Genomic DNA, 243,793 nt, shown 5'->3' on the forward strand with positions numbered 1-243,793 from the left:
GGCTTTCTTGAAGCCTGAAGAATGTTTCAGGGGTTTCTCAGCGGTAATAAAGTTGAGAAAGGCTACGCGACTGCAACACCACCAATGCTGAATAATGACTGTTTATTTATTTATGTTAACTCAAGTCATTCAAACTGAGTGACGCCCCTATGTATCTCGCATAAAATATGCCAAAAGATAATTGCCCTAGATGTGATGAGTTAACACGGGATTTTTCTGTTCCCTGTTTGCTTTTTTTTTGTCTGTTGCAACTATGAATTATTCAAATCACTTCTTTACGGATTTAAATAGAACACTGAGTCACCGGTTGTTGCTGCAATCTCAGGGCACGCAGACGGCAGAATCCTAAACAGAGTTACACCTTTTTGAACCTGTTGATGTTTATTGACTTGGAAGGATTGCACAGACAGAGCAGCCTATGGAAAACTTATTAGTATAAATCCAGTTATTCTAGCAAAGCACATTCCAGAGGGGTGACCACATGAGTCCGGTGCATCTAAAACCAACAGATAGATAACAGCATAACTATTTGGAGACACAGCCTGTTTCATCAGAAGCCTGAAGTGTTATCCTCAGTATATGTATGGTGCAAGTATGTGCGACTGTAGGCTTTTTTGCACTGGTGTTTTCCTTCAATTTCACCATGCATTCCTGCTTTTTGCTCTACTTTCTATGTACAGCAGGTATATTTTTGGTTGTGCATTGATTTTTCTCCCGTGAACACTTAGTTCACGTTCTCCAAGTTTGCCATTTCTCCAAGATTTTTAAGAGTGCTATTGCAGGAATTCCCCCCCTTGCTTTGCTTCCAAAGCAAAGGTAATTCAAAAGCATAACAATTCCATTGGATTTCCTCCACATGTCCTTTATCCCAGTGGTCCCCAACCTTTTTTCGGCTGGGGACCGGCAGGGCAACTGCCCCGCCTGCGCAGCGCGCATGCGCGGCCATGATTCCCTCTCCCCCCCCCTCCCACAGTAAGAAGCTTCCCGGGCCACAAGCTTGCGGCCAGGGAAGTGTTTTACTGCGGGGGGGGGGGCGGGGAGAGGGAACAGCGGCCCGGCGCCCTGGCTTTCGCGGCCTGGCACCGGGCCACGGCCCGCAGGTTGGAGACCACTGCTTTATCCCACCCCTCAGAGGCTGCTTCCTCACCGCCCATATTGTGTGGCATGATAGCTCTCTCCTTATTGGTCAGTTTTGGATTTCGTTAGGAACCTTAGAGGTTGAGCAGCAGAAGAAAATACTAAATATTAAATGCAAATATTTATTGCCATTCATGTGCTCATAAAAAAAAAAATTAAAACATCAACATTACACTCATACTGCTGTACAAATCCAGAGCATATTGACACAAGAATAAATGACCTGATGCAAAAAAGAACAAGCATGTTTCAACCCCTCTTGGGGTCTTCCTTAGTGGTCTGATATTTTAAATACACTCATGTAATATAATAATGGGACTTATAAAGTGTGTCCAAATGTATCTGTCTTGGAGCCCCCCCATTAAAAGATTTATTCTCCAAAATTTCAACCCTTATTGTAGCCCTCTCTCAGCATGAATGTATTCCCATGTGCCCCAGGCTGACAACCCAACAGAAAACAAGGCAATTGCCTGCAGAAATAATTTATATATTGCTATATTAACAAACAGAGATATCCTAAAACACTTTTAGTTTCATAATCAATTCAGATCATAATAAATCCATTACACAGATTTACACAGCGGTCGAAGAGGGGAGAGTTCAGCAATTACTAGAATGGTTTGGAAGATTATGGTTTTTGGAGAGGCATACAACATGGGCCAACTTTTTGCCACTACATTCCAAAACATGTTCACATATAATTGGTAATATTAATAAAGACGGCATGCTTTTAACATTCCTCTCATTAATAAAGGCCACGGGTAGCCAGTACCAAACTTATATATAACATTTGGTACACTTTCTGTTTTGTGTGCTTATCTGTTATTCAAAGACTGTTATCAGTGCATTTTAATAAAGTTTTAATTCCCCCCAAAGGGTTACAAATGTATAGCATAGCAAGAAGAAAAAGAAGAGTTGGTTTTTATACTCTGCTTTTCCCTGCCCAAAGCATCTTACAATTTCCTTCCCTTCCTCTCCCCACAACAGACACCCTGTGAGGTGGGGGGAGGGGGGCTGAGAGAGCTCTGCTTGGTCAGAATAGCACTATCAGGGCTGTGACTAGCCCAAGGTCACCCAGCTGGCTGTATATGGAGGAGGAATGGGGAATCAAATTGGACTCGCCAGATTAGAAACCGCTGCTCTTAACCACTACACCAAGCTGGCACCGAGAAGTGTAACACATGACTGTCATCCCCCATTAATCCTCCTTAGGCTGAAATTAAACTATTTTTATCTCTCCGTATTTCTGCTCAGATCACAGTTTGTCGCTGATGGCTTTACTCAGCTGTAAGCTGGCGGTTACTCCTACACTGTAAATATTTCCAAGCGGTCTTAATCTTACCTATAGCCCTCATGCCAGTTCTTGCATTAAACCTTGCAGTCCGATAGAGTTAAATGGATGTTCTAATTTCAGAGCTGATTTTCATGGCGGCATAATGTGTTTTTAAACACCCTTTCAACTTTAAAAAGAAACCTGCGCTGTCTAATTGTTTTATCAATCTGAGTCACCTAATCTAATCGATGAATGCGTCTGCACACACAGTCCTTTATGGGATTTGCAGCTGTATTTATTGAGCCTAGTTTGGGCACAGAGCCTCCCCTACCATTAGGAACTGTGATGCAGCCCACCTTATGCCTAGAGATGCCAACCTTCGGGAGGGGCCTGGAGATCCTGGAATAACAGCTCCAGACTGCAGAAATCAGTTCCCGTGGAGAAAATGCATGTTTCGGAGGCTGGCCTCTGCAGCACTGCCCCCCACAGACGTCCTTGTTCTCTATAAGCTCTGTCCCCAAATCTCAGTGTGAATCTGGCAACCTTATCCCTATCTTCCATGGAAATTTGGCAATCCCTGTCCACTAAGGCTTGGTCTGAAGCTAGGTTTCGAAGTACCATAAAATGCCAGCATTACGGATACGTGATTTAAACACAACTCTTAATCCTGTACGATTGGCTGATCAATAACAATTTATTACCACTGTTCAAAGCCATTCTGCAACGGGACTGTCGCAGACTGAAGAAGACATCAAAACGGTGTTTTAAGCAGACTGTCTATTGCCATACTTTTCCTTTTGTTATAGCTCACTGCGTTACACATGCAATATCATCTTTACACCGCCCGTGGCGCCGCGGGCGCCATCTTTACACCGCCCGTGGCGCCGCGGGCGCCATCTTTACACCGCCCGTGGCGCCGCGGGCGCCACGGACTAAATAAACCAGTAAGCCCTTGGAAGGCGGGCTGTGTCCGGGATGAGGAAGGGTGCCGATTGGCCCCTTCCTCATGACAGACTATCGGAGGGACCAATCGGCAGGCGCGAAGCGCCTGCCGATTGGTCCCTCCGATTCCTTGCCGGAGCAACTGCGAGCCGCGCGTAGCGCAGCTCGCAGTTGCTCCAAGCCAGCCAGCCTCTAAGAACCTCTAAGCCAGTGGTCCCCAACCTTTATTAGGCTGGGGACCGGCAGGGCATCGGCCCGCGCCCGTGGGGGCCGCCCCCGCGGGGGCCGCACCCACGCATCGGGCCGCGCCCGCGAGCCGCGCCCGCGGATCGGGCCGCGCCCGCGCGTCGGGCCGCGCCCGCCGGCCACGCCCGCGGATCGGGCCGCGCCCGCCGGCCGCACCCGCGGGCCACGCCCGCCGGCCGCGCCCGCCGCCGCCCAGGGAGCCCCCGGCCTCTAAAAACGCATCGGCGGCACAAGAAGATGGCCGCCGGCAAGAACACCGCGCCCGGGAGCCGCCCGCCGAAGGAGCTGCCCACCGCAAAGGAGCTGCCCGCCGAGAAGGAGCCACCCAAGGAGCTGTCCGCCGCGAAGGAGCTGCCCGACGTCGCTACAGCCCTCTCACCGGTAAGCTACCTTTCCTCACCCTGCCCTCGCCAGTCCCTCGCTCTCCACCCCCCTGCTAGGGCCCATTGTATTTGGAATACAATGGGCTTTTTTACTAGTTTTTTTATATTTGAATACTTGCACATTACTGTATTTTGCACTGTATGGAGCAACTGTTTTAACTCATCACACTGTACTTTTTGCACTGTATATATATTTGGTACATAACCTTTTCTTTTGTGTGGTACTCAGTATCCTCTTTTGTTATTTATTACCACCACAAGGGGGGACAATTTTTATTCTCAGTCCCAGGCCTATGGGCCTTTTATTTTTATTTATTTAAATTTAAATTCCTCTCACTGCTGGAATGGACACAGGATGGTGGACAACATGTGCTCGACAGTACATTTGCCATCACTCAAGTAGTGGCTGGAGGTAGAATTGCCAGTTCCTCATATCGTGGAGGGTGGGGGGGGGGGGTAGGACTACCAGGTCTTGGTTGGAGACCTCTTGAAGATCTGAGGGTAGAGCCTGGGGAAGACCAGGACCTCAGTGTGTTACAATACTTTAATGTCCCATGGGGACTTTTGGACTAGGCTCTGTCCTGAGTCCCTCCAGTAAATTAGAACCACAAAGTGACAGCGCATTTTGAAAGTATGCAGTTGTTACTTACCTTTGTGGATGAGGCACAGATCCAGACTCACAGCCCTTTGAGGTTTGAAAGAGAGAATAATCTTTACTGGAAAGATTATTTACAGAAATATATTTATCTGCTTCAGTCCCCTTGCTGAAACAGAGTAAGAGGTAATTACAAAGAAAACACACTACAAGCCCCTATGGCTGGCTCGAGCAGCTTACAGGCCTACATATCAGGAGATGAAAAGAGCAGAGTGCCTAATGGAGTATGCTCATTGCTTCCGAGCACACATGGAACTGCTACTTCCTGAAGAAGCAGGAAGTGGGTGGGACCCCACCTTAAGCAAAGAAGTTTCTCATACTATGTCCTGGGGCTTTTCCACGGCTGCAATTCCAAGCCCTAGCCACCTGGCACCACTAGTGAGCACACAGGTGCAGTTTAGCTACTTAAGCAACTTAACAAGAGCCTTTCAAAGCTGACTTCACATTTATTATTCTTATTCTTATTCTTATTCTTATTATTTTGCTGATTGCAGTTCCAACGTCCACACTCCAAAGCATCCATTTTTCTGCAAGGGAACTGATCGCTGTAGTTTTAAAAAGTGAGTATCTTTTAAGGGCACTCCCAGATCCCACCTGGAAGTTGATATCCCAAGTTGAGATCTCCTGGAATTGCAACTGATTTCCAGCCTACAGCAAACAGTTCATCTGGAGAAAATGGCTGTTCGGAAAATGGACTATATGGTATATATCCTGGTGAGGTCCTGTTGGGACTTTCAGACTAGACTGGGACTGGAGTCCCTCCAGAGAAATACAGCTGCAGAGAAACAGCATTTTGAAAGTATGCAGTCATTAGTTACCTTTGTAGATGAGGCATGGATCCAGACTCATAGCACTTTGAGGTTTAAAAGAAAGTATAATCTTTCCAGGAAAAATTATTTACAGAAAATATCATATTCATCTGCTTCAGTCTCCTTACTGTTGTTGTTGTTAGCTGCGAAGTCATGTCCGAACACATCACGACCCCATGCACAATGATCCTCCAGGCCTTCCTGTCCTCTACTATTCCCCAGAGTCCTTACTGTAGCAGCGTACAAAAGCTTAGTTACAAAAGCAGCACATTGCAAGCCTCCTGTGGCTCAGTTGTAGGCAGACTACATCTCACACATCAGCAAACAGCCTTAATGGTGTCTACTCCTTGCTTCAACAAAAGCACACACACAGCTCTGCTCTTCCTGAAGAAAGAGAACCTACCTTAAATCACGGAATCCGCATGACATGTGCTCAAGGTTTTCCCACTGCAGCCTCACCTGTGACGATGCACTAGTGAACACATAGGTAAAGCGCAGCTGCTTAAACAGCTCAACAACAGCACTCCAAGACTTTCACCAAATTACTTGCTAATTGCAATTCCAACAGGTCCCTTCCCTTCCTTCCCCATACCCTGCCCTATCCAGGCTCCACTCCCAAAATCTCTAGGAATGTCCCACCCTGAACCTGGCAACCCTAGGCATCACAGTGCCTTACATTACTTCAGTCTGTACAATTGCTGGGTTATCTCATTGCATGGTGGCCCTAAGAGATTGCTTGTTGTGGGTCTTATTGTTATACCTCCCATTGAGGACCACTGTGTTAGAAGGTTATAAATGTTATAAACATAATGAAATGACAGTCTACAGGACTGTAATGCAAGCTGGGGCAGGGTAGTGGTTAGAGTGTAGGACTAGGACCAGGGAGATCCAGACTCAAATCACCAGAATGTTCTGTAGACAGAATGTTTACACTCGGAGAGGAGAGTCAGGGTGCTGGCAAAGTTTTTCTATCTCTGTGTTTTTTTTTTAATGGAAAAATTTTTAATCCGGCTATTATTCCCTTAGATTGCTAATATGTTGACCTCTGGTGACACGTGCTGCTCCAGCCTGCTGAACTTTAATGCTGATCAGCGTAAAAGAACACTATGGTTATTTGAAAAGGCCAGGTGTAATGCATTTCAGATTAACGGTGAAAGAAAAGCTATTCAAGGAGACAGAGGTTCACTTGGCTATAGCACCCTCTATGCTGCTTTTCTTATTATCTGCAGGGGGAAAAAATGAAATGAGAATAGCACCTCTTTTAATTTCCTTCCACTATTACCTCTTGATTTGCATTCAGGTCTCCCAGAAGAAATACCTCTGAATTCAGAAGTAGGCTATTTAAGCTGCATGGTGTTTAAAAAATTGCTGGAAGAGGTGAAGGTACCGTATATTATGCAGTTGACCTTACTAAGAAGCTACGTTAACAATTTAGACTTATAATTTTCTCCAGTTACATTTTGTTAAAATAGTTCTTCCCCCCCCCTCCTCCCCTCCATTTTATTTTTGATAGCAAAACTCATTATCCCTTCTGGGTACCCCTGCAGATTAAACCCTTCGATTTTCTCCTAACTTGTTTTGTTAAGATTTTTTTTTTAATGCCATTAAAAAATATAGGAAAAGTTATTTTACTCGCTGAGAATCGTCTGCTGCTTTTCCCTTTCAGTGGAGAGAATTAGTTTGTTTTGTCTTTAAAAAAAAACCCTTCCTTTCATTCCAAGGACCTAGCAAGAGACGGCTTCCTGCAATAGTCAACGCAGAATTTTATCACAATTAAGAAGAAAAATCTGGGACTGAATAAAATGTATTGTTGCCTTGCAGTTAATCATATTGGATAAGACTAGAATGAACCCTTCAAGGATCGCTGCCTTGTTGTGGCAAAGGGGGCTTGTGTAGCTCAGTGAAGCTATGAGCTATACCGTGCAGGGCCACCCAAGACGGACAAATCATAGCAGAGAACTCTGACAAAAGGTGATCCACTGGAGTAGGAAATGGCAAACCACTCCAGTATCTTTGCCATGAAAACCCAATGGACAGTACCAAAAGGCAAAACAGGAAGGCCTGGAGGATCATTGTCCATGGGGTTGCGATGGGTTGGACACGACTTCGCACCCAATAACAATAACAGAATGAACAAAATGGTGGATAAAAAAGTAAAGGTAAAGGTATCCCCTGTGCAAAGAGCCTCTTGTGGCGCAGAGTGGTAAGGCAGCCGTCTGAAAGCTTTGCCCATAAGGCTGGGAGTTCAATCCCAGCAGCCGGCTCAAGGTTGACTCAGCCTTCCATCCTTCCGAGGTCGGTAAAATGAGTACCCAGCTTGCTGGGGGGTAAACGGTAATGACTGGGGAAGGCACTGGCAAACCACCCCGTATTGAGTCTGCCATGAAAACGCTGGAGGGCGTCACCCCAAGGGTCAGACATGACTCGGTGCTTGCACAGGGGATACCTTTACCTTTACCTTTTATCCCCTGTGCAAGCACCGGGTCATGTCTGACCCTTGGGGTGACGCCCTCTAGCGTTTTCACGGCAGACTTTAAAAGGTGGATAGTACCATATTAATTGATTCGTCTCCTAGACACTGGAGGTATCATATGCCCTAAGACAAATATAACCATCATTGATATTGCAGTGGTTGTCTCATGGATGTGTGGAGCTGCCTTATACAAGTCCAGAACAAATGACCTTTCGGTGGGATGACTCACTCTATGGGCTGGGAGAGAGGATAGGGCCAAGCTGTCTGCCTCCACAGGATTGCCTGGTTGTCTGTAGATTGTGAACCTGTGGAGCAAGCAGCCACCCCCCCCCCCCCCCACATACACTAATCCCTGTGATCAGTAGTGTTCTGAAAGCAGTGCCATTGATCATGTGGAAATGGTGTACACACACCCCTTCTTCCACAAAGTTGTCCTCCATAGATGACCAAGCAATCATACAGAGGCAGGGGGAGGGGCTACCGTGTGCACGCCCGTTCTCCCTCTCCATGGTAAATAGACACATGCATGGGGGGAGGGTGTCTGTGCTGGGTTACAGAGTCAGGGTCTTGGTCCATCAAGATCAGTATTCTCTACTTTGACCAGCAGTACCTCTCTGGAGTTTGTTCCAGGGACCTTCTGCATGCAGAGCACATGCTCTGGCACTGAGCCACAGACTCTTCAGAAGTTGTTTTATATTTAACTTGCAGTATTCCATGGACTGAACAACCGTTCCTGTGTTGTTGACTGTTGACCTCTGATTCCAACCAGGAAGACTTGCAGCTCCTTCAGGCATAGACACAAAGGAAGGTCAAAACATCAATGAGCCCAGAGTCAACATGTGGTAAAAGCTCACTTAGACAATTAGTGAACAGTAGTTTGAATGTTGTAGCCCGATAGGTGGAAAGTACTGATTACAATCTGAAGCTCACTAAAGCAGATGGAGAAATGTTCCGATAGAACATCTGTGGACTTCAGTTCATTTGGAGACCTGCAATATGTTACCAATAGGGAGCTTCATTCCAAAAAAAGGACATTCCCACTTGCCTGTGATTTCTGCATATTTCCCACTAAGATGCATTCCCTGCTCCCCCACCCCACCCCCAATAATATAGCTCATGGACCTGGGCAAAAGATTTTCCCATAATTTTATTTATTCATTTATTTATTTACTTATTCATCAATTTTTATACCGCCGCTCTCCACAACGTCTCGCAGCGGTTCACAATAATTTAAGGTGACCAGATTGTCCCACTTTTGGAGGGTCATCTGGGGGCACCTGGCAAATTGTACTTATGTTGAAAATAAAAAATATATATTGCAATACTATTTTTGCGTTCTATGCGTTTTATGAAACTTTTTGTTGTTCCATATAGACCAAATTTTTAATCAAGGCCCCCCCCCCCCCCCCAGCCAATGGTGTCCCACTTTACCAATATTAAAATCTGGTCACCTTACAATAATTGTACTTAACTAGCTCATTTCAGCCTGAGCCTTCATGTCCTTAAACCCAGGTTTCCCTAATGATTGATCAACTGGGATTGGGAGGGGGGGGGGGTCCCAAATGGGTATTTGAATGGGGGATGCTAAATCCTCTCTATTGCCCACTACTTACCATGAGGAACCTGTCCCTTGCCACCACTTTGCTTTAAGCTGGGCTCTGATGCTAGAAGTTGGCTCCAAGAAAAGCTCCAATCCTCTGCAGAATTAAGACAGAGAATCTTCTGTACTACTGACCCATGGATCCAGTGGCCTTCAGACAGAACCTTCTCACACTCTGCTATAGTCAGGTTTATTTGTAATACAGCTCCAAGGCAGCTATAAAACCTGCACGACTTTTAAAATTTTATAATCTAATAAAATGCTTAACAGCAAATCAAAACTTATAAATCAAACGTTTAAAACAGAATGAAGCTAAAAACATATCAGGATTAACAGTGTGCCTAAGGTGTGATAGATTTCTGATAACATGCTTTTGGCATAATTTGCATGTTATGGCACAATATTTGTCTACCTGTTTGAAAACCTCAATCATCCTCCGGAAAGGAGGCTCTGAGGCCTTTTCTGCACATGATAGATACAGTGAAATGCTTACCTAATGTAGTCGTTATACTCTGACCGCTCTGAATGATGTCGCCCACATCCAGCATCTGGGCAGCAAAGTGCTCACTAAGTCCTCCATTTTAAAGCGTGAGTTGGGGAATTGCATAAAGTTGATTCACCAAGCTAAAAAGTGCTAGCAACCTGAGAGCAACCAGCAGAGGGAAGGTACCAGCAGAGGGAAGGTATCAGCAGAGGGAAGGTTCAAACGTACTAAATGTGCCTGCCTCGTCCCGCCCTTACGTATAAGTTGCGTTGCTCTCTTCCGCCATTTCCAGCAGCATAAGTGGAGAGTGAGACGCATAAAAAGGCGGCAGGCAAAGGTGAGACAGCAAAACGGTGAGGAGGGGCTGGGAAGTGCGGAAAAAAATTAGTGCTTTGCCATTCAGTTGGTGTAACGCTCTTTTTACTGATGTGCGGAAATGCACTTCATTTTCCCTTCCTCAGTCACTGGGAATCTGAGGGGGAGGGGAGGAGAGAGATCTTATTGTGAACTCCCACATCAAGTGAACATCTGAAAAGGACATGCTCAATGGACTTCATTTCCCCACCTCCACATATACAGATTCTCTCAGCTTTTGGAGTCTTATGGAATCTTTTGAGAACCTCAAGCAATGCAGAAGCTTTAGACATGATTTGGACTTTGTTTGTTTGAAATGTATTATTCTGTTGTTTTGATCCCTCCCCCCTGCTTTGATTTTACTCCTGCCCGACTCTTCAATTCCCAGTTCTATTTGCTCGCTGTAAATTTCCTTGTTGAAATGCATGCAATTTGTTCAATATTATTTGTGCATCCATAAATAACCTTTTACACACGTATACACGCCTTAACGATTTGCACTGCACATTGAAAACACATGTGTATGATTGCCATTTATTTATTTAAATTTACATCTCACTATTCTGTGTGGAGATCCAATGTATAGAAAACACAGCCCAATTGATAAAGCCGATAGCCAGTCAGTCATTTATTACGTTCCTCGACGAATACTAAAACAATACACTTTTGGGGGGTGAATGTTTCATTAGCAAGTGCACTCCAGTGCAAAAATTGGCAAAAGTCCTTTGGACCTTCATTTTCCTTATACAATGTAAGAAAGGCATTCCTCAGCCAGGTAGAGTAACAGTCAAAGGCCTGGACACAGAGACTGCTAGGGGAGGCAAGAGAAGCTTTGATTTCAAGCTGTTCTTGCCAGTCATCTCTATAAGTTAAGGAGGGTGAGAAGCAACATCCTGGAATCAGCCAGAAGTAAGCTAGGATGTCTGCCTCCATATACCATGGGAATCCTTTGATAAGGCTAACTAGGGTTGATAAACCAGCTTCAGATCCTGATCTGAGGGCCGCCTGAATTCAGATGGTCAGCTGTCCACTGAACCCTGGCTTCCTGGGATGTCACGTCACTGATTACCACATGATAAAGAATGTGAAACCTTCAGGACCCTTCAAAACCCCGTTGTTTCACACGTCAACATTCCTGCTTCTTGTCGATATTTTTCTGCGAAGCTCCCACTTGTAGCAGTGCAGCAAAACACAAAGTTTCCACGAAGCTCTCCGCGCATTTAAAGCACACACACAAAAACTGCTGTAAGAGATGTAAATTGTCTCCATCCTTGAAGGTGGATGTTGACATGAAACCTAATGAGAAGGATATCAATTGTCGTAAGTGTTAATTTAGGCTGTTTATTTTGTCATCAACATCTAGCTCCTTCGAGACCATGGGGGGTGGGCTTAAGTGGCACAGAGGAGAATACTGTTGTTTCAAAAGCAACATTAGTTTGATCATTTATAAATTCCTACACACCAGCTGCGTTCCTCGATTATTCATGCCACCACAATTAATACCATTAGGGAGGGAACACAGACATCCTTGGAGATTATCGCTGCGAAGTATCAGATAACGTTTTTCTTAACCCCTGTTCTGTTTTTTTCCGGCGCAAAGCATCACCCTAAGTGCCTTTCCTGAGGTATTCTGAGGCAATTCTGAGGTAATTCCCTCAACCCCGCCCACAATCAGGGAAGGAATTCTGACCTACCAATTGTCATTCTACAATTTTAGCGTTTGCTTCAATTCAGGCTGTGGTCTGGATTATAACCTTAGTGTGTTAAAATCATTTTTTAAAGGGTGGCAATATGAACCAGGCTGTCGTTTGAGAAGATACAGCATTCCTCACTGCAGTTCCAAAGAAGTATTTCCCCCGGGTTCATCCCCAGAATTCTTCCTTGCATCCAACTGACACTGAGAGGATGCATGTGTGATGTGCTCGTTTCGGCTGAGAAAGCCATTTTTTATTTAATTATCACGCAATTTTTGAAGATAATTTCGGCCGGTTGATTTCCTTGCAGGAAAGGTTTTACAGCCCAGATACTTGCTTTATCAAAGCAGTAGAGCCATTTCTTTCTTTTGGTTTAGACACCTCTGAACCCACACCCATTAATGAAGTTACTAAGCGAAAAGAGGAAAACTCTGAGCGCCTACAGCAGCGTTCAGCTGCAGTTCCCCATTAGGAAAAAGGCAGTATCTGTAGTAATAGATTAACGGAGGTCAAAGTACAAAATAACAGATGGCTCTCATTTTTAATAAGGGGCGGCAAGCACGCTGCTCTTGGCTGTTACGTTTAATAGTGCATTTTATTTACATGAAACGTACAACAAGTTTATCTCCGGGCTGCAAAATGTACATCATATTGTACGTCAATTCCATGCGAAATAAAAAACAGATTAAAAAAATTAATTATTATGGCACAACAACAAATACATAAAACAAGTAACTCCATAAGATAAGCATTAACACTTCTGTAGGCCAATGAACAAAGTGCAAAACGTTTGCCGAAATTAAACTTAGTCAAGAATTAACAAGAAGTTGCTGATATTGAAAGTTTCACTGTCCAGAAAAAAGATTACCCTGAAATTATTTGTGCAGATTGTGCTCTCAGTGATGGTGTTTGTGTGTTGTTTTCTTCTCTCTCTCTCTCTTTTTTGCTTCTTCTAATGCTGTGTTTTGAAAACCTCTTTCATTTTGTAGCATTATTCGGTAGAGTCCTGACTAGCAGCTAAAAAAAAACAAACCCAAAAAACTCCAAAAGAAGTGATATGTAAACAATAGGCACCTTCCGTAGAAGAAACCCCAGAAATCCCGGGATTTGTTTAAGGGGTCGTGATGCTTTACTGTAGTAAGGCAAATGCATTTAAGAGATGACTTTTAAAAAATATCCTGTCGCGGGAAAGGCTTTTACTACTCCCTGGATCCTGAAGCTGTGGTGATATGCTACTGCACCTGCTTTATGCCATTAGTTTTTGTTTTGTCTTTTTGGACACTGGTGACCACGTGGACTAAACATGCAAAACCACGGCAGATTGCCGCCTTGCATGTGGTAATGGAGGAGAAAATACTGCCGTTTCTTTCATTTAGTTAAGAGAGTCCATCTATACAATCCTCAAAAATGGCAGACGTTTTAGGTTCATAATTTATCAACTAGTTACCATTTCCTTACAGAGTCCGGTCCCCCCTACCACACACCCCCTTTTTTCTAGGGTTCTATTATGTACACGACTTTTTAGTATGCTTCGAAATTAACTAAGTGCATACCAGAGTAGCCCCTCCTGGTTGCAGTGGTGAGTGATCTCATTCACCTCCTTTGCTAGTCCTCTCAACAGCAGGTACGTTGTGCGTCAATTACCCAGGCCATTTGGAACCGGTCGCTGCTTACATTTTGTCGTGGCAGTGCAGTAGCGGGAAGAGGTGGCATTCTTAACAAATGACCTTGGAGTCGAGAAAAAGGGAGGCGTCGTCGCTGGAAACGTTTTAAGCACGGCGTGGTTCTAGGCGATGTGACATCTGCGATAAAGTCCTCTGGCTGTCAATCACACTTAATTGCCGCACGTAACTTCGGACATCCTGATGGTTCTTATTTGCCAGGGATGCATCAGGGCCTAATGAAACAGAAACGAAGTGCTGTTGGCATTCTAAGTCAAAAAGAAATCTGCGCGCAATGGGCAACTTTCTCTTGGCGGTGAACAAAATCGTCTCTTTTTATTTGTTTGTACTCTGCATTCAGAAAGTTAGCCTTTCTGGTTCAGACTCTGGGTGGGTCACAGAATTAAAAACAAGTGCAACATTAACGGTATGAGTCAATAAAACTGGATTATGAAATACAGAATATTCTATATTATTATAGAATAATACAGAAGCATGCCTGAATGCTTCTGGATAGGGGAAAAACCACAAAACCCAGGGCCGTTCCGCACCCAATTAAAGAAGTGAGAGTCTTACCATTTGCAAACGCCATATTTTTGGCGTTTTTCATGACGTGTCTAGCGCATTCCCCCTCTTCCGCCATTTCAAGCACACGTGTTACACGGCAGCAGAGGATCCAGCAGGTGAGGAATTCTGGGAGGCGGGGTTTTTTTTAGCGTTATGCCATTGCGCTGGCGTAATACTTTTTTTTCCTGTGCGGAATGGCCCCCAGTATTCCACTACTAAATAAGCCAAGTGGTAATTTCGTCTTGGTTCAACTGACTTAGCTCCGGTACTGACAGTTATGCTTCATGATGCCGGAGAATCTTTCCATGTTATTTTAGTAGTCCAAATCACATTTACAATATCTCAAAAACTATAGAAGAAGAGCGGGGTTCTTATATCTGCTTTTCATGACCCAAAGGAGTCCCGAAGCGATTTACAAACACCTTTCCCTGCCTCTCCCCACAACAGACAACCTGTGAGGTAGATGGGGTTGAGAGAGCTCAGATATAACTAATCTGCAAGAACAGCTCTAAAAGAACTGTGATTGGACCAAGGTCACCAGCTGGCTGCATGTGAAGGAGTGGGGAATCCAACCTGGTTCTCCAGATGAAAGGCCACCACTCTTTATCCACTATACCATGCTGGTTCTTATTTGACTCCTAAAAAGACCCTGAGGTGCTGTGCAGTCAAAAGTTGGGATTAAGGGAGTAGCGATCCCCAACGTGTGGGCCGCGGACCACATGTGGTCCCTCGACTAAATGGAGGTGGGCCCCAAAGGACGCCTTCTCACTCCCCCCCCTGGCCCTTTACTTCATCCCCCCCGGCCCCTTTACAACACACTTCAGGTGTCATTGTCTCCCATCACTCCCAGATGGGACTATCTCGTTGCAGAGAAACAAGCTCAGGGTTCCCATTGATTTGTCACTGTCATGAGTTAAAATTTCCATGAAATTAAAATGTTCCTTATGTTCATTGTTGTGGCATGTCTGTATCTTATTTTAAAGGGATGTTTAAACATTACCATAGCGATCAGAGAGCGTTAGGGCAGTGGTTGAGAGTAGAGGAGTAAACTACCCCCCCCCCACCGGGCCTCAGTAAAAGGCGTTGAGTGGTCCCCGGGGATAAAAAGGTTGGGGACCACTGGATTAGACAATAACTCTTGGCATAAGAAGAAGATGGAAATGCTTAGTCATGATAATGCAGACATTGCAATACTTACTGAAAGGTTGGCTCCGGCAAAATTTCACTGTTCTGACCGTGTTGGAGATCATGCGCTAAAAGGAAAATATAATGACAACTGAGCTTCAGTTAATTGTTTTAGTGTTTTATAGAGTTTTTAACTTATTCATTGCATGTTTTATAATATATTGCATTGTTCAGTGATATCATGTCCCCTGAGATGGCAGGGCAAAGAGGGGTGGGCTATAAATATAATTATAAGTAAAACAAATAAATAAAATTTATAACTAAATCAATAAATACATCAATACGGAATAAATATAAGTAGCCAATTATATAAACAAATTATACATACACACCCATCCACCAAGAAGCTATTCCACAGGGCAGAATTTCCAATACTCTTGATACCCTCACAAGGGCCCATTCTGCACACACTAGATAATGTGCTTTCAATGCACTTTCAAAGTAGATTTTCCTGTTCTGCACAAGAAAATCCAGCTGCAAAAGCACACTGAAAGTGTGTGTGGAATGTTGTGTGTGGAATGGGCCAAAGAGTTCAAGTCACATGCCCATTACAAATTATTCTTTGGGGGCTTTTCCACACCGGGTTTTTGCTCCTGTTTAACTCCTGAGTTTCATAAGGTTCCCCCTCCCCTGCACACAGTACCCTTTGCTGGTTTTTGCTTTACCAGTTCTAACTTGTCCCATTTTTTTCCCCAGGTCATTTTTGTGGCAGTCTGAAAAACAATGGGGGAACAAAACCCAGTGTTCCACCGTGACAGTTCTTTGCTGTAAGAGTAAGGGACAAAAACGGTGCTGGATTCCAGGCAAAACAAGAACCAGTGGCATTAAAGCACCAGGAAGCAACCCTGTTATCGAAATGGATTCATCCGTTTAGCTTCCATTCGTGCCTTCGAACTCTGCAGCTTGGAAAGCCAGATCATCCTAAATCTCAAGCCATCCAAAACACGGCCCGCGTGTGTAAGACAATGGTTACTCTGATCGTGTAACTCTGAATAGGATTATAACCCTTTGAAGTCAATGGGCTTAGAACTCTGAACCCACTGACATCAATGAGCTTAGAACTCTGCATAGGGCTGCACTGAGCTTGGGGATGAGCTCACCCGCATACATGCACAGCTATCCGAGTTCAGACTGCGTGCAGCCTAGAATTGTGGCAGCGGGCCAGCCCATTATCTGTTAATCCTCTCCTAGGCCAGGCTTCAAAACATTATCAATATTCATGTATATCATACAGAAAAAACGACTAAGGGTTTAGAGTCGCATCCTTTTTGCATAATCTTTATGTTCCAAAACCAAAATAATGCTTCCCCACCCCTCTTTTCCCCCTCCTTCATAAGGAGCAGGGTATGAACTCCCTTTGTCTGGATCCATAAATCCTGAAAACCAATATGCACAAATTCTCTAATCCTCATTTCACACCTCAAGGGTGAGGAGTCTCTGTCAAAAGAACCAGTGGCTGGTGGCGCTATTCTATCATGCCACGGATGGAAGGATTTGTGTGGCGGGTCCTCCTCAGAGTAGCCCGCGGCTGTTTTTGGCGACGGCAGTGATACTTGGGGAAGCGCTGTATATAATGAAGCCGGCTGTTTCTCCTTCAATGCAAAGGTTTCCTAAACAATGCTCGTCTACGCGCATATGCATCGTGGCCTTCCAACAAGAAGACATGACGTTGCCTGAAGGATTCCTTGTGTGGGCGCAGGGTCTCTACCGACGCCTCCTGAGGACTTCTTCAGCCCACCTGTGCCCATCACATGCTTTGAGTTTTGGGTAGGATGGGAGACACGGACTGTAACAGCAACACACCTGTGACCCGGACCAAGGAGAATGAATAGTCCATGTCTGAGTGGGGAAGCAGCTATGTGGATATACTGAGACTGGATAAAGTACGGCCTGGTGAAAAAGGCAGTCCTCCTCTAAGAAGCTGCCAGGTACTGACTCAGATCATCCGTCAAGGTCAGTATTGTCTGCTCAGACTGGCAGCAGCTCTACGGGGTCCTGGGGACACGTCTTTCATCTCACCTAGTACTTGCCCTTTTTAACTGGGGATTGAAAACAGAGGCTTTCTGCATGCAAAGCACAGGCTGTTCCACTCAGCCACAGCCTCTCCCCTGAATGTTAGAATTCTGTAGGACACTTTTCAAATGTATTCACTGGCTGGCTTGTTAGGGCACCTTTGAGCATATTCTTATCATTTCTTGTACCGGTGTTGGTTTTAGAATCAAATGGTTCTGGTCGTTACGTTCCATGATGTAGGTATTTAAATCGAGAATGAGGCAGTTAAAGGTACTGAATAAATAAACACGTGTCTTGAAAAGCTTATCTCAGTTTGGTTTCTAAGCCCTCCTTCCCCTGTTGCTTCATACAGCAGATGCACATCCCAAAGCGTTTGTCTCCCCCCCCCCCCCATCCCTTTGCTAGCCTGCTCAGCTGCAGGAAGCAAGAGATCCTTATAAACCCGTCCCTAAGTGTTGGATCTGCTCCCTTCCCCCTCAGTTTGCCGTGAAGGATATAGCTGCAAATGGCCCCTTTCCCCCCAACGTTCCTGGTGAAGGATATACCCAGAAGCAACCCCCCTTTTTTTTGTTTTGTTGCTGGTCTCACTCCTGCATGAAAACAGGCATCTTCCCAGATCCCTTCTTTTTAGATGAGTTTGTTTTTCTTATTCTGTTTGTCACCCTAACTGTGCAAGTGCCACATACCACTACTTGAGCACTAAGAATTTCCTGGAAAGCTCACAGGGCTTCTGTAAACAGGGCAGTGTGAACAAGTTTGGAAAATGCTGAGGGCAGGTTAAAAAAACAAAACAAAAGCAAAGCTGGCCACAGATCAACGGCCAGTCCTCCTAAAGAGCAGGAAAGGTATTCAACCTGTAGCTAAAGAGGACTGCTTCAGATTGCCAGTAGATAAGACAATATTCCCTGGTCATAAAAATGGTCATGCCAGAGAGAAAAGATTAAGCTAGACCTCAAGTTCAAGAGCACCTCAGGGACAAACAAGATTTTGGAGTCAAATGGGGAGCTGTGTTAGTGTGAAGCAGCCCAAGAAAAATTGAGTCCAATAGCACCTTGAAAGCCAACAAAAATTTAGGTGCTATTGGACTCAATTATGGAGATAAACTTTCGAGAGTCAAAGTACCTTTCGTCAAGTATTGAATTCAGCTGTTCCATTGTAGACCAACATGGCTACTCTCTAAAGCAAGATTAAGCTAGAATCTTTTCCTCTTTTCCTCCTGCCATTTTGTTTTCTGTCTTCAAGAAATCTTTTTAAAATAGAGGGTTTTAAGTAGAGTGTGTTACATGAGGTACGGATTTGACACATCATCTGTTCCTTCCCACTGAGTGGTGGACCTCAGGCATAAGATCTTTATCGTCAATAAGAAAAAATACCCAAAGGTAGTTGAATCCCTTTTCAAACGTGGACGATGCTTACAGGCTTCAGAAGGGTGCCGCTTGCTCAGCTATTCGAATCCATTTGCTAAAGTGAAACGTTTTTTAAACGGGTGTTAAAGCAGTATAGCTGCCACCATTACGACATTCGATCACACCGGCTTGACATGTAGAAGGTTGCCCTCTAGAGGCTCGCTGGGGGATCATTTTCACTCAAACAGTTTAAAGGGAGGGAAATAAAGAGATCGAAACACACATTCTCTTAACTGATGGGTTAGCGAGGAAACCTGCTTTCTAAGGAAGTGGGGAGATCAATAATTGCCTAACCATTGGAAACAAAAGTGATACCTGCCAGCAAAATTGGCTACTGGGAAAAAAATAATAATAACAGAGAGAGAAATAATAGTTTTGAGACATTCTGGTCCGGCTTCACTTAGTCAATGCTGTACAAAACTAACAGGAGTATAAGCTGCAATGAACAGTTTTCTCGGATGGGTAAAATTAAATTATCGGCTCATTTCTAACCTCCAAGTCGCAAGTGCAAAAGAACCATCGGCAATTCGGAACAGATGCACGTTCTGAAAGCTTCCTGCCTGCTCCTCATCCTCCCCTGATCTTCACAACCACTCTAAGCTCAGATTCACTCAGTCTCTTCCCAAATGTTTGCGGGAAAAGCAGAAAGGCAGATTCGGAAATTTCAGGTTCCTGAAAGATGGGAGGCCATGCCAGGCTGACACTCCAACACTTCGCATGTGTTACAGCATAGGCAATATTTTTCAAAAACCATATCCAAAAGCAACCCAGGGTTTCAGCCGGTTGTGGATACCACAGAGAGCTGAGTCTCCACCTTAATAGAGAATGATAATATTTTCCCTTGGGAGATAGGCCACGTACCATTTTTTCAAAGTTTACTAGACTGTCGATGAATGTCTTGTTCCCTTCGTGGGTAAATGTCATGTCTGCAACGTAAAGAAAAGCAGAGCCCATGTAAGTGACAGTAATCAAGCCATGGCATTAAATTCCATGTTTACCAATGTTCAGGTACCTTATTAGCCTGCATTTACAAGTAACACTTAATGCTGCTTGGACCTTGGTGAAAATGCAAAGGCTTTTCCCTCACCCGTAATCACCATGAAATTCTTAGATTCAAGAAATACCCCTTTCCCTTTCTGATCCCCTGGCAGAGAACATCCCGTTTGTCGTCCCTCATGAGACAGAGATGGCAAGTGATGCTTGCTGCGTTGATCTTGCATTTCATTACCTTTTATCAGCAAAGGCATAAATGGAATTACAGGAGGCTCCTGCTTGGCTACCGTCAGTCTGTAGGCCCGGTGGTTTCTTGAAGGGTCCTGAGAAACGAAACGTTCAGCCGTTTTAACAATGACTGTTACGTTACATTGCCGTGATCTTGAGGCCTAATTGGCAGAAAATATTTCCTTAAAAACAAAAACAGCCACAACTGGCATCCTCCTCCTCCTCCTCCTAGTCTGTATAAATTCCAGGTTCCCCAATTATGACGTCATTGTTTCTATCTGCTATCCCATGGGGGAGCAACGGGCACAGCGACAAAACAAGATGCATATCTGAACGGGATTCTCCCGTTTTGCTCTTTCGTGCTGCTGCTGGGTCGTCTCCTATACAGCTGTAAAACCATGACTCCGTAACAATAATGCACAATAAAATCTAAAGCCAGAATGTACAATCAAGCACAGATATAAAGGGACAATATAGTTTTCGAGATTCCCCAGGTCGACTTTAAGTAGGACAGACATTTTCTCCGAATGGGTTCCCTGGGAGCGTAATTTATTAGTCATACATGCTTGTTTTATCAGCACTATAATGGGATCATAAACGCCTTAAAGTCATACAAGGACACATAAAATGCTCAAAAAACAGGAATTCAGTTCAGGTGCTCTGAGACAGAATGTTAGTAAGGCTCTGTTGTCATTTACCATTAAGCTCTCAAACTCCGCGTAGATCTTCTTGAACTTGCTTGGAAGTTTCTGTCAATAAAAAAATAATGCTATTTAGAACTGTTGTGTCAAGTCAAGGTTGATATGACCCTGCTTCTTTAGTTAAACAATAATCCCCCCCCATAATGCATGGCCCCAAGTGCATGATTTTTTCTCCCCATAAGCCATGCACACGAAGGGCTGCACACCCACTTCCACATATAAGGGCAGGCTTAATTGTCACCACAGTTCTTTTAACACAGCCTAGAGATGGAAGAGACTGTTCCCTTTGCCATCCTGTTTGTAACAATGCGGCAAAGAAAAATACAGTAAGTCTCCTAGCAACCGGATTAAAAATAGAGAGCCAGAAAGCTCAGAACAGATTTGGATCCAAACCTGGGGGGAAAAGAAATACCCAACGCGGATAGATTTTCTTCTTGGTCTTCAGAAAGTTATACAGTAGCAAAGGAATCCATCTTACCATCTGCGTTTCCCACGAGGCTCCCTGGTGGGAATTCCTATTTTTGCTAGATTTTATTTAATCTAATTAAGCCTGCGGTCCTAACAATCTGGGTACAGTGTTTATGGAAGACCATGAGAGACGTTCTAGACTAATTTTGCTTTAGGTAGAACCCCAGAGTTTCCATCAAGGACCCCTTCCCAAAGTCTTTCAAAGTCTATTAGAGTCTACTAGACCGCACTCACTCTCTCCTAGTGGAAGAGGACTCGGCCGCTGTCTGACCGTCTGAACGAGGTGGGATGGGATAAATTATTGGTGTTTTGACCACTTGCTTGTTTTATTGTAAATTGGGGTTTTATGGGGTTTTATTGTATTTTAATGTTTTTTTCTGTGAACCGCTTCAGGTTCCTAAGAAATGGGGCGGTATATAAATCGAAATAATAAATAAATAATAATAAATGAATCCTAGCCGGAGAACACATTTTTATCCCATCTTAAGGAGATCAAGGGACATGTGACCCGCCCCAAAGTTTACAACAAGCTAGACTAAATTAAGGTTCATGGAGGAATAGGACACTGAACCTGGGTCTCTCAGATCTCAATGTGTCACTTGGGCAACTAGGTTAATATTAGCACACTAATACTGGAATATTTAGGCTGGTAATCAGTGCAATCCTATTCTGAGTTGGTTGCCAAAAGTGCTGTTAAGTTATAGTGAATGTAAGGTGATCTCAGAGTAGGGTTTTCAAGGCAAGAGATGTTCATGCATAGAACCCTGGAATTAGTTTAGTTTAGTTGTTTATGCAGTTACAGACCAGAACACAGAGCTAGACATAGAAAAAAATTATAATAAGTAAAAATTGGGTGTGACCATGCCAAGGACTTCGCCATTAGAATTGTTCTTCTCAAACGCTAGTCCATCATGACGTATGGCAGACTACATTGGAAACTGAGTTCCCCAGGCAGTCCGTTGTATGGCTGGTAGTGTGTGAGAATCGGCCAACCAAAGGAGAAAATGTCAAGCATTCCACTGAGCCAGTGCAAAGTTCCCAACAAAGCAGCAACTAAGGTAATGGGCCTAATCAAAGTCAGCATTTGTAAGCTTCCTGCACAGTCCTGTGTAGAGTTACGTAGTCCAGTATTAGCCTGCTGAAGTCAATGGCCTTAGACTGGAGTAGCATGGCAAGGGACCGCACTGCTACTGGCCAGCAGGAACTTACCTCCCATGTCAGGGTGAGGCGGCTCACGGCAACGTTGCTTAGCCCCATGATTATAGCAAAAAAAGAATTTAAGTTTTTGTATTCCTTGCAGCTGAAACAGAAGAGATGGGCAGAGTTAACATAAAAGAGAAAGAAGTCGAGAAAGAGGAAATGTAATGGGGGGATTTTTTTTTTCTTTGCAAAATGTGGCGCTTTCATGTCCACCAAATACTGCAGTTTTAATGCACTTTGCAACTTTTTATTATGTAAAGTGACAAAATTCACTTGAAAACAATCCCTAAAGCACATTGAAAGTGCATTATTGAGAAGGCATGCCAGCACTAACAGTGGAGCACAGAATGCAAAAGCATTTGCATGAAGAGTTATCTACTAGAAGCCCTTGAACGAAAATTGCCCGTCTAATGCAAGGGCGCCAACTGATCTTGTGGTTGCCAACTGAGAGGAAAAAGAGGTGGTAGCCACTAAATGTGTCAAATCCCTTCAGGAGGGAGAGCTGGCCAGCTGAATATTCCTTTTTTTAAAAAGTCATCTGAGAATCTTGGTTACTGAGGAAACGCTTGTTTGTAAGCAGGAATGGGCACAAACCAGTTTACAATCTAAAGTTCATGATGAATTTGGGCTGGTTTATTTATTTATTTAGAATTGTGAACTGAAGTTCACGGAAGGTCAACTTTCCATGAACTTTCAAGTAGTCCATGGAGGTTCATAAATGGATACACTTCCAGAAAGACTGTCTCCACTCAAAATGTTGATTAAACTTCAAAGCAACAGTAAGGGGGTTCTGAATTATCCAGCCTTGGAAACACTGTTGTTCATTTCAAACTAGTAATGTAAGTTTTAAGAGGGGACCTCCCTTTGCCAGCCTTCTTTTGTGTTCACTTCCCATTTTCTTACACGGAGTTTCAAGATCCTACACCCACTTCCTTGGATTTGTGACTCTGTGTTTTGAGAACAGTCCTTTTAAACTCGCAGTGCCAAAGTGACACTGGTTTCTGCTGGGCATTCTGTACACTGAACTAGTTGTGCTGGGTTTGAAAAGAAATGCCCCCCCTTCAATTTGGACTGCAGAGATTCTCTGGTCTGACATTAGTCCTCTTTCATTTGCATTGCCACAGTGGCACTGGACACTGCTGGGCATTTTGTACACTGAACTGGTTGTACTGGGCTTGCAAACCTCTTTTTTTCTGGGATTGTGATTCTTCATATCAGTCCTGTTGAACTGCCATTGCCACAAGGCACTGGGTTCTGCTGGGCACTAGTACTTTCCACTGGTCCTGCTGGGCATGCAACCAGAGTAGAGAACCTCTAGTCTGCTCAGAGAACGATTCAGTGCTAGATATCAGTCCTGCTGGGCACTCTGATTCTGTTCTGCTGGACCACTATGGGTTTTTGGCTGTTTCTTCCCCTCCATTGGAAACAATGGAAGATTGGGACACCTTCTTTGGAGGGGTGTAACTCAGGTCCCGCAAATCCAACCCTCACAAAACATGGAAGGCAGGTAGAGAGTCAGCTGGAGATTCCCTGCAAGCTTAGTGACTCTAGCACAACAGGGGCCCATTCTACAAACCTCACAAATCTCATCAGTGGGTTTAACTCTTAAAAGTTTATGATGGTTTGTGGTTCACAATCCAGACACACCACGAACCACATTTTTCTAGTTTGTGCCCATCCCTATTTGTAAGCATGCAGTTTTAGCAGATTCCCAAATAGCTGCTGGGTGTTTGTAGGTACAGGAACAAGTCTACAGTCGCTTGCTTGACCTGGAACTCTTATGTCTCTGGCTGAAAGTACGAACATGTGCATAAGGGCTTGACCAAGGCTTTTAATGAACAAAAAGTACAACGATATAGGCTAGATATCAGGAAAAAAAATTTCACAGTCAGAGTAGTTCAGCAGTGGAATAGGCTGCCTGAGGAGGTGGTGAGCTCCCCCTCACTGGCAGTCTTCAAGCAAAGGTTGGATACACACTTTTCTTGGATGCTTTAGGATGCTTTGGGCTGATCCTGCGTTGAGCAGGGGGTTGGACTAGATGGCCTGTATGGCCCCTTCCAACTCTATGATTCTGTGATTCTATGAAATCCCAGCACTCATTTATCCTGAACAAATGACCGTGCATCTTCCTTTGCTAACTCACAGTTACTTTTCATATACTGCTCTGACCAAAACAATAACAAATCTGTTGCCCATAGTAACCATTTTTCTTGTGGGAAAGAATTCCACAACACTGAAGTTAACAGAAATAAATACAGATTCAAATGGGTAGCCGTGTTGGTCTGAAGTAGCACAATAGAATCAAAGTCCAGTAGCGCCTTTAAATATTTGTTGGTCTTAAAAGTGCTATTGGACTCTGATTCTATAGAAATAAATACAACTTGGTAATTTATACTTGGGAAATGTCCAGACTTTCCCAAGTAGGCCAGGTAATAAGTACTAGCCTACCTTTTGCTATTTCGTTTAGCACAGCAGTGATCGAACAAACCTGAAAACCAACAGGAGAATGTCAAGCTGGCCTGTGTGAAATTCTTTTCTTGTGACAGTGAGAACCTCTCTAGCTGCTCATCTCCTGAATCTTATAATGTATAACGATTGCTTGATTTTTGTTTTTAAAAATGTATTTGGAAATTCATCAAATGGTTTATTTAGCAGCATTCCCTTCTCCTTATTTTTGTGCTATAGATTTGGGAGTGGAGGGCGGAAGACTCATTTTAATGCTTTTGCATATATACTACTGCCCTCTGCTGATCAGAATGTGCAAAACCAGCTGTGAACAAGCAAGCTGAAGCTTGCCACTTTTATACAGGCCAAAAAGAGAGAGATGAAATTCCCTTTACAAGACTGATAACTGTTGGTGCTCGTGACGTTCATAATCTCTAGGCTTGGAATATTAACCCAAATACTTTATAATGCTGACCTTCAATACAGAGTTATGTGCTATGAAATCGAACCGGGGTTGCAATTTGGGTGCCGACTGGGGACTCTATGGGGACCCTGTTTCTCAGGCTTCCTGGACTTTTGGGTATCCTCACGTAAGTGTTTAGGTCTCTAGGCAAGGACAGCACGATAAAGAGAGACTCTTCGTATGCTGCAGCCTCAACCTTCAAACTTGAAAAGATAAAGAGTCTCTTATGTTATTTATTCAGGCTTCGACTCTGCCAAGCCTGAATAAATAACATAAGAGACTCTTTCTCTTTTCAAGCTTTATTAAGCCACTGGATAGATTCTGTTTTTCTCTTGTCACTAATTTGGAATCGTCCATTTTTTTGTGTAACAGTTCAACCTTCAAACTTGGCAGCTTCTGCTGGCTCCAAAGCCGTAGCTTTCACAGGTAAATAAGAAGAATGGTTGCAATTGGCCATGGGCCATGGTTTTGTGATTCACAGGGAGGCCCTGCAAATCACAGATGAGTTTAAAACCCTCTGGAAAAGCCTTTTTTTTCTTTGAGAGCCCTCCTATATTAGTTCCATTTGGAAGGCCCTTTCTGATTTGGACCTCAGTCTGTCACTTATTTTATTGATTTGGAGAGCCAGCCTGGTGTAGTGGTTAGGAGCGTTGGCTTCTGATCTGGCAAGCCAGGTTTGATTCCCCACTCCTCCACATGCAGCCAGCTGGGCGACCTTGGGCTCTTCATGGCCCTGATCAGGGGTAGTCAAACTGCGGCCCTCCAGATGTCCATGGACCACAATTCCCAGAAGTCCTTGCCAGCGAATGCATTCGCTGGCAGGGGCTTCTGGGGATTGTAGTCCATGGACATCTGGAGGGCCGCAGTTTGACTACCCCTGGCCCTGATAGTGGTGTTCTGACTGAACAGTCCTGTCAGAAATCTCTCAGTCCACTGACCTCACAGGGGGTCTGTTATGGGAAGGGGAAGGCTGCGTTGAGACTCTTTTGGGGACTGAAAAGCAGGGTGCAAAAACCAGTTCTTCTTTATCTAAGTATCCATATCTCACTTTTCACCATAATGGGGACCCAAAGCAAGTTACAACCCTGTTCTGTCCTCTGTCTTAGACTCATAACTAACTCCCTGTGAGGCAAGTCATACTGAGAGAGTGTGACTAGGCCAAAGTCACCCCGTGAGCTTGTCTGAGACTTAGCTGCTATGAAACACCTGGTCTTACTGGCTTTAATAGAGAAGTCCTTGATGGTCAGGTGTTTTTGATTCCTCAATGAGGAATTCTGTATTATCTATAGACATGGATAAAGCAGAGAATGTTCAACAACCCACATAGTTAAATACTGCTTGCAGTGAAGACACTGCTGTTTTAGAGAATTTGGACCTATACAAATAGTCTCAGATTTGATTAATAAAACCACCATGTACCCATTCAATTAAAAAAAAATATTGCTTTACAGCATCCTAAAAAGCAGAGACATCACCTTGCCAACAAAAGTGCGTCTAGTCAAGGCTATGGTCTTCCCAGTTGCAATGTATGGCTGTGAAAGTTAAACCATAAGGAAGGCCAAGCGTCAAAGAATTGAGGCTTTTGAACTCTGGTGCTGGAGAAGACTTTTGCGAGTCCCTTGGACTGCAAGGCGAACAAACCGGTCAGTCCTAGAGGAGATCAGCCCTGACTGCTCCTTAGAAGGCCAGATCCTGAAGATGAAGCTCAAATACTTTGGCCACCTCATGAGAAGGAAGGACTCCTTGGAGAAGAGCCTAATGCTGGGAGTGATTGAGGGCAAAAGAAGAAGGAGACGACAGAGAATGAGGTGGCTGGATGGAGTCACTGAAGCAGTAGGTGCGAACTTAAATGGACTCCAGGGAATGGTAGAGGACAGGAAGGCCTGGGGATCATTGTCCATGGGATTGCGATGGGTCGGACACGACTTCGCACCTAGCAACAACTGCTTTACAGTATACACGAACATTCCCTTTTACATGTCATAATCAGTTTTTGTGATAACATGCAAGGCACTGTAATTTCGACCGCATGTCAATGTAAGCTATGGAGGCTAAAATTTATCCAAAGGTTAATCAACCAGCCTCTCAGTCTGAGAAAACTGGAAGCAGATCCGGTATGACAGATTCACGAAAAAGAGAAATCAGGCACAGTCTCAAAAACTCAGACAGATGGTGTGAAGATCAATGTCTGTCATCTGAAACAAAGGGTGACCACATTTTGGCTGATGTCAGCAAATGCCTTCCGCCATCACTGCAAAGGGCACATTTGACACCTCTGTCGACTGTACTTACTGGGCAGCTATCTTAATAAACTTCTTCAGGAGCTGAACTCGCTTGCTGAGCTGGGAACAGAGACAAATCTCAGTGACTACCCAGAACTGGATTTCATTAAACCTTCGCAGAAATAGGTCCAAATTGGCTGTTGTCTTTTTAAAACTCTGCCTTCCAAACGTGTGGTAGACGAGTTCCAGCTAGGAAAAAGGGGGGACAAAAGAAAAGAGATAGGGGAGAATCAGAAGTAGGCAGAGGTTTTATGTTCTTAAAAAAAAAACACACAACTTAAATGTAGTCTTACCTTTCGTAAACACTATTAATTCAACATTCCACATGACGTCGTAAACAAACCGCAAAACTCTCACCAAACTCCAGCAACAATTGGAATTTCATAGCGCTTAGGGGGAAATCCAGAAAAGTGGATTCCCCCTGAAAAAACCGCTACACTTCTGAGCACAAGCCGCAACACATCAGCGAAAGACGTGCATTCTCAAAATAGCGGTAGAAAGAATGTCCCTCTCTCGCTCTCATTCTCTCGCTTCCGGAGATGCGATCGCCATTTTTTTCCCCTTAGACCAGCGAAAGCAACAAACAAGTGAGGCTTCTGCAGCTAAAGTCCCTCCACAGAAGTACTTAACAGTAAAACAGCTCCCTTCTGCAATTGTTTTTAAAGTTTCCAAGTACAATACAGCCCCCTGTTCGACACTGCCCATAATTTTGGCCACAAACCGTGCCCATCGGGGGGGGGGGGTTACTTGAAGACCGTGTAAACGATTAAGCGTCAGCTCCAACGCCACCAAAAAAGGTCTTTCTGAGACAATGATTGAACAAATATTCATTGCGACTGGTGTGTTCAGGTTTTTAAAAAACAGTTTTTAAAGGGAAAGGGGCTTTTCGGGAGCACGAACACAACAGTTCATTGGCTGTTCTGTTTGATTGACGGCCAGGGGCGGGAAGAAGCGTGGAAAAATATTGCTTCCTTTGTTGCGATTCCAGTGAGACTGGAAACCTGTGGGGAATGAATAGACCGCTACTGGGACTTCAATATTCCACTAGAATTGAAGGTATGCGGAATGACGAAATTCCACTATTAAACATAGCGTTTCTGCATACTGCAAATGTTTAGCAACATTGGTCCTTGTGCGGAAAGGCCCTGAATTTTGGTCTGGGCTCATGATTTAAATCAATGTCCTTGTTGAATCCGAGAATAAATCTTTGTGATAGCCTTTGGACTTCAGAGAATCCCAGGGAGAGTAAGTGGGGAAGTTTTGTTTTGAGACAATGTTCCTGTTTCAGCTTGTTTTTCACTTTTATTTTCACAGTTATTCTTTTTCTTGAAATAATAATTCTGTTTACTTTGAGTAACTGTAAAAACATGTGTACTTATATTCAGAGTTAAGAAACAAGAAGAACATTTCTTGTACAGCTGACAGTCTTTTCTCTCTCTTCTTCTCAATTGGTAAAATTGTACTAACACACACAGATTCAATCTTCTATGTTCTTAACGCACTTCTTTTTGTTACAGTCACTCATTGAGACGCTGCCTCTGTCTAAACACACAAGTACAAAGCAGCGGAGGTACTGACTGACTGACTGAGATTCTGTTAACTGACTCTAATGGACACTAACTGACAAAACATAACAGAATTCTCCCAGCATGCACCGCTCCTCCCTCCAAAATGTAGAGAGCCTGTAAATTAAAAAACAAAACAAAAAACAAATTAACAGCTTGCATGGAATGTGTGTTGAGGCACAGATGTCTCCGAAGGCTATCCTATGCCTACCTGCGCAGCAGAACAAAGTGCAAATTATGTGGTAGAGCCCTCATGAGATAGAATAAAATATTCCGCATTAGATTGCAGCTTTTAGTGCTTTGTAATGAGAAGAAAAAAGTCCCACTAAGGAGGGACTTGCTAAAATCTGAATAAATAGCATCTCTCCCCCCACTTTCCATGTATACAGTCCTCCTCTGGGTCCTGCTATCTACTTCAGCTCCAGGTACATGCACTAGGCCTGAAATGAAATAGATGGGACGCAGGATTTCTCATTACCTCGTGCACACAGTTGAAGAGCTCCCAGTCGTACATGGTCATTTGGTATGCTAAGTCTTTGGAGCTCATGAGTTCAAATGTTCCCATGGTTCCGGTGGACGGGCCTTCCTGCTCCTGAAGTGGAGTCTGTGGAGAAGGATGGTGACACTTTGAGGCTTTTATTAATCGGATCTCTTCCTTCTCTCTTAGCAACTCTTTTTTAAATGTAGAAACAAAACGTAAGGGCTTCATCTAACGTCATGGATTTCTCCGGGGAATATATTGTTGTAAGACCTGCACCCATAGTACAAAGAGATTGACATGTGAGATAGTCATATACAACAGCCGTTCTCAAACCTTTTTACCATCAAGGAAGCCATGAAACATTCTTCAGGCTTCAAGAAACCCCAGAAGTGGCACGATCGTGCAGAATATGGTTGGGGAGCAGAGCTGTGTACATGCCCACCCAGGGCTTCTCCCCTTCCCACCCCCTCCAGGACCATCATTGGCCTTTTTGGGGGGGAGGGTTGACATGATCATATATGGTTGTATCATACAATAAATGTTTAACAAATTTGTAAAAATATATTAAAAATTAATTAACTCCCACTCATTCGGAAAACCTTTCTAGGGTTCTCGAGAAACACCAGGGTTTCATGAAACCCTGGTTGAGAAAGCCTGATTATCTGGGTCCCCTCCCGGGTGCCCTGAACTTCTCCTGCCCACTCCGGCAGATGCCACCACACCTGCCCTGGCACACAGGGTGCAGGGGCACCCAAACTCACTGAGGACAAGCAAGGAGCCCTGGAGAATGGCCAGCAACGCTGCCACAGGCAGGCCAGCCAGCAGACACCCCAAGCCCCAGAAAGTCAGGAAGTGGAAACACATACTGGAAAAAGTGCTGGGGAAGCCAGAACAAGAAATGAGGCTCCTGCAAGACATGTCCACACAGGAAGGAGGGGTGAAAAGTCCCTGGGCAACAGAATCAGCCCCTCAATGGAACTGGTAGGAAGAGCAGCCCCCCCCCATCTCCTGCAAACAGACCTCAAGCTCCCATGCCCATCCCACATCCCAACAGCTGCATAGGCAGAGAGGGCGAGGCTGTGGGCACTCATCTGGCAGCCAAAAGGCCTGAACAACTTAACATCCTGCCTGCTGTTGGGTGCAGTTGTAACCGCCCCTTTAAAACCTCAGAGGCCCAAGAGGCAGCTGGGTATAAAAGGAGGGATAAGGGAAGTGCCTAGGAGTCAGGGGGAAGGAGGAGAGCAGATGACTGATGGAGGAGGAGGAGGAGGAGGAGATGGAGGGAGGGAGGGAGGGAGGGAAGGAAGGAGAGTAATACCAGAGAGTGGAAGAGAAGAATGGTGAGGAAGAGCTGAAGGCCCAGGGGAGACAAAGGAAGAAAGATGCAGGACCAATGGGGGGTGCTGCACCCTAAGAAGGACCCGAAGGTCTTCACACTGGTATATCCACTCAAAATGTCTGTCTCACAGATTCAATACATGTTATGAAGCAGACACACATATAATGATCACCTAGGGTTGCCAAGTCCCCCCTGGCCACTGGATGGGGGAGGACGGGGGGGGGAGCTGCCATGTCTAGGTTGGTAAATGCCTAGAGATTTGGGGATGGAGCCGGAAGAGGACAGGGACCTCACTGGGTACAATGCCATACAGTCCACCCTCCAAAAGTGTCCATTTTCTCCAGGGAAACTGATCTCTATAGTCTAGAGATGAGCCGTAATTCCAGGGGTCTCCAAGTCCCACTTGGAGGATGGCATCCCTATAATCACCTAGGCTAATGTCTACCCAGTTCTCACTTTCTGCCCTATGCAGCACTCCCTAGCATTTGTTAAATGTGATTCAACAGTGCCATTCTCAGCAGCGACTTAGCCTTCGAAGGCCCTGGATTCCAAGAGATTTAAAAGGTATAACTCTGAATCACTTGATAATCAGCAAAGGTTAGTTAATTGGCATCTTTGAAAGCTCTTGTTCTTACGAGATACTTATGGCTCTCACCTCGGCTCTAAGACCCAAAGTTGTAATCAACTTACTTTCCCAAATGAGAGTTAACTTTTATCTTCAGTGGCATTTTGATGGGCCCTAGAGGTGCACTGGTTTGATTCTGATCTGCATTCAGGTTCTGCAGTCCATGCTGCGCATTAAGCACCATTTAGCTTTACACTTCCCATATAGGCTGGGAGGGGGTCTGCTTGTCAACACACGATTTCGGCTACAGAGGTCTCCTGTTTTTATGCTCCGGCAATGATGTTTGTAAACTAGTAAACTGATTAGTTTTGTAGTCAGCGCAGACAACCAGTTTTGGCCAGCACCAATGAACGGATAAGAAAAGGATCCCTGTGCTAGATTTTGTGGCATACGAAAAGTGTACCATCTTTACCGGACAGGATCCAAGCTCCCATGAACGGAGGGAGTTGGCGGAAGTGGACCTTCCTCACCTTTCTCGCTTCCCTCGGCACTTCCCTGTCGGAGCCGACTCAGTTCCGCAGGGCCTGTAAGGCGGAGTTCTTCCACTGGGCTTTGGGTTGAGGCCAGTCTGACTGAAGATCCTTCCCTTCCTCTGGGGGTCTCCTATTTGTAACACCACCCCTGGAGACTTGGCGGTAGGGGTGAGCACTTCAGTGCGGTTTGGCTACCTTGGCGATCACGGAAGCCCGAGGTGGCCAGTGCCACGTCATGGAAAGGAGGGGCAGTGGCGGTAGGCCTGCTGGTGGCCGCACACCGGAGCAGAGCTCCGTGCCTGTGTGCGGGTGCCGCCCCTCCTCTCTGCGCTGCTGACCACCTCAGGCTTTGGTGATCACCAAGGTGGCCGAACCATGCCAGAGTGCTCACCCCTACTTGGCAGACTGGGGTGGTGGTGGTGGGTTAGGGATCTGGGGGTTAAGAGGTTTTATGGATTTTCTGTATGGCTTTTATTGTATGCTTTATACTTGTTAGCCACTGCGAGATAGCAGGTCCGGGAGTGGCAGCCTACAAATATATTAAATAAATAAAGCTGTTGGTGAGGGCTGGAAGAGACTCAACCCAAATACCACGTGCGTCAGGTATTGTAATAAAACACACTTCTTCTATGCATGAGAAGAACAAGCTGTGTGCACAGAACAAAACCTCTTGCAGCAATTTCAGGTAGTCCTTGCTTCCGCTTCCTGTGCCACGCGGTATATTATTCTGGAGGGGAGCCACCCTCCCTCCAGCAGCGGGCTTTGAAATTTTGGTGCACCAAGCCTGAAAATACACACATTGCCCCTTTGAGTCAAAATGGCAGTCATGCATGTTGGAAGGACTGGGCGCAAAGCACTCTCCCAGTATATTTACTGAAATGTAACAAAAAAATGTCTTAGCAAGAGTTGGTGAGGTATAATTTCTGATCAGGGAATAGTGGCACGTTTCCATCATTCTCCTTTGTGTGGCAATATTTGTGAACAGCAATAGTACCCTATACGGAACTCAAGATTTATTCAGATGTTCATCATGGTACCCAGGAAAGGCAGAAATTGAAATCAGGAAGCGTGAAGCATGAAAAATAAATAAGCTTCATTTGCCACGAGCCAGCAATGCTGGAAGTGGCAGTATATAAATCAAATTATAAATAAAAATAAATAAATAATGCACATTTTGTCCTTAGAACACTGTAGCGTTTACTTACAACTTGTACAACTGTATAGAAGAATAAGTATAGAAGTAAGCAGAAGCAAACAGCACATTGTGAAGCTTAGAAGAATTGGGTTTTTTATACCCCACTTTTCTCTCCCTGAAGGAGACTCAGAACGCCTTACAGTCACCTTCCCTTTCCTCTCCCCACAACACACCCTGTGAGGGAGGTGAGACTGAGAGAGCCCTGAAGAAGAGTTGGTTCTTATATGCCGCTTTTCTCTACCTGAAGGAGTCTCAAAGCGGCTTACAATCGCCTTCCCTTTCCTCTCCCCACAACAGACACCCTGTGAGGTATGTGAGGCTGAGAGAGCCCTAATATTACTGCTCGGTCAGAACAGCAGGAGTGGGGAATCAAACCTTGCTTGCCAGATTAGAAGCCACTGCTCTTAACCACTATACCGCACTGGTATTTTGCAGTGTGCATAGAGATAAAACATCTACCTTATTAAAGGAATGATGCAAACATAAATGATCTTTTTACTTCCTTCAGACTTGGTTTAACGTTCATAAATTGATTCCCTGACCTCAGAGAAAAACTGGCCTATGCATTTTCACATATGACATTAAAAAAACCAAAAGAGCACTTTTTCAGGTTCCTGCCACATCAGAATATGTGCATTTTCAAAGGTCCCTGTACATACAGAACAGAAAACGCAGCCAGTGGCCTTGCAGAAAAGGGTACCACGTACCACAATTTTCAGTTCCGACACCAAGCATTCCAGTTCACGGTCCAATGGTAAGTGAAATTAAGCTGCTAGTTGCTCGTTATTCCAGGAGAGGGCATATTTCCCACATTGGTAGATGCTAAATAAGTACTGATAAGTAGCCAAAAACATGTGCCATTTGTTCAGTAGGTCAGTTCTGACTTACTGCTCAACATGTTGAGAACGATGTTGCCTAAAATGTACTCTGATGTTCTCCTTTAATGTCTTGGCCAATGATACTGTACCTTCCCACTCTGGGCATTCCTGTCCAAGAAACACCTATGTATTGGCCTCACATTTGAACTGGGCATTTACAAAAAGAAAAATCCATTGTCTGAGGTCCGAACTGTCAAGTTAGTTCTTGGATTGCTTAAGAAACCGTATTTGTGCTTTTCAGTCCTATGTACAAGAGATTTTACACACTTATTACAAAGTGTTGTGCCCACACATCCATGTCCGGTGATATCACATACGCGCACACGCATGATACTAACGTAGAAGGAGAGATCTTGACTTAAAATAATCCGTATGATCCATACTCCCAAAATATTAAAACCTGTAAGCAATCCGTATAATTCTTTATATTGTTCCTTTTGGCACTTCTGCAGGTCATAATACAAGCTCAGTTGCAGGATTGCTTAGAAGAAGAAGAAGAGGAAGAAGAACCCTGCTTTTTACTACCCAAAGGTTGTAAAATGGCTTATAATCACCTACCCTTCCTCTCCCCACAAAAGACACCCTGTGAGGTGGGTTTGGTTGAGAGAGCTCTGACAGAGCTGCTCTACGAGAACAGCTCCATGAGAATCATGTCTATCCCAAGGTCGCCTAGCCGGCTGCATGTGGAGAAGTGGGGAATCAAACCCGGTTCTCCACATTAGAATCTGCCTTTCTTAACCTGGCTCTTGACCACTAGGATCAAACCAGTAGAATCAAGATCACAGAGAATTTAACTGGTTTATGACTTAAGCTGTAAATCCACACTCGCTTGATTCTGGCTCATCCTGGCACACAGTTTCCGGAGGCAGAATCCTGAGCAGCTATCAGCAAAGGCAAGAGGCAAGCAGATTCATGTTTTTAAAAGCTGTATGGCTACTAGTGGAAGGGGGAAACTGTTTTTTCCTTAAAAGCAGACTGATCCGTTCCACTGGGTGACTAGCTGCTGTCGAAAAAGAGAACCATTATAGCTCAGCTTCTTTCCCCCCTTCCACACAATGGCTATCCTGTTTATGGATCTGAAATGATACAAATTGTGATTTTGAGCGGACTATTAAGATGATCCCTCAACAAGCAGTTTGTGGGTCAACGCAAGTGCCAACCGTAGTAACCAATTGCACGGCTTTGTGGACTACTTATCATCCCATTACATAAGGGCTTATCTCTTCTCACGTGCAGGCAATAACCATGAGTAGGAGATAAAGTTTTCGTCAATGACCCGGGGTCCTTTTTGTCCTGCTAATGGAAGTGTCAGAATCAGGATCTTAAAAACTCTGCCAGCTTGGTGTCGTGGTTAAGAGTGGCAGCCTCTAATCTGGAGAACTAGGGTGACCATAGGCCTGTCACAGTTCTGAGCTCGAAGGCTCAATTTCCCACTCAATCGAGCATCTGGGAAACTGAACCTCTTTAGAGATTCTTCCATGGAATTTTGAGCCAATGGCCTATTGATACTATAAGACTGGTGAAGAATCTCTGACATAAATCTGTTCTAGATTGCAAAAGGTTTCGGCCACCGATTAAAAATATTATTTTTGAGAAAGGGCTTGCGTGAATATCCGGAACCCACTTTGGCTTTATGTTCTTTGACCAACGATGAATTAAGAAACTGCAAACAAATTAATTTTTGTTAAGCCAGCATGTCGATCTTTTTCTGTTTTTTCGGTTTGGTGAAATCAACTAGCCTTCATTATATCTTCAGCGACTTCAGCATTATGACTTTCTGGATCACAGAGCAAACTGGACTGGGATTTTACCCAACCCGACTTGCATCCAACGCACCGTCCACTCTAATCAGGCCCCTAGACTTCCCAGCCTATCCTAATTTCTAAAGCTTTTACTTATTCACAGACTTTTACCAAATGGGCTCAGGGTGGCTTACAGCAAGGGTTAAAATGCAAAATAAGTAGATAGAATGAAGTTTAAAATCCAAATTTTAGTTTTAAAATTCAACAGGCCAAGTGCAAAACCTATGGCTGTCTCTTCTTATAAAATACTAGCTGCAAAGCCCATTCATAAGAAAGGCCTCCCCTCGGGCCCCTGCGGGCCGGCGGTGGCACGGCCGTGTCCCTGGGGCTCGGCAAGCAAGTGCTTGGTGGGCCCTAGGGAAGGGAACTCCCCCCCGCCGCTGCGACCATGGCTGCTTACCTGGGGCCTGGCAATTGCACAGATGGAGCGGTGGAGAGTTGCAGACACGGTGGCTCCAGCAGCCAGGCGCATCTGTGAGGTGAGGGGTGAGCACTCAGTGGGGGGGGGGCGGGAGCCTCAGGGGCAGGGCCAATCAGATTGGCCCTATTCTAACTCAAACAGCTGGACTCGCTCCTCCCCGAGGCCGGTTTCACAAATATAAAGAAGAACAATGGATAAGGATTAAGATGGATTTCTGCCAGTGGGGAGGGGTGCAGATAGAGTGCTTAAAATGTTGCCGGGAGGCCAGCATCTTCTTGATGTTAACTCTGGCCTTAACGTACATCATAAATATTTCCAAAAGAAATGGCAGCATAAGTATTAAATAAATGTGAGTTCAAGCCAGGTAAAGTGCAATTGTTTAAAATCAAATTCTTTTTAACAGCAGGCACTGAATTCTCTCGTTCAACTCAATCAGATCTGCAACTGCACAGTTTTGGCTAGACAATGTTATTGCTGAGCACATGAATAAAGAGCAGGTCTGAATGAGTCCCCTGAAGGCACCTGTGCTTGACTCTCCTCCACTTGCTCCAAAGCGTCCCCTCACTTTTCAGAAAACCCAAAGTGGGAAAGACAGAACCCAAAGCCCAGAAGTGAGAGGGGGGCACTATTTTACACACACACACCCAAATACATTTTCTAAGCACAGTAAGGGCAGAGTCAGAGAACAGAGGTTAGAAGAAAAGGACAGATTGTTTGCTAGACAGCTGGATAAAATTTTCAGAGATCTTATCACCCTGTATAAGGGCTTCGCCTTTGATGCTGCAGATCATAGCCCGGGTACTGTGAGGTCCAATTTGATGGAACTGGATGTCTTTTGAAAGAGGAGAGAATCAGAAGAATCCAGCACCTTTATGAATTGGGGAGATGTTGAAAACAATACCATGTTATTCAGCGGAACTCACTGAAAGACTCTTTGTTGCAAATTTTTGCTCGCTGTTTTACATAGGTGATTCCTATCTAAATTTTTGTTGCATTGCTCTGTTCGGTGGAAGGCTTGAGTCCTAGATCAATGCATTTACATTCGCTTGTCTTGCATGTTCTGTTCCTGATTTAACCCCATAGAATTTAGCCCCACAGAGGCAGAGATTATACACACTGAGTTGGTCAGCTCCTGCCTAAGCCGCTCGACTAGTATGTGGCTGAGTGAGCCAGGCAGCGCTTGCCCCAAGTCTGGTTAACCAAGCTGTCCGGTTAACCAAGTGCCAGCTAACAAAGCCTTTTTTCTATACTTGCACCTTGCACTTTTATTTCTGTATCTTTAAATAGATGTCATTCTGAAAATATCTTTGCAACTAATGCAACAGTAAGGTTTGCAGCACCTCTGAAAGGAAACGAAGCTATGAAGCGGCTTATTAGAAGCAAACCACAAAGGACCGTTTCCGCACTAGGAACTTCGCTGCCCTGGCTCCAAGGCAGGAGCACAAATCTGGGGTAAACGAGGTGCACTGGGCCAAATACTCCCCCATGCGGGATCAGGAAGGGGCAGGGCAACCTGCCCCGGCTCAAACTTGAGCTTGCAGCACAGCACAAAGCCTCCAATGTGGAAACGGTCTTTGACCATTTCCACACTGGAGGTTTTGTGCTGGGCTGCAGGCTGAAGTTTGAGCCGGGGCAGGCTGTATCAAGCCTTGAAGCAAAGCAGCATCCATGCTGACATCGCTTGGCTATGAAAGTAGATTACGCCATCGCTGTTACAATTACTGTAAATTATTGGTTTTTATTGTCATTTTATGGTTTTAGGGGACGGGGTTATGTAAGCCGCCTCGAGCCTTCGGGGGGAAGCGGGGTATAAATATAAATATAATAATAATAATAATAATAATAAAGCTGCTTGTAATGAAGTTAACAAGAACCGAATGCACAGTTTAAAAACAAACAAAACAACCCCCATCCAAGTCTGTAAAAGCAGAGGATGGTAGAATTATTTCTAGTACCTATTTGTAATTTTGTGTGTGCTCATGGAAAACCAGAGTTTTAAAAAGATGTGAATACCTATGACTTTAATTATAGAGCACCGGGGTTTTAGAAGAATTACGGCTGTATTATACCCCAACCTATATAACATGTCCTTTAATGGCATTCAGCTTCTTCTTCATTAAAGGAAAAACATACAGGCCAGTGATATCTAATCACATTCACATCAGAAACGTGAGCAATATTATTCTTGCACGTGGTATCTCATTCGAAATTGGAAATAATAAACTCCCCACTTTATTTAATTATTTTACTGTCTTTATTCATAGCGATGGGCTTCTACGACACTCTTCTGCCTACTATATGCTTTGAAAAATCTGGAAAGGACGGTTTGGTAAAAGGCTGAAAAAAAGAAAAATTCAGGCTATGGCAGACCTGTGCAAGGATCCTGTTCTGAAGCGAGTCCCTGAACTGGGAATGTTTGACAGGGGCCAATACATACCAGCGAGTCAAACTGGTCCCGAGGACACGCAAAGAGACGGCCGTTAACGCTGAGAGTTGTAAACACCGAAACGTCGTTAGGTTTCAATACCACCTTTTCTGTAAATATAAAAGCATAAGAGGAATGTTGCAAAATTGACAACAGTCATCAAGGAAGTTAGCAATAAAAATTGAGCTGTTAAATGTTATCACTGGTATAGAACAGAATGGTTGACCAGGGCAGAACACAACTGTTTCCTACACAATAATCACCTCCTAGTATATACCTAGTCTCATGACAGGACTATCAATGCAGGCCTAAAGGCACTTCTCTGAGGCACCCAACTGAACAGACCGGAATAAGATGCTTAGGATTGCTCTTTATGAATACCCCACTAAAGCCAGACACCATGGTGAACTGTGGTTCACACTGGTTGGTTGTGATGCATAAATGCAACTTTTCTAAGAAACCATGTTGGCAACAAACCAGGAATTTCCAATTAGGGTTTGTAGCTAGTTTGTCAACCACTGTTTGTTATGAACTGCGGTTTGTTGTGACTTCCATAAATGGCTATTGTGGCTTTTCTGGACTGCGCGGCCATGGTCTGGTAGTTTTAATCCCTGCCGTTTCACCAGTCACTGTGGTTGGCATCTTCAGAAGCAGGACGTGGCGAGATGGGGCTCGCGACAACTAGTTCACTTTGGCCGTGAAAGACTTCAACGTTTCACAAACGGCTTGGAATCTGGAGTGAGCATAGTGGCGGCCAAATTTGCAAAGGATGCCACATTATTCAGGATGGTGAAAACTAAGGTGGGTTGTGAAGAGTTACTGAAAGATTTAACCAAAGCAGGTGAGTGGACAAACTATGCGGCAAATAATCGTAGAATCATAGAGTTGGAAGGGGGGAACATTTCATGGTAAGAAGTTCTTAATATATCCCACAGATATATTAACCTGGATCCAAGCCAGTGACTTACAAAAAATTCCTAGAGAAAGAATTAAAACTCACTTCTATTTAGCACTTGAAAAAAATGTGCATCTCTGAGACCGTTTATGCACTGGAGGTTTCACGCCAGGCTGCAGGCTGGAGTTTTAGTCATGGCAGGTTGCTCTACTGGTACCAATTTATTTGCAAAAAGAACAGTCCTTAATAAGTGTTCCTTTTGCATTTCAAGGTTGTTTTCATGGACTGTCAAGAGAGCCACATTAAAATTGAGCCCAGCAGTATCTCAAAGCTGTGTTTCCTTTCCAAATTCTTAGCATGGCATAACTGTCAGTCTTAAATGTCAAATATTAATCTTGTAACCAAACAAAGAAAATGGAGTTAGACATGCTGAAGCCAGTCATAGCTCACACCCAACAGAACATTAAGAAACAACCCATCACAGTGCAGACATATCAGATTGACAGAATCCTGCAACTCACTGCTTTTCCTGTTAGATTATTATTACTATTATTACTATTATTATTATTTTGAGAACCTTAATTGTCCTTCACAAAGATCTCTTTAAAAAAAAATTACCTGAGAAGGACTAAGCCAAATTAGTACAACAAAATCAATGGGCTCCTAACCAGTTAAATAATTTAAGTTGATTAACCAACCATGTGGCCTTTTCATAATCAATTAAATTTAAATGTATTTTAATATTTGAGAAACCTCAGTGTAGGTGGCCCTTCTGCAACACTGAAGGTAAAAGCTGGATAACTTTTAATAGAATAAACCAGCATCAACCCTCATGGAAAATAAAAAGTCCATCTTTAACCGTCTTTAAGGCTGTCTTTTCCATACCCTATTAGGATAGCATATTAGAATCGACACAGTCTCAAAAAATAAACACGTGTATCTATAATGCACAGAGCCACCAATTAAAGCTGACTTCCATGGATTAATCAGCTAAGATTAATGTAATGATTAAAATCAATTCAATCTTAAATTTACAGCTCCTCCAATAATGTAATTATGCCATGTACTTATTCTATAGGGCATGTTTCTGAGATTTTAGTTTTCTGGTTACAGGTGCGTGGGCAGGAAGAGAATGAACCTTCAACTTTCTCTGCTCATGAGCTCTTCCTAAGCGAGAGCGAGCGAAAGAGAGAGAGAGAGAGAGAGAGTCTAGTTTGTCAGATATTAAAACTAATTTGAAAAAGTCTTTAAAAACATCGGTATGACTCCTTCCGTTCCATCGTGGTCCGCTGCTTCAAGGTAAATGAGGAGAGTTAAAGATTATGCAAATGCCTTACCTCCTCCAGAGCTCATCTTGACTAATATCAAGCCATCTCCAGAGCCCAGTTTGTCAGCCACTGCACTGATGACTTCTTTAACAGAAGACACCACAGGAATTCGGATGGTGGTGTAGGTGTGATCTACGCAGTACACCTTGAACAAAACTTCAGAGAGAAAACAGAAGCTGAATGATAAATAGGGGCTGGAACAACAGGATAGTATGGTACAGAATACGAAGGACCTCACTTTATTCCTTATATAGACAATAGTCCCCAAAACATACTGCAGGTCCCAAAATATGCTTAACCATTGGCCCTAACTCACAGTGCAATCTTAATAAGAGAAACATGCTTTGACTTCAGTGGGTTTAGAGAAGTATGGCTCTGTTTAGGAATGCACTGTTAAACTTAGGCAGGCTTTCCCAACCATAGCCTCATGAAACCCATTGGTTTCTTGATGGCCCTGGAAGGGTTTCCCAAATGGGTGGGTTAATTAATTTGTTAATATATTTTAAAAATTCGTTAAACATTTATCAGGTGGTTTGACTATGTATGGTCATGTTGACCCACCCCATCTTCCAAAATGGCCAATGCTGTGCCTGGAGGAGGTGGGAAGGGGAGGGGCCCCAGGTGGGCATGTACACAGCTACGTTTCCCAACTGTATTCTGCATGATTATACAACTTCCAAGGGATTCTTGAAGCCTGAAGAATATAACAAAAATTGAAGATAACAAAATTGAGAAAGGCTGCCTTAAGGCAAGAGTGGACCACCCACCTGAGTTTCATTCCCTTCTAGCACCATCATTTAACGATCCCACACGTTCACTTACTTTCATCACTTCCCCTGATAGGCTGCCGTTTTTGAGTCCTTTCATCACTTGTATTAAAGTGCTGCAAAAGAACTTTGTGCTGGAGAAACAAAAAACACAATCCACATAAGAGTGAGGAAAATCCCAGGTTTACTGTAAACAGTGATATCCATGGACTTAGAAAATAGTCATATAGCAAAACACCCACGTGTTCTGGCTACCAAAGGGCAGCTTCAATTATGACCCTTTTGAAGTGTTAAATCAAACGGTTTATATGTACATGTAGATATGTCTCTCCATGGTAAACATGTGTTTTCTAAAACAGTGGTCCCCAACCTGCCGGCCGCGAAAGCCATGGCACCGGGCCGCGGCTCTCTCTCCCCGCCCCCCCCCCGCAGTAAAAAACTTCCCAGGCCGCAAGCTTGCGGCCCGGGAAGCTTCTTACTGCGGGAGGGCGGGGAGAGGGAATCAGGGCCGTGCCGTGCCTGTGCATTGCACATGCGCCATGCGCCCTGCCGGTCCACAGCCTCAGAAAGGTTGGGGACCACTGTTCTAAAATACATATGATATGGATATATATGGTAGGATTGGTTGTATCACAATAAGTAGAAGAAGAGTTTATTTTTATATGCCGCTTTTCTCTCCCTGAAGAGTCTCAAAGTGGCTTACAATTGCCTTCCCTTTCCTCTCCCCACAACAGACACTCTGTGAGGTGGGTGAGGCTGAGAGAGCCCTGATATTACTGAAGAAGAAGAAGAGTTGGTTCTTATATGCCGCTTTTCCCTACCCGAAGGAGGCTCAAAGCGGCTTACAGTTGCCTTCCCATTCCTCTCCCGACAACAGACACCCTGTGGGGTGGGTGAGGCTGAGAGAGCCCTGATATCACTGCTCGGTCAGAGCAGTTTTCTCAGTGCCGTGGCGAGCCCAAGGTCACCCAACTGGCTGCACATGGAAGAGTGCAAAATCGAACCTGGCATGCCAGATTAGAAATCTGCACTCCTAACCACTATACCAAGCTGGCTCTCAATGTGTGGTACAGGTGCATCGGGCCCAAGAACACATGTTTAAGAGGTGACATTTGATTTATTTATGGTCTCATCTTTCTTCCAAGGAATTCAAGGCGGCTGTAATAATTCCCTATAGTTATCAAAAGCCTGCATCAGAACAAGCTGCTGAGAATAAAAGGCAGTATAATAAATATACTGGCTGAGCAGAGATTCAAATCAGAGTCTTACTGTCCTAGTCTGACCCTATTTACCCCTTCTACACAGATGTCTGTACAAAATACTTAAGTCCAAATTAGTTAAATATGGTGGGACTTCCTGATCTTTCTAAGGTTTCCTTCCTTTTGAATAATAACAATGGTGAAATAACATAAAATGTGGCTGCATTTTTGCAAGGTGCCGTGAAGTTGCACCAGTATAAGTGTTAGGGACAACTTGTAGCATATTATTATTATTTTCCTCCGGGTTCTTTGTATTCATTCTGTCATTTTATTCAACTTTGATCTTGACATTTATCCTAATTTTATTGCAGGCATTTTATATGCCAATAAAGGATTTTGGATTCTGATAAAACAACATTATTCATACATGTTTTCTTAATTCTTATAATCAAGTATTAAAAATATTTACCTTTTTCTGAGGTGCTTTAGCTTCTTCTGATCTATCAAAAGCAAATACAGCAGTCACAGACATTCTTTGGGAAGATCCGATCAACCATCTATCAGTTTAATAATTACACATGCTTTACAAGACTTTAGAGCAGAAGTAGTCAACCTGTGGTCCTCCAGATGTTCATGGATTACAATTCCCATGAGCCCCAGCCAGCAAATGCTGGCAGGGGCTCATGGGAATTGTAATCCATGAACATCTGGAGGACCACAGGTTGACTACCCCTGCTTTAGAGTGAAGAATGGGGTGGGGCCATGGCTCAGTAGACCAACACTTGTTTTGCTTGAAAGAAGTCCCAGGTTCAATCCAGAGATATTGAATCCGGAAAGACTGTCCTTGATAGCTTCATGTGGTCAATATGACCAGAAGCAGCAGAGGAGGGAAGGGGCTTAAACCCTTTCTCTACCCACTCTTTCTTGACTCGAGATTACTACAACCCCCCTAGCATTTTAGGACCAGCAGGTTCAAAAGTGTTTTCACAAATTTTGTGTTGCCTTGTCCGCCATATTGTCTAGTAGCACAAAATGCCAAAGATGTCTCTCAGTGTGCTTCAAGGTCCACTCCTCCTGCCCATCTTTCCACTACCTTGGCTGCTCCTTGGCAGAGAAACTGAAAGAACAATGACTATGTAGCATTATGCATGTTAATGTTTAATATAAACCAATCCCTCCTCTAGACCCTCTCATTCCAATAACATCTATTGGCCAGGGTATGGAAGATCTTATGGGCCCCCCTAGAAGAGAGCAACACCTAGCCAGTCCATCACTGTTGGAGTGTCGACTTTGTACCCCCATGGCACATCGAGAGACAGCTGTTAGTGGCTAGGGAGAAGGGGAAATTTGTGCTGCTGGGCTATACATACTTTTAATGGGGACACTATTTTATTGTGGGGTTTTATTATGTAACCTGCCACGAGATGGTATGCTGGGAGCGGCGAGAAACAAATATAATCATCATCATCATCATCATCATCATCATATTGCACAGCTAATGCCTCACCATCATTTCTTTCTGGGTAACCATGTGGATCTGAAGCAACAGAATAACTCGGGTTCCGGACCTGAAGCAAAACATCATCAGGACCTCCTCTCCACCCGCTAGTAGTGGGAGGGGGGGGGAAGTTGAGCCGCCGTTCTTGCCATGCCGGTAATATTGGTAATGTTATTATTGTTTTAATGGGGTTTTAATGGGGATTTTGGGATACTGTTACCTGCCACGAGCCGCAAGGGAGTGGCGGGAAATAATAACAACAACAACAACAACAACAACAACAATAAAGTTTGATTCCATTGGCACTTTTAAGACCAATGCAGTTTAATTCCGGGTATAAGCTTTCATGTGCTTGCATGCTTCTTCAGATATCACTGGGTATAAGCTTTTGTGTCAGTTTTTCAGGCGTCTGAAAAAATGTGCATGCACATGAAAGCTTGTACCAAGAATTAAACTTTGTTGGTCTTAAAGGTGCCACTGGACACATTCCTAAAATTATTCTAGTTAAATTCTTCATTGGTGGCTGTTCTGAAAACAGGAATGGTTTATGGCTAGTATTAAGATATCTGTGAAGAATAAATGAGTCAAACGTTATACTTACAGCTGTTTCATAGTTTTATCCAGTTCTGGGAGTTGGTCTTTGAGTGCAGTAATCATCCTCGTATCATCCGATACAGACACATAAAACTCCTGATAAATAATAAAAAATACTCTTCAAACGATAATCCAGAGAAAACATTGATCTGTCAAGAAGCAATACCATGGGGACCATGGTCCTGAGGAAGGACTTTCCCAATCAAAAAACAATCCCCATGCTGTAGAGAAAAAGCCAGGCATTCCTGGCCTCTCGCCGTGTCAGGCCACCGGCCTGGGAGCCCCTGCCAGTTGCGCGCAGCACGGCTGGCGGGGGCTCCCTTGCCTAATGGCCGCCGAAAACCAGACACCACCAAGGAGCCGCTAGCGCGCACAGCACCAGGCTGCCAGGGAGCCGCCGCGTGAAGCCACAGCCTCTCTTCTCCACTCCTTTCCCGGGCCACCACCAAGACAAGGCCGCCGCGCCGCCGCCGCCTGCCTCCTCTTTCAGGTAGGCTTCCTTCCCTCACGCTACCCTCGCCTGTCCCTCGCTCTGCCCCCGCCTGCTAGCACCCATTGTATTTCTTATACAATGGGCTTTTTCCCTAGTTATTAAATAATGCTTTGTTTATGTTGTAAGCTGCCTTGAGATCCAGAAGGGGGAAAGACGCTAATTAAAGTTTAAAAATAAATTCATATCCATTCTGAAAGCAAACGGCACCCATAGCAGCTATGCCCTTACCTCCAGAAAGGCCACGGCAGCTTCATCTTCTTGCAGGAGATCTCCGTACAAAGCAGCCCACTGCAAAACCAGGCGGATGACTCGCCTCTTATTGTTCAGGGCGTAATCCATTTTTTCTTGCTCGGTGCCTTGGGAGGGTTGCGCATGGTAAGTGCCAAGATGTCAAGGGAAACATTCAACTCAGCTAACCTTTTATCTCCCTTCCTAGAATTCCCCAGACTTTGATCATGATATTTTTTTCAGTTAATTAGTTCTCATTCTCTAGATCAGGGGTAGTCAACCTGTGGTCCTCCAGATGTTCATGGACTACAATTCCCATGAGCCCCTGCCAGCATACGCTGGCAGGGGCTCATGGGAATTGTAGTCCATGAACATCTGGAGGACCACAGGTTGACTACCCCTGATCTAGATAACATAATTGCCTAGGAGAAATTCATAATCAATGAGATTTTCACGTGTTCCCTGGTTTAAAGATTTTTGTGCCTTTCTTGACAAGAGGAAAGGGAAACACTGTGGCCATTTATTTGTTAAACGACAACTGATTGGTAGTTCATGTAACAAGACATGGGTACCATTTCGTAAGTTGTCTAGGTCGCTTATCCTCTTTGTGCCATTGGGAAGAGTGGGCACATAGCTTTTCCTGCTCCATGCATTTGAGGCCATGTCTGAAACAAAGGCTCCACACATCTTAACCATTGGCTATATAAATAAAAGCATTGAAACCTCCTGGGCGGAGCACTTGTCTGGACTCCAGGCCAATCAGGAAGTGCACGAAACTAGACATTGCCTAGGAGCCTAGTCTTGTTTTGATATTAAAGACTCTGAAGATAAGAACTTCTCTTTATGCTTAATGTTAACCTCTAGTAGAAAAATATGAATTCTTCTGTTAACTGTAAGATTTATTGAGCCACATGCGTTTATCCCTTATCTGTATCCATGTAGAAATCAGCAATGATATGTACAAGTGGGAGAGGAATTCTTTAATGATTATGGGATAACACATATTGTGTATTTTGCTCCTGTCTGTTGTTGGGATCCTGAGTGCTTCCTGAGGCAGATGTCTCTACCCTCAAGGGTTTCTATAGGTAGTGGAACCCCGAAGAGTTTCAAAACCATTTTTTTAAAATTAATTCAGATGCAAAATTCTATCATTTTTTGAAAGGGTACCTTTTGACAGGAAAATTAGACACCCATGATTGTCTGGCACAGCCTTACATTAACATGTACGTTGTGACATCTATCTTGAACTTCAGTGTCACGGTCACTAAACATGGGCCTGCAAACATGGGTTTGACTTCTAGTTTCCTTCAGCTCAGAATGTGATTCTAAGCATATTGTCTGACTAACTGTGAGATACAGAGAGAGACACACACAGAGATGCTCATGAATAAAAGGAAAATTGAATTCAGTGGTATCCTGTAAGTTCCAGGTGGAATTAATGGCCCAGAATATTTTCCACATATGACAGTTCTGACAAGCAGAGGGCCCAATGTGACAATAATTCTTAAAATAAAGTGCTTCCTTCAAATCAAAGCATGAGAAGTTTGACATGCAATCAATGGTATTACTCCAGAGATTTCAAAAACGGGGGGAGAACCCTACACTATATTAAAAAAAAAGCACTACAAACTCTAGAAGATACAATAACATGTACAATGAAACTAAATTGATAAAAAAATTGGGGGGAGGAGAGATTTAGGAAGTAAGGCTTAATGAGCCATAATTTTATAATGGTTTCCTTGAAGTCTTAATAAAAAATAAACCTCTACAAAATTAAACATTCTGTCAGGGCTCCCACTACAGCAATTTGACTGCTGGGATTTGGGGATATTTATAGTAACCCATATTTTAATTTAGTTTGGAAAATACCTAATGAAGTGAAAGAAAAGCAAGATAGTTTGTTTTATGGAGGTGAGATACCGTTGCATTTAAGCTTCGGTCTCTATAATATTTCAGATATCCAGAAACATTTCACCAAGTCAATCTCCTCATGCAGTTTCCACTGTGCAAGCACTGTAATTATTTAATATCCTTTAACCTGCTTATTAAGTGACTCACCACAGGCATGACTAATTCCCCCCCCCCCCCCATTCCCATTCCTCATCTACTTATTTTTAATTCCGCTAGTAATTTCTCCCATGCAAATGCTAGCAAAGGAAAACTCAGGGGGGAAAAAAATCTTTTCTGAACTGTTCGGGCTGCGAATCTATCAGAATAATAGCTTTATGTATAAATAAATGCCAGAGAGGCTGTAATTTCTGAAGTAGGAATCAACAATGATGTTGTGACTGAATACTGATTTGGGCAAAGTTTGTTGCCTAAAAACTAAAGCAAGCTGTGCCTCCTTCAACGCAATCAGGTATCCAGTTCCATTCATGATGGAGTATCTGTCTTGTAAATACCAATCTTTACAGATTCATTCATTCATTCATTCATTCATTCATTCATTCATTCATTCATTCATCCATCTTATATCCCGCTGCTCGCAGTACAGCTGGCTCGTGGCAGCCCACAAAGTATCACATCTATAAAAACATCCCATAAAACATCCTCCACCCATAACAATCCCATAAACCTTAACAATAAAATATTAATACCAACAACAAGTGGTGGTACAATCTAAACCATATTACAAAACCCCTACCTAACATTTAAAGTCATTGGCGATGGTGTAAAATATTGATGACTAAAAATGGGTAAAACAGGGGCAGATTGCCTAATGGCTCTGGACAGGTTTAATAATCCTAAACCGGGGGGGATGGGGAAACCTGTTCTTATCAGGGTACCTTATGCTTACACCACTGAGGCAAACTGTGGTTCTCCCAGGCTGTTTCAGTTCAGGAGAACAGCATTGCAGGACAAGTCTCCTTTCCCCTGCACACTTAGTTTGGATCAGACTTAGTTTGGATCAGGACCCCATAAACCTGAAAATTTAAAATTTTAAAATGCTGAAATATCTGCCCGTGGAGTGTTATGTGTAGCCGAGCCCTGACTTTGCTTCTTAACACTCACAATGGGCTAATGCAACAGAATTCAGTACATCATGCAAACCGATATAGGTGGAGTTGATTCCCCAAAGCTTACAATTTTAATTAAACCACCGGGTATAACCTACCAGTTGAAAAAGCAGCAGAGGCATACAGAGGAGAAAGAAACAAATCAGGAAGGGTGAGCAAAGGTGAATTTGGCTTTCAAGAAATTCTAGTAGTCACACATTGGCCATGACATGTATCCAACTACACTGGCCCTCCAGTGGAATGGCCTTTCCATCTGTGGAACAGGGGATGGTGATTTCTGCAGTTCCCCACTTTACCCCCTAGGCTGCTGCTCACTTCACAAACAATAGAAATGTTAGGGGGGGGTCAGTAAGTGGCAGCAGGAGGCGGGAGTAGGAAAGTCCCATGCTCATTGACTGTCATTAATTTTTCTCTATGAATGAGACACAAATATGTCCCAGAGCAAATATGGGGGAAATATGCCCCAAATTGTACCCCCCCTTCCTCTCCAGCTTAACTAACTTCATCTTATGGAATGGTAAAAACCACTGTGGCAGCGAGAACTGAATCCTTTCGCTTTCCAGAAACCCAGTAAGATAAACCCATCTGCTCGCAATCCATGTTCTCAAAATTGTGCAAATTAGAAACAGTCACAAAGTAATTCAATAATAAGAATGTAACACATTTTAAGCACATGAATATGCCAGATTTCAGGGCTGTGTGCATCATAGCCAACTTTTGCTTACCCATCTAGCTATTGTGTCCCACACACACACGATGATCGGGATCCTTTTCTGACACAACAGCTGACATTACCTCCCTCCCTTGCCAGTATCACCTGCATGATTTCTTTTAAAAGGAGAAACTAAACCTTGCCTCCTTGGAACCAAGCTGATTCCCTGTTCCTATCTCCATTCTCCCTCCCCTTTCTATTCCTGGATGAGCATCAAATTCACAAGGCAGTGCAGATGTGACCAACATGGGTACAATTATTCAAATTCAACCACAATGGGGGGGGGGAACCCTTCAAAAAGGGCCTAGAGATGGGGCCTATTGAGGCATGCATTGAGACAGTGGGGGCCAATGACAAGACAGAGTGAATGGGGGAGCGGGGTCTAGACATTTTAAATGAGTTACAATGGAAATCAGTTAGCTGTCAGCAGAACAGCTGAACTAATTTTACATAAGGAACAATCCTAAGCAGAAGTAGGTTCCATTTTATTTAATAAGGCTTACTTCCAGGAAAGAGACAGCCAACATGCTGTCTGAAGCTCTGACCATGAGGCTGGGAGTTTGATCCCAGCAGCCAGCTCAAGGTTGTCTCAGCCTTCCATCCTTCTGAGGTCGGTAAAATGAGTACGCAGCTTGCTGGGGAAGGGTATAGCAAACCACCCTGTACTGAGTCTGCCAAGAAAACCCTAGAGGGCATCACCCCACGGGTCAGACATGACTCGGTGCTTGCACAGGGGATACCTTTACCTTTACCTTACTTCCAGGAAAGTGTATTTAGGACTGCAGCATTACAGTACACTGAAGAGTAGGGTTATACCCTAAGTTCACTGGAGTCAATAGCCTTAGAAGGCTGCATCTTAGTTAGAGATTACACTGGAAATGGACCTGCCCCCCCCCCCCAAGTTGTTGTTAATGTATACTGTTTTTTTTTCAGATTTCAGCGCAGGGATCAAGTGCAGGAATCAGTACTTGGATCAGTTGCAGCTGGCACCCTCACATCTCAAGAAGCCGCTCTTTTTAAAGGTGTTTTCCCAGCACTAAACAAAAAGGATATTGAGCCATCAAAGCCGGACAAAGCTGGTTATTCGGCATGAACACACAGTGCATCATAACAAAATCATGGAAGCCAGGATCTGTGGAAAGAAGCAACCACGTTATGTTCCAAAAGCAAGCAGTGCCTCTTTCACTGAAAGGCTTTGTTGGTTCCCTAAATAAGGCCAATGATTCAGCTTGGTCAGATATATTTTGTATTGATAAACGTATATAATTGAACGGGGAGCTGCTTTTTTGAGCCTCAACTGTGCTGAGATACAAAAGACCAAAGGAGGTTCCATGAATGCACTCTCAAGCTTCCCCTACCCTTTTCCAAAAGAGGCGCACACAGCCCCAAACCATTTTGATTCAATTCTAATTCACACTAAGGCCCTACATGGAGAAAACACTTGGATGTTTATTCACAAAACTCCCGAGATTTTGAGTGTTTTTGATGCAGATGTGAAAAGAAGAAGAAGAAGAAGAAGAAGAAGAAGAAGAAGAAGAAGAAGAGTTGGTTCTTATATGCCGCTTTTCCATACCTGAAGGAGGCTCAAAGCAGCTTACAGTTGCCTTCCCTTTCCTCTCCCCACAACAGACACCCTGTGAGGTGGGTGAGGCTGAGAGAGCCCTGATATTCCAGCTTGGTCAGAACAGCTTTATCAGTGCCGTGGCCAGCCCAAGGTGACAGCATAATGTCCCTGAATAATACAGATTTCTGTACACGTTTAACAAATTATGGAAAGACTAGATACATGTTTTGGGCCAGAATTTTGCACTGACTAAATTTGTTCACTAAATGCATAATTTTGATCAGAGACACGTGTGCTCCAGTATTCTGTGGGAACAAAGAAAGTCTGCAACAACGGTATTGTCCATGGAGGACACTACGCTGAGGCTCTTGCCATCCTAAGAAGAGTTCCACCCTTCTTAGTCCACTGACTTCAATGGACTTAGAATGGTATAACTCTGCTTAGGATGGCACTGTTAAGCTCTCTTTACCTTTCTTGAGCAGGTCAAGACAGAATGCAAGAACCAGGTTTTTTTCTTTTTATAAGAAAGCTTAAAGGCAATTTCAAATGTGCTTATGCTGGGCATCTGAGCAACCTGGCAAGAGAGGCTGATTCGTGACTACGTGCCAACCTTTCTGTGATTTACAAAGGGCTTGCTCTCCTTAGGTCTTCGAAAGATTGTCACTTGAAAGAGAGCAGGGAGCAGTCCCTGTTGGCAGCAGAGGACAGAACCTGCAGTAATGGGTTTAAATGATGTGCAGAACGATACCAGCTAGATATCAGGGGAGGAAATTTCACCTTCACAGTAGTTAAGCAGTGGAATCAGCTGCCTAAGGAGGTGGTGAGCTCCCCCTCGGTGACAGTCTTCAAGCAGTGTCTGGACAGATAACTTACCCTGGATGCTTAGTTTAGGATGATCCTGCATTGAGTAGGGGGTTGGACTAGATGGCCTGTATGCCCCCTTACAACTCTATGATTCTATTATTTGGTTCTATTTAAGTCTCAGCTTTTATAATAAGAACCATTTTCTAGCTCTCATGGTTGGCAGCAGAGGAAAATAACACATCCAAAATAATTTAGCCAAATATCAAACACTGGGGAGAAATTGGTGGTTTAACTTGCATGATTTATTGCAAAATCTGGGTTACCTATAGGTAGAGAGAAGGTGGGGTGGGGTGAATTGCCAGGAAGGGCTAGTTAGAGACAAGATCCATTAGTCACAGGGCAATAAGGATAGCTGAGATTGGATTAAAACAGTTGGTAAGACCTGTGAATGGCAGCACGTTAGAATATAAATGCAAGAGTTAACAGCCAGATTTAGGAACTAAGTTTGAGGCCCGTAGCACCTCCAAGACTGGCACTGGGAACTTCGCTGTCGTTGTGCAGAAGCACAAATCCAGGGTGGACTTGGTGGACTGGCCCAAATGCTCCCCCATGCAGGAGCAGGAAGAAGAGGTGCAACCTGCCCCAGCTCAAACCTCCAGCCTGCAGCCCGGCATGAAACTCCAGCCTGCTGCCCGACATGTGAAAATGGTCCAAGATCAACAAAGTTAAATTCTGGAGGCAATTCCGCACAATGGGCAATGTCGCTAAATCTGAGCGCTATTGAAAAGCGCTGCAAGCAAAAGCGGCAGGTCTCAGTAATGCGCACAGCCGGTTCTATATAAAAAAAGTCTTTCCCACTAGTGCTGTTCTCGTACTGCACAAGTTTCCGGTCTTGCCGAAATCGCAACAAAGGAGGCGATATTTTTCCGCGCTTCCTCCCGCCCCTGGCCGTCAATCAAACAGAGCAGCCAATGAACTGTTGTGTTCATGCTTACCTTTAGAAACTGTTTTTTAAAAACACGAAAACACCAGTAGCAACGCATATTCGTTCATTCAATGTATCAGAAAGACCTTTTTTGCTGGCTTATGAGTTGGCGCTTATTCGTTTACATGCTCTGAAAGTAAAAAAAAAAAAAAAAAAAAAAAAAAAACCCTCCCCCCAGTGCTATTTCTGGCTGAAATTATAGGCAGTGTCAAACGGTGGTCTGTATTGTGCTTGGAAACTTTACAGACAATTGCTTGTGGAGGGATTTCAGCCAAAGAAGCATCACTTATTTGTTGCTTTTGCCGGTTTAAGGGGGGAAAAAATGGCGATCGTGACACTGGAAGCTCGGGTGCAAGAGATTAAGGAGGGACATGCTTGCTACCGCTATACTGAGAACACACATGTCTTTTTCGGATGTGTTGCAGGTTGTTCTCAAGAGTCTAGCAGTTTTTTTATGGGGAATCCACTTTTGTGGATTCCCCGAAAATCGCTACAATGAATGTTGCAGGAGTGTTGCAGATTGTGTACGACGTCATGAATAATGAAAAATAAATAGCATTAAACAATGGTAACACTTCAGCAACATTAACGCTGTGCGGAATGGCCCCCAGTATAAGGATTTAGTCAGTCTACCTGTTCCTTCGCTTGATTCGAGACGCATTGTTTCCAGGAAGTGTTCTAAAATTTTCTCTGGAGTTCCTGACATCACAGTATACCTGAATGAAGAAAAGGGGAAACAGTCAGTAAAGAACCAGTCTGAGCCTAATGAATCAAAAAGGAGACGGTATAACTATACCAAATAAATAACACAGGTAAACTTATTTAGTATTAGTTTACAACCCTTACAGACTTTACAAAATGTTTTAATTCATAGCATGCATTAATGAGTCTACATTTCATAAGAACTGGAACTTTTATCACCTGACTTACACTGCAAACCTATACATGCTTACTCAGAAGTAAATCCCACTGTGTTTTGATGGGACTTACTCCCAGGTAAGATGCACCAGATTGGAGCTTCAGGATTATTGACTTCCATTTTAGACTGGACAAGGATACTCTGCGATGGAAAAATTACAGAACACAGTAGATAAAAATCATACGAATTCTTGAGGATCCATGCCTTGGATCCATGTTTTTATGCTGTTGCAGCACTCCAAAATGTTGGATCTGTGTTTTTTAATGGTCTAGTCCAGGGATAGTCAAACTGCAGCCCTCCAGATGTCCATGGACTACAATTCCCATGAGCCCCTGCCAGCAACTATGGACTAGACCAGGGGCTCATGGGAACTGTAGTCCATGGACATCTGGAGGGCCACAGTTTGACTACCCTGGTCTAGTCCATAGTCCTGGCTTCCACATCTGACTTCATAACTGGATTTGTTGGAGTTCACTTTTAAAAAGTGGAGGACTCATAAGCATTCTTATAGTTCCGACCTTTACTTATTCCAATTACAGAAGACATACACCTGAAAGCCGGACTGAACGAGGCCAATAGTCTATCTAGCCCAGCGTCCTGTTTCATACAGAGAGTGGTCAGAAAGATAGATAGAAGAACAGGGACATGTTATTTCCTATGTTTCTCAGTTATAAGGACCAGCACTGGCTACTTGCTAAGGATAAGTTATGTGAGCTCCATGGAGGACGTGGCTCCTGCCCAAATTTCCCCCGTCCTTGCAACAAGAAACTCCTGCTGAGAAATAAGTGGTGAAGTTGAGCTCTGTGAGTTCCTCCGTACTTTTGAGAATTGGCCGCCACACAGTGCTTTTACCTGCCAGCCCCTTGGGAAGAGCTTCACTGATGCCCCATGAAGGCAAAGCCTTGTTAAGCCAAGTGCATGTCCTTCAGAGATACTCTCTTGAGGAGTGAAGCAGAAACCCAGGGAGCGAGTAAGAGAGAGAGAGAGAGAGAGAGAGAGAGATAGAGCTCACTTTGCTGTCCCTTTGAATATGAAAGTGAAAATGAAATGCTGGAGGTAGAAAAAACCTAGTTGGCAGGCATCCTCTCTGCATGAAAACTCCTAGGAGGGCATGTGATTGCCCAGGAAGAGAGAGCTGGTAGGTTTCACCTTTGCAGCAAGCTCTTCAAACAAAAATATCAGACCTATAAGCAGAGACAGGAAACTGCTGCATATGGAAAGGACCAAAATGGCATTTCTAGCAACAAGTTTCACAAACGAAAGCCAATATTTCTAAAATCAGAGGGACCGGGGATAAACACTTCCTAGGCATCATATGTTGTGCACTGGGGAACGTTAGGACCGACGGAGTTGGGTCTTGTGTTCCCCACAGCCACACAGAACAGCGTGTGTATGATAAAAAAGAGGAGAGGTCAAACAGACATGAAGCATCTGTGCACATGGAACAACAAAATCAGGGAAATAACTCTTTCCCCCCCAGCCGCGGGACGGGAAGCAGGGGATCTGCTACCCCCCGCAGAAGAGAGATGCTGGGGATCATTAGATCCTAATTCCCAGTACTGTTTATGGCAGTGGTGGCCAAACTGTGGTTCTCCAGATGTCAATGGATTACAATTACAGTGATCCCCTGCCTGCATGTGCAGTAGTCTATGGACACCTGGAGAGCCAGTTTGGCCACCCCTGGTTTAGGGCAAGTCATTCCAGTTAGTGGCATAATAACAACTGAGTTGAAAGAGGCCAGTGCAACATACTGGCAGTGGGGCATGCTCTAAGACTGCCTCCTCTTCTACCCAGCAAACTTCTGAAACCGGCTGGAAGTTGGAGGTGGAGAGCTGTTAGCTTATTAGCACTTCCTGGTCGAGAGCTTCCTCCTGATCAGGACTAAACTACTAGGGCAGGCCATTCCTGGCTGAGGGCCATCTCCTATTGGGGGAATATTTTCAGGGGGAGGGACAATCAGGTAGGGAGAGAGTGGTCTGCATGTAATTTGAGCTTATTGGCCCTCATTTACAGAGTGCAATTTGAACTGATTGGCCCTCATTGGCAGAGTGCAATCTGAACTAATTCTCTCTCTCTCTCTCTCTCTCTCTCTCTCTCTCTCTCTCTCTCTCTCTGTGACACCCCATCCAGGGAGGGCCAATTAGGTAGGGAGTGAGCTGTCAACTTGAGCTTTATTATGCTTAGTAATGAGAATTGGGAAATCCAAAAATTAAAATATATTTCCCTAATAATCATGCCATGCGCTTAAAAAAAACTCTTCTCAGTAATTACCCTACTTAATTAAAAAGTATAATTATTATATTCCTCTTATGCACAATGAATATATACAATGAGACCTATACATATTTTGTGGTGGGAAGCTGAAGGGCCTCAGCTAGGAAGATTTGGAAGATGATGTATTGTACACTGCTGGGCATATGATTGATAGTTTCTTTTCAAATCGGATGCACTGCATTCTTCCACAAGCAGAAATAACACACTATTGTTTAAATCACTGTATCATTGTAAATGCTTCATTGCAGCCTAGCATTGACACTGCGGAATGAAAACATACTTGTGCTGAAGAGGCTGCGAGCCGCCCTGATTGGAAGCCCTGTTTCCAGGTGGGACCTTCTCTAGGACTAAGACGTCTTGGTCATGCTCCTTCAGCCTTACAGTGTTCGCCTCGACATCCTGAAAGAGGAGTTAAATAAAAAAAATCTCTGAATGAAACATTAAAAAAGAAGAGATATGAATGGCTTCCATGTATTTTAAATAAAAACTGAATGGCGAGGATCTAAAAGTTCGACCTAGCCAGAGAAAAACAGAATATGGGAATACGGAAGGTTGTACTTTTAGTGGAATCACAACTAAAATTGTTGTTAATTCCAACAAATCCTACACATTTCTTTAGGAATTTCTTTTGGTCACAGCCACGGGCTGCAATTCTGTGTACAGATAGGATGTTTTACTCCTGACTCTCAAAGAGATGTAAGGAGGCCAACCGGACCTTTCTGCTTAATTTTTCTATTGATGCATCTTCCTGCATCAAATGTGATGCATTTATCTACAACTCTATAATTAGTGGGAAATGAATCTCACTTTTCCAGATCAATCTTTTCCGAGTTCCCTACGATGCATCCACTGCCTAAGCTTCTTGCTACACCAATTGTTTTTTCCAGCTAAGTGCATTATGATTCCCGGCAAGAGGTAAATGCTGAACTGGTGCTTGATAAAAGCTGAATTGGTACCAGAGCAGCAATAACAGGAGTGGACTGTAGGCATGGTATTGGATCCAGCATTTCCACAGGTACAAGGATAGGGTTTTTTTTGGGGGGGGGGGGGATATTTAGGGCTGCTGTACAAAGTTGCATGGGTAAAAGTCATGTTCTGTAGGGAAACATTTTTGTAACCAGAGAGGACTCTATGGTCTCACGTCATTTTTGGTTCCTGGGGACCCAAAAGAATGACAAGAGGGGAGTCTGCAACAGGATAGGGGAATCAGAGGAATCATAGAATCATGGAATCATAGAATCACAGAATCATAGAGTTGGAAGGGGCCATACAGGCCATCTAGTCCAACTCCCTGTTCAACACAGGATCAGCCCTAAGCATCCTAAAGCATCCAAGAAAAGTGTGTACCCAACCATTTCGTCTGGATCCAACTGTATGTTTTTATATAGATACATTCAGTGGTTCTGCCAGAAAGTTAGCATAATTTGCCATCTTTTTTTACACTGGAAGTAAAGCCCTTCCTGCATGTCACAACTTCTATTTTATCCACATAATAGTGAAGGAATCTCAGACATACAGAGAAACGAGAGGTAAACAATTGTTTGCAAGTGCTTGAGGGGTAAGCTGCTAAGAAAGGCTAATGAACTGGTGTCTTCTTTACTCCGCACTTACCCTGAGTATTCTGTTAAAATCTTCCTTGTCTACCCTCAAGAAGTGGCAGTTATCTTCTCGGAGGACAATGGAAGCGGCTCTCGGAGCGTCATTTACCAACGCTAACTTGCCAAAATCATCCCCTTCGTGTAGGGTACATACCACACCCTAAAAACAACAAAACATTGATACAGAGAAGCCGTAATTTAGAGTTTGTTCCATTGACATTTAGTGTGCAAACACTGGCTTTCCAAGCCAAACAACCACAACAAATGCATCTGGCGGGAATTCAACAGCCAAAATAATGACTAGATAACAATACATGGCAGCTGGTTATTACTAATACCAATGAAAAGCAAGGGCAGGAGTAGAATGGGGCTTATTGTTTGAAATTTTATTCAGAGAGAGACGGACTTCTGGCTCCAGTGTAGATGCCAAGTTACTATTTCGTTGGGGTTTTTTAAAGTCATTTTTTAAAAAATCAGGTTTCTTAAACAATAGACAGTCAGTCTCTGGTATATAGATTATACCGATGAGCTAAATGTTATTACTTACTATGTGGCTTTCTGTGACAGAGGGGTTCATGAGCTCTACCTTTTTCTTAACATCAAATGAGAATCTTTATGTATTTTATGCCCAACTCTTCCATCCTATCTCTTACAATTCAAAGGCAATATAACCTGCAGTAAACACACTTCTGTTTTTTAATACAATTGATGTATACCCTATTTAAAAAGGTAACACGGGTTGTTGTTGTTGGGGTTTTTTGTAAACCATACTGGGATGGTCCTAAAACACTGCCGTTTACAATCCAGAGAAAGTTACTCATGCTTAAACCCTGTTAAAATCAATGAGATAAAATTAGGGTGGATTGTGTGATCGGGGTCTGTTCTTAGAGATTTCCACAGGCATGAGTTCCAATCAGAATTAAAGCTTCTGCCCACGATAACCCACTTCCACAAGCTGCCAGCCTCATGTGCGTTGACGTGCATGGTATATATATCAAGGTGACTCAGTTTGTGACAGGACTTAGGAACTGCTAACTGTCTCTTAATGGAGGTATGTAAATAACGTGTTGTGCCCACCAAAGATCAAAGATTAAACAAAGGTTTAATGACACAGAGTGCCTATTAATCTGTCTATATTTCCCCAGAGTGAGAGAGAAATCTATGGCACCACCAAGTTGTAAATATATTCAAAAGCCGGCAGCGTATATGTCCTTTATAGAAATCAAGAATCATAGGAGGGCATTTACTCTTGGCGAGGTGATGAGGGGTGATACAATGTTTCCAAAGGCCAAGAGACAGGGCCGGTTTATCCACGTAGCACATGTTGCATGTGTTACGGGCCCCGCACTTCCAGGGGCCTCATGTGGTGCCTTCCCCCCATGCATCAGGGCCGTAGCCTTTCTCCCTCCCCCCTTTTCCATCTTTAAGGACCCTTGGAGTGACACCCCTTTCCACTGTGGGGGGGCCCCCTCTGCCTCCAGTCTGGCTATTCCCGCTGCAATTGTACTCTGCTAGGGGCCCTCAAATGTTTAAAACTGGCTCTGATACTACAGGCCCTGTGAATCCTTAAACCACTCCTGCCAAGAGAACGTGCATATGTGAGTCAAAGGAATTAGAGACCCTTGGACATGTTTCCTTTAGGTGTTCACTCTATGCAATGAGATCATTGCTCCCCTTTTGTTCAGTCTCCCGGAGCACTGGAGGAAGGAAAAATCAAAATGCTCCTCTCAGGGCAAAGCACCAATGTCTCTAAACAGACAGCTAAATATTGTGCAGTAGCTTAAATAAAACACAGGGCAGCTCTGGAAGCTCGTTATGAATTTTGATAATTTAATTTTCCTTTTAAACGATTCGTGTTTAATATTATTTCAAATTCCCTATTTTTATGACTACTTTCTGGTTTATAATGTTTTGTAATTAAATTATAGTGTTGTTCTGGGGTTCTGTGGGGTTTTGTACCTGGCTTGGAGCCGTATATCAATAAATCTGGATCTGAACCATGTTGTGCCCAGAGCTGAAAACAGCAGTTCCAGACACATAAATATGAGAGGCGGCAAATATATTTACGTCCCATGAGGGAGCAATTCCAGACAAAGAAAATATATTTAAGTGCCATGAGAGTTGGCAACTAACAGAGCAAACCTACACAGAGTTATACCCTTTATAAGAAACCCATCTGAAACTCACAGAGCTGGCACTTGTAGCTCTGTCACAGACACCGCCTACCACCATCACATGTATCTGCTCCCCCCACCCCCAAAACTTGTGGAGCTGGCAAATGGCTCTGCAAATTTCACCTGGGGGACACACCGGTGCACATGACAGAGGTGAGTGGGGTCTTCTGGCAAAGCCACAAATTCTGCTCTGCAAGAATCAGATTCCCCCACCCGCTTTATCAAACCTTTAAAGCAGGGGGGAGGTGCCAAAGCAGGGATCTCTCCAGCCCCAGTGGGGTTTGGCATTCCTACTGTAGAAGGAGAAAATTCCTTACCATAGAGTCAGTGAGATAGATAAGGATGCTGACCTTTCTGACCTCTCTGATGCTGTCACTTTAAGGCTAGACTAAGTCCCTTAGGAACAACTTTCTGTTTCCTGCTTCTTCCTCCATCTTGCTTGCCTGCAGTATGGTTGGTGGAGAGATGCTTCCTGCAACTCTCCCTATTCAACTAGCTAGATTAGATCTTCTTACCTTTCCTGTCTAGAGTGGAGTTCTTAAGTAGTTGTTATTTTAGTTTAACAGTAGAGCCTGAGTCTATGCTTCGATCGGTTGTTGTTTTGGGCCTACGTGCGCTGTATATTCAGCGATGCTGTGCTGTCCACACCAGCTTAATAAGCGCTTCCTAACTTTTCTGAATATTGCAGACCCATACCGTAGGTCCTATCACTCAATATCAAACAATTATGTGGGGCTTGGGGACAAAGAGACAATCATGAATGCATTTTCAATCAATGTTCCATCAGCTGAAATGAAAAGTACAATGTTAAACTGAATTGATACCTGACCTTATTGAAATTAACATCTAACGTTCTTATTTCAAATATATGCTCTTGTTATAATTTTTTTAAAAAATTCCTATGCCAATTCTCAAACTTTAAAAATAACACATGAAAAAAAGTTAAAAAGATAATACCTTGCCATAAATTACAACGTTTACCGATCCCTTCAGAATAATGTACCAAGAAGTTCCTTCTTCTCCTTGATTAAATACTAAAAGAGAGGGAGGAAAGATTTTTTTCTTGTGTGGTCCAGTCTCCTTTACAAGGCGTAATTTGAAAATAAATTGATTTTCATAACCTATCATATAAACTTCGCAATAACAGTTTTTGCTGGTGTTCCAATAAAAGGTTTAAGAGGAAAACAGACATTTTATTCTGAAATTTTATAGCATATCTTTTCAAAATTTATGGTTACGGAAACTCTTGTCACTTCTAGGGCTCTAAGCATAGCTATTTGGATTTAAGTGTCACTAGGGACATCCAAATAAATATGGTTCAAATAAACTTCAGATTAAAAATCTGAAACTCCTGTTCTGTTGCCTGAGATCCAATGGCTGTTACCTACTCATTTCCAATTTTTTCTCAAAAGAAAAGAAAGAAGTTCCCAAGAAAATCAACTCTTGTACCATAATCCCCAATTTCTATGTAACAGAAAACAGCACAACTGTATTATGCTTGTAATGGGAAGAATGACACAGACATGGCATACTGGGAGGAATCAGACCACAACTTTATTGATTACGGATTCCATGGATTTGAAAGCATAGAGTGGCAGTGTAGGTCTTCACTGAGAGAGTTCCAGAATGGGACACCATCCTCAGTCAGCTCTTTTACAACCCAAGCTGTGGACCAAAGGGAAACCTGAGGTTCCGGGTCCCCTCCCCACCCCTGCACTGGGCCAACTCCTAGGACAGCTACCTGGTTTACATTGAAGCTGGGCCTATCTCTCCAAAAGTCATCCTTGCTTCCCCCCCCCCCCCCCCACCTAGGCACAAATGGTCCCCCTGGCCAAATGGCTGAAAGCCTGTCTTCCTGTTTATTCTGCAACTGGGTCCTGAATTTTCAGTTCTAATTAAAAAAATCATTTGCCCAACATTATACACAACTTTATACACAAAATATACACATAAAAATTCATTCCACTTACAGACAGTTCCTGCTTTAGGATGTGATTCAAATACTAGAACACCTGAGAGTTCCCGTTTCACCTTAAAGCAAGATTTGGAAAAAAAATGTATTTTTACAACTTTGACTTGTGTAAAATTGTCTGAGTAAAAGAGCAAAGCAGCATCAGAAATACAATTCCAAAGAAGCCTAGCAAATTTAGGTCAGAGGCATTCCTGCTTGTCCTTAAACCAGCCATGAAGGAAGGGCCACAGCTCAGTAGTAAAACACATTATTGTGCCTGAAAAAAGTTCCAAGGATCAATTCCTGGTATCTTCAGTTCAACAGTGTCAGGGAACAGGGGCTGAGAAAGACCCTAGAAAGTTGCTGCCAGTCAACGTCGCAGACAATTCTGAGCTAGATGGGTCTGATCTGAGGTAAGTCAGCATCATACATTCCAAAGAGAAAACTGTATATTCACTATTCTATTAATTGTGGATTGAAAGAGAAGACAGAACAGAAGAAGAGTTGGTTTTATACCTCGCTTTTCACTACCTGAAAACATCTCAAAGTGGCTTACAATCGCCTTCCCTTCCTCTCCCCACAACAGATACCCTGTGAGGTAGGTGGAGTTGAGGGAGCTCTGACAGAACTGATCTACAAGAACAGCTCTAACAGGACTGTGTCTAGCCGAAAGTCACCCAGCTGGCTGCACGTGGAGGAGTGGGAAATCAAACCCAGCTCTCCAGATTAGATGCCTCTGCTCTTAACTACTACACCAAGCAGTATCAGATTGCCCTGTCTGAATAAGGATACTGAGAACGCCATATGTCCACACAATCTTTTATCAGTGAAACAAAGGCAGAGAACCGGTGATCACCACCAGCAGCGGATATCTAGGGGGCTGTTGACTGAAGGCTGTAGGTGGGCGGGGCAAGCACAGCACCCATCCGTATCTCCGCCCCCTTTTACAACTATATGGCAGTACACATAAATCGGTCCCAACTCTCTTAATTTACCACAAACAGTAAACCATGTGAGAGACTTACTGTGGTAGAAAGATGAGATAAAGCCTTAATGTGAAGAAGTTCTTCATATATAATTTCTAGGTCATCAACAGTTCTCTGGCCTGGCCTGTCAAGCAAACAAAACACATTTACACGTTGAACAAACAGAGCCAACATAACACTGACAGATTCTATAATAGAAGCCATGGATTACAATGATAAGAATAATTTTATGGTTGGGGGTCACCACAACATGAGGAACTGTATTAAAAGGTCGCGGCATTAGGAAGGTTGAGAACCACTGCTCTAGATTATAATGATCAGCTCTGCAGGCAGAAATGGCTATTTTGAAGGCCGGACTCTGAGGTATTGTACCATTTTGAAGTCCCACCTCCAAACCACTAGGAATATAAGTGTTCTCCCTCCTCCTCCCTTCAGGCCTGCTGTGAAGGAGCCTCTTACAGCCCCTGACTGAGGGGAAGGAGGCGTTTCCGAAAGCAACACAGAGGAGTCTGTGGGGGTACTTGTGCTTTCCTTTTGAGGGGGGGCTGACAGTAAGCCCCTTCTCACTTAAAATACTGCTGTGGCCAGCCTCACTGCTGGAGTGAAGAAACTGCCACACCATGTGTATTTCTTCTTTTTGACTCCCTGCAGATTTGAGGCCTACTGCACAGGGTTGTGGTGCAGATGAAACAGGAGGCAAAAGAACCTCCACAGCAGCATCCAGTTTAATCTGCACAACAACCTTGTGTGGTAGGCCTCAAAACAGAGAGTTGCTTGGCTGCATCTTCCCTCCAGCAGCGAAGCCGGCCACAGCAGTATTTTAAGTGAGAAGGGGCTTTTGTGACAGCCAACTGTTTGGCAGGCAGGGAAAACTACCCCCCCCCCGCCAAGGAAAGCACAAGTATCCCCACAGACTCCTCTGCGTTGCTCTTGGAAATGCCTCCCTCGCCTCAGTCAAGGGCTGTCAGAGGCTCCTTCCCAGCAGGCCTGAAGGGAGGGGGGAGGGAGCGCACTCAACAGCCACCTACCAGCTCCGTCAGCAGTCTGAGGCAAAATTAGTGGAGCTATTGGACGTGACAGTTGGGAGCGGGAGACACAGTCTGATTGGGTGGGAGATGCAGCCTGATTGGGCTGGTTGGGGGCAGGTGCCAGTGGGGCCGGGCCAATCCAGATGCACGCAGGGCTGGACAGGACCCAGACAGTCTCTGCCCAGGAGGGCTTTTTAGAAATATATAATAGAACAAAGTGTTAAAGATATTTTATATGCCACCCTTTGATCATTAAAAGCAATTGTTTCTTCTTATTCAGCATATACTTCTTATTCAGTATATGCTCTTACAGAGGGGGGCTACTCAGATTCAGATTTATTGATATACGGTTCCAAGCCGAATGCAAAAACACTTAAGAATCCAAAACAACACTATATACCTTACAAAATACTATAATCTAGTAAATTCTTGCAAAATAGGGGTCTACTCAATGTTGAGGGGTTTAGTGGTGGATTCTCAGGGAGGGAGGGCTGTATTTTGGATATTAAGAAGAAGGAGGAGTTGGTTCTTATATGCCGCTTTTCCCTACCTGAAGGAGGCTCAAAGCGGCTTACAGTCGCCTTCCCATTCCTCTCCCCACAACAGTTTCCATGGCCTCAATTGTAGGCCTGGTGGGACACCTCAGTCTTACAGGCCCTGCGGAGCTGTTTTCCTCAAGGGCAGCCCTTTGTACAGGTCCTGCCGAGTTTCATGATAACAGTGTTGGTTCAGACTCGAATCTCCCTGGCCCTCCCCCTACCATTCTAACCACTATACAACAGGACGCTCCTGGGAAGGAGCAAGTTATGGCAGTGCACCTCTCATCAGAGTGGAGGCACAATCACCTGGCTGGACTTGTCGTCTTTCCTTGGCTCCCTGGTAAAAATGGTGTTTGTAGCTCTAGCGATGGCCCCCTGCTTCCTAGGAACGTGAAGTGTCTCCTGACACCGCTGGCCCTAATAGCAAGAGCAACCGCTGCATTTGTAAAGCTGAGGAATAACAGCCTATTGGTCAAAATATATATCTTTCAAGCGGCAGCTCAGCTTTAATGGATCTCTCTATTTGTGTGTGTGCCCTTCCTTCCTGTAATCTTTACAAACAGCGTTTCACTAAAGCAGGCTCAAAGAACTCCTTTGGTGGTTTTTCTGTATCTTTTGCAACGGGTGAAGGATAATGCTGCGGAGTCCACCTTCCAAATCAGCCATTTTCCCGGGGGGAACTTTTTCTTTTGCAATTGCCAGTTGTATACGACACGTTCTGAAATTCTGCTTATGCATTCTTGAGCCTTCCTTTTGTGCGAGTGAAAATATCACCTATCAGAAGCAACCATCGGTTGCGGAGGAGTTCCCTTCTTCTGCTGTTCCAGGTGTCCTGAGGTATAATATTAGCCCGCACAGCTTCTGCAAGACTGTGTGGTGCCCACTGTGGTAGATTTCGAGGAGCCCTGCTGTGTGAAGACCTAGTTTCTGCGGCAAGCTTATCGGGTGAGCAATGGCCTGTTACAGCCGGGGATAATAAATGGGAGGCAGACGGAGAACCAGGCTGCACATTAGGGGAAGAAGAGAGAGTTCGGGAGAAATTATATGATCGATAAACACCGTCAACTGTTTGAGTAGTCCATCAAGGTCACAGACACTCAAGTTTCTCTGTTACTGCGATGTGGACAAGAATAAGGAATTGCAGCCACTGATGTGCTTTCCGTAATCGGCAGGTTTCTTTTCTGCTTGAACGAGAAATCTGGATGGACTACTGTTTGTGGAGGAAAAAGAATTCCTGGGGGAGAGTGCATACATATATACACTTTATGTGCTTTATGAGATTCCAGCCAGTGGTTCTCAACCTTCCTAATATAGTTCCTCATGTTGTGGTGACCCCCAACCATAAAATTATGCAAGTGTTCTTTCACAGAAATCAAACCGAAACTGACCAATGGTGTGAAGATCCATTGTTCGTGATTGTACATAAATTGTTTTTTTCTGTAGTTTCTCACTTCAGTTCTGCCTCTTGTCTCACCATGCCGATCTCGCTCTTCTGCTGCTCCAGACTGATGAACGCTCTGTCTTGATCTACCCTGCAAGGCTGTTGTGTACTGTAGACGGTGCACCCCGGCCAAGCTGCATGCCTTGCTGCAACCGCTGTGAAAGGGTCATTCGACCCCCAAAAGGGTCCTGACCCCAAGGTTGAGAACCACTGTGCTAGGCCCTGTACAGGAGTCTGTAGTGATGTTTGAAAACCTAAATGGTATAGAAAGGCCACAGGTACTAGACCTGCCCAGTCCCCCGTGACCACTGGCAAGGGATTGGAGGGGGGGGGGGGGTAAGGTCGCCAGATAGAGCCAGTAAGGTCGCCAGGACAGAGAGTGAGGTACAATACCATGGAGTCCACCCTCTGAAGCATCCATTTTCTACAGGGAAACTGATCTCTGTAGTGTGGAGATGAGCTGTAATTCTGGGGGATCACCAAGTCCTACATGGAGGCTGGGATCCCTAAAAAGCACTGAGCAGAAAAACAGTACTTGGCAAAGGAGGAACACTTGCTCTATGTAGGTCAGGCTTTCTCAACCAAGCTTTTCGATGATCCTGGAAGGGTTTTCTTGGTGGGTGGGAGTTAATTAATTTTTTATATATTTAAAAATTTTGTTAAACATTGAGCAGGTGATATGACCATATATGATCATGTCAATCTGCCCCCCCTCCCCAAATGGCCATTGATAGGCCTGCAGGGGTGGGAAGGGGAGGGGCCCTAGGTGGGTGTGTACAAAGCTCTACTTTCCAACCATATTCTGCATCATCACACTATTTCTATGGTTTCTCAAAGCCTGAAGAAGGTTTCAGGGGTTTCTCAATGGTAAAAAAATTGAGAAAAGCTGGTGTAGGTAATGGGGTGAGGAGGCCCAATATGTTTTCAACTATCTGCTGGAGGCTTATTATTTTTGTGTGTGTTCCTGCAGCTTTTGCTGGTTTGCTAGCTACCTTGAGTTTCAGGAAATAAAGTGGGTACAAGTGTTACAAATAAATGAACGAAGAGAAGGATTTAGTTGCCACTTTCAAATGAAACACGCCTGTTCCAATGCTACATATTTCCCAACACAACTGTAAAATAATCGACTTCTGTTCCACTCAACCACCCGTCTGTCCATCTTGCAAGGAGGGTGGTATATCAATCAAATGAATGAATGAATGAACCTCATACCCAGTAGCAAAACACTCACTGAAACTAACATTACATCTGCAGGAAAGTTAGGGGAGATTATATTTTATATTTCAATATTTCAGTCAGAGAAAGCTATTGATGACACTATTCCTCAAGCCCAGCAATACCTAATAAACCTTATTTTAAGATTTAACCTGATGTTAAATTTCCTTTAATGATCCTATTCAATTCAGTATCAGGAGGCAGCTCAATCACTCCCTAGTGGAACAAAACATAGATCGTGCTGGGGAAAGGAAGGAGAGGATTAACGGCACCAGGATATATACCTCAAATATCTCACGATTTATGTGCATAACAATAATCAGCCTTCGAGCCTGGAGGTGCCAGCACTAATGGATTCTATCCTATGCCCTCACTGCTTAACCCTAAAAAGGAGGAAGCAATCTGACCCCAAAATTGCTGCTTATAGGATGCAAAATTGTAGTCCCTCTTCCCTTTCCTGCCTAGCTGCGCAGTGGAACTAGGACTTATCCTTATGCTACAGAAGTTGTATTTGGTTCCACTTGAATCTCTGGAAGTAGCAGCATGTCTTCTTGTTCATATACAGCGCAGTTCCATTTACACTGCCATCCTAAACAGAGTTAAGCCTTTCCAAGCCCACTTACTTCGATGGACATGTAGTGTTGTCAAGTTGCAGGTGACATACTGCAATCCCTATAGGACTCTCAAAGCTAGAGACTGAAGTGGTCTCCCACCCAAGTACTGACCTGGGCTGGCCCTGCTTAGCTTTGGAGAGCTGATGAGTACAGGTTAGCCTGGGGGATTGAGAATGCAGTGGCCCAAATTCTTACTGGGGCTCAGCAGAGAACACATATTATACCAGGGCCCTCTCAGCAGCATTGGCTCCAGATGGGAACTGAATCAAATTCAAGGTTTTGAGTCTTACATTCAAAGCCTAAATGGTCCAGGACCCCTGTATTTAGGGGGCTGCCTCTTCTGCCATACCCCCTCCCAAGAGCATGAAGATCAAGTGATCAGCATTTGCTTAGGGTCCCCAGCCCAAAAGAAGTAAAACTGGCCACAACCATGGACAGCTCTGTCTTACAGGACCCCTGGAAGTGTTGAAGGTCCTAGAGGGCCCTGACCTTACCAGGGAGCATGGCCCACCAGGCCTACGGCTGAGGCCAGAAAATTATCACTGAGGAAATTTCTGTCCTCCCTGTCCTAACAAAGCATTCATTTGCCCATTAAATTAGCCCCCATCTCTGCAATGGCTTTTAGAAGGTGGCTTTCAGTCATTTAATTTTAGTCTTAAATTTATATATTCGTTATTTTAATTATGTATACTGTATTATTTGTTTATTTTATATTATGTAGAAGATCTTTTAGTGCCTGCATAGTGCAAAAGCAGCAGCCATCTTCGTAATAAGTGTACAACTCTTCGGGACCAAGATTTCTATTCTATTCTATTCTATTCTATTCTATTCTATTCTATTCTATTCTATTCTATTCTATTCTATTCTATTCTATTCTATTCTATTCTATTCTATTCTATTCCGTCTGAGCATTTGTCATAGGACACCTCCCTCTGCATGGATCCTGTCTAGGAGAAGAAGAGGTGGTTTTTATACCGTGCTTTTCACTACCCCAGCCCTTCTCAATTTTGTTTAACATTAAGAAACCCCTGAAACATTTCCAGGTTTTGAGAAACTCAGAAGTGGCGTGGATCATGCAGAATATGGTTGAGAAGCATAGAAGCAGAACACGATTGTGTACATGCCCTCTCCTTCCTTCCCTCCAGACCCATCACTGGACATTTTAGGATACGGCAGGTCAACATGGCCATATATGGTCAATATCACCCCATAAATGTACACATTTTAAAAATATTAAAAATTAATTAACTCCCACCCATTTGGGAAACCCTTGCAGGGCTGTCAAAAAACCTCAGGGTTTCACAAAACCCTGGTTGAGCAAGCCTGCAGTACCCGAAGGAGTCTCAAAAGGGCTGTTAAGATGGTTTTGTTATTGTTTCCTCCATATGGTTTTGTATTTTTGTAATTTTATGGGGTTTTTAACCGGGGGGGGGTTAAATTGGGGATTATATTATTGTACTGAATGTTGTATGTAACCCGCCACGAGCCATCATGTCCGAGAGTGGCAGACAATAAATCTAACAACAATAGTAATAATAATAAAGTGGCTTACAATCACCTTCCCTTCCTCTCAACAGACACCTTGTGAGGTAGGAGAGGCTGAAAGAGCTCTGAGAGAAACTGCTGTAGGAGAACAGCTCTAACAGGACTGTGAGTAGCCTAAGCTCACCCAGCTGGCTGCAGGAGGAAGACTGGGGAATCAAATCCCAGTACTCCAGATTAGAGATCACCACTCTTAACCATCCCACCAAGCTGGCGCCATTCATGAAAGGGTTTCAAGTCCAACTACATGAAATGGTTAAAAAAAATTCTTGGTTTTAGGATTTCAGGCATTACCGTGGCAGAATTCTGAAAAATCAGCATGCTGCAGCTACCAGAGCTGCTCTCGCAAAGACATATGATAAGCTTTCAAACTATGTCCGCCTCGCTTTAGGTTAATGGTTAAAAGCAAGCTCTGGCTGAGAGACTGTGGACAGCCCATCAAGTCATGCAGCACTGTGTTTATTTCTTCATGAGGATGAAGGTGCCAGAGTTTGTAGAACCAAGCCTTTCGCTAACTTATACCCACCTGGTGAGAAGGAAATGCTTGTTCTGTCAGTGGCTGATTTCCCCATTAGTGAAAGAAAGAATATCTAGTATTTTGAACACTTTTGAGGACAGGAACCTTTTTTCCTTATATCAAAACTTGAAAGGCTCTCATTGTTTCCCAGAATTATCAGTCCAACTTTTAAAACGGTTGAAACCTTTGTGGCGCAGTCATGTAATAGAATCCGACAAAATGAAAAGACAATTGGTTTGATAAAGAATGTCATCAATTATACAAGATACATCAAAAAAAATCTGAAAGAATGATATGAAGAATCCTTATCAAATGTTTCTCATAATTCTATTTTAATTTAAATTTAAATATAGGGCTGTAATTGGAAAAAAAAAGGGTGACTCTGTAAGGAAAACTTGGAGGTCTCCTATTACAGCTGCTGAAAGTAAGAATCCTAAGGAATTTTGGCAGTTGGGCTTACCATCATCTAATTCAGCCTTTCTCAACTTTTTTTTACCATTAATTTACCTGAAACATTATTCAGGCTTCAAGAAACCCCAGAAGTGTCTCAATCCTGTAGAACAGGGGTAGTCAAACTGCGGCCCTCCAAATGTCCATGGACTACAATTCCCAGAAGCCCCTGCCAGCATTCGGTGGCAGGGGCTCCTGGGAATTGTAGTCCATGGACATCTGGAGGGCCGCAGTTTGATTACCCCTGCTGTAGAATATAGTTGGGAAGCATAGCTGTTTATATGCCTACCTGGAGCCCCTCCACTTCCTAACCCCTTCAGGACTATCATTGGCCACTGGGGGGGGGGTTGACACAACCATATATGGTCATACCACATGATAAATGTTTAAGAAATTTAAATATATATTATGTATATTATATTAATATTTATATATTTATATTTATATACCGCCCTACCCGACGGCTCAGGGTAGTTTGCAAGAAACAGGAAAAAGATACAGATAACATATGGTAACATATATATGGTAATATATATATATTATATTAATTCCTCCCCTTCCGGGAACCCTTCCAGGGCTGTCAAGGAGCCCCAGGGCTTCATGAAACTCTGATTGAGAAAGCCTGATCCAATTCCAGGGAAGCATTACATTTTTGTATCCGTACAAATTCTGGGGCAGAATTTTACTAGATTTTTTGCCTCATCAATTTCAAATGAAGTGCCTTTTGACGACATGATAATTTTTCTCCTTGGCCATCATTTTCAAGTGAAGAGGTTGACAGCTTATTTAGAGTTAGATGTCCTACATCCAAAGTAGGTTAGATGTCTTATACCCAAAACAGTGCCCCCGCTGTGGAAACAGAAGAGGGTGAGATGGAGGTGGGAAGAGATGGCCTCCACAGGCTGGTCTCTGCTGTCTATTCCCCCTTGAGATTGGTCATGTCAGCGCAGAAGTCCTGAGGCAAGAAACTGTATGCCCCCTGCTTACTGGGCAGACCCCCTTTCCACTTCACAGCTGAGTGACAAAGTGACACCACGGATCAGTGACACCACAAATAAAACTCTCAAAAACGACCCATTAAAGGGCTGAAAGGGGAAGAAAGAAAATTGTGCCATTTTGAAGATAGTGTCGAATGTCACCCACCTGCCTAGATTAGAGGTTTAATAATAATAATACTGCTACTCTTATAGCTCACCCTTCCCTAGTAGGCTCAGGACGGGTAACATCAACATTAAAACCATTTAGAGATGGTTTGCCATTACTCCACCTGCAGTCATATTATTTTCCCTTAAATCCACATGAAAGATGTAAAGCCCCAACAGCTCCACACAACATGCTCTGAATTTACACAGTGACACATGGTGGCTCCCCCTCCCCCCCCCCCCCAAAAAAAAGAAGAGAGGAATGCTGCTGGCCACACAGGGCAAAATCCCCATGTGGAAGTCTCCTAGGTCTCTTAACCTCTGAAATTCTGACACAATGTGTCACAAAATGGCTGCCATAAAATGGCTGCTGCAGGCGGTGGAGCCAGTTAGAAACTGAGAAGAAGAATTGTTTTTAATATCCCACTTTTCACTGCCCGAAGGAATCTCAAAGCAGCTTACAATCGCCTTCCCTTTCCTCTCCTCACAACAGACACCCTGTGGGGTGGGTGAGGCTGAGAGAGCCCTGACAGGACTACTCAGACAGAACAACTTGATCAGTGCTGTGACCAGGCCAGGGTCACCCAGCTGGCTGCATGTGGGGGAGCGCGGAATCCAACCCAGCTTGCCAGGTGAGAAGCTATCACTCCTAATCTTCAGCCACATGGTGAATACCAGTCTACCAGCTTCAGTCATATAAGGAAGATCCATGAGCTGTGCTGGCAGTTGCTACCAAAGAAAATGTTTTTTTAAAAAGGTGCACAGAAGCCAAACTGGGCAGAAGCCCCACCTGGCCCCACTCACTTTCTAAAAATACTTGGTGGGCACTATGGAACCATGTTGAGGACTCCTGCTCTATGGCTTTTTACCAGTGAAGAGTTTGGGTCTGGGGATTGTTCTTAGAATCCTCAAATAACCACCAATACGGTAAGCGGGAAAAATGCAACCATTTCTTTACCGCACACCAAGTGCAGATTATAACAACACTTCTCAGATTCAACAGTGTTGGATTCATAGTTTTTTTAATGCTTAAATTTATGTTTCAATGGAAGCTAACCATCATTCATGTGAACAGCTAAATCCACTAAATACAGATTAATTTTTTTTTAAAAAACGCAATTGGTATTATCATTCTTGAATTGATTTTTTTTTTAAAATCGTCCAAGTAATATTTTTCTAGTAGCATAGTCGGGATGGGTATGTCTTTCCGCATACATCATTAGAAGCCGACTGCCTTGTTTGCTACACTGAAGAAAAGAAGCTAATTTAACATTTATCACAATGTGTGTTGGGGGGGGGTTAAAAAAAACCCTTTCCCCAATGGAAACAAGTCTGCCAGCGTTCCCTTCTTGCAGCTTTATTCTGATTTCTTTTTAAACTACAGACATTCTTTCATCATTTGACAGTTAAAATGTTGCAGTTAATGTAATAAATAGAGAATTTTTTAAGTTGCCTGTCAAAACAAGTGACACATTTTGCAAGTGAGTTTCAGCTTGGGAACAATAGAAAGCACCTTTTAAAGCAACAGCTTCATTATACAATCAAATGCTCAAAGTAATCTTTTCAGCAGTTTTTTTTTTGGTAGTGGTGGTGGAAATTGCATTATTTCTTTCACAGTTAATTACGTGAGTTTTGCATCCTCTGGGAGAGTCCCCACTCAAAGGCAGCAGCTGTGTCGATTTGCAAATTGGGGGTCGTTTTTTCAAGCCAAGCTTCCAGCCAGTGCCCTAAACCCCTTGTACGTTTTAATAATAATCTAGTCAAAATGAGCTCACACAAGCAGCAGATGGAGGGGTAAGGCAGTCCTATGCCTGAGCAGCACTACTTGGAGGGGCTCCAGGCCCCGTTGGAACTGACGTAGTTCCGCAGGGCCTGTAAAACGGAGCTCTTCCGCCAAGTTGGGGCCAGTGAACTGATATCTAGTGGGCCCCCATTAGAACCCCCATCAGATAGGCCCAAGCAGAACATCCAGGGTGAGCGGGAAGTAACCTGAATGAAACTGAACAGACAGCCGTTAATAATTTTAAATGTTTATTTTTTAAATTTTAATATTGTTGTATGTTGTAGTGATTACGTTGTTCCCTGCCCTGATCTGTTCATGGGAGAGCGGTACACAGATTTAATTATTATTATTAATAATGATGTAAAGTATAGGGATGCCAGAGAAATGGAGAAAGGAAGGCAGCTACTAAACATTTCCTGTTCTGGCTGCCTGTCCACTCACAACCGCTTCTCAACAACTGTCCCACTCACAGTAAGAGATGAACCTTTCACAGTGGCAAAAAAGATTTCTAAAGTCAACTATGCGTCCCAATTACAACCTATGGATCCTCCCTAGCGACACAATTTATCATTCAATCCATGGCATTGTTACTCCAGTCAAAGCCCCAAGCAGGATTTTTGAGCTGTTCGGTTGAGACCCAGTAAGGCCTAATATTTGGTCTCCAGGCCTGCCTGCCTGTGCTTACATCCGTACCACCTAACTGAGCAGTTTACTAATCTACAACATCCCCTCCTGAACTAACATTTTAAGGGCAATATTAGCAGAAAACGCACTTTGATTTTAAATGTAAAACAGGTTTTAAATTTAATTTATGTTGTATGGAATATTAAATATGTTGTGACCCCCCCCCTGAGTCGCTTGAGACAGGGCAGGATAGAAATTTAAGAAATACATAAATAAATAATGGGTTAAGGCAGAGGTAATCAACCTGTGGTCCTCCAGATGTCCATGGACTACAATTCCCATGAGCCCCTGCCAGCAAATGCTGGCAGAAGCTCATGGGAATTGTAGTCCATGGACATCTGGAGGACCACAGGTTGATTACCCCTGGGTTAAGGAACTCTACAGAAGATTGTACTGTTAATCTCATGAGGTATTTTTCATGTACGACAACCATGAGTCTCAAAAGGAGTCATCTTACGGTTTTCTGAGAATCATCCTCATGTGAGCATCTGGTCCGATCTGAGATAGCAGAAGCATGGTGTCTTGTAGCTCCTCATCACATTCTTTCTTCTCCTCGTCGGTTGGCATAGAGGCATCCTCATGTTCATCATCCAAAAATCGATAAAATAAGTATTTGTCCTGGAAGTATTGTTCTTGATCCACTAGAAGTACCAACAGAAAATTTCTCTTCTAATCTATTCTTTACACAGTTAGACACGTAGTCATAGATATTGTTGTACCTAAGTAGCATACTGGGGGTCCCCAAACTTTTTGAGCCTCTTGGCATGTTTGGAATTCTGACACAGCATGGTAGGCGCAGCTACACAATGGCTGCCACAGGAGGCAGAACCAGCCACAAAATGGCTGCTGGAGCTTACCTTCAGTCACACAGTGTCCCATTCCGCACCAGGAATTTGCCCCGCCTTACTGCTCATCCAGTGGTAGGGAAAATTCCTGATTTTAGATGACGTTGTGGCTGGGCCAGAGACATCCTAGGGCTGGCTTGACTCCGGCCCTCATTTGCCCTGGGGCAAGGGAATGCAGATATATCTGACAGGGTCTATGTTGGGCCCGGGCCTTGGGGAAGGGAAGAGTCAGGCTGTCTTGGCCTGGCTCCTCCTCACATGCAGCCACAACTATAACGTCCCAGAAGGGATAAAAAATTCCCCACGCAACTCTGTAGCGTTGTGTGGTGCCATGATACTGCCTGGAGCATTTTAAAAATGGGCTATTATTACTACTACTACTACTACTACTACTACTACTACTACTACTACTACTACTACTACTACTATTATTATTAAACTTTTATACCACCGTTCCCTTAGGCTCACGGAGGATTACAAGATAAAAATTACAATAAAACCATTAAAACTAATCCGTACTATCAATGTTGGGCAACAGGCGAGCACTAACTAACCCTACTAACTCCCCCCCCCAAACCGCCCCGCGTTAGCCAAGGGACATCAGGTTGCTAATATGGGAGTGACGCAATACCCTATGCTTAAAATTTAAAATCGGACCCTGCTACCCCACCACAGAGTGGCGGAAGCTTGTCACCCTGGCTGCCTCGTGTGGAGGCACAAACCTGGGGTCGACCAGGAAGAGGCGGGGCAACTTGCCCCAGCCCAAACACCTGGTGGCAGCCCAGCACAGCGCCACCAGTGCAGAATGGGTTATTGAGTGAGGGTCCTTGTGCTGTGGAGGCAGCATCTGTCAAACTAACACACAAAAAAATCTACACAGCCAATCAGAAACCTTGCTGGAGTAAAGCCCCCTCTCCTGACCCTGCCTACTTTATAAAACAATTGGTGGGTGCCTGGAATGGTGTCAACAGGTGCTATGGTGACCATGGGCAACAGCTTGGGGACCCATGCTCTAATCTGACAAGGCATGGAATTAAAGAATGGGGCTAGGTGTATGAAGCGTATGGCTATGCTGCTAGTGATTGACCAATCTGAGAATGACAAGACAAGGTTGTAAGTTGTTATACAGGAAGAGGTAGAGGTAAAACTCATCCCTCACCCTAGGTAATAATTAGGTTTTCTTGCATACCCCTTCACATTTATGGATAAAAGCGAAGAGTTCAACTCGGGCACTGAAAAGCATTAGACATGTCCACAGCCTGTCACCAATGGGAATCCATTCAGAGATGCAATATGGCTCTGTGTGTATCCTGGTGGGGGATCCAGCAACAAACAGGTCCTCCCTTGTTACAAATACTGCTGTTATTAAACACATTTGGTAATGGGTAATTATGATCGCCTAGGTGCAGATGTGTATTCACTCACACATTCATATGCAGATCAGATATAGATTTTTTTCATAATATTTTGTATTTCTAACAGAATTATGATCCCTTTAGAACTGCTAAAGCATTCACGCAGCGACTCTGACGGGAGGAATTTCCTGTAAAGCAATGTTTCCTCTTACCGTGGTTGAGAACGCCTTCTTCCAACAGTACTTGCCACATGCCCACGGCCTGTGTCCGTAAATGAACGCACGAACTTTGCTGCATCATCCAATCTACTAGTTCTGTTCCAACACAACATTGTCTGAGGGAGAGGAGAAAAAAACAGGTTTCACTTTTAATATCTACAATGTACCTAATGGTGGCAGGAACTTGAGAAGGCATAAGAATCTACCAATAAACTGAATCCGGTCAGGAGAAGGAATCTGCTTGAAGAAATTATTGGGAATAATAATGGGGCCAAGGAACTCTGCTTCAGCTAGTTTTGTTCCAGGGGACATGCCGCTGATTTATTCAGTCCAGTCTCCTTATCTCAACAGGAATAACAGTCAGGTTTGCATGACACAGTGGATTAAGAGCCAGCTTGATGTAATGGATAAGAAGAAGAGTTGGTTCTTATATACCGCTTTTCCCTACCAGGAGTCTCAAAGCAGCTTACAACTGCCTTCCCTTCCTCTCCCCACACCCTGTGAGGTAGGTGAGGCTGAGAGAGCCCTGATATTACTGCTCGGTCAGAACAGCTTTATCAGTGCTGTGACCAGCCCAAGGTCACCCAGCTGGCTGCATGTGGGGGAGGAGCGGGGAATCAAACCCGGCTCACCAAATTAAAAGTCTGCACTCCTAACCACTACACCAAACTGGCTCTTAAGGGGAGTGACTTCTAATCTGGAGAGATGGGTTTGATTCCCCACTACGCAATGTGCAATAAGATGGTTGTCCTTGGGCCAGTCACAGTTCTCTCAGAGTTCTCTCAGCCTCACCTACCTTATAGGGTGCCTGTTGTGGGAAGTGGAAGGATAGGTGATTGTAAGCTGCTCTGAGACCCCTTTGGCAGGGAGGCAGGGCCAGCTGACACCACTTTCGGGGCTCTTCAAAGACTGAAAAAATATTTCAGGGGCTCCTCCATGGTCAAAAGGTTGAAAAAGGATGTGCTAGATTAGCACTACAAGCTTTAAAATGTTTTCCTGGGAGCAAGTCCCATTGAATGAACTGCACAGGGATCTGTGAAAGTACACCTTTCTAAAATTACTCTCTGAAGGAGTTTTAGAAAGGTATAGCGGCTCAGGACTTCACTCCAAAACTGCAACCCTATTCAGCGTTACTCCTAAACCCGGCAAATTCAATGGACATAGACTTCAGTTACCTCTGCACAAGATTACTCTGCAGAGCTACCCTTTCTGTAGGTTCAATTCCCACTGGGAGCACAATGCAGGCAAAATATTATCTTGTTCCGTACAATTGCCCATATGGCAAAAACATGCCTGTGATTTGGCACAGGACAAGGAGATTTTATACTCAAGAGATATAGCAGAACTAATTACAGTAGTGATTTCTAATTCAACTGGCTGTATTTAGGAGAAAGGTTTCACAGCGCTTTCTCGGTTGTTCCATGCCTGGTTTCATAGTAATTAATTAAATTTCCAAGTTTGTTGTTTCACAAAAATGACATGAAAAGGAAAAGACACACTCTTAGGAAAACGTTCCTTCAAAGAAACTTGTTTTCGTAGTGCTATTTCAGTTTTCAGAGGGGTAGAGAAGACAGGGCTAGGAAGTGTCTCAACAAGACTCACTTGGAGATATATTTCAAATTCCACTAGAGCAGTGGTTCTCAGCCTTCCTAATCTCGCGACCCTTTAATACAGTTCCTCATGTTGTGGTGACCCCCAACCATAAAATTATGTAAGTGTTCTTTCACAGAAATTAAACCGAAACTGACCAAGTTAAGTAGGCATCACCACAAAATGGCTGTCATGGGAAGCAGCAATCACAAAACGGCAGCCAGCCACTGGGAAGCACTGAGATGAACAACAGTCTTGTCACAAACCTTCTATTGTTCAATAATAAAAATATAATATACTGTTCGGGCTATATGAGAATCCTTTCACATATATATTCTAATAAAGTAGAATATGAACAACGATTAAGATAGGGGGAAGGATTACAGACTGGCTTCACTAAAATGGCATCCATGAACTAACTAACTAACTAACTAGCTAGCTAGCTAACAAACTAATAGACTAACTAGACCAGCAATGGTACATTTAAAAGGTTAAATACATTTCATTAAAATGAGCAAATATAATCCAATAAATTCATATAGAGTTAAAATAATCTTTCAATTATAGCAGCTGTACAACGTCTGGCCATTTAATCTCCTGATCTGAGAAGAGAAAGGCCATATGCAATTCATTAGGTCAACCTGGAATCTTTTTTGAAGAACAGGTGTAATAAAATAATGAGATCTCAAACTAAGGGGCAACTTCCCCACTTCCACAAGGCCCCATTGAAACGCATGTGCACAAACATACGCTAACACAGGGCACTGCCTGCATGATCAAGAACATCAAGGATTCTTGGGTCTTGCTGAGACAGGTGTAATATAGCATTACTATGCCGATGACTCTCCGTTATATTTTTCCTCAACAGGTGAACTGGAAGGGTCTACAGCAGTCTTGAAAAGGTGTCTGGAGAAGGCAATGGTTGGATGAAGACCAATAAACTGGATCTCAACCTAGAGAAGACTAAGATCCTGTCAGTCAATGACAACGCTACTTGATGATAGAAGATCTGGGGACAGAGAGGTTTGAGGAGAGAGGGATTTCAGTGGCATCTAATTCCATATAGCTTTTTTTCCCCCAGGGGGGAGCCTAGGGTTGCCAGATCCAGATTGGGAAACCCTTGGAGATTTGGGGATGGAGCCCGGGGAGGACAGGGACCTCAGTAGGGTGAAGCGCCATAAGTCCTCCCTCCAAAGCATCCATTTTCTCCAGAGGAACTAATATCTGTAGTCTGGAGAAGAGCTGTAATTCCAGGGGATTCCCCATGTCCCACTCAGAGACTGGCATCCCTGGTTATGAGGGTTTTACAGTTTTCGTTTTCTTTGCTGTCATAGGTCATTTTGGGTGTGATTGGGTGCACAGGCTTCAAAAATTTAGAAAAGAAGTATTTACAGCTCTAAGAAGAACTGAAGTTGGATGAAAATCCACTTTGATACTGTAATTCTGACCAAGAGATCTGCCTAACACAAAAGACTGAAGATGGAATGAAATATATCCTTTGATCTATTTTGCTTCTAAGAAATTAAAAAACATCAACTCCTAGTTTCCCAATCTCATTCACTATCAAGAATATTAAAAAATCATCCTTGGGGGATTCAATTCTTCCACTCCCAAAAAAGGATATGTTCAATTGCTGTTATACAGCAAAATCCATAACAGAAAGAGACACAAAATCCCCCTGCCTTCAAAATTCCCATCCCAGCAGAACAAATAAATCATTTCAACAAGGCACTGCTGCCACCACCAGGATACTCAGAAACATGAACTACAAGCAGAAATTCACTGTAAATAAACTTGCCAAACCTGTAACATGCAGATACTCTGGCTATAACTCAAGATAGAACCCCATGTAAAAGGTTTCATTGGGAACATTAAGGAACCCTGATCTAAGAAACATCCCATGTTATACGTTATCCTACTTCAACCAGGTGGCCTGACCTAGGCATGTGTATGTTAGTAAGACTGTTATTTGTAGCCAGAATGGGCAATGTACATACAGTGGCTGAGGACTCAGTTCAACATAATACTGGTACTGTGAATATTAATGCCTCAGAATTCCTGCACATTCTTTCTTCTTTTGCTCCTCTGTGTCTATTGTAGATTGGTCCTCTGCTACAGAACTGTGTCGTTCGGGCACTAGATACTTTTTTTAATGCAAGACCACGGCTGGACCTCCAGAGGGTGCCAGGGTTTTGGCCAATGTGTGACACAAAGTGTGATACTGGATGGCCTGATCCAACATGGCTTCTCTTATGTCAATCAATTTTATTTTTATATCTTGCCTTTCCTTAGTTGGCTCAGGGTGGATAACAAAAGGCTTTAAAAACAGCCAATTTAAGATTTACATATAAAACATTATCGACTATAATTTAGGTTTAAGTTTTAAAATTATCTTAAAAGCCAGCTTGGTGCAGTGGTTAGGAGCGTGGACTTCTGATTTCTCCCTAATAGGGGTGTCAAGTGGCTTCCATTGTTCCCCTCTTTTCCACTTTATCCTCACAACAACCCCATATGGAAGATCGGACTGAGTGTGTGTGACTGCCCAGGTTCACCCACTAAGCTTTCGTGGTAGAGTAGGGCTCTGAGGCTGGTCCCCCACATCCGGAACTCTAACCACTGTACCACACTGTCTTCTGATAGAGTTCCATGGGCTTACCTCTGACTTGGTTGACAGTAATCACCCAATACATTTAGGTCTTTGGAGATCTCCAAGGATGGCAAGGCTCAACAAAAAGTCACAAGATGATTAAAAAAATTAATTCCTATGCAGACATTATCACATATACCTGTATGTCTTCAGGTGATATTTGCGGTCTCTTATCATGTGAGGCGCCCTGGAGAGGATTGCATTCCGTAAGACCTTCCCAGCTCTCAGGATTTTTTCTGATGGAACCTTGGAGAGTGGCGAAGAAGCAAGAAAGAGAACAGTGAGCCTATTTCAAATGGCCATGAAAACCGGAATACAACACCAGCCAAGGTTGCGACAGTGCTCTTTGCACAAATAGCCTTCTGCAATTCTCTTAACACAAAGTTTCCGCACAATGATGGGGCTTCTGAGCTTTGTTTCAACGGCTCAGGATTCAAGGCACCCCATTCTAAGAATGTATATGCTGCTCCACTGAATTTCAGACGGCTGCTCAATTCCTGAGTCCCGTAAGTGGAAAGGACTGGTCTGGCTTCCGAAAATACTAGCCTATCTGTAATTATCAGGAGGGGTTGGAGCTTTGTAGCAATTTCCAGGGTGGGAAACTAAACTGGTTTCTAGGAAAGGTTTTTTAAACTAGATGGATGAAGGGAAGATGTCCAGCCACTTCACTAGCATAAGATGGAATGGATGGCCAACAAGCCACAGTCAAAGCCGTAAGGACCCGTCAGCCGAATCTCAAGAGCCAGAAAAGAAAATGAACCAAGCTGACCATGGCTGTGTCTTCAAAGAGTTCTATGGCTTTTATTAAAGACAGAGCAGAGGCAAAATGAACCCCGGCTTCTATTAAGCCAGTTTTCAACAATATAAACACTCTTCCTCAGTGACTCTGACTCTTTGTTAAGCATATCATCCCATTACAAATTGATTTCAACCAATATTTTTACCAAAGTTTTAAAGGACTACAGAGGATCCAATTGTTTAGCTGATGCCGGGGGAGGCTGTGTGCCACTTGATCCCCGTACTTGAGTATGGTACAGGGAGGGGCTGTGGCTCAGTGGAAGAGCCTCAGATTTGCATGCAGAAGGTCGTGGGTTCAATCCAAAGCATCCCTGTTTAAGAAGGACCAGACAGTAGGTAAAGTAAAAGACCTCTGTCTGGGACTTTGGAGACAGTACTGACTCTGATGGCCAATGGTCTGATTCAGTATAACGCAGCTTCATGTGTGCACTCAGTTTGGTCACCACTACTTTGTTATGTTTACCTCACATTTATAAACACATTTACTTGTCAAAGGTCCATTGCTATCATATACATACATTGTACTATAGTTCAATGGGGAGGCCAAAGATAAATTGTGTCTATGGCGACAGATTCCGGTGGGTCGCCATGTTAGTCTGAAGCAATAGAATGAAGTTCGAGACCAGTGGAACCTTTAATCTTATCCTCAGAATTAAAGTTTGTTGATATTAAAGGTTCCCCCGGACTCAGACTTTGTTCTGTGTCCATGTCAAATCTGCACTGACCCATGGAAAGCCCCGGAAGCGAAGAGCACAGGGTGGGATTCTATGGTCTATTTTGGTTGGTGCATTGGAGGAATGTTTCATAATTCCCCTTCCCATTGCAGATTCTGCACATCATGCTGTTGCTTTGGCTCTGTTGAACAGGGCTATGTGGGCTACAGAGGGAGTCAGAGGTGGCTGTTCTAGAAGAAGCAGCAGCGTTGGTTTTTATATACCCCACTTTTCACTGCCCGAAGGAATCTCAAAGTGGCCTTCCCTTCCTCTCCCCACAACAGACACCCTGTGAGGTAGGTGGGGCTGAGAGAGCCCTGTGACATCTAAGGATCCAACTGATAATCAAGTATTTGATTCATGCACACTATGGAATGGGGTTACAGAAGAGGAGGGAATCACATGACATCACTACTCCGGTGGCATAATAACCTTTCAATATTCCCTTCATGAATTATTTCTATTTTTCTAGCAACCTGGGACTGTCGTAAATCTACCACCCATTACCTCTGTAATGGTTTTAGCTGGTCGAAGTGGGAGGTGATGCTCAATGAAAGGAGTCTGAAAAATAAAATTTAGGGGGGGAAAGTAATATAACAATGAGAATGAAAATAAACGTGGTATCAGGAGGTTTAAAATCAAAGTCAAAGAAACATGCTAAAAAAAGTTGGAGGCTGAGAAGAGTCGACTTTGCCAGTTGTAGGACATCTTACAATGGGATTCAACCTTCCACAAGTGGAAAAGGTTCAGAGAAATAGTCTTCAACTTTCATGTGCTCCCTGCTCTCCGGACCTCCTCTTTGGGAGTCTCAGGAATATTTTGGCATATGATAGAAGAAGAAGAAGAAGAAGAAGAAGAAGAAGAAGAAGAAGAAGAAGAAGAAGAGTTGGTTCTTATATGCCGCTTTACTGTACCCAAAGGAGTCTCAAAGCAGCTTACATTCGCCTTCCCTTTCCTCTCCCCACAACAGACACCCTGTGAGGGAGGTGGGGCTGAGAGAGCCCTGATATCACTGCTTGGTCAGAACAGTTTTATCAGTGCCGTGGCGAGCCCAAGACCACCCAGCTGGCTGCATGTGGGGAGTGCAGAATCGAACCCAGCTCGCCAGATTAGAAGTCTGCACTCCTAGCCACTACACCAAGGGCTACAGTGAGGATTACAGAAATCCTCCTGGGTTCTTATGAAAATGGAACAAGCTGAACACACAAAACAAAAGCCCATGCAGCAAGGGGAGAAGAACCTATTTCTTCTGGTTTCTGTTTCCTTCTGCAACGCCATGTGTCACATTCAACATTATTCCTGAGGGGCTCCTGGTCCTTGGGATGGGCTGCCAACTCCATGTTGCAAAATTTCTGGAGAGTTCAGAGTAGAGTCTAAAGACAGAGGTCAGGCATGGATACAGACTCTATGGAGTCCACCCTCTGAAACTGACATTCTCTGTCTTCTGCAGATCTTTTGTAACTAACTCTAGTTCCCCCATCTTGAGGGCTGGCAACCATAATCGGGAGTAATTTTACAGGGGCCACAAATGAAATTGGAAAGCAGTAAAGATCTCTTGTGCAAATTTGACCCATTCATGGAAGGGGAATACATTAATGTAAGGATGAAATCATGAAAGGAATCAAGAAGCCCTCCCTAAAAGCTGAAACATGTAAAACAGTCAAATATGGAGCCAACATGCTCAGAGATTGGCATCAAAATAGCTCCAATGGGAAATCACATACATGTCAATTTGGGTAATACTTTGAATGAGCTGATGTCAATATGATCTGCCTTTTCCCAGTATGTTTTGTACATATCTTGAAAAACCATGCCATGGAATAAACAGCGCCCTTCTATGAACACTTTCCAGGGAATAAACTTCATTGGACTGCTTTGTTGAAAAGCATGCATGGTCTGCAAATGGTTTACTCTTTGCAGCGTTTGTAGACCTGAAGGCTGCTTTTGACACTGCCCCATATGGACAGTTGTGGGCAAAACTTTCCAACTCTTCAACTGACGAACACCTCTTACACTGGATTATTAGACTGCATGACATCACAAGCCTTTGAATAAGATACAGTCATGAGGGCCAGCTATCTAACCCTATCCCTTTTCAGACAGGTGTGAAGTACAGATGTCTTTTGGCTCCCTTTCTACTTAACATTTATGTAAATCTGCACGATAAATAAAGCTGGACATGGATGGTATCCCAAAACCAACAGAAAGGGGGGGGGGGAGTGCCAATACTTAAGTACACAGATGATGTGGTTATTCTCTCACAATCTAGAGTGGGGTTCAAGCGAGCCCTGGAGAACCTGTGCCAGCAATGTCAAGCAGAACATCTAATTCTCAATTATTCAAAAACAAAAATAATGCATTTTAACAACTATTTTTTGGCAGATTAATAGGAAGTATTGGACAGGTTAAGCACTTTAAATGTCTAGGAGTAATTTTCCAATATAACAGAAAACAATCTACATACAAACTATAATTCAGATTTTTTTAAGATTGAAAGGAGCTGGATTTATTCTGGCTGCTATCAAGTCGTATACTGCTAAATCTGTAGCCCAACTTAGTTATGGGGCCCAATGAGGACCATTTAATAAATTCAGTGTGCTGGAGAGAGTTCAAACAGGCTTTCTTAGGGCGATAATACCCCCAAGTGCATGGCCGATGCTATGCTTAGGGAGGCGGCTGATTGCGCAAGGTAGAAACACAAGTTTGACTGATCATCATTAATTACTGAATGAAAATACATCCAAACACAATTTGACTAACTCCTTCCTTTTTTTCGGCTGTGCCATTTGCAATATGGCCTACTAAATCGATTTAAAAACTACTAACCATCAGCCTAGATCCAAAGTGATTTCGGAACAGTTCACTCCCTTATTTCAACAATTATTCCATTTCCAACGTTCCGATACGTACTTGGCTATATTCCAAAAGCTTGAGAGAGATCATTTTACTTTCAAAGTTTAAAAAGGTTTTCAAAATAGGAAAATATGTAGAAATAAATTTAGACAAAATATAGCAAGTTGTAGAAAAGTAAAAGAAATAAATTGAAATGCAGTAGAAGAGCCCCTTGTGGCGCAGAGTGGTAAGGCAGCAGACATGCAGTCTGAAAGTTCTGCCCATGAGGCTGGGAGGTCGATCCCAGCAGCCGGCTCAAGGTTGACTCAGCCTTCCATCCTTCCGAGGTCAGTAAATTGAGTACCCAGCTTGCTGGCAAACCAAAGGCACTGGCAAACCACCCCGTATTGAGTCTGCCATGAAAACGCTGGAGGGCGTCACCCCAAGGGTCAGGCATGACCTGGTGCTTGCACAGGGGATACCTTTACCTTTACCTTTAGTAGTTGAGCAGCAGGCGTTAATGCTTACTCAAAGGGAGCCATTCCTGTGATGGGGCTTTCAGCTAATTGGGAACAAAAGATTAAACCTTTCTCCTCAAACAGCATCTTTCACTTGAGTACCTGTTTTCCACTCTAATGGCAGAAAGTGAAGAGGAACTAAAGAGCCTGGTGATGCGGGTAAAGGAGGAGAGTGCAAAAGTTGGCTTGAAACTCAACATCAAGAAAACAAAGATCATGGCAGCCGGCCCTCTCAATTCCTGGCAAATAGATGGGGAAGAAATTGAGGTAGTGACAGATTTTATTTTCCTGGGCTCCAAGATCACTGCAGATGGGGACTGCAGCCAAGAAATTAAAAGACGCTTGCTCCTGGGGAAGAAAGCTATGGCAAATCTAGACAGCATCCTAAAAAGCAGAGACATCACCCTGCCAACAAAAGTGCGTTTAGTCAAGGCTATGGTATTCCCAGTTGCAATGTATGGCTGCGAAAGTTGGACCATAAGGAAGGCCGAGCGTCAAAGAATTGAGGCTTTTGAACTCTGGTGCTGGAGAAGACTCTTGCGAGTCCCTTGGACTGCAAGGCGAACAAACCGGTCAGTCCTAGAGGAGATCAGCCCTGACTGCTCTTTAGAAGGCCAGATCCTGAAGATGAAACTCAAATACTTTGGCCACCTCATGAGAAGGAAGGACTCCCTGGAGAAGAGCCTAATGCTGGGAGTGATCGAGGGCAAAAGAAGAAGGGGACGACAGAGAATGAGGTGGATGGATGGAGTCACTGAAGCAGTAGGTGCAAACTTAAAAGGACTCCAGGGAATGGTAGAGGACAGGAAGGCCTGGAGGATCATTGTCCATGGGGTCGCGATGGGTCGGACACGACTTCGCACATAACAACACCTGTTTTCCAGTACGTGGGTGTTTAAATTTTCACCTAGTGTAGGGGATTGGACTAAATGACCCAGGAGGTCCCTTCCAACTACTATTCTATGATTTTACCTGGCTTATCAGCCCCGGAACAGAAGAGCCAACAGAGCTTACTAAAAAGTTCCTTAGTCTGCTGCCATTACTCGGAAATCGCCGATCCAGAGTGGCTTCTGGAAGTGGGATTGAGAATGGCCAAGTCCTTGGTTAATCAGTGCTTCATTGATATTGAAATCCAGAGTGAGAAATTTTAACGAAGCCTAAAATCATGTCCCCTCAAATCATGGACAGGAATTTCATCAGTCCCTTATCTATTACCCATCCCTTTTGCTAAATTTAGATGGGCTTTTTCCAGAGCTTGCTTTGATGCCTTCCCATCTGCTGTACTCTATGGAAGATAGCACTAATGTCACTGAGAAAATTTCCCACATATAACTCCACTGTAAAGTTTATCTTGATCACAGAAAGAGCATAATCACTCCTGCTAGAACAGGGGTTCTCAACCTGGGGGTTGGGACCCCTTTGGGGGGGTCAAATGACCCTTTCACAGGGGTCACAGCAGGGCAAGCAGCTTGTCCGGGGGGGGCACCATCCACACAACAGCCTTGTGAGGTAGATCGAGATAGAGCATTCATCTGTCTGGAGCAACAGAAAAGACTGAGATCGGCATGGTGGGACAAGAGACAGAACTGAACTGGGTAAAAAACAATTTATATACAATTGTGAACAATGGATCTTCACACCATTGATCAGTTTGTTTAATTTCTGTGAAAGATCACTTGCATAATGTTATGGCTGGAGTCACCACAACATGAGGAACTGTATTAAAGGGTCGTGGCATTAGGAAGGTTGAGAACCACTGCGCTAGAACAACTCGGAATGGACTTGACACATTTTTTATTAAAAGACAATGAGGGTATTATATCATATGCGATGACAAAATTCTATTATCTTGCTCATAGGAAATGGAATCTCTTGAGTAAGAAATTAGGGTGATGACTTAAACTTATTAACTTTTTTTGTATTCAATGTATGAAGTTCACCCCCTTGAGCCATATGGGAGCCGTATACAAATTCAATAAATAACAATGATAACGATGATGATAATGATTTCCATTTACACAAAATAATGTAAATAGTTGGTGTTTATATTGTTATTCAACTGTTTTAATTTATAAGTGTTGTTTAAATATTTCAATGGACGTTTTAAACCTTATAGAGTAAAAAAGAGTGTTTCCAGCAAACCATTTGTGAAGAGCCCCCAAGAACTCTCAGTAGGATAATGCCTTTACAAGGCTGAAGGTAATTACTCTGAATTTTCTAGATCAACCTTTCTCAACCTTTTTACCATTAAACAACCTCTGGAACATTCTTCAGGCTTCAAGAATCCACAAAAGTGGTGCAATTGTACAAAATATGGTTGGGAAACATGGCTGTGTACACACCCACCCACCCAGGGCCCCCTTCCCAACCCCTCCAAGCCCATCACAGGCCATTTTTTGAAGGGCTGGGTGGATCAGCATGACCATATGTGGTCATATTGCCAATAATCGCTTAACACATTTTAAAAATATATTAAAAATTAATTAACTTCCAGCCATTTAGGAAACCCTTCCATGGCCATCAAGAAACCTGAGGGTTTCACGAAACCCTGGTTGAGAAAGCTTGTCCTGATGTATTCAGTCAAAAGTGACATTAAACAGAATTCTGTATTTTGCTGCTTTTAATATTTCTTTATTGGCATAATTTATAGTCCAGCTGTCTCACTAAGTCTTAAACGGTGTCTATGTTAGTGGAGAAAACATAGGACACGGAGAAGCAGATGATGCAGTTATTCTCCCACAAACTGTGCTTAGGCAGGAGGCTGGGCTGTGCAAGGTAGAAACACAAGTTTAGCTGATCATCATTAATTACTGGATGAAAATACACCCAAATCGAATTGGGCTAATTCCTTTCTTTCTCTCAGCTGTGCCATATGCAGTAAAGGTCTACTAAGGTGATTAAAAAATTACTTTTGCAGATTCTCCCTTCCCATAAGGTAGACCTCCCTCCCAACTTTTTACTCAGATACGATGCTCTACAACAGGGGTAGTCAACCTGTGGTCCTCCAAATGTCTATGGACTACAATTCCCATGAGCCCCTGCCAGCGTTTGCTGGCAGGGGCTCATGAGAATTGCAGTCCATGACCATCTGGAGGACTACAGGTTGACTACCCCTGCTCTACAAGACCCACTTGTCTGGAGATGTCAGCCTCCAGGTGGGACCTGAGGATCCCCTGGAGTTACAGCTCATCTCCAGACTGCAGAGGTCATTTCTTCTAGAGAAAATGGATATTGTTTGGAGGGTGAGCTCTATGGCACTGTACCCCACTGAGGTCCCTGTCCTCCCCAGGCACCACCCTCAAATCTCCAGGAGTTTTCCGACCTGGATCTGGCAGCTCTACCCCCTCCCCTGCTGATGGCCAGGGGAGGGCTAGCCTTGCAAGATCAGTGACCTACAGGGAAGATACAGGAATACTACCATTTATTTCAATGCAGATCTGATTGCTCTACATGGGATTCCAGCCAGAATCATTAATGTGGAAAATAATGGGACGACTGCCTACACATGATCTGGAAATGCACTAATCACATTTCTTCTTCTGGCTTTCGTTTGTTTTATGATGCAATGCAGATCTAATGTCGTTGTTTGGTCATTTAAAATTGTGGATTGATTAATGTTTATTGTTTATGTTGTGTGAAATATGTTGTAAGCTGCTTCAAGCTCTTTCTTGGAGAGGCAACCAAGCAGTGATTTATCAAGTGACTCATTTTTGTAGGAAGAAGAAGAGCTGTTTTTGGTACCCTACTTTTCACTGCCCGAAGGAGTCTCAGAGCAGCTTACAATCTTCTTCCCTTCCTCTCCCCACAACAGATATCCTGTGAGGCAGGCTGGGTTGAGAGAACTCTAAGTGAACTGCGACTGGTCCAAGATCACCCAGCTGACTGCATGTGGAAGAGTGAGGAATCAAACCCAGTTCTCCAGATTAGAAGCCACCGCTCTTAATCTCTACACCAAGATGGCTTTCAATCCTAAATACAACCCTAATCAATCCTAATCAAACTTAAGAAAGAAAGCCCCTTACAATCCAGGGAGTTTACATCTCAATCAGCATACATAGGATCATGTAAAAAAATCTTTTGCAAATAAATGAAAATCATTTTGGTGTCTTTTCTTCATTCTTATTAACTACTAAAATGTTTCATACAAACCTGTCGTCCCCCCCACGAAAGTGGGGCTGTTACAGTTACACCATGGATTTATCGATTATTTTGTTGTCTTTGTATTATATTGGACTCTATGACATCTGTTTCCAGAATTGCTTACTCTTTATAAGATTCTACGACTGACACAAATCTTGGGTTTTAAAAGGTTTCCTTTTTTTTAAAGATTTTTTTCCTGCCAAAACTGAACGAATAATTGTGAAGATTCAAGGAATTCATTTTGCCACTTTCCGTCACCGATGCCAAATGTGCTACTCTCATGCGCTTGACTTGTCAAGAGACCTGCACCTTGGAAAAGGGCTACTTTGTTTCTCTCCGTAATCACTTTCCGCAGCAACGGTCCAATTGCAAAAACTAATGGAGCGTGTTTGCATGTCTTTATGCTGGGCGATCAAATCCCACAGAATGCATGGCAAAGGAACAAGAGCATCCGATGCGTTCATGACCTTATCACATTTTGCGATTCACTGCCACTCTTGACACAAATGCCTTATGCAGGCCCTCAAAATGTTCTCAGATTCCCGCATCTAACACTTTTCTCCCATGTCTTTGTTCACCGTGTTAGCATTTCATTACAGACTCTATGACATTGTTATTTCCTGCCTGGCGAACTTCTGAGAGGATTAGATCCAGACTAAGTTTTCGGTTGCTGTAAGTGCCTTCCGTCACCAGAACAGAACTTCTCTGCCTTCCCCCTCCCAATGCTCCTTTGGAGTGACAGGAGATCCTCATGAACACCATGAGATACAGACTAGAGGTCAACAGCAAGAAAGAGGAATTGGTAGAAATGACCTCTCTCCTTTCACTACTGGAAAACTGCCTGGATCCCATTCATCTTTTTGAATCTGTTCTTCTGTATTGTTCCTTTGCAGGTAAGCCCCTGAGTTGATTTAATGTTGGTTGTTGTTGTACTGCTTTTAGGCTTACTTGTTTCTCTTGCTAACCTGCTGTTTTATTACCGACTAGAAGGAAAGGCTGATGGGTCCAGGAATGCACCGGGTGCCAGGTAAGAGCTTGGGCGAACACAAAGAAGCTTCTCTTTGAACCCAGAGGGGGTGGGGGACTAATGAAGCCGATGGGGAGAGCCTGGATCCTTGGCCCTGGCGCTGCCCCCCACAAGGTGCAGAGAGGCTTGTCATTGTGCTCCACGGTGGCGGGGGGACTCAAGAAGTCAGACAGCATCTCTCCCCATTGGGAGAGGTGGTGCCTGGCTCCCTGGCCAGGGGTGGGTACTTTTCCTGGAGTGCCGAACGTTCGGAAGGGTCCTCGCGGGTGGGGCTCACTCTGGAGCCTCTCGAACGTTCAGCATGTCATGAGAAGTGCCAATCACTCTTCATATATGGAGATTATTGTTCTTTGGGGGATATTGCTGTGAACAGTTCTCCTGGAGAATAATAATAACAATAACAACAATGGCATATAGGCCACCAATATAAACAATGAACATAAGTATAAACTATGGTGCTATGCCAGGATATCTTATATTTGTTGAAAGTAGAACAACCTCATGCTATTTTTAGTCAATGATTCTCATATTGCCATTAGTCAATGTGCAGACATGTGCTTTTTTAAAAAAAATACAGCTTCTCAAAACAGGACACCACCAAAAAGAGCTTACTCAGATTGCAATATTGCTACTGTGGAAGCAGACGCTGCTATAAACTGCTTTATTAATAATATATATTCTTTTGATTTAATTTTTTCAAGCTCGCCACGTGGATCCACAAGACGTTTGGCTCACGACCCATCTTATGGAAACCAGGAACGTGATGAATAATTAAAGCCTAACATTTTTTAATTACATGAACGCCTAAACCAACCACTAACAAAATTAATGAAATTAGCGGTTCAAATTAAAATGGCCCTTGCAGTTCATAAGCGGACTGTTTTTCTAAAAGTAAAATCCAAGGTGGCCTGCTGAGATTCTCTGGCAAGAGTAAATGGTGAACAAAAGGAATAAAAAGATGTCACCACTGCCACGTCAGTTTCGCCTTGCCACCAGAAAGGAAGGGGGAACTAGGGTTGTGCACCACGTGGTCTGAATCGGCCGCTCCAGGCTGCCACAGCCAGTGCCTCACCGTGAGGGGAGGGAGGGTGCACGGCCGCGCACCCTCCCTCTCCCCTCCGCGGTGAGACGCTGGCTGCAGCGGCCGGTTCAAACAACGCAGCACACAACCCTACCACAACCCTACGGGGAACATTTCAAACTCTTGAAGTTCGTGTGACTTATCAGGGTTCTGAAGAAATCCTTGGAAGATGATTAGCTGCAATTTAGGACAACCAGGTCAAGGTTCAACCTAGATGCATCCACATATATTTATTTATTTGTCTACACATTTAAGTTTAAACGAAAACTCAGGGAGGGGGTGGTGCTTTTTATCCCCTACAGAAAACCAAACACACAGGTAAGTGGAGCCAGTGAGCTTTGTTATGTCATGTTGCTTTAAAGCAGTGGATCTCAGCCTGAGGATTGGGACCCCTTTGGGGGTCGAACGACCCTTTCACAGGGGTCGTGGCAGGACAAGCAGCTTGGCTGGGGGGGGGGGGCGCCATCCACACAACAGCCTTGCGGGGTAGATCGGGATAGAGTGTTCGTCTGTCTGGAGCAGTGGAAAAGAGCACGGTGGGACAAGAGGCAGAACTGAACTGAGAAACCCTGGGGAAAAAAACAATTTATACACAATCATGAACAATGGATCTTCACACCATTGGTCAGCTTCAGTTTAATTTCTGTGAAAGAACCCTTGCATAATTTTATGGTTGGGGGGCACCACAACGGCCCATTATGCACGGCCGCCGAAACGGCGATTTCGGGTCACATGGAAAACGCGGAGGGGGAAGACGCGACGCATACCGGTTATACACGGGGTGGGGCGCGACGGCGGCAAAACCCAGAGTAACCGATTATGCACGCGCCGATCCGGGCGCCACTTCTGGTTGCGCCCCGCTCACCCGGAAGCTGCGCTTTCTTCCGCGTTTCACTGACGCGGCTTTTTCGGCGGCATGCACCGAAGCTGCAGCCGGTTGCAGCCGGCTCCGTGCGTTATCCGTGATTTTAGTCGCCGCCATTCCACCCCGAATGTGCGCTAAAACCCCCGTGCATAATGGGTCAACATGAGGAACTGTATTAAAAGGTTGTGGCATTAGGAAGGTTGAGAACGACTGCTTTAAAGACTTTGACATAGCCTGGCTACAATAGCAGGACATGATTACAAGAAAAGTGATAGAGGTATTAGAGAACAGCATCATAATGCAAGGAGGGGAAGGATTTAGCTATCGTTAGCCAAATGGGCTGTTTTCTTGAGCAAACTGTGTTGCATCATTGGTTTCTCTCCATTTGGTCTGAATATCCTGAGAACAAGTATTGTATTTTATTTGTTTCTTTGTTTTACATTTATATACCACCCTCCCTTTTTAGCTGCCTTTCTTCCTTACGGTGCTCAAGGCGGCTTACAACAGAGATAAAAACACACGGAAAACTGAAAATTAAAATCACAACTCAGGGACAATAGCAAACTTAACCAAATGGTAAAGGTTAAAAAGATGCATTAAAAAGACCCGCCTCTCAAAGAAAAAAACAGAATAGACACACGGGAAGCAGCACACACAAATAAGAAAGCACAAGTTGTTTCCTTATGCAGCGCCTACTTTAATGCTTGAGTGTTAGGCTTGGAATCAAGAAGTTTCCTACGTTTCTTTCCCTTCCAGGACTGATAGTAACTGTGGGTGGGTGATAAGGAAAGTGGCGTGGAGTGAAAGGGTAAAACCACCCACCCGACTTCTCTAGATTAGAGCTCCACATGGCTGTTATTTCCATCAAACAATACTGGGAAACCCAGCATGGTCTTTCAATCGTCTCTAATGTGAATGAAATGTGTCAAAGGTATCACTTCTTATGATCCAACACCAAAGTTCTGACTTTGCTAGTATACTGATTCTCTGGCCGACAGGAACAGGAAATGAATACGCCATTCAAGAGCCACCTCCCTCTAAAATTTAAAAATCATAAAATAAAGCTACATAGATTTACCCAGAAAATGGTCCTATCCCTGTCAAATAAGCAGCCAAGAAAAAATCCATTATTAATTTGAACATATTTTTGTTATGGAAGAAAACAAATGATTATAACAAGTTTAAATGATTTAAGCTTTGATGCAGAATGCTGTAAATAGCTGGCGTTTATTTATGTCGTTAAACTTTTATTTTATTACTGGCACTTCATCGACAGCTGTTGTCTCTTAGAATTGATTTTAGTGTGAATTTCTTCTATCACTGAGTTATTTTGTACATGTCTTTGGAAGGTTTAAGACCTTAACAATAAAATTGGAATGGAATGGAATTATTACAAAGACCTCTGAATTTAAAATGGAAGTGAATATTTTAGGGAAATATGCCACTTTAATGCAGGGATTCCCAACTTGGGGGTCCAGGGGGGCTCGGAAGCAGGTCTGCAGAAACTCTGTGTCATGGTATGGGGGAGTCCAAGGTGTCTTTTCAGCTCCTATACGTCCTTCTGGCCTACATGAGGCAGAGCCACCATAGTAGTAGTAAAGGCAGTGGGAGGAAGTAAAAGGTGGCCTAAAGGTGCAGGTAGTGATGTCACTGCTGAGGGTGTGGCGGGGGCATGGCCAGCTGACATCACTTCCGGGTCTCCTCAAAGTCCGAAAAATCATTTCAGGGGTCCTCTGCAGTCAGAAGTTTGAAAAATGCTGCTCTAATGGGATCACTGAAGAATATTAATAGTCATTTGGCTAGATTTACTCTTTCCTGTTTAAAGCTTTGTATTTGTTGCAAGTGCATTTCATGAGCTAGATATTTTGCTCGCATTCTATGACTGTCGCTTAGACCTAAAGTAATAAATGGCATGATTTGCTCATGGTCAAATTGTGCAAGCACTCTTATACTGCTACCTGTGATACCAGCAGCTTCAACACACACAGTTGACAATTTTTACCCAAATTGTGGAAAGTGTCCAGACTATAGCATTTTACAGATCCCCCTGATGGAGCTTATGCAAAATGTGAAGGGCGTCTTTGAGCAAATTAAAATTTCTTCTTCCACAACACCAACTCTGTTGCTTGCTGAAGTTTTCATGGTTAGAAAGTTATAGTTGCTATGAGAAATGTTACAATAATTGTTGCTTTCAGTTATGGAACCCAGTATTATTGTTGATGATGTTATGAATTGCATTGTATTATCCCTGCGTTTTGTGTAAACCACCCTGAGCCTCATGGGAGGGTGGTATAGAAAGAGGGAGGGAGGGAGGGGAGGGAGGAAGGAAGACAGACACAGTGTCCATAGTGGAAGGAAGGAAGGAAGGAAGGAAGGAAGGAAGGAAGGAAGGAAGGAAGGAAGGAAGGAAGGAAGGAAGGAAGGAAGGAAGGAAGGAAGGAAGGAAGGAAGGAAGGAAGGAAGGAAGGAAGGAAGGAAGGAAGGAAGGAAGGAAGCTGCATTCTCCATTGAACTAGCATGATGTCAAGAAACCTTGCACTCAGAGGTCTGCTGCAGGAGGGAGGAATGAGCAAAAATTCCCCCCCGTTGTCAGCAGAAATGTCTGAGAGGCTCTAAACCTTTAAAATGAATATTTCCACAAACCCATTGCACATGCCGGGATTCCCTTCTTCCCACTCCCAAGATTAGCGAAAGAAAATATGATTACCTTGCTGCAGTGTTTTGAGATTGAACACAGACTGCTACTAGACATATTATCCTTGTCAGGCATCCCTACAAGGAAATGTGGAATGTATCAGAATAAGACTGCTTGAGGATAAAATTTGCTTTCAAAGATGATTCATTCATAGAAGTCATATCAGAGATAGGCCTACATAAGGAGCCTGGCTATTCAAAAAAGAACTTTCTAGATTCCCCCCCCCCAAAAAAAGGATCTTTTCACCTTTGTTTTAACTTCGGTGGCTGGAGCAGTGGCGGAAGCAGCGTGCGCGCATGCTCACGGGTGGCATGCGTGTGCATGTGCACAATGATCGAGATGGCATGGAGGCAGCCATTGCCATGGCTCTGCCACCTCTGCTCACCTCTGCCAGCCACTGTCCTCTGCCTCCGCCCACCGCTACCACCCGCCTCTACCTGCCGCCGCCATGGTGGGTAACCTGGCAACCCCGGGGAAGGGGCAAGGCGACCCCAAATGGGGTCCCAACCCCAAGCTTGAGAACCACTATTCTAGGGGATCCTAGCCATAGACTTTCAAAACTTAATTATACTTACTGTCATTGTTGGAGCCAGTTTCCATAACACCATACGGAGGAGCCAGAAGTCCTGACATATATTGACGATATTTCTGGGGGGGGAAAGAAAAGAATAGATGTCACTTTGATTGAAGCTACTGAAGTTTAAAAATAACCCTCTGGCGCCTTATACAATGTCACAGCGCACGCTACTATTTTTGCAGAAGTTCGTTCCTGTCTCTCTGCTCTCAAAAACAACCACTTCATGACTTCTTCACATGTACTTCTGTTTTGCTAATCACAGTCCATCTATGTTTACCCCATGTGAACAATGGGCTGGATCGTATCAATTCTGTCTTAGTAAACAGGATCCTTTGTGACTATCCCAGTAAGCCTTCCTTCAAGACTCTCCTCCCATGAAAAATGACATTTTCTGATGAAAAAGCTTCCTCTGATAGTCTCTTTGTTGAAGGAGGATTCAGGTGAGTAGCCATGTTGGTCTGAAGTAGGAGAACAAAGTCTGTGTCCAGGGGTAACTTTAAGATCCAAAAAGTTGTATTCACAACACAAACCTTTGTGTGTAAGCATACTTCTTCAGATACAGTGAAGCACAATTTCCTCGGCTTTACATGTAGGAAATGGGGGGAGGAATTTAAGTTGCCAAGAAGGGCCGGTTAGAGTAAAGATGCATAAATGACTGCAATTATAGCTGAGATTGGATGGATTAAGGCAGCGGACAAGATCTGTGAATAGTAATTAATTAGCACACTTGTGGCGCAGAGTGGTAAGGCAGCAGACATGCAGTCTGAAAGCTCTGCCCATGAGGCTGGGAGTTCAATCCCAGCAGCCGGCTCAAGGTTGACTCAGCCTTCCATCTTTCCAAGGTTGGTAAAATGAGTACTCAGCTTGCTGTGGGGTAAACGGTAATGACTGGGGAAGGCACTGGCAAACCACCCCGTATTGAGTCTGCCATGAAAACGCTAGAGGGCGTCACCCCTAGGGTCAGACATGACTCGGTGCTTGCACAGGGGATACCTTTACCTTTTTTACAAGAGTTAACAAACAGATGTGAGAAGGAACTTTGAGTAGAGTGGTTTTGGAGGTGCCACTGGACACAAACTTAGTTCTCACATATGTTTGTTAACTTTTGTATATATGTAATTATTCATTGATTGATTTGATTTATATACTGCCCTATCCAGGAGGCTGATTGAAGGCGGTGTACAACACAAAAGTTTCATAAAAAGGTACGCCAATCCCAATTATAATCGCCCAGGCTCTTATGCATCTTGACTCTAACCAGACCTTCCTGCACACTAACCCTCCCTTCTACGTGTAATAGTCAAGGAAATTCTGTTTCACTGTATCTGAAGAAGTGTGCTTGCACACAAAAGCTTATATCTTGAATAAAACTTGTTGGTCTTCAAGGTGCCCTTGGACTCAAACGTTGTTTTGTTGAAGGAACTCTTTCTCTGTTGGAGGAGGGAATCTTAAAATCCAATTAAATGGAGTCCTGTTCCTCCTGTTCAGAAATGCAAGTGTCTATGTGCCAAAGCATGAGGGCAATTAAAAAGTCCCAAATAATTAACTATTAAAAAAACAAATATATATTTTAAAAGATATTTAAAAAAAAAACGTACTCCAGGCTTATATTATGCATACAGGTTCCTAACTTTAAGAGCAGGAAGAATAAATTTAATGACGGACAGTGTAACTGCCTTATCGCTACCAGCCAAGAGAAATAAAATGTAAAAAAATCACTGGCAGTCTTCAAGCAAAGGTTGGATGCACACTTTTCTTGGATGCTTTAGGATGCTTAGGGCTGATCCTGCGTTGAGCAGGGGGTTGGACTAGATGGCCTGTATGGCCCATTCCAACTCTTTGATTCTATGATATGAACAGACAGGAAACTTGGGAACAAGGGTACTTGGGAACTATAAAGCAAGCCTGTTGAGTGGAATATAAACCACAGCTAAAGAAAAATGAATTAGTGGTTCAGTGTCTGCTTTTCTGCATGAGGAGGATCTCTGGGCTGGAGGGACTAACGTAATGGCCCACTGTTTCTACCCAAGGAAGTGCATTTACCCATGTTAAAATGAAAAGCTGATGATATATGGAGGTTGTGAGGAATATTGTTGCCCGGTGGGAAATAAAGGGGTTGGAAAGCCCCGATACAGTGCAGAACAAAGTCTTTCAGCATCCTGGTGAGTTTTATCCTGATGATTCCTTAAAAATTCAAAAGTTTTCTATCTAACACTATCCAGAGAAGAGAATGGTAAAGCCACTCCAGTGCTGGAAAGGAACCGTAGGACTCAATGCGATGTCGGCACTCAAGTGGAAGAGGGGAGGGAGTTAAAGTATATATAGGTACAACACTTGCAAAACATTTGCTTGGAAATAAATCGAAAACAAATATTATTTTTTGCAGAGAGGTGAAAGCCATTCGATCTTGTTCCGGTAACAACACATTGGTTTTCTGTCTTGTTCCATGTTACTGGATAGTTACTGGATAGGACACATTATCTCAGTTCAGGGACGAGATTTTTATTTTAGCGAAAGGTATAGACAGATCTTTGCCACAGCTCAATTACTAACGGTAGATAATGACGCAGGGTTTGTGGAAGAACTTCTCTGAACCTCTGTATTGACGCGATGTACAGTAAATCGCTGTAATTGTAAATGGCACCATCTCCTTGATACGGCACACCGGTGCGTGCTTGTGCAGTGCAGAAACAATCAATAGATCCTTCAGCTTATGTAACCTTCCATCTAGTATTTCAGTCGTATCCCAGCCATCCGGGAAAGAACAAATGCAATGAAACAAAGGCAACGTCCTTCTAATTTCATCGAAAATTATATAAATCTGCTAAGGTGCTGATAAATCACATTATGCTTGTTGTCACATTAATGAACGTACAAATTTACCTTGTTTCACTTGAATAGGTTTTGAACAAAACAGAATAAAAGAGAACACAGCTAAACAGAGCTCAGAACTTCGGTAGTTTTCTGGCTAGTTTTTCAGGCATATTCCAGTCGTTACAAAATATCCCCCAAACTAGCTGATGATTTCAACTATGTAAGCATAATAGTTTAACTCAGTGGTTCTCAACCGGGGGTCGAACAACCCTTTCACAGGGGTTGCGGCAGGGCAAGCAGCTTGGCGGGGGGGGGGCATCCACACAACAGCCTTGCAGGTTAGATCGAGATAGAGCGTTTGTCTGTCTGGAGCAGCGGAAAAGAGCGAGATCGGCATGGTGGGACAAGAGGCAGAACTGAACTGAGAAACCCCGGAAAAAAACCAATTTATATGCCAGTGGTCAGTTTTGGTTTAATTTCTGCGAAAGAACAGTTGCATAATGTTGTGGTTGGGGGTCACCACAACATGAGGAACTGTATTAAAGGGTCGCGGCGTTAGGAAGGTTGAGAACCACTGGTTTAACTGTAAAACCTCACTCACAATGAAGCCGGAAAGGGGAAAAAATATTGTTTCCTGAATTCACAACAGGAGATATTCATGTAAGCTACGATCCAGACACAGAAAAATATCCCTCGATATCTCTCCTTACTGCCATTCACACTAGTTGCTACATCTAGCTGCCAAGCTCCACCCTGACCCGGACAGCACAGGTTAGCCAGATCTCATCAGATCTCATCAGCTAAGTAGAATCAACCCTGGTCAGTACTTGGTTGTGAGACCACTGAGGAAATCGAGAATAGTTATTTTTATTTTATTAATTGTACAATACAAATAAAATAGATAAAACCACACAATTCCCGCTTACGGTCCCACAGGGTCTTGATTTCATCAGGCAGGGTGTTCTATCACTTAGGTTTGCCTTGCCATGAGCAGAAACGCTGCGGAGCAGAAAACTGACCTTAGACTTCTAAAAAATGCCATTTCTGTCTTCCGTTCCATGACCACCACAGTCATGAGCATCTCATTTTTCCCAGGGCAAGGATTTCTGCTGTTTTCCTCTGAAAGCATTCAAGAGCAGCAGAGAAGGTACCAATGAAAGAATGAATTCTGCTGTGACCTGTAATGGTAAGTAGGCCACACAGTTGATAAGACCGGATCTTGGGAAGCCATAGATTACAAACTACATTTACTATTTATAAAAAAAATTATCTCATGCTTTCCCTTGTCGCCAGATTACAACTTACAATTGAAAATGAAAACAGTAAAGCTTCAGGTAACCTCCATTTCCTCAAAATGTCTACAGTTCATACTCGGTTAAAAGTCCTGGCAAATAAATGGCCTTGCAGCGAGTCCTGAATATTTGTAGAGTCCTGAATATTTCTCACGGAACCCATTTCACAAAGTGAAAGCGACAATAGAGAAAGCACAGGCTCAGGTTGGTGCCAGGGTGTGATGTAGCAGTTAGTGTTAGATTAGGATCAGTGAGTCTCAGGTTTGAATCCCAACTCTGCCACAGAAGCTGGCTGGGTGACCTTAAGCCAAGTCACATTCTCTCAGCCTAAGATGGAGAAGAAGAAAATGCTGTAAACCACTTGGGATTCCCCCTTGGGGGGAAAAGGTAAAGGTAAAGGTATCCCCTGTGCAAGCACCGAGTCATGTCTGACCCTTGGGGTGACGCCCTCTAGCGTTTTCATGGCAGACTCAATACGGGGTGGTTTGCCAGTGCCTTCCCCAGTCATTACCGTTTACCCCCCAGCAAGCTGGGTACTCATTTTACTGACCTTGGAAGGATGGAAGGCTGAGTCAACTGCTGGGATTGAACTCCCAGCCTCATGGGCAGAGCTTCTTCAGACTGCATGTCGCTGCCTTACCACCCTGCGCCACAAGAGGCTCTTGGGGAAAAGGTGGGGCATAAATGTACTAAGTAAATAATAAATGTCAAGTGGGTCACCTCCAGGAGGACAGGGGACCAGCCAATAGGTGACAGCTTGAGGATCACAATTAAGAAGAAGAGTTGGTTCTTATATGCTGTTTTTCTCTGCCCAAAGGCGTCTCAAAGTGGCTTACATTCGCTTTCCCTTTTCTCTCCCCACAACAGACACCCTGTGAGGGAGGTGGGGCTGAGAGAGTCCTGATATTACTGCTCAATCAGAACAGCTTTATCAGTGCTGTGGCAAGCCCAAGGTCACCCAGCTGGATGCATGTGGAGGAGGAGCGGAAAATCAAACCCGGCTCACCAGATTAGATGTCCGCACTCCTATCCACTATGCCAAACTGGATAACTATAAAGTGGATATTTTCTTTGCAACTTGCTTTGCTGAACTGAGTTCATTCCCGTATTCCATTGCTGTCTTTGACAGCCTTTCTTAACTTCTTTACCAATGAGAAACTCCTGAAACATTCTCTAGCCTTTGAAAAAACCCAGAATTGATGTAATCATGCAGAACATGGTTGTCAAGCATATAACCACCTGGGGCCCCTCCCCCTTCCCACCCCCTCCAGGTCATCATTGGCCATTATGGGAGTGGTCGGTAGTGTGACATGACCATACACTGTCTTATCACCAGATAAACACTTAACATATTTTTAAATATATAAAAAAGAATTAACTCCCACCCATTCAGGAAACCCAAGGTTGTCAAGAAACCCCAGGGTTTCATAAGACCCCTGATTGAGAAAGCCTGCTCTATGATCACGATGGAATTTTTTTTAAGCCCCGATTTCTCATTAATGTTCCTGACATGACTTACAAATGAAATTCCATTTTTAAAAAATCAAGAAACATACGAGAAAGTCCATCAAACAAGAAGTTTAAAAGCGCAGGTTCGAGTTAGAGCTGAAGAGAATCCCCTGGCCCCGCAAACCTTCCGCCAACTCAGCAGAGGGTAAGTTGAGAAAACAAAAACTGTTCCTACTCTGCCATGGAAGTTGACCATATGACCTTGGGCCAATCCTTCTCCCTCACTCTAACCTACCTCACAAGGCTGTTGTAAGGGCCCTCACTGGGGAGAAGAGAGGGATACAAGTATCTAAATAAATAAGAGCAGGTTGGGGAATCCAGAAATCCTCTGCCAAATAAAATAAACTATTTCATAACCTCAATGCTTCATATTCTTTCTCTGAACTGTGGCAAACGGGGTAATTTATGAGAGCTTTTATTTAACCATTCTTTAGTGCTTTTTATTCAAGCATTAAGAAGCCAAAGTTCTTGCAGCTGTTTGTAAATTAAATAACTTTACTTGGTGTTTAATTCTTATTTCTTTGAGGAATCCTAAATGACCACTAAGAGGTCTAAAGGCATTCCATGATGCATTCCTAAACAGAGCTCAATGTACTAGAAGGATATAATCCTGTTTAGGATTGTACAGCTGACCCCTTACATCTAAATTTCCTGTCCCAACCAATTTTAACCTATAAATGGTTCCACTTTATCTGCAACAAACCAACCCTCTTTGTTCCACCTCTTCAATAATTACTTAAAGTATTCTGAAAAGCTGTTTTAACTTGTAGGGAAGTCTTCTACAAATGTCAAGTAACATGTCAAACACGTTTTATAACTATTCTCCATTAAATTACCGTTAGGAGAAATCCTCAGTCCTTCTTCCCACATATACTTCCAAATAGGTAACTCAGATCTTTATCCCACGAGTTGCAATTTTATACTTGGCAGAATGCAAGCTAATCATGAGTTGATAAAGTTTAGATGACTTCCCTTTGGTGACTTCCAAGAAAATGTGCTCAAATTCACTTTGTGACCCTTAAAACTGTTGATGGCTTTGAATCCTGCCTACTGCTCACATGACTATTGTTGGTCAGACCCAAATGTTAAGGTTTGCCTCAATAGTACATTTCACCATGATAAGATTCAAACCTCTTGATTTGACTCTCCAACAGAACTTACTGAGCTGCTAGGAAGGTGGAAATAACTTCTACAGGAAGTGCAAAAAATTATCTTCTTGTCACCAGGTATTTCCCCCCCAGCAAGGCTTGAACTCTTATCTGGGGGAAGGCTTTAACCATTCCCTCCCAGCTGAGCCATAAAACTGGCTGGTTGATCTTCCCAGAATGCCTGTGTTTCTTTCCCTTGTCTCCATGCCTTCTCCCACAAAAGGACTTTCGGGGGGGGGGGGAGAGCATATGTCATACTGTGCTCTTCAACCTTTCCAGAGCGAGGCCTTTCTTTTAGCGCCCCCTCCCCAAAAAAACAAGCATGGAATTCACTGAGCTGCCTACATTACAGTGACATGACACCAAGAGCCATAGGTATGACCTCAACTATGCTAAGGGCAGGACTATGGTCAACAGAGCTTGGGACAAGGAAACAGAAGCCAAGCTCAAGGAGGGGTCTTATAATATGGAACAAGCCAAAGATTAGAGGCCTGGAGGAATCTTCTCCATTGTTGAGCGACCTCTCCTCCCTCTCCCTTGTTCTTCTCACTATGAATGTTTATGTAAACCGCCCAGAGCCATAGGGAAGGGCGGTATAAAAATATAAATAAATAAATATGAAAGAGGCAGATCATGTGGCAATCAATCTGTATGCATGCACAATTTCCTTGCTCCAGACCCAACTGATAATAGCAGGTCTATGAAAATCACAACTCAACAGGCAGGACTCCATGGAACTGTATTAATTGTAGGAATTCTATGGGCTGCAGCATTATGCTCACTGTTGCATGACATTCCTTTCTGTTCTTCTATTTCTACTCCACAGCACACCAGCCAGGGATACCAGTGTAAAGTCTGACATATGTGAGGGCCATCTTTACAGAACTTACTCTCTCAACGAATCCAAATGAAGAGCAGCATAGCTGGACTTGGGCAGCAATAGTATGGGCCCTTCCCTAGGAATATACTCTACTGAACAGAGAATACACTGTAAACTGATTATCCACATGAATAATCTACACACCCTGTTTTATCATTATTTGTTTCATATTCAGGTATTTGTATGAATAACGGCTTCCACTGGGGGAAAGGGAGGAAGGGATGGCTGCCGGTCCTTATTTTCCAATGCACATTCACTCAAAATACCAAGCACTGCTAGAACATCATTTGGGGGCCCCCGAACAAGGACCCTCTTATCAACCCAGAGTGCTCTGCCCCTCCCAGCATATTCAAATTTAAAAAACCTTTAATGGCATATAAAAACATCGTCAAAACAGGGATAATTCATAATTGATAGCAATTACATAGTCTAAAATAAAATAAATAAGTGTTTAGGCAGGAAAACGTAGGTTCATGGATTAACTCCATTCAAGGACCCAAACGAGAGAGTAACCCTAGCAACTGTGCTAGGGCTGAGCTTTGCACACCAAAAGGCTGATACAGGAAGTGGCCAGTTGCATTCCAGAGACACAACATCCAGTGAGTGGTAGGAGCATCAATCTAACAGTGGTACAGGCTGCCTAAGGAGGTGGTGAGCTCCCCCTCACTGGCAGTCTTCAAGCAAAGGTTGGATACACACTTTTCTTGGATGCTTTAGGATGCTTAGGGCTGATCCTGCGTAGAGCAGGGGGTTGGACTAGATGGCCTGTGTGACCCCTTCCAACTCTATGATTTTAACAAGGCATTGATACAAACCAGAGCGCCATAAAACAGACTCCAATGCCAAGACATGCAACATGTCTAAGATGATGTTGACAGGGAGAAGGATGGGGGAATAAATGAAGTAAATAAATAAAACTTGTTCCCACAATGAAGCTGCATATCTGATTGCTTCTGGGGATAAGCCGTGTTCATACATAGCTCACCCTCATGTAATTTACAAGATGTATTCATTATGTTCTGTGTGGCTTGAGATGCTACTCCAAAATTCTATCGCGGCCTGCCTGAATTTCCTTCTTCAACTTAATGCAGTTTGGAAGAGACTCTTACATAACAGCTTTTCATAGGAGAGCAGTGTATTTTTAGTAACATCATAACATTCTTACAACCTCATCCAGCACGAGAGAAAGGATTGCACCTTGTAATATCCAGGGATGACAAAAGGTGACTGGAGGTGCCGTGGAAAAAGAGCACAAACTCCACAAATAAGTTCAAAATGCTATTTTGTACTGTCTCATTTAGAATATGGTGTACAGTTCAAGTTGCCTTATCTCATTTAGGCAGATTGTGAGTGGGTGGGCGGAAGGGACTGTCAGTGCTTGGCTCTTGTGGCCCCTTCATGCATGCCCAGGGAAATTCCAATCGCCACTTTGGGATCAAGAAGTTAATTTCTTCCAGGACAAACTAGGCAAGGATTCTGGGTTGGGGGAAAGCGTCATCTGGGCATGGAATTGGCGTCACTGTAGGTGGACAGGTAGTTGTGAATAGATGACCCTGGAGGTCCCTTCCAACTCTATGATTCTATGAAGGATGTAGAGTTTGAAAAAGTGCAGAAGAAGACAACTGAGTTGATCAAGGGGGTAGATAAGTGGTTCGCCACCTTCCTAATGCCACGACCCTTTAATACAGTTCCTCATGTTGTGGTGACCCCCAACCATAACATTATGCAAGTGTTTTTTGACAGAAATTAAACCAAAACTGACCCATGGCGTGAAGATCCATTGTTCATGATTGTATATAAATTGGGTTTTCTCCAGGGTTTCTCAGTTCAGTTCTGCCTGTTGTCCCACCATGCTGATCTCGCCCTTTTCCACTGCTCCAGACAAACACTCTATCTTGATCTACCCCACAAGGCTGTTGTGTGGATGGCACCCCTCCCCTCCGTCAAGCTGCTTGCCTTGCCGCGACCCCGTGAAAGGGTCATTGGACCCCCAAAGGGGTCCTGACCCCCAGGTTGAGAACCACTGGGGTAGAGTATCTTATCTAGAAGGAAAGGCTAAAGAGTCAGAGGCTTTTCACTTGAGAAAAAAAGACTGCCAAGGCCCTGTAGAGATTATAAAACTATGGATGGGATGGAGTTAGTGGACAAAGAGAACATTTTCTTCCACTCTCGTAATACTCAGGGGAGCCCAATGAAGTTGATGGGCAATAGATTCAGGATGGAAAACAGGACAAACATGCCCAGAGATCTCCACCCAAACTCTGCGGATTTCTCTTTCCTAATGCAAGCTTCAGAAGGGGAAAAAACCAGAGTGTATTTTCATTAATAAAATATTATCTTTCGAGATTTACCGAAGACTCACTGGCATAATTCTAAATTAAGACACTGCCTATTCAGTCCATGAGAGTAATTAGTAAGTATTCCTCCAAGGCAGGTTTGAAGAGAGGGAAAATGCATCGCATTGCAGATCAATCCCATTTAACTGAATGTCATAAAATGGACCTGCCTTGTGGCAATTTTTCACTGGCCACTAAATCTCAGGCTAGGTTTTGCAGGAACAGCACTGCAGTGACTGTAGCCATTATTGAATCGCATCTAATGAGAACAAAATTGAAATATCAAAGAATACACACATTAAAGGGAGCCAAATTCAGGTCCAGTAGCACTTTAGAGGCCAACAAGATGTTGGGAATGTGAGCTTCCAGATACATCAAACAAAGGGAGCTTTGCCTCTCAAAAATTCATATTCTGAATCTCTTGGTCTCTAAAATGCTACTGGATGTGAATCTAGAACAAGGTTTCTTGATTATCCTGGAAGGGTTTCCCGCATAGGTGGGAGTTAATTAATGTTTATATACATTTTCTAATTTGTTGAATGGTAGAGGACAGGAAGGCCTGGAGGATCATTGGGCATGGGGTCACGATGGCTCAGACACGACTTCGCACCTAGCAACAACAACAACATTATCATATACGATAATTTCAACTCCTCCCCCTCAAAATGGCCAATGATGTGCCTGGAGGGGGTGGGAAGGGGAGGGGCCTGGGTGGGCATGTACACAGCTATGCTTCCCAACCATAGTCTGCATGAATGCGCCATTTCTGGGGTTTCCCAGAGCCTGAAGGATGTTTCCAGGGTTTCTCAACAGTTAAAAAAATTGAGAAAGATTGATCTCAAATGTTCTTCTGCAGACCAATACGGCTACCCTCTGAAACATTAAAGACAAGCTTGCTGGAACAGCAGCAGATCTAGTTTTCCAACACTCCATAAGAGAATCTCAACAATAAGCAGAGAGGAGACGTCAGTGGCATCTTGGAATAAAATTATTTAAGTAACCTAATTCAGAACCTTTATTATGGTAATATATATGTGTGCAGGGTAGCCTTCATAAGGTTACTTGGATAAACCATTGGAGGCTGTGATCTGTATTACTGTCATCCCCCCGTCCACGGAGACTGCATCTGCACCTGCACCAGAAGCTCTGCTGCCACTCCTCTTGGAGCATGAGGATGAGGAGGAGCTGGGGCAAAGTGGTGAGATGCTGCTAGACGAGCAAAGCTTTGAGAGGGACACACAGCCAGGTCCCAGACAGGTCGACACCATGCCCTCTGCACCAATATCACCTCAGCCAGAGTCAACATCCCTCCCCAGCCCCAACACAGAAGGGGTGACTTGACAGCTTGCCACTGGAGCACCCGGCTCAGAGCACACTGTCAAACCGGATGGGGCCCAGCTGGAACTGCCTCAATGGAGGATGACTGAGCTCCCAGTTGCAGCCACTTAACTCCTTAGCCCATTCTGCACTTAAGCAAGGCAGAGATGGCTCTCAGTGCGGGTGCAACCTATGCACAAGCCCACCTGTCTCCTTGATGTCAGTTCCTGACCTGCCTTTGCTTCAGGGAAGCTCTGCCCAACTGCTTTCTGGCCTCTGCTATGACTGCTTGAATTACGACCTAGGTATTTGGACATTGTTTGGCTTCAGACTCAGCTCTCCTGTTCCTGACCTCGGCTTGCTTTGTGACTTCCCTTTTGGCTCTCCCTCAGACTTTATCTGCCACAACTAGTGCTAAGACCCGGACTGGGCACTGACTCTGCTACTTGGTATGCGATTTGGACTTGGCTTACCGGCCAAGAGTGTAGTTATCTGGACTGTCCCTGTGTATGCCCGGCTAGGGCAGCACAATTACTGTGTATAATTTTGCATCACTCGATATGGCATGTCAACACTTTGCTTTAGTTCTGGGTTTTTAAGACTTCTGGATGGTTTTAGCTCAACACTTGGCCTGGCCTGTCTATTTATTTGGAGGGGTTATATACTATCCCCCTCAGAATACCATCTCGAGGTGGTTTACACGATTAAAACACAGTAAAACTGATAAATTAATCACAATACAAGCTAAAATTATAAAATTTACAAAGGGCAGTTAGTCACTATTGCACCAGCCTTTACCACACTGGCCCACAGGATGTTGAACTAAGGAGGAACCAAGGGAGGAACCAAGGGCAGTGTGGGTGGGAGGGAGGCTTGCCATTTTGTTGGAATTGGTTGTTAATCAGCTGGCCTCAACCATAGACCTGACATAACAGCTCCGTCTTGCAGGCCCTACAGACCTCAGAGAGCTTCGACAGGGCCTTGAGCTCTCCTGGAAGCTTGTTCCATTTCATTGTTCACTGATGATCCCATCTTGTTGGCTGTATCATCACTCTAATCCGCCTTGGGTCCAAGTAAGAAAGACAGTCATAAACAAAAACAGTATAATTAAATCAGCAGTTTGTTTCTTCTGTAGTACAGCAACAATTAATTATTTTTTTAAATGCACTATAGTCAGGAGATTGCAAACTTAAATGGACTCCGGGGAATGGTAGAGGACAGGAAGGCCTGGAGGATCATTGTCCATGGGGTCGCGATGGGTCGGACACGACAACAACAAGTCAGGAGATACTGGGCAGCCAGCCACAGCAGCTTACAAGTGCAGATCAGTTATTATTTGTTCTGTGAAATGTGGGTTTTAGCTGGTTTTAATAATGGAAACTGTTTTGTGTACTATTGACTGCGAGGGAAAGCTGGTTATAAATAAATGTTCCTGTATTATGTGCCGTCAAGTCATTTCCAATGTATAGTGACCATATGAATTAATAACCTCCAAATGTCCTATGATTAACAGCTTTGCTTAGGTTACGTAGACTGAAGGCCATGGCTTCCACAACTGAGTCAATCCCTCTCATGTTGGATCTTCTTCTTTTCCATCTATCTTCAGTTTTTCTTTTAGGTTTATTGCCTTTTATGTGATCAAAGTACAATTTTTGTCCCCTATTCCTTCTGCTGCTGAATGATTAATAGGCAATGAAGGTAGAACTGTTCTAGCTGTTTAAGATTTTAATTGTTTATTTATTACAGATTATATACGGCCTTTATCTTGTTATCTGTTATTTGATGTACTCCGCCTTGGGAGGGAAGGAAGGAAGGAAGGAAGGAAGGAAGGAAGGAAGGAAGGAAGGAAGGAAGGAAGGAAGGAAGGAAGGAAGGAAGGAAGGAAAAGACAGACAGAAAATAACCTAGAACCAACTGATTCGTCTTTTTTGCAGTCCTCCATGGTATCCATATTTCAACATAAAACTGTCCTCCAAAACCATTTCAAACGAACCAATTTACTTCCATCCTGTTAGCTTTCTTCATTGTCCAACTTTCACATTCATACATAATAATGAGAATACCATAGTATTAATTCCCTTGATCTTGGTCACCAGTGATTCTTCCTTAAAGATTTTTTCTAGCTCTTTCATGGTTGCCCTTCCAAGTCTCAAACTCTTCAGGTTTCTTGGTAGCAATCTCCCTTAGTTGCAGTTTCCTTCTTGGTTGATTAAATAAAGTATCAGTATTCCTCTCCCATATCCTAAGGCTTGGATCTTCAACCTTGCTTCCAGCTGTGATCTCCTGTCCATGGTTCTAGGCTTTTTTCAATTCATTGAAAGTCAAAGACCATGCATTACAATAAGTGTCCAGAACAACACATTCTACACCCAAAGAATGCTGTGACATGGACTTGATTCATGATGGGAGACCCTTCAGGTAAGTGGGTCCCATGTTGTGAAGGGCTTTACACAATAGCATGGACAAAATAGCACAGATTTGGAAGAACTGCAAGATTCCTGCGATGCTTGCTTGCTGTTCATTTGGGGTAGCCTTAACAAAAGGGGTTTCACAGTTGGTCAACAGGCTAAGAAAATTTCTCTATAGACCATAGATTCAAAATTCTGTGAGATTATTAATTCTCACTATACCCAATGGATGTGACCAAACCCAAGGATGTGACCAGCCCTGGATCTGTGTGGTTTGTTCTGATTTTTTGTACAACTAATCAAATATTGCTGTGTACAGAGTGCACACCGGTTCCCTTGGTTTCAATCTAGAGGCAAAAAAGTGCCTGACTCACTGAAACCGTGCCAAATATCTGGCAGCTGGGCTAGCAGACACGTACGCCAAGAAAAGACAGCAGGGTTTAAAGAACACATCTCCAAGGAAACTAATGTATGAACAATGACCAAACAACAAATGGCTTAGTACTCTTCTGCTTCAGTTAATTTGAGGGCAAAAATTACATCATGTTATATTCCAGCCCAGAACTCAGAGAGATTCTAATACGGTCTCTTAGAGGAACCCACTAAGAACTGGGCAGAAAGCACACCCAGGGGAGGACAGGGGAAAAAAACACACATTCAGGGTGAGGGCCATTTGTACAATTCATTCATTTCCACTCTCAAGCTGAAAAGACAAAAATACAGCCCAAACAACGCTGTCCTAAGCAGCGTTACAGCTTTCTAAGCACATTGGCTTCCATTGTGCTACTCAGCCTAGGACGGTATCGGAAAGACATTTGTGAGATACTGGCATCCTTCGTGAGCCCCAGGACCTTGACATGCTGCTGAAGTCAGAAAAAAACGACTCCTCGCTAAATACATTCACTTTACAAATCAGATGATGAATTGTCTAAGTGCGTCTGCCGAAAACACAACTCTGCATCGGAGAAGTCACGCTGTGTCCTTTCGGCCTCCTCCATTATCTCTGTAGCAGCGGTTCTGCAATCAGGACGTAGCGGGAAGTTTAAGGGGGCGATGCGGGCAGCAGGAGAATCTTCCTCTTCAGGCTCTAACAATCGCAAGCACTTATTTGCCATGATGAAGGCAACAGATACGACTCGAAAACACGCAGAGAGCCGAGCCGCTGAATCAGGCAGCGTTCTGCTTTGCATGAGAATTTCTTTTCTGACAGCCATATTTTTAAGTTGTTTTGGCATCACTTTCACAGCAGAACATCCAGCATCTTAACAGGTTGATATTTTTCACAAGGGGAGCCATTTCTGGAACAATTTTTTTTTTAGCATAACCAATTGTACACATAAAGCGCCCTTGTACTGAGTCAGACTATGGGTCTATCATGGCTGGGACTGTCTACTAGGAATGGCAGTAGGGACTCTGCAGAAGTCTTTCGCATTGCCTACTGCTTAATGGAAAGTGGGACCTCCTATACACAAAATGGATGCTTTGTTGCTGAGCTCTCAACCCTTCCTAATTCTTCCAGTTGAAACAGAGACTGAAAACATGCTTTGTTCTTCCATGCTTTTGTAAAGAACTAGCAGCAAAGCCTGTTGTATAAAAATACAATGGACTCTAACCAGCAGCTCAGCTGAGGGTTCCCAAGCCACCGTGAGGCTGGTTGGGGCGGGCCAAGCTCCTCTGCCCAGGCAGCCCTGCTGAGGCCTCGCTAAGCCACTGCGAGGCTATTTGGGGCAGGGGTGAGCTCAGTTGGGTGCTTACTACCTCCCCTGCCACCTGCCCAGGCAGCCCCGCTGAGACGTCACCAGGCCACTGTGAGCCTATGTGGGGAGCGGGCAACCTCAGCTGGGCACTAGACTCTTCACCCGCCACCCACCAGGCAGCCCTGAGGCATTGCCAGGCCATTGCCAGGCTATTCGGGGTCAAGGCAAGCTCAGGCAGGTATTCCTTGCCACCCTCCTCACCTATCCACCCACTGACCCGGGCAGCCCCATCGAGGACTGGTGAGGCTGCAGCAGGGCTGCTCAGGCTGGGCCCACCTTACCTGACTGCTGCCTTTTCACACAGCTGGAAGGCGGAGGGGGAGGCAGTCAGGGACGGTGTATCCCCTGACTGGTCGTCTGGGGGGGTGAGTGCCCTACCTGAGGGCCAATCAGGGGTGTGGAGGTAGTTAGGGGCAGGCCATTCCCTCCCTTATTGGTGCTCCCAGGTGAATGATGCCCCAGGAATCCAATCAGGTTTGGGATGAGTCCCAACTCCTCCCAACATCTATGTCCGGCTTTATTTATGGTACAGGTATCAACATTTGTTACTTAGGTTTGGAAACTCTATACAACCTTGGTCCCCAGACATTGCTAGAAACAAGGGTCCAACTCTTCTCTCATCCAATCTCAGGAGCTAAGCTAGCTTAGCCCTGGTTAGTGCTTGGATGGGAGTCTGCCAAGGATGTCTAGATTTGGTATACAGAGACAGGCAATGGTAAACCACCTCTGGTTGCCTCTTACCTTGAAAATCCAGCCATAAATTAGCTGTAACTTGACTGCTCTTTCCATCAACAAGTCCATAAGCTTGCATCTTCTGTAAGCCTACAGCAGTGGTTCTTAACCTGGGCATTGAACGACCCTTTCACAGGGGTCACGGCAGGGCAAGCAGCTTGGCCGGGGGGGGGGGGGTCCTGCTATTGTTGCTGCTCCTCTTGAAGGCCAATTCATAACCAATTTATATACAGTCATGAACAATGGATCTTCACACCATGGGTCAGTTTTGGTTTAATTTCTGTGAAAAAACACTTGCATAATTTTATGGTTGGGGGTCCCCACAACATGAGGAACTGTGTTAAAGGGCTGTGGCATTAGGAAGGGTGAGAACCACTGGCCTACAGCCTGGACAGAAAAGCCAATCATTTAGTGGGCAAGGATAGTTCCTGTTTCTCCTTTCATATATTTTTTATTCCCATATTAAGTTGGCTGGGCTGGGCTGGGTCCTAATCTGCTCTTATTCCTATCATCCTGCAGACTAAGTTGAAATCCACAACCTATAAAATATTGCAAAGACAGACAATGTGGTGTAGAGCAGTGGTCCCCAACCAGTGGTCCAGGGACCAGGACCGAGACCGGTCTGTGGATCAGTTGGTACTGGGCTGCAGCTCCTCCTCGTCCTCCTCCCCGGCTGCTGCCTCGGGGGCTGCCCTGCTACTCTGCCGCCGGCTCACCTTTGGTGCTCTCCAGCAGCCGCCATAGCTGGGGCTCCCCCTTGGCGTGGTACTGCGCAGCTGCTGCTGGCAGCACCCCCCAACGGGCGGTGGGAAAATCAGGGGCGCCGGCAGGAAAGCAAGTGGAGCAGGGGCTCAGGTGGTGGCGGCGACATCCCTCGGCAAAAGACTACTCCCCCCACGGGCCTCAGTAAAATTGTCAAGTGTTGACCGGTCCCCGGTGATAAAAAGGTTGGGGACCACTGGTGTAGAGGTTAAAGAGTTGCAGACTCTCCAGCCAAGGCTTGCCAAGCTCCCCCCCCCTTTTATTCTTTGAACATCCTGGGCCTTTTGGCCAACTTTATGACCTTCCCTCCTCCACTGCGAGAACCCTGAGAACCTTCCCTTATCACCCTATTTGTTCTTGGTTTGTTTGGGAGATGCTGGAAATTTACTGCTGAGAACAACTGTCAGGGCAGACCAGATGCCTCCATGATGTCCGTGCCTTTTTAGATCAATAGTCTCTCCCTATGTGAACCCCTCTTCCCGCCTGAACTACCCTCCTATAAAACCCCTATGGGGGCAACCCATCCCTGTCTCAATGTTCCCTTGCACCTACTATGCTGTATCTTTGCATCATCTAATGGGATCTTTCAATAAAGCACCACATGTTTCCGTAGCAGTTTTGTTTGAGAGGGTCTCTCCTGATCGAGTGGGATCAGCCACGGTTCATTACAGTGTAATATGGAGAACCAGGTTTGATTCCCTACTCCTCCACATGCAGCCAGCTGAATGCCCCTGTGCTAGCTACAGTTTCCTTAGGGATATCTCAGCCTCACCTACCTCTCAAGGTGTCTATTGAGGGGGACAGGAAGGAAAAGGTATTTGTAAGAAACTTTGGGAATGCTCCTACTCTTACTACTCCTTCTCCTCCACATTCACCATTCTTCTAAAAGGGTGACAATTATGGGCTCTTTGACAGTGCGATGCTAGAGTTACACCCTGAGCAGGTACACTTGTAAAGCTTAAAGGGGTTGTAACTATGTTAGGGCTGTACTGTGACTCACTGAAATCCTCAGTGCAGTTTTGTTTATTGGATCTTAAATCTTTTTTTCATAAGAAATGCACAGATTACCTATTCTCTATACGTAATGGCTCATGATACAGAATTCTTGGAACAACAGTTCTAAATGGGGGGGGGGGGAATTCTCCCCTCTTAAATTCATCATTTTATTGTGCATGATGATAACATCTCATTCTCTTTGAAACAGATGACAAGTTCTGAATCTGGCAGGACAGGAATTGTCCTTACGCAGTACTTCTCACAACAAGCTTTGCCAAAGAACCCTGGATGCCTTTTTAATATTCAATCAGTCTTTTTGATTGCTAATCCCACAAAGAGAAGCCAGTTTCCGTTGTGATTAAATCCAAGGGAAAGCCTTTTCTTCGGTTAATTTCCAATCAAAGAAGGCCTTTAATCCTTGTATATTTAACTGAAACATTAATTTGAAGAGGTCACCAGCAACTCATCTAGTATCAGCAGGGAAGCTATCTAGACAAATCACAGTTTCTGAAACTGGTAAATATTTGGCCAGATGCTCAAAGGGTCTTTGAAGGGCTTGGGTAGAGGGAACCAATTACAGTTTTTCCTTCCATTATATTTTAAACAGACCAAAGAATACAGTTCTGTGGGTATCTTCTTTCTTTTGCAATGTTTTTGACAAGCAAGGAACCTTTCATGACGCTTATTGATGCCCTAGACTTGATGACATTAACTAAGTACGTCTCAAGAAGATTACCTGTGTGTTACAGCGTGGCAGCCAAATGGTGGCTCTCCAGAAGTCCATGAACTACAATTACCATGAGCCTCTGCCAACTGGCCAAGCTGGAAAAGGTTCATGGTAATTGTAGTCCACAGACATCTCAAGAGCCACTGTTTGGCCACCATTACCCCCATGACAAGGGCCAAGGGGATACGATCCTCCAGTCTCTCTTCCCTTTTTTAGGCTGGCCCTCTTTTTCTTCTCCTCCCCTTTTCTTCAATTTATTTTTCCTACTCAGACCACCTGCCTCCACCCTCCCAATGTCTTCATGTTCTCTACTGGCATGGTTCTGGCTTCTGCTGCTTCTCCCGGCTACTCAGCTGGAAGCATGGATGTCACCTAATTATGACAACATTCAGTCATGCTATCAGCCCTCGTCAAGCCCCTACCTATGGGCTTCCTTTTGGGCTTGGCCATTTTTCTAGGTTCCAACAGGTGCACCAAAGTATTTAAGATAGACATCTCCCTTCCCCCCACCTTAACTCATTGCTACCAGGCTCTCAGAAACCTGCAGCAGCTTCTAATTTGGTGAGCTAGGTTTGATTCCCCACTCCCCACATGCAGCCAGCTGGGTGACCTTGAGATCATCACAGCCCTGATAGTGCTGTTCTGACCAAGCAGTCCTGTCAGAGCTCTCTCAATCCCACCTACCTCCCAGGGTGTCTGTTGTGGGGAGAGGAAAGGAAGGTGATTGTAAGTCGCTTGGAGATTCTGTTGGGCAGTGAAAAGTGGAGTATAAAAGCCAACTCTCCTCCTCCACAGCAAAGGGGAAAACTTTCCCTTAAAGGAGCCTTTTGCCAATTTTTAATCCCCTTGAATTGGAATAAGGCATCTTAGGATAGGAGAAATAGCCAGAATCATGTCAGTGATAACAACATCAAGTAGTAGCTTGCATGGATGGGTCAACTCATCGCCCTCTTAGAACAGGGATGGCCAAACTCTGGCTCTCCAGATGTCCATGGACTGCAATTACCATAAGCCCCTGCCAGTGGTAATCATAGTCCATGGACATCTGGGGAATCACAGTTTGCCCCCACCGTTCTAGAATATAATGATCAGCATGATATTTAATCTACTGGCATCCTCATCTTCATATTCTACAATGCCTATAAGCAAGTAATGTGTAATTAAGGTTTATTTATTACCCTTGAGAAACTGGCCCCAAAGTTCTGATCTCAGCTCTGATGTATTCTGTGGCAGAACCAGCCACCTGCTTGACAGATGCCAAGCCTGTGGGCCCTGTTCCAGCCCTCCACCCCTTACTTGGGTGGGGCCTATCTCTTCCTGTCCATTGCTGCCCCCACTCACTGAATGTGATGCCTCTTCCCAAGGGACACTGAGACCTCTCGGCTGGGTTTCTAGTGTTTTTGAATCAATACCATCAATCTTTGGGTCCCACCTGGAGAGTTGGCAACCACCTGGTTTTGCCTGGTTTTCCTCCCCCTGGGCCCTCCCAAGTGGGTGAGACTAGGTGGTCCAGAGTACCAGCCACTTGGTTATGTGCAAAACTCAAGTTTATTGAACTATTAACACTCAGATATTTAAATTTACACTCCCTCCAGCACACCACATGGAATCAAGCCACAGCACTTTATACATGCTCCAGGCATAAACTTAATGGATGCCTAAATGCACACCTCTTTCCCTACACTCCTTGCAGAAGAGGGGGAGAGGCCCCTGTGGCCACCTACCTGCCAGTCTCACTGCCCACCTCCTTGGTGGCTGCTTCTCTGGCCGCCAGGCCCTGAGAAGAGAACTGCTACCTTCTCTCCTGGAGAGACTACCCCCTCGCAGGAGGTCTGGAGCCTAAATACCCACAAGCTCCTCCCCCTGGTGGAGCCTGACTCCTCCCTTCTCATTGGGGCATGTGACCCTCTCCCTTCCCTGAGTCTCCTGGGAAGTGTAGGCAATCACAGCCTTTCCACCCCCCCCCCAGCAGCCATTTTAATCTGCAGGCCCAGGGCAGCCATTTCAGAGCACCAATCCACCTCCAGGACTCATTTTGCCACATATTCCACAAGGCAAATGTCTCAACTTGCTAGTTAAATTTCAAAGGCAGGGGCTCCCACTGATGCTAAGCAGCTTGAAGCTGTGTGTGTCCCAGCTAGCTTCCTTCCTCTCTCTCACACACACACATATTCTGTTCTCTTACAAAAAGGAAGAAGACAGTTCTTACCTCCTTCTCACTTCAAAAGTAGCTTTCAGAGTGAAACATTGAACGATATAGTGTATATAATGGAATAACCCAGCCAAGAATGGGGAAAGATTATCAGCTCTTTGGCAAAAGGCAAAGAAGAGGAAAGGAAGTATCAAGTGATATACATGTTCAATCTGTACATGTGTGTGTCCCCAAAAAAGGAAGAGTGGAAATCAGGCAGATCTCATTTACTTGAAAGTTTACAATATTGTGAGGCTGATTACTATGGAAAATCTGACATGAACAGATGTGAACAGCACGGTGTTCAATAGAGGCCAAGGGTACGAATGATAAAAGGGTCCACTGGTGCGGTTTTAGAAATGGGAGAAATGCAAAAGAAGTAAACAGTAGTAATAGTGTTCCAAATGCAGTCACATCTTTTTGTCAGGGATGCTTCAGGCTGAACCTGCACTGAGCAGGAGGTTGGACTAGATGGCCTCTTTGACCCCTTCCAACTCTATGATTCTAAGAGTCTGCTTTTGTCTACTGGCACCCATTTACTCCCTCTAGACCAGGAGTGGCCAAACTGTGGCTCTCCAGATGTCCATGGACTACAATTCTCATGAGCCCCTGGCCAACACATGCTGGCAAGGACTCATGGGAACTGTAGTAAAAAGGACATCTGGAGAGCCACAGTTTGGCTACCCCTGCTATAGAGGTACCATCGAAGTTCATCTTCCTCCAGCAGCAAATATTAGATTAGGGACTGGTAGTATCAGCACAATTCAAGAGTGACAAAGGGGTGACGACTCAGAATGTCGGCGAATGCTTAAGTTTACAGGAACCCTATTTAGTTGGATAACCATTCCCACACTACTTCTGGTTTAACTGTTGGGTTAAAATCTGAAGAAATGCACAGCTATGACAAAATAAGTGCTTGCTTTATTCTGAGAGTTGGAATTGTTCTACAAATAAGCCCAAGTATCAGTCTTTGAATGGTGTGTTCAAGCATTCTTTTAGCATGGCTAGCTGCTACCATGAACAAAGGTAATCTCCAAGACATGACGATGTAATAAATCTGAGGGACATCTCTCCATGTTTGGAAGCAGTCCAGCGTTTAACTTCATCCTGCAGTTGATTACTACAGTAATCAAACTATAAAGGGAATCTGGCAGCCAATGGTTACGTTAATCCTACTATGCTCTTAAAGGCAAACATAGAAGATATAGTGGAGTAAAAGAGGACATCCCTTATAAGTTTCTCTTGCAGATATTATGATACATGTTTTAATTTCATAGTTTAGCGGTTCCCGGAGCTGTAAACCTGTGAGCTTTCCACTGGCCCTTATCTTCATGATCTCACAATACATTTGGAGCATTCACCTCTAAGACATCCACGGGCATCTGGAGAGATACAGTTTTGAAAAGTCTGCACTGTGGGATCCAGTCATGTGAGCAGTCTGTTGCCACAGCCAGATTCCACTAGCAATTTATGATTCATTTGACAAACCTGAAGATTTATGCTTCCTATTCAATTTCCCCAGACCCTGGACCTTCAAACATTTTGTGATATTTCAGCTGAACTCATATTCTGGACTGGGGAAGATACAAAGGGTTTTACTAAGATTAGCCCTTCTTTCCACTAGTTTGGTCGAGTTAAACTCGATTATGACATGCAAGGGAATAAGAATGCATCTCATCAATGCGCAGGTGGAAGATCAGGTTTAGAACAGTCCTTTATGTTCAAAATCCCTTGAAAACTGAACAATGGTACAGCAAGCAAAGAGAGTATATAGATCTCCCCTCTGTGCTAGTTTTCTCTTCACATGCAACTTTTTACCTCAAGAAACATTCCAAGTTGAAATACGCCATTTCCAATTTGAAATAGTTCTTCAGACTATTCTTCTGCCTCAGTAAAGTATTCCGTATTCCCCTACTGAAAATGGTTCTAAACCGAGTTTGACAACATTTTAAGAAGGCAAGAGATATATTTATATTTCAAGTATTTCCTCCTCGCTTTTTTGTCACATAACCTACAATACAAGGTATTAAAATAACGAACAGCAAAACTATCACAATAGAACCAATCGCAATAAAAAGCAGCAATATCCAAATATACTTTATACATAAAGGTCTTTACAAGATGGTGGAAGGCAAATAGCAACAGGGTTCATTGGAAGAGAATTCTAAAGCCTGGGTACCATAATCAAAGAGTCACTTTTCTAAATACCCTACCATATTAGTGCCAACACCATGGGAACTCCAGACAGGACTCCTGGTAAAGATCCCAAATAGGTTTATTTATTTATTTCATAGGTTTATATGGGCAGAGGAGATCCTCCTCCCCGCTTGGGAAAGTGGTTAAGAGCGGCGGCTTCTAATCTTGCAAGCCAAGTTTGATTTCCTGCTCCTCCACATGCAGTTAGCTGGGTGACCCTGGGCTCGTCACAGTCCTGATAATGCTCTTTTCACAGAGCAGTAATGGCAGTGTTCTCTCAGCTCCACCTACCTCACAAGGTGTCTGCTGTGGGGAGAGGAAGGGAAGGTGATTGTAAGCTGCTTTGAGACTCCTTCAGGTAGTGAAAAGTGGGATATACAAACCAACTCTTTGTCTTCTTCCTTCTGATATCCTGGTTCTAAGAAATGTACGGCTTTAAAGGATATCACCAGCACTTTTATTTGAATCTAGAAAGACAATGGTAGCAAAGTTGTTACAAACTGGAGCTATCTCTCTACCCTGCAGGTACACAATCAGCTTTTTGTTGCTACAGTTTGGGCTAAATGAATTTCTCAAACACTTTCTCGTGACAGCTAGCCCTGTGTAAAGGACAAAAAGTATACAGAAAATCGCACCAACTTTCTTTCATTTCTTTCCTATAGCCCTCCAAAGGGTTACCTTTCCCACAATTTGTCATAAATCTTGTTCCTCAGTACAATCTGTGAAGCTAAAACTATGATATTTCGAGGCAAGCAGGTGGTGCTACCGCAGCGAGGAAAGCTGTAAAATGCATGAAGACAAACAATGAAAATGTTTTAAAATAGGGAACAGCTGAAAATGTAATTACGTATATCATGAACAGCTTTAGAAGACAGAATTAAACTCTTCCATGGCCAGCATGGGGTTGGGAAGTGCATAAAAACAAAGCAAGGGGACTGTCACACAAAGGAATCCTATTTTATGTCTACACAACATATGTAATAGCCACATGTTATGGCCCGGAGCCTACACCTTGTTCCTGCTTGTGCAGCTCTTCATCCACTGTGGAAACAGTCTCTACCTTGGAGTCTGTTCCTCTTGCTCAGTGCCCTTTCTGGTTCAGTGAAAAGCATTAGCCTTGTGTAAGTGGAAATGCCCATTGCCTGAGGGACGTGTGATCTGCAATGAAGGACCTCTCCACAATGGACAAAGAGGAGCACAAGCAAAAAGTAGAGAATCCAAACCTATATTACAGAAACATAAGATCATGGGCTAGAAATGAATGACAATCCATACAACTTTGACCAACAGTGAGCAAGCCTTCAAGTACCCCAGGACTCTCCATTATTGGAATGTTACAAAATAAAAGGGGAGGAGGCTGGCCATGCACGGAAGCATCCCTCTCCTTTGGCTTCCGGGGTGGAGCAGCCCCTGCATTGCTCTGCATCCCACCACTGCAGTGGCAGGCAGGCAAGTCCTTGTTGCCCCTCTCATTCCACCTTTATAGAGCCCTGCCACGCACCTGCTGCAGCTGCTCCTGCTAGGCTCCAGCTCAAGTCCATCCCACTCTAGGTGCCAAGCCTTTGGCCCACCAATGGGTTTACTCTTGACATGTGGAGGAAGAGGCTGCACACCTGGCTCAGCAGACACATGTCAATTTGACACAGAGCTGTCCTGCCCATTGGCCTCAATGGCCTAGAGCATGGCTTGGAGGTTTTGCTGGAGCAGGGCAACCCCGGATCCCAGAGGCAGGAGTCAACCCCAGGGGAAGGCCTCGGCCTCTGTGCCCCGTTGTGGGCTGTCCAGAGGAACTGGTTGGCCAATATGTTAGACAGGGTGCTGGACTAGACAGACCGGGGGTAGTCAAACTGCGGCCCTCCAGATGTCCATGGACTACAATTCCCATGAGCCCCTGCCAGCGTTCGCATTAGCTCCCCCGGTGACCTAGCACTATTCCTAGAGCATGGGTAGCCAAACTGTGGCTTTCTAGATGTCCATGGACTAAAATTCCCATGAACCCCTTGCCAGTGCTGGCAGGAGCTCATGGGAATTGTAGTCCATGGACATCTGGATAGCCGCAGTTTGACTACCCCTGAGACAGACCTTTGGTCTGATCCAACCGTAGGAATTTGTTCCTACAGTAGATTGTAGGAAACGATGACAAGACGATTACTAACACTGTAACCTATACAATATGACCAATTACCAGAAAAGACGCCACTGGGAAGTAGGACAACCAGAAAAAAACACAATTTAGCAATTCCAATAGTTTCATTTTCTGGCTGATTCAAATGATGGGAGGGGATAGCATGTCTGCAAATCTTTCATTGCATTTTAGACTCATGTTGAAGGTTCTCATTAGGAGAGTTGAGAAATAGCTATCTGGTTCTTTGTCTTAAGCAAAATGTCAGCCTCACTCAGCTTTGCCCCAGGCCTCCCTGAAATGTTAAGATTGTTATTGCAAACCTCAGAATACCTGCCTGCCACCAAACAGCTCATTAGGGCCATGACTCAACAACTTGAAGCCTTTTGGGCCACTTAAAAAAAACAGCTGTTGAATAGTGGGGAAGGATGGGACATGGTTTGTTAACAGCCGGAGGTTCTTCTTTTGCCACTGCTGCATCACACAGAAATTTGCCTTAAACATAGGCCATTGGAACCAGAGTTCTGCTTCCTTGAACAGAAGCATTTCGAATCGCAGAACTTTTCACTTTACCCCTTTCACTAGAGTCCAGCAATCTCCCTGAAATGGTTCCTGGCCCAACAAGAACATCATTTATTTATTGATTCATTTGTATCCTTTTGTCTCCAGTAGAGAGAGCCAAAGTGCTATATCAACCTCCTCTCCTTCACTGTATCTTCACAACAATCCTCTGAGGTTGGTTAAGCTGAAGAACATAATTGGCCCAAGAAAGGGGAGGTTTAAAAAGTTCCATTTAGGGGTGGTTGTTTCGGCATCCAAGGTGGCTGCTCGCACCCGAAGCAGCCAGCCCCACATTGTGGCGGGGGGAGGGAAGGCACAGGCATTGATGCTCATGCCTCCCCTCCCCCCCATGACACGGCGCTGGCGGCTTCGAGCGCGAGAACCCAACCCTAGTTTCATTCTCTAAATCAAGCTTTTTTTGGTGGCCCTGCAAGGGTTTCTTGAATGGGTGACCATATATAGTCATTTCAACCAACCCTCCTCCCAAAATAACCAATGACAGATCTAGAAGGGTTGGGAAGAGGAGGACCCCTGGGTGGGCATGTACACAACTATGCTTTCCAACCTTATTCTACATAATCATAGTACTTCTGGGTCTCTTGAAGCCTGAAGAATGTTTCAGGGGTTTCTCAATGGTAAAAAAGTTGAGATAGGCTGCTTTAGATAGAAGACTATCATTAACAACAAAATTTACTTCAGATTCAATCCAGGAATTCTAGGCCTGCTTTTGCCAATGATTCTAGTATGGCCAGTTGCAACAAAAAGTGTGACAGCTCATTATTATGAAGTAAGATTGAAATGGTTTGACTTCCTGCAGGCCATACAAACTAAAAACTGGAAAAGGTGCCGATTAAATAATAGCATATGTCTTAAGTGTCCAATAGACTCTGCAGCCGTTGGTAAGCAGACCAAAAGTTTTGTTACCTGACGGCCTCAAACTTTTATCATTCAGAGAGTATAAAAAAAGAAGCGCACAAACTGCACACAAAATGCTGCTCCAGAACAAAGCATCTGCTTATTAATTTAGACAATTCCTCATTATCTGACTTTCAAAGGAAAGGTTTTATTTGGCACAATGTGAAACATTCTTTTAAAAAAAAATACACCTCCAGATTGTTAAGAAAAAGGTTATTTTCATAATGAGCAATATGATTATTGCTAAACTCAAGCGTGATTCTCTTCATAGGATTCTATTAGCATTTAGCGGTACCTTCAAGACCAACAAAGTTTAATTCTGGGTACAAGCTTTTGTATGCATGCACCCAGAGTTAAACTTTGTTGGCCTTAAAGGTGCTGCTCAACTCAAACTTTATTCTGTTGATTCAGACCAGTGGTTCTCAACCTTGGGGTCGTGCCCCCATTTGGGGTTGCTTGGTTCTTTCCGTGGGGTCGCCCTGTTGATGGCCGCAGCAGCCCACAGAGGCCTCTGGTGGCAGGCAGAAGGTGGTGGCGGCGGTGGGTGGCGGCCCGCAGTGGCCTGTGGTGGCAGGTGGTGGGGTGGTGGCAGCAGTGGGTAGCAGCAGGCCACACTGGGCGGAGGCAGTCGAGCCATGGCACTAGCTGCCTCGATTGTTGTGTGTCTGTGTGCGCACGCACCTGCACCCACCACCCACGCACACTGCTGCCACCGAAGTTGGGGTCGCGGCACCAGAAAGGTTGAGAACCGCTGCTTCAGACCAACACGGAAACCCACCTGAAGCTAGCATCATAGATGGTTATTCTACCATTTATTAAATAATATAGTTTTCATCATCTCCGGCCTGTCCACCAAAGGTGTGGTTTAGTGGTTAGAATGTCGATTTGGGTTCTTATGAAGATAAAATACAGCAGAATAGAACCATACACCACGTAAATTTCTTTGGGTTCCCACGGGGGCAGAATGATGCTTGCAAACCATATAAATTACACTTGCATATTAAAACTACACACCAAATAATGCACTGATTGGATTGTTTGAAATATGTTACCGAGTACTACAGAAAGGAAGGGTTAGAGATAGGGACACAGTGGCTTACTTATGAACTTTGAATGAGCACAGGTTCTCCTCCCCTCCTCCTGCCCACATGAATACACAGTCCTAGACAACCATTGTAAAAGAATGGCTGATTCTACAGCTGGCTTGGCTGCTCCTTGGCCGTCTCACAAAGAGACGTGCAAGCTGCCTACTTGCCCTCCAAGGCAAATAAATATTCCAAATCTGGATCACTTCAGGACAGTTCTAGCGCAGTTCCCAGAGAGCACTGGGATGCAGGCCTATTCAAGTCCATTCCAAGAGGAAAGTGTTCTGAGGAAGGCATCGTCAGTTCCCAGTTTCACGGAAACTCTGGCTGCTTCCACACAGCAACAGTTCTCTGTGCAGCTCTTATTGCAGACGCATTCCCAGCAGCAAGAGAGTTCAAATGACAGCAGGTTTGCCCACACTTTCTCTGCCTTAGCTACGCCGTGATTTACCATTCCCCTTCTCCCACCACCCACCACAACTGGAGGGCCTTTTCTAGCTTTTTAAAAGAATCAGCAATTGACACAGAGCTGTACTTTTATCTTCCACGAGGCTTAGTCATAGATGGATTTGCATGGGATTGCTGCCCAGCTTAAATGTGCAGACTCACACTAACATATTCTTCTCAGGATCCTCTTGCCTTGCCATTGGGGACTATATATCTCTATCTCTATCTCTATCTCTATCTCTATCTCTATATCCATGCACACACATAAATGCTATGGGGAATTCAATAAGTATTTTGCTTTTGCTGCATTCCACTATGCAGTGCTGGTTGCATTCATGCCAATGTGAAGGGGGGGGGGGGACAAATCTCCAAACAGCCCGAGGTTTATCAGGAGGCTATGGTCAAGTGTCGCTTCCTGGTATGGCTTTCAATTGTTTGAAGTTTATTATTTTCACAGGGAAAGGAAGGGAGAAAAAGCACCAAATGGTAAGGTAATTTGCCCACCATTTCATATGGTGGTAGTTTTGCCATGAGAGATGTGAGGAAATGGGTGGCGGGGGAGGGAAACGTGGGGATTCTTTAGAGTCTCGCCCTCATCAAGAAATTTGGGGGAGCACTGAATATGAAATAGTTTCTCTTTTAATTAGCTGCTTCAACACGTTTCGCCCCCTCAGAATGTGCTGTCTGAAGATTGTTATATGTGGCAATTTTCAGCATTAAACGACAACAACCTCTATGGATATTGTATCACAGAATCATAGAGTTGGAAGGGGCCATACAGGCCATCTAGTCCAACCCCCTGCTCTACGCAGGATCAGACCAAAGCATCCTAAAGCATCCAAGAAAAGTGTGTATCCAACCTTTGCTTGAAGACTGCCAGTGAGGGGGAGCTCACCATCTCCTTAGGCAGCCTATTCCACTGCTGAACTACTCTGACTGAAAAATGTTTTCCTGATATCTAGCCTATATCATTGTACTTGTAGTTTAAACCCATTACTGCGCTTCCTTTCCTCTGCAGCCAATGGGAACAGCATCCTGCCCTCCTCCAAGTGACAACCTTTCAAATACTTAAAGAGGGCTATCAGGTCCCCTCTCAACCTCCTTTTCTCCAAGCTGAACATTCTCTGTAGACCAGACTTTTCTCAATTATTTTACCCTGGAAAAATCTTAAAGCTTTGAGAAACCCCAGAAGTGGCATGACTGCAGAATAGCATAGTTGAGTATATGCCCATCTGGGGCTTCTCTCCTTCTCACTCCCTCCAGGCCCATCACTGGCCATCTGAGGGGGGGAGCAGGTCAACATGACCATATATGGTTATATCACCTGATAAATGTTTAACAAATTTAAAAAATATATAAACTCCCACCCATTTGGGAAACCCATCCAGGGCCATCAAGAAATCCTGCTGTAGACAGGCTTCAAGGTTGTATTTACTGTCTGAGACTCATTTGGTTCCCTATCAATATGATATCATGTATATGACAATATATTATTAAAGAGTTCAATGTATTCAATGTTTAACACAGTATCCAAAAATGCTGCGAGTCCAAGTATGACTATAGCTTGTCCAAATCACTCTTTCTTTTGTATACTTTAAAAATTAGAGTTTTCGATCTTTGAACTGTTATTTTTTTCCTATCTCTCAGATAGGCCCATTACACAAACACATCTTCTTGCAGGTTTTCCAAGCAGTAAATCTTTAAACTTGACTTCGGTCTCTGATTTTGCCTTATATGCCATTCTGTTTCTGATTGTGTATTTATCCTTCATCATCTACAATAAAAACCTCACTTTTCCAAATCAGGGTAAGACCATCACTTGTGACATGTGGGGGATGGCATCCAAAAGTTTTTTTTAAAAAATTGTGCAATTGCCCGAAAGCAACTGCACAATAGTGTCTAGCAAGTGCCTTCCATTTAAATCCTTGTGGTTCAGGTTTTGCACATGCATTTTTGCCTTAGTTCATTGAATGAAAAGGAACAGAAAAGAACACAGGCAAAGGGATTTGCTGTTGAAAGTGACAAGACTTTTTTCTTTGAAATTGACAAGCAGCTGCAAAGCCTTGTTTTCCATATTGCTAAGCACTGACTATAGAGCCTCTTGTGGCGCAGAGTGATAAGGCAGCAGACATGCGGTCTGAAAGCTCTGCCCATGAGGCTGGGAGTTCGATCCCAGCAGCCGGCTCAAGGTTGACTCAGCCTTCCATCCTTCCGAGGTCTGATGAGTACCCAGCTTGTTGGGGGGTAAACAGTAATGACTGGGGAAGGGAATGGCAAACCACCCCGTATTGAGTCTGCCATGAAAACGCTGGAGGGCGTCACCCCAAGGGTCAGATATGACCCGGTGCTTGCACAGGGGATACCTTTACCTTTTTAACTGACTAGACTTCTCTGCTGTTAGCAGCCACTGTGAAAAATGGGAAAGGGTCACACGATGTCATAATATGGGGGAGCACATTGAGTGTACAGAATGCATAGCAGACCCAATTTTCACTGGCATGGCAATCTGTGATCACTGGCAACATGTGTGGGTGTATGCGTGAACCTGTGTAAAGTTAATTGCAACTGAACCACGCTTTACATCTGAATGGAGGAGGAATCCTCTGGCAGAAACACTGAAAAGTTTTTTTAGTCTTATGACACTAAACTAAAAAAAAATGCCAATGCCCTAGTACAGCCACATAGTAATGCTAGTTGCCTTCCCTTCCTTGCAAATTTGCATGGTTTTCTCTTTTTGATTCACTAATTTGATCCTGCATATTGGTCATGATCTTGGCAGTTTGTTTAATTCCTCTCCTGTACTAATTGCACTCTATCCTCAGAATAGATTGATCTCAAGCAATTATTAAATTCAGTGATTTGCAGTAGGCCCATCTGGCTCAGTCGCCATTTTAATATTAGATTTCTAGAGACTGCTAAAATGATTCCTTCCCCAAGTTTGTTCAATAAAGCATTAAAGGGGAAAAATGTTTTCAAAGCTTTAGGCTTCCCATCCTTGTGGCTTTTCTCTTTACATGTTGTGTCAATTTCATTTCATGCTAACAATCACCCCCTTTTTTATTTTGTTTGCATGCAGTACTGAAATCATCTTATATTTTTGGATTGGGGACACTGCTTTGCCTCTGCTTTGATTCCCCTTTCTAGTCAACACCAGCAGCCTTGTGCAGCTCCTTTTAAATTCCTCCATTGTTGTTTTAATTTTTGTATTCAGCAATCTGAGATTAGCGACAGTCTCAAATCACTAGACTCAGGCCACTTGTAAAAAAAATTAATTTAAAACAGTAAGTGACCAGAAAGTGAACTGTGTGCTGAAGGGAGGAAAATCAATGCAGAATAACAAAGAAGAAGAAGAAGAAGAAGAAGAAGAAGAAGAAGAAGAAGAAGAAGAAGAAGAAGAAGAAGAAGAAGAAGAAGTAGTAGTAGTAGTAGTAGTAGTAGTAGTAGTAGTAGTAGTAGTAGTAGTGTTGGTTCTTATATGCCACTTTTTCCTACCTGAAGGAGGCTCAAATCGGCTTACAGTCGCCTTCCCTTTCCTCTCCCCACAACAGACACCCTGTGAGGTGGGTGAGGCTGAGAGAGCCCTTATATTACCGCTCGGTCAGAGCTGTCTTCTCAGTGCCAGGGTGAGCCCACGGTCACCCAGCTAGCTGCATGTGGGGGAGTGCAGAATCGAACCCGGCATGCCAGATTAGAAGTCCGCACTCCTAACCACTACACCAAACTGGTTCTCAATGGATGTACATGGTGAAAGCAAGGGGAAAAAAACCATGCATAGTAGGACTGAGACATTTATACTAAGATTGCAAGGGGTATAACAATTTGTAGCTGCCTCATTATCTTTAATATTCGGTGTATTTGAAATTTTGCTTGTGGAAAAGTAAGACAATTATACTGTTAGAATTTTGTAAATATGCCAGACTGCAAAATTTTGTCTGCTAAGTTAGAAATGATGTACTTTATGTTCAAAAAAAAATCAACTTTGAGTTTTATAGTAAAAGGACAATCCTAAACTGATTTTTTTCTCTTTTTTTATCCTTGTTGACTTCAGTGAACTTAGACGGATGTAATGCTGCTTAGGAGTAACCAAGACAATTCGGAACCAGAGTTTTAAGGCTCCCCCATACCTTTGAATTCTGCCATATGAGTTAGTAACTTCTTGTCAGAACTTAGTATTGGCTGGCCAGGTTGGTTTAGCTTAAATTTTGTGATTGAACATAGTTCTATGGGTCTTGTAAGCTGCAATGTCGAATTCTTTGCTAAAGTTGTTTTTCTTTGGATTGTTGAGTTTGACATTTGCTTAGATTCTCTGGTTCAATAATTGGCTTGGAGTCTCCAATTTGGCATTTGTTATACTTTTGATGATGTTCCTTGTTTCACGTTGGTTTGAATTAGGTGGTTAACAAATTCCAGAGATAAATAGGAGAAAACAGCAATTTGGATTTGGCTGTATTCACTTGAGATTGAATTGCATGGAAACATTTTATGTAAGGTAAAGATAAAGATGTTCACATTAAGAGAATAATGAGCAAATCTATAATCAATTGCTGAGAGCAGTTAGGTGAGACCTAACTCACCTAGCTATTGTTCACAATGTTTCCTGTGCAATTCAATCTCAAGTGAATACAAACAAATCCAAATTGCTGGTTTTTCCTATTTATCTCTGAAATTTGTTAACCATTATCATTATGCTGCATGTAAATTTACTCCCACAGTTTTCCTTTAAGTATGAACTGATTACTTCCTTTCCACGACATTGTATCTGAGGAAATGTGTATGCACACCAAAGCTCATACCTTGAATAAAAGGTTGTTGGTCTTAAAGATGCGACTGGAATCAAAACATTTTTCAACTGGGTATACTGATATTTCTGGTTCCCTGACATCCAGACCCCCCAAATATAAAATCTTCCACCACAGTGCACATCCTTAATGTAAACTGAAACTCTGATTCAACTGGGAGGTGAACTAGCACTGGGAACCATATCTTGGATCACAGCACCTTTGCACATACATTAACAGAGTGTTACTAATAATGTTAATCCATGATATAGTAGACTGTGGAAGAGAATTGACTGCACCTAATATTGTAAAGTATCTCCAGAATTCAATGTGTGTTGTGCTGATGCAAATAATATTTGTATATCCACTCCATTAAAAAGTTCTATAACTGCAAAACAAATATCATCTCCCCTTAAATGCACTGGAATACTAATATTAATTTACATAAAAGACACAAAAAAACAGTTTTAATGTTGCTGCCATTTTTAATCAACCACTAGCTTACTCTTAAAAACTATTTAGGAAAGAGATTTAATTTTGACAGATCAATCATACATACTCACTTTGATTAAATTGGGTAACATATTGAACAAACAGTAAAGCAAGCAGGACTTGATTCAACGGTTTCTTTAGCGAATCATACGCACATATACTGAAGAAGAGCCATAATGTACAAATAGGACAATTTATGCACAGGTGGGAACCAAACAATGATACTGTCCAATTTAGGGATAATTAGCACGTAAAAGCATAGGCCATCCACAGGCCCAAAACACCTTCAGATGAGGGGCTGCCAAATTTCAATGTCTCCTTGCACAAGAAGTCCCATGAGGAATTGGACTTTGCTCTAATTTTGGAATCTGGAAAAAAAACAAACACCAGGAAGGAAGTTGTAAAAAAAAATCATATGTATATACTTGTTTGGAAAAAAAAACTCTCTTCAAAGAAAAAATAAAGCCAACAAGAAGCAAAAGAGTAATCATGGCATGTTAATGACTGAACTGAAGCAAAGGCTTGCTGTAGCATGGTATGGGGATTAGTAGTCATCCCTCTCTGTGTGTAATGTTTCTATGTTCTTATTCATGACCATCAGTGCTCCACATCGTTGCTCCACATGATTGGCTGTGAGAGTAAGGAGATGGTGTCCTAAGTATTACACAAAAAGGGGTCACACCAGGAGCTGCCTGCTTCTGCAACTACAACTCTTGCAAATCTCGGAAAGTAACATCATTACAACCCCAACTGACTTCTGGAAAATAGTTTCAGAGGGCACCTGTATTTGTCTGCAGAACAACAACAAGATTCAAGTCCAGGAGTGACTTAGGAGACCAACAAAGGTATTTGCCGGGGATTCCCAACCAGGGGGCCATGGAACCCTGGGGGCCAGTGGGAGCTCCAGAGGGGCTAAATGGACTTGGCCATAAGCTAGGAAATTGGCTGCCTTTAGCTAGAGGGCTTGGTGGGTAGGCCATGGGTGTAAAACTCCAAGGGGGAGAGTCTGTTGTGGCCCAGGCTGTCTTCCCAGCTCCTGCCCTTCTTTCTGGCTACATGAGGCAAAGCCACCACAGTAGTAGTAAAGGTATGGGGAGGGAGTGAAAGAAGAGTGAAGGGTGTGAGTAGTTATGCCATTTCTGAGGGATGTATGGCCAGCTGACATTACTTCCAGAGGTGCTCAAAGCCTGAAAATTTATTTCAGGGGTTTCTCCATGGTCAAAAGTCTGGTATAAGCTTTCAGGAGGCAAAGCTCTTTTCATCAGATATCTGACAAGGGGAGATTTGTCTCTCAAAAGCTTATACCCCCCAAAAAAACTTCTTGGTTCCTAAAGTGCGACTGGACTCAAATCTAGCTGACTTCTGAAATTCTCAGAGAGGAAGAATCTAGATAGGCAAGCTGGATGTTCACAATATGGGTCAATTCTCCTACAGTAAACCATGGTAGAGACTGGCATATAACAAAATGGAAGCATACTTTGGGTTGCTTTACAAGCTCAAATTTTGGTAAAACAATCAGAACACCTTAAGGCAGCGGTTCTCAACCATCATAACGTTGCGACCCCAACTGCGGTGGCAGCAGGGGCGGCATGCAGGCACAAAACAATCTGGAGGTGGTGTGGAGGCAGCCAGTACCATGGCTCCGCTGCCACCGCCCGCAGCTGCCTGTTACCGCTGCCGGCTGCCACCACCTGCTACCACCGCCGCCTGCCGCTGCCGCCCACCACTGCAGCCACCAACCTGGTGACCCCGCAGAAAGGGCCAGGCGACCCCACTTTGGGTCAGGACCCCAAAGTTGAGAAGCACTGCCTTAAAGCCATGTCCCAGACAGATCCATTGTGCCTTTCTTATCAGTCAACACAACCATTCTAACTGAGCTCCTGATAGCCGAACAATATAACTAAAAAATAAAATGTTCTCCTGTCTGTTGCTGAGAAGATGGGCTGTACAGGAATGTGCCAAGACAGATAAGTACTTGACCAAAAAGCAGCAAACTGATTGAACTGTTAGAGGACAATTTTTCAAAGCTGTACAGTTTTACTGACAACCTCCGCCTATGAAACCACTGAAATGTTGAGGTTCTACTGAACTCATCAGCTGTGCTTAATACAAAGAAGAAATTCTAACCGTAACAGACCTCCCTGAACCAAACATCTTCCACTCAATTTTTCACTTTTTGTTGAGATAAACTAGCCTAACAGAGGATTTTGGAAAAATTTTGCCCAACAAATTCTCTTTTCTGTTTGTCCGTCAAGAAGTTTCTAACATCATTCTACAATATTATTATGCTCCATAAAACACGGAGAAGGCCTGATGCAGATCCTAAGGTAATTAGCAAGTCAACATAGCAAGACACCTCTAACAGTGTAATGGATAGGTGCAGATCACAACGCTGATGAATATCCATATGAATGTAAACCTGTCTACCCTTTGCTTGGAGAACTTTAGTGTAGGATTCCACTCTACTTGACATCAGGCCAGAATAGGGGTGGTTAGAAGAAGCTAAAAATTGATCTTGAAGAATGATGTCAACAGGGAGCTTTGAATCTAACCTCACAGGAAGGAGAAACAAATGAATAAACCACATGCGGGCCCAGCAAGAACCACCACAGTTACCCAGATGAAATACTTCCTCTGTTGCCCTCCTCACCACATTAACTGAGTTCCTCACATTCATAAGAACAAACAAAATGCGTCATTAAAACATAGATGCTGCTATTAACCTTCGGTGTTACCTTGCATTGCTTGCAGGGCAACCAAAGTGATACCTTTCTGCAGAATTACAAGCGAGAATTATAAACTATAATCTTCAGAAGAATTTAATCTGTCTCAATACTTCAGAAAAAGTTAGATTTAATGAATGCATCTAATGAACAGATTCGAATTTTCAGAACAATTTCAATCACATGTTAAAACCTAGATCCATATACATCGAGGAATAGAAATCAATGTTCAAAAATTAACTTTGGCATTCTCATTGGCTGCCCGAAAGTGTTAAAAGAGCCATGTCATCTTGTGGGCTACAACAGGGGTAGTCAACTTGTAGTCCTCCAGATGTTCATGGACTACAATTCCCATGACCCCCTGACAGCAAACACTGGCAGGGGCTCATAGGAATTATAGTCCATGAACATTTAGAGCAGCGGTCCCCAACCTTCATCTGGTCGGGGACCACCTCAGGGGGTGGGGGAGAGCCAGTGGCCCGGCTGCCGCAGTTGCTCAAAAACGTGCACGCACGGAACTGCCGTGCATGCGCGTTTTGGCCACCAGGTGGCGCTAACACGCATGCGCAGAGTTGCCGCGCATGCGTGTTTTGGCCACCAGGGGGCATAAATGCGCAAGCGCGGCAGTTCCGCACGTGCGCATTAGCGTCGCTGGCGCGCCGGCTGCCGCACCGGCTGCCGCGCCGGCTGCCGCACCGGCTGCCGCACCGGCTGCCATGCCGGCCTCTTCCCCCCCTCGCTGCAGTGGGGGAGGCAGGCGCAGCCGCTGGCGGCCCGGTTCGATGGCCTTTGCGGCTCGGTACCGGGCCGCGGACCGGGGGTTGGGGACCCCTGATCTGGAGGACCACAGGATGACTACCCCTGGGCTACAATGCTCACCTCTAAGAACCTGTATTTATTGAAAAAAGCCAATAATATCTTTGTTCTAGTTAAAGAAACATATATTCTTGATTTCACACATAATACACAGATGGTGAATCGGAGGGTCAGTTGCTCTCTTTCTTTTACAATCTGCCATTAAAATATTTTCCTTCATCTTTGTTATAGTTCAGCTATACTATCCTGTGGTTGCCACGTATAACACACAGTGAAGGCTGAGTGTAGAATTTTTTTTAAAGTTAACCATTCAAGCACTTTGGGTAACTTGTACGACTCACTGTTGTTGTAGTCTAGCAAATAAGCAAAGATGTACTTCTACTTTTTTACACTCAGTTAAGCTCTTAAGTACAATTCTCAAGACTTAGAATAATAGAATCATGGAGTTTGGAGAGCCTATACAGGTCATCTTGACCAGCCCTCTGCTCAATGCAGGATTAGCCTAAAGCATCCACGAGAAGCATCTGTCTAGCTGCTGCTTGAAGGCTGCCAGTGAGGGGGAGCTCACCACCTCCTTAGGCAGCCTATTCAACAGCACCATCCTAAACAGTTACTCCCTTCCATGCACATTGACTTAATGAACATAGAAGGGTATAAAGATTGGACTGATTTTGTTATTCTAGCAAGGAACTATCCGATCTTCATTGTCATGCTGCATATTTGTCATGATGCTGTTTACCAATTTACTATTAATTTACTCTCTTCTTTTATCTGTACTCTTATGATTCTTGCTCTGCGGAAATGTGCATGCACAAGAAAGCTCACACCTTTGATAGCCCAGGGCCTGGTCTGGGCGTTTTGGGATCGTTTGCCTAGCGTGCAGTACCCAAACAGAATGACCACTAGACTGGAAACTTTTATGATTTTATTCAGCTACAGTAGAACAAAGTGACACAGATGGGTTGGTCCCAAAGACCCTGTGTGTCGAACAATAGAGATACATGAGATTAAATAACTTTCCATTGGAGGTGGGTAAAGGTGATGCCCTTACGGGTCAAGCCAATAACCTAAGATCTCCACCGTTTGCACATCCCACCCGGACCACCAATTGCCGATTTGTAAAGTCACCGTAAAGGCCCCAAAAGGCAATGTTCCGTTCCTCTCAGCCCCCCGCCCAACTCCAATGGTTTAATATCAACAATTCTAGTCACTTCCACTGGCCTTGGAAATAGGCTGGCCCGGTACATAAACATTGGCACTATTTGGCAGTATTTCAAGAGATGGTTAAGTACATCCTCCTCACAAGGCCTTCTGAATAAGACATAATTCCAGAAGCTAAGTTACAGAGCCAAGTTACAAAGACAAAATATTACAGAACTTTGCATTGTCACAAACAATGTTTAACCATTGAATGGGCACCTTAAGAATTACAGCATTTCATAGCATAATAAAAGTGAAAAGTTCAGCCCCTACTCTGTCACCTTGAATAAAACTTTGTTGGTCTTAGGGTGCCTTTGGACTCAAATTTTGTTCTGTGGTGTAGTAGTGTGTGAGGTACGTCAGAAAGCTGGTGCTGCCAACGATTTTGGCACAGGGAAATTTTGAGAAGATTGGAAGCTTGATTATTTTAAAAGACATGGCGAAACAAAAGCATCAGAAATCAGGAGACATATTGAAGATGATTAGTAAAAGTTCTGGAGATAGACAAACCAGGAGTGAGATAGCGGAACACAAATCTATCAAACATGATCAGGTTAAAATTCTGCCTTGTTGCCTATAAAAATAAAAATTTCCATACTTTCAGTGTGGGACATATAAAGATCATCTTACAAAGCAATTGGCAGGGCCAGAATGCAGGCACAGCAAAAATTGAATGTGTTGATTGTATCAGTGAAACTGTCCACAATGAAATGATGGCAGAACTGCGCAGTGTCAAGTGTCACATGCTTCTAATGGATAGAAGCACAGATGTATCATTTACAGAAATCTTGATTATGTAGGCCAAATATCGGCCTGCCCACAGTGACATTTAAAAAACAACATCTACTAGGTTTATGACTTTGACTGCATGGACTAGTGCTTCAGTCTCAGAAGCCATTAAAAAAATTTACAGTGATCATGACCTGGATATGCAAAAAACTGGTCATGTTTATATCCAATGGTGCTTCTGCAGTGTTAGGAAAGCACAATGGTGTCGTTGCACAACTTCATCGTGACATTCCTCATTCCCTGGAACATGGAGAAAAAGGATGCCTGCAGGCATGTATCCTAAGTGGAAGATGCAGAACCATTTCTCAGAACTGTGTATTCTATATTCAACAGGTCTTCTGTAAGGCAAGCAGAGTTCCTGGAAGTTGCTGAAGTCCTTGAATGTGAAACAGTGGCTTCATTCGATGGCTATCTTGAGACTTTGCAGTGTGGGCAGTGATTGGAAACATGGAGGTTTTTGTCTCCAATTATAAAGATCAAATGTAAAAACACAAAGATCCAGTCTGCAAGGACTGCTTGAAGAAATAGATGAACTCACCATGTCATTTTGCAGTCCGTGTGGGTGATGAGGTTCGTCAACTGGCTGAACTTAGAAAGATCCTGCAAAACGCTGGCAGGGGATCATGGGAATTGTAGTCCATGGACATCTGGAGGACCACAGGTTGACTACCCCTGTTCCAATGGACTGAGAGAATGATGATCTTTTGAGTTCCCAGCCTATGCTTCTAATACCAATTTAGATTTTGGTCTGAAAGATATAGCTGCTCTCTTTTCTAGACATTCTGTGTATTTTTCTACCTTTTGGAGAGTAATGAGGCTAACTGATAAGAAAGTAATAGACCAGTACCAGGAATTCAGATTTCAAATTTCAAAAAAAATTTAATGGCATTAAAAAATCAGTTCAGATTTATTGTAGCAGATGAAGTAAAATATGGCCTGATGAGCTCCTTTGAGGATGTGCTCAGTTTTGTTTTCCATGAGGAATATTTCTGTCAAGGTCTGGAAACACTTTTCCTTTTCAAGCAACCCAGTTGAGGTAGAAGAGTGTTGGTGCCAGGACACTATGAACTTGAAGAGCTGAAGCAGGCTTTCTTGAGAGCCCTGGAAGGGTTTCTGAATGGGTGGGAATAAACAGCCAGTGATGGTCCTGGAGGGGGTGAGGAAGGGAGGGGCCCTGGGTGGGCGTGTCCACAGCTATGCTTTCCAACCCTATTGTGCACAATCTCACCACTTCTGGGGTTTCTCAAAGCCTGAAGGATATTTCAGGGATTTCTCAATGGTAAAAAAGTTGAGAAAGGCTGGGCTGAAGTAACAATAATTTTTCTGGTAGGACTGCTAAGGCAGACAAGCGATGGGGATAAAAGCTGCAATGTATAATGCTGTGGGCCTAGCAGTCTGTATATTCCTGTTCATCTGAGAGCGAGTCTTGAGAGGATTTTCCAACAATAGAGTCATGCCCTCAAAGGGCAAATCGTCCCCTTTTTTGTCTCGTCTCCATTGGTAAAGCTGTCGACCTAAGCTGGGCTTAGCGTTGCAACACAAGAGCGTTGGCCATTGTTCTTGGAGTTGAGTCAGCTGTGCAGCGGCTGGCATTAATCTGCTGGTTTGGACAGCTTCATTGCCTCTGTCTGGAGCAGATTGGCGAGGGGCAGTCTGCCCTCAGGCAATAGCTCTAGATAAGGGAGAATCCATCCCCTACAGAAAGAGCTAACAGCCTGCCGTAATGGCCTGGTAGTTTCTCAGGCACAAGGCCAAGGAGGCATATATCTTTCATCCCAGGAAGTCTAGCTTCCTGCCTTTTCTATCATGATGGGACCAGCGTCCCCTTGGCTGCATTTCTTCTGTTATGAGGGGGAAGGCGGTCAATGAGTAATCACGTCGTTCACAAAATTCTGTATGATTTTGTTAAAATCTCCTGTCCGACAAGGTATGGCCTCAAGGGATACTCTGCCACAATTATTACATCAGACCAGCATAGGAAAAGCAATAATGCCAGGTGACTCGGAGTAACAGTGGTCCCAATTTTTATCTTTAGGTTTATGGTCAGTTGTGACCACGTCAGTCTCAAGTGATTGGGCCATCCACAACATCTGATCCCTATACATGCATAGATCTTCTGTAGGGGATCCTGCGGCAGGATCTCCAGCTCTGGGCTCGGAGCCAACATGGTTTCTGAGTTGACATCAGAGCCAGGATTCCAGTCCTTACCTTCTTCCATATTGTAAACCAAAACAGGGGAGAGACTGTAACAGATGGTGGATAAGATGGCAATTTGTGCTGAGACAGTCAACTCCAATTCAGATCCGGAGTGCTCAATTTGGATTTTACCAATAAGGAAGGCTTTTAGCCAAAATCCATTTGGTTCTTGTATAGGTAGATAATTTGTACCTTTTAACCTGTATTTATAGATTTAAACACCTCTACCTCTTGTGACACAGAATGGTAAGCGGCAGAAATGCTGCCTGAACCTCTGACCATGAGGCTGGGTGGTCAATCCCAGCAGCCGGCTCAAGGTTGACTCAGCCTTCCATCCTTCCAAGGTCAGTAAAATGAGTACCCAGCTTGCTGGGGGGTAAATGGTAATGACTGGGGAAGGCACTAGCAAGGCCATCCTGTATTGAGTTTGCCATGAAAACGCTGGAGGGCGTCACCCCAAGGGTCAGACATGACCTGGTGCTTGCACAGAGGATACCTTTACCTTTACCTTTTACATTAAGCATAGATAATTATATTGCCAGATCCTTTGGAATGTATTTTAATGTAATGTTAACATCTTTAAATGTATGCGTAATTACATTATAGTTGACATTTTGTATATTAGTACTGCATAGCTATGTTTTAATTTTGTTTGTTTTTTGGTCTCAATCTTTTTGGTTACCTTACTTATATAGGTTTGTGTCCCTCTCCCCCTTTTTGGTCACACATATTCAAAGCAACTAAAATATATTGGGACAGCATTTCCAGTTCGCATCACAAAGAGACCCAGTGTGGCACAATAGTTAAAGTGATCGAACCAGGAGGAACTTGGGAATGTTCAGCCTGGAGAAAAGGAGGTGGAGAGCGGACATGATAGCCCTCTTTAAGTATTTGAAAGGTTGTCACTTGGAGGAGGGCAGGATGCTGTTTCTGTTGGCTGCAGACGAGAGGACACGCAGTAATGGGTTTAAACTTCAAGCACAACGATATAGGCTAGATATCAGGAAAAAAATTTTCACAGTCAGAGTAGTTCAGCAGTGGAATAGGCTGCCTAAGGAGGTGGTGAGCTCCCCCTCACTGGCAGTCTTCAAGCAAAGGTTGGATACACACTTTTCTTGGATGCTTTAGGATGCTTAGGGCTGATCCTGCGTGGAGCAGGGGGTTGGACTAGATGGCCTGTATGGCCCCTTCCCACTCTGTGATTCTATGATTCTATGATAAAATGGAAAGGAGGAGAATGCTTGGGTCCCTTTTGGGGTACTAATCAAGTAAATAAAATACATTAATTAAACAAACATATAAAGCAGAGGCTGGCAATTATCTGGACGATCGAAAGAGATGAGGTGCCCCAGTCTTCATGTGTTTCATGCTTACCAACATACCACCCTGGATTTTTCAAGCAGGCTTATTTCCAGAACAGCGATCTGATGAAGGAAAAAGAACGTAGCAAGAAAAACCGTGGCTGGTGGCGTTAGTGGAGCAGCTTTTCATCAGCATGCCTAGTTTCCTGCTCTTGAAACCGGACACCCCGCTCCCCAATTCCTGCTTTAGGCGTGACGCCCCGCATTTAAAACCCTGTTTCAAAGCAGTCAGCGTCGTCGTTTAAATTATATCTCAGACCTTTCCCAAACCGATCTATTTTCCTAGGCACCTACTTAGTTTGAAATGGTGTTGGCAAGTTCATGGTTGCAAATCAGGTTGGCAGCTGGCGTTATGTTTTATAGATGAGGTGTTATATTTATACATTTTGATATGTCACATTGAAACAAACATGTTATGTTCCGATATGGTATTAAAGGTTAGTGAGATATATGTGTATAACTGGTGAAGAAGCTGATGTAGTGGGGGGAGGGGGGAGGGGGGACAGAGAGCTCTGAATCATATTTATAACATATCTGTTGCATTTCACAAAATATAGTTTTAAGCTGAGTCTGACATACTAGGCTCTTGCTCTCATCTTGCATGTTAATATTTTTATTATTTTATTATTCGATTTATAGACTGCCGCTCCCCAATTTGGGCTCACGGCGGTTTACATCAAGTATTCTGAGGACAGGTAGGGCGCTAGTAGCCGGGCCTGGAGAAGGTGGAAAAAAGCCGTCTGGTCTACTTTAGTGACCTGAGCCTTCATAGAAAGGGAGGCATCAAATGTCACCCCCAAATTCCTGGCAACTGGTGCAGGTGTTAATTGCACCCCGTCCAGGCATGGGAGACATGCTTCCTGGTCCTGCCCTCTTCTGCCCAGCCACAGGACCTCCGTCTTGGAGGGGCTGAGTTTCAGGCGACTCTGCCTGAGCCATCCAGCCACTGCTTCCAAACAGCTGGCAAATGTATCCGGGGTGGAGTCCAGCCGGCCGTCCATTAGGAAGCAGAGCTGGGTGTCATCCGCTTATTGGTGACATCCCAGCCCGTAGCCCCGCACCAGCTGGGCTACAGGGTACGTATAGATGTTAAAAAGTGTAGGGGAGAGTATCTCCCCCTGTGGAACCCCACAAGGGAGCTCACGAGGGTTCGACATATCCTCCCCCACAGCTACCCTCTGCGTCCGGTTCTGGAGAAAGGAGACTAGCCATTGAAGCGCAGTCCCCCTTATTCCAGCTCTGGCAAGGCGGTGTACCAATAACTCGTGGTCGACCACATCAAATGCGGCCGACAGATCTGAAAGCACGAGAATGGCGGAACCGCCCTGATCTAGCTGGCGCCGGATATCATCCATCAGGGCGACCAGCACGGTCTCCACCCCATGTTCAAAATATGCCTTCAGATACCCATTCAGAGGGCAAAGTGCTTGTTTATCTGTGGGGCATGAGGGTGTCTACAGGTTTGAGCTCCTGTCAGCCAAGTCTAATACGGCCTCAATCGGTCTGCAAATAACAGGAGAGAGGATGCTCAATTACTGTGTTCCCAGTTCTCTTTCTGATTCTCTCCGGCACAACCAGTGGACAGAAATCAGATATGTCCTCTTCAGCCTGCTTCATGACCTTCTTTTGAGCTAAACATGTCCCCCTGGTCACTGCCATTCTCCCATAAGGGGCATTACCCCTCATGAAAAGTTGGAAATGGCATTGGCCAAATCCCAGCTCTTTTCAATTTTAACACAAACTAGGATGCCACTTGAGGAGCCTCTTGTGGCGCAGAGTGGTAAGGCAGCCATCTGAAAGCTTTGCCCATGAGGCTGGGAGTTCAATCCCAGCAGCCGGCTCAAGGTTGACTCAGCCTTCCATCCTTCCGAGGTCGGGAAAATGAGTACCCAGCTTGCTGGGGGGTAAACGGTAATGACTGGGGAAGGCACTGGCAAACCACCCCGTATTGAGTCTGCCATGAAAGTACTGGAGGGCGTCACCCCAAGGGTCAGATATGACCTGGTGCTTGCACAGGGGATACCTTTACCCTTTACCTTTAGGATGCCACTAGGGATGCCAGTCTCAAGGTGGGACCTGGGAATCCCTTGGCAATACAACTCATCTCCAGACTACAGAGATCTGTTCCCCTAGAGAAAATTGACGCTTTGGAGGGTGGCCCACTGAGGTCCTGGTCCTTCCCAGGTTCCACCCCCAAATCTCTAGGAGTCTCCCAATCTGGATCTGGCAACCCTACCCCCCCCCTTCCGCTGCCAGTAGTCGAAGAGAACCTGGCAACCTTAGATACCACTGACCAGCAGCTGGGCGACAGTGCCCCTTTAAAAGGGAGTGGCTTCGTGGTCCCCAGGTTAATCCAAGAATCCCCAACCATGGACACTATCTCTAAACCAGAGAGGTAAACAAGTTACTACTTATAAATTGTATAGAAATTCAAAGAGTCTGTTGTGGAATTATGATGACAAGTGTACATTTTATTTAACAAAAAGCTGAGAAAATTAAGAACACCTTCACTAGCAATTTACTGTTTGTCAAATAGCACTGAACCCAGGTTCTTGGGCCCTTAAATTGTAACACTTCCTGGCCTGGAATCCAAAAATGGTACTCCCCAAAGAGGTTTCTCCAATCTGAAGATATTGTAAAATATCATGCCGAGCCATGGAATCTTGACAGAGCAGCAGAGAAAATGCTATTTCTAATAAGACTAGACTCCCCTCTTCCCAAAAGACTCTGCCCCCTATGAGTATTCCTCCTTTCTGGTCTACCTATGTTCCTAGCCCTTCTTTCTGTAATCCCAGCTACCCCACTAAATGGCTGTCTCGGCAATTAACCCTGACTTGAACTCTTAACAATCTAGTTTAACCCTCTTCATTGTTGGCCAGTATGACAGATTTATGAGCCTTAATCAGTGCTCTCTTGAACTTTGCTTGTGCGGGGTCCTATGTCTAACGCTGACAAATTTATGACAACGCTGACAGAAACAAAGGACCGCAAAGGAAAACGGGACTCAGATATGCCGACATCAACAAGAAACATCGATGCAGTTTCAGCAAGGATTTGAGGACTAATAGGCTTCTTGATGTGATAAATACCAGCTGTCACCAACACAGAGCTCATTCACACAAGCATACAATTCGCCACATGAAACTGATGAGGTAAAAATAATCTCCTGGTGACTTTATAATATCAGGCCCTCGTTTCCACACGATTGTGTTTAGGGGTGCTTCCAGATGGAGAGTCTTGGAAGCGTCAAGCATGTTGAATCGATGCCAATCAATTCCCATGTTCCCCTGCCTGGTTCAAATGGAGTAGCCGAGCGGGCATGGAAGGTCAATCCAAACCTGTGAGTCCAGAACCATTCGCCACACTAGATGATACTGATGCGGCTCAGAAAATAGTCTGGAGGCACAAGAATTTGAATCTGAGCAGCCTCTGTCTACATGTGGACAGCATAACCTGGAGGTGGGACAGAGTTTCCAGTTCATTAGTTTGGGATCCCCTAACTCCTGTTTAGAGTTCTTAGGGTGGGAAGGGAATCCAAATTTAGGCACTTTCTCCTCTTCTCATAGCCACGCTCTAAACCAGCCTTTTTCAACTTTTTTACTGATGAGAAATCCCAGAGATATTCTTCAGGCTTTGGGAAACCCCAGAAGTGGTGCAATCGTGCAGAATATGCTTGAAAAGCAGAGCTGTGGACACAATCACCCAGGGCTCCTCCCCTTCCCACTCCCTCTAGGGCCATAATTGGCCATTTGGGGGGGGGCAGGTCAACATGACCATATATGGTCATATCAATTTATAAATGTTTAACAAATTTTTAAAAATTAAAAAATTAATTAACTCCCACCCATTTGGGAAACCCTCCCAGGGCCATCAAGAAATGCCAGGGATTCACACAACCCTGGTTGAGAAATTTTGTTTAATGGTTAGGAGTGCGGACTTCTAATCTGGCGAGCCAGGTTAGATTCTGCACTCCTCTACATGCAGCCAGCTGGGTGACCTTGGGCTCCCCATGGTGCTGATAAAGCTGTTCTGACCGAGCAGTAATACCAGGGCTCCCTGAGCCTCACCTACCTCACAGGGTGTCTGTTGTGGGGAGAGGAAAGGGAAGGCGAATGTAAGCCGATTTAAGACTCCTTCTGGTAGAGAAAAGCAGCATATAAGAACCAACTCTTCTTCTCCTTCTCCTTCTCCTTCTCCTTCTCCTTCTCCTTCTCCTTCTCCTTCTCCTTCTCCTCCTCCTAATCATTTCACCCCAAGTATATGCCTGGGAAAGGCACAGTTGCATATTCCTCAGCAACCTCTTTTTCTATTCCTCAGGATTTCTTATTCCTAGCTTGTGTGCCTTCAGACAATTCCACTGTCCCTCATACCTAGCAAATATTAAAAGCGGTACAGTGTTTCCTCAGCCTCTCTGCTCATACCAAACAAGGAAGAGAGTAGGAAGACAAACCTCTCCTCCATACTCTGTTACTACACTGAGGAGGGCAGAGGCAGTATGTTACCTAACCCACTGCAAATCTCATCTAGTTTGCTCAACTAGAGCTGTAGAAAGTGGAAGCCTACTCTCTTTCCAGCTACCCTGCACGTTCACCACCTCATACTTTTGCTTGAGACATGCTGGCCACTATAAAAGCTCCTACTGGTTTGCTCAAGTTAGTGCTACTCTATATGCTCCTATATTCACATATATTCGCTCCCCATACGCTGACTCTCGTTCTTTGTAAGGTAAAGTGTGCCGTCAACTTGCACCCAACTCATGGTTTTCAGGGCAAGAAATAAGCAGAGGTGGTCAGCCATTGCCTTCCTCAACGTTAGTCCTTGTATCTATGTAAAATTCTTGCACACCTGGCACCATCAAGAGGAGATTGCTTGAAATCCATATATAAGCTACCCCTGGCTCTTGGAGGAGTTGTGCTGGTGGAAGTCAATTGAGATACAAACAATAATAAACACAACTCTTCAGCTGACTGACCGTCATGTCACAACCAGAAGCGCACTGATGGTTTGTAAGGGTACTGTTTAATTTTCATCCTAGCCTTCTGTCAGGAGCTTGGGGGATAAATATGGATGTCCCCCCATCATTTTATCCTCACAAAGACATCTCTGAGGATTGTGAGCAAACTGAGGTCCCCTAGCTAGCTTCACAACATAATGGGATGTGAACCTGAGTTTCTTATATCCTATGAGCAACTTTCTAACCATTATACCACAATTTGGCTATTGCAGCCCCTCGACCAGCCTTTTTCAACCCCTGAAATATTTTACAGGCTTCGAGGAACCCCAGAGGTGGTGACATGCCCCTTCAGAGAAGTGGTGCAGAAGTAAGATGCAGAAGCCAGCCAATCAATCGATCGATAGATCATTTACCGTTTCCCTTGTGAAGAAAGGGACTAGGCCTGTAGAGCAACAGGGGAAGTGAGCTCCAGCAATGTCAAGTGATGTCAGCGGCCATCAGAAATTATTGGAAAGGCCATGTAACCCCTGGGGAACTCTCACCAAACCTTGGGATTTCCTGATATCCTGGTTGGGAATCCCTGCTCCAGACAGTCTAATCCAGGGGTAGTCAAACTGCGGCCCTCCAGATGTCCATGGACTACAATTCCCATAAGCGTTTGCTGGCAGGGGCTCATGGGAATTGTAGTCCATGGACATCTGGAGGGCCGCAGTTTGACTACCCCTGGTCTAATCTGTTCTGAATTAACAAACTGCTAAGACAAAACACCAACCAGAAATCCGGCAGTTACATAAGGACCTTCCTTGTCTCACAGTGTCCTGCTGGAAAGTAAAGAGTTGTACTCCCTGGCTGCTTGAAGGATGGTCCCTGCAGAGCCAGTGGAGATTAACTCACTGGTTTTCTCTGCCTGCCCCGTTGGTGCAAGAAATAAGACGTCTTGCCTCAATGGCCAAAATCCCTGGATCAAAGCCATTAGTGCAGGGGTAGTCAAACTGCGGCCCTCCAGATGTCCATGGACTACAATTCCCAGGAGCCCCCTGCCAGCGAATGCTGGCAGGGGGCTCCTGGGAATTGTAGTCCATGGACATCTGGAGGGCCGCAGTTTGACTACCCCTGCATTAGTGCATCAAATGTCCTCTACAAACAAAACCGTACAACTCTTGTTGAGCAGTACAAGGCAGCATGCTAAAGTAACAGATGCATACAAATTGACAACAATTTATCTCGTGACATATTCTTAGTCTGCAGACTGAGGAGCTGAAGCAGAGGTGAAGGATGTTCACAGATCTGTTACATTCAAGATGGAGGTGAAGCGGGAAGCCACTTTGATACACAAGCGACTCTTACACCACCAATCACACTAGAATGTGTGTTTTTTTTTAATTATTTAGTTAAGAAACTTGTGCGCTGCCTCTCCGGAGTCCTGTTCAATGTGGCTTATAGCTAAAAAACGGTACCAAAAAGTCATTACAAATATTGTAAAATTATAAAAACCGAACGAGCCATTTAAAACGAGCCACTGAGAACCTTAAAAATATCCACAAACCAGACGTCACAACAGATGCAGAAATATCCATAAAACAGGCTTCACATCAGATGCAGACTATACAACAACGAAAGAGGTTAAAATCCCTTAGTTACAAGCCTCGCAGGAACAAAATGTGTTGGCCTAGCACCTAAAAGGAGGGATGCCAGTCTCCCAAGGGGATCCCCCAGAATTGCCTCTCATCTCCAGACCAGATCTCCTGGAGAAAATGGAGCCTTTGGGGCATGGACGTGATGGCAATGTACCCCATTAAAATCCCTGTCCTCCCATGGCTCTACCTTCAAATCTTCATGGGTTTCCCAACCTGGATCTGGCAATCTTACATTCTCCCATCCCTACTGGTTCCTAGGATACTTGGCTACACTCCCTTGAAGACTCTCTGGAAGGTGTCAGAAGAGCCGGAAGGGACAAAGCATTCCAAAGGCAAGGCAAGGCACCGCCACTAATAATGCTCTGTCTCTAAATTGCCATGTTCTGGAGGTAGATCTTCATATTTCCCAAAGGAGTATTTTCTGCCATCACCCCTTTTCCTAACACCGTAAGATATATATGTTGATCATGTTTCAGTCTTTAGCTGAACACATCTGTACAGCATAATGCCATTTGTTTCTTTCCAAACTTACACATACATTATTCATGAAAGTTGTTCCAAAGTCTATTACCAGAATTTTTTCTGGATGCAATTTCTGTCTACAATTTTCTACCTTAGTATAAATGTACTGAAAGGTGTCGGGGGTTTTTTTATAGTTAAAAGACACGTATAGACTGCACATCACTCAGTGATTAACTATGGTAATCTAATTTGGTTATTTTGACTAAAAAAAAGAAAACCCACCCCACATATCATGAAAACAGATTTGTGCACAAACTTCTTAAATGCAATTTTCATGCTGGCAATCAATGCTTATTCAGTTCCTGTATCATCCCTCCCCTTCTCTCACTCCCAGATGCTGAAATGACGTTAAATTAAACAATTGCTCACTTTTAAAAACAAAACTTTAGGAAAATTGCTGTCTATACTGAATTATGGGAAACTAGAAATATCTACCGAAAGCGTCTTTTTATTGCCAGTTTTTAACATGTAGAGTAACATTATCACGTTGGCACAATAAATCGAAAATAGATTGTGAAGCATTCTTTTTATTTACTTTTCAAGTTACTCCCTCCCCCCTCCAATTCAGCACATGATTAAAAAAACTAAGAAAGCAAATGTAAAATAACCAGATTCCTACTAAGAACCAAGGATAAACAGGCACAAAGTGAAGAATTCCCTCTCTACTGCCTCCGTTATCCTACACTGCATTACCTTCCATTCCTTTTCCAACTGTGAAAACACAAGGATTTACATGCTGGAAAAACTCCTTGGCCCTCGACATAGGGTAAGAAACCTTAACACTTACACTGTAGTGTCCTCATCAGTCGAACCCAAGAAGCAGCCCTAAGGGGATGTTTTAGTTTTGTTATCCATCCTGCGTTGCTCTTACTGATGTGACCGTTCGGGCACATGGTCAAATTGCACTCCGATTCTCCCTGAGTGATGTGTGAGAGGCGAGCCCTGCTGATTTATCTCCCTCGTTCTGCAGAGGGCTGCTGCTAATGCTGCTGCCTCTGCACCCCACCTTTGCTTAAAGCAGGAGGACTCTGCATTATCACGGGCAATTCAAATTAAACAGCAAATGTGGCATAGATTAGCTGCCCTCTCCCTCCCAGCCACCAACGCCGCCGGAGAAAACAATTGCTGGGCAGCTACAGATACAAGAATAACACGGTGTCTAAATATTATTGACTGCCGGCTATACGATTTCCCTGCCGGGAAGAGCAGCCAAAACAGGTGCCCTGCCCTCTTGTAAATAAGACTGCCGACGTTCAAAGGTCTGTTTGTGATTTATTCTGCCTAGATGTATTTATCCGTTGAACAGATGGTCGCAGCCGGGGAAACGGCAGGCAGGAAATCGGGAATTTTATCATTTTGTAACCCACCGTTAATGGGCAACGCACAAACGTTTATTATTTGTTCAAAGTAGCAATGCTTGGGAAATGGAATACAGAAGTGGGACAGGCATTAATGCGTTTAACATCCATTAGTGGCCAAGAACTCATGCTCAGGAGCAAGTTATGTTTAATTACACTGCGCAGCCTGTGTAGGCAATGCAGTCTCTCCCACTCAGACCCTTTCTTTGGTTCCTCCTCGGTTTTTGAATGCATTCTTTTAAAGCAATCTGTTAGTCACTCCTTGGGCTGGCTACTTCTATGCTTTTTGCCTCAGAAAGATGCCAAGAACTCAGTTAACCAGGAACACACTCAATGAATCTCCGCTAGGTTGTCCTGGGTTTTTCCAGTAATCAAGGAGTGTCTTTAGCAATAAGCAACCATATTTTATTCATGGCATCTTCAAGCCAAGACACCGTGAGATAACAACAGTTTAAATTTTCATAAGCACTTTCAAAAGCACTGAAGTAACAGAAAATGCCCAGGAGCATTTATTCATTAAAAATCTGAACAGGCTGACAAGTTTGCCCACTGTCTAAATCAATTTATCTCAACCTGCTCGCTACTTTGATGTGCATCCCCCCTAAACCCACTCCGCCCCAGGCGGAGTATCGGAGAACTGTTGCTTTTAGCCTTAAGGCTAAGGAAAGAAACCTGTTCTTTGAGTGACAGCAAACACAGGAGATACTTAAGATACCAGTCGAAAAACGTTCACTGCTTCACTTCAAAGAATACGCAAGCAAATAGTATTCATGCCACCTTGCTCTCTGATGTTTAGGAGGATAAATAAGAGCACACTGAAAATATGTACCAAATAAATAAATACTAAAATAAATAAGCCTGAACTTTTCCTGGAAGATAAAATGACTAAATTGAGGCTATCTTACTTTGGTTATATTGTAAGACAAGAATCACTAGAAAAGGGAAAAGTGCTAGGAAAAACTGAAGGCAGCAGGAAAAGAGGGAGACCCAACAGGAGATGGATTGACTCTATAAAGGAATCCACAGCACTCAGTTTATAAGACCAGAGAAAGGAAGTTCATAATCAGAATCACACAGAGCTGGAAGAGGCCACAGAGGGGCCATCCAGTCCACCCCCCCACCTTCTCAGAGACTTAAAAAACACACACTCCTGACAGATGCTCATCCAATCTCCTCCTAAAAAACTTCCAACAAAAGAAACAGAGTGGGAAGGGATCTCCACGCCCATCTAGTCCTACATCCTGTACAATACAGGAGATTCGTAACTACCTGCCCATTCCCAATGACCCCAATTCCATGCCCAGATGATGCCCCCCGCTCAAAAAAATCCCAGAATACCTGGCCAGTCTGGTTCCCGATCCCAAAGTGGCTATCGGCATTTCCCTGGGCATGCAAGAACAGGCCACAAGAGCCAAGCACTGACACAATCCTTTCTGCCTACCCACTCACAATTTGCCTAAGTTCACAATTTAAGAACTTCCAAAGGAGATCCCACCACCTCACAAGGAAACCTGTTCCACTGAGGAACTGTTCTGTCAAAAATAATTTTGACTTAATTTCAACCCAGAGACTCCACCACCTTCTGAGACAGCATATTGCATCTATGAATGGCCCTCACCACCAGAAAATATTTTCTAATATTTAAGTGGAACCTCTTTGCCCGTAATTTGAACCCACTGCTCCTAATTCTTGCCTCAGGATGCTTTAACAACAGGATGCTTTGAAGGACATGTAACTATAAGTCAGAAGCAACTTGATGGCACTTAACACATGCCTGAGGAGGGGTTCCCTTCCCCCTTGCCCCGGGAGGCCCTCCAGCCGCCTCCCAGAGGCGCCTGGAGGGCTTCCCTGCCCAACTAAAGGCCTAGGGGGGAAGGCGGGAAAGGCTTTTCTTCCTCCTTGCCCCAGGAAGGAAGCTTTGCTGACAGGCGGCTGGAGGGCTTCCCGGCCCAAGGGGGATCCACCCCTCCCCCCTCTAGCACCCACTGTATCTACTGCAACGGGCTTTACTTCTAGTAAATAAATAAAATATTAAGCACAGAATTACTAAGTGGAATATTTTTCTGTTCCTTCCATGTTCCGCCATGTTTTTTAATTGTTTAGGATAGCGATCCCCAACCTGTTGGCCGCGGACCACATGTGGTCCTTCAACTAATTGGAGGTGGGCCCCGAAGGACGCCTTCCCCCCCCCCGGCCATTTACTTCATCCCCCCCAGCCCTTTACAACGCACTTCATTGTTGTGGCATGTCTGTATCTTATTTTGAAGGGATGTTTAAACATTACCATAGCGATCAGAGAGCGTTAGGGCAGTGGTTGAGAGTAGAGGAGTAAACTACCCCCCCCCACGGGCCTCAGTAAAAGGCGTTGAGTGGCCCCCGGTGAGTGGTCCCCGGCGTTGAGTAGTCCCCAGTGATAAAAAGGTTGGGGACCACTGGTTTAGGAGTCTGTTTTTAGGAGGTTGTATCACTGTATGTCCGGACAGTTTTTTAATGGACTGTGTAACTTGTCACGAGTCTACTATGAGAGTGGTGGGCAATAAATAAATAAACAAACAAATAAATTGCTATGAATTTGGGGAACATTTTAGCTCATTCAAATCCTAATAAGTTGATCCCCAAGTTGAAAGACATTTCATACACGGATAGCAGTCCTTGTTCCTTTACCACTAGACTTTTTAACCTTCTTCGCCTGTAGATTCTAGCAATGGAGCATAACTATTCAGGGTATATAACTAAGACAGTAGATGTTATAGTACCATTATTCAAATACAGAGTAGGTTTGGCCACTAGGACCAATAATAATTTCTGCTCTTGCAGTAAAAGCGTCGTGGGATCCATAATGGCCACAAGCAAATAAAAAAATCTCTCCTTTCATCTCTTTTATGGTCCCTTTGAAGATGAGCCTTTGTAGTGAGAAGCAAAGCCCAATGGTTCATATGAGAGCCACTTGTTTGATTTGTTTACTGATTGTTGTTCTGGCCATGACGTTCTTAATAAAAACAGAAGACACTAGGGATGTTTTTAAATGAGCCTTGTCCGTAGATAACACCAGGTATCTGTGATGTATGCCTGAACTGCCTTACCTATGCAGAAGTCACCTGGTATTAGCATACTAGAAGAATTAAGGACAACCTATGCTTGAGAAGGCAAGATCTCAGCTAATTGCTGTCAGCAATGGATTATCTATTTGCACATTAAGATTATCTATTTGCACATTATTCTCTTAATGTGGACATATTTATTCTGTGCCGAATGCTTCCCATGCAATTCAGTCTCAAGTGAATACAAACAAATCCAAATTGGTGTTTATTTTTTCTTATTTATCTCTGGAATCTGTTAACCATTTTCTTTATGATGTATGTTAATTTACTCTCACACTCTTAAGTTTGAACTGATTACTTTCATTCCATGACACTGTATCTGAGGAAGTGTGCGTGCACATGAAAGCTCATACCTTGAATAAAACTTTGTTGGACATAAAGGTGCAACTGGACTCTTGAATAAAATCAATGAGCTTAGACTGGAAAGGGACTGGAAAGTATTGCACTGTCACTACGTTTAACATAGGTTGGGTCAGCCAATATTCTACCACAGGGTTATACCATGATGATGATGTTATCAGTTCAGTCGTCTCCGACCCTCTATAGGAAAGTTTTCACCATACGTCTCTGTCTCTGACTGCTTCTTTTAGTTGGTTCATGGTCATCCCTGTATCGGCTTTGATCGTGTCGAGCCAGCGGATCCTTCGGCAACCACGTTTCCTTTTGCTGCTGGCCATGCCGAGCTTTAATTATTTTTTTTAGCGGATTTGATTGCATGATGTGTTATACCATAAGAACAACAAATATCATCCGTGCTATTTGACAGGATGTTACGGACCACCAAGGAAGAGACAGCTTCCCTTGTAACATTTTTGTCATATGTATGGGTTCACTGTACTTGCCTGAAGGTGTCAAAATGTCTATAAATTACGAAGAAAGTAGGATGACTAGGAGAGGGGCCATGGTTCAGTGGTAGAGCCTCTGCTGGCATGCAGAAGGTCCCAGGTTCATTTCCCCACATCTCCCGTCAAAAGGACCAGGCCATCAGGTGATGAGAAAGAGCTCTGCCTGAGATTCGGAAGAGTTTCTGCTAGTCTAAATAGACAATACTGACTTTGATGGACCAAGAGCCTGGTTCCCCCAAAAGGACATCACCACAACTGTACATGGGGTAGGATCACTAGGGAAAGAACGGAGAGTTCTTTCTGATCTCCCTTGCCTCATGGGCTGTCATTTCCACATGACTGTTCCATTGACATTTTGTGCAAGCAGAACCGTGAGAAGGTTTAGGGCTAAAAGAAACTTTTTAAAGGTTGATTTAGGACAGAGACAGGCAAACAAACTGCCCACACACCCCGCAGTGTAGCATATTTCCTCATATGACCAAATTAGCATTCCAGCCATGCAAAATGAACAGATCAGCCCTGAATTTGGCAGGCAGCAAAACGGCCACACAGCTTTAACTTTAAACACTCACCCAGTTAGTAAAGCAACCCACATTGCTCATGGTTCCAGAAAGCTGCCGATGTGGTGTTCAGCCATGTGCGTCTGCATCGTGGTCGGGTTTTGTACAAATCAATGGGGCAAACGAGTGATCATGACAACTTTTGAGAAGCCGGGACCTTTGAAGTGATGGCATAAAAAATGTGAGCCGACTCATGAGCTGTGTGTTGTAAACAAAGCTATGCAACTGCTTCGCTGCATTCTGTGTCGGCTTATTTAAGCCAATTTAGTATTCTGAATTTGGCCATCTCCCAACAGGACCAAGTGCAGTTGGGAGAAGAAAACGGGCCTTAGAGGTGGGAGTATAGCAAGGAACAAGCAACTCTAAATCGCAACGTGACCACATCGGATAAGAGAACCACCACATGCTGCAACGTTATGGCTGCATAATTGATGGATGCTTGGCTGGTATGAGATAAAATAACCAGTGGACAAGATGGTTTGTTGTTTTAAATTTCATAAGGTCCCTTCCACAGTCTCAGTGTTTTTGTAAACATTTGTGGCTAGTCATAGTAGGAGCACCCAGTGCCAGAAAACAACTCTTAACAAGTTTTTGTCCTCTGCCAGGTAATAGTTCTTTCTGAAGGGCTGTCAGATGGAAGAAGGTGAAGACTCGTTCTCTGCTTTTCCTGATCTCTCAGTTACAGTGAGAAGTTACAGGGGAGGACAGTTTGAAAACAGAACACAACGAGGTTCTCCCTCGTTGAAGATCTTCAGGCAAAGTTGGGTGGCCACCTCTTGGGAATGTTGTCATGCTCTGTACTGGGTGGAAAATTGCATTAGATGGCCTGCAAGGCCCTCTCCAACTCAAGGACTGACTTATATGACAATATTTATTGTGGCTTGTTGTTCAAAAGGTGACCACTCAGTCAACATGCCGTGAAAGTTCCACATAAAGACTGAAGGATAGAATGGTTGTTCATAAAACCAGACAAGTGGCCATGATCCGTTGGGGAAATGTATTGTCCATCAGCATCTACTAGCCATGGTGACTTAAGAACCACCATAGTAACTGGCTGGTCACTACATATAACAGGAATACTGGACTAGACACACCATTGATGTCAGTCATCCAGCTTTTCTTATGGTAACTCAGTCTGCTAAAACAGACAATGGTGCAATGAAAAATGTTTACTACTTCAAATACTGATATAATGACAACCTACAAAACAATCTTGCTGGATGATGCATTTTGAAGAGCTAAAAGCTTTGTGATCAGGACATTTTTTAATTCTGCAAAGACAAAATGCTCTTGCATTAATAATGAGTCCTTCTTTTTATATAGCTCAGAAATATACATCTATTCTCACTGAAGAATAGTTAAGTGCAACTTCAGCATCCACTTAAAATCATAGACTAACAGGGAAGGGATCTCCTGAGTCACCTAGTTCAACCCCCTGCACTATGCAGGACACTCACAACCCTATAGCTCATCCACTGTAACCTGCCACCTCCTTGAATCTTCCCAGAATCAGCCTGTCAGATGGCTATCCAGCCTGTTTAAAAAATGTCCAAAGATGGAGAACCCACCACCTCCCGAGGAAGCCTATTCCACTGAGAAACCGCTCTAACCGTCAGGAACTTCTTCCAGATGTTTAGACAGAATTTCTTTTTAATTAATTCCATCACATTGGTTCTGGTCCATCCTTCTGGGGCAAGAGAGAACAACTCTTCTCCATATAGCTGCCTTTTAAATACTTGAAGATGGCTATCAGATCCCCTTTCAGTCATCTCTTCTCCAGACCAAGTTCCCCCAACCTTTCCTCATACATCTTGGTCTCCAAACCAAGCACATTTCACTACATAGATAATATACTATTTTTTTTCCTTCGTCACTCTTTAATTCGTTTGAAGCTCTACCCCCCCCCCCCACCTTGACATAGTACCATTTGATGAAATGACAGATCCTGAAACTGAAAGTAAGGTTAAGGCTTATTAATACTTGGGGCTAACCATGCACAGGATAGAAAGCTGATTTTCTTATTTATTTGTACTATTTTATCTTGGCCTTTCCCCAAGAAACTAAGGTTGGTACATGTCACCTTTCATGTTTGCAACCATCCTGTCTGGGAGTGTAGAATTAGAGAAAGCAGCTTGCCAACAGTCACCCGGGAGATTAATGACCAAGAATTTGAATGGATGTACTTGATCCAAGCTTGCAACAAAACCAAGGCTCATCCCTACAATAAAACCAGCCTCTAACAACACTGCATCATGCCTTCAAAAAGCAATGCAACTTTAAAATTATTATGGAAACCACAAATTATTATGGTAATCACATGACATGGGCTTCCAGAGCAACATCTAAAAGATTTTGTACTGAGTACCCTCCAATCTGCTTCTCGTTAACTTCCTAATTAATTATTTAAATGATTTCGGGGGGAGGGCTTTGATATTCTGGTGAGATATAACCCCATCAGCATGACGCCCAACCAGAAATGCAAACTCACTTCCATACGCATTCAGCGGCAACCAGGAAAATAAGACACTGGATCCTCATTTGAGCCTCCTGCTTCCTTAAGGGTTTATGTTCATGTTATGCAAATGGCATACTATTACTTCAAACATGCAAATAAATTATGCACACTTGCACAGGAAATTACTCAAGGCAATAGGTGGTAAAGCCAAACACATTATCACCAACAGGAGAAAATAACTATCTTTTAATTAAGCATGACTACCCGGCTAAAGGGGGGGGGGAATAAACTCAACCAACAGGAGTAAATATATGGTAAATTACAAAAACAAATAAACTATTAATAACGGTAATACAACCTTATCATTCAGTGTTATTTCTCTTGAAGCAGTTCTGTGCCCAATCAAAATGTTTACGTGAAAGCATATCTTTGGCATACGAGGACCTCCGTCTATACTTTGATTACTTAAAAAGCTGCTGCCAGATTGGATATTTATTTTTTTATTATTTTATTAAATTTTTATACCCCCTTCCCTTGTGGCCTAGGGCAGTTTACCATATTAATTCACAACTTACAAACCCATTGGTGCAGTCCAAAGAAACGGAAGTTGACATGCATTAACATTATGAACTTCATAACATTATAAACTACCCACAGGTATACCTGAACGGGGTGCTGAATTCTTCTTTCATGAAACAACAACGGCGAGACTCATCATCGCTGCTGGCTGGAAGCCGCACATTGACTCATGGAGCACGAAACTTTGAGAACTAGCAATAATGACTAAACTAACAGATCTGGTTAACCGCAGACCACTGGAAGATTTCCCAAAAAGCTGGGACGAATATTTGAAGTATCTGTAAAATTCTTTATTTCTGTAATTTCTTACAACTTTTCTGAAATATTGTTAAAAATCAAAAACAAAAATGATAAATAGAATCGTTTAAACCGTTAACTACATAACTCTAGGTGCAACTGTCATTTGGTGGGTGGCCAGACTAGGGGTTGCCTTGTGCTGGGTCTGATGGGCGTATCTGGTGGTGGGGAGAGGGTTTCAGAGGGGGGGGGGGTTAGTGGGATTGTTTTCATTGGCCTCAACCGAAAGCTTGGTAAAAGATCTCTATTTTGCAGGCCCTGCAGAATTGTACTAAAAGATGGTACATGGTACATGAACCAGTATAGAAAGTACCCCCAAAGTAAAAAATGTGCCCCTTTATGGGCACAGTGACCTCCTTCAAGGCAGGCTGACTCTGCAGTCCCTGAGCAGTTTCTCCACTGACCAACATCACCTCAGTCTTGTCTGGATTGAGTTTCAGTTGCATTACTTTATCTAGGCACACGTTCAGGACTTCACAGACCCTCCAGTTTTAGCTTTTAAGGACAAATAGAGCTGGGAGTCATCCCCGTTTTGGTGTTATCTCACTCCCAATTACCGGATGACCTCTCCCAGTGGTTTCATGTAGATGTTAAATAGCAAGGGGAACAAGATGGGCCACACTCTTCAAAGCACCTCCTCAATTTCATCAGCCATGGGTGTTCCTCAAAAAGCTAATCTGGCCATAGCAATCCATGCTCTGATCACATTCAGTTTAGATTACTGCAATGCATCCTACATGGTTCTGCTTTTGATAATAATAATTCATAAACCAATTGATCCATAAAATAGCAGCCAGGCTATTGTCAGGGGATGGGCACAGGGATCATAACAACCCTGTACTCCAAGTTCTGCGCTGGTATCCAGCTGTTTCTGGGTACAATTTAAAGTTCCTGTCCTTACCCTAAAGGCCCTAAACGGCTTGTGGTGAGAGAACCTGAAGGACTGTCTCCTCCCATACCATCCGGCCCACCAGTTAAGATCTGCCTTTCAAGCCCTGTTCTCTGCACCTTGTCTTCAGAGATGAGGTGGGTGGCAACTAGAGGCAGGGCATTTTTGTGGTGGCACCTCACCTTTGAAAAGCCCTCCACTCTGAAACTCACTTAGTGCCTACTTTACTTTTTTCTCACCCCTAGGCCAAGAACACATCTTTTCACCCAATTTATTAATGGTCTGCTTCTGTTTCATAGATACTTTTTATCCTCCTTGAGTCCAATGGTTTGGTTTTCATGGTCGTTTTTTTAAAAATTTTTAATATTAGGGTGATTTGAAATGTAAGTCAGCAGAAGGAGGCCTCTGAAGCAGCAGCATACAAATATCCTAAATAAAGAAATCTATGTATTACATCGTTAAATCTAAGAACTGCCTGCTGGATCAGAGAAGTGATCCCTCTAAACTAGCATACTATTTCATACAACTTGTCTTGGAGGGCCAAGAGAGCATAGATGCCAAGGCCTTCCCCTCCTGTTGCCTCCCAGCACTAGAGGTTTTCAGGCTCTATATAAGGTGGCTCCATCCAGGCCCCATTGACCTCTCTTCCATCTTTGGTGGAGCCTTTGATTGATCTCTCCTCCATGAATCTCTTAACCCCTCCCCCCTTCTAAAGCTATAAATGCTTTTGGCCATCACTACACAGGAAGTGAAGTCCACCAAGTATTCATCGAATCAGTAACAGCGGGAGCTGCTATATAATATTTCCCTGCAGACTGCAGTTGGGGGGGGGAGAATTGTGCAGGTGTGTCCCTCTTGGGCTATGGCAAGCCCTTACCAGCAACTGTTTGTATTCTGGGGCACAAACAGACCAATATCTGTCCTGTAACTCTGGAAAGTGCAGGAAGATCTAAATAAAGAAACATTTTGCTGCCTGATACTGTAAATATTGAACAAGTAAATGGCTGGAGAGACGTGGGAATTGAATGACTTTTTTCAACCTTGGCATGGCAAATAAAAAACCAGTATAAAAAAACCTTACTAAGGTCAACACTGCTGTGCACAGAGAGACTTACTCTTAGGGTTGCCAGCTTCCATGTGAGGCTCTCTACCCCAGTGGTCCCCAACCTGCGGGCCGCGGCCCGCAAAGGCCATGGTGCCGGGCCGCGGCTCCCTCTCCCCACCTCCCCCCGCAGTAAAAAACTTCCCAGCCTGCAAGCTTGCGGCCTGGGAAGCTTCTTACTGCGGGAGGCTGGGGTAAGGGAAGGGTAAGGTTGGGGTAAGGGAATCAGGGCCGGGTCGCGTGCGGGCACGGCCCGTGAGTGCGGCCCGATACGTGGCCGTGGCCCACGTGGGCGCGGCCCGCAGGCGCGGCCCGCACGGGCGCGGACTGATGCCCTGCCGGTCCCCAGCCTCAGAAAGGTTGGGGACCACTGCTCTACCCCACCTCTCTCACGGGGAGTCTGCTATGGGGAGAGGAAGGGAAGACAATGGGGAAATGCTTCGAGACACCTGAGGCCTGCTGGGTTACTGCGGCCCATTCCCAGTTCACTCAGATCTCTCACAGCCCCACATCCCTCACAGGTTGTCTATTGTGGGGAGACGAAGGGAAAAGATGTTTGTAAACCGCTTTGAGACTCCTTTGGGTAGTAAACAGGGTACAAAAATCCAGTTCTTCTTCTAAGGAGCAACCATGTAAGAAGCATGTGGGCACATAACATTTTATCAACAATGAAAAAATAGAGACAGAAGGAGCAGGGTGGACACCTGTGTACTGTGACTACCCCATGTGTATTAGGGCAGGGCAGCATTTCGGTGTCTGTGGCCTAATTCACACAAGAAGGGAAATGACGCAGAACTGGGAGGAATTGGTTGCCATGTAATCTCCCCCTAAGAAGAGTCTCCAGTCTGATTTTCCCTTCACATATCTGAAGACATGGCTCTGAAAAGCTAATCTGTAACCACTATGCCACAATTCCCAAAGGTCAGTCCTCTCCCATATTCAACAAACATTCCAAACCACAGGTTCTTGACACCCATATCTCCACACCCATGGCCTCATTTGTCACCACACCACCACAACCTCCCACACAACACACACATTCAACTCCATGCCCTTACAGATTGGACAACTCCTCCCCTTCCTCTTCCCACCGCCAAGCTCTAGTGCTCGTTGTATTCCTGGATACAATGGGCTTTGCCCCTAGTAAAGTAATATTGCCTTTTGCATTGAGTGCTCTTCAAGAAGCTCATCTCCCCTCCTCAATTTATCTTCACAACAAAGGAAGAGGAGGAGGAGGAGAAGGAAGAGGAGTAGTAGGAGGAATTGGTTCTTATATGCCGTTTTTCTCTACCCGAAGGAGTCTCAAAGCATTTTATAGTCACCTTCCTTTTTGTCTCCCCACAACAGACACCCTGTGAGGTGGGTGAGGCTGAGAGAGCCCAGATATCACTGCTCGATCAGGACAGCTTTATCAGTGTTGTGGTGAGCCCAAGGGCATCCAGCCGGCTGCATGGGGTGGGGTGGGGTGGGGGGCGTGGAATCAAACCCAGCTCGCCAGATTAGGGTTTTTTTTTTTTCATTCTTCCATTGACTAAATGTCTCATCTCAGAAGTGCTAGGAAGGGGTAGTGGCTCAGTGGCAGAGCATTTGCTTTCCATGCAAAAGGTCCCATGTTCAGTCCCTGGCATCACCACTTAAATTGAGCTGGTAGTAGAAAGCCCTCTGTTTGAAACCCTGCAGAGCTCCTGCCGGTGTAAATTGATTCAGTGCAAGGCAGCTTCATGCCTTCCTGTGCTTTAAACACTACAGTGATAACTGAGACCAGAATCTGTCCCAGGACAGGCAAAATAATTTTTTTTTCGTGCCATTATGGCGGCAAGGTTACTGGTAGTGCAAGGCTGGAAAAAGCAGAATTTACCAGATCCATCTGAACGGATAGATAAGACAGGAGAAATGTGTAAGATGGCAAAATGGACTAGTTTAGTTAATCAAAGGCCAGTTGAAGAATTTACAGAACACTGTCATTTTTACTCGGATTATGTAATCAGATTGATACTTCCAGTGAACCCCAGTTAAGATGTAAAACTGAAGACAAAAGGTAGAAATGGTCACATTCTATTAACTGGTGCATACTGTTATTCTTGTTTTCTTATATGTTATTGTCTGTCTTTTTGAAATACCAATAAAATCATTACAAAAAATAACAGAGGTGACATTCTTCCCCCCCCCCCTTTTCTTTTTAGAAATGCTGTTTCTACTGGCATGTTATTAGCGATATTCGTGTCAACATCCTCTATTGCCTCAAGAAGGCAGCATGAGTCAAGGCTGCAGTGGAGAGCACAATATTACAATTTCCACCCTCCGTTGCGTAAGTAACAATTTTATGAACTTCGTTAAGGAGTTTCGGGAGGGAACTGCGGCCAGCCAATGTAATCAGAGGGACAAAGAAAGCCGCTTAGAGCTGAGGTATACAACACAGTTGTTCTAGCAATGCTGTGGAGAACAACTTTCCCTCGGCATATCATCCTGAGAACCAACAAAGATCGTTTCAGAGAAGTACCCATAATTTATGAGACAATGGCCACAGACTGCGGACTCCCACTCCAGGAGCATGCAGGAGGGCTATGGAGAACTAGTAGGTAGAAAAGGGGTGGATGGACTGGGGGCTCATGATAACTGTAGTCCACGGACATATGGAGAACCACAGTTTAGCCAGTGCTGGAATAGAGTGTCATACTAAGATCTGGGAGGCCGAGGGTTTTATTTATTTATTTATTTATTTATTTATTTATTTATTCATTCATTCATTCATTCATTCATTCATTCATTCATTTATTTAGATTTTTATACCGCCCTTCCCTATGGCTCTGGGCGGTTTACATAAAACATTTTAGAACGTTTACATAGAACAAGAACATGAGTGACCACTCTGTCATGGGCACTTACTGGATGACCTTGAGCTGGTCACCCTCAATCTAACCTCACAGGGTTGTTTTTGTGAGTATAAAATGGAGGCGAGGAAAATGATGGAAGCCACTTTCCGTCTCCACTGGGGAGAAAGGCAGGGTGTTAATGAAATAAGTGAACAAATAAATGGAGACTCATAACGTTAATGGCTTCCATTTCTGCAATGGTCACTTCCATTTTATTTTTTCAAAACCTTTGTACGACATCTGGTACAGATCCTAAACAAGCGAAAATAGCAAATAGACAGTTAACACAAAAATGCACACACTGGCTGCTTCTATGATCCTGCGTTGAGCTGGGGGTTGGACTAGATGGCCTGTATGGCCCCTTCCAACTCTATGATTCTATGAATAACAGTCAAAGTGAAAAAATACACAGCAGGCCAACCCATAAAGGCAGCCCAGGATTTAGAAAGCCCTGCTCACTGATAACCAACTCCAAAAAAAAGGGCATCAGGATGTAGTGACAAATCAGCTCCTCTCAGTTCATAAAGGAGATTCAGCAAAAGCGGGGCGATTTTCTATCTAAATAAAACCAAAAACTAACTTAGGTTTATTATAACATCAGTTCTGAAATTTAGAACTGGTTGTGCTCTTGATCACTGGCAATATGCCCTGCGGCGTTTTGTTTTCCCAGGGCACTTTATATCTATACTATAAGGACTCAAATTTCTTGGGGAGATTAAATGCAAGAGGCACCTTTTTTCTGATGCACATGAGATACACTCTCAGCACTCTCAGCACAGAATTATATAATAGCGAACAGTGGTGAGCCTAGGAGGTGGTCTCCAAAAAGTCAAAAATTTACATATATTGGTTGGAGCCATAATTTACAGATCCCATTCAACCACTCAGCTACACTTTATAATGAGTTTAGACATTTTATATAGAGTGTATTGTTACAATTCTGACCACTGAGGAAGACCCAGTAGGGTCGAAACACGTTTGGTCTTATGTGCTGTTAGTTCTGTATAGTTTTTATGTCGTTTTTATTCTGTTTTTAATTGTGCACTACAATAAATAACTACCAGTTTCACATTATTTTATTGTACAGCTCAACGTCTGAGTTCCTACCTGTAAAGGTTGTGTTGTGTTCCTTTTTTGGTTTTGGTTTTAAATGCAAGAGACAACCGGCCACTGAGAACACTGTTAGCATTCTTAGGCAGGAAGGGGATTCTTCTCAGATCAGATTACAGTTTGAAACAGAGAAGAACCACTGGGAATATGGGAATTACGACATAAAGGACATAAAAGTTTTTTTACTGCAAGTCAGGTAATGCCCAACTACATCTTTCTGCTTTCAAATACTTCTGAGATTGTAAATTAGGAGTAAATTAGTAAACAGCATCATGAAGATATCCAACAAATGTGCAGCATAATGAAGAAAAAAACCCAAAGGATTGAGGAACTCTGTTTGCTTTTTCATCATTAAGCTGTATATTTGTTGGATATCTTCATGATACTGTTTACTAATTCACTGCTAATTTGCTCTCTCCTTATATCAGTACTCTGATGATTCCTATTTCATTGTCTGTGCATGCGCCCGAAAGCTCACACCTGGAATAAAACTTTGTTGGTCTTAAAACTGCCATTGGACTCAACATTTTGTTCTGCTACTTCAGACCAACACAGCTAGGCACCTGAATCTATCTCTGTGCAATTATGTTTAAAAAAAAAACTGAAAGGTTTTAGTCCTGATGAAGACAATATTAGCCATGTTTAGAGTTCAACCTCTTGGGGCCAAAACAGACTAGACAGGGGGAGTTCCAGGACCCAGGCTAGACCAGGACCATATGAAAGGGGAAATTCCACCTGCCCCACATAATTTTCCCACTTGTCCATGTATGTTTCCCTAATGGCAAAAAGAGTGAATCCAAGGTCCGTTTTGGAAGAATAAAGAAACCAGTATTGGGGGGGATCCCAAGGGCTCCCACATGCCCGATGACCAACTTCTAGATAATACTGGAAGGGGAAAGTGGAGATCTGATTCTAAAAATGCACGTGGCAACAGGCAGCACTGTGCAGAATGGGAATGGAGCCCAATGGAGGAGCTCTATCCTATGTTCACACATGATTTGTGGGCTCTCTTCAATTCCCATGTGCATGATGCCCAATTCAGTTTGTGACTGTGGTATGCATAGAGAACGAGATCTGAGCTTCCGCTGTGTTCCATGCCCACAATCAGTAAAGGTACCACAGGTACACTTTGGGGCTTGTTGTAGAAAACTACATATACACTCATAGACCTCCCCAGTGGGTCGAACAGGCCCCACGAAGAAAATTTCCCAACAGGAAAATGGCTGAATTGGAAAACGAATACATTGATTCATTAATGTTGTTGCAGTGGCTGTAGATCTACTATCCTGTTAAGTACCCCTAATTAGGCCCTACTCAGCAGCTTTGAGACTGAATATTTTTTCTAGGAACTGAGAATGGTACTTGAGTGTCCTCCACCCTCCTTGCTTCTGCTTAGCCGCATCATTACATTAAATTAGGCCATACAATGACCAAATTTGTATACAGTATACAAAATTGTATATCGTACATATATACTGTGAGATGTGGAATGTATATAGCCCAATTTCATCAGATCTCAGAAGCTAAGCAGAGTTCATTCTGGGATGGGAGTCCACCATGGATAATTTGGAGACTAAGGCAATGGCAAATCACGTCTGCTTAATCACTTCCCTTGAAACCCTATGGCAGCCTTTCTCAACTTTTTTACCATTGAGAAAGCACCAAGGGTGTGATGGTGCGATGGTGCAGAATACAGTTGGGAAGCATAGCTGTGTACACGCCCACCTGTGCCCCTCCCCTTCCTACCCCCCCCCCTCCAGACCCATCATTGGTCATTTTGGGGGAAGTCAACATGACCATATATCGTCATATCACCCAATAAATGTTTAACAAATTTTAAAAATATACAAAAAATTAATTTCCAATGATTCAGTAAACCCTTCCAGGGCTGCCAAGAAACTCCAGGGTTTCATGAAATCCTGGTTGAGAAAGCCAGCCCTATAGGATTGCCTTGAGTCAACTGTGCCTTTGCTGTGCTTTACACACACATATACATACGTACGTACGTACGAATTCGAGAATTTTTCCAGGCACAGAATTTCAACTTTTGATTCTGCCTAAAGGCAGAGTATCCACAGATCTGGCTGCAGGCAACATGACCAGGGGAAGGAACTGATCCTCCTTTCTGGAACAGCCTTGCTACGCCAGAAATTAAGATCTTAGGATGTTGCATAGCAGCCACTGTGCTAGACCACGTTCAAATACTGCAGGTTCCAAGAATGTGTTTCATGAAGCACAAGTATTCAGGAGTCATGCTGTTAAACAGTGTGGTGGTAGTGGGAAGGGCCGGCAAGTTGTGGTTGACTTGTGGTGGCCCCAGAGGGTTTTTGAGGCAAGAAACATTCAGAAGTGGTTTGCCATTTCATGCCTACATGCCATTAAAGGTGAAGGTATCCCCTGTGCAAGCACCGAGTCATGTCTGACCCTTGGGGTGACGCCCTCTAGCGTTTTCATGGCAGACTCAATACGGGGTGGTTTGCCAGTGCCTTCCCCAGTCATTACCGTTTACCCCCCAGCAAGCTGGGTACTCATTTTATCGACCTCGGAAGGATGGAAGGCTGAGTCAACCTTGAGCCGGCTGCTGGGATTGAACTCACAGACTCATGGGCAGAGCTTTGAGACTTGCACGTCTGCTGCCTTACCACTCTGCGCCACAAGAGGCTCCTACATGACATTACATTGCCTTAAAAAGCAATCTCAAAAAACAGATGGTATTCAGAGGGAGGGAAGTAATGTTTATCGACTTTGATATGCTAAACCTGAAGAAGACAGAAGCTGGATTTTTTTGTACCCTGCTTTTTACTAAAAGGAATCTCAAATCAGCTTAGAAATACCTTTCTGTTCATTCCACTCAACAGACACCTTGTGAGGTAGGTGTATCTGATAGTCCTTTGACAGCTGAGACTGCCTCAAGGTCATCCAGATGGCTGCAGGTGAAGGAGTGGGGAATCAAATCTGGTTTTCCAGTTTATAATCTGCTCTCTTAGGTCTTTTCCGCATGGGGAATAAAGCCCGGGCCAGCACTTGTCTGCTTGTGGGGCTAGTGCCTGCTTCCAGATGACACCAGTGCTGGCCTGGGCCTAGCCTGACTCAGGCCCTCGTTTCCCCACAGCAAGAGAACACGGATATATCCATGTTTCCTTCCTTGCCATGAGCACCATTGAGGTCTATGTCAGGCCCGGCCCCTTTTCTGCCCTGAGCTGACTATGGTGCTCTGGAAGGGACACAAAATGCCCTAGGCAATTCAATGGCAGTGTGCAGCAACACGGAGCCACTTGAGTCATTCTGTTCTTTTTGTTTAGGCATTTCCTAAACAAAAAAAAGCCCCCCACTGTCCCCCCCATGTAGCGGAACCTTTCTGCCCTGCCCGTGTCACCTGGAGGCAGAAATCCACAGTGGACTAGGTCCAGCGGGGGAAATGCTCCCCCTCTGGACCCAGCAAGAGCTACAGCAATCAGCCCCAGCTGAAACACCAAGCAGCTCCACTGACGAATTTATCCAACTGCACAAAATAATCAGTGTGCTATGAGAATCTTTTCTTCAAAACAACCGTTTTAGATGTTCTCTTGTCCTTTGAGAGCAAGAAACGAAATAGAAGGTGTACAGAGGCTGCAATTATTGTTAAAGATTATTTTTAAAACACTGGACCGAGCCCCAAATCAGCAGGGACAGGATTATTAACGACAACAGGAGCTATGGCAAGAGATTTAACATGGGATGATAGTACATTTTCCTGAACAAAACAACAGTGTGACAGTGCAAGCCTAAGAAGAATTTCATCAACTTCAATGGACTTAGAAGGGGATAATTCTGTCGAGGAGTTTGGGATTGCACTAAAAGTCTACTTTTATGTCATTAAACATAAATTCAAAACATGGGGAATGGGTATCCTGGCAGTATTGCCACTTCATCATGGCACTGATTCCCAAGGGATTATTTTTCTTTGTCGGAGCAAATCGTGCTGTTCCATAATTTTATTCCGGCCAATATTATATTTGACCCATCTTTGATTCTCTGTCAATCATCCCCAAATGATAAAATGCATGGCCTTCCATGCAGCTGCTAGGTTCTGAGCAATCAGTTAAGGGCAACCATTCATCACCAGGACTGTTTATGCACTGGAAGTTTCATGCTGGGCTGCAGGCTGGAGTTTTAGTCATGGCAGGTTGCCCCACCTCTTCCTGCACCCACATGGGGGAGCATTTGGCCTGGTGCACCTCATCCGGCCAGGATTTGTACTCCTGCACGGGAGCTGGGGCAGTGAAGTTTCCAGTGCATAAACGGTCCAGAAGAAGATCCGAATCCATTCCTTTTCCTGAAGACAGTCGTTGCCAGTTGCGTAAAACTATTCACATCCATCTGAGAATCAATGACCATTGAATAAGATGTAGGACCTTTTGCCTTTCCCTATGCAAAAAAGTGGGGTTGCAATCAGTTGCGATGGGTCGGACACGACTTCGTACCTAACAACAACATGCAAGAAAGTATGAGAATACAAGTTTGCACAGACCAACACTAATATGAGCAGAATGGCAGCAGTTCCTAGTTCCTAGATTCACTCAAGAGCATAAGAGAAAGAACATGGATTGCAGAGAGATGAGTTTCTCGGCTTCACTCGTATTGTAAACCCAACCAAGAATGGTTTTGCTATGAAAAGGAAACTCTTCACCTCTAGGTTGCCAGGCCTCCTGCTACAAAAAATGTGTGTTGTAGTTTCCCCTGGAAGTGATGTTGAATACTCTAACAAGCCATTCTCAAGGGGGGGACGGGGGATGGCCCTGGCACATTTGAAGGGGGGCACAGACTGAAAAATATGAGAAAGGGAGCCCAAAGGATTTGTAGGAGGCCCTGGTGACTGAACCAATGAAATACCGTTTTTGTCACTGATGAGGTCATTAATTGCTAGACAATTGCTAGAAAGAAAAATAAATCATGTAATCAATTTCTTTGTGTGTGCTTGAATTAATGCATTTGAGGGGGGAAATGAATGCATGTGCTTCTCTTGGTCAAATGTTCTAGAAATCTGTCTTGCATATATATAAGACTAGGTGCATCGAGTATAGTTAGTTCACTCTTAGCTTAGGCCCTTTATTGCCTAGTTCGTTGCACAACCACCAGATTAGCACAGGGGCTCCTAAAAGGGCCATGGGCAAAAAAGGTTGAGAAGGGCTGCTCTAGATTTACTCACAGAGCTACCCAACCTCACTTCCAGGTCTCCTGAAGTTGAATTTATGGTGCACGGTACACCAGTGGTCCCCAACCTGCGGTCCGCAGCCCAGTGCCGGGCCGCGAAGGCCAGGACGCCGGGCCGCAGTTCCCTCTCCCCGCAGTAAAAAAGCTTGTGGCCCGGGAAGCTTCTTACTGCGGGAGTGGGGGGAGAGGGAATCAGGGCAGCGCATGTGCACATGCGTGATGCGCGGCCAAAATCGCGCATGTGCGGCACTTTCGCGCAACTGCCCTGCCCGCGCAGCGCGCATGCGCAGTCAGCCCACACATGCGCGATGCGCTGCCGAAATCGCACATGCGCAGCACTTTCGCACATGCACGATTTCAGCCGCGCATCGCGCATGTGCGGGATGACCGCGCATGCGCGCTGCGCGGGCAGGGCAGTTGCCCCGCCGGTCCCCAGCCGGAAAAAAGTTGGGGACCACTGCGGTACACCACACACCCATCTTGTCTCCATCCTCGCTCTACTCTACTGCAGCAAATTTTAAGCAGTAGAAAGGAGGCAAAGAACCAACAAAAAAAAGTGCAATAGAACCAGAAAATCAGAACACTGAATGATTGGGCTGCTTACATTTTTCAGTAATACCTGATATATTCACTGATATATCCTGTTTTTCCCATCCACAAATAATTTTATGGAACATTATCATTACAGAAGTCTGCAACAGAGGCCTACGTGTTTGTTAATACCTATTGGTGACTATTTATTTATATTAAAAATCTAAATTAAATCTATAGCCATATACAAGATTGAGCGATTTTATGCTTTCATCCGGAATAGCTATAGACAAGAACACTCCCAGAGGAGAATGTGGTTGGGAAGAAAAAGAGGGAGTAAAAAGAGGGAGAGGGGTGTGGGTGGTGATGTCACTTCCAAGATGATGCCACTTCTGGGATGATGTCACTTTTGGTGGCATGTCACTTCCGGGGGCTTGGCGGGGGGGGGGGGGGGCTAGCCAGCTGACATCACTTCCAGGGATCCTCAAAGTCTGAAAATTTATTTCAGGGGCTCCTCCATATTTAAAAGGTTGAAAAAGGCTGGCTTAAGTGGCAGCTATACATACAGAGTTTTTTTCCCTGTATTCCTTGCATTTTGGTAGTTCAGCTATTTTGTCTGAAAAAAAAGAGAGAGAAAAAACAGAAAAAAATGAAATTCGTCATAAAGAGCTAAGTTTCTTTTGAGAACTTGCTTGGCTGACAGGCTTGCTCTTAATTTATTGCCAGAGACAATTCTCTCTGGCTCTTAGCATTGTTTCTGGCTCCAGCTTGATATAAAGCTGTTTCCCTGCACCTGCGTGGACGCTTTCTTCAATGGTTTGAGCCTTTAACTACAATTTCTGGAGTTTGTTTACTGCTTCCACTCCGGAGGACTTGCCCTTAATTTACTGATGAACCATGTTGTCAAATTATCGATTTGGAATTCCCAGAGCCTCAAAATCCTCGGTTTTCATTCTGAAGTCTTGGAGGTGAACTCTTCTCATCTTGCTTCCATTTTCTGTATCACGCAGCTGCACTGTAAATCTCTTCACCTCAGGAAGAACCTCTACTGGTCTCCAGCAACTTTTCACTTCAGTCAAAATGAACCCCAGAGGCATACAGGATGACTCTCATACCTAATTTAGAAGAGTCTTCATTTCTGTATGAAAAATACAAACAAACCCTAATTTCCCCAGTCGCACTGCCAGAAGGAAGTAGCCAATTTAGACAACCTAAAAAGAAAGCAGACAGAGGAAATGTCTTTGCTTCCTATCACACCCACAGTTGGTTTTCTTGATTGTTACTGAGTGGTGCCATAGGCAGTCAGTTCAGGATGTCTGTGTTCATCTATTCCAGGACCTCCAGTCCTGGTATAAACCACAGATGTTTGGGACATTTCTAAAGCACAAGGTGACATCATGACATCAGTTCTGCTTCTGAAACTAGAAAGTTGTCACAACATCATTGGACCTGATTTTGAAGTCTCCACCTGCATCTTTGTCTTGGGGCAAAGATTCTACTGAACTTCCAAAAGGTTTGGGATTGAACCCTAGCTGGGTTCAATCCCAAACCTTTTGGAAGTTCAGTAAAAGCTGTAGACCAGCCTTTCTCAACTTTTGTTGTTGTTGTTGAAAAACCCCTGAAACATTCTTCAGGATTCGAGAAGCCCAAGTAGTGGTGTGATCATGCAGAATATGGTTGGGAAGAATAGCTGTGGACACACCCACCCAGGCCCCTCCCTTTTGCCCCCCCCAGGTCCATCACTGGCCATTTTGGGAAGGGTGGAGGGGTAGGCTGACATGACTATATATGGTCATATCACCCGATAAACGCTTAACTCATTTAAAAATATAAAAAATTAACTCCCATCCTTTCAGGAAACCCTTCCAGGGCCATCAAGAAACCCCAGGGTCTCATGAAACCCTGGTTGAAAAAACCTGCTGTAGACACAAAGATGAAGTTACATGCATTCTATGTAAACGCAAGCCTGGATTGGCTATTTGTTTTGCACGACCGCTAGCCTAACTTCGTTACTTAACATCTTCTTTCCTTACTTGACATATTCAGCTTCATGCATTAATCAAGTAATTCGGAAATCAAGCTTAAACATATTACAGTAGACACCACCATGACTGAATATATTTAAAAGCAAACTACTGTTAAGGGGAAAACAGCTAACTAGCTTCCATTCCATATTTACTTCAAAGACAGAGGTCCTGTGGCTGGGCAGGAAGGGTCCAAGCGAGGAAGTGCGCCTACCCAACCTGGATGGAGTGCAGCTGTCAGTGGCCCGCTCCGCCAGGAACCTAGGTGTGATTCTCGATGTCTCCCTCTCAATGTAAGCTCAGATCATGATGGTAGTGCGGCTGGCATTTTACCACCTTTGTCAAGCCAAACTACTAGCGCCCTACTTGGCTCCAGAACACCTAGCCACAGTGATCCACATGATGGTCACCTCCAGACTGGAGTTCTTCAACTCGCTCTATGCAGGCTTGCCCTTAACCTTGATCTGGAAACTACAACTGGTCCAGAACGCAGCAGCCAGGTTCCTCACAACACCACCACGGAGGTCCCACGTTCAGCCCATCCTCCAGCAGCTACATTGGCTCCGGACAAATTTCGGATCAGGCTTGAGGTTCTGGTTATCACCTTTAAGGCCATGTATGGTCTGGGCCCAGTGTACTTGAGGGATCGCCTCTCTGCTTACACCCCTCAAAGAGCCTTACGCTCCACTACCTCCAACTACCTGGTGACCCTGGACTCCAGGGAAGCCCGCTCAACCTCAACCAGAGCCACAGCTTTCTCCATCCTGGCCCTCACATGGTTAAATGAGCTCCCAGAGGAGATCAGGGCCCTAGCAGAACTTGAACAGTTCTGTAGGGCCTGCAAAAGGGTGCTCCTCCATCAGGCATTTGGTTGAGGTTGACCTGAACCAACCACTTCCCATGGGCCCCTGAGCCTCCCCCTTATGGTAACCACTGCCGATCTGTCCAACTCACAGGGTCATCAGTATGCGTTAGTCGACTTAATGTTCTCCCCATTGTTCTTCTATTCTACTGTTATTTATTGTTACTCCCATATTATTATTGTATAAATACTGAGTTATCTATATTGTTTCTGTTTTATGTTAACCGCCCTGAGCCTTCAAGGATGGCAATATACAAATATATAATAAATAAATAAATAAATAGATACTTGGCACCAAGAGGTGCAGCAAGGCCTTTAGAAAGCATAACCACTTAATCTTCTGCAGAAGCCAGATGCATTTGAAAAGAAGCCAAAGAATAATGTCAGCTAACAGATTAAAAAATATATAAATCCCCCAAAGAACCTTAGCTACACTTGACCACGAGAAAGAGCATAATAGGATAAACTGTGTAAATTCAGAATCAAGAAATACAAACAGAGGGGCTTTTATCATATTTGTTTTACAAAATGCAATCATTGCCACACAGTTCTTAAAACAACGATGGAAGTCCCTTATAAATATCAAATATTCAGGGATGAGAGAATGGTCTATATTTTTTACATAAAAAGCAAATGTTCCCTTAAAAGACAAGTTTCTTTTTACAAGGCAATGATGGGCCAGACAGTTGCTTTAAAAGGCTTTTCTGACACATCTTTTCTCAGCTAGAAGAAATCAATCGTCATAAATCTAGAACAGATCCAGGAAATGAGAGTTGTAGCCTGCAAATTACAAGAAAGAAATAGCATACAGCAGGGATCCTCACACTTTTTGAGCATTTGGGCACCTCTGAAATTCTGACACAGCTTGGTGGGTGCAGCCACAATATGGCCATCCTGGGAGGCAGAACCACACACAAAAGAAGCCCAAGTGCCGGAAATGAGTAATTTATTTCAAAAATAACACTGAGAAAGAGTACTGAGAGACAGAATAAATCCAAATACTGCAGAGATCAGTTGTAACACTGCCGAGACCTCCAACCACCACTTGGATGTTGGCGACCCTATTCTCGATTCGAATTTTTCAGTGATGGAGAACATTTTAACAAATGGCATCCATTAAGGGTGCTCGCTCTAGGTTGGGAAAAACCAGGAGATTTTAGGGGTGGAGCCTGAAGAGGGTGGGGTTTGGGTAGGGGAGGGATTTCAATGGCGTATCGTGCCATGGACTCAATCTTCCAAAGCAGCCATTTTCTCCAGGGAAACTGATCTCTGTCACCTGGAGATGAGTTGTAATCCCAGGCGATTTTGAGACGTCATTTAGAGCAAGCTTTTTTGAACCAGGGTTTTGTGAATTCCTGAGTTTTCTTGACAGCCCTGGAAGTGTTTCCTGAATAGGTGGGAGTTAATTAATTTTTATACAAAGTTTTAAAATCTGTTAAAGATCTATCAGGTGATACGACCACATACGGTCATGTCAACCCACCCACCCTTCCCACAATGGCCAGTGATGGGTCTGGAGGGGGTGGGAAGGGGGGGCCCTGGGTGGGCGTGTGCACAGCTATGCTTCATAACATTTCTGTGGTTTCTGGAAGCCTGAAGACTGTTTCAGGGGTTTCTCAATGGTAAAAAAAGGCTGATATACAGGAATATACAGTACAGGAGCAGGGAATGGTGAAGATAAAATAATAAAGTCTTTACTGACTTCAATCTCTGTACAGATAGGAGCCGATTGGCCATGGTATACTTTGACCTGGACTGAGGTTTTGAAAGTTTGAAGCTGCTTCGCAATTATTATAATTGCAAATTATAATAATTGCGAAGCAGCTTCAAAAATTATTATAAATATTAACCAAAAATAGAGGACTTGCCACTGAAGAAATATTAGCTATTGAAAATGGATACTATTTGGAAACTGTTCTGGCAGAAGTCCTGCTAAAACAAATAAAGCCAAGGAAAGACCAAAAACAAAAACCCAAATAAAACCAAGAAAGGAAACACCATTGTTTGTTTGAAAATCTGTTTACTGACAATTTACGCCATTGGGATACGTCTCTTTTTTTGTTGTTGTTGACACAAGACTGTCCTGTTTTTGATTCTTTCACAACCACTACAAATTTGCCAAACCCACTGGGCCCCAGTATGAGTTGAATTCAATGCTCTTCGCAGTATTCCATCATTCTATGATGTTGTTATTGTTATCACCACGTTATAATTACAGATGGAGTTACCTGTATCATTCTTGTTTCATGTAAACCATTCCTGAGCCTTCGAGGATGGTGGCATATAAACAAACAAACAAATAAATATTCTGCATGATTGCTCATCTTCTGGGGATTCTCAAAACCTTAACAACGTTTCAGGGTTTTTTTCAACAGTCAGAACTGGAGAGAAGCTGACTTGGAGATTGACAATCCTATCCTCCATCTTTAGCCCACAGTGAGACGTTGATCCTATTATTTTAGGATTATATCCCTCCTTTTGCTGGATGTGTGAATCAGGCCCAACTGACGTTACCATCTTTCTACACACACTTAAACCTTCCTGAATTCGAGTTATTATTTGTTCGCTCACATGTACACATTTCCTACCAGATAATACTTGCCTGAAAATAACCAGATTCATCTTGAATCCCTAGAGAGTTGTGAATTAGGCTATCTTCCTTGATTTCTCCCCTAAGCATTGCATTTTAATTAAAATCCTGACATGGGGTAAACCTCAAAGACTTATGCCTGGCTGGTCAGAGCCTAACAGTGCTGAGGCACTCCAATAAACTCACTGGCTTCAGTGAATGTAGACTGGCATTACTGTGCTTAGGGCTGCATTATAAATATCCCCATCGATGAAACCAAACAGCACCCAGGGAAGGCTGTGGAATCCACCTGTTTCTCTGAGGAATTCTGGTGCCATCTCCCTGACTGTCTTAAAATTCTGTCTCTAAAAACTAGGTTAGTGGAGTGGGAGGGCTGCTACATACATAGTTCACAAAACCTTTGTTTCTGTGTAGTGGAAGCTGTATAGCCCTATAACCTGCTAAAAATTGGAAGGGCTCAACCTGCATATCACAATTGCTGGCAGGAGGTTGGCAGAGCGATCCTGTGATCCCGTAACATCCCTCTAAACCGTCTGACTTCGATGGACTTAAAAGGGGGCAATGCTGCTTAGGAAGGCACTGGTAGAAAGTTTCTCATAGCCTACTCCAAACCCCTGCAGCTGTGCACAGCCTTCGAAGAAACCGCTTTGAAAACCCAACCCACTAAAATATTCCTGGTGCGAGCCATGCAGGAAAAGAGGAACAACCCTGTTGGTTTTTCACCCTTAAATGAAAGGCACACACAGCCTAGATGAGAGGGTAGCAGTGCAAACTTAAGCCAAGTTATACTCACCCAGGCCCAGTAAGTTCCAATCGTTCTTGGGTATCTAATAAATTACAGTGAATCTATAGCTCCCCAGGTATTGTTTTATGAGTGGCAGGGAAATGCAATATCTGCCATAACCAGTGAATCTCCAAATGTCTATCACTAGGGTTGCCACCTCCAGGTGGTGGTTGGAGAACTCTCAGGATTACAACTGGTCTCTAGGGTGACACAAATCAATTCATATGGAGGAAAATGGTGGACTCTGTGGCGTTACACCCCACTGAACTCCGTCCCTTCCCCAAACCATGCCCTCTTCAGGCTCCTCACCCCCCCCCCAAAAAAAAAACTCTTCAGGTATTTTTCAGCCTGGATCAGTCCTATCTATCACCCTTCTCAGGATAACCAAATTTGCAAGGGGAAGAGGGGTAGTGAAGTGGCAGACCTTGCCCAGTCCACAGAGATACCACTCAACAGCTTCAGAAAACAAAGTAGAGATTGTATCTGAGTTTTCTTTGAACATGTAATCAGGAGAAGGATGCCAGTCCCCAGGTGGGGCATGGGGAACCCCTGGGGAACTCCAAGCGATAGAGATCAGTTCCCCTGGAGAAAATGGCTGCTTTGGAGGGTGGACTCCATTGCATTAGACTCCATCTTGGTGCAGTGGTTAAGAGCAGCAGCTTCTAATCTGGCGAGCCGGGTTTGATTCCATACTCCTCCACGTGCAGCTAGCTGGGTGATCCTGGGTTAGTCACTGTTCTGTTAGAGCTGTTGTCACAGAGCAGTTCTGTCAGAGCTCTCTCAGCCTCACCTACCACACGGGGTGTCTGTTGTGGGGAGAGGAAGGGAAGGCGATCGTAAGCTGCTTTGAGACTCCTTCGGGCAATACAAAGTATACAAGGTATACAAACCAACTCTTCTTCTTCCTTGAGGTCCCTTCCCACCAAATCCCAGCTCTAACCCCAAAGTCTCCAAGCATTTCCCCACCCAGTGCTGGCAAGCCTAAATCAGGAACCTGTACAAAGAAGACCCTTGCAAGCATGGACAATCCTCAGAAAGTAGTTATTCAAAAGGGCTACGAAATGTATGCTGACTGTGGGTGAGGTCTGCCCATGCAATCCCAATATATTGTGTGGGAAAGGATCATGCATTCAGATTCCCCCAAATTCTATTTCCCCAAAATTCTATTTCTTAAAAGATTTTTTTTAAGGTTTTTTTTTCAAACATTAGGGGTTACTATTTCAGACGGTAACAGTAGAGAGGTGTAACTTCATTTAGGATTGCCCTGTAAGTATTTTGACCTTGATCACTACTGAGTCCCCTTATACAGGAAATCAGATTTTTATTCCTTGTGAATTTCTAATTATAGCACCAACTAAAGCATTGCTTATTTAAAAAAAAAAACAAGAAACATTTTGACTGACAAACTGCCACCACTGGGTAAGCAGCTCCAATGTATAAACTCTATGGGTGCAAGAAAATATTTTTTAACGATATGTGTATGTTAACTGCATCTGCTAAACAAAAGCTTCTGCATGAAATGCGAAAGAATTATTACTATTACAATTTATGCATGACCTCATTGCCTGAGATTTTATGGTTGGCTCCGCCTCTTGTGGCAGCCATTTTGTGGCTGTGGCTCATCCCCCAGTGTCAGCATTCCAGAAAGGCCTGTAGGCTCAAAAAGGCTGAGGAGCCTGGATTAGAAGCTGGGAGACCCAAGCACAAATCCTCACTTTGCCATGGAACTGCACTGGGTGACTCTTGTAGTTTTCTCGGGTGGTGGGGCCATGTTCTGGTAGTTTTTTCTCCTACCATTTCACCTGCATTTGCGGCTGATAGCTTCAGAGGCCCTACTGTGACAGACCTCTGAAGATTCCAGACACAGATGCAGGTGAAATATTAGGAGCAAAAACTACCAGAACACAGCACTACAACCCAAGAAAACTACAAAAGCCAGCAGATTCTGGCTGTGAAAGCCTTCGACAATACATTGCACTAGGTGACTTTGGCCCAGGAACATATTTTCCTCCTGTCCTAACATAGAGTTGTTGTGAGGACAAAATGGAGAAGTGTGATGTAAGGCACATTAGAGAGAAAGGTGAAGTATGAAAGAGAGAGAGCAATCATGTTTAGGGTTGCTACAGAAATCTTTCTACAAAGTCTACGTTTTGTAAACTAGCTTGTCAGGCTTTTTGGTATACCCCTTCTTCCTTGCTTTTATCTGGTAAGAGACTTCGCAATGTTCGTTAGGACGATGCAGATATACACCTGGAGATTTTGTTCATGCCATATTGCCCAACACTTGTATGTGATACTGCCTCCATACAAGTAGCAATTGTCCAAGACCATTTCTGCACTAGCAATTTCATTGTGCTGCTTTTTCATCCATTTCCATACTAAAATCTGCCTTTCAAGGCACAGACCCGAATTGCTTTCTCACTTAACCTGTAGCACAGAAACCACCAAAAATGGCGAATTCAACTTTCAAGGTGGAATCTGGGGATTTCATAAAGTGAGGGCACTTTATGAAATCCCCAGACGATTATGAGCATTTTGCCAATGTGATACTACGACTACTACTGTATATTGGAAGAGCAACCACTGACGAAGATAAAACAGAAAGCAGGTCACTTAACCTAGGATCCCGTATTGGTTGACTCTTTATGTTTGATCATATGTTTGACCATTTAGACTTTATGTTATAACCTTTTCATCTATAAACATAGAGAAGACTACTATGTGCCTCGTGATTTCCTTTTTTCTTCTGAGTTCACATTGAGGAATCCACAGTTCTATATTTTATTGGAATCTAATTAATAGCTGCCAAATGGGGAAATGCTTGCATCACGTTTTTCCCCATGTCTGCCATTTTGAATTTTTTGTGCACACACCCTCCCTCATTGCCATCCTCCTTCCCCGCTCCCTCCCTCCGGAAAAATCTAATTTTTTAAAGGAGTGATTGCATTATAACGCTGTTTCCAGGTGTAAAAAAAGATAGCAGTTATGCTGCAGCAGCATTGTAGCATGATAGGTAAAGGTAAAGGTAAAGGTATCCCCTGTGCAAGCACCGAGTCATGTCTGACCCTTGGGGTGACGCCCTCCAGCGTTTTCATGGCAGACTCAATACGGGGTGGTTTGCCAGTGCCTTCCCCAGTCATTACCGTTTACCCCCCAGCAAGCAAGCTGGGTACTCATTTTACCGACCTCGGAAGGATGGAAGGCTGAGTCAACCTTGAGCCGGCTGCTGGGATTGAACTCCCAACCTCATGTGCAAAGTTTTCAGACGGTTGCCTTACCACTCTGCGCCACAAGAGGCTCATTGTAGCATGATAACCTACTTTAAAAAAAATCACATACATGGGGGAAGGGGGGAGGTGATTGAGAGCAAAGGATGGTGGAACTAGGGGCAAGCAGGCCCCATTTTGTGAAACAAACATTTTTGGAAAAGAGGAAGGAAGCAAAGCATGATGGGAGGCTGCTTCCATCTCAGATGTGGAAAGCATATATGGCAATTTCCAGCCTGGGAAATGAAGGGAGGAAAGCCCAAGTGAGGAAAGAGTCAACTAACAGCAACCTAAGGAAATCCAAAGTGAGGCTGAAACAAGGTATGTCTCTTAATGAGGAAACAATCCAAGCCAAAACAACCAGCTCAATTTTATGGAACCTTTGTATTTAAGAACATAAGCCCTGCAAGTAAAGATACAAGCTTGCTTTGTCCTGTACATATTTTTAATTACCAAGAGAGGTTTATTCGAGCGCCTAAGAGGATGGTTTAAAAGCTATTTTTTAAATCAGACAGATCCTATTAGTTGCAAAACTACTCCGAGTGTTATCTGAGGAGGGTCGGTAAATCACAGACAGTACCTGCCACAGTTGCAACACAGAGGTCATTTCTCTTTTTGAAAAGCAATCAGTTTTCTACTTGAGACATGTTTCTACTTGAGCCATGTCAAAACTGGCAGAAAAACTGTTTTCAGAACTTGCTCCCAAGACATCAAAATGTCTGTGTGTTCAGAGCACAATGGCCACAATAACACACTGCTACTGTGCCTCTTATGTTTGCTGTCGCCCTCGCAGAAATGCTTAGATACTACAAGATGCTGTTTCTTTCTGCTTGGCATCAACTACTGGGAGCATTTCTTTAGAATTACATGAGAATGCTTATTTCCCATTTTTTCTTGTGTGTTGCTGTCATATTGCAAGGCAGTACTTTGCAGCTGACATCTTGCAGAGTGCAATTAGACCCCTGTGCAACATGCCTTGCCTAAATTTTAAAAAGCAATATTGGAAAAGACGAATCGGAGCCACCAGCAAAGAGCATGATAGCATGCAGTTACAGACACCTGCACGTTCCCTGACTAAGCTTTTCGTATTTCTTAGGGGCTCAAAATGCTTCACTATTTCAAATCACATGATCACCCCATAAAGCCAACTATTCTGCACTTTATTAACTCTCTGGTTTTATCCCTCTCCAGGGCTTGCGTAGCGAGAAATCACTAAATCATAGCCAAGATTTCTGGAGCTGATTGCTGAGCAATAAAATGGCAGAACAGTATTCTATCAGTCAACCCAATAATTTAAACAGCTGGACTAGGAATCTGAAGTTTGTCTTCATCTTTCCCCATATATTTTGAGTTTTATAACGTTTGATCTTCTTAAATGGCCTGAGAAAATTTCTGGCCCACAACATTTAAAAGCCCAAAATAAGTTAATCAAAACTGGTGACACAGACACAGAATTACTATTGCCCCAATGTCAGAATCCCCAGGTTTTCTGCCATGATTTTATTCTGTTTCATAGAATCATAGAATCATAGAGTTGGAAGGGACCTCATGGGTCATCTAGTCCAACCCCCTGCAATACTCAGGACACTCACATCCCAATCGCTCATCTACTGTAACCTGCTACCCCTTTGCCTTCACAGAATCAGCCTCTCCGTCAGATGGCTATCCAGCCTCTGTTTAAAAATTTCCAAAGATGGAGAACCTACCACCTCCCGAGGAAGCCTGTTCCACCGAGAAACCGCTCTAACTATCAGGAACTTCTTCCAGATGTTTAGATAGAATTTCTTTTGAATTAATTTTATCCCATTCGTTCTGGTATGTCCCTCTGGGGCAAGAGAGAGCAATTCTATTCCATCCTCCATATGGCACCCTTTTAAATACTTTAAGATGGTTATCAGATCCCCTCTCAGTAGTTTCCTCTCCAGGATAAACAGACCAAGATCCCCCAACCTTTCTTCATACGTCTTGGTCTCCAAACCCCTCACCATCTTTGTTGCCCTCCTCTGGACACGTTCCAGTTTGTCAACATCGTTCTTCAACTGGGGTGCCCAAAACTGAACACAGTACTCCAAGTGAGGCTGAACCAGAGCAGAGTAAAGCGGTACCATCACCTCCCGTGATCTGGACATGATACTCCGTTTGATACAGCCCAAAATCCCATTTGCCTTTTTAGCCACTGAGACACACTGTTGACTCCTGTTCAATGTATGGTCTACTAAGACTCCTAGATCCTTTTCGCACATGCTACTCCCCATATTGGTGTATTTGGTTTTTCCTACCTATGATCTAATTCTGTTGCCTGATAAGATGTTGCTTTGACCTGTCTTGCCCTGATGTAACACAGATGCTTTGGTTTGACACCCCAAGGTGTCCTTCCGCTATGTTTTATGACTCCCAATCCTCCCTCCACATTCTTACCCCTCCCTTTAGTTAGTATCCCATAGTTCCCAAGCCTGTTGTTCCGGATGTCCAAATGGTTATCTCGAAGTTTTAAGTCCTTTGAAAAGTGCCTAGTTCGAATTCCCAGGGTAGGGGGGAGCAAACCCCTATATTACTTGTTCTATGCTTTGTACCTCAATCCTGACTATGCCTTTGTTGTAGATGCTTTCATTTTTCCTAAACAAAGAAACTTTCATTCTATGAGGTTATTTATTTAGAAATCAGTCTCTCACACCCTCAATCCTGAACAAATACAGCAAAAAACCCTAAATAAATAGCTAAATGCAGGCTTCTTCCAATGAGCTGAAGGCAGAAAAAGCTATTCTCTTCTTTCTCCTCACAACCACCCTGTGAAGTAGGCTAGGCTGAGAATATTTGACTGGCCTTAGTACAGAACCTTAGTCCACTATGCAACACTGGCTGCAAACATAAAAACACTCCCCTGGAAGTAAACTCCATTCAATACAATAGGATTTAAATTTAGGATGCCAACTTATCTCCAGGTTACCAAGATCAGTCCCCCTGGATAAAATGGCTTCTTTGGGGGATGGCTTTGTACCCTGGTGAAGTCTCTCCCCACTAAACCCTGCTCTTCCCAGGCTATACTCCCAAAATCACCAGGTATTTCCCAATCCAGAGTTGGCATCCCAACTTACATTAGAGCAAACCTGCATAGGATTGCTCCCAAAGTTTCCCACATGTCTTAGCGGTGTTTAAATATTACTACTATTCAAAATATCTGGTCAGCACACGTTTGAGTCCATGAGCTGCTGAGGAAGAAAGGGCATACCGTATATACTCGCATATTAGCCGACCCGCATATAAGCCGAGGCACCTAATTTTACCACAAAATCTGGGCAAACTTATTGACTCTCATATAAGCCGAGGGTGGGAAATGCAGCAATTAATGGTAAATTTACATTAATTGAGGCATCAGTAGGTTAAATGTTTTTGAATCTAAGCCTAAGCACTTAATCCATGCTCCATCATCACAGGCTCTCCCAGCCAGCCTCCCACCCCCCCCCAACGATTACAGAAAAGTCCAGAGAATAAATAGCTGCTGGTTTTTGTAGTCTCAAAGCAGCTTATAGTCGCCTTCCCTTCTTCTCTTGATGCCTGAGAGCACTCTGACAGAACTGCCTGTGAGAACAGCTCTGGCAGGAGAACCAAACAGTGTCCTCCAGGGCAGCAAACCAGAGCAGAACAAGAGTACCCAAATGCTCCTCCGTGTGATGCTGGAAGAGGTGGGGCAACCTGCCAGGACTAAAACTCCAGACTGTAGCCCAGCATGAAACCTCCAGTACGCAAACAGTCTAGGAGAAAGAAACAGTAAATCCCAAAGCACCCCCAAAATCCACCCAACCCACAGAAACCAAAATAATAGTTTGGAAGAAGTAACTAGGAAGAGAAGAAGAAAAGGGGAGGAAGATCAGAGTCCCTCAGTCAAACCATTGATGTCCTACAAGCTGCCAGAGGAAGCTCAGCTTGCAAAACATTTGAAAAGGCAATGCACTGATTGGCTGGCTGGGAGCAGGCTGTTATTTCAATTACCGTATATACCTGCGTATAAGCCAAGGAGGGTTTTTTCAGTGTGAAAAAATGTGATGAAAAGCTCAGCTTATACACAAGAATATACGGTACATTACATTACACTTAAATTTATTAACTGGCACTCCCAGATGTGCCAGCTTGAGGCGGTTTACGGTAAAATCCATAAAACAGAATAAAACAATTTACACTATTGGCAGCATAATACCTCACTATAAACCTGGCAGTCTATGAATCTGTGAAAATGATTGATATAAGGGTATAGACCACAAGTAAAAATATATCTGAACTTGTTTTGATTTTTTTTTAAACCCGCTCTCACTCAGATCGTTCCAAGATTTAAACTGCCATTCTGCCATTAAGAAAACTTAGTTTCCTCACTGAGTAACTTTCCATAAATTCTGGCTTGGAAATTAATTTTCAGATCATCACATAATCACAAGAACATCAGCTATAGATAATGCTGAGATAAAAATCACAGCTTGTCCATGGTTACCATACCTAGTGAGAAGAGCCAAATTTTGCAGAAGTTCTCCAAATAACGAACTAAAACCTCCCGGCTACGTTATCCTGAATAACACTCCTCTGAAGAAGCATGTTTGCACACAGAAGCTTAGATCTTGAATAAAACTTTGCCAGTCTTAAAGGTGCCTCTGGACTACAATTTTGTTCCTCTTGCTGCTGCTAGGCGTGTATAGCACCAAATCCTACCCATGATGTTAACTATGCAAAACTTTCTTGCGGAATAAGAATACTTGATTGCTACTGTGTTGTCATCTAAGGAAGTTCAAGCAGCACACTTCAATAGACTGGACTTCTAAAAATAAATCACCTCTCGCCAAATTTACTCCTTTCCTGTCTGAGTCTGAGTGTGGCCCACCCAACCAAAGAACAACAGACAGACACACAGTGACGTCTCTTACACTGTACACTATTGTGCACAAACTCCTTTAAGATCTTCCAGCATTTATGGAAAGTTGTTTAAACATATGTAAGGTTGCAACCATTTCCACCAGTTCTTCCCAATGGACTTGGGAGTGTCCCTCCCAAGGAACAGCAAGTACTACCACCCACTGCCCAAAAAAGCCACCATTGCATATTAACCCCCGAGACGCCATGCCTTGCGCACATAGGACTCCACTTTTAATGCTGCCATTGGTTTCCATCTGATGCCAGTTTCAAAGCCTGCTCATTTGTTTGCACAGCTCACATGGGGATTCTCAGAAACTGTCTTTCAAAAAATTATTCAAAGCCCAAAGGAGTTGAGGGCTCACTTTCTTGGTCTGGAGACAAAGGATCAGGCCTCTTTCTTAACCTTTAACTAGAGTTTGCGCCTTTTACAATCTGCCACAACAGCTGCCTGGGTAAAACGAACCGTCTCTGAGGGAAAACATGATCTATGGACAGGCAGATGCTTGTGTACAGATTGCTGCTTAAATGGAAATAGTCCTCAGAGAATAAACCTAACCAATTTTTTTCCTGGTAACTGAGGCCACACGGGGAGTATCAGTTGTTCTGGCTGAATATTAAAAATTGATTGCCTGAAAATTCTAATAAAACATCGTCCAAATTAAGGTAGATTTCTGAAGATCTTGATGGAACAGCCAGCCCTGCAAGCGCACATACAACACGTGTATTTTCTTAACAACTTTTGTTTCTAGCAGGGAATTTGTGCTTTTAATAGACTCTTAGCAAGTAAAGAAAAAGGATCTGGACTTTGCTAAGACGGCCAAACTGACACTGATAGTTAATGGAAAAACAGAAGAGGCGTTTCAAGAACAATGGGGCCCTTATCTGAATTACTTAAGAAAATAATTTAAAAGGGGACTGAAATGGGGAATTAAGCATATCAAATGAAGAGCATAACCTATCTTTTTCTGTATTAATAATGTATACTATTCGTACTGTTTCATCTTTAGTTTTGGAAAATAAAATAAAAAATCCTTCTTTAAAAAAAAAAAAAAGATCTGGAGAAGTTTCTCCCAACTTGGGGGTGTATTGAAAGGGGAATAGGTCACCTGCCTAATATGTTCCTGGCATGGCACAGGTGGTGGGAAAAGCAGGTGATCACATTTATGGCAATGCTAAATAATGCAGACCAGTGGTTCTCAACCTTCCTATCTCAATCTCCCCTGCAAGGCTATTGTATGGATGGTGCCCCCCGACCAAGCTGCTTGCTCTGCCGCGGCCCCTGTGAAAGGATCATTCGACCCCCAAATGGGTCCTGACCCCCAGGTTGAGAACCTCTGCTCTAAAGCTAAGAAGGAAAGGGTAAACAATGGGTTGGATCCTCCACACCCAAATCACTCCCCTTATATTACCCAAGAACCTGACTGCACATCCTGCATTCTCATTTCTTATTTTGTCCATAAAAAATTATTCTGATGCTCATGATGAACTTAGGGGGGCCTCTAGAAGAAGGGGACCCCTGACCTGGATGGCCCTGGATAGCCTGATCTCATTTGATCCGGGAAGCTAAGCAGGTATTTGGATGGGAGACTGCCAAGGCATTCCAAGGTTGCTCCACAGAGGCGGGCAATGGCCACCCACCTCTGAATGTTCCTTACCCTGAAAACCCTACGGAGTAATCGTAAGTCAATTTGGCAAAGAGAGAAGGTGAAGACAGAAAATGACTTCCCTCCGAGACCTTGTGTGTGCTCATCGAGGACTTACTGCTGACAAGAGGTTTTTCAATATTGTCTTTTACATTCTGACATGTAGAGACAATCAACACCAGGGGTAGTCAACGTGTGGTCCTCCAGATGTCCATGGACTACAATTCCCATGAGCCCCTGCCAGCAACGCTGGCAGGGACTCATGGGAATTGTAGTCCATGGACATCTGGAGGACCACACGTTGACTACCCCTGATCCACACCACTTCTATGGATTCTCATGCAAAGAAAATATCCATCTCGAGGACACAGCAAAACCTGAATATCTCTCCGGAGGTTGGATTCCCTGAAATGAACCTTCCCAGTGCATGTAACATTTCTAGGTCGCGTCTCCAAACCTCAAAAGTATTTCCTCTTGAGTGTCTGCCAGATTAGTAGGATAATATATATGAAGGATGCTTATTAAGCTTGAAGACACAAGTAATTAAAGGCAATGAAAGCGTCAACCGTTTGTCATCCCCAGGCCAACTAATGAGATCCCTGCCCCCCCTTCACCCCCCCCCCAGTCACCCTGCAGACAATTCTAGCTTGGCCAGACTTCTGCTAGAGGCCTCCGTCCACAACACGAGGAAATATTTAGCAGCACAAAAATCTTTTAAGGCAACAGAACTAAAGAGCCACAAGCAGGCCAAATCAAAAGTAGCAACAAGAATCAGCTAAACAACACCCATGCTTAAAAACAACAACAACAAAAAAACACTTTCACCCTGTAGCAAATAATCAAAGAAAGGCAGTTTGATGGAAGCAAAAAGAGAGGTCAGAAAATCCAGAGTAAAACTCGACATTTTATGGAACAAATCAGGGAGGAAAGGAGGGGAATTTCTTCTTAAAGCAGTGACTGTTCTGGAACGTCTAAGGCAGGGGTAGTCAAACTGCGGCCCTCCAGATGTCCATGGACTACAATTCCCAGGAGCCCCCTGCCAGCATTCGCTGGCAGGGGGCTCCTGGGAATTGTAGTCCATGGACATCTGGAGGGCCGCAATTTGACTACCCCTGGTCTAAGGTCACAATGAGACTTCCCTGGTCCTGCCATTCTGCTGCGCGACGTTCTCAGCCCATTCATATAATGGCAGGATCAAAGAAATTGTGCTCCACGTCCTCTTTCTCATCCCATTCAACAGCCATGTATTTGTTTGGGCTTACCTCCCATAAGGCCTTGAAATCCTTCTGCTCAATTCGAAGCAGCTCGCTGTTCTCCCTCGTGACGATAGTCGCATGGCGAGGGGTGTTATCCAAAATCGACTCCCCAAAAGCAGTCCCTATTCCCAAGGTGCATATGGTCACGGCATCCTGTGAAGTGGAGGGAAAGAGTCACACGCCGGGCCCTTGAGTGTGGGTGGACGTCAGGTTAGATAGGTGGGAGGATTTGGTGGTGAAGAAGGGTTTTACAGTAGGACAAGTCACCGTCAGTAGATAACGTAGACTTGGATCCAGAGGTGAATCTCCACTGAGCAAAGGGATACCTGCCTTCAACAAAATATGGCATCCTCACCTCTCCCCATTCCCACCCACAACCCAAAATGCCCTGCAATTCGTTTCTTCTAAAGAACTGGGGACTGCAAAAACAACGTACGGGGGAAGGCAGCAGAAGTATATGAAATAAAACTTCAATACATGTATTGTATAATAATGTAGTCTTTAATTATGAGTGCTGATTCACAAGATAGATCTTCACGGGGGACTTGTAATGTGACCAAAGGTGCTGTCCTCTGAAGGTCAAAAGTGAAAAGTCAGAGAGCAGCAAGTTGGTCCAATACCCAGAGGCTATACAGTGGAGGGTCCCGGATTTGCGATGCCCTGGGCCAATTGCCCCGTTGCCCCAATCCTGGACTTCTGAATCCAACAGCTCAAATCCAATGAATTTCAATTAAAAGATGGCCTTAAGCAACCCTCCCACTGTGTCTTTCATTCTGACGCCCTGGAAAGACCAAACTTCATTTTATTCCCGTTTTAAGAATAAGAAGCGCTTACTCAAAAAGCAGAACAAAACAGAAGAATTGAGACCCTTAAGAGAACCATTCCTATTAACTCGCTCAGACATCTATAGAGAAAGAGGTTCAAATCAGAAAACAAAATATCACTAAGTACACAATGAAACAGAAAAAACGAAGGGAGGCTGAGCGCATAATACAAAGAGACTAAGATTTTCAGAAAGAAGATGGATAGTTGGAGTTTTTTTTTTTTTAAGTTTTACTTCTAACAGTGAGTTTTTGCCCCCTCAGTTCAGGTAGACCACTTGGTTTCTTCTAGACTTCAAACCTCCAGTTTCTTCCTGTTCTCCATTTATATATCTACCAAACTTGGAGGAAATCAAGAGTTCGTTGCCAATTAGGCTCCTTGACGTTCAAGGGACTCCTGCTGTTCCCAAGGGCTATCTTCAGGGATTCTACCGTCTGCATGCCCTGAGCGCTGCTCCCCCTTCTCCAATCCCAGGAAGCAGCGGGGAATCTTGGGTGCCAGCAAACAGCCAGCCAAACAGTGCTCTAAAAATAAGATGTGTGGGGAACTTTGAAAGAGGTGCTTGTTTCCAAACCTTGCCGTAGAAGCTGTAAGAGGGGTGCAAAGTTCATATCAGAAATCCCCGGGGGGCTTTCATGGCTGCTGAAACAAATGATTGCAGGGTCTCTTCCTCACCCCCCCAAAAAAAGAAAACCAGGGAGCACACAGCCTAAATGTGAATACAAATGTTCACCGATGGATTCTGCATCAAACAGGCAAAGTTTATGATCTAAAAAACCCAGGGTTTTTTTTTGAGGCGGAGTGATCGTCTCTAACTCAAAAATGCTGTACTAAAAAGGAGGGGGAGAATTTGGAGGCGGTAATTTTGATAAAAAAGCAAGAACTCTAGGAAGAGTTCAAGGCAGTAGGAAAAGAGGAAGATCGAACTGGGTAAGCATGTGCTCGAGTCATGCGGTAGAAATGAGATTCCTGGACATCATAAATGCCCGGGCACTGGAACAGTTGGTTACAAAGCTGACCAGAGGGGTAGTGATCTTAGGTTTGGTTCTGAGAAGGTCCCAAGACATGGTAACACATGTAATGGTTGTTACACCAATTGGGAACAGTGGGGTACAAAGATTGGTACTGAGGCCAGTATTATTTAATTTGTTCATAAATAAGAACTAGGGTTGAGTAGTGTAGTGGCTAAGTTTGCAGATGACACAAAATTAATTAGGGTGGTAAAAACCAACAGTGACTGAAAAAAGCTCCAAGAGGACCTCCACAAACTGGGGAAGTGGGTGACTATGTGACGAATGACGTTCAGTGTGGGTAAGCGTAAGTTGATGCACATTGGGACAAAAAATCCCGACTTCAAGGATAGGCTAATAGGGTCTGAACTTGCTGAGGAGAGGAGAAAAGAAAGAGAAGAGAAAGGATCTTGGGAAGTGGATAACTCGATCAAATGGTCAATCAAGTGTACTGCAGTAGTGAAAAAGATAAACCTCTCTCTTATCTACCACCACATTGGCTTCAAGGATGCTTGTCACAGCCCATAAACTGAGACACAAAGAGTCAGGGTTCTCACTGGCGTCACCTCCCAACGACAGGCATTCAGATATTTATAGTCTCCAAACATGGAAGGTCCATTTAGTCATTATGATCCATGATGTCCTCCAGGAATTTGCATCACACCTTAAAGTCATCTAGATAAGTGGCCACCCACCACTACATCCTGCAGCTACGAATTATGCCTCATATGAAATACTTCCGTTTGTCTGCCCTGAATTTACGGTTCATTGACTTGACCTCCTCCTGAATAGGCCAGGCTTGCTAAGGCTAGCATGGTTGGCCCCTCACTAGTATTTGGATAGGAGACCTTCAGGGGAAACCAGGGTTGTGACATGGAAGCAGGCAAACCCCCTCTGAACATCTCTTGTCTTGAAAACCCTACAAATCAGCTATGACTAGATGGAACTTTTCACCACCACCAAATCCCAGTATTGGGGGAGAAATTCTCTCTATCCACTTTCTCCACACCATGCATCATTTTACAAGCTTCTCTCATCTCTTCCCTGACACTGCAGTTCAGATCAGAGTTATGGAAGCAAAATTACTGAAGTCAATGGACTTAGAAGAGTGTAATTCAGCGTCAGACTGCACTGAGTCCCCTTCCCCCCCTTTTTTTTTCTAAGGGTGGAAATTGCATTTTATCATTTTAGTTCCGCTTTCTGACTAGTTGTATGAGATTTCCGAGATGGGGCGACCAGAACCATACACAGTGTTCCCGCTGACACATATAGAGTTACATAAAGGCATTATGATACTGCCTGTTTTATTTTTTTAAATCCTTTTACCAATAACCCCTAGGACAGAACATGCATTTAAAAAAAAAAATGAGCTACATAATAATCTTGAATGCCTGGCCTAGCCCGACTCATTTATTGCTTTCTTTTCTGGGTCGCGGTGTCACAAATTCCTTGAACTGCACATGGGAATGAACAAAATCTACAAAACATTGAGATTCTACAAGTAACTCGAATGTGACGCCACTTTGTTCTCAACAGGGTATTGTCCCTTAACTAATGCATAAAGGCAATGTTACATTTTTATAAGAAAGGAAAGGGCTATTTTTTTTTTTTAGGAACAAAGATTTCTTCTTTTTTTTCCTCTAGAAAAGGAAAAACGCAGCTCGAAATTGAGGAGATTCCTTGACTGCCTTGAGGATTTCTACCTTTCTGTTGTGAAAAACAGAAATGGGGGGTAGTTCAGCACCTGAGATTCAAACAGCAACCAACCGTAACCTGATGTTATAATATTGTGTCCTTATAGCAGGGTCGTCCAGATGTGAATGGACTACAATTCCTATGAGCCCCTGCCAGCAAATGCCCGAAGCAGCCAGTGCCACAGTGCGGGAGGGGAAGGGGAAGCGTGGGCACTGGTGTGCCGGTTAGTGCACACACGTAGGTGCAGAACTCCTTGGGCGCCGACCAACTGTAATCGAAAGCCTCCGTCAGGTTGAGGATCACGTTCTCCTGGCTTGTCCTCAGGTGCGGAATTCTGCCTCCTGAGGAAAGACAGTCCTCGGGGGATAAGGTCATCACATTCATTCAGTCATAATGCAAAAGGGCACCACAATGAAACAGACTTATTAAACAGAGCAGTTTGTGGGAACAAGGCTGCCACTTTGTGACAATGATAAGACAGTTTTCTCTGTTCATAGATGCACTGGTTTTTAGTCTTCTCTAATGATATGGCCCAGCTGAAGTACACTGTTTATTGCGTGCATCCCACTGGACCTTATTCCCCTTTTTTATAATTCTGTGATTCGTAGGCGAGAGACGCAGTAAGCAGATAAAGGGACACAAGCACAAAACAAGAGCTAGAAATGCGTGTGGAGCCCATTAACTCGGTGTTCCGTCAAACACATGTGTCAAACACCTGAATAAAACAAAACAAAGCAGAACTTGCTTTATTCTTCAACTAGTAATCAAGCCCGCTGTAAGATAAATACAGCGGGCGTTAGGTAAGGGAGCCCTCGACAGCCGCGCTCTGCGCGGCTGCCAGGGGCTCCCTTGCCGGCAGCCTGACGCGTCGGAGGCGCTTCGCGCCTCCCGACGCATCAGGCCGCTGGCAAGGGAGCAACCGCAAGCTGCGGCTCCCTTGTCGGCAGGGCAGGAATCGGCTGGGCCAATTGGCAGGCGCGAAGCGCCTGCCAATTGGCCCGGCCGACGGTCTGTCCGGAGGAAGGGGCCAATCGGCACCCTTCCTCATCCCGGACAGAGCCCGCCCTAACTCCTCCCACTAAGCCCTTACGGCTTTATTTAGTCCGCGGCACCTGCGGCACCGCGGGCTGTGTTGAGATTCTGTGGTTTTTGGTTAACTGGCATCAAAAATGTTAAACATTAATATAAAAGAAGTATAAAGGTAAAGGTACCTGCTGTGCAAGCACCGAGTCATGTCTTGGGGTGACGCCCTCTAGCGTTTTCTTGGCAGACTCAAAACCGGGTGGTTTGCCATTCTGTTCTCCAGTCATTACCATTTACCCCCCAGCAAGCTGGGTACTCATTTTACTGACCTCGGAAGGATGGAAGGCTGAGTCAACCTTGAGCTGGCTGCTGGGATCGAACTCCCAGCCTCATGGTCAGAGCTTCAGACAGTATGTTGACTGCCCACAAGAGGCTCAGAAAAGAAGTATAGACGCCAAGATATTAATAGCTAGGTAGGCCCGAGCAGGCCTTTCAAGTCTCTAGGTAGGCCCAACCCCGATCTGAATCCCTTCCCTGCCCCTTTCTACTACTACCTACTAGGATCCTCTTTGGGCTTGAGGATGCCATCTGTGGGCTAGAAAATTCTGAGACATTTTAGGATGGGGGCTTGGTAGGGCAGGTTTTGGAGAAGGGAGGGTCCACAGCAAGGTATAATACTAAAGCAGCTGTTTTCTCCAGGGGAATGATCTCAGTAGCTTGGAGATCAGTAGTCATTCCAGGATATCCCCAGCCACTTCCTGAATGCTATAACCCAATTTGGGCTGCTTCTCTAAAGAGTAGGGAGGGAGTCTAGAAGGCTGAAAGCATGATCCAAACCTGGCAGCAGTAAGAAGAAAGGCCAGTTGGAGGTACAGTGAGTGTACACTGGGGTGTGTTGGCAGAGTTTAAATACGTAACTGTAGCAGAATATCAAACTGCTTAAAAGAAAATAGTTTTATTAAAAAGAGAAACAAACTTCATAGAGAAAGAAGGGAGGGAGACCTAACTAACTGTCTAACTGTTCTATTGTCTTCATTCACTCTGTTCTGTTTTAGAGGAAAGCAGGGAAGAAGTGTGCCCAAAGGAACAGGAAGTCTACAAATGAGCCAATCAGGACACTGGAAGAGATTATTGGGGGGGGGGGGGACCAGGGAATTCCTAAGCTAGCTATGCTAAATATACATTCCTCCAATGCCCCCTGCAGGACAGTCTTCATATGCTATTGAGTCATGCACACTACAGATCTTGCCTGTTCCAACAGGTGGCCATGACAGCTCTGCAGCTTCCACAGCAACCGGGCAGAGGAAGAACTTTAAAATGGGGAGAGAGTGTGGGAAATGTTCTTCCTCTCCTGCCTGTAGCATCTCATACAAGGAAATGTCACCACAATGCGATCCAATTGTTCATCTGTTCATTGCCATCACTGTATTCCACTCTAACAAGCCTGAATACGACCATAATAGAAGGCGTGGTACTTTTTTTTTTTTAAGTCACATTAAAATATATTTATTTGGTTCATTTTTAACACTACCCCTCTTACAAGGAAACCAGGGCAAGATATGTTGGTCTCCTTTCATCCATTTTTCTTACACAACAACCCTTGGAGGAAGATCAGGACAAAAGACAGCATCTGGCCAAAGGTCACCTTGTGAGCATCCATGGCAGTGGGCATTTCGTGAATTCTGAGTTCGGAAGGCTGCATGGCGCAAACACATATGCACAGCCCTGTTTCCCTCTCCCCCCCTCCCACAAAAAGAAGCTTGCCGGGCCACAAGCTAATCGGCCACTTTTGCCTGGGAAGTTTCTTACTGGGGGGGGGCAGGGAGAGGGAGCCGTGGCCTGGTGCCAGGGCCTTTGCGGCCCGGCCCGGTGGTTGGGGACCACCGCTGTAGGGGACAGGAAGGGAAGGAGCCCCAAGTGGATGTGTCCACAGCCATGCGTCCTAACCACATTCTGCATGAATTGTGCCACTTCTGGGGTTTCTTAGAAATCTGAGGAATGTTTCAGGGGTTTCTCAACGGTAGAAAAGATGAGAAAGGCTGCTCTAACCACTATACCAAACTGGCTTTCAAAACATCCAATAAGGGTCACTAATATCTTCCTTGATCAGTTGGTTCTTTTCTTACATCTTTCACATAACATTACGGCACCCCCTGCATCTGAAGCAGAAGGCTTTACGCCACAAAGTTTAGGCTGGAATAAAAGAAGAGTTTGAATGGATGTTTAAACCACTGCCTGATACAGTGTGAGATTGGGCGGGGAGGTCTTAGACATTCTAGCACTGCCCTCTTGTGGCCATCTGCCATATTGCAGACACTAATTCAATCCAGTCTATTCTCACAACCAGCTTAGAATAGAATCATAGAATCATAGAGTTGGAAGGGACCTCCTGGGTCATCTAGTCCAACCCCTGCACTATGCAGGACACTCACATCCGAATCGCTCATCTACTGTCACCTGCCACCCCCTTGAGCCTTCACAGAATCAGCCTCTCCGTCAGATGGCTATCCAGCCTCCGTTTAAAAATTTCCAAAGATGGAGAATCCACCACCTCCCAAGGAAGCTTAAAATGGTGATTTTTAAACCTGCCCTGTAAAGATTTTATTTATTAATTCCTTAATGCTATTACCAGCATTGTTAAGGTCCAAATTGAAGAAATGACATGTATGCCTTCACCAGTTGAAAATATCATATAAAATGCCAGTTGGGAAACAAGTTTGTGACCCGTTCTGCCTAGCGTCATATACTGGCTCAAGAGTTCGTTAAAATGTACCTGAGATTCAATGTCCCTTAGTTCTGCCTCTTGCTCATCCAGCCTCTCTTCTCAAGCAAATTAGTCGGGAATAGCTCTCCATAAGCGCAACCTGCTAAGCCAGCCATTTTACCTGAAACAGGTTTAACTCTTTAACTTCCACTACTTGAAACCTGTCTTCCTTCTTTGTTCGTTACAATTTTAAATGGGGGGGGGGGGTGTCAGCAGACTAGCCTGCCTGGTAGTCTTTTGCCAATTCAGAAACAATGGTTCAGGCTTGTACTGAGCACAAATTATGGAGGACTCTCTTCCTGAGGACAGAGGTCATGCTGACTGTAGCTTCAAAGAAGGAGAAGAGAGAGGTGGGTGTTGATCAGACCATTAGACTTGCCAGGCTCAGGGCCAAAAGAATCCAGGGGGAAGTTTGGCTTACGCATTCCCTCCCATTAAGTGTAAGGACCCGTAGGCGGCAAAAGGCACTTGCTTAACTAAGCCTGGCACAGCTGCAGAGTTCCTAGCCTCATGATGGCAACTCCCCTAATTGGCTGGATCATTTGACAGCAACATACCTGATCAGTCAAGTTACATGACTGACCATTGATTGGTCAACTAGAATCATGGCAGCATGAATCCTTGGGCATAAAGGACAGATCTGACAAAAAAAATCTGGATTCCTTTGTCTGAATTACATCAGTCTTTGTCTGGATTGAGTCGTTCGGCGAATGCCAACTTACTGGTGGTCCCTGGTCCCAAAAAAGGGCAGCTGGACTCAACCAGAGCCAGGGCTTTTTCAGAGCTGGCACCAGCCTGGTGGAATGAGCTGCCAGCAGAGACCCAGGCCTTTCAGAGCTGTTAAAGTGCCACAAGGGACCAAGCCCTATGAAGATAGGTTGAGGGACTTGGGAATGTTCAGCCTGGAGAAAAGGAGGTTGAGAGGGGACATGATAGCCCTCTTTAAGTATTTGAAAGGTTGTCACTTGGAGGAGGACAGGATGCTGTTCCTGTTGGCTGCAGAGGAAAGGACGCACAGTAATGGGTTTAAACTACAAGTACAACGATATAGGCTAGATATCAGGAAAAAAAATTTCACAGTCAGAGTAGTTCAGCAGTGGAATAGGCTGTCTAAGGAGGTGGTGAGCTCCCCCTCACTGGCAGTCTTCAAGCAAAGGTTGGATGCACACTTTTCCTGGATGCTTTAGGATGCTTTGGGCTGATCCTGCATTGAGCAGGGTGGCCTAGATGGCCTGTATGGCCCCTTCCAACTCTATGATTCTATGATTCTATGATAAGGCCTGTAAAATGATGCTCTTCCACCACTCGGTGACATGAATAATCGCCCTCCCTCCACCTTTAACCCCCTGGGGGATATAACTTAATCTGAATCTATTTGACCCCAGGTTCTTGGGGAGCTTTTGGCCGTGGGGCCTTAGCAGGAGTTTTCAGGTAACTGGTAAATGTTTTTAAATAATTTTAAGAATTGGTTAGCTGCCCTGAGACCCTTTTTGGAGAGGGGTGGACTAAAAATTGAACAAATAAAATAAATAAATAAACTTTTGTACTTCAGGGTAGGCCATGTTGGCTAGAACATCTGGTTTGGACTTTGAAGCTCTGTTGGGCTGAGTCTTGCCAGGTAACATCTGGATTTAGACCCAATGCTTGTAAATTTGCTTCGACATTTAGCTTTATTATTTTATCTTCACTGTTCACTGCTCCTGTATTCCTGTACATCAGCCTTGTTTTACCATTGAGAACCCCCCAAAACATTCTTCAAGCTTCCAGAAAACCCAGAAGTGGTGTGACTGTGCAGATTATGGCTGGGAAGCAGAGCTGTGTACACACCCACCCAGGGCCCCTCTCCTTCCCACCCCCTCCAGGTCCATCACTGACCATTTTGGGAGGGGTGCGTGTGTCAACATGACACTATTTGGTCATCACCTGATAAATGTTTAACCAATTTTTAAAAATATATTTAAAGTTAATCAGCTCCCATCCATTTGGGAAGCCTTTCCAAGACTGTCAAGAAACACCAGGGTTTTGCAGAACCCTGGTTGAGAAAATCTGCTGTATATTTTTTTTTTTAGTAAACCACTTTAGTTGTATCCTGTGGTGTTCTTGGGTTTTGAGGTTTCAATCCAAATCAAGTACTGAATCTTGAATCTATATTTGGATACAGCTACCAGAATAACTGGAACTCACCATGTAAACATTCTTCCGTGCAGGGTCAACTTCCTGATCCTAGACTCAGGAAGGCTACAGACTTAATCCCTTGGTCTCTGGCTGGCAGGTTAGTTAAGGGGGCTGGGGGTAGGATTTGTACTTATTGGTTTTGTTTTTGACCAACTTGTCCCCCTTTAGAAGGCTTTTATTAGTCCTCGATGGGGGCACAGGTGTGCAGTTTATTTTAAAATGCTAGCAACCAAGTAGACAGCTGACTTTTGAACAGCAAAACAAAACAGAAATTGACGGGGTCAGCCCCCTCTTTCTTCCACTCATGGTCCTGATGCAAATTGAGGTTGCATGGGTGCACAATGGGTGTTTTCCAGACAGGACTAGACATATGATCTTTGGTGTTCAGCTTTTCAGTGAGCCTTCAGCCGCAACTTCTCCCACACAAAATTTAAAATTGTCCTTGGGACAATGACCTTTACCAATATTGTTACTCTATAAAGCAGTATGTATCTTGACAATGTTAAAGAAATAAAATATATACATCTAATTAATACAGCTGAACTTTAAAGCTTAAAAAAAAAATCAGTAACACCCTTATTTGTACTTCTACCCATTAACCAAATGGCCCATGGCTATTTACGGCCTAGCTTTCTGCTAGGTAAACAGAGTACCCAAGGCAACTAACAAATGTACCGAAATAAGAATCAAATCAAATAATAAATCCACACAAAACATATCAGCACTCTGTCGCTTCCTAAATCATGTATGCAGCACGTAATGTATTTGGACTCCGGGTCAAAACAAAATCTCTGGGGAGATAGTTCTGACCCTTTTTGTTCAACCCAGCTGTGCCAAGTTGGCCACTGAAGCCTGGAACCCTTGCTTGAACTCATTTGTGTGTTTCTTGGGAAGTCGAAGCAGGCGTTCAGTCTGAAGTTCAGGCTTCCCCGGGAAAGGCAATGTGCTGTCTATCTACTTCATTATGTGGTTGTCTAGTCTAGGGGTAGTCAAACTACCCTCCAGATGTCCATGGATTACAATTCCCATGGGCTCTTGCCAACGTTTTGAGAAAGGGGCTTCTCACTGTGGAACAACAATGGTTTTGGTACTCCCAAGCCTCTTTCCTCCAGGCCCATTAAGGCAGTGGTCCCCAACCTTTTTATCACCGGGGACCAGTCAACACTTGACAATTTTACTGAGGCCCGGGGGGGGGTAGTCTTTTGCCAAGGGACGTCGCCGCTGCCGCCTGAGCCCCTGCTCCACTTGCTTTCCCGCTGGCGCCCCTGACTTCCCGCCGCCCACTGGGGGGCGCTGCCAGCAACAGCTACGTAGTGTCACCCCAAGGGGGGCACCCCATGGCGGCCGCCGGAGAGCACCAAAGGTGAGCCAGCGGCAGAGTGACAGGGCAAGCCCCTAAGGCAGCAGCCAGGGAGGAGGACGAGGAGGACCGTAGCTGGTACTGACTGATCCATGGACTGCCTTACCTCAGTCCCTGGACTGGGGGTTGGGAACCGCTGCATTAAGGCATTCACTGTTAGGAGAAGTGACATGACTAAAGATCTTTATTTTACTGTCTGACAGAAAATCTTAAAAGTTGGCTCCAAGTTCCCTCTGTTAAAATCCTCTCACAAAGTATTTTATTTTTTAAGAGAAACTTCTAGTGGTACCACAGGTATACAAGATCTGATCATTATAGCCAGTTTTTCTGCTACCTTTTATGGGTAGAAAGGCACACCACACCAACAAAAAAACCAGAAGTCCCACTTTGAGTTGTTATAAAGACAAAATTTTACCTGGTGGTTGCTTGTATCAGAAACTTTCACATCCAAAGATCCTGCCAGCACAGCATACCAATTTGTTCCAATATCACCTTGACGAAACACTGCATTAGAAAAGGGAAGACACATTTCACCACAACTGTAAAGTGGAACAGTTATGATATATGTCCAATAGGGGTACAGACACACTACACAGGTCAAGCTGTATAATAATCATTCCCCTTCCCCAAGTAAGTCTAGGATCAGTAGTTGTATAAGAGTAAGGTAGTATTAGAGCTAACAAACAGAACTTTAACAAGCTCTTCCACCAGACATTTAGTTGAGACCGAGCAACCAACAACATCTACAGGGCCCCTGCTCCCTCCCTCCTGTAAAATCCACCCATGTGTTCTGCTCTGGACCTGTTTGCATTGTTATAGTTGGCACCTGTGTTACAGTTTAATGTTAATATTTATTTTTTTATTTGATTTCAAAAATTAAAAAATTCAAAATTCAAAAAAAGACATTACAGAAAAAAGAGTAGATATTTCATTTACAGAACTATGAAGGAATATTAAGCTGATATATCACAATATATTTTATACATTTATACATTTTCAAAAGTACTTATTATTATTTTCCCCCGAGTTCATATTTCCATCGTGTACATATAACTCATGTAAATCCAAGAACGCTTTTGGCTTCTCTTCTAAATAATTTGTATTTCAGAGTCCCTTTGGCTACCAGCAGGGGACTGGGTTGCCAGATTCAGGTCAGGAAACTGATGGAGGTTTGGAGATGGAGTCATTGGGAGGGGGGCACATAGTGGGGCATAGTGCCACAGAGCCCACTCTCCAAAACATCCATTTTCTCCAGGGGAACTGATCTCTGTTGTCTAGAGCTATAATTCCAGCAGATCCCTATTGCCTGTCTGGAGGCTTGCCTCCACTACTTCTTCTCAATATTTTTCTTATTCTTTCTTTCCTTTTTACTCTATTTTCTACTATCCCTGGAATAATCCTGCCAATCAAAGAGATTGGAAGCAGAGACGACCCGTTAGCTGAAGATGCGTAGGAAAGGAGTATCAAGCTGACGATGGCAACCAAACGTTTATGCAAATTATATAAGTAACATTCATCAAAATGAGTTCAAAAAAAATTTGGACAATGAACTGAAAAGAGTTATGAATAGCTTGAAAGAGTATAAAAACCGGAAATTCAGTCGTGATTTACGCAATTATCTGATGGATAATGTATAGCACTGGATTAAGCCCCAAAACCCCAAATTTAAGGCTAAAAGCATAAGTTGGAATCCTACAACTTTTTATAGTATGGATACTGAAACTCCAACCACTTTGGGCAATGAAGCATATAAGCCACACCCTCCTAGACCAGCTAGAACTCTCCGGTGATTGGGCAGATTTTCAATATCATACACACCCTTAAAAACCAAAATAGCTTTTTAAATTTGTCTGACTGGCCCCTCTATACTAGAGGAAAATGTATTATCCAAAGGGCTTGATTTTATGCCTTCATACCAATATAATGTTTTTAGAATGAGACTAGACTTTTTCAAAATTATTAGAAAGTTGAAACTAAAAAACATCTTCTCCATGGAGAACACAACTATACATCTTGAAAAATTTCCAATAAAATCTACTCTTGTACCATCAGTGGAGAATTCTGAAATTAATATTTTTGAGAATGTGGTCCTTAATGTGGCCCCTAAACAAAAATTGGCTCCTAACAATTTGTCTAAAATGGAAGTATTATCCCAATTGAACAAGGATCCTTTTATTACTATTAAACAGGCAGACAACGGAAGAGGGATCATTGTTTTAGATACAATGGATTATAATGAAAGGATTTAAGACAATTCTTAGACTCCAAATATTATGAAAAAATACCCTTTCGTTTTCCTGCAGATCTCGCTAAAACTAATTAGAGTGGAGACACATGAGGGTTTGCCACAAGACTTTTTTTCCAAACAAGAGTCTAATTTTCTGATTAATGATTTTCCATCCATTCCGTATTTTTATTTGCTACTGAAAATTCATGAGATTTTGGAAAAACCTCCTGGTTACCCAACAGTAGCCCAGATTGGATCAGCTTTGGAAACTTATCTAAAAAAAATTATTCCACAATCCCATGTGATCCTTAATAATTCTACATATTTTATTAATCTTATTGAGACATTAACAGTAGAACAATCTTCTGTATTAGTTACTTCGGATGTTTAAGCCTTATACACAAATATCCCTTTGGAAGAAGCAAGAAATGTCATTTGGACTGTTGAAAAACTGACAGACCTCCTACACATTTTTTATTAGACCTTCTAGATATTGTGCTTGAAAAAACAATTCAATTCAACAATGAGTTATTTTTACAAACACATGGGGTTTTCCCTTTCCCCCAATTTAGCTACATTATTTATGCATGATTTTGAGTCAAAATGGTTAAGACACCAGTTAATTTTTTTAATATGTTCTTCAGCCATTTTTGGGGTGAGATTTTTATGATATATAAAGATTCCAACACTCTACAAGAGTTTTATTTCCTGGGCTAACTCCATACATCAGACTATTAAATTTGACTGCAAGTAACATAGTACATGTATTAATTTTTTGGATATGTATGTACATAAAACTAATGCAAACAAGCTGAGAGTAACTACTTGCTTTAAACCTACTGATTGTAATACCCAATTAGATTTCTCTTCATACCACCCTAAACACTTGAAAGAGAATCTTCCAGCAGGCCAGATTTTGAGACATTGAGGAATTAAAACCATTAGAGGAAATGTTGAAAAAACAGCTCTCTTTAAGAGAACAGCACTATCCACCTCAGGCAATTAACAAAGCTAAGATTAGAGCAAGCTCCACTGCCAGGGAATCGCTATTGTCTTACAGGGAATTTGCAACAACAAATAGAATGGTATGTGTGCTAGGACATTCAGCATATTCACATCAGATTTAAAAAGTGCTTTTAAAACATTGGCATTTGATTGCACACATCAAGGGATGTAAACAAAAAACCAATCTTTGCATGGAAGAGGAGAAATATTTTAAAAATTATCTCTGAAGTATGATTTACATCTAATGAACAGAGTTTGCCAGCAAGTAGCTACAGATGTGGTTCAAGTCAGGCTTGCAAGTTTATGGAGGAAATGAAAGGTAATTCTATTCATGTAAATGACTTTGAAATTAATCTCGATTCATAAACTGCAATACATCTCAAATCATTTACTTAATTAGATGCCCTTGTTCTAAAGTTTATGGGGGTATGTCTACATGTCCTTTGAATACATGTGTTCTCGAGCACATGTCTAGATTAAAACACAGTCATGAAAGCTCCCCTCATGCAACATTATGAGGAAATGAAATATTCATGGAATCAACTGAAATGTATAGCAATTGAAACATTTACAGCAGTGGTCCCCAACCTTTTTATCACCGGGGACCACTCAACGCCTTTTACTGAGGCCCGGTGGGGGGGGGGTAGTTTACTCCTCTACTCTCAACCACTGCCCCAACGCTCTTTGATCGCTATGGTAATGTTTAAACATCCCTTCAAAATAAGATACAGACACGCCACAACAATGAACATAAGAAACATTTTATTTTCATGGAAATTTTAACTCATGACAATGACAAATCAATGGGAACCCTGAGCTTGTTTCTCTGCAACGAGATAGTCCCACCTGGGAGTGATGGGAGACAATGACATCCAAAGTGTGTTGTAAAGGGCTGGGGGGGGGGAGAAGGCGTCCTTTGGGGCCCACCTCCAATTAGGCAAAGGACCACATGTGGTCCACAGCCCACAGGTTGGGGATTGCTAATTTACAGGATTGAGTTTTGGGACATTTAAACATCTTTTACAGAAGGAATGTGAGCGGATCTTCAAATTAAAGATGTTACAAACTGAGGGACTAAATAATTCAATGACATTTTTTAAAATAAGAGATGTTTGTAAAAAAAAAAAAAGAAGTGTTAATAGGATAGTAATCCTTTAAGGAGACTTATAGAGAAATTGGGTTTGTATTAGAACCGGTGTAGCTAATTAAACAACAGACCTAATGAGTTAATATGATGTTTAATAAATATAGAAAATGCTAACAGGCTTTGGGTCACTTAGGAAATCCCTTGAGGATATATACCGTGATGGATAGTTAATACTAGTAGCTACGATAGATTTTTAAGAGGTTTTAATTGTTCATTTATATAATTTCTAAATCCAATTGAGATTAATTTGATACTATTGAATGTGCATATCTTCTCTTCATTTAGACCCATTTCTGAGATATATGAAAATATAAGAGCATTTGGATGTATGAGACGGTTGTCTTATAATATAAGGTATCTAGATATATAAAATACATGTTTAATAATTATCCATAATTTTTGATGTTTTAGATATTTTCATACACAACTGATATTATATATCAGGATTCATTTAAATATAGGTTGATTGCAGAGACCATTTATGGTAGAAATTTTATGTAGAAATAATCTTTAAAAGAACTGCTATACAATACTGAGACAGGTATAAACATTATAAACATTTTTATTATAAAGAAGAGGTTTGCATGAAATGATATAATATCTCATTTTATTTTGTTATATCACTGAGGAAGTAAAACGAAAACGAGATTATACCCAGTAACTCATTTTGAAGAATGTTACTTAAATAATTTGAATAAACATTTGGCTGCCATCACCAGCTTGATACTTCTTCTTTCCTACTAAAAGAGATTGGAGCTGAGAATGGGACATGGTGCCAGGAACGAGACTGGAATTGAACTGGCTGAGTTGTGAGTTTCGATCTCTGAGTCCCCCCTCCCCCCAATCTTCCCTGTTTTTCCCTACGGGACACTTGAAAATGACTTGATCCGGAGTGACTCTGGGTGCTGGATGACAGGACAGCGAATAGAGAATGGGGGAGGAGGCACCAGCTTTAGAAAAACATAAACGTAATTTAACGGTTGTTTACCTGATCAAAGGTTTTCAGGCTAATATCGCTATCTAAGGTATTGTGAGGCTTTAAGCTAACAGCAATGTGAGTTTTAAAGGAAGCCCCCTACCATAAACTAGGTGGGACTATTCCCAGTCAATAAAGAACCAGGTTATGCTCTCTAGGAGCAAGTGACCATAAGCACCAGAGCATAGATCTGATTTCGCCAGAAGGTCAGAGAACCAGGAAGTACAAGTTGAGATCTGCTTGCAGCCACAGCTGGATTTCTTCTTTCTGTTCTTTTCTCTTTCCCTGAAGTTTTTTTTACCAGTACACTAGCTGCCTTGAATTATAAATTATGCTGAAGATTGAATTTAAACAGGCTTGAACTAACTAAAGTTCTGTGTTCTTCATTTTTATTTTTCCTTTTTTCTGCTCTTTTTTGGAGGGGGGGTTACTTTTTACATGGTAGATTACAATAAAACTTTAACTTAAATGGACTTCGAGAAAAGGTAGAGGACAGGAAGGCCTGGAGGATCATTGTCCATGGGGTCGCGATGGGTCGGACACGACTTAGCACCTAACAACAACAACAATATAACAGCACGTTTAAGCCGGTTCCAGGTGGGAGTTGGGAGTAATTAAGAGAATATAAGACCCTTTAAGTCAGACCTGCAAGCAGCCATAAGAGAGGGAAGGCTGTGATTTACGTTCACCAATGAAAGTACTAACATTATGCTAAAGTTATTTGATGCATTAGTTTTCTATTAAAATAATAACTGGTACTTATTTTTAACACTATTAACTGGCAGTTCTACTGAATTATAGAACATTTATGAAAGTTAAATGAAATATCCTATAATTGTGATTATCGATATTATATTATTTTTAAAAATATTAATATTAAACAAAGACTGATATATTATATTTTTGGATTAATCAGCTTAATCAATATTATTTTTGGATATGGTATGAATCTCCGAGGCTGTTGAAGGGAACAAGTTTATGTCAGTAAAATTAAGACAAAAAAATCTCCAAAAAAGAGAAAAGTTCTATAGAGAATTATCATGTCATTAGAGGGGAAAAAGCTATGGCATATGCAAAAAGAACTACAATAAATAAACTTGGATAGGAGGGTCCAGAAGAAGAGGATGATAGTGTTCATACTACACAAATTATGTGTGACCTAAACAAATATAACAAAGAAATGAGAGCACTTATTGAAGGTTTGAGCAAAGAAATTGCTGGAGTTGGAAAAAAATTAATAGACCCCCAAAAAGAGCTCTCAAATAGATTTGATGATCTTAACAAATTGGTGTAGTCTAATAGTAAACAAATAGATGACGATCACGTTAAAGTTCCACAAGCCAAACATGAAGACCATGTTAAAGTCCACAAGCCAAACTTGATGTGACAAACCTAAAGGATTGGAAAACAACTGCAGCAGAAAAAATTGAGGTCTTGGAAACTCAAACTAGGGCAAGGAATTTAAGAATGAAGGGCGTGTCTGAAGACTCTGGCAAACTATTATCTATGCCAGGAGGTAACAGCCATGTTAGAAGAGTACCTGTCAGACAATGATATCTAGATTGAGAAGTATAGAATCTGTTCTAAAGCTGCAGTCCATAAGAAACAACCAAGAGACATACTGATAAAATTTGACAGGAAGCTGGTGAAAGATTCTGTACCACTCAAAATTAAAGGACAAGAAGTTAAGATATTTCAAGTTCTTCCATGTGATACTCTATGCAAAAAAGCCCAATTTCACTTTTTATGCCAAAATCTTATACAAAAAGAGATCAGATATTTTTGGAAGATACCTTTTGCTCTCGAAGTCTTATTACGTGCAGGAAGATGAATTATTAAAACACTTCAACAAGCACAGGACTTAGACCAATTCTCACAGGAAACATCAGCCCAAGCACCAAAACAACTTCCATCTCAACATTTGCAACCGGGTCCATCGGGATTAGGATAGAACCATGGAGAAATTAAAGTTCTTCTTGGTAAATGTTAATGGACTAAAGGCATCAGATAAGAGATTGAAATTTTTTAATCAGCTGAAAAAGATTCAAGCTGATATTATTTGCCTACAGGAAACTCACATTAAACAACACCATGCAAAGGTGTTTGAAACGAAAATGCTGGCGAAAATGTATATTGCATCAGCCACTGTAAAAAAAAGCGAAGTAGCAGTATACTTATTTAATCCAGGTCTCAAGGCTGATGTTCTGATACGAGACCCAGATGGTCGATTTATGACGCCTAAGATTCAGCTACTAGACGGAAATAACTTAATTTTGACAAATATTTAGGCACGCAACAATACAAAAGACAAGTTCTATGACAAACATTTGAAAATAACTGAGTCAATCATGACTGGAGACTTTAGTACAGTTCCCAACCCAAATTGGGATAAATCATTTAAAAAACAAGAAGCTACCAAAGGCCACACACTTCCACCAACAACTGGCAATGGTAGATGTTTAGAGACAGCTGAACCCTCAGAAACAGCAGAAACACACAACAACATGGCTCTTATTCAAAGATTAAATTAATGTTGGATATCTAGAACTCCCAACAATTGTGAATATAGAAATATTACCTAATACATGTGAAGATCACAATCTGCTGGAGTTAGATTTAAACTACCAAAGCGGAGATAAGATGGAAAATAATAATTATATTATTGAAGATAAATAGAGATTGGAAAAATATAAAACCGATCTACAAGAATTCTTCCAAATCAATTAAACTCCTGATATGAAAATCTCTACAATATGAGATGCTAGTAAAGCCTATATGAGAGGAATATTAATCCGCTATAATACCATGATAAAGAAAAATAAAAGACAACAGTTAAAAGAGATACAAGATCAATTACGCCAACGAGAAGAGTATCATGAAAAATGACAAGCTAACAAATTTGGAAACAAATTAAGGATATGAGACTTAAGAGAGATATTATAGAAACTGAGATAAAGAAAAAAATGAATTATATAAAACAAAGGAACTTTGAATTTGCAGACAAACTGGGCAGAGAGATTGTTATAAATTGCAAAAAAAAAACGTTTTGAACAAATCTATCTCACGATTGAATTATAAGGGCTCAGAATATTACTCTGAAAAGGATATCCAGGACAGTCTGGTAAACTTTTTTCAAAGTTTGTATTATTCAGATAATAAACTAGGTGACTTAGAAATGGAGATGAGATATTTGAGGGACATCCCCATAAAGAAATTTAGTGAAGAACATAGCCGTATTTTAAACCAAAAATATGAATTCAAGAACTTAATGATGCCACAATGAAACCTGGCAAGACATCTGGACTGGATGGATGATCAGCAGAATATTAACAAAAAATGATACATATTGTAAGACCTTTATTACACCAACTAATTAATATAATGATGGATTCAACAGAAAGAATGCACGGCATTTGTGTTCTTAGATGCAGAAAAAGCCTTTGATAATGTTCAATTGACATTAACAGCTGACCTAAAGAAGAATTTCAAGAGTAATGGCACTTCTACACAGTCTATACAAATAAATAGTAGGTAAGTGTATTCGTTTAGAATATGAAGAAATAATTAATCTCGACATTAATCTTCTTAATGTATCATGCTATTTTTTATTCTATTTCTTATAAAAATACAGATGTAAAAAAAAAAGGAGATGCTGGGGGTATCGTCAGTTCTCATGGCTGTTAAACACAGGACGGCTCTCCATGTTGCAACTAGGAATATACACAAAATCTTCACCTACAACAGACTCTTTCCATGTGCTCAACAGATATTTATGGTCTATCCAGCCTTGATAAGATAGTTCCATATTTCTAGCCCTGTCTTATTTTCTCTTGTTTTCTAAGAGTGGTAAAGAATAGCAAGAAGTTCACAATAGGCAGGAATAAAGGTACTTTAAATATGGCAGTGAAGTCAGAGATTGCGAATGTCAGAGGCAGACATCGTATTTTCCCATGTCTCATGACAAGAAGGAGAAGGGGAAGGAGAAGAGTTGGTTCTTATATGCCACCTTTCTCTACCAGAAAGAGTCTCCAGGCAGCTTACAATCACCTTCCCTTTCCTCTCCCCACAACAAACACCCTGTGAGGCTGAGGGAGCCCTGATATTCCTGCTCAGTCAAAACAGCTCTACCAGGGCTGTGATGAGCCCAAGGTCACCCAGCTGGCTGCATGTGGAGGAGTGGGGAATCAAACCCAACTCATCAAATTAGAAGCCGCCGTTCTTAACCACTACACCAAGCATGACTGATGATTCGCTAAAGTACCAGCTCATTCAGATCCCAACAGCTTCTCTAATCTCTTCCATATGAATTACCACACCCCAGTGCAAAGGTGCTGAGCACTGTCCTAATTACCGGGTTGGATCTCATTCACACAAGGATCCCACCAGTTTTCACCTCTTTGCAGCAGCCACTTCCAACTCTGAGAAAGTTTATTCCCATGGTTCCTGGGCCTATGTGGCATAACAGACACACAAGTTGGGAGGAGGGGTAAAGGCCCTGAAATTACACCCTTCTTCTGCCATTTCCAGAGTTCCACTGAAAAGGAGGAGCAGCAGCTCCAGTTAAAAGATTTGTGGGACCTGTAGCATCAGAGCTAGTTTAAGGATTTGCGAGGCCTTAGCACAGGCTTTCTCAACCAGGGTTTCATGAAACCCTGGGGTTTCTTGACGGCCCTAGAAGAGTTTCTCAAATTGGTGGGAGTCAATTAATTTTATATACTATTTTAATTTGTTAAACATATTTGGTGATATAACCATATACGGTCATGTTGACCTGCTCACCCCTCCCAAAATGGCCAATGATGGGCCTGGAGGGGCAGGAAGAGAAGGGGCCCCAGGCAGGCGTGTACACAGCTATGCTTCCCAACTATATTCTGCACAACTGTGCCACTTCTGGGGTTTCTCAGTGGCTGAAGAACATTTCAGGGTAAAAAGATTGAGAAAGGATGCCTTACCAGAACACAACAGGCACAAGTGCAATGCCCCAATATCTAAGGAGGCCTTCACGCTTCTGCAACTTGTGGTCTGAACACACGCTCAATGAGCAATGACTAATGCTCAATTACTAACAAAGCATGTGTACCTCCATTTTTTTGTTCTTGCTATCTGAAAGCCACTTATTATAATGCCCCCCTAAGAATCATGGTTTGAAGGCCCCTAACCGTACAGCAGTGCAGGGCCCCTGGAACCACAGGGCCCGTAGCACGTGGTACTAGTATAAACTGCTTCTGAGGAGGAGGGAGCAATTGCACAACCTGTTCCCCGCCCTACTGCAGTCTCCCAACCCACATGCTTATTGCTCCGCATGGGTCCTGCAACCACCAGAATAAATTTTTCCAGGGCTGGAAATGGCTGCTGGGTGACAGCTGAGAACCACAGTAGCTCCCAGCGTCTTCTGCTGACAAATCACAAGGTCCAAACCAATGTTGGATATTCTTTACATAAGACTGAGAGATTTCCTACTAATAAAAAGAGGGACAATGAAGCAGTATGTGGAACTAAGTAGACAAGACTCACATGACAGATCATTTTGAAGCTAAACTAACCGCAGCGTTATTGCTCAGTGTATGCATCTTCAAAAAAGAACGCTCAAGGCTACAGACTTTCAAAATCTGAAGACTGTAATCTGAAGCCTGGTTTGCTCATATAGACTCTCACCCATCCATGAAAGAAGACATCTTACGTGTAATTCCCTTTTCCAAGTTCTCGTAATAGCCACAGAGACATATTTGCTGGAGAAGGTTCGGATGAAATTTCTCGAAAGCTTTCACTTCTTTCAGTCGGGTAAAAATAATGTCTACATCTTCGCTGGAACGCTCCAAAGGCCTGCAAGAACAGAAGAGAGAGAGAGATTACCTGTTTATCAAAAAAAAAAGATAAAGAAAAGAGAAGTGCCATATATATTATTTTTAATGCTTGGTTCACCTTATCCCCAAGACTATGGAAGGGTTATGATTAAAATCAATTTTTAAAGAAATCAAATGTACAAATCTTGAAGAAGAAACAAATGGTGCAAAAGGGGAAATCTTTAATGATTTGTTATCTCTTTTAATCTTTTTTTATAATTTAACCTTAATAATGCAAAAGGGAAAACATCTTTAATAACCCCAATGCTTTTTGCATGAAGCTTCATTAGGAGGAATTCACTTTCCAATTCTTTTTCATTTCCTTCCCATACATAACACGAACTGAAAAATAATCTGAAAGTAAATTCCCCCTGATGAAGCTCATATAGACTCACAAATCTACTTGACTACTGCAGTCGTTGTTGGAGACCTGGCTTTTGGTGCCCCATGATCATGAGGTTAGGATGGCAACCTGAAAAGCAGCCTTTTCAACCAAGGCACCAAAATGATGGAATATTACCCTCTATCACCCTCTTTCACCAGTGGGTGAAGACTTTTCTCTTTATCTCTATGTATTTGTGTTGGTGTTTGGCTGAATTGTGTTTTTTAATCCTCAAACTGCAGTGCTTTTTTTCTTGGCAATACTAGTTGCACCAAGGGCAATATTTATTATTTATTTATTTAGATTTATATACCGCCCTCCCCGAAGGCTCATATGAATTAGGAAAGCTTGGTAGGCCCAGACATAGAACTAACTCCTAAATGAACAGCCAGCCTTACCATTAAATTACACAAAGGAATTGTTCTGAGCAACACATTCCAGAGGGAGGCACCATTTACTAGTCTCCAACTACCCATTCTCTTCGTGCCTAAAAACAATGCACTCTGGGAAATCAAGACCCAGGACATGATTTCCAAACACCTGGATAATCTTAATTATAATTCAATTTACTAGAATAATGGCTCCTATCCGCACCTGATATAGACTCAACAAAAATACTATAAAAGAACCTTTAGAAGTAATTTTATTTATATTTTTGTTGTATTTATTTATTTATATTTATATACCAGCCTCCTATGAGGCTCATTACATTACATTATACACTACAGAAAAGAGGAAACATTACTAAACCATTACACCCAGCTTTCTCAACCAAGAACAAGTGTGATAGCCTGTTCAAGACCTGGTATCAAGCTGTAGTGTTTTCCACACAGCCAAAACCAAAAGGGAGATGATGTGATACAGGGGAATAAATTCCTGATCTAAGTCCTGTATTCTGGACTGTATTCTACCTTCTCTGCTGTTTAACTTTTAGAGTAATTCAATGGTACAAAGCTCTGACAAATTCAGATTTTCACCCACCAAACCTAACAAAGGGGCCAAAACCCACCTTCCCGTATGCAGGTGACACAGGCTCTATATATCAGTTTCCTAAATGTGGCCCCCATCTGCAGCTAGCTAAACCTATGGATCAAGGCCACACTGACCCCGAAACACATTTTTCTGCAAACGTGGGAGACCCAAGGAAAATCCAAAAGGTTTTTAAAAAAAATAATTCAGGCATTGAAATGCCCCCAAATTAAATTAAATAAGGCATTGTCTGAGCAAGGAGCTGCCATCAAGCCCAGCTGTGGTGACAACAGAGCCAGCAGGTTTGGCCATAGGTGCGGTTGCGCCCAGGTGCCACTAGAAACCTGGGAGCTGCTCCAGTTCTGGCCCTGAAGGTGGCAGAGGCTGAGTGCTGCAGGCAGGCCTGGCCAGGGTGGAAACCAGAAGCCACTGAGTCCAGTTGTGGTAGTGGAGCCCTGTAGAACAGTCCAGGCCCACCTGCCATGGCAGAAATCAAAAACTGCTTCAAGCCCACTGTGGCAGAGCCAATCTGGGCTCAGAGCAGCTCCAGAGACCACCGCCACTGTGGCTGCACACAAAAGCTTATGCCTTGAATAAACCATCTTAAAGGGGCCATTGGACTCAAACTCTGTTATAGTACTAATGAAAATAAGTTCTCAGCTTGCAAGTGTATTAGTGTGTAGGGTCACTAGCTACAGGTGGAATCTGGAGATCTCCCAGAATTAGAAGTGATCCCAGGTAGAAGAAGAGTTGGTTCTTATATGCCGCTTTTCTCTACCCGAAGGAGTCTCAAAGCGGCTTACAGTCGCCTTCCCTTTCCTCTCCCCACAACAGACACCCTGTGCAGTAGGTGAGGCTGAGAGAGCCCTGATATCACTGCCTGGTCAGAACAGCTTTACCAGTGCTGTGGTGAGCCCAAGGTCACCCAGCTGGCTGCATGTGGGGGAGCAGGGAATCAAACCCGGCTCGCCAGATAAGAAGCCACCACTTTTAACCACTACACCAAGGTGGCTCTCAGAGACAACTCTCAGGTGACGGAGATCAGTGTCCCTGAGTGGACTATATGGCATTATGATCCACAGAGGTCCTGCCCCTCCCCTGACCCCTTGCTCCTCAGGCTCCACCCCCAAAATCTCCAGGTATTTGCCATCCTAGAGTTGGCAACAATAATTAATGCAGCACAATGATGTACCAAAATGGGGAAGGAGCTGCTTCACATTTGAAGCCAAAACACCATTTGCAAGTGACCTACATAACCCAGGCATGCTTGCTTACATTACGGGTTGGCTTCATTTCGACCCATTATGCACGGGGGGAATAACGCACATTCGGGGTGGAATGGCGGCGACTAAAATCACCGATAACGCACGGAGCCGGCTGCAACCGGCCGCAGCTTCGGTGCATGCTGCCAAAAAAGCCGCGTTAGCGAAATGTGGAAGAAAGCGCAGCTTCCGGGTGACCAGGGCGCAACCAGAAGTGGTGCCGGGATCGCCGCATGCATAATCGGTTACTCTAGGTTTTGCCGCTGTCGCACCCCGTCCCGTGCATAACTGGTGTGCGTCGCATCTTCCCCCTCCGCATTTTCCATGTGACCCGAAATCACCATTTTGGCGGCCATGCATAATGGGCCTTCGAGAAAACCCAAAGCAGACAAACCTTTTTTTTTAATTGCCAAGGCCACTTGTGTCCTTCAGTTCCAGAACGCCACTATGTATGAGTAGATTCTTATTAAATACACAGCACAATTGATTAGGTATCTTAGAATCATAGAATCATAGAATTGGAAGGGACCTCATTTGTCACCTAGTCCAACCCCCTGCACTATGCAGGACACTCACATCCCAATTGCTCATCCACTGTAACCTGCCACCCCCTTAAGCTTTCACAGAATCAGCCTCTCCGTCAGATGGCTATCTAGCCTCTGCTTAAAAATCTCCAAAAATGGAGAACCCACCACCTCCCGAGGAAGACTGTTCCACTGAGAAACCGCTCTAACTGTCAGGAACTTCTTCCGGATGTTTAGATGGAATTTCTTTTGCATTAATTTCATCCCATTCATTCTGGTCCGTCCTTCCGGGGCTTGGGTCTTGTTGCATTTTTCAGCAGCACTCTTTTATGGCAGAATGCTCTATGCCAGCACAAGGGAGCTCAAGGAGTTTCCAAGCACAGTTCCAGTTGACATACCTCCAGATTTCAGGCAGCAGTTAATTGCCGAATCGCCATCTCAAGGATACAGGAAGCGATTCAGGCTGAAGGAAGGGGCCTCGTTGTTTTGACTGCACAATTTGCCATGGTTCTTGAAGAGCCATATACTAAGTGCACCATTCCTAGTTAAGTGTCAGAGTGCTGCTTCTGCCCTAATGCAACACCCCGAGACCCACAGATTATTGTTTCTGGACCAATGGAGCTCTTTTCCATTCATTGTTGAACCAGCGTGGCTGTGGGGAGTAATAGTGTTTGCTTCATAGTTCATTCAACAAGAAACCGCCACTTAATTATTCCTCCACAGACCAGAAATTCAAGTTTTATCAATGTTTGCCTGTATACCTTTTGAATAATATCATTATCCCCGTGCGATTAATTAGAGCCAGCTATTTATGTTACATAATGTTCTGTTCTCAAACTGCCATCTGTCTAACAAGGAACGTGCAGAAGCACAATACCAAAATATTTCTTTTTTCCTAGTTGCATCTCTGAATTTAGCTGCCAAGGGCAATACTGGAGAACAAGAACAGATGTAATAGCCTGTTCAGATGCTAGTATCAAACTGTAGTGTCCTTCTCTGGTTTTTCACACAGCCAAAGCCAAAGGAGATGACGAGATACAAAGTTCAGGGTTTCCAGAGTCAGACATGCAAAGTATTTCAGTACAGGAAGTCAATGTTTTCAAGCAGGGAGATTTCAGCTTACAACTTATATTGCATCCACACCCCACAACATTCCTCAAGAGGTTTTATAGTTAAATGCCAGTCCTGCAACAGCTCATCATGACGTCTAGCCATAAGGCTAGCACTTCTCCTTTTAGCCTGCAGCTCTGCTCTAAGACTGCACCTTCACCTTTCTAATGGCGCAGGTGATCCTGAAGGGCTAGAAGCAGACAACTGGCTTTCATCTCCTGAGTCAGAACTGGGAGAGGGAGTGATTCTGTATAAGCTCTCAGCTGTAAGTCTTGGCATGCTTGTTTGTTGGCTTCTGCTTCTCTGGTCCAGTTATGCAGGCCCCTTCTTCTTCAACACTGCTGAGTCCAAGCTGACCCACAACAACAGGTATGATGCTATTAAAACTAAGCACTACCTGCTGATGTTGCAGGCACTATCTGGGCCCCCAGGGGGTGCCACAACCTCGGCCTCCTCAGCTCCCTTGGTCTCTTCTGCTCCTTCTGACACACTCCCAGTGGTAGGACTAAGGACATCACGTCTGTATTTATATCTGTTTGAAGAGGCGCACCAGAAGATGTGTCCCACATTAAAGATAAGAAAGGCTAGCCTAGAGAGAACCAGATGAAAGTCTAACTTGTGTTGCTGTCTGGACAACAAAATCCAGGAGATTTTGTTGGCCATTGTGTGTTATCGAACCATTAATGGATCCCCTGCTTTTTCAATGAAAAATCTGGTGGTCACCATGTGTCTATGGTGAGTTCAACCTTTTATTTTCACAAAAGTGACTCTCAATCCGAATTTGTTAACAGGTTTTAATTTCAAGCAGAGCCCAGATTGGTCTTATGATGCAAAAGAATGCACTAGTGTATTGCATCCAAGTAGGAGACGGAGCCTGCAGTGCCTTTCAGCAGACGGATGCATTTGCCTGAAGGAGCTGATCACAGAGCAGACAGTGTAACAACACAGCTGTCCTGTTGTGGCAGGAAGGTCTGCTGGGCTCCTCATGAATTATTGAACTGACACAGGATGTTTTGAGGGCACATCTGACTGAGTGAGTTAGACACTTCTATGACTCACATACAAGGTTATTTGCCTTTAACATACTAACTTTGTATTTTGACAGAAGCGCTTCAGAAGCAAAATGTTCCACAGAATGGGCCAGGCTTTCTCAACCAGGGGTTCATGAGGTCAACCACCTGTCCCCTGGACCCCTGCCCCTCATGGCTGATCAAAAGGTCGGACATGAGGATTGGAGCCCCCCTCCAGGAGATAATCAACCTCTCCCTTTCAACCAGAGAATTCTCAGAGAGAATGAAGGAGGCAGTGGTTCAGCCTCTGCTGAAGAAACCACCCTTGGACCTGCAGGAGGTCTCCAACTACTGCCCTGTCTCCCATTTGGCATTCCTAGGGAAGAGGGTGGAAAGAGCTGCTGCAGGGCAACACAGCATTCCTGGAAGAAGCTTCTGTCCTAGAACCAGCCCAGTCGGACTTCAGGCCTGGCCATGGGGTTGAGACAGCAATGGTCGCCCTGATGGATTACCTCCGCTGCCAGCTGGACTGAGGCAGGTGAGCGTTAATATTACCATATATACTTGCATATAAGCTGACCTGCATATAAGCTGAGGGACCTAATTTCACCACAAAATGCTGGAAAACTTATTGACTCACATATAAGCCGAGGGTGGTGTTTGGATAGTGGCTTTTTCTCCTTTCCTCCCCTCCCCCCCTCCAGTTTTGGGCAGGATGTTTTTTTTTCCTTTTCTTATCACCCTCCTCCTCCCTCTTTCCCCCTGACCCCTCTTGCCTTTTTACATCCAATCCTGTGCTCCTTCCCTTCTTCTTAGCCGGGTGTTCTGTTCCCTCCACTTTCCATTTCTTTCTCTAGGGGTGTTTCCTCCTTATGCTCTCTGTTCTCCCTCTGAGACAGAGGCTTCAGAGCTTACTTCAGCAGCAGCAACTTGTGCTAGCCTTGTGCTAACCTCGTTAAGGCAGGGAGGGAGGGAGGTGGATACTGTTCAGTCCCTTCCCTTCCACTGTCCCTCCCAGGCTTGCTGCCTCTCTACTTCTTCCAGCCTCTGCTTCTTCAGTTAAGTATACTTGTCTCCTACCCCTGCCCTCCTGTCTTGTCTGGCAGCTGCTTTTTTTTAGACTCACATATAAGCTGAGGGGGACTTTTTCAGCTTAAAAAACGGGCTGAAAAACTTGGTTTATATGCGAGTATATACGGTACTCAATCTCTAGACAGCATTCAACACAGTAGATTATGAGCTGTTACCTCACCACCTCACCAATACTGGAATACAGGGGATGGCCCTTCAGTGGCTGGTCTCTTTTCTCTGGGGTCATGGACAGAGGGTAGCAGTTGGAGAAAGCCAGTCTCATCACGGGCAACTCTCATGCGGGGCGCCACAAGGAACGGTTCTCTCTCCAATTGTATTTAACATCTTCAAGTGCCCTCTCGCCCAACTGACATGGAGGTTCGAATTGGGATGTCACCAATATGCAGATGACACCCAGCTTTTGCTCATGATGGACGGCCACTCAGACTGACTAGTCAGATGTCTGGAAGAAGCAAGCAGTTCCGCAGGGCCTACAAAACAGAGCTCTTCCACCAAGCTTTTGGACGAGGCCAATGAAGCAATCCCACCTATCAGAACCCAGAGACCCCTCCCACCATCATCTCGCAGATAGGTGTGCCAAGCCACAGTGAAGAAGCATCAGATAGTGAACTGTGAAATCAGAGTGTTACAGCTAAATACTGAATGTGATGTTGAACGCTGAACGTTTTATTGTTAAATACTCTACCATTAGAGGTTCTGTGTTTCTCAGTTGTATGTTCAAAGTTATTATGGGTTATATGTTCAAATGATGACGTTCCTTGTACTGCACCACAAGTTACAATGTAATCCGCAAGGACGATATATATAAATGTAATAAAATGAAATAAATAAATATCTCTGAAATGGCCGCACCAATGAAAGTCAATACTACTTTGGAAAGTAACTTTTAAAAAATGGAACTAGCTTAACCATCTTTATGACCCCCGTGGATTATTCTGAAAGGAGTTCGCTGTTCATGGATTGTATGAATCCCTTTAACTGCACCTTTCAAGGAAATATTTAATCATCGCTACCTAAATAGGACATTAAAGCAATCTCGGAAGCTTATTACAATACAGCAGGCTCAGTTAGTGTAATAATATCTGGCAGGGAGAAATGTTAAATGCTTTTGTGAACCTGAATTCTTATTTATGAGATTCAGTGCATTTCATTCGGTGAAACTAATACCTGGTTCTACTTCATGTTTTGCGTGCTTTAAATAGGATTTGGGACGGATCCCTATAAGGATGAGAAAACACTTGTTTGAAATGTGTTTATACAGTTTGTTCTAAGGCAAAGCCATGCATATTTTATAGATCGTTTTTTTAGAAATACTGGGCATGATTCAACCCATCTGAAAGTGAGTTGTTAAGTGGGCATCTGTACAGTTCACAACTACACAATTAGGGTCTTTATCTGGTCTCAGTGGGCCATGGCTTAAGGGCTGGAATGAGGCAAGAAGACATGAAACATACCAATTTACACATTAAAGTCTAGTAGCACAGAGATTAAAAAGATTTTCAGGGTATAGGCTTTTGAGAGTCAAAGGACCCTTTGTCAGATATATGGAATGGAGATCTGTGAGTCCTTTTATCCTTATATCCCAATCTAGTCCCAGTCTGGATCACTGATTTTAACCATGAACTGGAGTCTCTTCATTCCATGTTTCTAAGCTCTCTACCAGAGGTACCCTCAAGTGTTGCCAACCGAACCATTCTTGCTGAACTTGGTCAGCAACATTTGGCCTTAAAGCATGGCTACTGACCTTTAAGTATTGGCTGAGAATTCATTTCTCGGCCAAGTCAAGCAGCCTTTTAAGTGATCTATTAAGCAATTCTTATGTCTTGAGTTGGTACAACAGAATTCTACTCAAACTGAAAAGGATTGAGCTAGACATTGTTTGGCTTTTGAGTTTGAGTGAAAAAGACATACTAAAGTCAATTCCACAAAGACTGGTGGACATTGAAACTTGAAACGTCAAACTTGCTCCCCCCAGTTCTGGGATAGTTTTCCAAAATACAAAACCCATTTTCACTGGACTACCACATATCTAAGAGGGCCGTCTTACTAGCAGGAGTAAATTCCTTCACCTCTAACGTGACTTGGGGAATGTTTCACCAAAGTCCCAGACATTCCATATTGGATTGGATTGCCCAGCTCTTTCGGCCCAACAAGCTGCTATTCATTGCTATTTGGCAGATCTATACTCCAAATGCAGTTCCAAATCCCTCATTATAAAATCAATGTTATCTGGACAAGATCCTTCTAAACTTGCCAGGATTACAGTTACTCTTGGGAATATGCTGAAAATAAATAGCCAATGTTTGTTGATACAGAAACATAGCTTTGTATACGTTTTCTTTGGTATTTGTTCTCTGGATTGTGGTTTGTTATGCCAATAAAGGTTTCTGATATCTGATATCCCAATCTGAAGGCGGGAGGGGTGTTGCTGTTGGAATTGCAATCAGCATGTAATTGGGCCAAGTCAGCCTTGAAGGGCTGTTGTTAAGCAGTTTAAGCAGCTGAGCTGTACCTGTGTGCTCACTAATGCATCAAGTGGTCACAGCTAAGGTTGCAATGGAAAAACCCCAAGCACATGTCCTGGGGATCCTTTTGCTTAAGGTGGGCTCCTGCCAATCTTAGGTCAGCAATGGAATGAGCTGGAAGATTAAAATGTTTTCCCACGGCTTGAGCAGGAGGCCTTTTCACCAAGGGAATCACGGTTATGAAGCTCATGAATTTTTGGGTAGTCTCCATTGCCTTGCTCAATGTATATATTACTTTCTTTATTGCCAGTGTGGTGTAGCGGTTCAGAACAGCTGCTTCTAATCTGGCAAGGTGGGTTTGATTCCCCGCTCCCCTCCACATGCAGCCAGCTGGGTGACCTTGGGCTCATCACAGCCCCATATGCTGTCCTGATCTCAGAGATCTCTCAGCCCCACCTACCTCTCAGGGTGTCTGTTGTGGGGAAAGGAAGGGAAGGCATTTGCAAGCCGCTTTGAGACTCCTTCGGGCAGTGAAAAGCAGGGTATAAAAGCAACTCCTCTACTTACTTCATTTATATCCCATTTTTCTACGCAGGAGGGATCCAAAGTAGCTTATATTGGTCTCTTCCATTCTATCCTCACAGCAATCCTGAGTTAAGTTAGGCCGAGAGTGTGTATCTGGCCCCAGGTCACTTAGGAAGCTTCTATGACACAGCAGGTCCTAGTATGACACTCGAACCTGGGTCTCAGTGTTGTGCCTTATACTGCGGCACTGTTCCCCTACTTTTATGATCCTGTTGGGTCACATTTTTGCATGTGCCTATTGTATGTGTTATAGTGCTCTTACTGCACTTTTAAAAAACGGTATACCTCGAGCCTCGGTGAGAAAGGGAGACCTTAAAAGAAGCCAATGGAAAAATAAACAATGTGTTGCTGGAACAAGTAGATTTAATAAACTTGTTTTCGATTCCTCCAGTGACTTTCCTCTATAGCAGGGGTAGTCAAACTGCGGCCCTCCAGATGTCCATGGACTACAATTCCCAGGAGCCCCCTGCCAGCATTCGCGAATGCTGGCAGGGGGCTCCTGGGAATTGTAGTCCATGGACATCTGGAGGGCCACAGTTTGACTACCCCTGCTCTATAGTAAGGTGACCAGATTGTCCCACTTTTGGAGGAACATGTGGGAGCACCTGGCAAATTGTACTTATGTTGAAATTAAATATATATATATATTACAGTACTATTTTTGTGTTCTCTGCGTTCTATGAAACTTTTTGTTGCTCCATATAGACCAAATTTTTAACCAAGAACACACACACACACCCCCTCCGGTCAATGGTGTCCCGCTTTACCAATGTTGAAATCTGGTCACCTTTCTCTATAGCTCACTAGCTAACTTGCAATAGCTTGTCTGAAATCGGCTCAACGGCCAACTTATTTTATTTTACACTTCTGAGAACGTGATAAATAGATCTGTTAACGTAGCCACTGCTTCTCTGGCAATTTGATCTCCGATCCATTCAAGACTGATATCATCAGGTATTTATTAGTTTCCAAGGCATCCTGGGACTCAAGTCTGGGTGCAGTTCCCCACTGGAACTTGTTATACTTGCTTGGTATTTGCAGTCCTGACAGTAACACCGTGTGAACAAAAACAGAGTCCAATAGAAAAAGAAGAGAAGAAGAGTTAGTTCTTATATGCCGCTTTTCCTTACCCGAAGGAGGCTCAAAGTGGCTTACATTCACCTTCCCATTCCTCTCCCCACAACAGACGCCCTGTGCGGTGGGTGAGGCTGAGAGAGCCCTGACAGGACTACTTGATCAGAACAGTTTTATCAGTGCTGTGGCAAGCCCAAGGTCACCCATCTGGCTGCATGCAGGGGAGTGCAGAATCGAACCCGGCTCGCCAGATTAGAAGTCCGCACTCCGTCACTATAGTGACTCCTAGTCACTCCTAGTCACTAAACCGCCCTGAGCCTTCAGGGAGGGTGGTATATAAATATAAATATAAATAAATAAATAAACAAACAAACAAACAAACCAAACTGGCTCTCGAGTGCTTGCCCTCGAAAGCTCACGTCCTGAATAAATCATTGTTGGTCTTAAAGGTGCTGCTGGACTCTGTTTTTGTTGTGCTACTTCAGACCAACACGGCTACCCACTTGAATCTACCGTGAGACTAGTTATATTTCCCTTCCCATTGTTGAACCCTGGCGTAGAGTTCCAAGGAACAAATCACAATTTTTTAAAGCACCACCTCAATTTGGAGGTCGAAACAAATGGCCACCTCTTTCCAGTCTGCAAATCCTTGATCGCTCATAAATAGAGAGCCGAACTCTTCCCTCTGCCTATCTTTCTCAGAGCTTATGAAAAGCAGAGGTGATAGCGCCTTGAGGGCCACCATGAAGACGCCACCGCAATTTTATAAATACAAAAAACAATCAAACAGCTTGTTCAGTATAAATTCGGAAATCACAAAGAATCCTGAACAGGGACTGAATAAAGTACAATAAAGGTAACTAGTCATCCAATGAAGAAAAGATTATTCTTGTCTTTTATTTTTTTAATTTCGTTGTAGTCTTTGCCAAAGCACCACTGGGAAATAACCACTTCCAAAATATTTTTCTTGGTGGAAAAGACATCACAGGTGGTCTAACAGTCCCTGGAGTTCATTTCAAACAGTAAGCGCAAGCTTCTCAAAGGTGGTATCGTGGAAAATACCTATAAACCATGAATTATATTTTTCTAGAATTCTGTTCCCAAGGGGGACCTGCTTTCATGGTTCTACTTAGGCTTTTTGCCATTTTGAAAGCAGGTCCCCCTTGGGAACAGAATTTTGGGAAAGTATACTGCAGGGTCTATTAGACCTCTTGTGATGACCTTGCCACTAAGGAAAATATACTGAAAGCAGTTGTTATCTGACGGCGCTTGGGTGAAAGTTACAAACAAATAAGAAAAACAGGCAAGAGTTATCTTTTTTTCCATTGGTTTACTAGTTATGTTTATTGGACTTTAGTTGGCTCCTGTTCATGATTCTTTGTGATTACGGACATTTTAGAATCATTGGAAAATGCTGTAAGGCAGCGGTAGTCAACCTGTGGTCCTCCCAATGTTCATGGACTACAATTCCCATGAGCCCCTGCCAGAAAATGCTGGCAGGGGCTCATGGGAATTGCAGTCCATGGACATCTGGAGAACCACAGGTTGACTACCCCTGCTGTAAGGGCTCAATCTTGATCAGGACCATGCTCTTGTTCCTCCACCCCACACCTATGGCACTGTGGAGGGGAGGCTCAATTATTTCAGCCTTTGCTAAGTTGCCGAGGAAGGGGGGAAGAACAAGAGCACCTGAGTTCGCCAGCCTCCTGGCATTTTAAAATTACTTTTAAATGGCACATGGTGGACTAGAGCAGTGGTCCCCAACCTGCAGTCTGCGGCCCGGTGCCGGGCCGCGAAGGCCAGGGCGCCGGGCCGCGGTTCCCTCTCCCCGCCCCCCCGCAGTAAAAAACTTCCTCAGGCCGCAAGCTTGCGGCCCGGGAAGCTTCTTACTGCGGGAGGCGGGGGAGAGGGAATCAGGGTTGCGCCGCGCATCACGCATGCACGGCCGAAATCGCGCATGCGATTGCCCCGCTGGTCCCCAGCCAGAAAAAGGTTGGGGACCACTGGACTAGAGGAACCCCATGTCTGATCTAGCAGGGACCTTCTTATGTCCGTTTGAGGTCTGACGTGACCAGTTCATGAAACCTTGGCTGTTAAATACAGTGGTAAGGAAAGGCTTGTAGACTTGGGCTAGAATATCAAGTATATATTGCTTGTCGCCAGCCCAGTAATACACGAATGATCAAAAGGCCTAGAGAACCGAAATCCAGCCATTCCCAATGTACCTGTGGGTTAATCGCACGGGGCTTGTGGATAGCTGAAGCTATGCCCTTTGGTTGCTGCACAAAGACGTACAGTATTTGTTGGCGTATAAGACTACTTTCCCCCCCTGAAAAACATGTCTCCAAGTGGGGGGGGGGTCGTCCTATACGCCGGCTGCACTTCAGTTGAGATAGACATAGCTGCCTATAGTGGCCCATAGTACTGTAATGTAATGTAACAAACTCTATATTTTGAGTGGAAATGTTGGGGGGTCGTCTTATACGCCCAGTCGTCTTATACGCCGGCAAATACGGTAATTATTTTGTTTATATCAGATAGCTGCAAGCTTAGCGCTGGAGGTAATTCATTAGGAGGTTCCAGACGGCAAATCAGCTTACCCGCTGAACAGCCTGATGCTAAAGGGGAACCGTCCTATGATAAAAAAAAAATAATAGTTTAACACCAATGTAAAAGCCACCCCAGTCTACCTAGCACCACAGTGCTGTACTGCCAACAGTCAATTTCAAGAAGTCTGCATGAGATCAGAAACGCAGCAAGCTCAAAACGGGCACATGCCAACAAAACAAAAAAGCAGGATGTCTTCAGCTGAATTTAAGTCAATTTCATTCATGTGCTCGCTTAATTCTCTTGCAAAGTCATAAGGAGCTTAACTTTAGGAGCTCCAACATGCTCACGTCTTCATCCTGGAGTCACGTATTAAAATAGCATAATTTCGGCAGATGATCGCACATGAGAATGAGGCCAAATGAATTTAGTGTGATGGCTTGGATGCTGCCTAGAATTTCTTCAATAGTAAAGACGGGGCTGATTTTCACAACCTCCCCCTACACACAAACACACACACAGCAGCCCCAAATGAAATGTCCAAGTGAAATGAAACAACATGTGGATTTTCCATGCGGGCACAGCTTCCATTTATGTGAACCAGAACCCAGTGGTTACCGTGCAAATCTGATTCCACAAATATCCATGTCAGCAGGTTTCCACTTCACAAGAACAGAACTCCCAGCTCCATATTTGCAGAGGTGTTGGAAAAACTCAGCAGAACAATGTAGCACAGTGAGAATAATGCGGCAGAGACATGTGTGTTTGCTTCTAAGAAAAGTTAACTTAAAGATTAAGGAAAAGGGTTACAAGGAAGATATCGTTGATATTGGATTCTTGTTTTTATTGTCTTACTGTGAGCTGCCTCAGGCCAGCAGAGGCAGGGTATAAATATAAAAATAAAGAAAGAAGAGCTGGTTTTTATACCCCGCTTTTCACTGCCCGGAGAATTCTCAAAGTGGCTTACACGCCTTCCCTTCCTCTCCCCACAACAGACACCTTGTGAGATAGGTGAGGCTGAGAGAGCTCTAAGAGGACAGAATTATCATGGCTGTGACTAGCCCAAGGTCACCCAAACCTAGCTTGCCAGTCGCTGCTCTTAACCACTACACCATGTGACAGCATCACTAACTCATCTTTCTAGGTCTTTGTCCCCCAGAGGCCAAGAGAACAAAAGAGAGGACATTTCTCCCAAAACCCCATCCCTTCTCAGCCTTCAGTCAACCTATGTGTAAATCTTGGCCAATTTTATTCAGGCTAACACCTTCCCCCTCCCTGATGGACTATTTTCTTCCCTGGTCAATTGAACACGACAAGCGATCATGATTCCTTATCAAAGGTCATTAGAAGCCTCACTTCCACAAGAACAATTCAATATAGATGTGCACCATCTTGACCCGATCCACCCAAGCAGTGGCACGAGGCAGTAGAGTCCCAAATTGCTATATTGGACCCTGTTACTTCAAACTGGCAGTGGTCAATGCCATTTTTAATACTCTGGAACCATGTTCCCTCTAACTTTTCCCCCTACTGAGCAGAGCAGTTGACGTCCTGAGAAGAAATCTTAAAATGGGCACTCAAAGATCCTGCAGAGCTCCAGTTTGCTACTCAGTGGCGCTTCCTGTGTTAATGAAAAGCCACTCACCCAGGTAGGACTTGGGGATCCCTTGGAATTCTAGCTCATCTCTAGACAAAAGAGATCAGTTCCCCAGGAGAAAATGGCTGCCTTGGTCGGCAGACTCCATAGCATTTCACTCCACTGAGGTCCCTCCCTGTCCCAAATCCCGCCTACTCTCCCAAAGTCTCCAGGTTTAGGATGCTTTGGGCTGATCCTGCATTGAGCAGGGGGTTGGACTAGATGGCCCCTACCAACTCTATGATTCTATGATTCAGGTACTTCCCAACTGAGAGCCGGCAATCCTAGGCTCACCTGCACAGCTTACAAACTCTGACCCGGATGGCTCAGGTTAGCCCAATCTTGGCAGATCTTGGAAGATAAGTAGGGTAGTGCAAGTTAGTGCTTAGATGGGAGACCCTTCCCTGCTGGGTGGGTATGTAGAGCCAAGCAATGGCAAATCACCTCTGAACGTCTCCTGCCTTGACCGCTATAAAAGGTGCGATTTGCTGGCATTTTCTGCCATTATCATAGGTAAAAAAAAATAGACATTGTATCCGGGAGAAACAAATCAGCCCGTTCATTTCTCATTAACATTATGAATAGTTTCCCCCCCCCCACATGACAAGCAGCTGACTCAGAAATCTGGTACCACTCAGTGTGTTTAGTTTTTTTCATACATGCACCCCCAACAGGGGTGAGAAAAGACTTGAGTAGGAGTGGCTCAGAAGTAGAGCGTCTGCTTGGCATGCAGAAGGTCTTAAGTTCAATCCTTGGCATCTCCAGTTAAAAGGATCAGGTAGAAGGTGATGTGAAAGATATCCACCTGAGACCATGAAGAAGGGCTGGTTTTTATATTCCACTTTTCACTGCCCAAAGGGGTCTCAAAGCCGCTTACAATCGCCTTCCCTTCCTCTCCCCACAACAGACATTCTTTGAGGTAGGTGAGGCCGAGAGAGCTCTGACAGGACTGCTCAGTCACAACAGCTCTAACAGGATTGTGACTAGACCAAGGTCACCCCGCTGGCTGCATGTGGAGGAGCAGGGAACAGAACCCGGCTCACCAGATTAGAAGCTGCCACTCTTAACCACTATACCACGCTGTCTGTCTCTCTCTCTCTCCTGGAGAGCCGCTACCAATCTGAGCAGACAGTACTGACTTGAGTGGACCAAGGCAGTTTCATATGTCACGTGCTTTGAATGGCATGTATGAATTCGCTCATTTCACGCTATGCAAACTGATGAGTTCAAATCCTCCTCTTTGGAATGCTGCTACTTGAAAATATACTGATCAGCCCTAAGCATGAGTTCCACATGCCACAGGTCCATAATCCAAACGACAACCCCAGAATATACTTCAGAAATATGCCATGCCTCTGTGCAACATAGTGACATGATTAGAATCTGCCAGAGGCCTGCCACAGGACGCCATCGTTCATAAATGGAAGGGGACAATTCTGCCTAATAAACTCTGGCTTTCAATCCACAAGTAGCACAATGGGGAGAAAAAGCAGTGCTCTACCACCAGGCCTTCGGTTGAGGCCGGAACAAGCTAATATAGCTAATAAAGAGAGCTAGCGTGGGGTAATGGTTAAGAGCGGCGGTTTCTAATTTGGCAAGCCAGGTTTGATTCCCCGCTCCTCCACATTCAGCCAACTGGGTGACTTAGGGCTCGTCACAGACCTGATAGTGCTGTTCTGACCGAGAAGTTCTGTCAGAGATCTCTCAGCCTCACCTCCCTCACAGGGTGTCTGTTGTGGGGAGAGGAAGGGAAGGATATTGTAAGACGCTTTGCGGTTCCTTCAGGCAGTGTAAAGTGGGGCATAAAAACCAACTCTTCTTCTTCTTCTTCTAAAACCTCCATTCATCTCTGGGTGATTCCCTCTACCACATTAGAATCTGACTAATAATATTACACATTGTTGATTAACCAGTGAGCAGGAACAACAGAGCACCGCAGAGTTTTAATAAGTTTTGAAATGTTTTAACTGTGATTTTATAATATGATAAATGGGTTGTGAACCGCCCCAAGTCTGCTTGTGGGGAGGGGCGGTATAGAAGACCAATAAATACAGAGAGACAAAGAAATGGAAACTGAAGTGCAGTATACATGATAAATAACAGCTGCCCGGCATTGCTCGCCTTTAGATGAAAACCCACAAGCTTATACGAATGCCAAGTGCTAAATCAGCATTTCGACTGTGCTCTCTCCTTATCTCCAAAAAGGGATCAGATGACTCCAGTAGTTTATAGGGGCTGCGTTTCCACATCACCAGTACTGGTGGGCCCTCCTCTTTGGAATGCTGCTACTTGAATCTCACTCTTTTCCAGGCAGACCTAAGCCATCCTGCTTTGTTTCAATGAATGCACATCTGTCCCTCTTGCTGTACACAGCAGTGAAAGTGGCCCACAAACAAAATCAGAGCGTGGCCTAATCCGAACCAGGAACATCATGATTTCGTTTCTTTCTCCCACTGGGTATGGGCTTGAGTCGCTATCTAATGTGCCATGGACATGACAGAGATGAAAGGGTCACAAATACATAGGGCCAGTTTCCAGGGACCCCTTATGGTCCCTTCTCTCCATGGATAAGGGCCATAGCCTCACACCTCCCCCCTTTCCCCTCCTTAAGGACACTCAGAATCAGGGGTAGTCAAACTGCGGCCCTCCAGATGTCCATGGACTACAATTCCCAGGAGCCCCCTGCCAGTGAATGCTGGCAGGGGCTTCTGGGAATTGTTGTCCATGGACATCTGGAGGGCCGCAGTTTGACTACCCCTGCTCAGAATGATACTCCTTTCCATTGTGGAATGCCCCTCTGCTCCCATTCTGGCATCTCCCACCACAATTGTACTGTGCCAGGGCCCCACAAGCCCTTAAACTGGCTCTGGTTCTATAGGCCCCACGAATACTCAAACCACTCCTGCAAATACTCAAAAAGTATTATTTAAAAAATCACAGAAACCTTTATTAAACAAAAATATTAAACAACAATGATGGTACTACGGGGCAAGGCCTATACTAATGTCTGATCCTGTCTGTCACTATAGAACAGAGGTATGGCATATAGTTCTGATATGCGTTCTGGGGGAGTTGTTTGGATTATTAACCTGTGGCCTGTGGTACTCATGCTTAAGGCTGATAAGTATAGATTTCCTTCCTCCCTCCCTCCCATTTGTATTCCGGCCTGTCTCAAGTGACTGAGACCGGATCACATCATTTAAAAAATTCATCTATATACAACTTTTGCTGTATTCATATTTGGCTAAGGGCTAAGTGGGCGGAGAGTGGGCGGGGCCAGTCCGGGTGAGGGGCCAATTGGAAGACGCAAAGCGCCTTCCGATTAGCCCCTCACCAGGATAGACAGCAGTTCTAGCCAATCAGGTGAGAGCATAATCTAGGCCCTCACCAGGACAGGCCAGAAAGGCTTCTAGGCCCTCACCAGGACAGGACAGAAAGCCACAGGGAAGCGGCAGGACACCATGAGTAAAGACGGAGGCCTTCCCCTTGGGCCTAGAAGCACATCCAGGGCTTCGAAGCGGCTGATGTGCTTCTAGGCCTGAGCAGAAGGCCACACCGATGTGGGGGGGAGGGGGAGCAGGCCTTCCCCTCAGGCCTAGAAGCACACGGGGGGGGGGCTTTCAAAGCCCATTCTCACGAATGGGCTTTGAATCTAGTACAGTATAAATACCATTTGATCTCTTTAGGGCCAGGAACCCTAAGATGTTGGTCACTGAACCTTAGTGCCTTCTGGGGAATGTAGTAGAAGAGATGCTGATGATACGAGGGGCTCAGACCATTAAGAGCCATAAAGGTGAGAACCAGAACCTTGAATCTGATTTGATCTCTAATCTGAAGCCAGCGCAGCTGGGAGAGAACAGACTGCATATGGGCACTCCCACATTCTGGACACTATTACCAGCTGCCATCGATGTTGAACTTAAAGATGCCATTGGACCCACACAGCTACATACCTGAACCTAACAAACCATTACTTTGACATCCTAAGCAGAGTTCTACTCTTCCACACTTACTGACTTCCGTGGATTTAGGAAACTGTAACTATACTTAGGATTTCACAGAATCTTAAGGTCTGTATTCTCTCCATTCTGTCAATTCATTCTCTCTGTGATCTTCTAATACATACAGAGTGCTTCATGCATACTTAATATCAACCAGTCTGATGGAAATTCAGAAAAACAAACATGAGAGATATTTATCGATACCGATATCTTTTCACCACCTGAAGGATGAATTTAAGGTGGTGTACTGCAACACGCCTAGCGTACTGATGTATTACAGAGAGAAGTAAAGTACTCTTCTGGTTCTTTATTTGGCTGTCTATAGCAAATCATTTTTTAAAAACCCACACCTACTCAGGTGCTTTAAAGGAAAGTGTTATTTTACTACCCTCCTTTTTTCACCCTTTAATCACAAGAGAGCCTCTTGTGGCGCACAGTGGTAAGGCAGCCGTCTGAAAGCTTTGCCCATGAGGCTGGGAGTTCAATCCCAGCAGCCGGCTCAAGGTTGACTCAGCCTTCCATCCTTCCGAGGTCGGTAAAATGAGTATCCAGCTTGCTGGGGGGTAAACGGTAATGACTGGGGAAGGCACTAGCAAACCACCCCGTATTGAGTCTGCCAAGAAAACGCTAGAGGGCGTAATCCCAAGGGTCAGACATGACTCAGTGCTTGCACAAGGGATACCTTTACCTTTACCTAATCACTGATAATAAGAAACTGTGACTAAAAGTAAAGTGTTTACTGCTAAACCGACAATCGGATCCAACAGCAAATTATCCTGCCTTTCAGCATCAGGGGACTATCCCAATGTCTGCCCCTGGTGAGAAAGGACTTTTAAGGAGAAAGCAAAGCTAAGGGGCAATTCTGCACCAGCGGTGCCATTCCGGGCTGCTGCCAGTACAGTGCTATGGAGCTGCATGCTCCGCAGTGTAGAGTCCCCAGAGGGGACACATTTCAGCGGGACACCCAGTGTCCTGCAGAAAGGTGTCCCCCTGGGAAACATAGAGGTGGCAGATAGGTTCCGCTGCACAGGTAGGGATGGTAGGGGGTGTTGTAGCTTGCTGAACAGTGGGGATTGCATTCTATGCAGTCCCACCTTCCTACAAACGAAACAAACATGGTTCGCCCTGAGGCACCAAGACGTGCTGCAAAGCCATCCAGGTCATTGTTGGTACCCTGCAGGCCTCCATAGGGCAGGGAGGATCCTGGCATTCCCTTCCTAACAGGCCTGCCACAGGACAGGCCGCATTGGCCCTTGTAGTGCCAAAATGGACCTTCTGCGTGGGCTTCTGGGGCCTGATCAACACCAGGCCCGAGAGAGTGGCAGCCCGGTGGCAACATCATATAAACAAGAATTTGCCCCACTTCCATATGGCTGCCCTATTTCATCAGTCCAGTTACCAGGACCTCCCTTAAACCCTTTGGTCTCCCCTTCTCACATTTTTCAGTTTGTGGCTCTCTTCAAATGTGGCTGGTTCCTCCAGGCGACCTGAAGGCCCACAGTGAGAATAACTGGCCTGAAGCATCCCTGATGGGTGTTCAACCAGCCACCAGACAGCCAGTGTTACACAGCACCACCAAGATAAGCATCTCATCTCCTCCAAGCCTTGACAGTGGTCCAGACTAGCCTCATCTCCTCAGACCCCCAATGCCTTGGTTAGGACTTGCCCCAATGATCACGGATGAAGTCCAAGGTTGCTTCACAGAGGCAGGTGATGGGCATCTCTCTTGACCGGGAAACCCCTCGGGGTCAACTGCAAATTGACAGATTCAAATGAGTAGCCGTGTTGGTCTGAAGCAGCACAATAAAATCAGAGTCCAGTAGCACCTTTAAGACCAACAACAAGGTCTGACGAAGGGTGCTTGCACTCGAAAGCTCACGCCTTGAATAAATCTTTGTTGGTCTTAAAGGTGCTACTGGACTCTGATTCTATTGTGCAAATTGACAGCACTTTCCCCCAACAGAATGTGCCGGCAGAAAGAAATCCCCAAACCAATACCTGAAAGAGCCTAAACATGCTCTCACCATCCATCTTTTTTCCATCAGAGTATTCCTCCCTTCCTCCAAAGACCGCAGAACCCTAAAGATGAGCCAGCCGCTGCAGAAGGTCAGCGAATTAAGACGGTGGAGGAGAATTTTACATTATTGTTGCCTCACCCTCCCAAGAAATAATTTACAGCATTGTGCAGTGCAGGGGTGGCTGGACTGTAGCTCTCCGGATGTCCAGGGGCTTGCAGCAGGGGCTCATGGGAATTGTAATCCGTGGGCATCCGGAGAGCCAACGTTTGGCCACCCTTGGTTGCAGTTACAGTCTCAAATTAGGAACTGGGAGACTTGGGTTCAAATCCTCACTCTGCCACGGAAGCTCCTTGGGTGACCTTGGGCCAGTCACCGAGTTGCAGAGAACATGCATACTATCCATGTACGGGACACGCTTGACTTTTCTTTATACGTGCATTGAGCCATTCTCATGTTCTGTTCGATGCATGTGCAGCTTAACATTCGGAATTTAAAACCCACACTGATCCCGGTGCTTGCCCCCACTTTCATTTGTAAAGAGAGCGTGCATTAGCTCTTCCTGATAAACATTCTCTGTAATGTGTGAGCAGGGCTTCCCTCTCAGCCTAATCTCCCTCACAGGGTTGTTGTGCAGATAAAATGGAGGAGAGGTGCGCCATGGTGTAAGACGCTTTGAGTCCCAATTAGGAGGAAAAACAGGATGGATAAATACCTAAATATAACACCACTGTCAAAATGGCAGCAGCAACATTAATATGGTAGAATTTCTCATTACAGGGATGGCCAAACTGGCCCACGGACTACAATTGCCATGAGGCAGCTGGCCATGCTGTCAAGGGCTCATGGTAATTGTAGCCCGTGGTCCTCTGGAATACCATAGTTCGACCACCCCTGCTATAATCACTGAGGAGGGGGAATCTACCCGATCCTCACTGCTGGATTTAACTTTCCTGGGTACCTCCCTTCGCCCTCTACAACAAGCCCCTGTTTCTGTTGCTTACTGGGAAGGTGGGCCCCTAGACGAACTCATTGATCACTATCGGTTAGGCGCCTGCCAAGCTTCCAGCAGCAGCCCTATACATCAGAAACGCCCGGGGAGGAGGGGACTCAGAGAGGCCCCTGCAGCTCCCATTCACTCGCCCCCCCCCCTTTCCAACACGTGCAGCATTTCACAGGGACCAAAGCCCTATGGGAAGCGGAGGCCTTCCAAGACGACTATGGAGATGATAGATAGATAGATAGATAGATAGATAGATAGATAGATAGATAGATAGATAGATAGATAGATAGATAGATAGATAGATAGATAGATAGATAGATAGATAGATAGATAGATAGATAGATAGATAGATAGATAGATAGATAGATAGACAGACAGACAGACAGACAGACAGACCCACCTACCCCGACCGCCCCCCATCCAGCTCCACCTGCCCCCCACCCCCGCAGCAGGGATTCCGACCGATGGGCCCTTTTCCTCGCTCGCCTTCATTGCTACAATTTTCTAAAGCATTGGGGGGGGGGAGGCGGAGAAGGGCGAAGACGAAGCAAAGCCGGGCTCTTCCGCACACCCACCCACCGCAGCCGGCCCCTCCCTCCTTCCCCGCCGCAGGCAGGCGAGTAGGCAGGCAGGTGCCGGTACCTTTTATCCAGGCAGGCGATCCACTCGCTGGAGGAGGACGGGTGGGAGGACGTGTGCGCCGCGACCATGTTTCCCTGGCTCGCCCGGGCGGCTGCCGCGGCTGCTGCTGCTGCTGCGGTCGGTGGATGGGTGGGTGTCTGCCGGCGCTGTTCTGCCCCCTCCCCCTGCCTGCCTTTGCCGGCTCTCTTCCTCCTCTCCCCCCACCCCCCGGCGCTGCCGTCGCCGCCGCCGCCGCTTTGTTGGCGGGTGTCTGCAGCGTCCCCCTGCGCCCAGAGGGGAAGCGTCTCCTTCCCGCTTTGCCGCCGCCGCCGCCGGGCCCAGTGCGGCAGGCAGAGCCACCTGGCTCATCAGTCAGCGCGGTCACCTCCGCCCTCTCGGGGCCGCTGCTTGGAGCCCTGCTGCGCTTTCCCCGGGAGGGACACCGGGGGCTAAAGGCAACCCGCCCGGAAGGCGGCGGCGCCTGCTTGGGAACGGAGGGGGGGGGAGAGAGCCCTGGAGAGGCAAAACGGGGTGTGGGCGGGGGGGTCGCCTGCCTACACGCGCTGGCAGGAATTTGGGGGCTTGGAGAGCTTGTGCCACCCGCTCGGCAAGCAAGAACGCAGATCCGCCCGTCTAACTGGCAGTGCGCAGGGCGGCTAAGGCCCGGCGAGGAGGTTCTCCGCGGGATTTGGCCTGCTCTGGGAGCCCCCGGCGATGAATCCTGCTGCAGCTCTCTGCCAGCGCCCAGCAGTTCTCCGCAGGATCTCGGGCATGCACGCTACGCACGTGGCGCGGCTGGGGACGGGGACAGGCTCTTCGCCTCGTTTTCAAACGGGGCCTCATGAAGACCTTGCCTCAGTGGCTTAGGGCAGGGGTAGTCAAACTGCGACCCTCCAGATGTCCATGGAATGCTGGCAGGGTCTCATGGGAATTGTAGTCCATGGACATCTGGAGGGCCGCAGTTTGACTACCCCTGGCTTAGGGTATCAAAATGGGTGACCGTGATCTAAACACCTCTGGCGGTCACTTCCAAAAACACAGGTGCAGACCTACTTTAGAGCTCGGCTTCTAATCTGGAGAGCAGGATTTGATTCCCAACTCTGCCACATGCAGCCAGCCGGGTGACCTTGCCTAGTCACAGTCCTGTTAGCGGTGTTCTCACAGCAGTTCTCTCTGCTTCACTTCCCTCACAGCGTGTCTGCTGTGCAGGGAGGAAGGGAAAGGTGTCCGTCAGGGGCTTTGGGACTCCTTTGGGGAAAGCAGGGCATTTGTTAATTAAAAACAGCTCTTTACGTACATCCATGTATGACTGGTACCCCTGGAATTACTGCTTAAGCCTTGTGAAGTGCATCAGGGCAAATCAGATCTCAGGGTTACTTGAGAAGCCAACCTTCTTTGTTGTTTTAATGGTCCTCCGGCAAGTAGAGGCAGCCGGTGCGACTGGGGAAGGCACTATTGGTTGCCATTCATAACCAAAATTGAACGGATCACAAGTGATTAATTCTGCATAGGTATACACATCCTGAACTCCAGCAGGTCTGCACAACAATTCAATTCTACATGTAGATTTGGGACTTTCAACAGTTCTGCAGGGCCTGTAAGACAGAGTTCTTCCACCAGGCCTATGGTTGAGGCCAGGCAACTAACGCTGTGACCGTTTCCACAGTTGTTATTTGCTGGCATGTTCTCACCACATTGACTTCTGGATGCCATCCCCAGTTTTGCGCCTAGCATTCTACAATTGCGGTTTTCTCAGGCGCCGTCCAGGAGCCATTCAAAGCTTGCATTTTACACTTGTTCCTGGCTCCTGCCTCGCTTCCCTTCCATTTTAGAAAGAATCCTAGCATGCGCGATAACAGCATCCTGTTTATCAGTGTATCTTTATGACTTGTGTATGCCTTGTTACCTGCCCTGAGCCAACTGGGAAGGACGGGCTATTGTAATATTATTATAGACTCTGGTTGCTTCCATACAGTGTTCAGTGTCTGTGCAGGGCAGTATTGTCTACTCGGACGGGCAGCAGCTTTCCAGGCAGAGGTCCTTTGCAGCCATGATCAGCTGGCCCTTCTAGCTGGAGGTGGTGCTGGGGACTGAACCTGTGACCTTCTGCCTACTAAACTGAATCTTTGCCACTGAACTGTGGCTCTTCCCCACTGCAGAAGCCAAAGTTTTTCCTGTGGCACTGGAGCCTCCATCTGCACAGCAGTTTTCCAGGCACTTTCCTTGACACAGGGCCCCCCACCCCCATCATCCCTGCTGTCATTCATTCATTCATTCATTCATTCATTCATTCATTCATTCATTCATTCAATTTATATACCGCCCCTCCCCAGAGGCTCAGGGCCCTTGTATCACCAGAAGCCCTCTGGTGGTGCATTTATTATAACTATTATTATACTTGTTTTCCGTCCTGTCTCCTGGGTCTCAGGGCAGATTACATCATGATAAAATAAGCAGATAAGAAATAAAAATGCAATTAAAATCTAAATGCAGAGATTCAATCGTCAGTTTTTCTAGTTGTTCTGTTTACCCGGGGGGGATGGGAGGTGTTAAGGCAAGCAAAATGGCACTGTTATGGATGGAACCTCAAAAAATGCACACTTCCCCAGTCTTTTCCAGAAGGTTGTATCAGTCAGGTTAAGGAAAGCTGAAGCAAAACGAGGAAAACCTGGAAAGTGAATGACATTGTATGGATGCTCCAAAATAATAATAACAAGTAATAATGCAAGGAACTTGTGGGGAGGGAGCATCCCATTTCCCCTGCCTTTCCTTCCTCTCCTCTCCCCAACCCCTTTCACTCATGCCCCTTCATTTTCTGTCTCCATCCTTTCTTCCTTGTCACCCCCGTTCTTTCCCCCCTGTCACTCATGACCCCTGTGATGAACAGCACTTTGCAAGTCAGGTTCCAAGTGCTGAAGTAACAGCAACAGTAAGTGGTTAAGAATCTTCACTATTCAGAGAGAGAGTCAGAGGAACATGCTCCTCTGAGCATCCAGATTGACCAGCAACTACTGAGGTTGTTGATATAGCAGCAGTATGCTGAGGAGAGGGTCAGTCTGATTTGAGTCTATTCCGGTTCTGATTCAGGATGCTGGTTCAGATCCTTAGCCAACCATTCACTGTGAGGAAAAACTGTGGTTAGAAAATTGAGTTTTGTGCTGACAGCTAATCCACAGTTTCTGGACAACCAGGACAGATATTTGGTAGTGGGAATTTGGGTAGTGTGGTGCTAACTCTCAATTCAGGCCAAATTGAAAGGAGAATATTTCTAAGGAGAGAAAGAGGATCCCTGCCCAGTTAGAAAAGGGAAAGCAGGAATGTGTATTTCCTCAAACTTATGTGTGTAAAAAAAAGATTCAGACTCCTCAATAGGCAGTAGGATACTGGCACTTCTAGAAAGGAAGAAAGTGGTGGTACTAGGAAAGAGTGCCCAGGTGACTTTAGTGAGAGTTGCAAAGCTAAAAGAAAAAACAGACTGTTTCATTGATAAATACAATAACAAAACCTCTCGGTTTAAAAGAAATCTCAACATCTGGAAAAGTTTTTATATCCTGCTATATTTCAGTTTAAATCTCAACATCTGGAAAAAGTTGTTTTTATATCCCGCTTTTCACTGCCTGGAGGAGTCCCAACATGGCTTACAATCGCCTACCTTTCTTCTCCCCACAACAGACACCCTGTGAGATAGATGGGGCTGATAGAGCTCTGACAGGACTGCTCTGTGAGAACAGCCCAAGGTCACCCAGCTGGTTGCATGTGGAAGAGAAGAGAATCAAACCCGACTCCAGATTAGAAGCTGCTGCTCTTAACCACTGCCCCACACTAGCCTATGAACATCAAAAAATAACTTGAAATTGTGAAATATCTGGTATATATACTAAAAGCTTGATTCCTCATTCCAACTACCCTATCCCTTTTTTGTAAAATAAAACCTTTTGTAAAATAAAACCTCTGTGCCTTTCTGATAAGGGGTTATAAGAAAAAGAAGTCTACAGAACCAAGTAAAGCTCAAAACATCTAACAGTGACTGGGAAGGACACTGAATCTTATAACTAAGGGACTATGCTACAAGGCTCGGTCAGACTGGGGACCACATTTTTGTTTTGAAGGGAAAATTTACATCAGGGTGGGAAAAGCACAGAGCATAATCCCAGCCAGATTGCCACAGCACATTGGTGTATTGCAGGAGCCCACAAAGTGTGCCATGGTGTGTGTCTGGGATTCTTTTTTTTTAAATTAAATAATTTGTTGCTCTATATTGACAGGACCAGGAAGCGTGCCTCCCTTTCCTGGATGAGGTACAGCTCATTGCTGTGCCCTCTGCTAGGAACTTGGGGTGATCTTTTATACCTCCTTGTCTAGGAAGGTACAGATCACTAGGGTAGGCCAAGTTACATTTTTTTTCATCTGCGCCAGGCCAGGCTACTAGCGCCCTACCTGTCCCCGGAGCATTTGGCCACAGTGATCCATGCAACAATCACTTTCAGATTAGACTTCTGTAACTCACTCGAGGTGGGCATTCCCTTTTCCTTGACCCAGAAATTACAGTTGGTATAAAATGCGGAGGCTAGGGTCCTCACGAGATCATATTGGAAGGCCCATATCCAGCCTGTGCTGAGGCAGCTGCATTGGTTGCCAATTGTGCACTAGATCAGGATCAAGATTTTGGTACTTATCTGAAGGACCACTTGTCTCCTTATGCCCCTCGCGGGGAGCCTCACTCTGTGGGTTTGAATCTGCTGATGGTTCTCAGTCCCTGGGAAGTATGCCTGACCTCGACCGGGACCAGGGCCAGGGCCCCTTTGGTCCTGGCCCTGACCTGGTGGAATGAGCTCCCATAAGCGCTAAGAGCCCTGTCAGAGCTACCACAGTTCTGCAGGGCCTGCAAGACGGAGCTCTTCCAACAGGCATTTGGTTGAGGCCAGGCTAGGAAGATCTGGGTCCCTCCTCTAGTGTCCCCAGGCTGCCCATCCATCTAGGCAGATGGCATCTCCCAAGGCTGGTGGGTGTCTGGGGAACTGGGTCTGGAGTGGTGGCTATTAATGTAACTTGTATTCTGTTTTTATGGGTTTTATTGTAAAACACCTTGAGCTGGCCTGGCTGGGAGAGGCAGTTAATAAATTAAAATATAAATAAATAAATTAAATTGGCAGTATTTGAAAGGTATAGAAGATAAAGTTGACCATGAAAACACCTGGAAGTGGCTCCAAAATGGGCATGTGAAGAACCAGAAGGACTCGTTCTAGCTGCCCAAGTGCAAGCACTCAGAATGAAAAGCATGAAAGCCAAGTTTCAGAAGACCAGTGATAACAGCAAGTGTTGACCTTGCTAGACAAAGGAAGAAACAGTCAACCACATGGTCAGTGCCTGCAGTAAAATTGCTCAAACTGACGACAAAGAATGTCTTGATAGAGTTGCAGGTATGTTGCTCTGGATTCTTTGCAAGTTTCCCATCAGCCAAGAATTCATGGGTGCACGAGTCAGATAAGATCATGGAGAAGGATGAAACAAAGATTCTTTGGGACTTCTAACTACAAACCTGGTGCATAATGCTTCTGATACTGTAGAAAATATAAGAAATAGGGTTTGGACCACTGACATTGCAGTCCCAGGAGACAGCAGAATGGAAACGAGAGAACAGAAAACCTTGGGCACTTTCTCAATAGATTATCTTTTATGCCCTATCTTTCTAATACTGACAACTCTGAGAGCCATTCTGCAGAACAGGAAAAATACCGTGATCAGCACTGTATCATCCAGCGGTTTTTTTTTTGGTAGCATCTTACCGTCATTTCACACCTGACGCTTATCTCTGTTTTCGTAGCGTTATCGTTCCTTTTCCAGCGTTCCTCACCTTCTTCCGATTTACAGCCAAGGAGCGATGAGTACACTACAAACTTGCAGTGCCGCCCCCAGCTTGAGCACGCCAATCACTTCTGACAACCAATCAGCATTGCTTGTGTGCTCAGAGCCCAGCGGCAACCCCCCTTAATTAAAAAAACACCAGAATTAATTGTTGCAATGAATATTCATTCATTCACAGTTGCATAGGTAATCTTTAAAAAATCCACTTTTGCTTTTTTCTCCCAATCTCTCTCATATCCACACAATGTGAAGGAAATAGGGATGGCAGCCTCCAGGTGGAATTCATCTCTTACATCCCCTGGAATTACAGCTCATCTCCAGACGAGAGGGATCGTTTCCCCTGGGGAAAATTTATGCCTTGGAGAATTGATTCAGTGACCTTCTACCCAACTGAGGTCTCTGCCCTCCCCCAACAGATACCTAGCCTGCATCTGGCAACCCCACCCCCCATCCCCTTCCAACAGCCAGAGGGGACCTGTCAACCCTAGAAGCTACCAGTTTTCTGCTTGGACGCTAGATGTTGGCGATGTCATGGAAAACGCCAAAAATATGGCATCTGCACAAGGTGAGTATTTGACTATATTTATTATGTGCGGAATGGCCCCATGAAACACCAAGACCTACAAATAGAGTTAGAGCACCATTGTCCCAATTGTCCTTGAGGTAGAACCTAGAAATCTCAAGAAAATCCTGGAGATTCGGAGCACTGAACAAATAACACCGGCTCAATTCCAGAAGACAGTCTTGCTTGGTAAAGCAAGAATCCTACAATGATACACCTGCAATTCCCAAGAACTTAGGTATTTTGCCTATATTCCTCGTTATCTTGTATCGCACTTTCAATCAGAACGGGGGCTTTGGATGCCTATCTAAATAAAATATATAATACTAGGAATTCCACTCTTAGAACTCCCAGCATCACATCTGGCTTAGCCATGAGCTCAAAGAGGCTATAAAACATTATACGCAAGCCTCTTAAAATAGAGGCAAGCATGCTAACAGCATTAAAAAAAGTTTCTCAGATTTTAATTGGCTTCTATGTGAAAATAAACATGGTGATCCCTTTAACTGCAAGGCTGAAAGTCCCATCACGTACGTGAAAATCCACACGCTCATTAGGCTTTGGCTCCTAACACAACTGGACTTTGGCAACTGGTACATACACTGCTGGAAACAGCTCTTCCTCTTGTGCTTGGTTTCTTTTTCAGGGCTCCCAACATTTTAAAACCCGTGGGCGTTTTTTGAGGGCAATAAACACAACAACAAAATGGCTGCAATGAATCATCTTTAACCGCTCCTACAGAGTGGATAAAATAAAGCAGTAAAGGCTAAAGGGGAGGAGATAGGGCGGGCTCTGTTTGGGATAAAAACTTGGAGGGCCCAATCAGGAGCCGCAAAGCGGCTCCTGATTGGGCCCTCCAAGTGTCAGTCGAGGGCCAAGCAGCCAATGGGGAGCCTCGCCTGGCCCGGCCGGGGAGTCGCCGCTCAGATGAAGAAGCCTTCCCCAGCGGTAAGTCCTCTGGCCGGTTTCCCCTCACCCTGAGAGCCTTCTGCTGGGCCCTGGAGCAGGCTCACCTGCCCCTGGGCCCGGCAGTAGGCAGCGAAGCCCACCGCCCCTGTCATGAGCCTTCTGCCGGGCCCTGGGGCAGCCGAGTCTGCCCCTGGGCCCGGCAGTAGGCCGCAAAGTCCCCTTCCATGCCACCTACCTGACTCCCTTCCTGCCTTCCTCCCAGCATTCTCTTTGTCCTTCCCTTCCTCCCTCCCTCTCTTCTATCTGCCTCTTTCTCTCTACCTGTTTCGCTCCCTCTTCTGCTGTCTCTATCTTCCTCCCTTTCTTTCTGTCTTTCTCTCTGTCTCTCTTTCTTCCTTTCCTCCTTCCTTTGCCCCATACCTCCACCTACCTACCATGCTAGCGCCTGCTCTATTTTGCCCACAGCAGGCTTAATATCTAGTAGTATCATAGAGTTGGAAGGGGCCATACAGGCCATCTAGTCCAACCCTCTGCTCAATGCAGGAGAGTTGATTGTCACAAAATGGCTGCTGTCTGGGCTGGGTCAAATCAAAATGTTGGGAGGTTCCACAAAGTGTAAGGAAGTTCAATCTTAGATCCTCTTTGGATGGAGGGAGATGTTTCCGAATTGGTGCTCATTGCAGACATAAAGGTAAGACTTCCTGGGCTATTCTGAAACAGGCATATGCAGGTATTTTCCATTCCCCATCCCTGCTTTGGATTGAGGTGACATGGGAGCAGGTTATCTTTGCAGGATTATTGTAGTACCAAGCAACACTGTCATCTAGAACTGAGCTGGTGTTATTTGTTCAAGTGCCCAGAATATCCAGGTGTTTTTTGTTAGACTTCTAGGTACTACCTCTAGCTCTTATTCATAGGTCTTGGTATTTCATGGCCTTCTCTATTCTATTCTGCTGTCTCCTGGGATTGAGTTTCTCGGTTGCACCTCTAATACCTATCTGATCCCCCTGCCTACCCTGCATCTGGGGTCCCCGCCCAGATGTCACTGCTGGAAATACCTGGAAGGAATTGCAGGAATTGCAGGAAACTTGTCAGCTTTTTTTTTTTCTCCAGCTGCCCCTCCAAGTGACAATAGTAGAAATATGAGCTGTGGCAGGGGATTCCTCACCTCTGGGATAGGTTTGGCGCCCCTAGTGAAGGCTCAGGGACTGAGATGTGATACTCCACAGTGTCTTCTCAGTTAACAAAAAGAGGTGGCGCAAGGCCTAGAAAAGCCAATCCAAAGCCGGAGTAGGAGATCAGTGGAGATGCCAAGGACCATCTGCGTGCAAAGGAGTCTTTAGTTGCAGGACCTGGCGAGCTCTTGCAGCCCTGCAGAACACTTCAAGGTCTTGCAAGGCTCTGATCTCATTAGGCAGAGCTTTCTGTCAAAGTCAGAGCTGGAAAAGGCCTGGCCCTTAATGAGATAATTTAGGGCAGTGGTAGTCAAACTGGCAGGGGCTCGTGGGAATTGTAGTCCATGGACATCTGGAGGGCTGCAGTTTGACTACCCCTGATTTAGGGCATTAAAAGTAATAACCAAAACCCTGAATTTGATCTGGTTCTCAGTCAGGAGCTAATGCAGCTAGGGACCTGTTCGTTCACCCGTTCTGGAGGCAGAAAACCAAACAAGTTATCCACATCAGACAGAGAATTCTTTGATAAGCTTTCATTTCAATGATTCCAGCTAGTACAAGGCAATAACCAAGTCACGCCAGGGCTCTGTCCCAAATTCAGTGCCCTGAACGGCTTCTGACAAGAAGTTGAAATGTCACACCCAAAATTAGGTCATCTTTCTTTTGTGCACTCTTGTACAGATACTGACAAAGATCTTCCAATTGTTCTGGGTCAGTTAAAATTTCATAAAAGTTATAATATCTAATCTACCTTCTTGGGGGAAGGGCGATTAAAAGTAGGAGTTATTTTTAGCATTAAAATGAGGTGGGTTCAGTGACCGAGAGTAAAACTCGGCATCTGGTCAAACGCCACTGTCCTTTTCTTATCAGTTACCAAGGCACAGCCTCTATAAACAGATGTCTTCAAACTGGCTGTTTACAAAGGCTGTAGAATACCAAGCTACAGCCACAGGTGCACCACCATCTGTGAGTGGCACAGCAAGCTACCTAATAGACAAAACACCCAGATAATACCGACATGGTAAAATATGAATACCGAGTAATGTAATATACAACCTGTAAGGTGCAAAATGAAATTATGGCCTTTTCAGCAAATTGCTCAGATATGCTCATAAAATATGCCCACCCTCCTCCCTCCCATCCCTCTATGAGATGTTACGGGAGGGACTGAGAATAGCGAGGGTTTTGTTTTCCACTGTATCTTCTTCTTTTTGGTTTTGGATTAATGATTGTGGGGCTTTATGGGGCTTTATGGGGTTTTTATTCGGACGTATGTAACCCGCCACGAGCTGTCAGGGAGTGGCGGGTAATAAATCAAATAAATAATAATTAATAATAAATAAATGTATATCTCATGTCCATTGTTTCATAGAAAAGAATATAATTTAAGGGTTACAAAATTTAGAAAAATACAAAAGTAATCCTTATAAAGGCTTATACAATTCAAGCAGTCACTCCTCCAAGAACACTGGTTGCATATGGACTCCCCATTGGAGGAGGAAGAAGAAGAAAAAGAGGAAGAAGAAGAAGAAGAGTTTGTTCTTATATGCCGCTTTTCCCTACCCGAAGGAGGCTCAAAGCAGCTTACAGTCGCCTTCCCATTCCTCTCCCCACAACACCTGTGGGGTGGGTGAGGCTGAGAGAGCCCTGATATCACTGCCCAGTCAGAACAGTTTTATCAGTGCCGTGGCGAGCCCAAGGTCACCCAGCTGGTTGCATGTGGGGGAGTGCGGAATGGAACCTGGCTCGCCAGATTAGAAATCCGCACTCCTAACCACTACACCAAACTGGCTCTCAGTTAGGACCCACATTGGTGCATTTTGGACCAGTTGACGTATCCTGAGCAGCTTCAAGTGTAGCCTTGCATAGATAAGGCAGATGCAAATGCTCAGCCTGATATTGATGCTGTTTTTAAAGCTGGTCAGCATTTTGCTAATTGTCTGAGGAATCTGTGGCCGGCCAGCCAAACACTTCAGTGCTCCGGTTTCCCAACACCCTTTGAAGCGCCAGCTTTATAACACAAGGCAAAACCATCATGACAAGTCACCAGATGATCCCTGAGCTTCATGCCTCAGTTCTGGGATAAGGCCAGCAACTCCCACAACAGGCTAAAATTCCCAAACAAGAGCAATCTGGGTTTCAAATAGATGCATCCAGAGCCTGACAACCACTTCACATTTTCTATAACAACCAGGACGTACCAGTGTTTGCCATGGTTAGGTTATCGATGTGGAAGGGGGGATGCAGCCAAAAAACTTGGGGGCATGGACTAGGGAACAATGGTGGAAAATCCACTGGCCCACATTCGCCGTGTGTTTTGAGACAATTTTCCCAGGCTGCTGGGTAAAGTGTTAGGCAGTGCCTAGAGCAGGGATTCCCAACTAGGGGTCCGCAAAAGCATCAGAGGGGATTCATGGACTTTCTCCTCCTGCCTTAATGCAGGGGTAGTCAACTTGTGGTCCTCCAGATGCCCATGGACTACAATTCCCAGGAGTTGTAGTTGGGAATTGTAGTGGGAATTGTAGTTCATGGACATCTGGAGGACCGCAAGTTGACTACCCCTGCCTTAATGGACTCGGCTACAAGCTAGGATACTGGCTGCTTCTATTGCTCCCCCTCTGAGCCTTATTTACTTCATGGAGTTGTCATCAGGAGGTTAAAATTAAGGAGAGAAGAGCAATGCAAGCTGCTTTGTGTCTTCGCAGGGAGAAAAACTGTGGTATACAGAAGATGAATATTTTTTCTCTTCAGATGGAGAAAGCAGAATTCGTTCATCTACCAGGAAGAAGTCTGTGGAGCTGACTGCTACTATACAGATGCAGACCAATAACAAAAACACAATGTGACTGTAAGTCTCCACAATGTACACATGGCTTGGATATGAGCTGTTTGCATTTACAGCGCTTGCACGAAATCTTGCAGTGTGCGGCTGCCCTTGATTTCTCACATCTTTATATTCAGTTCAGATAAACTTCTGAGCAGAGCTAATGTGCTCTGTTTGTTCCTTTATCCCTGTTTCTGCCAGAATTCTTAGCATACTCCATGTTTCCAATTGTGGTGGTCTTCTGAGCATTAGTTCCCCCCCCCCCGTCCTTTTTGTAGGCACACTGCAAAGACAGCTAAAAGGGCAAGAGTAGGTGTGCATAAGAACATAAGGAAGATCACAGCCCGGTGATCTATCTAATCCTGCATCCTGTCTCACTCAGTGGCCAGCCAGTTGCTCTGAAAGGCCTACTAGCAGGACACAGAACCTTCTCCCTTATATTGCCTCTGAGCACTGGGATCCAGAAATTTACTGTGTCTGAATGTGGAGGTTTCTTTCAATCACTGTGGCTGGTAGCCATTGATGGGCCTTGTTGTGAAAGTGTTCTACCCTGGGTGACCTTGAGCTAGTCAGAATCCTGTGGGCTCTCACCTACCTCACAGGGTGCCTGTTGTGAGGAGAGGAAGGGAAGGTGATTATAAGCTGCTTTGAGACTCCTTCTGGTAGTGAAAAGTAGGGTATAAAAAACAGTTCTTCTACGTTTTTGTCCTCTGCCATGAAAATACAGACTGGGATGTCGAAACATTAATAATTTTCTTTGCTAACCCTTTTTATTACCTGATGTGCTAGGATAAATTATATATGTTAAAATACAATTTAATTAGCATTATTTGTTCTGCTTCTTTCTGACTGAGAGTCTTTCATACAGCTCTTGGAATATTGGGCTCTTGGAATATTCCCTCATCCCTTCTTCTGTATATCTTCTATCCTGTCAACTTTCTTTCAACTGCCTGTCAGACACACCTCTCTCTCTCTCTCTCTCTCTCCTGCCTCTGCTTATATGCCTGCTGAGGATGGCTCTGGCGAATCAATTGTTGACACTTGTCAGCCTTGTTCTGATTGGTTCTTGCATTCCAAAGTTTACAATCCTCCTCATGGTGCCCCCATTTCAATAAAACCCTATTCTGAGTATGAAAGGCTCTTCTAAGTGGCATTTAAGACTCTTAGAAGTGGTTCCTAAGATAACCAACTATGAAATATTTCATGTCACTTTATATGCTCTGCCCTCCCATAAAACATAATATGCATAAACAAAACAAATATACCCACAGGACTCCATTTTGAAATTCTGTGTCAGGTTACGTTGTTTTGTTTTCTTTAAAAAGAGCTGGTTTCTACATTGCCCATGAATTCCGTTGGGTACCTCTGATTTCTATTATTATGTCAAAGGGAGAAAAAGCTCGCTCTATCCACTTTCTCCAACCCATGCATAATTTTATAAACCTCTACCATGTCCCATCTTAGCCATCTTTTTTTTTTCTAAATTGTGAAATCCCAGACTCTTCCACCTGTCTTCATAGGAAAAACACAGCAATCCTTTAATCAACGAGGTGGTCTTTTCCAGCTCACCGACATCCTTTTTAAGATACGGCCTTACCCATGATTGCTAAGCTTCCTTGGGGGAGTGGGTAAAACAGCCTGTTAAAAATCTTTTGGAAATTCAAGGATATTTGCAGGGCCCATAGCACCAGAGTCAATTTAAGGATTTGGGGGTCCTAGTAAACTGCAATTTTGGTGGGAGCAGCCAGATTAGGGGCAGAGGGGCCACCCACACTGCAAAGAGCTGTCACTCCAAGTGTCCTTAAAGAAGGAAAAGGTGGGGGGAGAGTGGCTATGGTCCTGATTCATGGGGGGGGAGGCATTGTGCGGGGGTCCCTGGAGACATGAAGTCCATAGCATGTGCTACATGTGCTATATGGATAAACCAGCCCTGGCCTAAGGCATCTCAAAGCAGTTTACAAGCACATTCTTTCAGGTGCAGCTGAAAGAATTCTGAGAGAACCGTGACTGGCTCAAGGTCACCCCAGCAGGCTTCATGTGGAGGAGTGGGGAATCAAACCCTGTTTCCCTGATTGGAGTCTACCACTCTTAACCACGCCACCACGCTGACCCTGGTGTGCCCATGTGTGCCTGACAGAGCCTGTGGCAGACGCAAGCCTTACACATTCACGCATGCAAAATAATTCAGTTTCAATCCACATCAACGACTGTTTGCAAATGGATTTTGCAGTTACACACAGGAGGCCCCTGACAAATAAAAATAAAAATAAAAGACACCCTCCTCAGAGGGTGTCACCTTCCCACCTTGGGAAGACCCACCAGCAATGACCAGTTTTCTGGATGGAAGGACAATTGATGCTGTTAAATAGATGCTGCTAAATTGTTAATAGGTTTTAATAATTGGATTGTATTGATGTTTTATTGTTGTTTTAATTGTTGTAATTGCTGTTATTCCTAATCTATGTATGTACACCACCTTAAATTGGTCTTGGGAGGGTGATTTATACATTTTAACAACAACAACAACAACAAGTGTCTGTGAAATCAGGAGTCTGTAATGTGTGAACTGCCTGCAGAGTTTTAAAACTTTGTTGCTTCTCTAATAACGTGACCAGATTGTCCCACTTCTGGAGGGACATCTGCGGGCACCTGGCGAATTGTACTTATGTTGGAATTAAAAATATATATACTACAATACTATTTTTGCATTCTATGCGTTCTATGAAACTTTTTGTTGCTCCATATAGACCAAATTTTTAATCAAGAAGCCCCCCGGTCAATAGTGTCCCGCTTTACCAATGTTAAAATCAGGTCACCTTATTCTCTAAGGGCAAAGGAACCCATATCACAGTTCATTGTAGCCTTTTGTGGTTTCACTAGTATCTAAAACCTGTTTTGAGGTGATTTTCCCAGGCTATTTGATCATTCAGTTAACACTTTCCCTCATGCAATTTCTGACTAAAAATCACATCCTCCCATCCAGTAATTTTTTTGCCTCACCAGGGAAACAGACTACCCAAACCTATTTTGTTTTTTTTCCCTTTTTTGAGTCAAAACATAGCCTGAAGGAAGGGCATTTTTTTTTTGCTCAGTGGAAACATTTAAGAAATCTCTAACCCATCTGCTTTAAATTGCAATCGCCATAAATGCCTTTTTAACTAAGGTGATTTTAGTTGTTTAGTATGGCATCTATGTATTTTTTAGAATTGCTTTATGTGGTTTTTATTTCCCTGGCTTGTGTGGTTAATGGATTATTTTGTTTTTATATTAATAATTTATGATGATCTGATAGCTTTTTTAAACTTGGAAGACCCCAAGAGCAGGATTGTGGAGACATAGCACATAATAATCTTTAAACATCCCACGGCGCCACGGGCGCCGCGGACTAAATAAATGAGTAAGGGGTGGTGGGGAGAAGTTAGGGCGGGACCGGTCTGGGATAAAAACTCGGAGGGGTCCAATCAGGGACCACTCGAGGGCCAAGTGGCCAATTGGGAGGCGCGCATAGCGTGCCTCCCTATTGGCCACTTGGCCCGCCCTGGACTGGCCACCCACATCCACCATTTCCCCACTTGCCGCCGAGCTGGATGCATCTCCAGCAGGAGCTGCGCCTCCTCCTGTCGCCAGTGGGCTGCCTACAGCCGCCAGCAGCCCGCCTTGCCGCCGTCCCAACCGGCTTCTTCTCACCCGCCGACACACTCGCCCGCCGCCCACCCGCCGGCGCTTTCACCTGCCCCGCTGGCCCAGTGCCAGCTGCGCCGCCGCCAGAGCCGCAAAGCGCCTCCCGACACCTCAGCCCGCCGCACAAGCCGCCGCCGCCGCCCGAGGCCCGGGAGCTGCCCGGCAGCTTCGCTCCCGTCGCCAGGCCGGCCATCGTGCCCAGAAGCTGTCGCCACCGCACGAGGCCTGGGAGCCGCCCGCCAGCCTCGCTCCCGTCGCCACAGCGGGAATCGCGTCCAGAAGCCGCTGCCCCAGCCCCAGGAGCCGCCCAGCAGCCTCGCTCCCTTCAACAGGCCGGGAATCAGCCCCAAAAGCCGCCGCCGCCACCCGAGGCCCAGGAGACGCCCGCCAGCCTCACTCCCTTCACCAGCCCGGGAATCAGCCCCAGAAGCCGCCAGAGGCCCAGGAGCCGCCCGGCAGCCACGGGCAGAACACCAACCAGCGCCATGCCCTGAAACGACTCATCACCGACCTGCGGCAGCCCCAGCTCGATGCCAGGCGCCCAGTGAGTGAACTGGGGCCAGCAGCGCAGCTGCCAGGGCCTCCCTGCGGCGACAGGCTAGCATACAATGGGCTTTTTTACTAGTTTGGAATAATTAGGAATGTCCTAAACGTGTAATCCACCTTGAATACAGGTAAGAAAGGCAAATAATGTAAATAAATAAAAATAAATACAAAATTTATTAATCAGAACTGCATGCTATGAACTGTTGACAGGTATTCCATATTCTTTTCATAGCAGACTTTTGCCCTGAAATTTTGTATAAATCCAATGTAAATTCAGTGTAGTAGTTAATAGCAGCAGCT

At 44.2% G+C, this 243,793-nt stretch overlaps 1 protein-coding gene across 6 annotated transcripts; it reads right to left on the reverse strand.

Moving 5' to 3' along the window:
* Nucleotides 1–13,099: 13,099 nt before the first annotated feature.
* Nucleotides 13,100–233,874, reverse strand: RAPGEF4 (Rap guanine nucleotide exchange factor 4). 6 transcript variants are annotated; one of them, XM_077319699.1, is made up of 31 exons: nucleotides 227,953–228,161; nucleotides 205,473–205,615; nucleotides 194,853–194,941; nucleotides 183,595–183,741; nucleotides 95,707–95,779; nucleotides 95,144–95,208; nucleotides 82,481–82,534; nucleotides 80,602–80,708; nucleotides 76,220–76,341; nucleotides 74,265–74,448; nucleotides 62,892–62,976; nucleotides 61,886–61,946; nucleotides 60,873–60,949; nucleotides 57,755–57,901; nucleotides 56,424–56,542; nucleotides 53,584–53,666; nucleotides 50,651–50,729; nucleotides 45,869–46,019; nucleotides 45,155–45,243; nucleotides 43,525–43,555; nucleotides 41,912–41,990; nucleotides 41,099–41,245; nucleotides 38,879–38,976; nucleotides 29,706–29,831; nucleotides 27,673–27,851; nucleotides 22,482–22,572; nucleotides 20,802–20,852; nucleotides 20,111–20,198; nucleotides 19,744–19,808; nucleotides 15,477–15,531; nucleotides 13,100–13,947 (listed from the first exon to the last, which is right to left on the reverse strand). In XM_077319699.1, exons 1-31 carry the CDS (start codon nucleotides 228,018–228,020, stop codon nucleotides 13,820–13,822), a joined length of 3,081 nt encoding a protein of 1,026 aa, XP_077175814.1. In that variant the 5' UTR covers nucleotides 228,021–228,161; the 3' UTR covers nucleotides 13,100–13,819. The 6 variants fall into 6 exon arrangements, with proteins under 6 accessions (XP_077175814.1, XP_077175818.1, XP_077175816.1 ...); XM_077319703.1 differs by lacking the exons at nucleotides 183,595–183,741; nucleotides 227,953–228,161 and adding an exon at nucleotides 233,718–233,874; XM_077319701.1 differs by lacking the exon at nucleotides 183,595–183,741.
* Nucleotides 233,875–243,793: the final 9,919 nt, after the last annotated feature.

Source organism: Paroedura picta, chromosome 2 (assembly GCF_049243985.1).
Source record: "Paroedura picta isolate Pp20150507F chromosome 2, Ppicta_v3.0, whole genome shotgun sequence".
NCBI classification, from domain to species: Eukaryota; Metazoa; Chordata; class Lepidosauria; order Squamata; family Gekkonidae; genus Paroedura; species Paroedura picta.

Excerpts from the sequence above, each read along its gene's own strand:
- RAPGEF4 (XM_077319699.1), bottom strand. The coding sequence starts at position 228,020 with ATGGTCGCGGCGCACACGTCCTCCCACCCGTCCTCCTCCAGCGAGTGG. Across the intron at positions 50,730-53,583 it reads CGAATCAAGCGAAGGAACAG|ATCCTGGCTTCCATGATTTT; the intron begins GTAGACTGACTA and ends TTCTTTCCACAG. Across the intron at positions 46,020-50,650 it reads TGTCCGGCTTTGATGGCTCA|TTACCATGCGCAACCCTCCC; the intron begins ATATCCTTTTTG and ends ACATCTTGGCAC.